This window comes from Hirundo rustica, chromosome Z, assembly GCF_015227805.2.
Source record: "Hirundo rustica isolate bHirRus1 chromosome Z, bHirRus1.pri.v3, whole genome shotgun sequence".
Taxonomy (NCBI): domain Eukaryota; kingdom Metazoa; phylum Chordata; class Aves; order Passeriformes; family Hirundinidae; genus Hirundo; species Hirundo rustica.
The window spans coordinates 22,750,208-23,038,565 of NC_053488.1; the positions used below are offsets into that span (position 1 = coordinate 22,750,208).

The 288,358-nt window shown below is 40.6% G+C and overlaps 4 protein-coding genes and 1 long non-coding RNA gene across 33 annotated transcripts in view; 3 read left to right on the forward strand and 2 right to left on the reverse strand.

Moving 5' to 3' along the window:
* The first annotated feature begins 26,344 nt into the window (after nucleotides 1–26,344).
* LOC120765637 (aquaporin-7-like) lies at nucleotides 26,345–37,186 on the forward strand. The gene is made up of 6 exons (XM_040090690.2): nucleotides 26,345–26,434; nucleotides 30,047–30,173; nucleotides 32,043–32,180; nucleotides 32,908–33,026; nucleotides 36,005–36,222; nucleotides 37,027–37,186. Exons 1-6 carry the CDS (start codon nucleotides 26,345–26,347, stop codon nucleotides 37,184–37,186), a joined length of 852 nt encoding a protein of 283 aa, XP_039946624.2.
* Nucleotides 37,187–37,497: 311 nt separating this feature from the next.
* TPGS2 (tubulin polyglutamylase complex subunit 2) lies at nucleotides 37,498–60,565 on the reverse strand. Of its 2 annotated transcripts, XM_040090691.2 has the most exons (7): nucleotides 60,417–60,565; nucleotides 55,712–55,791; nucleotides 47,629–47,716; nucleotides 46,108–46,239; nucleotides 43,840–43,953; nucleotides 42,027–42,187; nucleotides 37,498–40,362 (listed from the first exon to the last, which is right to left on the reverse strand). In XM_040090691.2, the coding sequence occupies exons 1-7, from the start codon at nucleotides 60,487–60,489 to the stop codon at nucleotides 40,135–40,137; spliced, it is 876 nt and encodes a 291-aa protein (XP_039946625.1). In that variant the 5' UTR covers nucleotides 60,490–60,565; the 3' UTR covers nucleotides 37,498–40,134. The 2 variants fall into 2 exon arrangements, with proteins under 2 accessions (XP_039946625.1, XP_058280138.1); XM_058424155.1 differs by lacking the exon at nucleotides 42,027–42,187 and having other exon boundaries at nucleotides 40,219–40,362.
* A 156-nt stretch (nucleotides 60,566–60,721) lies between these two features.
* KIAA1328 (KIAA1328 ortholog) lies at nucleotides 60,722–240,275 on the forward strand. 13 transcript variants are annotated; one of them, XM_040090188.1, is made up of 11 exons: nucleotides 60,722–60,809; nucleotides 65,808–65,843; nucleotides 67,527–67,654; nucleotides 71,367–71,461; nucleotides 79,672–79,787; nucleotides 133,220–133,347; nucleotides 178,498–179,171; nucleotides 183,598–183,693; nucleotides 202,901–203,085; nucleotides 209,700–209,808; nucleotides 237,031–240,275. In XM_040090188.1, exons 1-11 carry the CDS (start codon nucleotides 60,758–60,760, stop codon nucleotides 237,245–237,247), a joined length of 1,836 nt encoding a protein of 611 aa, XP_039946122.1. In that variant the 5' UTR covers nucleotides 60,722–60,757; the 3' UTR covers nucleotides 237,248–240,275. The 13 variants fall into 13 exon arrangements, with proteins under 13 accessions (XP_039946122.1, XP_039946126.2, XP_039946134.1 ...); XM_040090191.2 differs by lacking the exons at nucleotides 60,722–60,809; nucleotides 65,808–65,843 and adding exons at nucleotides 60,873–60,914; nucleotides 61,120–61,248; XM_040090197.1 differs by lacking the exon at nucleotides 60,722–60,809 and adding an exon at nucleotides 61,113–61,248 and having other exon boundaries at nucleotides 65,798–65,843.
* An 11,412-nt stretch (nucleotides 240,276–251,687) lies between these two features.
* On the forward strand, nucleotides 251,688–253,315 carry LOC120766007 (uncharacterized). Its single transcript, XR_005704549.1, has 3 exons — nucleotides 251,688–251,841; nucleotides 252,207–252,317; nucleotides 253,124–253,315. It is a non-coding gene; the product is annotated as an uncharacterized LOC120766007 (long non-coding RNA).
* Nucleotides 253,316–269,153: 15,838 nt separating this feature from the next.
* CELF4 (CUGBP Elav-like family member 4) overlaps nucleotides 269,154–288,358 on the reverse strand; it is a 715,408-nt gene continuing 696,203 nt past the window's right edge. For 12 of the 16 annotated variants that reach the window (XM_040089949.2, XM_040089945.2, XM_040089947.2 and 9 more), the window contains one exon: nucleotides 283,905–284,422. The gene's annotated coding sequence lies outside the window, so the exon portion shown is untranslated. Of the gene's footprint in view, nucleotides 269,293–280,705; nucleotides 280,823–283,904; nucleotides 284,423–286,280; nucleotides 286,369–288,358 lie in introns of those variants that run through there. The other 4 variants (XR_005704398.2, XM_040089937.2, XM_058424046.1 and 1 more) reach the window with 4 other exon arrangements.

Consider the following 288,358-nt stretch of genomic DNA (forward strand, 5'->3'; position numbering starts at 1 on the left):
AAGACAGCCCTGGAGCCTTATATCCACTATCTCAGTAAAAGTGGCAACATACAAAGCTACTTTTCCTGGCTTTGAAAAGGACTGGAGATGAGTTCCTGAGAGGTTCACCCTGAGAAAGGTTACTTGCCCCTTTTTCCAAAAAGGGTACCCTTGTGTCCTATTTGTCCAAGTAGAAGGAATCCCACAGCTCAAAGGGCTGCTTGTGGCCCTGGGCCACAAATAGTATTTGCTTTGGAATATAAGACACTGCAGTAAGCAACCTGCTTCTGGCAAGAAGTTGCTATACCAGACACTCTCTAGTTTAGTCTTAAGTTTCATGATTACCTGGAATAAATGCTTATGCTGGGAACATTTAATTTCATTAAATAGATAGCTTTCCATGGTGACAGATGGCTGGGAGTCCAACTAATGGGAAACTTCAGCTCAATGCTTATCTCCTCTCTGTTGGCTGAACTACACCCACAACCTCTGCAGCCTTCCCACTTCTACATTTGCCACAACCAATACCCTGGCTATTCTGCCCTAACCACTCCTTGCCTCATTCCCTGGTATCCTTGGGTTGGTATCACACAAAAGCACTGAAGAAAAATACCTCAGCAGGCATTATTTCCATACCTGGGAGTTAGTACTTGCTGTAGGCTAGAGGATGGAGTTGTGAGAGCTCTGGGAGATGCTGAGGTGTACAGTGGGAGGTTGTTAGCAAACTTCAACATCTTCCTGTGTGTCTGCTCCAGATGAATGGCCCAGTTCGGAGCAGACTACAGGACTATTAAGCAAAGTTTATGGTTGTGTCTGCCCCTAACAGCCCCAGCGTACAGTGCAAGCACGTATTTTGGGCATGGAGTTCCCAGGATCAGAAACGCAATTTCATATCCTAGATCAGTGCTAGGAAAACCTTGGCTGCTGAAACCAAACCAGAACATGTGGCAGAAGTGAGATAACTATGCTTACATGTCTGTGCATGAATTTATATGTGATCAGTCTATAAATTGCACTATGGGAGCTGAATGCTCTTGCAGTTTTTTTCTCCCCAGACTTTCCCTTCTTCCCAAACAGGCTGAAACACATTTCTTCCGAGTATTCCCACCAAATTTTTTGGGATAAAATTTCACATTATGTATTATAATAAGGGGTCTGAGAGCGAAAATTAATTTTTGGGATAGGGAGTGAGCCGATAATACAGATTTAATGCAGGGAAAAGAGTCTGGTTAGACTCATTTATTTGCAGAGACTGCTCAATTACAGTGTGGATGTTAGAGAAGGAACACAACTCCTTTCTCATGGTGTAGCAATACACTGATACTGCAGTGACCCACTCATTCAGCATTTTTCCAGATCTGATAAAATCCTGGAATTAAAAAAATTCTCTATCTAAGTAAGGACATTATCCCTCAACACATCTCCTGCATGTTCATGCGGAACATTACATTACTGTCCATGGCACCCCTGTGGCAGATCTTGATCCGCTTCGATGGCTCAACCCTTCACTTTCTGTTCATTCCTCTCCAACCCGTGATGTTATCAGGTTGGAAAAGCTGAATGGATCTGTTCAGCCTGGTGATACACAAGACTTGGTCTGATACATCCAGAGAACCATGGTGCTGGGGCAGTATTTCAGGGAGGATAAGGGGGAGAGCAGACTGCAATATTTCTGACTTGGGTTTGCGGTGCAGAAAGAATAAGCTGCTTAATTTTGACCTCTAACTCAATGTTGTGGCAAACAAAGCTGTTGCAATCAGTGGCTGCATAAATGATGGAGTGACGAGTGGAAACAACCTTTCATCTTTATGAGTGATACGCTTGTGCTTGGTCCTGTTCCAGCATCCACATTTTAAAATTCTGTTACAAATGGAATAAAATGCCTTACAGTAAAAGTCTTCAGGAGCATAAACCTGTGGTGTTACTGAAAAAAAAAGAAAAAAAGTCAGGGATGTGCCTTGTTTACAGGCTATTACTACACTCAGGTGGAATTGATAAGATCTTAAAGAGCTCTTTTATACAAGGGAGTGCAGCAATAACCTCACAAAACCAAAGGAGAGAAAACCACACCATCACTGTGCACAGAATGCAGCCATTAGACCAAAGGTTCATCAGCTTTTGATGTCTGAAACCCAGAATGAAGACCTTTCAGAAATGGATGCAGACAGGTTAAAAACAGTTCAGCCAGAGCTGGGAGAAATATGATAGACTGGATGAAGGTGATAGGATGGTGAGCTTTTCTGATCTCAGATTCTGGCTTCTGAGGAAGGAGATGATGCTGAAGTGTGTTCAGATAAAAGCAATACAAAAGATGGAAAAAAAGCCCCTGGTGCCACCAATTTACTAAACTAAATCAAATAGTAGCATCTCAGTACCTTGAGCAAGGAGTGATGAAAGAGCAGCACTTGCCTCTCAGTAACTGTAGGGTGTGGCAGCAGAGGTGGGGGTATGTCCAGAGATCCTCTATAAAGCCACCATTCCAGAGAACAGGGGAAGCCCCATTCCTTACAGGGTTAAGTTGAGGATATGAAGCAAGAAGCAAGAAGCAATCCTTGAGGTCATAGGCACGTTGGGAAAGGGCAAGGAGGGATGTGGCTAAACCCACCCCTCTAAGTGGAATGACTCCTGCTGATTTTAACGGGCTCTGAACCAGGCCTTAGACACCAAACTGGGTTGTTTCCATCTGCAGCTTCTCCTTATAATATATACAAACCCTACTCCCACACAGACGCACACATGCAGACATGTAAATACCAGATCCTCCCTTAGATCTTGCAGATACTTCAGCCACCAGAGTCACAGACACTCACAGCTCTGCATGGCTGAAGCTGCCTTCCTCTCCCTCAACACCTACCATGTCAACAACAAGCCTTTATCTCCCCTTTTGTATAGCCAAGAGGGCTCAGACCACTGTCCAGGCTTCCCACACAGAGGAAAACTGACCATGTCCTGCCATTCCCTTTCTCTCCTCTGAAGTTTCAGTTCTTTCCCAAAATGCTGAGCCGGCCAGAAGGCCTGGTGGCAGACAGAAAACCCATAGGAGATCTAAACCAGGGAGATGGACATGCAGAAATTTTGTTCAACAGACTGGTGATTTTGTAAGGTAGAGGGAATGTGAGGATTTGGTGGACACAGCCCTGAGCTTGGTGGGTGGACTGGAAAGGAGCAGAGCAGGAGAAGTTAGGAAGAAGTTGCTGCATCTCTGTGCAACCATGCACCATGCAAGGCAGTTCATATCAGATACTAAAACCCTTTGGCTCCTTCTTCCCAGCATATCCAGCTAGGAATGTTTTTTCTCTTTTTTTCCTCACATTTTGGGAAGCATTCCTGCTCCCAGCTGTTTCACACCTGGAGCTCAGGACACCAGGACCCAGTTTATCTAACTAGAGCTTGGTCTGGGGTTGTATTTGCAGAGGAATGAAAAATTGCTTCAGTTTTTAAGTTTTTGTTTAATAGTAGAAGTAATTACTAGTAATATAGTAGTGAAATAGTAAAATACTATATAAATATATTAAAATTAACAAATAATATATAAAAAGAAAAATATATAAAATATATAACAAATAATATATAAATAAACAAAATTATATATATATAAATAGTAATATAATTACTATGCTTCCCATAAGGAAGTTTTTCCAGTGCCCTGGGCTAGCAGGTTCAGTCAGTATTTTGTAACTCATGCTTCTTCAAAGGCAAAGTGAAGACACAGAGTGAACAAGAAGGCTTTATTGCAGACAGGGACATGAGTCCTGCTGCATACCAGAGACATAATTCTTTCCACCTCTCTTGGGAAAAGATAGGTGGGTCTTGAGTCATCTGACCAAATCTGGGCTTCAGCAAAGGGTAATTGCATCTGAACATGTGTTAAATTCCCAGGATGGCTGAGTCAATACTGCCCTTGGAGACCAGCTTCAAATTAAACTACACATTCCCATTTGCACAAGGAGATCCATCACGGACAGACACAAAGCATTGAGTGGGAAGGACGCCAGCTCCAGAGTGATGCATTTTCCTTGGAGAACATATTTTACCTTAAAGCTGTGTAGCACAGAGAGCAAACGCCCCAGTGGTCAGGAGTAGGATAACCTTGTGTCAAAACCTGCATGGTCTCACCTCCTAACTCCTTGGACACCTCTATTTGTAGGAATGCATTTCCACACACAAGCAGGTGTTTTCTATATAAGGGAAAGAGTTTCAGCTACCTCGGAACATGTAAGGAAGTTAAACTAGAACTTTCCAGAGCCTTCTCATTGTAATTGGCTCAGTGCCAGCATGAGAGCACCTATTAGGCTTTAGAAAGTCTGTAGCTGCTTCTACTGGCAACAAGCCAGGTTATCCCTCCTAAATTGTTAAGCATTTATAAAGGTGCACAAAGCAGCTCAGGTGTTTTTTTTGGTGTTTTAGCAAGGTGTCAGGCTTCTTTGACACCCGTGCTCAGCTTTTTCTTTTGTTTCTATATTGTTTGTTACCTTGCTTTTATTAAAGCCTTTACTTCACAAAACACCCCTAACAAGCCCTCTTACTATTATTTTAAGCCATTTCTCTGCAAGGGTTGGACTCTCAGATGTGACGGACCTTAGTGGAATTCATAACATCTGACTCCATGCAAAATTCTATCATCTCCTAGGTGAAAAGCTGCTGTTCCCAAATTTTCACAATATTTTCCCCTCTCTGGATTACAGTTTTGAAGGACAGCATTTAGTACCCACTTCTGTTGCTGACATCTGCAATGGAAGACACACTTCTCCCTCCCCACACATATCTGAACTGTGGCAGACTGTCTTAGGATCAGAGAATTATTTTGGTTGGAAAAGACGCCCAGGATCACTGAGTTCTCTCGTGTATGAGTGAATGAAAACAAAATTCACCCCTGCACCTAACTTGGAATCACGTAATGAATCACTCCAAACATACTTGTAAGACTTACTGGTTACTAGGGCAAGAGCTGATGTGCAGGTGGCTGGACACTTGGATTCTGCCACTGTAGACACACTTATTTGGTTTTCAGATGTCACAGACAGCAGGAAGGGAAAGTTTCTTTTCTCAGTTCACGCATCCCACGGTCACACCTCTTGTCAGGTTTCATGTGCAGGGAAAAAACTCTTGAGCCTCTTGCCCAGAAACTTGTGTTGTACAGTGATGGATTCAGATTTTATCCTCAGAAGAATCTGGTAGGGAATATCAGATCAAAGCACATTCTTTCCAAGCAGGATTCTGCTGGAACTGGTGTGGCCTACTAGAGAAAAACCTGAAAACTATTAGTAGATGATTTCCAAAGGAGGAGCTGGTTGTGGGTATTGAGCTCTGTGCAGGCTAAAGGGAGCTGTGAGGTTACAATTCTAGGAAACGACAAAACCTTTTGTGGCACCCAGAAGAGGACCCATCTCATAGAGGTGGTTGGAGTCAAAGAGGCTGATGGAATTTGGGAAGCAGCTTGTCACAGCCGGTGCAAAAAGTCTGATTGGAAAGCTGGACTCAGGGCAGGAGCTCCGCAGGTGTGGGAGTTGTAGCAGTGTTCCAGGATGCAGAGCTACAGAATTAGTGAGAGGCTCAGGGTATGCTTAAGAAGTCAGGCTTTTCCTAAGTGGCTAAGTTCCCACACAAAGTGTCTGTAAAATGATGGGTTTGAGAGGTTTTAATTAGTTCAATTCCCTCCTCCTTTTTTTTTATTACGTTGCAGAGGCCACAACTGAGTACTCATACAGTGACAATGGTCTGACACACAGCTTTGCTGGATGGAAGTTTTTGAGAAGTGTGATTCAGTCTCCTTGGCTACATAAGAATGTAGCTGTGGCTTTATTTATCTGTCTTGTGCCCTCAAACCTCTATGGTTCACACAGGAAACTTGCAGACGTGTTACCCTGGGTTTGTTTCACGGTGACAGACATGAGTGTGGGAAACCGTTTTTCTCCTAAAATGGGAGATGAAATTGTCATTGTTTGCATGATGGCAAAAGGAGCACTTTAAGAAATTAATTACAGTGTTATGAGATCCTTCAGATTATAGGAAGGCATGATGATCATGATGCCAATTATGTGCTAGAGTTGCTATAAGCTGCCAATGCTGCTAACAAGTACCATGATCCATGAATGGCCCCAGACTGAATGCACATGGTGCTTAGGACACTAAAGACCTGTGGGAAATAAAAAAGCCATGGAATTCTAAATCACAGACTCATTAAGGCTGGAAAAGCCCCTCAAGACCTTCAAGTCCAACTTTTGAACTGAACACCACCACACGCACTAAACCATATAATGGAGTGCCATGTCTACTTCTACTGTACCTGGCAAGTAGACCTGGTCACTGACCAACACCATGCTACTGTTATCAAGTAATTAACCACTATCATTCCTCATTTCCATCTTCTCCTTCTTTCCAGTGTGGAAACTCCTGCTTGTGGGCTTTGTTCCCTTTGCCTGGTGGGAAAGGCTGAGGGGCAAGCTGTCAGGGGCAGCTGTGGAAACTCCCTGTTTGCATCCTCATGGCTGATGTTCAGCCCCTGCAGACAGTCTGGAGCAAATCCAGACTGTGCATCTGGCATATGTCTTTCTCAATCTTTTTTCATCAAGACATTTTTGTGTTTCATGGCTAGTTAAACAACAAGAATTGTGACACAGACTGTTTAGAGGAAGATCTTTTAGGACAGCCCTGAGCAAGAGAAGGGGAAGGGCTGGTGGGGGATCAGAAGTAACTGGACTCTGTGACGCACATTCCTGGCACACATCCATGCTCTCCCATACCTCCATCTGTGCTGGATGTGGCAGTTCCTTTCTCTGCAGCCCATCTGCAGCACATGAGGAACTGCTCACCCACCCTTTTTGGATATTTAGAGGAAGATGGTGTCTGCTTGGTGGTCTGTGTGACATGCTGGAGCCCTGCAGCTATTTCTGGTACAGGTTCTTCCTTACCCTGCATCTAGATATTCTGCTGCCCAAGTCTTGGCTCAGGAGCAAACTCTCCCTGGCTGAGCTGCACTGCTATAAAATCTCTAAACCCACACCAGCTCAGCTTTTCAGCTCCCTGATGCCTCAACACAACCCACAGAAAAGTGTCAGAGAAAGGCTGGTTTTAAATCCAGGCATTAATGCTGGTTAAATTTTTCTGATTAAAATGAGAGCTGGCTGGCAACTCATTATGGGGAAATAATGGACAGGAAACCTCTGAGAGAGACAACAAAGAGAAAAACAGATTCTCTTCCTGAAAAGATGCTTTTCCTTTGTTATTTTTGGCAACTCTGTGGGAAGGTTCATGTCTTAGTTTCCCAACCTGTAGCAAGAAATACATCTTTCTCAAGAAGTATTCTTTAGGATGACATAAGCTGGCACCAGAGTCACCTTTTTCCTCTGCATTATTGGCTTTTGGGCTTCAATAATGGCTGCATTCCTTCATCAAGACATGACAAAATCAAAAAATATAAATTGAACTTTGATGCTTTAAACTGAGACATTCATCTCCTAGCTGTTATGTAGACAGGCCATGGTGACAAAAATGAAAATGAGTGAAATAACTGGAAAAAATTCACTAGTGGGGCAAATAGATGGGAAAAAAAAAAAAAAAAAATCAGCCAGTCAGGGAGTATATTTTCTGATGTGGACTTGGAAGTTTGCAGGTCTTGATGCCACATATTAAGCATGCTAAAGGTCCCTTCCCTATTCTTATTCTGCTTTTCTCGATTGTGCCCTGGATCAGCACAGCGAAAGACGTAAAAACTGGTAACTGCAGTGGATGCAGTGGGTGGAGCTTTCTAACATAATTTTGGTTATCTCCTCTTTCAGCATTTCAGAGTTGCTTTTCAAAGACAAAGGTCCAGCAGTTTCAGGGAAAGCCTTAGTATCCCAGAAAAACAGAGATGGAGGAATCACAGGAATTGCCAGATATAGCACTCTTCTGAAGTGCTGCAAGTTGCAATTGTTTTTCTCTGGAGCTTCTCCAGAAAATTGTCAGCCAGGAAATCTGGTTTTCCTGGGGGACACGGTGGCCTTTAGATAGGGTCACACAACACCTCTGGTGGGGATGCAACTTCTTGACCCTCATGCAGGCAAATTCCCCAGCCCAGATCCCACTGACTCATGAGCGTGGGGATTTTCATCTCTCCTGGCAGTGCCCCTTTCCTGCTTAGGAGCAGGCACAATTTAGCAGCTGGTTAGAGGCTGTCTTTCAGCCTAGGTTTTATTACTGCATTTCTTTTCTCTTTCTCCCTTTCCCTCTCTGGCTTTTCTGACAATCATTGAAAGATGATTGCTTAAAATAAGCTTGAAAATGATCGTAAGATCAGAAGAACTTTTAGAGTTTGCAGCAGGCATGACCTCACACTTCCACTGTGTCCCTAATTGATACTGCAGGTTATCCTGTACTAAATAGGTGTGTAAAGTTCATAGTAATGTCGTTTGTCAGTATTTTTAAACCTAATTGCCTAGGGAAACAAGGTGTTGCATTAACTTTTTCTCTCTATTTGTTTCCTCTTTCTCCACTATGTCCCCCAAAGTATGATTTCTACCACACTTTTCATCTAGCAAGAGATGTCCAAGATTTTAATTTGCTCACAGTTTTGTGAAAACTGGCAGCTGGATAAAGAAGAAAGATCTATGTTATTGCTGCTCCCTGCTCCTTCCACACAAGCCAGGGGCAGAGTTCTGCACAGTATACATGCTGTTGACCAAGGAGCACTTATATCCTTGGGTAATAAAGCAGTTCAGATACTCTTCCAAGACAACGACAGTACAGGACCCCAATCTCCAGCCAAATTAGTAGCAGATTTTGGAAGGAGCCGTAATATCAGGGTGGAGGAGATTGGAAAGGGAACTGTAGGAAAGGTAACCTTACTAACTCCATTGGTCACAGAACAACTTATTTTTAACAGTGTCTTTTCCCCACAGGAATAATTTTCTTTACCATTTCCAGATACAATTCTTATGTCTTTAGCAGGTACATCAGCACTGGATTCTTGAACGCTGCATTTGGTGCAGGCAGTGCCTTGCCAAGAGCAGTCACAGGCCACAGGGAAAAGCCGTAGCAGGGAAGAAGCTGCTGCTTGACCCTGCAACTGATTTACAAGAAGGTGGAGGCAGGGGAGGAAGCTGGCTTCCACAGAACAGCTGTAAATGTAAATTGGAGGTGTTTCTGCAATTCCTTTGGTTATTGTCTCTGACTCCCACTGAAATCACTGCTTACCCACATGCACTGCAAACTGAGAGATGAGCATTAGCAAGATCACAGTGGACAACTTTTGAAAGACTAACTTTGTGACCCTTGGCATTGGATGCAGACCTACTTTGAATATCTGTCTGCTTCTTTTGTGCCTGAATGGTGGTTGATGAGTTTGAGAAATCTGCTCCAGCTCTGGACACTGGGCAGCTGCAAAATTATTTTCCTTTATTTGCTTCTTTTATGTTTGCCCAGATGCTGCTGCACACCCTTGAGAGCTTCCACTTATTTCCCCCTGAGGTGCAGTGTGCCAGCAGAAGGCATGTGGCTGTATTCCCTGCAGAGCAACTGAATTTTCCTTGCAAACTTCAGGTCTCTTGGTTGCTGTGGATCAGACCGGTGGGAGTCATGAGCAGGATGTAAAGGCAAGAGGACAGTACATCCAGTGGGAAGGGGACATACAGTTCTCTCTGTCGTAGCCAGTAAAGCACGTGAGTCATCTCTTCCTACAAACAGTTGTCTTGTGTTGCTGGCTGCTTTGCACAGCCCTTGGCTTAATCAAATAACACAGGTTTGGACACAGCTGTTGACCAAAAGAGTCTCTTCGTCTGAGATGAAGAGATATGTGGATATAAGGATATGTGGTAAGGGTGAGGAGATATTTCCAGAAAACCTGAAAATTATTTTCTCATGTTGTTATGTACTATTGTGACTGGGAAAGACCTTGGAATCTGTCAAAGCCCAATTCATCTGTTGGGGGCAGGGTACTTTTGGCTAAATCTCACAAGATATTTTATTACAAGTTTGGTTTTTTAGAGGTTTAGGTTTTGAATTTGATGTGTGGAAATAGGTAGAAACCTCTGAGTGTTCACATCTTTCTTGACTACTATGGTTGCTACACAGAAAATTAGTCTGAAACCAGCAGGATGCTTTCATTTCTTTCCAGTCTCACTGTGGCTAGCCTCTAACAAAGATACATCTACACTTCCTTCCCCATATTCCCATTCCCCTCTGCCCATTTTAAAAAGGAGAGACTGTAATTGTTTACTTTGTCCTTGGGAAATCTTGACAGATTTTGGAAGCTATTACATATGGTAGAGATAACTGTAAGTCATGGGAAGAACCACCCTCCCCCAAAATCTGAAACAATAAACTGCAACCCAGGTGACACTTTTCATTCTAGAATAATGTCATATGAATAGGTTGGCTGCTGTGAGCCCTTCTCAGTGAAGAGCACTGTACTCTCCAAACAGTGAGGAGCCAGCTCATGAAGAGTAGAGGGGAAGGTTGACGCTATTATATTTCTAAAACCTGAGCAGTTGAAAAGCTTTGTATTCCCACACTACACTTCCCTATTTCTAAGTGAAACGCTTTCAGACTGAACACTTTTCTTGGGTAAAAATTTATATCAGCTGAAGTTTGGCATAGGAAAATTTTAACTAAGTAACTTTGCCAGGCCAGCTTGACAATAAAATCCATATCCATTCAAGCCTCCACATTTTCTAACAAGCATGAGTTCAGGCTTTTCTTGTCTCTATTACTACTTACCAGCTGGGCTTCTTGCACTGGTGGTAATGTCACTGTGGTCTTTGCCTCTGACTGTATGGTGCAGTGAATTTTGGGAGATGAGGATTTCAGTGATAATTTTGGGGCTTTTCAACTGCTTCCAGTGATGCTCAATCTGCCCATTGCACAGACAGGGAGATTGCAAAGTTGGAGCAGAGATTGGTCACAAAATATTTGAGTAAAACCTAAGGAGGATGGGAGTGAGAAGCCTGTTTCTCTCTTTCCAAGCTGTGTCTCTTGCTGGAAATGTGTTTCTAGCCTCAGATGGAGCTCTTTGGTCAGGATTATGCTCTCACAGGTGACTGTAAACCCAAACCCGTTGTAGATGGGTCAAAGACAGTGAGCCTGAGTGTAAGCGATCCCACTCTCATTTGTGATTTCAGCTCACAGCTCTTTGAGAGATGCAAGAGTTTGTGGGAAAGATCAGTTTGGGTAAATGAAGGGCTGAACTGACAGTCCAAGAAGAGATGGGGGTTGACTACCACATGGGCACAAGCTGGGAGCAGGTGAGACTTGATACTTGTTTAAAAAAATTGTTTGAAAATTCCTGGCTGGCGCACCTCGAATAGCTGCAGCTGTTGTGAGAGTAACAGTTGTCCTGTGAATTCTCAAATAGTTAAGCAGGCAGGATAGGGTTCGAGGGAAAAGGTTTGTACAGGATTCACTCATGTCTTTGAAGTTTTTGTCTGGAGAGGCTTTCTCAGCTCTGCTCTGCTAGTGCCAGGCAGTGAGCTTGGGTTTCTGACAACTTCTGTCATGTTATGCTTAAAATATTGTTATGTGCTGAGATGAATACATTATATTCATGCAGAGCCAAAAGTTTTATAAAATCTTAACTTAATCAAGACACAATAAATTTATTATTAGTCCAGTTGCAATGATACTAACACTTATAATTCATATTAATACAGAAAAATCCTTATTAGTCATAATGCTCTTAAAACTCTTACAAAGAAAAGTTTCAATATCTAATCCTTTTCTCCAGTGCTATCCTCACCTTCTGATGTCTCTGAGTATTGTGGCTGGTGGCACCAGGCTCCTCAAGCAGAGAGGTCATGGTGGCTTGTCTCTGTGAGTCACCAGTGTCCTGAGCTGTCACCAGGACCAGCACAAAATTAACAGTGGTGCTCTTTGCTCCTCAGGCCTGCAGTCTGCTTGGTGTTTTTTTTTTTGTGTGTGGTTTGTTTTTTTTTTAATTTATTATTATTATTATTATTATTATTATTATTATTATTATTATTATTATTATTATTATTTGTCATTACACTCTTTCTCCTTCTTAGTAGTTTCCAGGTGAAGTTTAAAAGTTGCACAACAGCTTTCCTCAGCCTCTATTAACCTAAAGGTCTGTTTCTTGTTATGCAGTGACTACCTGCTTGCCATTTTACCCTATATGGTAACACAGAGATAAAGCCAGGACAGGTTATGCAGAAGTTATTTGACCACTGGCAACTGTTAACATAAACTAACACCAGCAGAGGTCAAGATAAGCCTGGATGCCAATGCTTAATCTTTCACCAGCAATTTCAAGAATTATATTTGCTGGACTGTAGCAGTGCTTTGACAGATACAGACCTCCAAATGGCAGCAGGAGGAAAACCCCAAACACAAGAAGCCACCCAAGAAGAGGTGACAGGACCCTGCTTAGTGACACACCATTGTTGATATGCTCAGGTGAAAGTCTCACCATTGCAGGTGGGATGAGAACTAGTGGGATGTATTTTTATCCCAGAATGCAAGGAGCTTTTGTCTACTGCTGGCTCTCTTCATCCTTTTTTCCATTGTATGTTTGTTCTTTTGAGGTTCTACTGTATCTGAGAGAAAGACCATGTTTGTTTCTCTATTCTTTCTTCTTGTACTGACAACTGTGAATTTGTTTTCAACCTTTAATCTCTGAGATGGCTGGAGACAGTTGAAGCAGATGATATTTCTGCAAAGGTTTCTGTAATTGGCGATGCTGTCAAGCTTCACTTGGGAATAATGAAGAGAGTCTCAGGGCTCTTTTCAAACCCAGAAGTAGTTTCTCCCCTCTTCATTAAAATGAAAAAAGTAGTGAGATGCAAAAAATTTTAAAATTTGTTTTAATTATTTTTTTTAAATACGTCATCATCTGGCTTATATTATGGTTGTCTACAGTGCTAGGCATGCTGCAGCTGGTCAGCTTAGAGATGCTGAGGTTGTCTGAGTGGGTGGGTATGCACTTGCTTTTCCCCTGGGTGTCAGTCCTTCTCCCGTTCCAAGGGCAGGGGAGGATGTCAGCCCCTCATAGGAGTGGCCTCCCGAAGGCAGGGGTGCTGCTTCCACCTCTTGGAGCTGGGAATAAGGGACTAGCCCAGCATGGGAAGCACTGTCACAGTGCACTGGAAGAGGCCAGAATGTGGGAAGCACGGAGTGGCAACTTCTTAATTTTGGTTATTTGGCCTTTCGCATGGTAAGCTGTGCTCAGGAGAAGGCCAAAGATCTGAAACGGATGTGAATTTTGGTCTTATCTAGTTCCTCAACCAGCACAAGATCATCCATACAGGCATTTAATTTCCAGAGGATATTTTTTCAATTCAGGATATATATGGTGTCCCTTCCAGGGACAGCTGTCTAACCATGTAATGAAAGTCATATTTCTGAAGCTATTATTGCCTCTAAAATGCTATTAAAATTCTTCACTGCTATATGCATTACTTTCATTATGATAAATGGAAGAGTGAAAACCAGGTCGCTTTAAAGTCACACTAAGATCTGGCCTGTTCTCTATGTAACTACAATCTTTACTTTCTGTTCTTTGCTATCTTGGTTCTTAAGTGGTGCTTATCAGCATAATGTCTGTATGCTATCTAGGAATGCATTAAGCAACAGATGTTACATGTTCAGTTCCCATCCTGCTCATGGGAGGAAAATATGTGTAATTATATTGTTTTGTTTGAAATGCGCATTGCAGACAGTCAGTCTCTCCCTTGCTTTTTCACAGAGGCACACGTGCAGACACACATGTAGAGCTCTCCTTTAAAGCTTGTGGAGGTACACCAGGAGGCAGGGAGGCTTTTGAGGGCTTTTAGCTATGGGAAAGGTTTGCTCCACAGAGTGCGGTTGCCCCTACACAGACTCTTCCTCCTACAGAGGAGGATAAAGTTCAATACTGCTCAAAGAAGAAACACCAAGTACAGCCTCAATTCTGGAGCCACAGGCTCTTTTAGACACTTCGGTCTCCTGCTACCAAGACCTTTGCAAGCAGGGAGTGGGAGTGATTTGCTGCTCTCTGGGAATGTGGTGGCAGCTCACAGCAGCTCAGGATTTAGAGGGAGCCTACCATAGCCCAGGCTTATCCAGGCATTGATACATTGTGCTGTACAAACCATACCACAGTGAGTCTGGGCACAGAGATCTCCTGCTTCCTAGTTTTATCTCAGACAATCTCTCTTGTTTCCCCCCACTTTTCCCCCTGATTCCTCTGTTTTTACCCCTGCCTGTTTGGAGTGGTTGAAATGGGAGCTAAGCCAGAAGCTGTTCTGCTGTGAAGGTCCTTGCCTGTCTGAGACCAGTCCAGCACAGGGCTCAGGGCATGGACCCATCCTGCAGCAGAGATCCAGACAGACCTCTGTGTTGAGGATGCCACCGGTGCTGTGGGATCTCTGCAGTTTGGCTGTTGGCTTCCAGCTGGGGCTGAAGGCAGTATCTCTGATTTACAAGCTTTCTGTGCCAGAGTCTTGATCTGCAGACCACCAGCTTTTGAATTTTTTAGGTGCTAAATGCTGGGGAACTGAGGTAGTGAACAGCAGTTCCTGAAGGAATGGGCCATATATGAACTTGCTGGATTAGCCACATTTGGTGTCCCTCCCTGGCGTAAGGCTACAGCACAAGCATGCTGGCAGGTTGGTTGGAGAGCAGCTGTGGCAGGAGTATGCAGAATATTTTTTCAAGGGGCCTTATTTTTCTCTCTAATCATCATCTGAAAAAGATACTTCATTAAAACATATTTTACTGAAAGGGAGGAAGGACTGGACTGGAGCAAGGTAGTAGGGCAGAAAACTGCAATGCAAGAGAGCAGCCCATAGAACATTTTAGTCAATCATTTATAGAAACCATGAAAAGGAAATACAAAAGCAGGAGAGGGACTACAACAGCCAGTTTTGTGGCATTTTCTGTAAACAGCAATTGACTGATGCTCCAGTGACTCATTCACATGGCATTTTCCCAGATCTGATAACATCCTGGACTATGAACAACTCTCCTATCTATGCAGATTTTTTTTTCTTAAACATATTTCATGCACCTTTGTGCATAACATAACATCGTTATGTGTATAATTGCGTATTGGAGATCTCTATCCTCTGTTTCTGTCCTTTGCTTACGTTTGCCTTGGTTTACAATCCTATCATGTGCTGAAAGCTGAGCAGGACTGATCTGGCAGGACAGGTCAGTGCTTGAGAGGGAAACCTCTGATTAAAGCTGTGAATGTTGCAGCAACTACTGACAGCATCTGTGAGGGATTAACTCCTTCCAGACAGACTGGGTGGGACACTGCCCATGGGAGCACTGTTTTCCTCACACACATTTGGTTACCCAAGTCAATCACCAGCCGATACTGTAGGACTTTTCCATGAGATTTTCAGTTTTCTTCAGTTTTCTTCAGTTACGGTTAGTCAGTAGGCAGGAAGAAATTTAAGGTATCAGGACTGCTTTCTTCAAGACATAGCTTCATTTCAGTAAGTTGATGGGTGTTGAGTTGGCTGATACAAAACTCAGAATAGTGTAGACTTTGACCCGGGGTTATGGATTAGGCTCAGACTATTGAGAGCTTAAAGATGATCAGAATTAATTAATCTCAGTTGCTCTGTGTTGATCAATCTTGCTAGCCTGTTAGCAAGTGTGAACCAACAAATGCAAATTATGAACACTTTTTTCCCTCAGTGCTGACAACCTAGAACATAACATGTTTTTGTCACTCCTGGATCATATCTTGCTCTATGCAGATGTTGATCAGGGAATGATGTCTTCCATCAGGCTATTGCCTGTGGGTATGAGGCACTGTGATGGATTATTTTGGCAGTGCTTCCAAATAAGTCAGAGTCCAAAAAATGTGGGGCAATAATATGACAGAAATAACAGCTAACAAGAACTTATCCAAAGCTTCCAAACAAATGCATGATTTTAGAGTCCAGCTGCATGCCAAGGAGACCATGGTAAAGCCAGACATCTCTGTTCCCCCATACCACCCTGTGTCTTCAACAAGTGTACTGAGTCCCACACAGTTGCTGGCTGTAAAATTTCCCCTTTGCTGCTTTTAAGGTGATTGCCAATGTGGGCTTTAAAAGAAGTCCTGTGAGCCCAGAGGATCTTGTTCCTGTCCTAAATTTCCAGGATGGCCCATGGCAAACCCCGTGGCACTAGCAAGAGACTGGGTCCCTGCTCTGACACTCCTTTTCCCTGCTACACTACAACTCCCACTTGGATCGGGGACTGGACTGAGCAGGAGGAAGGAGGCTGCAAGCTCTCACCCCAGACACAGAGGAGGGAGTGTGGCCAGGCATCCTGCAATGCTCCCAGGGTGCTGGCAGCATTTTTCTCCCCCAGGCCCTTGCTGACAATATTGTGTGACTGCAGTGTTGTGATATGACGTCCAAAGCTACCATCCCATGGAGCTGAGCAGAAGAGAAAGCACAGGAGGGGAGATGGTGTTTGCACAGGGGAGGAGGCAGGTGAGCAGTGAGCAGGCTCTGCTCTGCTAGCTTGTTTTCTCCTGTGAAGTACTGTACAAACAGCAAAGGCCATAAAATATGAGATGAACAAGGCAAAGTCAGTTATTTACTGCCCTGAGCATGATCGTTCCCCATGGTGAGTTTTCAAGTGCCTTTTGCTTCAAGTCTGTGTTTAAATGATGCATGTGATGTGGCCTCCTGTAGCTCCTGAAGGGAAAAAGAAAGGAAGCTCTACCACAATGCAATAGATATCCCTCATCTAAAGCTTTTACTGTATCTAAAATACCATTGAACTGCTGCATTGCTGTAGGCATTATAGTAAGTGTTCTGGTGAGCTGAGGAGTTGCTCAGCTGGCTTGACCTGTTGCGGGTATGAAGGACGATGCCACCAGTGGTGAAATGGATGTCCTTGGCTGTCCTGGGACTGGAAGAGGTCACTACCTGCACTGCACATTGGAGAAGAGAGTAATGAGAAGGATGACCTAGCAGTTAAAGGCACTCCCAGCACTCAGGTGGGGCAAGTGATAATCTAAAACTTAAGGCATCACTGTTTTAGCAAAGATCACGCAACATGCTGTATGCAGGGGCATATGCCTTCTCTGCCCACCACAGGCTGCATCTGAACAAGGTGTTTTGGCCAACCCCTGGAGATGGGGAAATGGGCAGGGAGGAGAGTGGATGCTCAGGTCTCACACTGGTGAACAGTAGAGCCAGGAATGCATTTTTACCATTTTCATGTCATCTTATATCTGAGAAATTCAAGACCAGCAGCTTGTAAACTCTGCTGGTCTTCTGTTCGTGTGACTTAAGTACTGAATCAGTGGACATCCTGTTCCACTGGACAGCACAGGTAGCCAGACAGAGGTCACTGATAAGGGTTGGACCCGTGAAGAAGATCCATGAGAGTGTGATATGAGAAGAGTGTGTGAACAGAAAAAATGTACTTCCCCAGAACTATTTTACAATCTTCAAGATTCATAGTTGAGGGACCACATGTAATACATGTTCATGCTTAATAGCCATGGGTGGGTTTTTACCTTCATAAATTTGTCTGTCTTTAGATGTCTTTTTAGGACCTTTAGCATCCTGTGTCAAGGGCTTTTAAACATTCATTACATAGTCTAGTGCATGAACAGCACTTTGAGCTTATTCTGAGTAAAGTCATGGCAGCAGTCACTTCCCAGTAGATTCTTCACTGGCTGATCCTTTGGGTGTGAGGTCCAGACAGGCACCTGCTGTGCCCTAATGCTGCAGTTTGGAACATGCATGAGCAATTGAGGTGCCAAATCACTACCCATATCTTTACAGACCTGTTATCTCATGGCAGAACTTGGGGGTGTGTTGTGGTCAGAGGCCCATCATATCAGGTACTGCACAAATACACCCTGAAATAGTTCCTGAGAGCCGTAACTGGTTCATATAAGGAGTGAGGGACAGATCCTCTGCCATTCTCATAAGATTATATATTGATCATTTGATTTGGTAATGAGACTCCTATGCAGTCAAAATTCAGGTGGTGTGTAACAGTTACTTCATCACTAGGAAATGGCTGATAGGATGAGTATATTTGAGTGTCTGTGTAAAAACAAACATAGGGATAATAAAGATGGTGACAAAATTTAGTAATTGCCATGGGTTAGGGATATCTGCACTGTCAGATATGCCCTGTCCTGTGCTTAGGGAAATAAACTGCATGTCAATGTTATGCTTAATATGGGAAAATTCATGAAGCTGCCACGTGTGTGATACAGGACTTCTGGCGGGGAAACTACATGAACTACGAAAACTGTCTCGTTTTCAGGGCCCATCAACAGATGGATTTTCAACTTCTCTGTGCTCCTCTGGGTCAATGTCTTCACATGCAGGAACTGAAAGAATGGGAATGGCCAGGGAGTGATCCAGATCCACACCTGGCCCCTCTTTCCTGTGTCTCAAAACAGCATATGAGGCAAAAGAGGCTGGGGGATCATGAGGGTGGTGGGGCCTAGGTGATGCTGGAGGAAACTTCTACTTTCACTAAATGTCTGCGGGGATCCTTGGAGCTTCAGGAGGGGCAGGGCAGTGTCTGAGGGGATTTGTGCAGATGTCTGCAAGGAATCTGTGGCATCTCCCCACGGCTGAGATGCTGGGAGCTTATCTGAGTTACCTTTGGATGCCTTCATATCCGCGTCAGCAGCAGCCCTCTGGGATGGGGTGGGCTGGCACTGGGAAAGCTGACCCAGCCACCTACATCCTGGCCTTTCCCTCCCCCATGGAGAGACAAATCCCACAACGCAGACATTGCTCAGCACTGGTGTGAGTTGTGTCAAATGCTGTAAAGTCTTCAGACACTCCCTGGCAGGTGTGATATGAGAGAGCACAGTTGTGTTCTGGGGGAGATAGCTGTGTAATTCACTGATTACACATATGGGCAATGATTAGTGTCATCGGTTGGTCCCTCACCCCCCCAAAATGTCTGGATAACAGACAGCAGAAAAGATGGACATTTTACAAGGGCCTGAAGTAATATGACAAGGGGGAATGGCCTTAAACTGGAGGAGGACAGGTTTAGATTAGATATTACGAATAAATTCTGTGAGGGTCACAAGGCCTTGGCATAGGCTGCCCAGAGAAGCTGGGGCTGCCCCAGCCCTGGAATTGTTCAATGCCAGGTTGGATGGAGATCCGAGCAACTTGGTCTAGTGGAAGGTGTCCCTGACTATGGCAGGGGGTTGGAATGAGGTGGTGTTTAAGACCCCTTCAAGCTAAAATGTTCCATGATTCTGTGATTCTATGGTCTGCCTATGGGTTTAACATCATCTCTTGAAAGGCTTACAGGCATAACTTCTATGAGTGGAATGTATGGATGCAGTACTCTAGAGGTTTTAGTATTTATTCTTTTTCTATGGGAGGGAGAAATTAGGACAAAAAAGCAGAGCAGACTCAAGCTTAAAGATGAACAAAATAGTTTTATTAACACATATTAAAAGAATGGAAAAAAAAAGTTGTGAAAAAGAAAAACTAAAACAGAATGAAACTTTAAAACACTCTTCCTTCCCCCTACAAACTATTAACTTTCTTATTAAGCAACATAGAAAGACACAACATGTGATTTTTTAGTCAGTATCACTATTTAAACATAATCATGCATTACTTTAGGAGAAGAGTCTCTCTAGGTTGTTTTAATTTTTATGGAGACGTTTGCCACCTGACAAAATAATCCAGTGGCTCCCAAATGGCAACTGCTTGGAGTTTTTTTCAGACTGTGATGTTCTATCAGGAAGGCCTCTCAGTGTATCTGGAGTACTGTTTACGAATACTACTTCTAGTCTAAAATCATCTTCATCTTAAAGGCTGAGACCTCCTTTAACCCAGGAGTGGGGGCTTTAAAGTTCCCAAATAAATCTCAATTACATCAGTCTTCAATTTTGATCAGAATTAGTATTCTCGCCAACAACACTAAGATGCTACAAAGAACAGTTCATTTCTCCATAGTTTACCCCAGAGAAGTCTGGTTAAAATTGTCCACTTCTTCAATCCTATTCCAATATTATCAGTTCCTTCACTTCTAACCCACTGACTTCATTCGGTGTCTGTTCTATGTACCCTCTGTTTTCTTTCTTCTTTCTCTCAAGGAAGAGTTGTGCTTTAGAAGCTCCGTGTTGCCAGGAAAGGGTTAAATCCAGCCAGACCTGCAAGGGCCATGTGCAAGCACCAAGGCTGTAGGGTTCAAGAAAATACAAAGCTGTGCTGATGGAGGAAGTTGGTAGATGTCCTTTTTTCCACCCCTTGGTCTCATCCAGGGCAGCCCGGCTCAGAGTTGTTATGAAGCTTTCTTTCTCTGCTGCCAGCGGCGATTAAGCTGGGCCGTGTTTTGGCCCCTTCTGCCACAGTCCTGAGCACGTGGCCAGCACTGCCGAACCGCAGCCGCCCCTCTCCCTGGACAGCAGGCAGGAAAGGGGCTCAGCCGGCCCAGGCTCTCCCTGAGCGGGCAGCGGCCCTCAGAGGCCAGCTGAGCCCGGCCCGGCCGCCCAGAGAGGGAGCAGGGCCTGACCCGGGCCCGGCCTGGCCGCCCATGATGTCACCCCGTGGCTGATTCGGAAGCAAGAGAGCCATCTGCTGAAGGCTGGAGTTTTAAATGTCCTTTCCAAAGTCGCATTGGCATCCTTATTGGTCAAACTAGCTGCCAATATCTTGGCTAGCTTTCTGATAGGTTCCTGTCCTCCCCCCTAAAGCAACTATAAGGTCTTGGCAGGGAAAAACATTCCACATTTCTCTATAACTAGAAAATAAACTGTGCCAACCCATGATAAGCACACCGTTAAGCACCTGGTGGCTGTGAAGAACTGTGTGAAGTACTAGTGGCTCAACCTTGCTCTGCTTGCTCGGCAGCAGAGGGAGCAAGCATGGCCGTGTGACTGGTAGCAGGCCCTGCTCTGATTATGCTCTTTGTGAATGTCAACACAAGCCTGTGCTTTTTGGTGCTTCTCAGGCAGATGCTGGGCTGATGTGTTTTGCAGAACATCCTGCACTCCAGACTGGAGTGCCTGGGGAAAGGATGAAGCAGAAGAGATTGTATGGGTTGCAGCACAAGATGTTTCATCAGTGGCATTATTTGTAAAAGCAAACTCATTGCAAACTGGCAGGGGGGGCACAGCCACACTATGCTGTCTCTGGGAACAGTCAGAGGCAGGGAAATGTTCAGAGCAGTGTGCTGTCTTCACCACACTCTGCAATTTCAAAACCTTTTTTACTTGACCCAGTGTCTCCTCCTCCAGCCTAGAACCTTTCCTCTTTAACATCTTCTTTCAGAATGTAGGTGTTTGTCCTCTTCTAGGAGAAAGACTGGCTGCTCTAATCTCCAGGGTGATGATGTCCTGTCAGCCCTATAGTTTCCCCCGCTTTCACTTTATCTGTGGATTGAAAGCAGACCAGAGCAGGCAGCTCAAGGCTCACAGAGAGCACTTGAACCCACAGGTTCTCTGCCTGGGCCTGGGCAGGGTCCCAGCACAGGCAAGCAGACACTTACACAGAGGGGTATGGTGGGAGCATGGCCCTGAGCCGGTCAGGAGAACAAGAACAAGATAGTAATGGAAACGAGGGATGGTGGCAGGGGAGGAGCCAGCATGACATTGTTGGAAATCCCATGGTACCTTGTGGGACCTCTTAGAGTTCTGGTGCCCCAAACATAAGAAGGACCTGGAACTGCCCGAGAAAGTCCAGGGAGGACCACAAGGCTGATGAGAAGACTGGAGTACTTTCCCTACAAAGACAGGCTGAGAAGGTTGTGGCTGCTCTTCATGGAGAAGAGAAGGTTGTGTGGAGACCTCATAGGAACCTTCCAGTACCTGAAGGGGCCCATAGGGAAGTCAGAGAGGGACCCTTAGTCAGGAGCTGTAGTGATAGGATGGGGAATAATAGGTACAAATTGAAACAGGGGAAATGTGAGCTGTATATTAGGAAAAATACTTTACTGTGAAGGTGGTGAAATACTGGAAGAAATTGCCCAGGGAAGCTGTGGATGCCCCATCCCTCTCAGCATTCAAGGCCAGGCTGAATAGGGCCTTGAACAATCTGGTCTAGTGGGAGAGGTCTCTGCCCATGGCAAGGGCGGATTGGGACTGGATGTTCTTTAATGTCCCTTCTAATCCTTGACATTCTATGATTCTATGACCTGATCTACTCCTGTCCCTCCATTTCACACTCTGTTAAATATTTGTGGGTGGGGGTGACTTTTCAGGGCTTTTCACAGATCAAAGCTGGCAGATGCCTCAAAAACCATCACACTTTGCTCTATTTAAGAATGACTTAATCCTGTCTGGTAAGTCAGACAAGGGCAGGAGGAGTGTGGCTCAGCATGGGGTGGATGGGTTCCTGGTGACCAGGAGGGTTCCACTCTGTTGGCCAATAATAAGGCCAGGGCCACCCTTGGCAACCATGTCACACAGAGCCCTGCTGTGCCCCTAAACACAAACAAAGCTGAGTAATTCTGCTTCTGCTGGCAGCATCACCTCATGGATTACCTCCATCTGAGTAGCCCTGTAGCTGTAGCAGCCCTGTAGCTGTAGCAGCCTGGGGCAGGGCAGCACTGTGCCCAAGGCAGGACCCCATCCTGTGATGAACCGCCACTTCTCTCCATATGTCTCTCCACCTCCCACTTCTGCCCAGTATGACTGGACCAGGCCGCGTCTTGTGGAAAAACAGCATGTACAGGTGATGAACTTTTGCCTGGCTTCAGGACAAGGGACAATGTGTGAGCTGAGAGGCTGTGGAGGCCGCTATCCTGGGAATGGAGAGCCGGGTGACAGTACAGAGAGCAAAGACATCTGTTGAGAGACACGTGGGGTGTGTGAGACTTGCTTGGTGCCTGCCATCCATAAAGAAAAGGAGACAAACCATGAGTGAGGGACAAGAGACCATAGGGAGTAGGTGTTACAGGTTATGTCAAACAGGGTCTTTTCTGGACAGCAAAGGTCATACCAGTGCTGTTATGTTCTCTCCGACTAGGTCTTGCTTTCTGAAGGGCACTGAAGATATTTTGGTGCCCTGTTCATTTGGTCTGATTGAGGAACAAGCTGTTCTTGCCCATGGTGAGCAGCTTCCCTGCTGAGCTGTCAGCTTATCCTCCTCTCGACCTCTGGGGAGAAACTGCTCCACCAGCAGGGTTGAAGTGAAGGGAGTAGCAATGTTCCACCTGCTGATTAGCCCAACTATGAGATAAATGAGCTCCTGGGAGCAGAGGAAGTATGTGCACTGTCAAACTGAGTCAGAGAAGTTATTCCTTGCAGAATGCCCTGGAGTGTCTGAGTACTCATTCTTCCCAGGGCTCTTCTTGCAGGACACAGGGGCATTGTTCTCCTGGTTCTTCACTACCATGGGCATCAACACCAGAACTGTTAGTGGACCTTGATTGTGCCAAAACTTTCCTTTCCAAACTGAGAGTATTACTAGTAGTGCTGAAAGCACAACTGTCTTGGAGAGCAAACTGGGTTTGGTTTAGCAGGCGGCTGCTTAATGTGCGGTGGAAAACATGACAAAGTCACTGTAGGGCCAATGTTGAGTGAAGTTTCAACCTGTGAGGGTACCAAGGCAAACATCAGGAGGTGGTATGGAGCTAAGCCTGAGCAGCCAATGCTCTTCTAACAAACTTTATAGGAACACTGTAAGTGATAGCACCTGCAAGAAGTAAGTTAACTCATGACTGTGACGGACTAATGCTGCACGCAGACAAATGGCTTTGAGAATTTGGCTGAAAATTAGAGGAAATCTAATCTTCAGAGCAGCAAGTTCAGGTAACAGGGTACAACAGAAGCAGTTGGGCAATGATGATCTACCACTAAAATGCAGAGTGTCCAGGTCACCAAAGGGCAGATATGGTGTGGCTGCCTATGTCAGTAGGGGACTGTATTTAGTGACCCCAGAGATCCTCATCAGCCCTGCAGATAAGTGAAACCGAGCAAGTATGAGCAGGTTGCTGTTGGGAAACCAGCAGATATTCACAATGCAGCCTTGGCTGACTCACTTGGCATGCACTTGCTCAAGATCACCACATCTGGATGCAGGGAGAAGGGGCAGTCCAGCCCACCTGGCAGTCGTAGGCTGCATGTTGGAGACCATCACTCCATGTTTGTGCGCAGACACTGGAGGGAAAAGTGCCAGTATCTAGCATGAGTCATAGGCTGGGCCTCAGATGCTTATTTTACGTGAGGAAGAACTGCCCTTTGGAGCTGCCCATTTTTCTCTGCTTGTTGTAAACTCAGGAACAGGCTCACACACTTTGGGTTTCTGTACTCGCAGAGCAGAGGTGCCCTGATCTACATGACCTTTGGAAAGGTGAGGGTTTCATTATTTTTACAGTCCTTGAACACTAGCAGGTCACATTATTGTCTAAAAATGGCCAGCAGAACCTCAAAATGAAAGGATTCTCAGATTTTCAGCAGCCAACAGAGGAGCCCTTCTGAACACCTTAAAGGGAGAAATTAATGTCTCAGTGCCATCTTGTGGAATGAGCTGTATAAAAGGACAAGCTCCTAGAAGCATGCTGGAGTTTTATAGAATTTGGTGGTAATATTGGGAATTCTGCTGCAAATATTATCACCAAACCAAACATTTCTAATGCAAACTGGGACTATTTTTCCCCAAGAAGACTGCAAGTCTATGGGAATCTGGTGTTCCCAGAAAGTACCTGTCCATTTTTCAGCCTGAATCAGAATAATGAGATGCCTACAACTGATGCCTGAATGTAGGAGACAAAGCCTATCTGATACACAGCAGCTTCACCGTTTGCCCACAGGGAAGGGATCCACTTGGAAGGCTCTCTGAGATCTCGGAGAAAAAACAAAGTTGTAGGCCCAGTTGTGGGTGTTACTGACCCACTGATACCTTGTCCATCTGAGAAAGGCTCTGAGATTTCCAGCACATGGAGACACAAGGATCTCAGGTGACATGTAAAGTGAGCTGGAAATCACCATGTGGAGAAGAAACTTGAGGGTCTTGTCACCACCCCAGCTTGGTGCTCCAGGACCCATGGTTTGAGCTCCACCAATAAACATTCGCATGGCAGAGAATGAAGTGACCTAGAAAGGTTTACTCTGTGCTACAGCATAGGTCGCAGACTCACAGGACAAAAATCTTCCCATCTAGAAAAATTGTGTAGAAACACCCTTGCAAGCAACATGATTATCATCCATCATAATTAAATGATCCTCACTATCAGAGACAGACTAGTAATTTACTGCATATTTAGCCAGGCATTCACTGAGGTCAATAGCTAATCTGTCACTGGAGGAGGGATTACCCCAGTCCATAAAACTCTCTCTGCCACAAGACACACAATCATCTATGGAGCAGAGAGCAGAACCAGCTTCTCAGGTTCTTCCATACAGCTGCTGAGTACCCTGTGGGTGAAAGAAAAGCTCACAAACTTTTGCCATGCAGTAGAGGAGAGAGAGGCAAGGCCAGGGGCTGCATGAGCAGAGCACCTTGTCCCCATCAGGACAGCTGCTGACACCTCTGCAGGGCCATCCCCTCCAGAGCCACACCGAGAAGCTGCAGCAGGTTGTGAGGAAGGCGAAGAAAACCAGTGAAGAATCAGGAAAGGCTCAGGGGAAAAGTTCCTGAATGTTCAGTGGATATAAGTTTTTTGATTAATCAAAGGTATTAAAACATTTTCACTGTGGAAAGGTAAGAGCACCTGGTGAGCAAGGAGATAGGCAGAGGAATCAGGACATTAATCGTTCTGCTCTGGCTGCCAGGTAAGATTGAAGATCTCTTGAGACCATTGCTGAGGTTGGTTTCTCCTTGCCGTATAAGAGAGGACAGACAGGGCGGCTGCTGGCAAGGCTCTCTGTGAGTCTGATGGCACCTGCAGACACAGGTGCATTCAACAAGAGCAAATATTCCACCTGAAGCAATGCTTTATGCTCTTCCCAGCTGCAGACTGAAGAGCATACCAGCACCAGGCAGAGCATCCTTGCTGCAGAAGAGGCATCCAAACAGTCCTGTGTGAGCAAATGGTCCCAATCCAATCTGTTTTTTTTAAAAAAAAAAAAAAAACCAAAAAAACCAGTACCAAACCACCAATGGGTTGCAATGGGTTGCAGAGCCAAAACTCCTGTTTACTGTAGAAAAGGTTAAGGAGAAAGACAGGCTTCAGGAGCACATCAAGGCTATTGACAACTCCACGGTTCTGGGGTTAGGTTCCCCTGGGCAGAGGCACAGTGTCACCAATGCTCCCATAACAGAAATATTGCATCCCTACCATACAGCTTTTATTGGATGGCATATGGGGGAGGGAGGGAAGCAGAAGAAGACTTTGAAGTTAGCTGCTGCTTTATTGGCTTGTTCATCGTTAACCAAAGGAGAGAAGGTGTCTGGGGGGTGAAGAGAGGGTGCAAAGTTTCAAAGGGTAACTGGGCTCAGTGCAATGAAGTGTGCCGTCACAACAGGAGCACAAAGACAGCCGTAAGGAGGCGGGGAAGATAATGTTGGAGAAGACTAGGAAGCTGCTCAGAATTCGTAACAGTACCATAAGGGAGATGCTGGCAGAAGCACTGGGAACATTCATCCTCATGGTAAGGAGTCTGTGCATGTGTATGTGTGTGTGTGTGCAGCCATTTAAGGCAGTGATTTGTAAGGTCAGTGGTTTCCTACCACATCCTCAGGGCTACCCAGTGGTTGGTTTGTATTGCTCACCCCTCTGCTTTGGTGGGTGGCAGTTTCCCAGCAGGCAACCCATCTGCCAAAAAACTTCTTGAACAAAAAAAGTCATGCGGGGAAAGGGAGGTAAGTGCTGGGAGAGAGTGAAGTAGGTGGGATAGAATTAAAATATTAGAGAATCATTTAAGTTGGGAAAGACCTTTAAGTGTGCAAGCATTAACCTGGCACGGCAGAGGCCACCACTAAACCATATCCCTAAGTGCCACATCTACATGTCTTTTAAATATTTCCAAGGTATTATATGTATTTAATATCTACAAACCCACCACTTTCCTGGACAGCCTGTTCCAATGCTTGACAACCCTGCTGGTGAACAGATTTTTCCTAATATCCAATCTAATCCTCCCCTAGCACAATTTGAGGCCATTTCTCTTTGCCCTGTCACTTGTTACATGGAAGGAGAGACCAGCCTCCCCTGGCTACACCCTCCTGTCAAGGAGCTGGAGAGAGTGATCTAGTCTTCCCCGAGCCTCCTTTTCTCCAGGCTGAACATCCCCAGCTCCTGCAGCTGCTCCTCATCGGACTTGTGCTCCTGTTGACCCTTCCTCAGCTCCACTGCCCTTCTCTGGATGTGTTGCTCTTTCTGTTCTCTTCTGGAGAAAACTGAGGAAGAGTTTGGGAATGAAATCAATGAATAGTGTCTACAATGCTTGTGTCACATCCCCTGGAAGATCCCAAACAGTAAATTTGTCTGCTGTGTCAGAGGTGTAGTGCAGTTGGGGGCAGTGTGAAAAGGTCTGGGGAACAGACATGGATTCTTCTATCACTGACATCTGCTGCAAAATGAAAACAGTGTTCATCCATCTTCCCCTTGGCGTTGCCACGGTAATGAACTTTTCAGAAATTCTCCAGAACCACAACCCACCATTAGGAAATGTAATTACAGGGTGTGAAGCATGCCAAGATTTCGCTTTTGATTTTCTTGCTGCCAATTGAACAGTGCTTATGTAAATCATACATAAACTTGACCCTGTGCTTATGTAAAACATACATAAACTGCCCCCTTGCCTGAAGGATCTGTTTCACCAAGAAATAATTTTGAGTTTGAGCTCCTGGGCTGCTTCAGAAATGTTTGCATAGAGGATTAGGAAGGTTTTGCAGTCACTGTGGGGACTGGTGGGGATGAAGTACCCACTGGGACCAGAGACTTCGAGTATTTGATCAACAGAACAGAATGACGTCCTCCCTCTGAAAAGGCCCTATCTGTGCCAATTTGCTACACCTGGATTTAGTCTGGGCTGACACACTTTAGACTGGACAGAGGCTGGCATGCAAAGGCTGGGCATAACCTAAAAAACTTGTACTTGGAGATTTAAAGAGAAAGAAATTAAGATTTGTGTAAGCATAAGGACCTTCTGACACAGTTTTCTGTACCATGAAAGGCACTCATTTCCAAGGGCAACAACTGCCTCTGCAGAGCACGGTTGCTTTTTATCACATAATTTTGCACATCCAGCTCTTTGAATTTCACTCCCAGATAGTTTTGTACACATAGTAAGTCAGAGTACGGACATCTATGACTCCTCTGCAGCAGCTTAGCAAACCATTTTGCTTTTTTCCATTCTCAGTTATTTGGTGGTAGAAGTTCCCAGGTGATAAAGAACAACTTCAGAGTCGTTGGGCATACTGGCAGGGGAGCAGTATGAGGTGGAGACTTTACTCTGCACTCTGACAGTTCAAAGCAGATTTTGCAGCCTGCAGCTCACGCTGGCCCTTACTTCACTGATCCTTGTGCAGAAAGACAGAAAAGGAGGGTACTGCACATGGGCCCCATCAACGGCTGAAGACAAGCAGCATCCAGTGTCAGAGCAAAGCATTCAGCACCCAACCCTTCAGCAGCACCTTGGCCCTCAATGCAACACGCAGTGTTCTGGATGCACCTCCAGGATGCCTGAATGGCTGTTATTTGGACAATAAAACTCACCCCAGGGCCCCTCAGTTTAATGGCAGTGTTGGTAAGAGGAACCAGGAAGCAGGACTAAGCAGGACAAGGACTAGGGAAGAAGAAGGTAAAATAAAAGGTGTTTTGGGACTGTGAGTATACAGGAAGAAAACAGAAATTTTGATCTGTGCTGAAAACCAGATTCTGTGTCTTGTCTTGTGGTTTTATTCAGGATAGTGCTGTTTGTGCACAGTCATGTCTCCTCCCCTGCAACCCTCTCTCTGCACCTGTGTGCTCTCCTGCAAAACCTGTGCCTTACATATTTGTTGTCTCTTGTATCTGGCTTTTGGAAAATCAGAGATGAATATACAGAATTTGTGTAATTTGCAGATGTTAAGGGGACATCACAAACTGTTTCTGTGGGCTTTTGCTGAGGCAGACTGAGAAGGACTCACACTGTGGGGGCTGTAGCTCTGCACAGAGCAGAGTGTGGTCTATGTCTATAAGTGAGATAAGAAGAGCAGCATCTCTGGGGAGCAGGGGATTTGGGTGATGTCTGAAAGCAATGAGGGGAAGCAGACACATGAAATAAAATTCGGATGCAGGCAGAGTAGCCAGAAAAATAATCACAGTACAAGCCAAAGCAGAAATAAATCTGCAGGAGAACATACTGACTTTCTTGTTTTTGAAAGACATGTTACCTTGGATAAACATCAATGCAGTCCAAGGAACAGGATACACTTACCAAATCCTCAGTATTTTTTGAGGCAGAAATCTCAAGAGATGCCTTGTCCTTCTCTAGATTTCAGCGTAAGAGGATGCAAAGAACTGATTTTTACATTCTTATCACATCAAAAGCATGAAATAGAATTCTCTCTTTCAGGACAGACCAATGTCTTGAAAATGCATTTTCCTGGTGGAGAGTGTTTACCTGTAGGTTTTTCCCTGGTTCTCCTTTAATCACTAAAAAAAAAAAACAAAAAACCAAAACCCAAAACCACTGAAACTTTGGCTATTTCCAAACTGAAAATATATGTATTAAATGGAAAAATTAAACCAGAATTTCCTTTCTTGTCTTCCACTGGAATGTTACCAGAATTAGAGCTGAGTTTGGCAAACAGCTGTGTGCTGCCCAAACTAGATATTTACTCAATGAATTGCACATCAGGAAAAGAAGGACAGTAAGAATTTGCACACCCTCCTTTCATCCACCTTGGACTTTATCTCCCAGTGGTCCATGGTGATGGTCCCGCAGTTCATGTCCCTGGTTTCAGGCAGACACATCTGCAGTGTGGCTATGTGAGTGACCCCCACTGAGCCCCAGCTCTTGGTGTGAGTGTTTGAGGTTTGTTTCCCCATACCCAGCCATAATAAGAGTGCCAAGTTTCGTTTTATGGACACCAATCTCAGGTATCACTTCAATTTTTGCAGGACAAGGTTGTTCTGTGTCTTCTGACTATGCTCGCCTTAGAGGCCTCCTGTCTTTGGGAGCTCATTACTTTTGCAGAAAAAATAGCAAAGAAGCTCAGTCTATCACAGCAAGAATACTCTTAACTCTCCTTTTTTTTTTTTTTTTTTTACACAGGTTTTTGGCTTGTCTTCCGTGGCACAAGTGGTATTGGGAAAAGGAAACAGTGGTCACTATCTCAGCATCAATATGGCATTTGGCATTGGTGTTACCTTGGGCATCTATGCTGCTGGAGGAGTATCTGGTGAGCAGCACTATCAGGCATGGGACATATCCATGTCCTGTAAAGGCCATATGCATTGGGGACAGGAGGAGGGGGGTGTGGAGGGGTGTGTTATGGCATGGGCAGTCCCCTCATCTAAAAAAAAGAAGTCCTAGAGTCCCCAGGAAAGAAAAACAGGAGAGGCCAGAGACAAGGTATGCACAGCATAGGTACAGAATGCTGACCCCAAATTTCTGTTCTGAGCTGTGACAGGGCAAGCGGGACAGGGAGAGGGGAGGAGGTTTGGTCAGCCAGCAGACTGTGTGGGAGTTGTGGCCAGCAGACTCAGATTTCAGCAGCTCCCCCATTTGGGACATGCCAGCATGGCCCAAGGAGACAGGGAGCTCCCATAACCTGCTGCTGATAAGACTCATGGGGAAGTAAACAATTTATTGTAGAAGGAGAACTTACAGCTGATGTCGCAAAAGAAACGGTATGCAATTTTTCTCCTTATCTCACACACACCCATGCACAGATGCCCCACATGAACTTGGGAAGTGGTGTTTAGGGGCCATGGGGTGGCATCCCTCACATGACATGAGCATTACCTTTGCCTTCTGCAATTTCTGCATTCATTTGCACCGAGAGAAAACATTAAGGGCCCTAATGGACAGAAAATTAAAGCAACTCCTTGCTCTTGAACTGTTGGAGTAGACAGAGATCCAGACCTCGGGCTGGCTCGGAAAGGAAAAAAAAAAATTCCATGTGAGCAGTCAACTCTTGATTTTCTTGTCCTTTTGGAGCTGGTGGAAACATCCTGGGGAAAGTGGACTGAGGAAAGCAGGTTGTACAGTACCAAGTGACTTTTTATAAGGAGCTGAGGCGTTGAGGGCTGTGCAGAAGGGATCTCACCTCAGCCTGCAATAGTATGGTTACAAAATAAACAGACCTTCCTGACACAGTAATTTGGCTTCATCTGTGTCACAAGATGCTTTTTGCGATCTCTGAAATGGCTGGCCATACCCACAAAAGAGCAGAGGGTCTAAGAAGGGATCTGCCCCCATTCCAGTTGTGGTTGATGGGCTGTAGCAGGTGGTACATGCATTTCACCTTCACTCTGTCCTGCACTTTCATGAAATGATGGGTGTCTCCATCTTACCCTTTTTGGAGTCTGGAGGAGAAGATGGTCATGAAGGCTGGAACATTTACTGACCCTCAAAGTTTATACCTAGCAGGCAGGAAAAATAAACATTTTCTTTAGACTCCTGGGGACAGGAGGCCTCTAGAACATGTGATTTGCGCCAAGACCATGAGACCCAGACCCATTTAGTCTTCAAAAGCACCATTGTGATACCAATCTCCTCCACAGAAATTGTTCCAGCAAAACACAGGTCCTCACCTACCTGCAGCTACTTAAAATGTGTGGAAGTACAGGCTCTTTTTAAGCTCAGTAGGGAGAAGCCCATTGAGAAACTCATAGGGAAACTCATGCCATTCCATGAGAGGTATATCTGACAGGTGAGATGGCCCAGTCTCTGGAGGTAGCCTGTGGTCTACAGAATATTTAGAAGACTAGCTAGGAGCTCTTTGAGCTGTGTGATTCAGCTGTCATGAGAGAAAGGCTCATTTTGTGTCTGTGCAGGAGTAAGACCTGAGAGATTCTCACTGTTCTGGGTCTGTCTGGGTGATTACTGCAGGGCATGGGACACAGAACCAAAGAATAGCTTGGGTTGGAAGGGACCTTTCAAGTCCAGCTGCCCTGCAATGAGTAGAAACATCAACTAGAACAGGTTGCTCAGAGCCCTATTCAACCCGGCACGGAATGTTTCTAGGGATAGGGCATCCATCATGTCACACGTTCCAAAACAGCTGCATCAGTGTTGAGACCTCTCTTTTCCCATGATTTTGCAGGAGCTCACCTGAATGCTGCCATCACAATTACACAATGTGTTTTAGGAAACATCTCCTGGACAACGCTTGCAGCTTATATAACTGGCCAGTTCCTGGGCTCCTTTATGGCAGCAGCCACCGTCTTTGCTCTCTACTATGGTAGGATTGTGTCTTTTATCACAGATGTTGCTGTAGGTGTAATTTCAGTCAGCTCATAGTGTTGGCAAAAACACATCCTTTTACAGTACCCAGCATGATTTCTGGGTGAGGATGGAAAGCTCCTGGCTTGTGGGACAGATCACAGCTCAAGCTCAGAGCAGATCCCAGACACACCTTTGCGAAGGATACATAGTTTTGTCCTTTTACTCATGGCATTCCCACTTCCAAGACCTGGCTTCAGCAGAAGGGCAGTAGCTGCATTTTGTAGCACTTTGTTTCCAAGTCTGCAGGGTCTTTATTTTCAAGAACTACCATGTCTTAGGTGCAGCTGGAGCTCTAGGGGGACTCTGCTGCTCTGTGGAACACAGGTTCACAGCCACTTTGGGGGTTTTGAGCTGTGAGCAGAGGACCTACCACCTGTTATCTCTAGTATGTCTCAGTCTCTGAGGGGCAGAGGGTTGGAGGCCTCCAGTGCATCCAGACCTTCCAGGCTACCCCAGGCTCCTGGAATAGGAAGCTGGCAGGTGTAAGAAAGTGACTGCAGACCAAAGTCTGTGGGTAACAGATATTGCTGACAACATGCTCTGCAAGGAGTGTGTCACCTCCAATCACATCTTCCATCACCTCCCTCCTCCCTGATGTCTGTGCTGGCTGCAACAGGTGGACATGTGTGTGTATCCTGTGGGATGAATGCTCTGCTAATGTCCCTAATTCCCACTTCTCCTAGATGCTATTTATGAGTACACCAATGGGAACCTTACAGTGTCGGGACCAACTGCCACAGCGATGATCTTCTCTACTTATCCTGCTCCCAGTGTATCCTTGCAGGGAGCCTTCTTCACAGAGGTCAGTGGGAATGGCCGTGGTGTGCTAGGAGAAGGTGGGTGGTTACAGGTGCTGCTGCAGGGCTGCTACAGGTCTCCACAGCCCTACATGCATAGATACAAACACACTATCTTTTCTCAAGGAGCCCAGCATCCAGGCAGGCACCTGAAAGGTAAGATCCAAGGCATCTTGGTGACTAGGGAAGCCTAAAGGCTTCAGCCCAAAGCCTAGTACATGTAGGCTGTTCACAGTTTGGTCCAGGAACTCTCCAGACACCTTCTCTGCAACTCATGCAAGCAGTGAGAAGTGAGAAGTTGAGCTATATCACCAGCTATCTCCTCTGGGTTTTGGGCTGAACTGTTCCTTTCCTATTTGGATTCTACACCCACTCCATGCTGCATGGCAGCTGTGCTGGCTGCCCCTCCCCAGCACAGAGAGCCTGGGACTGTCTCTACATGAGCACAGCCTGGACTGAACCTCTATGTCTGAACAGATTCACTGAGACTGTGCAGTGGATTCCCAGCACAGTGTCCAGATGCCCAGAAATAGGAAAGGGATTCTTCAGGGAATATGAGGCACTAAGACAACAGAGAAGGAAGGTTCACTTCCAATGCAAATCTTTGGAAGCCTGTGATTTGGAGAGCGGACAACACTCTTGCCTGGGTGTGATAGTTTTAAATTTGTAACTGGCAGGAAATATTAATTATGTAGTGGTTTTACATTTGCTAGTGGTTTATGTTTAAATTGAATTTAAATTTAATTTAAATTTAGTGTAGTGGTTTGAATTTTTTATTATTATTATTATTATTATTATTATTATTATTATTATTATTATTATTATTATTGTGAGATAGGATTAGGAGGAAAAGGTAGGCACGCTTAACTTAAAGGTAAACAGATAGATTTATTAATACACACTAAAAGAAAATAAGAATTAAAATGAAACTTTTAAAACACTCTCCCTTGCCTACAAACTGTTCACTTTCTTACAAAAAATACATAGACAAAACTTGTGATTTTTAGTTAGTTTTACCATTTAAAAATTATCTTTTATTAGCTTTTTTGGAGAAGAGTCTGTTTTAGAACTTCTGTGGAGATTTTCTACTGACACTATAGAACAGTTCTTATGTGGATTTCAACTCTCACAAAGACAGCTGTTAAGAACTTGCCTTTGTAAAGTCCCTCTTATTAGCAGCTTCCTAAGCTGCTTATGGGATATGTCTGCTTATTTAGGGTACTGTTTAAGGATGCTTCTTTTACTATAAAATAAAGGTTCTCTTCTTAGATCTTTAAAATCATCTTCATCTTAAAAACTAGAGATCTCCCTTTTTTAGGAGCAAAGGGCTTCATATCACTTTTTTCCTACTGTTCAAAACTTCCTATTAAATCTCAATTATATTAATTTACAAGCTAGAACCATGCATCCCCCAAAACAGTATTTACATGTTATAGGAAAGAATGTTTTTTATGGTTTTACAAGAAAAGTCTAGCTAAAAATGGCAAACTCTTCAGTCCTTTCTTTTAATATTCTTTTAACTTTGTCTTTACTGACTGTCTATGTTGTGTTTCCTTTATAGTTTAATCACTTTTTCTTTTAGGGAAGGGATAGAACTCCAGAAATTTAGTTTTGTTCCAGAAAGAGTTAATTTTTTTTTTTTTTTTTTTTTTTTTTTTTTTTTTTTTTTTGCTCAGGTTTTCTATCTTTCTAATGTGGCTCACGGTGTCAGATTTTAAAGCCCTGTTCGGGAGTGGGGAACTTACACTGAGAGATCGGAGCTCGCAGGGGCCGGGCAGTCAGGAATTATAAATGGTATAAAATGCCTCTTGCTGACCTCTTGGTGATAACTGGGGCAGGCCCGGCCCAACCGCGCCCATAGCTGTCATTAGGGGGTCCCGGCAGACATCTCTCCCGGCTCGGCCGGTTTGCGGTATGCTTTAAAATTAGCTGATGCCTCTCCTCTCCCACCGGGAGCTGAGGGAGCTCAGGGGCACGGCTAGACTAAGGCCGGCTTCCTGCCCTCAGCGGGGCCTGGCCCGCCCCGACCGCCCCACAGAGCGGCCCCAGAACCCATGTCACCTGGTGGCAAGCCAGAAGGAAAAAGGGATGGCTTGGATACGATCAGGAACTTATATGAGTATCTCTAAAGTTGCATTCAGCATCCTCAGTGGTCATACAATATGTCAGTATCTAAAAAGTTGTCTCTGATAGGTGCCTGTCCCTTCTAAAGGAAATGGCAGGTCTTGGCACATGGCAGTGTTCCATATTATTCTTTAACTAGAAACTGAACTGTGTTAACCCATGATATCGGGCATGATGAAGAGGATGGTGGAGGAGCCTAGAAGTGGGGAGTGGATCCCCTCAGCTTCCTGTGGACCAGGCAGGGTCTTTGATGCAAAAGAAAGCAAATAAGAGCGACAGTGCCTTGCCAAAAGCTGCAGTTTCTGGTTTTGCTGTGTCTGTGCAAGCAGTCCAAGTCTCGCCAGCTGCATTTTCTGAAGCATAAAGAGGCGGGTGTCATCACCTTTATGGAACTATGCTTCTTGATGTCCTCAGTACTGCAAATCTACAAATGTCAGCTATGTAGTCAGTGGTGGGAGATTCAGTTTCCCAGGTGAGAATCTGATACCTGCATACAGGCTGTGCAAAACATCACTTCCTCTGGGGATGATGAAGTTTGTCTTGTGAGCAGTGTGTTATGGCTCTGCGTCTATTAGACAGAATGTACATAAAATAATCCATTTCCCTGACTTGAAAGATAGAGACAACATTGCTAACAAGTTTGTATCTGTCTTGGTGATGATGTTTTTGCTGAGAAAAGAATTTTCTTCAGTCCACCTGTGAGGAGGGGGTAATATTTGGGTCTCTCCTGCCTTGATCAGACCATGAATCTCATCTGCTTTTTCATTCTGGGAAGTCTCTCCTGCTCTGTGGGACAGGATCTTTCAGCCTTCTCTATTCTCTCTCCTGACCTGTTATTCTACCTTTTCTGTTCCCGCAGTTTATGGCAACAGTTATGCTGATCCTGGGTGTTCTGGTCATCCATGATGAGAAAAACAATGCAGCCATCAAAGGTGCTCAGCCCATGCTCTCGGGTATGCTGGTCCTCGGCATTGGTCTGGGAATGGGGCTGAACACAGGCTATGCCATAAACCCCTCCAGGGACCTGCCCCCCCGGATCTTCACAGCAATTGCTGGCTGGGGAATGGCCGTCTTCACGTGAGTGACCTGCTTTGCTCTTACACTGCTCAGCTTGCCAAGGGAGGAGATAAGCACAAGATAAAATGTGTCATGAAGTCTTTTTTTCTTTGGACCAAGTGATGGTATCACTGCAGAGTGTGAGGGTTGTGCCTAGAGGAGCCTTGTGCACAAAATTTGGAGTACATTTATTCTCTGGCATGGGATTCACCTTGATGCTCAGATACCTCAGTTTGGGCACCAAACTGTCTGCCTGTTCACTGGAGATCCAGCTGGTTTTGCAATGAGCAGAGAGCCAGAATGCAGTTCGCCTAAATGCAGGTGAATGCTGAACAGGTCCTAAATTTAGAGACTGAATTTGGACATGAAACCTTGCTTTCCTCTATCTAGTAAGATAGTGTCATGTTATGGCTTTTCCTATGGTGAGAGCATTACCAGAGTCTCCTGTCCCAGATGCCCATTTTCCTTAATTCCCAGAAAATACACTTGAGAGCTTGGTAGAGGAGTCACAGGTTTTATTGGAAATGGGAAGGAAAAATGCCTATGTCTGTCTGAGAATCCCACTCACCAAGATCACACAACCCATTTCTTTTGGAGAACAAGACACCTGCAGTGCAGAGCCACCTTTCCATGCTGATTTGGGAAAATGACCTTCCCTCCAGCAGTTATGTGGGGGACAGCAAATTTGTCTAAGCCAATTGTAGGCTTAGATGCTGGAATGGGACAGACTCCGCTCACACAGCTCACTCCTGCCCCAGCAGGATATGGTGGCAGGGTGTGGTACCAGTCTGGCTCACCAGTTGCCTCTTCTGTGTTTCATTTTAGGGATGACCATTCTTGGTGGTGGGTCCCAGTCGCAGCTCCAATTCTGGGATGTCTTTTTGGTGTTTTCATCTACAAACTCTGCATTGATTTTCACAACCATCCTGGCCATGAAACTGAACATGAGAAAGAAGAGGCAGGCATGGAGACTTCCAGACTGTGATGGCCATGTGCTGTGATGACACACGTGCAGGGCACATCTGTTTGTTCACCATGCAGATGAGGGACTAGATTTCAGTAAACCTACTCTGCTTAAACAGACAAAATTGGTATCTGAGATATTGAGCAGACCTGTGTAGGGCTAGACCTGACTGTGACCTGAAGAAATGACCCAATCTCTCTGTGTAAAAATACCAAAAAAACCCCAAACCAAACCAACCCCCAAAACCAAAAACCAAACCAAAACAAAAACCCAAAATGAAACCCCCAAACAATCATCATATTCTGAAGAAAAGCAAAGCAGAGCTACCAGTCTCCAGATATGTATATATTCATATAAATCAAAATACAGGCATCAACAGGGGCAGATACAACATGATTTAGTTAATTACCACAGAAATTTTGATCTGAAATATTCTTTGGTAAGAAGCAGATACTACAGTGATGGACAAGGGGCCTAGGTTTGCTTCACATGCAAATTGATCTGTCACCCTAACGAACACCTAGTTTGGAACAGCACAGAAGAGAGAAAAACAAGGACAGTCTAAAATAGGAATATGAACCTGTTGGCTTGTTTGGGTTTTTTTCATGCTTTTTTTTTTTTTGCTTTTTGATATGAACGTTCAGGAAACATTAAAAAATTACTAAACTACAGGGTCTCCTGAATCCTGTGATAGTTCTGCTGGAACACACTGGCATCACTGACACTCTATACTTGAGCTGCACCAACTACCACCACAGGAAAGAAGTCAGAGAACTTCTGTGACAGTGTCTCCAAAAACTTGAACAAACTTCTCCCCCTGCCCCTTCTCCCACCATGCTTTTTTCCAACTCTGAATGCATGAGAAATGTAAGAGGTTTCCCCACTGCTGCAGGAATTCTGCTACCTCCATCTGAATGAAGTGGGCCTGCAACAGCCTTAAAAGTTTGAGGTGTCACTGGATTAAAAGCAGAACACTATCAGAAGCTGTCTGTTCCCAGGAGAGTGACAACAATCCAAACTTTTCTAGAAAGTGCTTAAGCAAGTATGGTATGTATGACAAGAACATAACTGCAGTCCCAGGGCTGGGTGCCATGAATAAACAACAGAGTTCTCCAAGAGTAGGAACTGACACAACATCACTACTGCACAGAATTCCAGAAAAGGTCACTTAACTGGCTTTAATGACCATTCCCACCCCAAAATTAAAAGGATAACTGAGGTATTACTATGGCATGGGAAGTAGGCTTGGGTGGGAAGCGACACCTGTGCTTTCTCATTAGAGCTCACTTTATAGCAGTAGAGCAGCTACAACAGATCCTCGCCTGTCTCACGATGCATATGGGCTTGAGAGCATCAGAGGATTTCTTCTCATCTGGGGGTGGCAGCGAGTGGCTGCCAGGCAATGCAGCAATGGCATTTGAAGGTGGGCCCTTGGCAGTGCTGGAAGTGGCAAAATATGCCTGAGCAGGGGCTGATGGCTGCAGAGATTTTGTACAGTGACTGTGGGACAGAAGTAGAAGAGCTGCCACACAGTTCAGTCTTTTGGCCTGTGCGAAATAAACTGGGAATTTTGGGAGTAGCTCAAGGGGGATTAGCTGAAAGCACCGTAACCCATCCATTCTCAGTGAGATTCTCTACTGCATTGAAAAAACACCCCAAACAACCCATCCTGAACACTGCTCTTACATCCTTTGCATCCCAAGTCCATGTACTCCCCAAAGCATCTTCAAATACCTAATCACTTTGGAGGAAAATATTCAAATGTTTATTAAAATACTATTAAGCACTTACAGGATGGATTCATCTTTCTGAAGGCTATAAAATACTCATGAAAGCCTCACAACAACCCTGTGAGGTAGGTCTGTCTCGTGTAATTATGTGGTGGTTTCAAAAATTAGAGATGATGCTGTTTAAATAGTCAATGCTTACTTAAAGACAGTGATTTCGATTTCCATATTCAGGCACAAAATGTGTTGGGTGCTACCATAATTCCAGCATATTTGGAAGACAGAATAGCATAGAAAAGTAATGGAAACAAACAGGAGTAACTGAAGACCAGCAGTGAATGGGTTAAAGTGCAGTTCCAACCTGAATAGAAAACAGCATCGGGGGCTTCTAAGGCTGTAGGATCTCAGCGCCCCTGGTGAGATCCCGCCCAACTGGAAAGTGTCAATGGTCAGCTTTGCAAATGAATGTGTGACAGACGAAGGGGTCCTTCTGGCTGATGGAATGCAACACCACTGACTCTCTGCTCAGCAGTTCCCACAAAAGGGAGGCAACAAAGGATCTTGCAACTTCTAGCTTCAGGATTATTGCAAATCATGTCACCATCTGAAAAGACGCAGCAGGAAGGCCAAAAAGTGGTCTGGGCTGCAGAGCAAGTGGATAGGCTAATATAGAGACATGGAAGTCCCAAGCCCTTTTGTACCATGAATCTCAGACCAGAAGTTGGATTAAGCACAGGGAAATGCAGGGTTGGATTCTGTCTGGAGTGAAAGATACTTCTGTGTTCAGTGGGTTCCAGCCTGCTTCCACAGCATGCAAGGTCAGGACGGTTTTCTTTCAAAGAATATGGCAGAAACATCTTCATACTCTCTACTTCTCTACATGGGTCTGTTAGAGTTACAGTGAATTACATGTGCTTTCATTTCACTGTTGAAGTTGTACAGGAACAAAAGCTTCCCTTTGGAGCAGTGACATCAAAGGTTTCTTCATGCCCTCTGAAAAGTACATCCTGCAAGTAGCAGAAGGGAGTAAAATTGATGTATCAAGGTTTTTTTTTTTTTTTTTTAAGAGCCTCCAGGAACTATATCCACATCATGGCTATATTTCATGCAAGTGCTGCAATGTGTTTTCCATGAGCACGTACATCTATTCATGCACAAGAACTTGGTCTGAACCACTGAGACTCTCCAGCAGAAAACATCAAAGCTTATTGCAAAAGTTATCCAGAGTCAGATCTGGTGGGCTCACTTCCTTGAAGAATTCCCAGCTAGTGAGGATGTCTTGGCAGAAGTCATGCTTGTATGACTCTTTTGGGAGCTTGGTGGCAGTGAAGATGGTTTCTTCTTGAGCACTGGAGTTTTGTTCTTGCTTTTAAAGACCTTATTGGGGTCCAGCTTGTTCACAAAGGAATCAGCTTCTTCAGACAGGAGTGCTGTGTTGATGGTTATGGGTTTATACATGTTAAACCATTGCTGAAAGGCAAGATGGTGGGGAAGGAACAAGTTAAATTCAAATTGCAATTAGACAAATCCACCTTGCTCCCCATCCTCCCCAAGACATGATCCTAATACTACATCACTTTTCAGTTTGCAGTTTATAAGAGTTGGAAGAGTGCTTGTGATAAGGATACACAAGGCATGGCTACTGCATTCCAGACAGGGAAGAGGGGAACCAGACACAACCCTAACACCATCTTTCCTGCAGTGCAACTCCTGTCAAGAGTGAATCCTGATTTACACCACAGGAGGAGAAGCAAAAGGAGGGGATGAAACAAAATGGCAATTATTTAGATTCAGAAAAGCAGAAAGGATTAAAAAACCTTTAGAATTTAAATGTGCTTATAAACTGAAAACCAACTAACTGAATTTCTCAAAATGTAACCTTCCTCCCCCTCTTCACACATAAAAGAATGATTATTTTTAAACTCCATACACAAAAAAATTTGTGTTTGTTTGTATTACTGTTTCTGTTTGTGATTTTCTATCTAGAAGTAACTACAATTATTTGGTTTTTTGGTTGCAGCAGACACCACGATGTTATGTCCCACAGTTCTGAACTTTTTTTTTTTTTTGTATAATCTTTTTCATTAACAAAGTCAGGAAATAAAACTATAGTAGTTACAGTGTTACAAGTCACAGTGAAACCATCAGCAAAGTGTTGAACAAGATAAACAGAAGACCAATACCCAAACACAGATAATCATCTATTAATGTATTGGATAGTGGAAACCAGCTTTAATATACACCCTTGAAAACCTTTAAAAATTATAATGGTTAATGAACTAGGAGGATTTTAACCAACAGGAGCTGCAAATGATTAAGGAATATACAACTGATTCCTCTTAAGGTTTGCAAATATACTGAATATAAAAAAATATTTCTAGCAGGGAAGTTGCAGAAAGGCAGAAGCACAGCGCCACGTACACAGCCTTGACTGAAAAAGCCCAGCACAATGTTAACAGGGAATGATAAAAACCAAATTCTACAACCACTATTTGATGGGAAGTCAGGAGTGATTTTAGTAATTCTGATGTGCAGACAGGACCAGGGAATCTCATGCTGGTAACACAGCTGTCATGTCCTGGATGAAATGCAGGACGCTCAAGTCCCAACAGGCCTTGCCAAGGTGCACTGACACTGTGCTGGCTTAGGAGCTGTGTTCAGTAGGAGCATCAGCTCCATTCCCTGACCTCTAACAGGATGGAAGCAGGGATAGGGCCCTGTCAAACACAGAAGAACAGCATAAGCCTCTAATAGCATGATTTTGGCATGGCAGAATAGTAATTTTAATAATAATAAGCGACTGACTGGAATGCTCACAAGGCTTTATGTAGAGGTCTTTTCTCTAACTACCTGTTTAAAGTCCTCTACAGGACTTTAAACTGCCCTTTTTTGGGCATAACTTTTATCGAGGCCCAACTGCTGAGAGAAAAGCACGGTTAACACAATATTAGTGAATTCAAATTACCGTGGAACAAATGACTGTTAACATGTTAGAGGGAAAAAACTTGTGGTCCCTTCCGTGGCTCAGCAGGGAGGCCCCCTTGAGCGCACAGACAGCTTGGCAAAAGGTGGGAAGACGTTTTTCCAGTCTATACTTATGCAAAATACTGACAGGCTGGATGCTGCTATCCTACCTTGGCCTGGGGGCTGACCCCATAGCTGGTGAAGGCATACTGCCACTGTGGGAGACCCAGGTGGGTGATGAGCAGCCGGTAGTAGGCTGTGAAGGTTTTGGTGAGGAAATGCCAATACAGAGCTCTGTCCAGGAACCAGATCTCTGTGTCTGGGGAGACCACTAGAATAAAACAAGCACAAATTACACTGTTGCTTTGCAGTACTAAGGTTAACCCCTGACCCTTGTCACGGGGGAGACATAACACACTCATCAGAAAAGCTGTTTTATGTACATCCAGGCTTGTTCCAGCCCAGGTACAGAATCCAGAATTTGTCTTTGTTAAACTTCATACAGCTGGTGGTTACACATCTCTCCAGTTTGTTGAGGCGTCTTTGCAGGGCCTTCAAGGGAGACATCAGCTCCTCCCAATTTAGTATAATGGACAAACTTAGTACCCCTTCCAGTCCTGCGTCCAAGCTGTTCATGAAGACACTGAAGAGCACTGGGCTCAGGATCGAGCCCTGCAGAACCCCACCAGTGACCAGCTGTCAGCCTGAAGTGATGACTGTGTACTATTTAGCCCTATTAACTATACCCTTTGGTGTCCAACCCATCAGCCAGTGTTCACTCACTGCATGGGGTATTTGACTAGCTGTGTGCTGGACAATGAATGCGATGCTGCTCCTTCACAACCTGGGAGTGACACGCTACATGGAACATTCTTGGACATCAGCAACTTTGTAGTATATGTTCAAAGTACAATTATGGCAAACATTTATCTGCCCCACAAAGTAAAAAGTGACTAACTCAATTGTCAGTCATCTGGATTACTGAATAGAGTCCAGAGTCTGGAAGTCATGGGAGTATGTGCTGCCAACAAAAACACATTTTGCAAAATCTTTCCACAGTGATCAAATATTTCTCTGGTGGTGAAATTCTTGGTAGCAGAAAAAGAAGTTACTTTCTTGGGAGATTGAGATACTGAACACTGTCATTGAAACAGACTGCCCCTGTGTTGGCACCAACACCTGTAACCAATGCTTCCTTCCCTTTCCCAGGTTATCCACTGCATGTGCTGAGATCACTAACACTGGGGGGAGGCAAGAGGACAATAACTTTCTGCCATGGCAGTTGTAGTCACACCCAGTGAAAGGCACAAGATTTTTCTTAAGAACCTGTATATTGCAATTGCACAACCCTACACAGTAAATGCGCATACATCTAGTGACCTGTGCACTGTGTCACATGACAACTATTTTACAAGTGCCCGGGGTATTTCACTACTCTCTAACTGATAACAGTTATTTCTGTATCTGTCACAACAAACAGCTCAGCTCCCATATCTCACCCTTCCATTAACCCTTCCTGCCACATTTCGGCCTAGTTAGCACCTGGAGGATCAGCATCCACTTACAAGGTGGAAGACCCAGTCTAATTCTGTCTCAGCTTTTCTTACCATCTACGCTTTGTTTCTAAGCAGTTATACCCCTTCTCAGAAAAATATAACGGCTTTCTTCCAAGACATGCAAGTAACTGGAGTAGTAGAGCTCTGTATTATTTCAACACAATTTTCTGTAGGTCACATGTGAATACTTCCCTGTTTTTATGCACACAGAAATCATAAGTTATAACTCAGACTCCAACACTAAAAGGAGTGAAAATGTTAGATCTAGTTAAAATTTAGCTCCTGACTCCAGCAGGGACAGGACATCCCAGTAAAGTTTCACTTACAAATTGCAAAGAAGATCAGAAATACAAGACAACTCTCCACATGTGGCCTCCAGATGCAATCCACAACAAGAGATAGCTAATTTTTCTTTTTTCAGTCTTACCTGGTTCAGCATGCTTATAAACAAGACAGACTTTCCCATTCCCGTTGCACGGGTCTAATTCAAAGATAAGACTACGAGAATCAAAGTGTGGCTTCTCTGGTTTGTCTCCATTGCCTGAAACCAAGGAAAAAAAAATATGAAACACGTTTGGAAAACTGACTGTGACTTAGTTGCAAAGAGTCAATCTGTTTTATACATTAATAAATCAGCTGATGAAGAACTGAATCAAACTATTATATTGGTACTTCTTGGAAATTATTAAGTTCCCTATGTTTAAAATAAAACTAAGCAAAACAAACAAACAAACAAAAAACCAAAACAACAACAAAAAAACCCGAGAAAATTTTTTATCTCTCTTCGGAAAACAAACCACAGAGTCAAAATCAGATGGCTGAAAATAGTTGAGCTGACTTCTAGTTCCTCCCTGGCATTACGGAAGACAAGGTTTAGAGATGTCACTTCCTGAGGTTTGTCTAATCTTTTCTTAAAGTTCTCTGCTGTTAGAGAAGGCACAGTCTTGTCTTTTGGGCACAACCCAAAACCAACACTTTGCACTTAGAACTTTTCCTCATGGATCCTCAATCTTCCCTGCTACAATTGAAGCCCATTATTTCTGTTGTATATATGATTTCTTTTTTTTGTCCTGATTTATTATTTTATAAGGAGGACAGGGAGAACAATTTATTCTTTTTCTCTTGGGACAAGACTTTAATGAAATTGCAGATATATATTTCTCCATATATTCCAGTGTGACATCAGCATTCTTCCCAACAACCACATCTGACTCTTAATCAACTTGTAATCCTCAACCATCATGGAGCATTTCTACAACATGATTTTGGGACTGTGTAGCTGCAAATTCCTGCAGAATGCAATTCTGAAAACTAAACCTGATGGGGAAGAAGTGGAACATAAAAGCTGTGCTCTTCAGAAGAATTTTCCATGAAACTCAGGATGAGAACTTCTGTGGGAATGTAATTTTTTCTCAGTGTACCTTATAAATGCATCAATGAAGGTTTAAACCACTAAACAGAAGCAGAATTTGGTGCATTTCATTACAATGCCTGGAAGATCAGGACTACAGACAAAATGCAATGTCCAAAAATACTTTCAGTCACATTAAGAAACTAGAAGAGCTTATACAGATGCAGAGACAAGACTGAAATCAAATAGCTTTCTTTCAAGAAATTGGTGTGATACTTGGCTGTGTTCTTATCCTCTTGATTTTTCCAGCTGGATGTGAGAGCTCTGACAAAATGAGTGGGCTTTCTTTATCTTTTTAAGTCTCTCCAAATAGCAGCATTTCCAGCATTTTTAGGCAGCCTGGAACACATTGTGTTCCAGGGTAACCTCATAGCTATATGTACGTACCAGTTACTTTTCCAATTCCACAAGCTGTCTTTTCACTACCAAAACAAAACCCGTTACCTTTTGCTCATGTAACACTATAAGCTCACAATGACTTTGGAAACTGAATCACTGGAGCAAGGCTGAGGTGAAAGTTTAAACAGGGAAAAGGCAGAACAGGCTCTTAAAAGAGGATGGAAATAACACTAAATCCCCAAGACATTCACATGAGATATACCTGTCAAGGCTGTAGGGAATTAATGAGATAAGTAATGGATCCAGCCCAGGAGACAGAAAGTCACAGAATCACAGAATGGTTTGGGTTGCAAATGGACCTTGAAAATAATATTGTTCCAACTGCCCTGACATGGACAGGGACACCCTTCTTTAGACCAGGTTGCTAGACCCATCTACCTGGAGTGATCTTTTCTGTTGCTGTATTGTAGAATAGAAGGGACATTAAAGATCATCTTGTTCCAATTCCCCTGCCAAGGGGGATAGCTCAGGTTCTAAGCGAATTGGGTTTGCTCAGTCTGGAAAAGTGAAAGCTTCAGGGTGACCTAATTGTGGCCTTCCAGTACCTGGAAGGGAGGCTACAAGAAAGATGGAGAGGGACTTTTGATAAGGATATGCCGTGACAGGACAAAAGGGAGTGGCTTCACACTAGCAGAAGGCAGATTTACATCAGATATTAGAAAAAAATCTTTACTGTGAGGGTGAAAGAGGCACTGGCACAAGTTGCCTGGAGAAACTGTAGATGCCCCAAGCCTGGAAGTGTTTACGGCTGCGCTGGATGGAGCTCTGGGTAACCCGGTCTGGTGGAAAGTGCTTTGGTCCACATATCTTGTGCTATATCCTAACATTAATAGAACAAAAGGGATGAGACAGAGCAGGTTTTCTAGCCTGTAAACAGTGCCTTACCCTCCTCATCTGTGTCATCTTCCAGGTCAGCGAGAGTTGGAGCACTAGGCAGAGTGTACATAGAGGAACCCCCGAGCCGACACAGCTTCGAGACACTGTTAATTACCATGGAGCCCAGGGGCATTGGGGTATCTGCAACAAGACAATCGTTAATTGTGAGAGAGAGTCCCCTGTCAGGAACAAATGGGATGTATTTCTTTTCCTCCAGACATCAACCTCTTTGGAGTGAAGAGATGGTTATATCTAGCAGACCTGGACATTTAATTTAAGTAAGACTCTACAGGAGCAAAAATGAGGCTTTTTCAAACGCAGACTTCCATTTACATGTGATGCAACACCATCTCAGAGCCATAAAGGTATGAGAATTACACTCCTGGCAAGGACTGTGCTGCAGCTGTTAGCTCACTTCTGTGAAAAATTAAAAATCCTGGCTACAGGATTTCAGCTACAGCCTCTTCTTCGAAGCTCTTTTCCCTGCTGCTGTTCTTCCTATCAGAAACCACCCCACACATTCACATCTTACTGAGCAGCTTGTCCTCTTCCACTCCATGTACCTGTTTGGGGTACGTCCTTTTGGTTCCCACTTCCACAGAGGATTTCATCAGTGCATCAACATGTGGGTGTTCCTAAAAGAATCCTACAGGACTTGTCACTTGTCCATGTTTCTGAGGACTCTGACTGTTACCAGTCATCAAGGCAGCAAGCACCCTGTTCAGCTACATGCCAATGTGATGGATCTCAGAAGGCACTACTGGGTGTTTGCTCAAACAAGACAGCTGAACCAGCAATCCCAGTCTCCACACACTTGTGAGCCCTGAAAACAAGACTTCTCAGATGTAATAACAGAGCAAGTCCCCCTTGAAACATGATGGGAGTCACTACAGGCACTGAAGCATTGATGTTAACTGTCTCTGAAATGTCATTTCACTTCCTGAGGAAGACCCTGCACTTGACACCCATTTCCAAGAGTGAGCAGCGTCCACAGCCCAATTTGAGAACCCTGCCTGAAGGGAATGAGAGCGAGGATAACAGCTGCAGAGTGAACAATCTATCTGATTTTTACCAAACAAGGACAGAAAATGAAGCTTGGACTTTAGCTGGTGAAAAGCAGAATCAGGCTCCAACATGTACATATATATTTTAACGAGAAAGAAGCATTATCAGAGGGTGACTCTTCCTACAGATTTATGATGGGATAATAAGCTACAGCTGTTTCTCTCTCCATGAACTACAGAGGGAGTTAAGGTATAAGGCTTAAATGACACACCTAAATCTGAGTGTCAGCAGATACACAGCAGTGTATTACAGGAGAGTATTTATGTAATGAATAATTAGTTTCTTGCCTGTGTTCTGTGTATGCACCTCTTCTGTGGGAGGCCAGAATATGCAAGCAGTAGATTTTGCCCTGAGAGATGTGTATTGATTGTGCAGAAAGTAAGTTTGGAATTAAAGAGATTCTGCAAAGGAAGGACTGGCTGCAATGAATTGAGCTTGTCAGTGGAGGGGAGCACAGGGACTCACCATCCATCTTCACACTCCAGGTCATCTGGAAGCCATCGGTCATCAGATAGAAGTTCTTTAAATCCTCAGGTAATACACAGGAGTTTTTCTGCGAATTACAATCAAAGTGTAATGGGAAAATGCAGAACATCCCTCAAACCCTAAGAACAACGGAAAATTGGTACAGAAATATTTGCTACCGAGTTTTTTGTTTAACTCCAAGGTGACTCAAATCAGTTCAAATATCTCATTCTAAAGCCTTGAGAGAAAACAGCTTATTTCTTGGGACTCTGCTAGTCTTAACAAAGGTAGCTTGGGAAAATTTCACAATGAGCAGTTAGTCATCACTAAATTATTACAACACTGTTCCCAAACTGAGAAATCATATTACCTTTTGAGATTAGCAGCCACTCCAAATTCACATAAATCAGAACAATCAGCTTTTTCATACGTGTGTCTGAAAAGAGTAGGGTTTTGCTTTAAGTGAAATCAGATTAAACTCACCTGTTCCACTAAAGCATAGTACAATATTAGCACAATGACTCTCTTCTTCTGAGGGATTTCAGCTCCAAGTAGGTGAAAGAAGCATAGACTCAAAAGCTGCACATACTCAAGCAGACTTGACGTTTCACTTAACAAAAAGTATGCGTGCAAACATATACAAAGCCAGACTCACAAACCTGCTGGTCTGGCTTCATTCCTCCAAATTTCAGCGCATGGCTGGGGCTCCTAAACCTGCTTCCTTCTGAGCCACCAGTGAAAGAAGCAACCTCAGTGAGCTCGAGTTTCTAGAAACCAGAACACTTCTCCTATACCTGTCCTGGTTGTGGAAGGAGTCTTTCTTAACCTAGACTCTTCAGTTAAGCTGCAAATACAAGGAAGAGAGGATAAAGGCTTAAGCCTCAGAACAAAAAGAAGCCCAAAGAGCTGTAGGCATTTGTAGACCCTCCTCCTGGGGACATGACTGGCTGCAGACCAGTGATCCTCTCTTGCTGCTGAAGTGTCAAGTACATAAAATTAAACAGGATGAAAGCCTGTCAGTTTTAATAACACAAGCAACAAGCATAGCTAAAGGAGTTACCTGTTGGTCTGTTTGTAATTGTTTAAGAGAAAAAAGCAGATTGACTCCAGTGAGTTCAAATTTAAAATAGGCACCCTCAGGACTCCAAAAGAATCAGACCTCAAAACTCAGGAGAGTGTCCCATGACAGAGGTTCCACAGTCTGTGCATGTTGACTTGTCCACGGGCTGCACAACTCTCCTTGTGGAAAAGTTTCATTAAATAAAGACAGAATATTCTACTAACCAGTAGCTAAGGAAAAGGAAGATGTACATGCAGTTCAAGTATCTTTGCTTCACTTGGGGCATGAATTTTGAACATCTCAAGAGAAGAGATATCTATCCAGCAAGGGCAACCTGCCAGCTGTGCATCCAGCTGTAATGCTGGCATCCAGTCATCAGCTGCTGGCTGAGCAAGGGAAGGTGCTGGTCTCATCCTGCTCACATGTCCTCCCTCCCCTAGGACCAGAACAGCTTTTCTGCCAGTTAAAGCCCTATTCACAGACACTTTCTTTGAGTTGTTACAGTTTCTATCCCCTAAACTGGGGTGTACACACTATGTAGGATCCCCTAATCTGCCCACAACCTGTGCTTGTTAACTTACTTTTAAAGCACGTCCATTAATATTGATTGACTGCTACTGATGAGTCCCAGACACTAATGGCTTTGCAGCTTGCAATAGGGCAGGTCACGTTACTTGCCCCATCAAGCAGCCTGGTCACTAGCTCAGAGCTTTCCTAATCCAGATAGAGAAAATCTTCAGGGTATACAGGTCTTAAAGCAGATAACCTGACACTAAAGAGGCTGTTTTGAGAAGAATTTACCATCCTATGAAAAGAGTCTGCGCATGGCTGAGGACCTGGTGGTAAGTTTAAGGTGATTAGTAAACCACATGGACATATCTGAAATTCTTAAAATGCCCTTAACAAACACACCTTGTTCTGTGGTTCTCCTCAGTCCTAAATATTTATAATTTTCTGCTATGCTTTCATGACATTCAGTTTCAAGCTGTACCTGTAAGCACAGTGACTATGGCTAAAACTATGAAGAAAGAAAGTATGACAGACCAGCTACAAGGCCTCAGTAGAGGACAAAAATTTACATAACAGTTTTACATTTCAAAATCCTCGATTTGAACTAATTCAATGCAGCAGTAAAAACACATATGTGAATGGGTCTCCTGGCTTCAGTGGGTGTTAGTCTCCAAGCATGAGAACCAGATCCACTGGGATGACAAAATCTAAGATTTCAAAACTTCCACCATAGTATCCAGATAAATCCTGCTACAACTCAGGCGCAGACCAATTTAGCAAATATAGCTGACTAGGACAAGAGAAAAATCACATCTAAACAGGTTTTCTGCTCTGAATCCTCCTTTTGAAAAATATTAACATGGGCATGTTTCTCCAGATGGCTGCTCTCCGAATTTATTTCAGGATTCTCTAATCCATGTCCCTCCGCATGAACTTCCAAATGATGGTGCAAAATACATGGGTAGAAAATGCAGTACCAGAGCAGGTCTGGGTTCTATAGGAAAAGGCCTGGAAATAGAAAGCTTCATTAGCACCCATTTCTCTCATCTGATGGAAAGGATCGATTGATCTGTCATACTGTGCTTAGTCATATGACCATACGACATGAGAACAGTAATCTTACAGCAGTCAGAGAAACAAGCCACTATATACTAAAAATGGCTTATCAAACTCTGTATTCCTCTTGCTCAACTGGTAGTTCTCAGCCCCATAAAATATACTGTTCCTAAATAATGTCAGAATTGGCTTAACCACAGCCCTGGCAAGCAGCTGTTTTCATTCCAGTTATCTGGTTACACTCATCAGCTCAGAAAACAAAATATCCCAAGTGCTTAATATGGTGCATGAGGTCTATTCCTTTTGTTCTCATTACTATCTCCAAATAGTCTCCCAAGAAAACATAGTCCATTGAATACAGAGAAAAATATTAGAATCTGATTTTTGCTGCCAGGACCTGACTAGAACTGGATCCAAAGTGAAGAAGCCGGATATATGGCAATTCACTTGAAACACTGTTAAAACAATGCCTCTCAAGCAAATATATTAAAGAAACAGAAAGCAATCAAAACATACAGCTCTACAGAGGCTTCTCTAAAAACATGAATGAGTTTTATCCAACTTCTGGGGAGAGAAGGAAGGCATTCATGTCACTGCTCAGGGCTTCTAAATATCAGACCACATCAGCAGCCACCTTTCTCCTTAATGTCCTTCAGTTTCACGGCTGGTTTGTCCTAGCTGCCAGTGAATGCTGGTGTTAATTTATGTAATGTATTGAGGTGTTCTTTTTGCACCTTTAATAAATCTGACCTGGGGATCTCCCGGATATCACTTTGATTTTCTGGGGCTGGAGTAGACTTGATCCCCTGCTGCAGAGAACAGGATTTAAACGTTCTCTTGAAGATATTGTTGTGCAGCCAGTTTTTCAATATGTTACAAAGCGTAACTCTAAGAAACAATATAGACCTCCCAAAAGTCTTCCAGCCTGTTCCCCATTATGCAGCTTGAAGAAACATAGCTTTCCTCATGTGCTGGACTTGCTGGATCCACATTCCCACCTCTCCCACACTCACAGCCACAAGGCAAGATCAAACAGGTAGTCAAGTTCAAGTCAATTGGGTAGATCCTGGTCTCACAGAGATCAGGGATGGCAGACTTGGCTAATGTTAAGGGGGACAAGAAGGATGCCAAGAAGGACCATGCACCCTGCATGCAAATTTGGAGTCCAAAAGAGATGCAGTAGAAGCAAGGAGGATCACATTCCAGATGTGCGCTGGAAACACTACACAGTAGAGAGGGAGCAACTCAGGAGGCTCCTGGATTGTGTGTAAAGATTCAAATGAGGAACCAGGAAATTATAGGCCTGTCAGCCTGACCTTGGTGCTGAGGAAGCTCATGGAGATCTTCTTGAGTGTCTATCACATGGCACGTACAAGAGATCCAGGGAATCAGGCCCAGGCAGCATGGGTTTGAGAAAGGTGTAACTGCTCAACCCAATCTCCTTCTATGACATGGTGAGCCTCCTAGTGGATGATGGAAAGACCAGGGGTGTGTCTGCCCAGATTTCAGTAAAGCCTTTGACACCTTTCCCACAACGTTTTTCCTGGAGAAACTGGCTGCTCATGGCTTGGATGGGAGCACTGTTCGTTCAAACTGATGTCCCTAGCCAATGAGTGCTGGTGAATGGAATTACATCCAACTTTTCGGATAAGCCCAGTCACTAGTATTCCCCACGGCTCTGTACTGGGGCCAACTCTGTTTCTTTTATTGATGATCTGAATGAGGGAATCAAGAGCTCCTTTAGTCTGAGAACAATGCCAAGTTGAATCAGAGGGTTGATCTGCTGGGGGTCAGGAAGGCTCTGTAGAGGGATCAGGACAGGCTGGATGCACAGGCTGAGGTCAATTGTGTGAGGTTCAGAGAGGCCAAGTGCTGGGTCCTGCCCCTGTACCAGTAACTCCTGCAGCTCCAGGCTGGGAGAGAGTGGCTGGAAAGCTGCTGACTGGGAAAGGACCTGGAGGTGCTGGTTCCCAGTGGCTGAACATGAGCTGGAGTGTGCTCAGGTGGCCAAGAAGGCCAATGGCACCGGGCTTGTGTCAGCAATAGTGTGGCCAGCAGGACCAGGGCAGTGCTCATCCCCCTGTGCTGGGGGTACTGGTGAGGCCACAGCTGGAATCTTGTGCTCAGCTTTGTCTCCTCACAGCAAGAAGGACACTGAGAGGGTTAGAGTGTGTCCATAGAGGGAAATGGAGCTGGGGAAGGGTCTGAAGCACAAATCTGGGAGGAGTGGCTGAGGGAGCTGGGGATGTTCAGACTGGAGAAGAGGAGGCTGAGGGAGACCTTCTTACTCTCTACCACCTGAAAGCTATTGAAAGTCGCTGAAAGCCTGGTGTAGATCAGGCTTTTCTCCCAGGTAACAAGTGAGGGGAAGAAGAAAAAATAAGTCTCAGGTACCTCTGTGCCCCTTTAACAAAATGCAATTTTCTAATTTTTGAAAACCAAAACAGTGATGTGAGTGACTCATCTTTCTTCTAGTTGAGGCAAAAAAGAAAATGTGATTCAGACACTACACCAGAGTGCCTCCTAGCAGTATTTTAGTGTAACACCTTTTTCTTAAAATTGCATGTGGAGGGGAGTAGGGCCATTGCCAGCATAATTTTAGGAGTGGGAAAGGGTTCTTAGGATGGTACACCGTTTTTAGCACAGGTTTTCTGGTGACCAGGTAACTCCTGTCTCTACTCCCTCTTGTACTCGGTTGTCTCTCTTTCCTGGAAAAAGGTAACAACTCAGTAGGTTTAAATATGAGGAAACATTGAAAAAATACCTGGTTTTATTAAAATATATTGAACTGCTTACAATTTTAGGGGAAGCAATGCTTTACCCATGTAAATACACTTGGCAATCATATACCTTAAACATTTTTGTGAGTGTGCTGATTTTGTGAGTGTGCTGATAAATTCTTCAGGAGTGATTTCAAGCTTGATTTCCTGACACTTAGCAGCTCTTTCTGCCTTGGGCAAAATCTCTTCTTCTCTCCTACTGCACTAACTCCTGTCATGAAGCTCAGCTTCCCCTGCAAAGGTTCACAGCAGCTAAGCAACATTGAACAAGCTTAAGATTTTATTTTTTTTTTTACTCTCAACAAGGTAAGATTTTAAAACACGGCAGTATCCAGTTATATAGTAGCACAAACATGGCACAGCACGATTTAGAAAACATGGCTGATGGAAACAAAAAAAGAATGAACAAAACAGTATGTTAATTAGTAATTTTTAAAAGGTTGGTTTTCTTTTAAGAGCTTCTGAGCACTTTTTCTGAACGCACTTTTTTTTCTCAGTTAAAAAAGATCGTTCCTCGCAAAACTGAAATAGGACTGGAAAAATTAATTCCATTAAACAATAATCTAAAGAATAAAGCTTTTATTTGGTGAGTCTCAATAGAAAGAGAAGTTGTTGGGGGAAAATAATGTAGTTTTGGGAATGGTTTCATCAGTTTTTCCTACATCGCAGAAAAAGTCCTGCAAGTTTCATAACCAAAGATGTAGAGGGAAGTTAAAAGTATACTCTGACAAAATGTTAAAAATCTGAGCAATGGAGAAATGATTAGACGTGTAAGTATTGCCGCCTAGTGGCCAAAAATCCAATTTAAAAAAAAAACAAACCCAAAAACCCCCAAACACTCAATTTCAAGAAAGGTAAGTTTCAGGAAAAATGAGGTACAAGTTCATCCTGGAACGGCTTAGTAAATTGTTGAGTGCATTACACCTAATCATCACGGCAGGACATTTTGTACTGCAACTGTGTAGATTGGGTTAGTCAGAGCTCAAGGAAAATAAAATAAGGAAAAAAATCCAGTTTGAGAAGGTAGTTTTACCTTTCAGTTTGAGAAGGGAGTTTTAATTTGTCTAATTTGTCAATGTAACTGGAACCAAAACCAAAGAAATAGAGAGCCAAGTCCTTCACTATTAGAAGTACAACTCAATTACTCATTTAACTTTCAACATTTACTTCCACAATTGACTTAGTCCATCATTAGGTGGGGGTTGGGTGGCTGGGAACCGAAATTTTGTTTTGGCTTCTCTTGAATGAAGTGCTTTGGCTACAGCATTTGTTTGGCTTTACAAAGAATAGCTCAGTTTTGAAATAACCCCATTTTACTTTAGAGGAGAAGCAGCACCTCAAAACGAGAGGAATGAGCACTGTGTCCAGGAGAAGTCCTCTCCTTTCAACAGAAGAATGAGCATATATCACTCTGTGTTCCCAGACCTGAGCTGGCTTACAGTCATGGTGCCTCAAAACTTTCCAGCTCAGTTAACTCAACACCTGAACAACAGCTACAGGAAACCAGGGATCTGTTTACACAAACCTGAAAAAAAAGTCATTTCTCCCTCACCACAACCACTGACTTCTGCAGAAGTTTCCATAAGCAACACACAGGTTTACACCACATACATTCCGACCTGGAATACACATATATAAAAATATACATTATATATGTTATTGATAAATGCCACTAATTGGAATAGGGCATTACCAAAACTAGTGTAAGATTTCCCTCACTGTTTAGGAAAAACAGTCAATAGCAAGGCATCAAAGGGGAAAGTATTTTATGCAGTGGTAATAACAGCAGTCTCTGGGAGCAGTTGCTTTAGACCACAGCAAGAGTTAGAGCAGAGGGAAAATGATTCACTCAACTCCATCCTCTGCCTTGTCCCTTTCCAAAGGGCCAGAGAGCTTCTGCTGTCCCAGCCCTATACAAGCTATACCTACCAAACAGTTATTCCACCATGGCCATGGGATTAATGAAGATCTGTGTATTCCAAAAAGGGAGTGAAAATGCCACCTCTGCCCACAAGAGTCACACAACAGTTTTCAGGAGCCCTCTGAACACACAGACTGATGCAGTAGGGTCAGATAACACAGAGTGAAGGTAGCATGTGTCCTTCATAGTCTTCTAGAACAGGCAGTGGGACATGCCCTGGCCAAAAGGTTGGGTCGGGTAGCCAAAGAGGAGGTGAAAGAAAATGACATGAGAAATTGAAGTGAATGGCTGAGACTAAAAAGAGAAACAGATAACTGAAACAAACTGGATAGCTCGGTGTTATTTGCCAGCTTGAGGCCTTTACCTTTAATGGCCATGGATAATAAAGCACTGCTTCATTTCGTTTGAAAGGGAGTTGGAAATTAATGTTTTCAGACCAGAGTCAGAAAAAAATAATGTTTTCAGACCAGAGTCACCACTGTAGCTGCCTACTACAGTTGTGTGGTTTCCTTTTAGAGCTGTCATGCTGAACGTACCCACACTGATAATGTTTCTGTAACAGATCAGGTGCATGTGACAGCCTAAAAGAGTGATACTTGATTAAGAAAAACCCAACAACACCTGTTTAGGCTGCACTGTACATCAAACTTGGTAACAAGTGGTCTCATAAACACAAGGTTTTGCATTTGACATTCTCCATGGGCTGGTGTAACATTCAAACTGACCTCACTGCTGTTTTACCAGGAAAATACTCACTTGCTCCCAAGAGATGATTGTGTGGCGTTCAGCTGGCTCCTTTTCCACAAAAGTCACTTCAGCAACTCCTGGGGAAGTCTCTGAAAGGAAAAGAGAGGCATGTTTGCAGCTGGCATGGGTGATACCAACACTGTGAGACAGACAATTTTGCAAATTCATCTGCATGACAGCCAGGGAAAAGGCATTAATGATTGCAAGCTGGTGCCTGAGCAGTCGCTTTCTTTTGTCTGTAACTGTACTCTGCATGTGTTGGCATGAGAATGTATAGTGCTGCACAAAATGTTATCCTTTGATTTTTTTTTTAATACATATATATGCATGTACCACGATACATCTGCACATACACTGATTTAGTGGGTGGCATTCCTGCCCAGGGTGGGAGAGGATGGAACAAGATGATCTTTAAGGTCCCTTCCAACACGTTCTATGATCCTATGACATAAGCACACACAATTCATCTTCAAGCTTGGATCTTTCGCAGAGGTTTCATGGAAAAATGGAAAAAAAAAATCAGCGATGGGTTTTGAGGCAAACTCTTATAGGGGGGATGAATCTTTATTTATTTATAAGCATGCCCTGTGGTTTCTGTTGGGTAGGATATCCTCAACTGGGGACAAGATGTAGAGCAGTGCTCCCCTGAACCGCTAACAACCCTATTCCACCATGACAGGAACACTTCAGGTCTGGATTCAGTGGGTTTGGACAGACACAGAACTTGATCCTGCTGAAGGGATCTGCATGAACAAACATTAATTCTCTGGAACCTCAGCTGGACACAGGAAAATTTGTTACGAGCATTGAACTTGTATCAATCTATAAAAATCTCCTGAATATTTAATGGGAAAGAATGCTATATAAATGTAAGATACTAATCCACATGGTGCTTTCAGGTGTATGATGGCAGAACAGACTCCCTTACACTTACTATTTTATAATGTTTTACTTCATCCACAGCCAACTGAAATAACTCCCACGGAGATAAGTCTCGTTGGATAAAGTCCAGAAAGACTACTAACTCGTGGAAACTGCAAGCCAAACAGACAGGGCCATGAAATAGAAATGATAACTATGCAGGGCTTTCTAGACTGGCTCTGCTGTGAAAGTTTTGGCCCTTAAAGCAGCCACATACATTACAATTGTTTTCTGGTAAACATACACAGTGCACCAGACAGGAAAAGCAGGCACTAGAGAGCTTTGGTTGTTTTTTATCTTCAGTGCCAGGCTTTTAATTCTATCAGTAGCATTGTCCTTCTCTGTTCTGTTGGTGGAGGAGAGTCACTCAGTTTCCGGAACCCTGAACTTCTCTTCAGTTGGAAATATTGACTGTTACATTGTCAGGTAATTGAAAAGATAAAACATGGCACCAGAAAAACAAATGCCAAGTTAAAGACATTAATGAAGAAAATCATAATTGGTCACATAGGTAAATTTGTCTGGCCAAGGGGAACCCCCAACACACAGAAGACTGATGTTTCACCAAGTTTCACCAAGTCTGGTAGGTGGGTCCAAGGCGGGGCGATCTATTTCTTGCTCAAATATAAGCTGTCTGAACAAGAGCGTGGAATCAATTACCTAACTGGTCTTTTCTATCTAAGCTATGCAAACTTTATGTCAAGTTGAGGAGATTACAATAACAGAGTAATTGTTATTTCTGTGATCAAAGAAAACAGCAGGGATGTTTAATTCACCATGCACAACATTTTGGCTGGCTTGACAGAAGATTAAATAACATATCAGTCAAAGAAGATGTCTAGGAATGAGAGAATTCAACTTCTAAAGAGGTCTGAACCAAATCCAAGATCAAAAGAAACAGAAATTCCATCTTAAAAGCCCAAATATTATATTAAAAATATACTGTGGGTAAACTGAAAACCACGTTTAACAGATGTGCGTAGGTATGCATGGGAGGTCCATTGAACATTTAGGGTTAACTTTGCTATGAGTTGCTTTTCCTTCCAGAAGGAAGAAATGAAGAAGTCACTTTTAGTGGCACCTAGATGCATAACAAAGTTTAACTTTTCCAGGTGACTCCACCCTATCTATCAATCTGAATCAAGATCATAGTAAACTCTGTCTTACTTTCAGAAATAAGTTCTGTTACTCACAGAACTTCAGCAAAATGAATCATACTGGCAATGGGAAAGATCTCTCCCTTTTTCCCCTCAAAGTATAGCCTCCACAATGCTTGTGAGAAAAATCACTTCTTGTAGGAACTTCCACAGAGACTAAAGTTAAAAAAACCAAAAAAATCCCAAACCAAAAAACAATGCCTGATTGTACTTTACATTAGGCAGAAAATACCAAGTGACTTCATGAGATTTTCCAAAAGATTTAAAGTAAGATAATTTCTAGTCTACTAAATACTGAGCAAGGTGTTGTTCTGAATACCCTTTGTTATTTGAAATAATACCCTTTGTTATTTGAAAGAAACAAGCGCTGAACAGAGTGTTAATGTTTCCCAATTAGCTAAGCCATTCTAATTAATTTGGTGGTGCAGCTGACATGCTTTGGACAACTTTACTGGAAAAAATGTGCCATATTCTCAGGTGTGGAGAGACAGAAAAAAGAAGTGGAGTAAAAATCACTGTAATGGACATTGCTGTATTGCAGAACAGAAGTTGTCAGCGACACAGAGAAAAACAAGGAAACACAAACCAGGAAACATCTTCCCCATGAAAGGGATGTTACAGGACTTTTAGAGCCATACCTGCATTGCCATGTTGTGCTGCTGCAGACAACACACCTACCCAAAACAGTTTATATGGGAACATATAAACTTTTGGACACAGTTCACATCTCAGAGCTCTCACACACCTGAGGGTGGTGAAAATGTGGGCAGGGCTAGTAATTTTTTAAAAAAGGCTACTTGAAATGATGCCTTGTGAGGCTACCTGGAACAGAGACTACCGTGTTGAAGAAATAAAGTAGGTATTTATTAAAAAGGTCTTCAAAGGATACACCTTGGGCAGTACAAGAGTCCAACCATGGCTCCACCCAAGACGGATGCTGAGTCACAAGTTTTCACACTTTTTTAAGCTTTGGTCCTTTTATATATTGGGGTCAATTGTCCAATTACAGCTTCAGGTTATGAAGTCCCATCCTCCCAGTTTCTCTCCTCAATTCATTGTTATACTTTTTGTGTCCAAAGCTGCAATGATGTCCTTGGTTTTCTGACTGGAAAAGGATTGTCTCACTAAACTGTAAATGGAACTTGCTAACACTTTATATAGAGTTATACACTAATGCAGTACAGCATCTGGAAAACATGAAAGCTAAAACTTAAGGCATCACAAAGAAGTTTTGCTGTGATGATGATCATCAGTTTCATTTACACGGTAGATAGAATGTTATCCTGACCTCACAACTAACAAAACAAACAAACAGGAAAAAAAAAAAAAAATCCACCCATCCCCCCTCAAGAAGTCCAATAATAAATCAGTATGACAACACTGGTCAGAGATTGAAGGTGAAATCCTGTCCTCACTGAAGCTCAGAGAAAGAATTTAACTCTGATCTTTTAATCTAATCTGTCTGAGCAGCTATCCAAACCCACGTGCAACTATAGATACACTGAAGTTACCCGGTGAAACTCACTGTCCTGCAATGCAGTGGTGGGATGAGATAATTACAGAGGTCACTTTTGGCTCTAAAATTCCCAGGAAGAAATTCCAAGACTGCAACTTGTCATCTTGTTGTACACATGGTTTGGGATAGATGTATAGCTTTCCAGCCTTCCAAATAAGACAGTCCTGTGCTCTGTGCTGCTGAGGTATGAAAAGTCTAATCCTGAAATCCTTTGCACAAACCCTTGTGATTCCACTGATATGAGCAAAGTTTTGTCTGAGAATCCTTCCTTTGCATGCCTTGCAGTCTTGCTGAATTTCAAAGGGAGCTGAGGGGATGTGAGAAGGCTCAAGATCTGAGTAAAACCTGGATATGGCAAGCAGGGCATTTTGTGGAACAAGTCTCACACTGTGAAAATGAGCTGCAGGGTAACTATTTATGAAGATCTGATCTCGAGCATATTCACAAACTGGCCTTCTACCAGAATACTGCATCATGCTGAACTCCCCTTCATGGAGCACGCTCCCTGCTGCTACCACAGAGGATTAGGCACGATTTACACAGGAACGTTGTGTGGACACCTCACAGGAACATTGCAGTATCTGGAGGGGGCCTACAGGGAAGCTGCACAGGGACTCTTCATTATGAACTGTAGTGACAGGACAAGCAATAATGGATACAAATTGAAAGAGGGGAAATTTGAGTCGGGTATTAGGAAGAAAATCTTTGAGGGTGGTGAGACACTGGCAGGCTTGCCCAGAGAAGCTGGGGAAGTCCATCCCTCGCAGTATTCAAGGCCAGGCTGGATAAGGCCTTGAGCAACTTGGTCTAGTGGAAGCTGCCCGTGGCATCAGGCTTGGGGCTGGAGGATCTCTTCGATCTCTTCCCACCTTTTAACATTCAGGGATTCCATGTTTTTTTTTTTTTAATATAACTCGACTTTCTCCTTCTCTGATGTTTATGAACTTCTTAAAGTCGAGAGATTCGGGATTCCTGCCGCTGCTTCCAGAAATAAGGATGTGTCTGTGTATGCACAGGCTGCTCAGCTGCGCGATTCACATGAGGGGCCGTGAAAACCGGGTGGTTTCCCCCGCCCCCAGCATGCCACCGCCCCGTGGGGCTGTTGCTCAACGCCACTCACCCAGTATCCTTGTGACGCCCAGAGTGAGCTTGTCCAGGTAGGGCTTGATGCCGGTGGGGAGTTTTTCCTCCATCCTCCGCGGGACCCTGCTGCTGCTGTCCAGCCCGACACAGAACAATGCCTTTCTGTCCTTCCTATTGTCCCGTAGCCGCAAGGCACTCTGGGAATAATAGTTCTTCCGGTTGGTGCCCCCTCCGCCCCATGGCGGCGGCCAGGGCTCAGAGAACCATGATTCCCGGCATGCCCCGCAGCCCACAGCTTGCCTCCGGCGCAGACAACCAATGGGCGGCGAGAGCCGCGGGGGGCGGTGGGGGTATGCGGGGAGTGGCGGCTGTTTCAAGATGGCGGCGGCGGCCGCCGGTGGGGGTGGCGGTGCTCGCTGGGGCCGGGGCTGTATCCTTGCCTGGGGCTCGGTGTGAGAGGATGGTAGCGGGAGGGGCCGCCAGGGGCGTGCTGGGCGGCCTTCCGGGGGGTTTGACGTGGAGTCTATGCGGCACTGTGAGTCGGGTGGAGTTTCTGTGGCTGTGGCAAAGGCTACGCTGAGTGTCGGGGGGACTTGGCTTGGGGAGAGGGGTTGGGTATGTGCTTGTCTGTAGGGGGTACGCGGGATTTCAAAGCAAAAATGACCTGGGAGAGAAGGGAGGATCGTAAGTCCTCTTTAATGTGACCCAGCTGTGAACTCCCGGGACATGTAAATACATAGGAAATGGAGAAATTGCATTCAGCTTACGGGGACTTGTAAGGAAATCAGCAGAGAGAATGAAGTTGTACAGGCTGGAGAAGAGGAATCTCAGGAGTGACTCTATCGCACTTGACAATCTGCTGACAGGAGGTTGGTTGTAGCCGGGTGGCGGTCGGGCTCTTCTCCCAGTGACAGGACAAGAGGATACAGTCTTAAGCTGCTCCAGGAAAGGTGTAGGTTGGGCATTAAAAAGCATTTCTTCACACAAAGGGTGATTGGGCATTGGAGTGGGCTGCCTAGGGAGGTGGTGGAGTCACCATCCCTGGAGGTATTTAAGGAAAGACTGGACCTGGAAGTCAGTGGCTGACACTGTGGTGTCCAGTCATAGGTTGAACTTGATGATCTCAGAGGTCTTTTCCACCTCATTGATTCTGTGATTCTTTGGAACTGAGGCTAGAAGCTGAGGAGGGAAGAGATGTGTCTTTTGTGACTAGCACCTAAGCTTGACTACAAGCACAGCATTTTGGGTGAGCCTGTGTGGGACTTGGAGGGCTCTGTCTGTGAGGGATGAGTGTGAGGTTGGGGTAATTTCATCTGCAGAGGACCTGCAGGCTCTTGTGGGACGCTGCGTGGGGCTGGACATGGAGTGGATGGTTGCTGTCGTATTGGGAGCTCAGCTTGTACAAGCCTGCTTAGGGAGAGATGTGCTTGTGTGTGCTCAGAGACCCAAGAGCTGCTGTTGGTGTTTGGGCTTGTGTGGCTGAGTTGGAGGCTCAGTGACTTGAAGTCATTGGGTTAGAACTGACAGTCTGTCCTGGTGTAAATTTAGAAGCTGACAGTTTCGTTCCACTTGTGATGGGTTTGAGGCATTGCTGTTAATCAGATTGAGATGGGATATCAGCATCAGCTGGAAGTGATTGGAAAGAAGAGTATGTGTGTGTGCTCTTTTATTTATGTTTGACTGCACACCCACTGGGACAATGTGCAAGTGAAACGGGGCAACCATCCTATGGCCTTTTTAGGGAGCACTATGTTATTTCCTATCTGTGTAAAGTAAAAAAGATAGTCTACAACTTTTTCTGTGCCATGAATGGGATGAAGGTGTGTGGCACATATCAGATCGATTGCCACACTGTCACTACTCTGCTCAGTTGTGGAGGTGTTGATGCAATTACATTGTCAGTCTATTTTTATCAGTGAACAGGTTTTTTGCCATGACTAAATATGGTTTATTGAGCCCAGCAGTGGCCTCATGCATCATGATAGTCTAAGGAATGAAGTTCTTTCTGACAACCATTTCCATTCTAGATGTTTTGTTGAATAGGCAGTGTTGTCTCTGATCTTGGAAAAGTTTAAATTCTTAGAAAAGCACATGGCACAATTTAAAAATAATGGCAGTGTATGCTTTTTTAAAAAGAGGACTGCATGGTAGATTGGTTTAATACATTTAGAAAACTGAAATTCTCACCATCATTGTTGAATTGAGGCAGCCCAGCAAGTCAGGTTGTATAGGTGAGCTGTACCCAGGAGTTGATTTTGTCCAGTGCCTCTCTCTGCTGCTGCACGGAGCTATAGCTGTGGTGATACAAGGTTTATAATACTACACCTGCCTTGCTGGCAGTCTTGGGCGGCACGTGGCAGGGGATTAATGTTAAAAGGCTGATGCTGTCCCCAGTCTGTTACTCTGAGGCAAGGACATTGTTTATGAATCAGCCTCTGAGTCACCATGATTTTCAGTCCAGCTGATTGAGTTAGTCTGCTCTAACTTTGAGTTCTAATAAGCTGGGCCGCAAAGCTTCACCAGAAGAGTCATCCTGGTAACTGGGGGGAGTAGTAGAGACAACTTTGACTAGTTGTTGCATCCTGCTTCTAGGAATTTATCCACAACAGCTGGCAATACCAGAGGCACACTCCAAAAGCAGGATGTTTTTTAGGCAGATCATTTTGTTTCCTATAGTCGTGTATTGACAAGCAGATTAACTGTATGTCAGTTGAGTAAGAACTCCCTGTGTTAAAGTTTGTTGTTTCCTGAAGTAGCGTGAGCTGAACGCACACTTCTCAGTACCCTGCAGCTTGCTGTTGTGGTTGTGCTGACACAGCTGTTTGGGCTGGGCTGTGATCCAGACTCGGACTTTTGATCCACCTTGGTGCTTTTTGAAAAGAGGGTACACACAGTGCCTTCCTCGTGAAGTTTATTCAGCTTCCTTGCCCTGTTCGTGCTATGCCCTCACAGTGTGTTCTGGCAGCTGGAGATAGCAAGCTGCAGCTCACAAGTGAGAACAGAAATGCTCTCAGTGTTTGTAGAGAGAGCAGGCTTTGACAGCAGTACTCACTGAATGTGTTTTTAGACTGATGAATGATAATTGTTAACAGGTGATAAAGTGCATCAACAAGATGATAAGTGAGCCTGTGATCAGGCTCTTCCAGTTTGACAAGTACCAGATGTGTCAGGGACAGTGGGTGTTGATTGAAGTTGCTATCCATGGGGGGAAACTCCTAGACTTTTCCTAATTTTCTCCATTGTGTGGTAATTTACTAAATTAAGTTTTTGAGATGTTGCTGTCAGAATCAAATTTTAGTTAAGGTAAAAATTTGTATAGGGTCATTGGAATACTTTCACAGTTTTATTTTATTGTATGAATGCAGCTGCAAAACCTTAAATGCATTTATCTGTTAACAGTACAGAAATTAGATAATTGAGTTAATTGTCCAACCACAGAAGGTTGAGGAAAGTAAAGGGCTATAAACAAAAGATAGTCGAGCTTTTGTTCACCACTTTAGTGTTGCACTGGTTTCAGCTCAAAAAGAATTAATTTTTTTCCTTCTACTTGGTATGCCGTATTTTGTATTTAGCATAATGCTGATAGCATGCTGATGTTTTGGACGTTGCTCAGCAGTGCTTAATCAAAAATGTGGACTTAAGTGACTCATGCTGTGCCAGCGAGCAGATGCAGAAGAAGCTGGGCGGGATCATGTCCAGAAGAGCTGGCCCAAACTGGCCAAAGGGAGATTCCATAACAGAACATCATGTCCAGTATGTAAACTGGGGAGTGTTGGCTGGAAGCTGCCAGTTCCTGCTGGGGAAAGGGTTGGGCATTGCTCAGTGAGCAGCCATACTATTTCTTCTGGGTTTTAATTCTCTCTCCCTCTTCCCTTTATATTGAAATTAGTATTATTATCCTATTTTATTTTGTTTCAGGTGTTAAGCTTTTCTTATCTCTGCCCATGAGGTTTACTGTTTTTCTCTGGTTTTCCTCTCCACTTGGGGCAGGGAGGTAGACAGGGAGTGGCTGTGTGGTACTGAATTGCTGGCTGGGATCAAGCCACAAGTATATTAGTTATTTATGTGGGAATAACAATCTTCATGTTCAGCTAAATGAAATTGCTCCTTTAAGGAAGACAGTATTGTTACAAATGGGCCAGGAGACCAGCTCCTTTTTAAAGGCCTTTATTAAGGACAGCTCTAGGTGGGGAACTCGAGGGGCTGTGCACACTGCTGCTGCTCCTGCTGGACAACACAGAGGAGGAGGTGGTTCAGTTTTGCCACCCGGTAGAACTGGGGCTTCTGTCCTCACGGGAGTCTCTGGGAAGACAATGAAGGCTCGAAGGCTTGGGGATGTGGGCTGGCTCCAACTGATGATCCGAGGTTCCGTACCATTTTGCTGGGCTAGAGTTGTTATTTCCAGTCCTCAGTTATCTGGTGGCTTGTTGTCTCTGGGGGTCTTTTGTGCCAAGTGTATCTTAATTTGCATATGGATATGTCTTTGGCGCAGAGTCTCCTGGGAGCAGAGGTGGTGACGCTCACTCGACAGAAAGGGAGTACAGGCATAGAGTAGGGAGTAGGGAATAGGGGTACAAACAAACAAGTTTTTGCTTATGAACGATTAAACTTAGAGCAGTAACTTTTAACAGTAACTAAGAGCTCATATCTTAGGAATTTATTTCTTACAATATGATTTACACCCTTCCCTGAGTTATATTGAGTCCTATTTTTGTGGCTTTTAGAAGGCAGCGATTCAAGTGCAGTGACTAACAGTTACAGTGACTGCTAACAGCACAAATAATATGAGGCCCTGTTATTTTGGATTTTAAAGTGTGTTCTGTGGCCAAGTAATTCAGTAGTTAAACGTCTGGGATATTTGAAAGGTCTTGAAACTTCTTAAAGAAAATTAGTCCTCAGGCTTTTATGTATTACCTATCATGTGATGATCAGATGAGAATGACCAGTTTGAACCTTTGCATTTATTGTCATTTATGTTTCTTATATTGTATTGCCCAAAATGGATTTCATTGCAGTATCAATAAACAGTGTTTCAGAATTTGCTTTCCCTACACATCAAGATGTTCCCTATATAACAGTAAACTATTTAAATTTAAAATTAAATAAATATTATTAGTTCATTATCTTAGTAATTGCTCTTGTAACTAGGACTGGTCCCTGGGATCTTCTGCAAAGGTGACCTCTAAGATAATCTTTACAGGTTGAAAGTTAATGCACAGTGAATAAGAAGAAATACCTTTTGTTTTAGCAATCTCTGTGGTGATTTTTTTTCCAACCAGATTTTCCGTGCTTTTCTTTCTCCCAAAATGTTGACTGTTTTCTTATCAACAGACGTGTAAAATTAAGAGATGAAATACTTCTTTTTACAGCCCTGTTTAAAGAGCTAAGCTTGCACTCTTTTTATTTCCTTTAACAAAGCCACGTGCAGCCTCTGATGAAGATGATCCACTAGTATCTGTTTCAGGTATGACCTTCTAATAGACATAAACAAAGGGTTTTTTCCAGTGGATGATAGAATTTGCAATGTCTTTTCAGGTATGTGGTTTGTGTACATAAGTGTGTGTAAGGTAGAGAGTCATCATAAGTTGTAATGGGAAATATATGATTATCGCAGAGGGTTTATGCTCTTCTGGTTAGATAAGCACACTGTCTAAAGTGAATAGTTCCAGGGGAATTGTTTCTGTTTCAGGTATAGCATGGCTTTATCCAATTTATAAGGCAAACTGAACTTTTAATGTGGTCTCCAAGGAATGTTGAAGCATTAGTGGTGTTAGGTCTTTTGTAAATTTTGAAAATACCAATTGAAATGAAGATTCATTGTGTGCAGATAAAGCAATTTTTTTTTTTTTTTTTATTAGTTCTTTTGACCTTGATTTACTGAGTGGATACTCATGTACAGCTCTGGGGAAAAGATGAATGTTCTTGGTTCCCGTTCAGAATTCTCTTAATTGTTTTCAAACACAGCTCTTAAAGTGACACAAGGTCCTGGAAACATATCTGGGTATGGCTCACTCTGGACTGAAATTGTGTGTGTGTCATCCAGCAGTTAGAAGTTTTGAGGAATTGTACTGTTTAGCTTTGGGGTAGCACAGTTTACCCTTCAAAAGTACTGGCCAACCATCTCTGTTGAACTACAAAACACATGCAGAGATTTTTAAGCCAGGTGATGTTGGATTGTTTTTCTCTGTGCCCTGGAAAGAAAGCAGTGATCCTAAATGATGGAAATTGATTAACTTTGGGAAGTTTTCTACCACTTCTGTGGAAGATGATTTTAGGACTATTGTTTTCCCTTGTGTACGAGCATGGAATATTAGAATTTATTATTTAGCTCTTGAATAGCTGGTACACGTCTGAAATTAATTACCCAAATAAATAAATGTAATCAATCTCCTAGTATAAAGTTAATATTTGTGCAAAAATTTTTGCACTTCTGACCCATCAAAAATCAAACCTTGAGGCAGCACCAAGTAGCTATGGGCTTTAATCTGGCCCTAGGAGGTTTTAGTGTCACTGTTGGCACTTTGTAATTGCAGCATCAGGATTTTCAGTGCTTTTGTGTTCTTACCATTTGTAGTGGTGATCTAATTCTAATTATGGCAGGAAGTATTTGATAAATGGTCTGTGGAGTGTGCACTGCAGTGTTGCCTTACTCATACGCCTGGTCCTAAAAGGAAGAAATAGCCTGAGGATCAGTAGGTTGGCTGTGTAACAGAAAAAGTGGTATTTTATTATATGAGTGGTACTTTTAATGTCTTCACTGCTGCTTGGTTCCTTACTGTCTTTGGGTATCAAAGCAGAAGCTCATTTTTATGCTTCTGCATCTTAATCAAATGCTGTTTATTTGTGCTGAGCTTTAGTCTGAAGACATAATGTACATTTCAGAATTTACAAAACATTCATTGTGACTGGGTGTGCTTCGGTGCCATGCACCTCTTTTTCGGCTGATGCATTCATCTTAATGAAATTTTGTATGGAGGGAGAAGCTGTGGTGGGGTGGAACTACAGACATATTCCTGAAGTGCTCATTCTTTTCAAAAAAAGAGCTGCTAAGGCAAGGTTGCCTTGGTGGAACTCTGGTTATACAAGACAAGAATACGGCCCCTTTTCACTTTGTAATCTGCATGTTCTACTTGTCTTTCATTTACAGGAGTGTCTACAAAAGGAAATTTAAGGACGAGGTGTTTGCCAAAATGTCAAACTGAACTGAAGGTGCCTGTAGCTGTTGCTTCTGTTTGCATGGATCCTGTTAGAGGTACAGGTCTGACAGGGCAGCAGGTCAGTAAAGGCAAATGTTTCTTGCTCTTGAGAGTGCACACAGTAGAAAAAATGGCTGAAAATTGTTAGATTGAAAACATTTAAACACTTTTAGAGTAGTTATTTTTAGAGTCTCACATTTTTTGCTCACTTTACATGGTGGCTTTCTAGCAGAAGGTATTAGCTAAAAGAGAACAAAGGCTGAATGTGCTAATTTATGTAAGGTGTGTAAGTGGGGCCATATAAAACAGATTATTTATATTTCTATGTGTGTATTTGTACAGAGACAGTGAGTGTAGCCCTGGATAGTGCCTAACCTAGACTTTATTAGCAAAACATGCAAGAAGTTTTGTTCAGATTATTCATTTTCACTGCTCTAGTCATCAAATTTAGAAATAACATGAGTAAAAACTCATTTTAGGGACCTTTTTGCTGTGTCTGCTCATGTTAGAAGAATAAAATCACTTTTTGATAGTAAAAGTTCAAAATACATTTAAGCAGTAGAAGTAGCTTTGTCAGTTGATGTCAGCTGCTTTGAATTTTTTTGTCTCCTTCTGTGAGACTAGGCGATGTTTTTCCTACAGTTCCTTGCATTAGAAACTTCAAAGCAGTGAGGTTTTGTTTGGAAGGTTATTCTGTATTGTGATAGATGCTGTGAAGTTTAGAAATCTGTTGAGAGATGCCATTTTTGTAATGTTGTGTGTGTAGTACAATGACTGTGTAAGTTGTTTGAGTGCTGTTGAGCCTCTTGCCTAGCAGTCATCTTGGGCCAGCTTGTAAGTCACTGGGGACTGGCATCCTCCCACTTACAGGCAGGGTCTAAAACCTGTGACTGCTTCTGCATCGCTGTTTTATTATCATGCAGTTAAATCTTGTTCTTCATCTAAGATGTCTTTCTCTGCCATCTGTGTGCTGAGTAACTGCTGTGTGCCACACATATAGGTTTAAGACTCTGATGTGAAGACACGTTACTCAATTCTTGTTGCTCTGACAGTATCATTGCCCTTTGAATCCTTCAGCACAACACATGACTAGTTATTAAACTAGTATTAATGTTTAGGGATTTTCCTGGAGTTGTATATTTCCCTTTCTTTGTTTATCAGTACTCGCTTTTAGAGGCTGGTATGTACCCCTACTTTGCAAATGATGCTGTTAAGTGGCATGCAGATAAATTCCGCAAAAAGGTCCTATTATGCAGAGTCTTTATGTAGAAGCATCTCTTCAAAATTGCATAGAAGCCTGCTGCCTCACAGATGCCTTCATATGTCACATTAAAATCTGTTTTGTTGAATGGTGCATTGATTGCGTTACTTGTTGTCTAGAGAGTTTTTACTCCTTTTTTGTAAAAGCCTTTGTATAAATGAGTTTTTGTCTACTCTTTTTTAAATGTAATCTCTGATAAGTGAAATCTTAATTTGTGACTTGTGCTTTTGTATTATTGACAAGATGTGTTCAAAGCTATGATTGGTTTTTGTCTTTTTAAACCTTCTGTTTTTCACTTACGTTGCCAAATTCTCATGGAAAGTTTGTACTCTGAAGATAAGCTCTGAATACCTGAAACAAATAGAACAAATGTTTTTAGTTGTTCTTGAAGAAGAACTTCTTTTGCATGGAATTTTCATCAACAACACAACTACTTTCTTCAAAGTGTTGTGTGCATGTCTAGAGAGAGCTGATGGCTTTACTATGGCATTGAGTCATTGAATGGGACCCTAAAGATAATAAAGTCCAATTCCCCTGCCATAGGCAGGGACACTTTCTGCTAGTGCAAGTTGCTCAGAGTCTCATCCATCCTGGCCTGAACATAATTCTGAGTAAAATGCTCTAGGATGGAGTATGTGAGCGGCCGTGGTCCCTTCTGCGATTCTATATGATTTTGCCATGCAGTTGTCACCTTCCAGAGTGTGGAGAATATCTTCCCAGTGCTAGTTCCAAAACTGTCTTCTATCCTGAACTGTGTAGAAAGAACAGAAATCTGGGAGAAGGAGACAAAACAGTCTTGGCCTCTACCTCCTTTGTGGTCTTCTTATGATGGTCAAGCTGTTGCTGTGCATTTTTCCACAGCTTCATTTTGGTGTGTGTTATGGTACAAGTCTGCCTCTGAGAATTTCTTGTGTGCCATCTATGCATACCTGTGGGTGATGGAGGAAATGGGTTTTCCTCTTCAAGCCCCAAAGGTTTGTCTTACAGTATGTACATCAGTTGGGGTAGTAGTTGGAGAGACCTTCTGTTAAAATCTCCTTCACTAACGTGATCAAGCTTCATTCTCTTTTGAGAACTGTAACTTTTATTTTTTTCTCAAAGAAGTTCCATCATCCCTCTGCTAAAAAAAAAAAAAAAAAGTCACAATTTTAGCATGGGAAGTGAAATTCCTTCAACCATATGTTTAGTTGAATTCAGTCAGGTTATATATTCTCTCTTCATTTGTTAGTGATGTATGTTTGGGAAGAAACCTGTGAAATTAAATACCAAAATTCCTTTTCCCCTCACCCCTGAGAAGGATACACTGAAGTTAAAACAAAGGGTCAGGCAGGTATGAGTCGGTATGAAAACATCACCTCTCTTTGTAGTGGTCATTATTCTTTAATTGTTCTAATGATGCTGTTTAAGAGATAATTAGCTAAGAAGGAAAGGGGTCTCTTCCTCCCCAGTGTGTGTAGATCAGCTGCTGTTATTGATAATGAGAGAAGCCCAGTGTTGGTTTTGTATTCTTTTGTGCACTGTTGTGTTGACTTGGCCAAACTGCAGGGCATCTGTTGGCATTCTTTTATCTGATGTAAAGCACTGCATGCACTTGGTGGGGTTTGTAAAAGTATAAATCGAAATTCTTTCAGTTTAAGTGGACATTGCCAAAATGAAATGTGAAACTTGCTAAAATCATGGACAGAACGGCGTGGTTCTTATTGCTGCATTTATCTTCGGGTTCGTATTTCATGCTTAGCTCTAGCACTACAGAACTGAATACCCGATTACAGGATTTTTTTTTTTTGTGAATAAAACCATTTTGGTAGCTTTTCCGGCCTGGAAACCGCCGATGTCGGGAGTGCCGGGCAGCAGGCTGCCCTCTGGTGGGCACACGTGGCAAGTACAGCGGGTCTCTGTGTTCCCGGGAATGCTTTAAAGATCTGAAGTACCCAGCCCTGCTACTGCCTTCTTTTGAAAAGTACTATTTCTTTGTTAAATAAGCCATTAAAACCAAACAGTAACCACATGTGAAGGTGTGTGTCCTTTGTATTAGAAAAATGAAATAAGGGACCCACTCTCTGGTAACAATTTTGCTGTTTTGTATACTTTGGTCATAAATGCTAAGGCAGCTTTTTTTTTTTTTTTTTTTTTTTTTTTTTTTTCCTGACTCCCTATATTATGATCCTAATATGATAAAGTTCGAAGTTGGATTTGGGTATTTCTGCACTAGATTTCCAAGTCATGGGAACCTCCTCCTCTTTATCTAGTATGAATCAAGGAATAGTGCAAGTCTTAAAACTTTACCCAGCATGTTTTAGTACTGAAGCTAGCAGCTAGCATTTGAATTGCACATCTCTTAAATCTTCACAGTTTGATAATTTATTTCATTGAATTGTACTTATGTTTTAAAAAATACAAATTTTATTTCTAGTTGGAATTGATCTACTTTCAGCTTCTAATTATTAGGTCTTGAGATGCTTTTAGTAGCTTATGACATACTTGCTTTCTTTTAAACAGTACATTCTAAAATGTAACTTTAAATTTTCAGGGCACTAATGAAGAAGGAATGAAGACTGCTTCTTTAAAGGATTTGTGTCCTGAGGACAAGAGACGCATTGCGAACTTAATTAAAGAACTTGCCAGGTAAGAAGAAGCATCACCTGAAAATGCATTAAGTTTAAAGATAGTAGTTTCTCTAATTAACATCAAGCAATGTAGAGCTTCAGTTAAAAACCTGAATATTTGCACAAGGAAATTTTTTTTTTTTTTCTGGAAAAGGTGTGAAGCAGCCTGGTTGGTTTTTCCTTGCTTCCTGAGCCCCTAAATATGTATTTAAAACAGAAGCCAAAATTTCTTGACCAGCAGTACTTCATCTGCAGTAACCTAATGACAGGGCTAGGATTTTTTTTTTTTTTTGTTGTGTGTAACAAGTGCTATAGATAAACACATTCTGCTTTTGGAAATGACAGACTTTTTTGCTATGAAACTTTGTAGTGCTTATTTTTTGGCGGAGGTAAGCTTTTATATGGAAGGACACGTTAAAGATGCTTTGCTGATCTTGTGGCTGAAACATGTTGATAATGATTTGCCTGTGTCATTTTTACTTACGTAACCAAACTTCTTGCTTCCATTAATTTCTTCAGATTCTACCTATTTCTTGAGAGGAGAGGTAGAAATAGTGCAAGTTTCTCAGTTTTAGCGAAAGTCTTTTTCTAAGTTTCATTCCAGTGCTAGTTACATTCTCAAAGGTAAAGGAGGTAAAAAAAAGGTTGAATTAAAGTTAAGAGATTTTTGTCCTACTCTTTGTGCTTAACACCTCAGAATCTCTGGAAATGTGTTTCTTACAGAGTGGCTGTAAAAATGAGAAGGAGCACAGGCTTTGGCAGGCTTTGCCATATTAGTGGGGAAGCACTTGTGAGATGACCCCAGGCTAAAAGTTATTGTACCTACTTAGAACTTTTAAAGGCAGAGTTTTTCTAGAACTGTAGGTTCTCTGGTAATAATGAAATGCTTTTTGACATAGATCTTTTTTGTCTGTGCAATAATTGGCAAACGTTACTGTCCTTTTCCATTTTATATAGGAAAATTCGGAAAATTAGAGAAATTAAGTGACTTGCTCAAGGTCAGGCAATAACTCTCTGGTGCAGCTAGGAATATTTTCTCTCTGATTACCCTTATCCAGTGGACCATTTTACCTGCTAATAATTTGTACTAATACAGGATTTCTTGCCATACAATATTTTAGTAATTTCAGAAGTTCTTCATGCTTGCAACTCTATTTTATCATGCCTTGTATTAGAAAAAGACTGTCATAAAGAATAGATTGGTGGGAATCCTGGTTACAAATTGTCAGATGTTAGAGCTTTTCGGACACTGTTGCCACTGTTGATATATAGAGGTATATTCTAGTATTAAAAAAAGCCTTTTATTACATTGTTCCTCATAATACACTGCTCCCTAGAGAATAGTAGTACAGTAATTCATTGGAGCATGGGATTCTTCTTAAATCTCAGACACTGTGATTTTTCCCTGAGGACAGTTTGATATTTCTGCCTGACATTTCTTTGAAGAAAAATAGAAGGTGCAGCAACATTAATTTTGAAAAGTAAAATTAGTGGAACACTATTATTTTATACTTAGTTCTCTTTTATTTTTAAACCTAATCATATTTTTATTGGATGTAATTAAAAGTCCTTTGCAGAGTAATAGGGAAGTTGAACTTCAATTCCGCTCACCTAGTCACTTTTTTAAAACCCTCCATAATTTTCATCCTTAGTTGTCCAATGATAGAGAGTTTTTACAAGGAGTAGAACATTCTTTGCTACTTTGGAGAAGGAAAAGGAGCAGCAGAATGTTGAAAGTTTTGCAGGAATGCTGTCCGGTAGTAATCACTTGAAATAATAAAGGCACTTGGGCTGTGCCTCATTGTTCCTTTTTTTGCTACAATTTATGAATGGTAGTTGAGGCTAATTCATGCACATTTGTTGCAGGATAGTGAACAGAAATAGACTGGTCAGTAGGAAGCTGCATGAAGGCTCTTTTGAAGTGGTAAAATTATGTTTCTGTGGAAGCTAGCGGTAAGATATGATTGACTCCTGGGGGTTGAATTTCAGCCAGGTCTTACATGAGAAGTTCAGGGTAGTCAGGGTAGTGGTCTTTCCCCAACTTCTGTGATTGCTGAAGGAGAGAGCTCTCCTGTACTTTTCTTGCTCTTCCTATTTTTTACTTCTCTTCCTCCCAGCTCTCACTCTCACTGCCCTTTTGAACATTGAGGGAGTGTGTGCCAGTGCATTTTTTAATTTGCTGAAGTGTCTGACTTTGTCTTGGTATGAGTAAATTATGATGCTGGCTACATTAATATAATTTTCTCTGGAGGAAAAAAAAAAGAAAAAAAAAAAGGGAAAAAAAAAAAAAAAAAGAGGAATTTCTAGGCTGTAAAGAACTGCTGCTGAGGATTCCAGTTGGCTGACATCACCTTAGCTCGGAATTTTGTGGAATTGGATTTTGAGACAGGGTCTAAAGAAAGGACTCAGTTGTATCCTTTCTAATCCTCCCTTCTAGACTAAATAATCATAGTTTTTGATCTGTGCTGCCTCCTGCAAATCTAACCATTGTCGTGCCCTTCTTTGAATGTATCCTTTTGAGGTGAAATGAGAGTAGCAGACTGGAGCCAAAGTTTAAAATACTCAAATGTTGCAAATTTGAGCTTTTTAATTTATTGTGTCAACAAATTCTTTTAAAGTTGCTTTTGTAGAGGAATTTCTGAGAAGAATGAGTCATGCCCATGAATGCCAAAGTGCTTCGTGAGTAATTGGGGTATTCTTGAGTGTGATCAGTCATTATTTTCTAAGACAACCAGCATGGCACCTTCATGTTTTCAGTAAGGTCCTCCTGGTATGGTGGTGAAAGTGGCACAGTAAGAGCAAACTTTCTCTCTTCCTATAGGCAAAGTCCTTTCAGAGAAGGCAAAGAAGACTCTCTCTGAGCTTTTATTTTTGCAGGCTGCTCCTGAAGCAGTCATCAGCTTATGTAATGAAATGAGCTGTGACGTGGTGAAGAGACAGAAAGATTCTTATGCTCATACTCGCTGCCAGTGTCAGGACACGTTGGCCTCATCAGAGCAGGAGCAGCGCAGGGCCCGCTGGGATGTAGCCAGTTGACTGTTGAACATTGAGGACTTGCTAGACACCACACTGAGAATGATTATGAAGTATTCTAGAGTGAAATTCTTTGAGTGATCTGCAGATTTTGAGAGTTCTCGCTGTCTTGGCATTTGACTGAATAGAGAGGATCATAACTCCTTAGTAGAGAGAGTGAATGTGTGTGTGCTTCCAAGTATTCACTTCACTCCTAACTGATATATAGCCAGTTTGTGGCTTTGGGGCTCCTAGTATGGCAGGTACGTCATAAATAGTTCTCTCCTGATCACATATGCCTGTACAACTCACATATGAAGTTTGCATTTTGAGTGAGCAGAGGCATTGACTAAGTAATGTAGAATGGCTCATGAAAGTTTAATTTTTGATTTTAGTGGTGAAAATTGGTATCTAACTATTTTGCATTCTATTCTTTCTTTCCTCGAATAAGATAAACTTCGAGAAAGCTGTTGTCTTTCGAGACTTCCTGTTGTCTTTTCAAACAAATCTTCAAAAGCAGTTAAGGTACAAAAGTATCATAATGCCCTTACGCACCCATTTCCAAATGAGATACAAGATGATTTTTGCTATTATATTAGTGTTGTTCTGGCTAAGATTGCTGGCATGCCCAGAATGTCTTGTAACTGGCAGCTAGTAAAACAGCCTTCAGACAGTCCTTTATCCCATATTGAGAAAATGCTTCCCTCTTCCCAAGACCCTGGATTCCTAAACCTTTTGTAGGGTGATAGCAGTTTGGTATACTATGTGTTTGATATGAAGCTGAAATTGACCAACTAAGATTGAAATTTTCTAGCAAAAGGTGAAAATGGGCTTCAAACCAGGAGATTAATTTGGTTACAGAACTGGAAACGATTGCACAGGTTTCAGTAAAGTTATGATAGGGTATATCTGCTGTTTTTCCTTCTGGTCCTTAAGATCTTTGAAGGAAAACTTGCCTGTGGTTTGTATTACAAATCTTGTGTGTTTGGCCTCCTGTGTTGCCTTCTTGTCTGGTTTACACTACTTCATATTTTACCAAATTGTTACCTGGCTTTAACATCAAAATCTTTTCTCTTTTTTTATGTGTTACTTTGGGAGCAATTTTGTGCTGCAGTTTTCTTAATTGGTCAGGCAGCGAGACTGCAAATGAGATATCCCTAAGCTTGTCTGCAAATTACTTTGTGTTGATAGGTAAAGCATGCCCAGGATTATTGTATCACCAATCACACTTACTTTCTGTGCTTAAAAAGTCATTTGTAGCTATAAATTCATGCTGTGAAGTCTAGTTTTGTATTTTGGAGGTTGCATGTCATAAAATTTATCCATTGTGTAGCAATTTCAATTAGGTTTTGCACCCATAGCGTTATTTTATTATTTTTTTCTAATGTGTACAAACTGTATATGATGCTTGAGTAAAATGTATTAGGTTTGTGAACCCTGATCCTTGGACAAAAATTTTGCTTCTTTCTTTCCTCCCCCTCTCCCCCTCCTCCTCTATGGTGCTCTTCCCTCTTTCAGATGCCATTCTTTGCCTGGAATTTAAAACTTGTAGTTTTCAAGAATGGTCACCAAACTATTTTCATCTTTGCTAGCCAGTTGGCAGACTAATATCAGACTGGTGTTTACTAAAAGATAAATGTTCCCATGGAGTGTAGGACTGTTTAGTGAAGTTCCCAGTGTCTATATCTCTGTTTTTTGTTTAGTTTGTCTTCTGTCTTAGCTGGCTGAGCTGCAGTGTTCTTACTGCATTTCAGAGTTCTCTTGGTAAAAGCTAATTTTTTTAAATTTTAAGAAATAGAAAACACTGTTTTTAATTTGTGTTTTCAACTCTGCCTTTAGTCAGAAAGAGCTGAGTTCTGTCCCTAGTGTAGTGTTGATGTGAGTATTACCATGGCTCTTTCTTGTGCATGGCAGTTTTTCATTAAACAAATAAAACTTGAAGTGCTGTTGACTTGTGCAGTGCTTCAAAAATTCCACCTGGAGAGCATCGGTCCTGCTTACTCAGTGGAATGAGATCAGTGTCATCAGCAAACTCCTTGATTAATTCCTTCTTTAGATAGACAGAAATACTAGTATCAGTGGTGGACCTGGGAGCACACAATAATAATTGGAACTGGTGAACTAGGAATTAATTTGAACCCTAAGGTGGATGTCCTAGGAGGGCCTTCTGTCAATATATTTGCGTTAAGAATTTTTCTAAAGAGGCTTCTGTGAAATAAAATTATTTATTTAAATCCATCTAGAATTAAATTGGCTTTGAACTGTTGAATTTAAAACAAATCTTGAGCAAAGATGGTGCATGTTCAATGGCACAAGGTAGATGAATGTGAATTGCATGCAAGAAAATGTTGCAGACACCAAATAGAATGAATGGTTCTACTGATTCATCATCTTTGCTCTCAGCTGTCAGTTGTCTGTTTGATCCTGGAAGCAAGAACAATGGATCTGGATACCAGCATGTTGCTCAGTGGAGCAGCTGAGGCCTTTGTAGCTGTGTCTTCATTTTTTCACTGCTCTTTTCTGACCCAAGTGGGTGAGCAGAGGGTGAAAATACTTTAGAGGAGTATTATATGAGCCCTGTAATGTTTTTGTACAGCATCAGTGAAGTCCTCCATAGTTCTGCTAAAAATCGTCTGTTCTTTACTGCTAGAAGGCAAAGAAATAAGTTTATTAAAAAAACCCCAACCAAACAGCTCACTGAGATATTTATATAAAGTGGCAGAAATCCAGCATAATCTGATGACATTCTTGTATTCCTTTTCTTTAACTTCCTTTTGCCACCTCCTGTGAGTAACTGTCTTTTGTATCTCGCCTGCCCTTTATGGGCTGTCTCCTGCTTTGTGATACATAAACCCATACTGCCACATTTCTTCTGAGATCACTTGCTGTTCTCAGTCATTTACTGCGTAAGATATGTGGCACAATATATTCATGTGTCTGGGAGTGTGACAGCTTGCTGTGATACATGTTAAATACAAACACAGCCCATGACTGTGATGCACACTGATATAAGCAACAAATCACAGAATCTAGAGATGAGTAAAGCCGGCTAGGTTTTGTCTGGTTTTTCTAGTACTCTGTTCTTTCATACCTTTTTTCCTTATATTGTTGTTCAATTTTAATGTTATTGGGTGCCCACATAGCCCAGCATTTGTTGCCCCAAACCCTTTTGTCATGCAGTATCACTCCTGCAGGTTACTGAGCAAGCTTCCTTCCTTTCATAGAAACCTGTAGATGGTACTTGTTTTCTCTTTCCAGTTCCCTGCCCTGCTCTTGTTTCATTCCTATCTTTCATCCTTGTGGTCATTGCATTCTTCATGGTGGTTTTCTAATTAATTTTTTTTGGTTTTGCATCTTTCACTGATTATGTGAAGGAAGGTCATATGTGCTGTAGTCATTTAGATGGTTGCACTGGACTCAGAGGAAACAAATGGGCCATGGTTAGATGTGAAAGCCTCTATTTGCAGCCTGTGGCAGATGTGCTGTGTCTGTTATTGCAAGGATGTGTGGTGAATATTCCTCAAAAGTTTGTTGCCTGCTTAGCTAAGGAGTGCAGAGGTGTTGGTGTGGGTCCAGAGTTTATACAGGTGGTTCCCTTTACCATGTTTCCTTGATCGTATGTGGACAGCCCTTTTGACAGCCTGTGAGTGGAGGGGAAGGGGCCTAGGAGCAGGTTGAACTCATCACACCTTCCCAGGCTGGGCCCAAGGTTGTGAAACCTTGTGCATTTGACTAATGGAATGCTTTTACACTAAATCCATGTCTTTTTATTTCCTGTACTTTAGAAACTTTACAATTAAATAGTTTGAGCCAAGCTTTCAAACTGCCCTAATTTAAGGAATTCGATTATATGGATTGTTTGTCTCCCTCTAGGTTTGTAGAGAAAAGGTGTGAGTTGTCAGTATTATTATTTCCAACTTCATACAGCCCTCTTGAGCTGATATGGTGCGGGTTATGGGTTGATCTTGGAGTTGGGGAATACTGCTTATCTATAATTCACTCCAGGGGAGGGACCCGGTTGTAGCATTTTTGACTTTTCCACTGGAAGACTGAAACAAATCTGTGCCCTCTTAAGGGAAACAATGATATGAAATGTATGGCTTAGTCCTTGAATGAAATATTCTGTTAAGAATATTAGTGTAATGGGACAAGTGGAAGGCTTAGTTTAATGCATATACAAATATATATATATAATTTCTTTTCCTCCTCTTTTCTCTTCCTATAAGATTGTTCCACTTTAAGAAAGTTAAAATTGGAGTTTTCTAAGAGTTATATTGCTTTGGTCTTCTGTCACCTGTGTTGTGGCAGCTGTTTCATCATCATAAAAGACTGAACTTTAAGAGCCTTCAGTAACAGAAATTGCCTAAGTGCAGAGCAATAATATTTATTAGTCTAAGCTCATTACTTAATATTTTTGTGGAGCTTTTATAGAACCATGATTTCCGAAGAACGTTTTTTAGCATAGTTATAGATTCATCTGTGCATAATGATCCTCTTGCCTATGTGATACCAGAATAATTGTTTTAACAGCCTGCTCTTGAGGTGCAGAATAAATGACCATTGTAAGCCTTTCTCTCCTGCTGTTGTCTTTTAATCTTGATCCAATTATTTACACTGATCAGCAAGATACAGCGTGCCATGCCCCAGACAGAAAGGAAAATTTACTCCTGCAGCTTGATATTTGAAAATCCTCAGAAAAGAACAAACTGTTTTGTTTGCACAAAGTTAACAAGAAAAATTATTCTTTCCTGGACTTGTATTTGACCAGTAAAGGTGAAAGAAGGATTAGTTTATAGACTAAAAACCAGAAAAGTTTCCCGGAATTTTCTTCCTGTCATGTCAGCTAAGCTCTCCCATCTGACTTTTCTGTCTTCATGTTCTAGGTAAGTATCCCAGAGGATCTTTGTTGTGGCTGCAGGGAATCAGATTGGACAAATGTGATTTTGGGTTCAGGTCCTAACTTTGTTCTTCCATGCTGCTCAGTAATGTGCATGTACTCTACTGAGATCAGTGCTTTTGGAAAAAAAAAAAAAAAGGATGTATTGTTTGAAGTCATATGCATCTTTCTATGTAATATATTAAAATAAACATTGTGAGCAACTAACCTGCTTAAGGGTGGAGAGGATGTTATCTATTTACCAGCAGAGTGGTGGAGGAGTCAGAAGTCAAGCACTGTGGTTATGGACATGTATTTTATTTTTCTCAAATTCTTTTCAGGGTAAGTGAAGAAAAAGAGGTGACAGAAGAACGGCTGAAAGCTGAACAGGAGTCATTTGAGAAGAAGATCAGACAGCTAGAGAAGCAGAATGAACTTATCATCAAGGAAAGGGAAGATATCCTTTAAAAATATGTGCAATGGCTCACTGAAGTAAAAAGTGAAGCTCATAGAAATAATTGTTCTAATTTATGGCATAGAATAAATCTGCATGTGCTGCCTTTCAAAAGCAATCAGAGAGATGACTTGTCAGCATGTGACACTGGTTCATTTGAGCTTAAACTGCCATCCAGCTGTTCCTATGATGTTGTTTTGTTATGAAATAGATATTTGTCAACTAAAAAATGACAATAAGGAATTTACACATTAAAATATGATTATAGATTTATTTTTTTTAACATTTGGTTAGGTGGTAGTAATTTAGGTCTAAAACTTATATGGTATTCCATTTCTCTCCATGTCCAGAGAAAGGGAATCTACACTAAATGGATATAAACTAAATATATGTACTAGGAGATTTAGCTAGCTTTGACTTTTTGTTTGGGGTAGGGTTTGTTTGTTTGTTTGTATATAAAAACAGTTAGCAGATTCTCTTTTCTTGCTGACTGTGACTTGCATTTCTTTAATCGGTGTATGGTTAGTACCAATCCTGGAATATCACATACAAAGTCACTATTGCTGGAATTGCAGTTTTCCTTTCTGGGGTGTGACAGACCTTTACAAAATTCTCTTGTTCATTTCTCTTCCAAATCTCTGATATTGATGCTTTGTTTTTAAATTTCTCAGAGGGCTAAGGATTGGCTGCAGTGGGATAGGGAAGAGAGAGGTCTGCAACTGTAGGAAAAGCAAATAGTGTTTGATTCATTGGAAGCTGCATTGCCAATAGGGAGGGTAGTAATGCTGTTTTTAAAAGCATGATGGAGCTCAGTGTCCTGAGCTATCCCCTGTTCAAGTTAAAAACAAAGTTAGTGAGTAAAAGAGGCTGTTCAAGCTATGGGCCAGCATTGAAACAGAATAGAGATAATTCAGAAACTTAAACATGAATTTAGAGGAGGGCTCTTGAAAATTCCGGCAACCCTGTTTAACAGTTTAGCACTGGGAGGCTTAACAAAAACAGTGCTTTCTTTATGATGGAATTTGCTTGGCTTAGGAAGGGCATTCTGTAATGTGTGGTCTCTGTCAGGAGAGCATTGCCCCTGATGACCTAGCACAGATCCCTTGTAGCACAGTGGCACTTAGATTTCTGGAAAAAAATTTGTCAGTTTGTCCTAAATAATAGACACATCAACAAACTTAGCTGGCTGTGAACTGTTACTGGAAAATATTAGATCTGAGTTTTTTCAAGAACCATTAGATGTGACAACAACTCTTTGACATTGATTTCACTAAAGCCAGTATTTTGTTGTATATTACATCTTGTGTACTTAGCTCATGAGTGTGGGTGGGATGTATATTCCTGATTTTTTGTTATTTATCTGAACAAAACTTTCATTAATTCATATGAAGTTTATTTGGCTAGTGGAAAGTAGATATGCTTGCCTTTTTTTTTTTTTTGTTTTGTTTTGCTGTTTGGGGTTTTCTCCCTTTCTTTTTTTTCTTTACCAGAAATGATTGCACGAGCATGAATACTTTTCCAGAAGTCTGGTAGACATGGCAGAAGGTTAATGCATGCAATTTTACACTTCATAAAACCCTGTAAAACCTAGATATATAAAACAAAGTTATAATTTAAAACAATGTAATTTTAACTGCTGCAATACTTGCCTATCATACATGAATGATTCAAGATTTTCAGTGTAACTCTGATCACTTAATTTTTTAAACCTTGTTGCAGAGACAAGTAGTAGAAATGACTTGCTGAGGCTGAATACAGATTATTGCTGTTTCAAGTACAGCAACTTGAAATACTTTAAGTTCTTCTGGATTCTATGGTCCACTTGCAAAGAAGATATCATGGATATAATACCATAAGAAAAAAAAAATTGAGTTTGTTAAAATCAATTTTAACGTTTTTTTCCCACATGGCTTATTTGTTCTCTAGAAGACAACCTTCTTTACTGCAGTATTTAAAAGTACCCAGCAGTAATAAATGGGTGCTTCTGATACAACTGCAGCTATGTGGCAAAGTGCATTTTTCAGCTTGGTAAGGATTTAGTTCACTTAGCATGGGGACTGTGGGGTGTTGTGTGGGTTTGTTTGTTTTTTTTTTCCTTCTTTTTTTTTTCGCCTTTTTTTTTTTTTTTTCCTTTTTTTTCCTTCTTTTTTTTTTTTTTTTCTTCTTTTTTCCTTTTTTTTTCTTTTTTTTTTTCCCCCTTGAGATTCTTGCTGGACAAGTATTGTTTAGTGCTTAAAATCCCAGCTTTGTGGAAAATCCATCCTTATTTTGTTGTACTTGATTTTTTTACCCCTGAGAAGCTGAGAAGACCCCTCTGTTCAAATTTGCTGCTGATGAAGTATGAAAGAAGCTTTGAGGGAAAGGAAATGGGTGGTATGCAATGATTTCACTACAAAACTTCAAGTAACTTATCAGCATTTACAGACAGCATCTGTCTGCAGCCCATGCTCCCATTTACTTTGGATCTGCTGAGTGCTGTCTGTATAGGAAACAACAACCAAAATTTCATGCAGATTCATAAGTCAATTCTACTCTTCCTTAGCTGGTGAAACTTTGAAAAATGAGCACTTAGTACTAGGGCATGCTGTTAATGGAGAACAACAGTGATAAGCATGCTGTGAACCATAAATAGTCCAGCCTATTGTCAGGGTTGCCAAACACTTAGTATCACAGAATTAAGGAAAATTAGGGATTTCAAGTAGTCAGTTGGTCTACATCTTCCTAAAGCTGTATTTAGGCCTATCATATCATCTTATAATTTGGTGAAAAGTAGTTGTTTTCGCTTGTTTTCTCATGACTTTACACCTCAGACTGACTTCTTTCAAAAGAAACTTTATCCAAAGTGTTTCAAACAAAGTGTTCCAAAACCAAAAGAGAATCAAATCTTTGTTTTGTTTATAATAAACTCTTTTGCTTATAATAAACTGGAAAGTTCTGGTGCTGCTGTTCTTCAAAGATGTGGCACTTGGTGGTGTTCAGGTATGTGTGCTGAGATGACATCTCTTTGCTGTTCTTACTAACATTTGCCCAGTTGATCTGAGCTGGATAATCCAGTAGGAGTTGCTCATGCTCTTTTGATGCCCTCCCCAATGAAAACATCTTACAACTATGAAGATGATAAAGTGATGGGGAAAAATCTCTCTCTCTGAAAGTGAAGTTTATATAAAAGATAAAGAGGAAAAATGTAGATGGTGTGTGTATTGGGAAAGTGAGATCTAGAACGTGCCTGGAAAGAAAGACTTAGAAAAGGAGGTTGGGCTGGACATGACTGATGTGAAAGCAAAAGTCTCTGACTGATGGGTTGAGAAATGTTTGAGATAAGCAGTCAGGGTTAATAAGAACCAAGAGGGTGACCTAGGATCAGTCAAACAATTTTAAGACAGCTGATGCAAGCAGGGACATGTCTGTCTAAATTCACGTGAGAAGAATTGCAATGGATAACCTTCTGTGGTGGCTTCTCCAGCATCTGCTTTTGATATTTGTGTTCTCTTTGCTGCTGTATGGTGACTAAACTGCTTCTAGTGGCAGTCTAGATTCTGGCATTGGCTTTGGAGTGTGTGACTTGCAACTTCCTTGTACTTATTTGTGCTATTTCATTTGCATTTTCACAGTAAGGGATGGACAGTATGTACCATGTTATGCACTTAAACTACTTGTGCTGCATCTTTTTCCACTTTTGCTAGGAGCTACTAATAGAAAAGCTTTTGGCTTTCCTTTTTGTTCCCCCCTGATGTATTTTCAGGCACTTGTTATTAATTTAGGTCCCAAATATAATTTAATTTAACTATCAGGAAAATATCCTTTGTAAGATGTCCCAATACTGTCATGATATATGTCTTAGGAAAAAAAAATTGTAATGAGATTATTAAGAAACAAATACTACTGATACTTCATAGCTCAAAGAAATTATGTGTGGTCTTTAGCTTTTATTGTTATCACCGTGAGGGATTTTTTTCATGTAAATTTGATGCTGTTGCATAAATGAAGAAGAAAAAGCAGCTGTAACATTTCTGTATAGGCTTATTAGTAAGCGAAGGGGAAAGTTCTTTACAAAGTTTTTTAAAAATTGGTTATTGAATTCTAAGCTCTACTTAATTATTATATAGACAAAGAACAGGCAAAGGAAAGAAGAGATTCTGTTTATTACAAACTTTTTTCTCTTTTTTGTACATTTAAACTACTCAGCTATACTATGCTGCTGTTTTAGTTTATATTTCGAATGTATCTGCGTTACTTAAGCATTTTGTTGGAATTATTTTCTGACTGAGTATAGACTTACAAAATGGTTTGACCCTGAAATATCATCTAGGTCCAACCCCAGGCCAGGGACACCTCCCAGTTGACCACGTTGCTGAAGACCCAGCCATATTCACACAATAAATCCTGCATAATTTACTCGATTAGTCTTAAAATTGATCACAGACTCTGTTTACATACGTCCTTAATATTATAGAACTACCTAATTAGTTGGTTTTACATGCAGTTAGCATTAATATTAATTGAACTAAAACAGTTCATTTGCTTATACTGTTAGTGAGACATAGAATATTAATTTGCTGGAAGAATAATGAGCTTTATAAGCATTATCTAGAGACTCTAATAAAATGCTTTTAGTTTTGCCATAGTACTGTTCATTACATAAGTCTTACATACATAAATTAGAGCTGCATACATATTTTGTCCTTTTCCTATCTTACTGTGTTAATGTAAAATTAGTAGTATTTTTCAGGAGAAAAAGAGTTACTGGCTTGCTTAATGCAAAGAACAAAATGGTAGAAAAAGGAAATAACAGAATACAGAATTTACTTGGTGGTTCTGCCTTATTTTCCCTATAATGTTAAATCTGATCTTCTGAAAATGCACCACTTCTGCTTCCTTTCCTTTTTTAATCAGACCCACCAAGTTGTCATCACAAGTGAGGGAACAGAGGTGGTCTTGCACAGAAGGTCTTTGGCCATGTGTTTTGTTGTATGTGTGGTCCCAGTATCCTGCCTGGCAGATTCATGTGTGTGTACCTCCCTGGGGCTGCTATTGGCAAGGGGACAGTTTGCACACAAAATGGCAGCATGGTCTCAGGGGGAGGTGTGGCACAGATATTAACACTGGTGTTAAACATCTGTGTAAGAAAATGGGGCCCTGCTTTGCTGTGCCTCCACCCCTTCCGCCTGGGAAAAAAAAAAAAAAAAAAAAAAAGCCAGAAGAAAATTTCTATGTAAAGGCGAATTTGCCACTTGCAGGAAGCTCGTGCTTTTGAAAGTCAGGCTATTTATTTAAAACACAGTAACAATTTTAGAGATTAACTTTGGCTTAGTTTGTTCCTGATTTCTGACAAGTTATGAACTGAGGTTTTGAAATGACTGTCATTATTTTCCTTTTATTTCTTGGCTTGGCTCCCTCAGCTTATCATTTGAAGTTTTTTCCTTTTTTATTTTTCATATGTGAATGCATATTATATGTCTTCTTGTGCATCAAAATTTATTTGAAGGTGTGTGAGGAGAATGGAAAATAAGTATTTTGCTCCTTTCTTCCATTTTATCCAACTACTTTACTCTTTGAAGGTGTTTCTCTTACTGTTATTTCAGGTATCCTACTAGTAAGTGTTTCTAAGCAACCATTGTGGTCTGTTGAAAAAAAGCTGCACTTATTAAAAAGTCCCTGAATATTTATATACTATTCTGTAACTGCAGTATTGGCTAAATAATGTATGTATTTACAAAGTTAAGTGTAGAATAATCAGTCAAGGACTATTTGGTAAATAAGATATTTTGAATTTTTCATGAACTTTTAAACTAAAACAAGGTGAAACATCTTGTAATGTTGAGTGTTCAAATGGATCAATGGCTGGAGATTAATTTGAAGCTTTCTGTGCTTAATCCTAGTTGCTGCATTTTAGCACAATCTAGCGACACTGCCCACGTTATGAAAATGCCCCAAATCAGCAGGCAGCGTCTAATCAGTCAACAACAGCCTCTGTAGAATACGAGCTGGACAGGCTTTTTGCCCTGAAACTCTGCACTCAGTGGTGCAGGATTGTCTGTGAGATGGTTACTGTCAGCATAGAAATACAGCTGGGGAATGGGAGAAATGTATTTGCTCTGTGTTTTATACCATGGGTATGGTATAAAACCATGGGTATGTTTTATACCATGGGTGGAATGGTGTTCTGTGTATCTGACTGAAGTGGTGGTGTTCCTGCCCAACAGCTCTTATATAGAATTTTGGTGTTCCCCTGAGATGAGTGTTGAGAGTTAGTAGCATCCTCTCGTCTCCTGTGTTTCATGATGTTTTTACATTGTGGTGATCTGTACCTGCTACTAGAGACCTGATGAAACTGAATAAGAGCTGGAGTTCTGCTCTGCCGGATTGTTGATACCTGTGAGTAGCTATATGCTTCGCAGACAGCTTGTCTCTGAGCTCTGGGTATCTGATGCACAGGTTTATGATACTATCTATATTAACTGCATGGTGGGCATGTCAGAACTGGATATGATGATGGGCTGCCGCTGTCTAAACTAAACACGATACACCTGTCATTGGAAATGCACCTTCAGCCATGGCAATCTCATACATCAATATCAGGTATTTTAAGGAAAAAAAGTGAAGTAGTTCAGGTAAAAAAAAAAAAAATTCTCTGTAGGAGTAAGGCTGGTCAGTTTAAGTGTCTCAGGTGAAAGACAGATCTTTCTGCTTTTTCCAGAAAAACTAACCAGACTACTTACCTGACTAAATTTGACCCCTGGTTCTGTGGTTATTGTTGAAACACTTGGCTTTAGGCCATGTGAGCTTTCAAAGTGATGTTTGAGTTAATTTTTTTATTTATGACATTTTGCTCATTTGGAAACAAAGACTGAGGTCTTTTAAAAGGAGGCACAAATGGGAAAATGAGATCATTAATTGTTGAAGCTGGTACTGTAACAAATTGACTAGAAATGTGGATTCAGAGAAATTGATGTACTTTATCCTTCTAAACTAAATGAATTCTCCATCTGCTTCAGCTTCTCGGCTATAATGAGGACGAAGGGCTGACTCTGCTATTGGTTTCTCTGTCTTCCTGCACTATTTTGGAAAGTTTAAACATTTCTTGCATAATTAAGTACACTTTCAATAAATCAATCTCATAATAATTGTTGTTCAGGAGAGTTCATTATTCAGTTCAGTCTTTTAAATTACTGTTCTTCTTTAAAGGATTCTTCTGACGTAACGGCTTTTTCTAAATCCATTTTCCATGCTCTGGCTTGTAATTACTTTAGATCTGAAGAATAAAATGAATGGCTTTATTATTAATCAGTAGCAAATTTGTCTTACTGTTTTTAGAGTGGCCTTCACTCATGAAATAGTTCTAATGGTCTAGATAGCAAAACACTTCATACCTCTCTTTCAACAGAGATTTAGTGAAAGCAGTCAGATAGTTTTGTGGGGTTATTTTCTTCCATCTCACTCCCATTAAACATTTGTCACAGTGACTGTCATCATGTGTTTGCTGTTGTATTCTGTGAGCTGCTGGCTCTCTGAAAGCCTTGTTTTGCTGCCTGCTTTTAGATTGGAATTTTTTCAGCCTGGGCTAGGCTTTATTTTTGCCTTTTGCTGTGGGGAGTACATTGTGTTTAAGCATACTATTAATTTAACACTGGCTTTTACAGTGGATGTTGGCCTGTAACAACTTTGTCACTATACAAACATGATGAAAACAGCATCTGTTTCTTAACCCCTTTCTACTGATGTGGGATTTCATGGTCCTTAGTGACAGTGCTTTTGTAGTCAAGAGTTACAAGTCTGCCCCTTCCTATAGCAAAATGCTGTCTTGTTTTACAGCAGCTGAGACTGGACAGGTAACTTTCCTACATTAATCTTCTCCATTCGGCATCAGTTCTTTGTCCATAGTCTCTTGTAAGGTTGTTCAAATCCATCCTTAATTTTAAACTGTCAGTCAATGCAAACTAATATAAATGCGCTTTTAGCCTTGCTAACCTTCTTAGGATCCTAGTGGATGTTACACTAATAGCTCATTTCCATAGACTACTTAGAAAATGAAAGTGGGTGAGTTGTAGAGTTGTAGACATTCAGTAAATCTCAGCATTTAATTTCCTTAGGAATTCATATATAACAGCACTCTTGGTTTTGTTTCCTCTATCAGTTGTGATGTTTAATCAGGACTAAGAATTTTGAGTAATACTGAGGAGTCAGAGAAAACATCCAAAGAGGGATGAATAGCATCCTTAAAGTCTTAATTCCCTGGCTCTCTAGGAGGTTATTAAAAGTGTAAGTGTAAAACTGGATGGAATTTATCTGGATACGAGAATTTAATTGAAGACTTCCACATATACCTTTTATCCTTAGTTCTACTGGCATTACACCTTCTTTGGTCTAGTTTCAGGAGTAGTAGTTTTTCATTTCGCATTTACAGTTTTAGTTCAGATCCTAGTATGTATGTATTTATTTAAATACATTTTTTACTGTGGTAAGCTAAATGGTAAGCTTTTACTGATGGTAACATGGTCACTTTCATTGCGCATATGGCAAGAGATTTACATAAAGGTCATCCCCTTCTTGGGACAAACAAATACCTCAGGGTTTATGGAACAGGGAGTACAGTTGTAGTAATAAGGATTATGTTGCTGATAAGTTCCCCTCAAGGCCCAGTGATGGAAACACCCCTATATTTTGTCTTTAAAGAAAACTGCTGAGAGGCAATAATTTTTTTTTGTATGTGTCCCATTTTCATTAATGCATGGTAATTGATGGAGTTGCAGTGACTTGTAACAGTAATGAGTTCTAAACATAAGAATGCACTCCTTTCTAATAAGTGAGCACTGCTGGGGTTTAAAAGCGTACTAAATCAGTTGCTTTAGTATGAATTTATTAGTTTTTTTCAGCATTAGCTTTAATAGTAGTTATTTACATAAGCGTACATCCCATTAACCGCCATCAGGGCTGGAAAACATGCTGAACTGTTCATATTTTCATATAATTATTGAACATAATGGTATCATTTGCATTTCTAAACAGTGATGTTTCTGTCAGGCTTGGAAATAGTGTCTTTACGCAGTCCCTATTTCACATCCACTTATTTGACATCGTTAAATTTTATGCTAATGTGCTTCCCTAGAATGTCATCAGTAGGACAGATGCTTGCACTTTAATATACAAATCAGTGATGTTTTTCCCTCCCCCCTCCTCTGAACTGCAAAAGAAATAAAAAAGCATATCTGCACTTTTTAGATTTAGTTTGTTTCATTCTAAAGAATCTGTAAGAAATGAAACGTTGCTTTCACCCCAGTTAGTCACTTCCAAATGTTGTAATAACAGATACCTTCATTGTGAATGGTGGGAGACTGTCCTCTGCTTGAAGGAGGAAGAGTCTTCTAAAATTCTAGGTAATTACGTTAAAATAAAAATTGTAGCCTTGAGCTTGCTGACTGTGTGAGGTATGGATTCTCATAGAGCAAGCTACCTGGTCAGGCAGTAGTCCATGGATTTGCTTATTGGAAGCAGAGCACGGCTGTAAAGAAGGTTAAGGGAGGGAGCAGTTTTGCCTGCTAGGCTCTGTCAGCAGAACTGCATTTTGACTTGTACATTGTCAGGTTTTTAGTCTTACACTTAAAGTATTTTTTTCATTTTGCATACAGGCAGAGGTATATGTGCTCTTGCCACCTCAGTGGGTGGTAGGTCTTGTATGAACAGTGTTGACTTTTTTTTAATGTTATGTAGGAACTTTGATGCTTGTACTGAAGTCAACACTGAAAGCCGAGCATCAAAAACCTGAGCAACATGGCTAATAATTGTAGGTCTGAATGTGGAAGCAATGGAATAAAAAGAAATCAATATAATCAGCACCACTGCCAAAACCACACTGCTTTTCTTCAATTTAAAAATGAAATTAGTATGTTGTATCTGGTTCTGTATGAAATTTATCTTAGGATGACTTGCTTACCATTGCAAGTAGAGTGCTAAAGGTAGAGCAGGTATATGCAACCTGCAGTATGCAGTCGTGGTCAGAGGAAAAAGTAACTATTGAGATACAGTGTGTTGCTTATGAGCCAGACATGATCCATGTGAATGAGCCTGGAAATCCAGTGGGTCTCCAGCTCAGTTCTCTGCTTTTTCCATACTGGATGGGGCATCTGGAAATTCTTCTGTTTTCTCTCCTGCTCACCTGTTTAAAATTTTGTGGTACCGCTTGCTGGCCTTTGTGTGACATGAAGGTTAAGTGTAAGCATGTTGCTCAGTTATGGCATTTCATGGACACACTGAAAATTTTAAATAAAACTGAAAATTTTGGGATCAAGGAGAAGACTGAGAGAAGTATATTACACAGGTTTGTCAGTTTTATTGTTTTATATATAAAAAAAAATAATGTTAAAGAATGCCTTTCTTGGTCATGTCTTGAAAGAAGGTTGGAAGGAGGCACCCAAGTAGAAAAAGGTACTCGGAGTGAAATGAAAAGGCATATTTTATCCATAAAGGGCTATGTGAGCAAACTGTATTCTGATGGGTTCTGGGCTTATGGTGCCTTAATTATAGATGATTAACAATTTGCTTGTTGCTTTGTAGACAAGTATGGAGACAAAAATCCCTGCTGGGAATTGCTTGCAGTCTAAGACCTCATTCGGGTGGTGTGTGTAGAGGTGTATTTTAAGTCATGAGAAGTAGCAATATTAAAACAACAACAAAAAATCTGCTTTTAATATGTCAGAGTATTTTTGAAGGATTTGTGTCAGAGTTTTGAGCTTGCAGTAGGACAGCCATTTTATAGCGAACAGTTTGGAGCCAGGTAATTTTTGCATGCCTTTTACTCAGAATTAAATATGAACACACCAATGCAGACTAGCAAATTCGTGAGATGTGCTAATTTCAGCTGCAAAGTATTGGGAAGTTTAAAGAGAGCACCTCCAGCATGCAGAGCAGACTGTTGTACTGCAGAAAGTCTGAGCTGACCTCTTGTTAATGTCTCACTTAAATCCTCAAAAGAAGACTCTAGGTAATTGGCAAGTATCTTTATTTTAATATGCGGCCATAAAAAGGTAACATATGATGATTTTTAACGTCAGAAGATTAAGATTTTACCTTTAAATAAAATATGATTAACTGGTACAGAATTAAAACTGATAGAACTGAACTACTCAAACTGTGGCTCTGTGGTGTCAGATTATGTGTTGAGTATGACAGTTTAAGTACTGAAGTGCTTTAAAAAATGAGTCACCTGGAGGATGTATATCCCAAGTAGTGAGAACAAAATGGAATAAAACAATTGTGGCTATCAAAACTTTCTCAAAATGTCCTGGCTGAACCAGGAGACCAAAGTATGGTGTTTATAGTGACTGGTCGTGCCCAGGTGCCAGTGCAGATGCAGCAAGGGAGTAGTGCATGCTGTAACGGCATCCTAATCTATAATTTGAAGCCTCTAAGTCATTATCATCCTTAAATTTAGTACACAGGCCAAAACCCTTCTAATATGATTCATTTAGCAATGCTTCTTTTTTTCAGCAGTTTACAGTCAGCCAAGCTTTTTCTTATCCCTGTACAATTTCATTTCTGGTAGATTGGTGCATGTTTTGATACATGAAGCTACGTGTTTGCAATCTGAATTACTTGGTGTGACTGTTTGTTTGGGAATGTGAAAATGCCATTGTGAAGGTTTGTAATTTGGCTTCTGCATATTTTAAGTCCTTTTAGTAAAAATTCTCCCACCTAGTAGTTCTGTAAACTCAGCTTGGAATTTGACAATAAAGTGGCATCTTGCTGTCTTCTGAAGTCCTGTAAATGAATTTTTAGTGCGCAATTTGGGCATTTAGTAATCTTGTAAAGGTTGGTTTTGGCATGTTTGTGCATGTTAAGCTGTGACACTTTGAAATTGCATTGGAAGAATCAAGAGGAGGATTGGAATATGGCTTCTTCCAAAATGCAAAAATAAAAGAAAGGGTAAAGAAAATTCATTATGGTCACAAAGATTGGCAAGTCTAATTTTGTTTGCATCCAGAGAACAGAATACAGTACAGCAGAATTACAGCAATACAGTAAGTGTGTTGCTTTCAAGTAGTTCCTTCAGAGCAGAATTTTAGTAATTATATAAAAATGCAAGCCAAGCATTTAACAGCCTTTATAATACATTAAGTCTTCCAGTGTGGATTTCTTCATATTTCATTATCTTCAGGGAGAAGTTTTTGGTTTCTATAAATATTGCTGGACACATTGATGAAAGATCCTTAGGTGATTTTAAAGATGTTACTCAACATCTCTTAATGGGGCAGAGTAAGACATAAGTGAGCACAGCTTTTAATGTCCAGCTGTCACTTCAGGTAACTGGACAAGTCCTGTGAGGCCATATTGCTCTATTTCAGTGCAAATAACCATATTTAACTTGCCACTGCTCTTTGCTTTAAACTGCTAATTAATAAACCTACTGCATAAATTTTTCCTATGAAAAGAGGGAAATTAAAAATGAGAAATATGTTCTAATTATCTGCAGAGAGAAGTTACGGGAGCAAGTAAAATGAACTTACCTACTGAATTTCATTATTGGCTGTTATTGTCTCTGGTAGGGTGGGGCTAGATTTGGTAACCCAGAAAGGCTCGTGGTTTCCCCAGAAAGCCATCTGGATATTTCCTGGATCCATCTGTTCTGATGCACATACAACCTGTGCATCCCAGTTGATCTTAATGAACTGTTTATATTGAACTTCTCTTATGTTGGCATGGTTCATGTTACTGTATTACACTTGTCTTTCTAGAAACAACCACAGGACAGTGCAAAGATTTTAACAACAATATAATGGCATTGTTCTGACCAGACACTGAATGCAGTGGAGATTCTCCTGGCTCGTCTGCAGGGAACAGATGACTATCAGGAACCTTCTGGCTCTTTCAAACAATTCTCTTAACATATTTCTGTTCCTAAAGCTGTAAATATTTGCCTTGGTTCATTTGTTACTTCTCTCCTTTGTGCTGTTTTATAAGGATCAGTGTTTTAGAAGAGCTTCTATTTTCTTTTTATGACACCTCCTAATTTCTAGGCTAGATACAGACACAGCTTGTTCATGTGCCAGTGTTTTGCTTAAACAGATCTTCCTCTTGTTCATGTTTATGTAGAAGGGATTATAGCAATAGACATTCTCCCTCTCAAAGCGGAAGGAGAGGACAAAGTGAGAGAAGTTTCACTTGTATGAATGATGGGAAATCTTGGCTTCTGGATTAGAGCAGGCTAGAAATCTGAGTGAAATGGAACAAGGATTGTATGACAGAAAGGTCAGAAAACTTATCAAAATCGAAGCAGCACCGTGGACTAATTGGGATTTGTTTGCTTTTTCTTGCCTAAAGGAGTTGTCTTGATGAAGTTCATCTTTGCAAAACTAGATAGAAAAACTTCATATTGGTGTTATAGAAAGTTTCCAAAGGTCAGATTAAATGCACATGTATATTACAATTAAAGGTTGGTCCTCTAAAGTAACTGAGGTGACCGAGCAGACAGATTACAATGTGACTTTATGCAGGCCTCTTGACTTCCCCCATGCCAAAGGTTTTTTCTCAGTTCTTCTTTTTGGGAATTCTATTCAGTCTTGCTTTATCGTCAGCCAGGGACACACCACTGTAGATGCTCTTTTGCTTGTTGTTCAAGGACATTGAGATGCTGTGAATGGTTTAAATTTTTGGAAAAAAGGCACCATGTAGCTGGATTTGCATTAACTGTATAGCTGATGGTGTCTCAGAACTGTGAATGGTGTTGTGCACAGTAAAGTCAGGGTTTACTTCCCAGCATTATGACTTTTATCTTTTAAATACCAATAATAAAGTAATCAGAGACTTGGTACTTTCATCTGCAACAGATTTATATTTTATTTGCTTTTCATATTGTGAGTTTTTACTGTGCATGAGGAAATAAATATGGCTGAAATAATTCTGACAGAAATTACAGGACAACTGATTATTAATTCAGAGTTGCTAAATGCTGTCCTTGAGTGTTTCTTTGGGCTCCATCTTTGTCTTCTTCTGTCCCTCTTTCGGATATGCTCCTTTTTTGCAATTGCCATATTTGTTGCTTGTTGTAGACACTAAAATAGATTTTTACATCCTATTTCATAGAAAACATATGAAACAAAAGCTCTGCAGTTAATATCTTACTGAATGAGTCATTATTTTCTGCTGGTCCTTGAAATTAAGTAAAGTGTGGATAACTTGAATTGCAGGAGCTTTGTGCTGTGGTTCGTAGTTTTGACATAAAATTACTGTGAGCATGCTGAATCAGTGGTATTTTGTCTCTTTTATATCTTTTGGCCTCAAGAGCAACCCAAAATGTGTTTGTGAGAAGTAATAAAGACTGGTTCTTTCCCCTTGCTCTCCCCTCTGTCCATATTACATTGCTTAAGGTGTTCTTCTACTTCCTTTTTCTTTCAATGTCAGGAATTTTATTTTAATAGGACTTGTGAAATCTGGAGACTTATGGAAGATTACTAAATCTGCCAAAAGTTTATAAGGCTCATGAAAACTATATGAGATTATACATAACCTCCTTTTCACTCCTTGGATCTCCTTGCTAGATTATGTGAATCCTCATTCTCTAGGAAAGAGGCTTTCTGCTCAGTATATTCTCCAAATTTTCCAGGAAGATAATTAATCTAACAGTCTTTGAAGTGTGTTCCTTAATGTGAATCTGTTTTTCAATGCTGTGTATTTTGAAAGGGTTGTGTTGTGTATTTGCTGTAGGTTGATTTAGTTTGTGTTACTTTAGGTCATATTTTGTGTATTTTGGAATTTATTTTTTCATGTCTGCTTGTCATTGAAGATCATTTTTAGTCAGGAGCAGTATGGACATCAGAAGAGGCAGGAAGTTTCAAGGGACAGCACGTAATGGTGTGAAGCGCAAGGCTTTGTGGTTTCTTTGCGCAGCTGCATGGTGGACAAGCATTTGTCTCCCTTGTGGACTGCAATTACACTTATGGAAGGTTACTAAATCTGCCAAAAGTTACATCATATGGAGAGAACTAGGGATGATATCTTGGCGTTTCTGCTCTGTACATTCTGAAAACATCATGCTTCTGGGTGTTATCTCTGGGACTTTCTGATATCCTTCCTAAATAATAAACATGATGACCCACATGCTGCCCATGCAGTCTAAGCTGTAGTGAACTCCTTGGAGGCATGTGCTGGAGGCCTGTTTGCTCAATCCTGCCTCTCACCCTTGTCAGTGTTCACCTTGCCCACTTTGATCCCAGGGGCATCTGTGATCCTATGCTTGGGTGGTCCTGCAGCTGATGTGTTCAGAGAATGCCTGGTGTGCCTGTAGCAATGGCATGTCCAGAAAGGAGTGCAGTAGCCAATGACAACACAAATTGTGAGTGCAAAAAATTGTATTTTTTCTGCTCATCTCCCATTTTTGTCAATTATGTAGTAACAAATACACAAAGAATGGAGAAACTGAGTTAGTAGTACTAGTTTATTGTATTAAATACATTTCGCTTGAATTTGTTAAAATTTGTTGTTCATCTTTGGGATTAGGGATCTTGGATCTCAATTTTATCTCAAGCAGAGTCAGTCTTCTAAAATCATCTGGGTAATGGACAGTAGTTTTTCCATGCATGTAAACTTTTATACCAGAACAGCCATTATCAAAATACTTTTTTTGTTATGGACTATGGACATAACAGTTTCATGTTTACAAAGCCAATTTGAGAATGAAATGTAATATTAAGCCTAGTGCCAAGATAAGTCTCTGATAACAGGAGAATAATTCACTGTAACATTTTCACACGTTAAGCTGCACCTAATGCACATTATTAAAACAAATATGTAGAGGGATGGTGTCACACTGCAGGATGTTTTTCAGGTTGTTTTCATAGGCCTGACAGAGCTCCAGTATCAAAAGTACAGAGTATGGACAGATTCAGTAATGAATTGCATACAAGATCATCTGTTGGAACCCTGGTCAACTGGTAACAGACTTGCTGACAAAAATTAGACTCATAGTATAGCCATGTGGTGCTTTGTCTTCTTTAAAGCTCAGTTGGTCCCTTGTAAGTTTAACAGAGATTATTGCCTTAATGCCACAATGTCAATTTTGCCTCAATGCCTCTATTGCCTCAATGTCAATTTTGCTGCAGTTTGTCCTGCAGAATGTTAAATGCTATTATATGCCTTGCTCTGTGAAAAGGATGCATTAGGAGTCTTGGAAAGCACAGCAATGCTCAAAACAAATTTTGATTAAAATTCATTTACAAGAGGAGTCTCACACAGTTTTTATAGCCTTGAATAGACAGTGATTTGGTGAAATAAACTGTTACATGCAAAAATTACAACAGAATTTATAGTGGTTAGACAGCCTTTATGCAGTGCTAGGAAATTGTTGTTAATTGATCCTACCTTTTTATTATGATGGATCTTGTGTAGAAAAGAAAACACCTTCTAGCATCTTATATATTTTATTCTTTCTTCTTCAGTTATTTCTTAGATTAGGAGTAGAAATCTCCTCCATCAGCCTTTTGGCTTATATAGTAGTTGTTCTTAAACAGCTTTGAAAATTAAGTGAATTAAAGACAAGCAACGATTTTTTTTTTTCATGTAGAGCTGATCAGAATTTTAAATTTCTATTTTGCAGGCACTGTTAATACTTTGAAATGCAATTTTGTTTCACTAAAATGTATTTCAAACAAATTTAAAGATGCCATGTTTTGGGTTTATGTTCTTTCATGACATAGTGAGAGAGTTGTGTTGTGATCCTGCTGTTCTGATGATTGTGCTCTGACATAATGGAAGTGATTTATTTGTTTTTTGAAGCTGTGTCAGTCTGTCATTTCAACATGCATGGTCTTTCAATACTGAATCAGTCATCCAATTAGACTTTTAGCTACTGCTGAAAAAAAAATCAAGTTGGTTTTTTTTTTCATGAGCAAAATGTGATCATTTGTGATAAAAGAAAACTTGCACAAACAACCAAACGCAAAATGAAAATATTGTCTTCTTTGAAAAAGGGATTTTCTTAAATTTCAGCATGTTGGTTTTTTCCTTCTGTTTGAAAAGTTATTTTGATGGAAGGTTGGTGTTGTTAGTAGCATATATTAGAAAAAAAAAACCCTGAAAGAGATTTCTAGGCATCCTTTTCTTTTCCAGCAGAGGACGGATTGCACTTTGTCTTTCTCTCTGGTTGCTAGTTCTTTGTACAGATAGTCCTAATATAAGTTTAGATTTTCGTTCTGATTTGGAGGATTTGCCATAGCTGTACCTTTGTCTAGAAATTTGAATTGTTTCTCCATCAGCTAATTAAGCTCTGCAGTGTCCACTGCTGATAAGTTTTTCAAGCTGTCGCAGGTTTCCTTCCTCCTCAGTTGTGCTTTGTGAACTGCACTGCAGTTTGGGTACCCATCCCACAGATTGTGGTAGGGGTCTCAGAAATGGTGAAGTTGGGGAGATTTCAGAGGGCCCTGAGTATATTGTGGAGAAAGTGATGGGTTAGTTCTTTGATCAGCATTACCTACAATGCCAGTAAACCTTTAACTTAGCTGCCATTAATTCAGCCCGACTGAAATAGCATTTAGAGTTAATGAAACTAGTTTTAACAGGATCTGCAATGCTTTCTGTGTGTGAACGTGTGACATTTTACAAGTGCATTCCAAAGACTAAATTGATTCTTAGAAGAATACATTTCTCTCGTCCAGACAGGACCTAATAGATCTTTTTCCTAGATAGCAGACTTAACTTTTTCCTAATTTTCTCTCTTGATTAAAATCCTGAATGGTGGGAGATTTCTGCTAAATGTCTGCTCAAAACAAGCTTAGAGAAAATGGAATGTCAGCCTTAAAAATGTCACTTTAATAAGGTTTGACAGGATAAGGTCCTAGAAGTCTCCTAATGATATATATGCAAGTATGGAGTATGTATGCTTGCTGTATTTGGAATCAGTGTGTGCAGGAATGTATATTCCAAAAATATTGATGACACTGTGCTGGGGAGACTGCTAGGAGTAAGAAGCTAGGAATAAGGGCAGAGAAAAACAACTGGCAAACCCAAGATTCAGAGATGGATGAAAGGGAACTGAATATTCAATACAGACAGTAAAACAGAGGTATCAGGCTGTTGTGGCAAAGAGGTCGATCCCCTATTAAATGAGAGAAAACAGTTCTCGTTATAAACCCCCTGCCTATTAGTACTTAGATTTCATAAAGGAAATGGTAGAATTCTAAGGGATTTTTATGCTTTTAGGTGTGAAAATGGAAACAATTTCCTTTGTGTCTCTGTGTATGTTCACAAACACTTGTATTCTAACATTTTTTTCATAGTGCTGACTGTGTTTTTATCATAGAATATGCTCTAGTTTTGCTAAGTTAATTTTTGTCTATCCATAAAATTCTGCTGACTTCTCTTTTGTGTCTAAATACTTGACTGATTATTGAGTTCCATGCATTTATGCATACTTCAGAAGTCTTATTTAACAATTAGTGTCTGGGAAATCAAGGAAAGGCACATGTCATGCATGTGCCACATATTTAAATCACACTTTAAAAAAGCCATCTGCTCAGCACTTCATTTTTAGGGCATTCTCTGCTCTACAGAGAAATGTATCATTAATAACAGTTCAAAACTAACTTAGGTACCTATTAGGCATGATTTAATTTGTGTTTGTTTGTGTGTATTACTATATGCCTACATTTCCAAACCAGTGACAATTTAGCCTAAACTCCTGAGGGTGACATATTGCAGCTAGTAAGCAAGCTTATAGAGTCTGGACAAAGACAATAGAGCTTCATATTGAGCTGTGGGCTCAATGAGTACCCACTCATAAAAGTCATTGTTTTTCTGCTCTTATATAATTTGAAATTGGGTGACAATTCTTTGGAATAAGCTATAACCACTTAACACATTTTAATAAGACAAGGTTTTGCAATATTGTCCAACAGTTGTTGAATTTATTTTTTATTTTCTTGGTTCAGAGCAGGGACATTACAGTTAGACTTTGTTTATCTGAAGCTGTTATCTAAAACAATATTATGGCAACCAATTATTCTGTGTTTAATGTTGGTGGGCAAATTCCCCAGACCATCTAAGCTTGTTTAATATCCCCTTGCAGTGTTTGGACAATGGACTGGTGTTATTAGAAACTATGAATCAAAGTTAAATTGAGGGTATAAATCATGTTTAAACTGCGGAACAAAATCATGATGATGTAAAAGTGCAAGTAAGTAAAGGAAACCATAGGATAAAATAACTGCAGCTTCTTGTTTAGAATAGGTGCAGTCTGGTTAAATCCTTCCCGGAGGATGTGCAGCTTGCACAGATGATGTCTGCCCTGTGCTGCGTTTACACTTGTGTTGATGTGACTGTTCTGAAGGCACCTGTTCTGCAGCCTGGCTGTTGGCTGAACCAGCATGGGGGTCCTCTGCTCCTCCCTCACATCTGAAAGAGGGGTGGACATACTGCAGATGGTCAAGGTGTTCCTACCTGCAGCTGACCTGCCTGATGCAGTCTGTGTGGTGGCCCCTTCTACTAGCTTCTGGTGCTGCCATTCATACCTACTTGAGAATGATACGGAGAGGATGTAGGGATTTGCAGGAGAAGCAGTCACTTCTGTTTTTTAGATCAAGAGGCAAAAAGGATTGAAAAAAATTAAATTATTTTTATGCTACTAAGACTTCTGTGAATTTGACCAGTGAAGGTTGGGTTAGAAGAGCAGAAATAATTATTTCTCAAGCTTAGAAATGTCAGTGTTTGCTTTCTTCCAAGGTAGGGTAGGTGATGTAGAAGCATTTCTGTATGAGCCCAAAGTTTGCTTTTCCTGAAACACGCTTTTTGTGTTTTCTGCAACTGTGGAATATTTTTGTTTTCTGTTGGCTACTAGTAAGTTATGTCTTTATTCCTGCTCCTACTAGACTGAGTATTTTTAGTGTCCTGCTGTCTTCTTTGAGGAAGTGTTTTGGTAAGAATTGGTTTGAGTTTATTTAACGTGAAAACATGTGCGTATTTGAATATGCACAGGTATGTGTTCAAATACTTAGCTAGCAGACCCGGAGCAGCAGGATATATGCATTTCTGCATCATCTTGGATATATCTATCTCTGCATCCAGTTATGGATGCCCAAAGTAGATGCTTATTGGTGTAATAAGTTCTTTTCTGAACAGCACAGGCCAAGTCCAAACTTAACAAATCATTGTATCTGACTGCCACAAAACAGTGTGGGAAGCATTTAATGCAAAAACATGGGAGTCTGTCTTGTAAAGTATTATATCCAAGAACTGCAAGGAAGAATAATGAGAAATTTAAAATAAGGATGTTAAGTGTAACTCAAAGCCACACACCTCTGAAACATTAAAACTTCCCACAATCTGTGTGTTAACTTTGTGATTTTCAGTTTAACTCTTGATGCATGTGTGCTGATCTCTATGCCGAATCTTTTCAGTAATACATGCTGTTTTCACTGTGTTGGTTTTAAAAATGTTAGCTCTCCACAACACTGAGCAACTGCATGGTAAACAACCCTTTTTACTTATCCTTACCTTAGACTTTATGTGCAAACCTTAATACCTTATTCATATAAGGTCTGACCTTTCCTCTAGTTGCAAACAAACCTCCAAATAAACCTTGAATTATTAAACTACCCTTTATGTGAATGTGATGCTGTTTTCATGCTATTTTATATTTCTCTAGTTTCATGCTTGTATTACAGAAATGCATTCAAATGGAAGATCTGTCCTTCATAACCAAAATAGGTGTAACTATTCCTAATAAGGCAAAAAATTCAGTCTAAAGGTTCTGTTTGTCCAGAACTGAGCTCTTATAATAAACATAATGGGCATAGAGGAGAGTTCTATTCACTTGTTAATAGATGTGTAGGGATCTGTTTCAAGTCATATTACAGGACTACCATAGTAACCATTGAAGATTAATGTTATTAATTTAGAAGACAATCTATGACAGAGGTTCATGTTCTAGTAGCTATGTTGTTTCTGTTTAATTGTGTGCATGTGTGACCAAAATATTGTTGGATTGCAATGCTGTGTGGATTTTTATTTGCATTATATTAGCAATTCATGGTGGGAAGGTGAAACCAGCAGCTGAGGAGCTGTTATGCCGAATATAACTTTCTTCCTTTAAAGGCACACTTTACTCTGGTAGTTAGCCTTATGAATTCCCAGTCTTGAATTTCTGCAGATCACAAATGGAATTTTGGGTTTTGTGATGGGAAAGGTAGAGATTGATAAGTGGGAGTGAATGTAGAAGGACAGACACATGCTCTGTCTTAAAAAGTGAACTTGCTCAAGTTTTCAGTTGGGGAAAAAGAAGAGACAAATTTCAAGTTAGTATTTTAGGTTTCCTTTAAATGCCACTGAAGCATATTGCAGCTGTTCCTCTTAAAAAGTTCAAAAGTTTGACTTGTATGGTTTTTGGTGGTATTCAAAAGATTTCTGTGCTCTCTGGAAGAGTGCTGCATTCAGTTATGGCTATGGGCACATGCACAGATATGCAGATGGCTTTGATTTATACTGTTTTATTGCAGGCATCTCCTTCTTTAAGTCAAGGTTCCCAACTTAAGGAGCTAGCCAGTCTCCTGAATATAAAGGCAAAAAGGTCAGGAGAGAAGAATTACTGCTTATGTTTCTTAGGTTGCCATGACTTCTCTTAGAGGCCTTAGGAGTTAAAATTTCTTTTAAGAGAACATATGACAGTTTGAGACAGAATATCTGAAGAATGGATATGTTAATTACAGCTAATGAGAGATGTGAGAAGGAGAATGAGTAGTTGCTTGTTCACCTTAATATGCAGTAACATGAGCCAAAATACCCCAAGTGGAGGAGGAGTTGTTACTGAAACCAGTCTGTGAATTTTACAGTAGGCTTTAGTCAGCTTTTTGCATATTTGGTGTTCATAAGTTCATTGTAGATTTTTAGTGTGTTTGCTTTTTCAGTTATATATGGTTTTATTTTACTGGTTTTAGTAAATTGTGTTGTAAGTCATACAGAATATGTGGTGTGGCTGGAGTAATGCTTGTATTGAACTCTGAATTTTTGCATGCCTTGCTGCTTGTTACTTTCTTCTTATGAACCGTAATGGTGGATTAAAATGTTTTCATTTATTTTGCCTTAGATATTTGTATATTTCAGTGAAGCTGACAACCCTTATATTATTGTCACAGGAGCCGCAGAGAAGGTATTCAGTGTCCTGAAAGACACCGCTTTAGTGTACCTCACTGAAATACCTGAGAATATAGAAGAATTTCTGTTCTAAAACTATAATTCTTGGCTTGTCATTATTGCTTGTCTAGGCAATAATTCTAGGCCTGTCATCATAGAAAGGCACCTTCACACATCTTTAATTTCTGTAACTAGTTTTAATAATTTGCATGGGACCATCCTGAAAATAGACCTTTTCTCAGTTATGCCCTGGTTATGCAGGTCAAACTGATTTATTTTTTGCTATCACTTTATTTTTGTGATCTAGATAAGCATGCATAAACATGAAATTATGGATATTAAGCTGTACCTAGAATTTTATATTCTTTCCCATGCAACTTTTTTCAGAGGGCAAACTATAAAAAAAACCTGATGAATACTTTACTTTCTGGTCATAGCATTATGCAGTCTACCTTGACAGTACACAAACTTTGGCAATTCTAAGAATTGTTCAGCTTGTAACAGCATTGTGTAGAACTGCACGAACTGGGAAACTATGGAGTGTCTTATGAATTGTAAACTTAGACTTACATTTTGAGGAAGAAGGAGAGTGTTGTACTAAACTTCATATTTACTCAAACCTTTTGACTGTATTTGAATCTTCTTCTAATTTCTTTCTTGTAACTAATTTACTAATTTACATAATGCTGCTGTCTTAAAATCAGCTCATTCTAAGGACTGATACAATGTGTTGTGCTAATCTAGGTCCTTTCGTTCTGGGGGATCTGTGGTTTGCTAATGCTCATAATTCTGTCCTCATTCTGTGAGTTAAAATGTATTGCTGCCATCTCATCTTCATAAAAATGAAGAAAATGAAGAGGAAATTTGTGAATTCATTCAACATATTAAAGGAAGGTTGTAGTAGGACTACGTTTAAAATTCAGATGTCTTTATTCTGCTGCTTGTGTTTTCCTTTGATTTTTTTGTCTTAATTTCTGAGCTTGCACAGTAAAACTCTGGGAGAAAACTTCTGTCTTCAGTGAAGGCAGAAGGATTAGGACTTCATTCAAAACCTCATGAAGACGAGTTCTACTGCCAATCAGGACAGCCTGCAGTAGTCTGTAGAAACACCCTTTTGCTCACAAAGAAATGGAACTTCAGATTCCCCAGCCAATATTGTTTTTGAAGTCCCTTTCCTAACGATGTAGTATTAAACCTCCTTTTCTCAAATGATAGCATTTTGCTATGTGCAAGAACCTATCGGACAATGGTTCTTGCGAGTTACTGCTGCTTTTGTCTTCCTATATTTTCAGACTCAATTTTAATCTCTTCCTGGAACATTAAGGCATTTTCCATTTGTCTGCACATGGACATTAATTCCTTAGACAGCTTTAGGGTTTCTACAAAATCAAGTGGTGTAAATTGAAACAGTGCCTTTTGCCATTTCCATGTTAAGTATCTGTTTGGATGTGTGGCTGCTGCTATTTTATCTTGTTCTTGAACAACTTTATATTGCAAACTGAATTTATTGTTTGGAGTGGAGATATAGTGAGTGCAGTATGGTATCTTTCACCTTTGGCAACATGGTCCTTGAGTAGATGGAGGGATTTACTTCAGAGGAAATACTTTAATACTTGTATGTTGAAACTTCCCTTTTCCAGGAGGAGTAATTTTAAAACACAGAGAAACCTGACTGATGGCTTTTCTGCTTTCTGTCTAGAGATCCTTGATAACTTTCCATGAATTAAGTTACTGCAGAGTATCCAAAAGCAACCCTTCCTTTTGTTTTAATAATTGCATTTTTGTTCCCTCTGTTAAGAGGTTTTTTTTGTTGATTGGTGGCAGTCTGTATGAGAAAGCTGTATTCAGACCATATCCAAAGACTTTTCTGGAACAATGCACCCATCTTCAGAATATTTGGAGTATGCTTTTGTAAGTTTTCCTTGTAGGTACAATTTTTGTGTCCTTGCAATGACTAGGAAATATTGCTTCCTTCCCTCCTGCTCAAGGAAGGAAAGAAAAGACCTGCATACCTGTGGAGAGGTTTGTTACGCAGCCTGAGTGGTTGGTGGGAGGTGCACAGATTTCTGTTCTAGCTGGAATTATGTAGTGGGAGAATTAATGAAGTGCTAGGGCACTTTTCCTTACTTAGCTCTCAGAGGGGAGCTGCCATTGGCAGACAGACATCCAGCCTGGTGAGATCCAGGCCTAACAGAAGACCTAAGTTTTAGGGATCTAATGGAACTCTTCTGAAATGCAGAAGCCTCAGTTTGGCAGATGCAGAGAAGTAGTGGTTTTGGGTACAGTGAAATGTATGGGACATGTGAATTCTCTTTTAAAACGGAATGCAAATTATCAGCATATCAAAACTTTAGAATGATTAAGTGTGGTGTGGCCTTCACATGAGCAGGCAGACAGCTGTGAATAAAGAATGATATGAGCAGCAGTCCTCTTTCCTTGACATGAGGGAATGGCTTTCTACTGGCTAAAAATTGTTTGCATAGAGAATGCAAATGAATTCCTCTTTGCTTTTGCTTAAACCCATGAGGATGAAATTTCTGGCACAGAATTAGAGCTTTTTGAAGACATTTTAGAGTTCAAATGAAAATATGCCTGAATTCTCTCATTAGCAGCTCATCTGTGTGAATGCAGGGGACAATGGCATCCAACAGACTCCTTTCAAGTGATGGCAACCCTCTGGTTTTTAATACCTAAGCTGTATCTTCCTACTTAAGACTTTGAAGTTGCTAAAATTACGACCAGTCTTGTTTTGGAAGAGAATATGCAGCTGAATACTCAAAGAGTGGAAAGGACGAGGATGGAAGATTTTTCTCTGAGCAGTGAGAAATGCTGGAGAGTGGACAGCTACTGGCTCTCAGCCTTTCTGTGTAGGTTATTCTTACAGAATTGGTGAGGCACCAGTGGCAAGGGATTACCTTTGGGGAAAAATGCTTCTGTTGCCCTGGTTAAAAGTACAGTTCTTTTGCTGAAGTTATCATCTACTCTGATGGCACAAGGATGCTGTGTTGTATGCTAGAGGCAGGATGTTCTTTTCAAATGAGTTGCTTTTCTCCTCTCTTGATTTTGTTTTAAAGTAGTCAATTATGCTTAAATATTAGTTTTGAGGTTGATACAGGATGATGTAAATTCTCTGGTGGTGAAATGTTGAGAATAAACACTGAGTGGTATCTTAGCCGTCTTCAAAAAGACATGCCGTACTTTCCATCGTTACCTTCTCTTTGCAGATAACTGTGAAGAAAAGAAGTGAAGGTATGATACTTAAAACTCATTTGTCCTGTAATTTTCAGGCATCTCTTTACCAGAGAGTGATCTTTATAATTCTTTGTCTAATTATTAAGGATGAAGATCATAGTTCAGGACCTTCTAGTAAGCTCCAGACTGCTGTACTTTAATTTGCATCCCCCCTTACTTTGAGCCAAATCTCAGTTAAAGCTTAATTGCCCATATTGTGTGTCTTGATTCTTTTCAGAATGAACAGCATCAACATTATTGCTTTGTATAATGGTATCTCTTAGAAAACCAAAAGAGAAAATTCTGCTGTTCATTCTGCCCTGAGGTTGGGACCTTTTGGCACTTAAAGATACTGTCTTCAAACAGAACTCAGCTTTGTATTGTAGTAATCCCAACAAAGGTATGTAAGGCATTTTTTCATGGGTGTCTTGTCAGATATAGTTAAGATTATCCATGTTTTTCTACATCAGATAATACAAACATTAACCCCATGAAGCATTACGCTTGTGAAACAGATTTGTTCTTTGAGGAACCAAGACAGTAGAAGTAGGTAAGCATTAAATTGGGCAAAAACCAGTAGTATTAAATTTGGCAAAAACATAGAGTAATACAGTTGTGAAAAATCTAAGTTGTACAGTAGATATGTATGGTGTCAAAACTGTTAAACATTTCAGGCTTGTGAATTCTAAGTCCTTCAGGGTTGTTGAACATACTGAAAGTGAAATCTGTGGACAGAAATGTGATGAAATACCTACCCCAAACTGGTTACTGATATTTATGACATATCTTACAAGTCAGAGTTTGAATTTCCTTTCATATCTCTGGTGTTTGTGATGTCCCGCTCTTAAGGGGAAGGGAACACCCAAGATTTGTAGTTGCTCATGGTTGAAAGGAACAACAGGAGTCAGATGGTCTGCAAACATTCACAAAGTAATATTAATAAATTACAGTCTTGGCATGAAAAGTGGTATGTCAGTCCTTGGCCTGCTAAAAGCATATGGCAGTTGGTTTAGGATAAAGCAGTAAGGTGAAATGGAAGAGAAAGGGAAAGAGATATGAATTAAAGAGGGGGAGGAAAAAAGAGAGAGAGAGATCACCAGGGGGGATCCTGGCTCCATCCCTGATGCAGCTGATGGGGTGTGCAGGGTCATAGAGTGTGCACACACCTGAGCATTGTGGGAGCACCTTTTTATAGATGAGTTTCCCTGCACTGGAGGTGAATTTCGAATGTAGTTTAACAGTTGTGTGCAGTCAGTTCTTCCAGACCTTTCTGGAAGTGGGTTGGAGGCTTCAGGGCGCTTGCTGGTCTCCATATCCCCCTACAGCCCATGCCTCCTTCTTGACCTGATTCCTACACGTGTGCCATGTTGTGCTCCGCTTATCTCCAGGAGCCAGGACAAGGATGTTTATCCCAGTAAAGTGCTGCCCTATTGCTGTGTACCTCCTTCTCTGGGCACATCCTGTTTTTTTCTCATGGTGTGTTCATACCAGCTGTACTTGGTTCTTACCAGCAGTTCCTGTCTGTTATTACTTGCAGTCCTTGGTTGGCTCCACAGCCATCTAGTTATTGGTGTTTGAGACATAAACATTAGGTCACTTATCTTCTGGGATACTAGAGAGTTGCCACTACCTTTGTGGATTATTGAAGTGTTGCAGAACTTGGGTGAAATTTGTATTTTAGGAGTAACTTGAAGTGGGATGACTATACTTTAAAAGAAACAAACCAAAAACCAGCAGGAGGGTGAAATTAACAGAATGCATGAAAATACTCAGTTGAATGGAGCACAGGTTATAGAGAAGTAGCACTGGAATATGTGAGATTCATTAGTCATGGTTATTGACTGTGAACTTAGATGAAAGGTGAGGCAAGACTATTTACAAGGGCCTGTAGTGTGAGGAGGAGGGGGAATGGCTTCAAACTGAAAGTATAAGTTTAGATTAGATATTAAATTCTTTACCGTGAGGTTGGCCAGGCATTGACACAGGCTGCTCAGGGAAGCTGTGGATGCCCCATCCTTGTAAATGTCCAAAGCCAGGTTAGATGTGGCTCTGAGCAACCTGATCGAGTGGAAAGGGTCCCTGCATATGGTAGAGGGTTGGAGTTAGGGGATCTTGGGTGTTGCCTTCTAACCGAAACCATTCTGTGAGTCTATGACTGACATGAGAATGTGCAGTCTCTTACTGCAGGAAGGGGCAGGTTTTTGGGGCATCAAATGAAGCACTACGTTCTGTGGGAAACATCTGGAAAAGGCTCTTCATTTCTATATCCCCAAAGTTCACATTTGTGGTGAAAAAACAAATAAAAGGCAGAGGAAAAGGGGAGAGAGGAGATGGACTCACAAAAACAATATGACAAGTAGGTGTTTTTATCCTGTCAGGATAGCAGTTACAGCTCTGTGAGCTGTTGTTGGTTTGCAATTTACTGTATGCATTCGGGGAGAAGAGAATTTCTGATCTTTATAATTTAGAATCACAATGATGATTAGCCACAGAAGAAATCAATATGTTTCATGTTCAAATTGAGTTTACCAACTTGATTATTACACCCCCTACTTGAGATTTATTTTGAAAGCCTATTGGAATATTCTGCTGGAGCACTGCTGGCTGCTTTGCAGCTGTGTGAGCCCTGCTGAACATGGCACACTGGAGATCTCTGGTCTGCTCCCTTGCTTGATCCAAAACTTTTCTCCAAGTGCTGGTATTTTGCTTTTGCAGCCTCTGTTTGTCTAGTTCAAATGTGATTTGCTCAAAGCTGTATTTATGCTTTCATATTAGTCACATGCATTTACAGTGTTTTTACTAGGATATTTTACAGCCAAATATCTTGCAAATCAAGATAATTAAAAGTGGAAATTTAATAGATGAGATTGTAGGGTAAGCATTCATGATGAGGGCAATCTGATATTAATGCCTATACAGAACATCTTTGAAAACAGACACAGCTCCTCTTTGAAGTCCAGATAACAGAGGGAATAAAGGCTGAAAACACTGTGCAAGGTAGAGAAGTAAAGCACTGAAGTGATAGGAAGAGGTTAAGAAGCCAAGAAATGACAGCTGAGACACAGACACAGTCAAGATTGAGCATTAGATCAAACTAAAATAATGAATTCCTATAGCTGACCGAATTCAGGATATGTTTTGGGAATCTCATTCAGAGAAAATACAAACTCCAGCAGTTGTTTCGTGATCATGATGAGGAAAGAAATAAGGTGCAAAATTTACTGCAAAGATTGTATTCAAGTGTGAATTATTTAGAACAGGCAGAATCTTCCTGTTCTGCTTCTGAATTTCTAAGGCAGGAGGTACTTAGCCAGGCAGTGGACAGTGATGAAAGTTTACCTGAATCTGACTTTCTAGTAAAGATGTGGATAGGAAGGTAGAAACCTGTATGTGATGAAAATGTAGTGACAAAAAAAAAAGGTGATGAAAACAGTTGCAATCAAACTGGCAGAGCCTATGGAGTGAAATGCTCAATAACAAGACAGTAGTTGTATGAGGTTCCCAAGAGTTACAGAAATGGGAGAACAATTGCATGTCTTGTGGTTCCAATTAGAAATTTACAAATTGAAGAGGACATTACAGATTTAAAACAACAGAAAACACAGCAAGCTGAATGTGTTACAGAGACCTGCTGAGGGAAAAGTGATTTGATTTTGATTGTCCTCCTGACTTGTGACATTTTTGGAAACAAAGAGGCACCAAAATGAGGATGCAGGGACTGTGTGCTGTATTTAAGGATGCAGCAAGTTCATAAGGAAAAAGTGTTGTGTTTCACTTAACCAAAGGAAGACTTTCAGTGACCAAGGTCAGCCTGTTGTTGGAGAATTGTGAGAATAAATATCAAAATCAGCTTAATGATACTTTCTAGTCAGAAGAAAAAGAAATCAGAATTAGAAAGGCCTGAGTTGCGCCAGTATGGCCATCCATAGCAGCAGTATTTAAATTATTTAGAAAAATCTGCATGTGCTTTGTGAAGTCTTTTCTCATAGAGTTAAAGAAAGAAGCTGACGTAAGTCATCTTACTTATATTCTTTGAAGCTGACACTAAATCACAGGATCTCCATTTTTAGTATTTTTAAAACCTTTATTTATTTATTTTATTCCAAGTGCTTCAGGCTTACCAGGCCCATTCACTTAAAATTGTAATCTAGAGTAGTTGAAATTTAAAAATAGTTGCTTGGAGCCAAGCTTCGAAGGGGATTTCATGGCTTCAAAGCTTTGTCTTTCCTGACAATGTTTGTGCCTGTAGAACTGACTGCATCAGTATTTTTTTTTTTTTTTTTCTAATTTGATACTTCAGCTAGTAAGAATGGCATAGTTCTTACTCCCTGCTGGCCTCCCGTTCTAAAGTGTTACTCCCTGCTGGCCAAAAAGATTTTTAAGCAAGTATCATATAACTGTGTTTGACATGAAAAGGTGCTGTGCAGAAATTGGGAAGTCGGAGCTATGCATTGTCTGGAGAATAAGCCTGGAATGCTGCTTTGCTGTCTTTTAACAAAAGTATTTTTTTCACGTCAAGCCTGTAGTACATTTTCTTAAGACATTAACCTGCTGTGGGTTTTGTAGACTTGTGTTTCTTGCAGGAACATGAGCAGGAAGGATATGGATGCTGTGAATCTGTGAGGGTTGCCCACCTGGGTTCTGGAATCAAGAGGAATGGTCCAGCTTTTCAGAAATGACTTTGCATGGGGTGGGGGGGAGGTCTGCCCTAGTGCATGGGGAGATGTGGTAAGGAACAAGAACATTATTCAGGTTAGGAGCATGAGAGCATGTGGTGGGAAAGGACATAGATGTGGCTGGTTAAATGCCTTTGGGGGGCTGCGAAATGCAGAACAGAGTAATGTCCAGGTGAGTGTGATGTGGTTAAATAATACCTCTCAGCTGAACCTGCTACTAAGCTGTGAGTCTCCCAAGGAGGAGATGGGCTGTAGGGGTTACTGAGAGAGAGTAGGGCAGTGCATAACCTTTCTTTTAGGTAGGTTGAGAGTTGCTGTTCTTACATTTGCAGATTAAAGGCTGGGGTCTAGCTCCTGACCTCTCTTCAATCTGATTTTGAAGTGATGTTCTGACGTGCACAGCTCTCTGTTGTTACTGTACAATTCTTGTGTTCTTTCTGTCCTGTTCCCAAAGAAGCGTCTATTTCCCTTGATTATTTTACTCTGAAGAATTGGTTAAGATATGACTTTTTTTTTTCCTTTTGATTCAGATAGTTGTCTCTTCCTGCTAAATTGCATGTAGCTCTGTCAGTAAGACTTGTGTGTTTGTCTGTGTTCTGTTTAAAAAGCTAGAAATTATACATAAATTCCTTGCTATGTATTTGGGTAAGTTTCCCTTTGTTTGCAAGAATGGCTTGTGTCTTTGGGGCATTTTTTGTTAATTGATCTTGAAGCAGCCTTTAGTGGATTTAGCTTGAATTAATTTTAAAATTGCTTTTTACTCACTAAAAATCAAATGCACTAGATTTAATTCCATTGGCTATGTCTTGGCTTGAGAATGGTTTTAATTTTTTTTTCTTGTAGTGGGAACCATTTATTTAAAGTGTTCTGGTGAATCTGTTTGGAAGGATTGCAGAAAGCCATAAACACCAAGGGAACAGGAAGCGGAGAGGGGTTTTTCTGTTTCCAGAATGACGATCCAGGAGTTGGTAGCTGTGGAAGGGGACAGTGTGGGTGTTTTTCGGAGTTCTTGTGTTTTTCGGAGCCGGGGCTGTGTAGCCGCTCTATGTGGCCACCAGGTGGCAGCATTGGACAGCGAGTGCCGTGTCCAGGTACGGCGACTCAAATGATGGCTTTGGGCTTTCTTTTGTTCTCCTTCTTCCCCTCTTTCCTTTTATTTCTTCATTATCCTCTGCAGCCAGGAGCTCCAAATTTGAACAAACTACAGGTTTCATCTGTCTCTTGCAGCGTTACTTTGGGAAAGAGTCTTTTTTTGGCCATGGTGCAATGTGCTAAGAAATCGTTCAGAGGAGTGAGAACAAAATTTCTTTGCAGGAAGAGTGCGCAGTGAGGGGAGACACTGTTTCTTTGCTTGGCTTAAGAAGGTTCTTTCTTATCCCAAACCACATATATCTGTCCTTCCTCTAGCTACTTACAGTACAAAATGTCATCTGGAAAAAAAAAAAAAAAAGTTAGTTATAATGTAGCAGCAAAACTGTTGCCTGGAGAGTGTGCCTGCTGAGAGCCAGGCGCAATTTGGAAACAGTAATAAGTTTCCCTTGATAGGATTATTTTCACTCTGCTTTAAGGGGGGAGAGAGGATGGAGAAGTGTTTGTTCCTAATGGGAATGCCCTTGAAAGAACAAGTAGACGCAATCAAGGGAAAAATATACATATTCTGCAGTTAAGATTGTAGTTCTACAGACTAGAATAGATTCTAGTTAAATTAGAAAAGAGGTGGATTATGTGCCTAAGTTCAGTGCAGCAGTACCAGCCCTGCAGCAAATGTCAGCATCTCAGCTGTGATAAGTGGTGTGTGGTGTTTGTAGTATGAGATTATTTTGGGGTTCTTAGTCAATGACTTCATTTATGTAGCAGGAAATGCAAGACACTTGTACCAAATTCATATTATCCTTAATGCAAAGAGTACATTAAGCACTTCTCCCACCGCCCCCCCCCCCCCCCGCCCCCAAGCCCCAAATCATGTCTCTTGTAAATAAGACCCCATCAGTTTTTTAGGATGAGAATAAAAAAAGCCACATTAGCTACATTTCATGTTCTGCTCTGGATGTTGAAAGTCGTCTTTTGTTTTTGCTGCCTCCCTGAGAGTTTTGCATCCCTCCTGCCTAAAGGAAGTGGAATAAAAAAAAAACAATAGTCAATTTGTGGTGGTCTATAACTAAATTGGATGCAAAATATGAGAGAATTCTTTTCGTGTTTTATGTTGTACAGTTATAATTATGGATGGGTTTTTTTGCATATATAAGACAGTTGGGGTAGTTCCTTTTATTCTTTGAAAACATATTGAGACCAAAGTGATAGGCTTTGAAAATGGTTTAGAAACTGTGAAATACCAGCTTCTCCCTTCAAAAAGAGTCCAGGTAGATTTGAAGAGAGATGAAACTGATGGGAATGGTCCTTCCCCAAGACAGTGGAAGAAAATAAAAAAGAGGAGGTACACAAAGTGATTTTTACATATTCGTTATGTGTTCACATTGTAAATACCCAGTGCTATAGATTTGGCATAGTCAGTATTGCACTGGGCCTGCTGGTCATGAGTGCTGTGATATTTATCTCTGCTTTTGTTACTAAGTTTGTACTTTCTTTACTTGAAATAATTCCTTGTGAGAGAATCCCTGGTAAATCAGGGCGGCATATTCCAAGTAGTCTATTACATTAGTGTGAATCTACTGTATAATTCAAGCACATCACTAGTAAAAGATTTAAGCCTTTGTCAGTTAGCTATAATGACTTTAGCCAAATTTCTAACTAGTTCACCCAAAGAAGCATGGATCTGTCTTGTACCTGCCTACAGTATATGGAAGATTTCTCCATTAAAAGTAGAGTAAGAGAGGTGTTTTCCCTGAGCTGTGAGGAAGGTAGCAGCAATACAAGTGGCATCTTGAAGTGGGTTGTACAAGTTATTTTCCAAAAGAATGGCTTCTCAGAGTATTTGAGTTTCTCGCATGAGGCATTAGGTGGCTCAGATATGATCCATTTTAGTATTGATTAGCCTGATATACATAAATCTGCTTCTGCTTTGATACCTGCTGCAGAAGTGCCAGTCTCTGTACTTTTTCTTCTGGTGTGGTGGTGTAGAGGCTCCCATACTTTCCTGCCACACACCAGACCAGGATATGCTATAGACAGCTGACTCTCATCACTCCTCTTTTGGGACTGAGGTTCAGAAGTCTGCTCTGAAGAGGAATTTTTATTCTGTTTTTATTCTTTGTTCTGCTTTTGCAATGCATTTTCTTCCAATTATTGTTTGCCCAACTCCTACTTGTTGGATTTGACAAATTTTAGAGTCCTTCCTGTGTATATTTCTGCAGGAATTTTAGCTTTTTTACATTAAGAACAGTGCAAGGGCATATTGTCTAATATCAGTGTGAGGCTGACCAAATTAGTGCGTGATAAATTGAATATTGCTGGTACATAATGGACTTGGAAGAATGTGATTTTTTTCCTGTCTTTTTGGTGCCATTTTCAGTTTCAGTACAAGCTGCAAGAAACTAAGAAATTTTTTTTTAAAAAAACAAATTAATTAAAATCAGTTTTTGTCCAGTCAAAATGTTTTGGTGGTTGTTTTTTGTGTGTGTGTGTGTGTGTTTTGTTCTGTGTTTGTGGTTTTATTGTTTGTGAATCTGTTGTCTTGACCCTTGCAAAGAAAGAAAATATTATTACTCGTTCTAGACTCTTGCTAGGACAGAAAAGATCTCTAGTTCTGTGTTTGGCTTCAGACTCTTCAGTGAATGTGATTGTGTTTTTTCAGATGTGGGCATTTATGAAGAACTGTGCAGATAATTACATAGTTTAGCTTAAAAAAATACTTTTCATTTCAATGAGGATGTATAAATCTGTTGGATTTGAGCATAATTTGATGGATTTGGCATTTGGGTTGCATGTGACATGGAAAAGCTGCAAGGGCAGACATACCATTGACATCAGACAAGCTGGGCAAACATATTTAAAAAAAAAAAAAGCCTAAACCCCCAAATACTAATACTTTCCCCATGCAGCAGTATACAGATTCACCAGTGTCAATGAATATTGTTCTGCTAGTATATTTCTTATTTCATGCTTCATTTTCTCTTCTCCCAGAGCTAGAAGTGTCATAAAGTGTTTTGCATTCTAAGTACTAGGGGTATAGTATAGAGACAGTATTTGCCCTGTTCTAAGAAGCAGTAGGCACACTGTGAAATTTAAAAAATTGAATAGACAGTTACACCTCTACCATTTTACAAAATAAAATGGCAAGATGTAAACATGTGGGCATGGGGGAAGAAATTGTGTCTGTATGTGAATGACTTCTTTTTTTTTTCCCCCCCTTGCATCAGAACTGAGAGAGGCACTTGCCCAGTACAGGTCTGTACTTCGCATATTAGCCTTCAGAGCAGTTAAAGATATTTAGGTTCAGCCTAACTGTCTAGAGGCAGGAAAAAGAGAAAATGCAATAAAGAAGTGGCTCAGCTTCTCTCAAATGGGCTTTAATTGAGCTTTTTGTGATGAAAAGCTAGTGCTATCTGTTTCCTAGAGATGACTAATTCTCTGTTCCAGTTGTTAACTGAAGAGATAGGACTGTAGTTAGAGACAGCTTGTACCAAAGTACGGTAGAAGGCATTTGGTTGTTGACTAAAGGTTTTAAATATATTAAGTTATGCTGGAGGGGGAGGAAGAAAAAACTATTTTTGTTACAGGTTGTACACTTAGCTGTAACAAATAGGAGCACTATGGTTGGCGCTAGACAAATATTTTTAACGTGGCTGTTTCCTGCCCTAGTTCTTAGAACAGGAAGTAAACATCTGTATCAGAGAGGATTTGCTATTACCGCTGATAATTGCAATGATTCTCTTCTATGAAAGCTACTTAACTCCAACAGCATACTTAACTACGTATTTTAACATATTTGTATGGCGTGCATACAAATAAGGTCTATTTTCAGTAGTATTCTATACCTCATTTCTGCATTTATCAGCTGTAATACATTGCAAGTACTTCTGTATATCATTGAAATGAAAGATTTTACTGCAACTTAAGAATGAACATTTATGCTTTCAGCTTCCTCTGTTTTTTTTGCCAAGGTTTCTTCGATCTGAATACAGTGAGGTGCTGAAAAAGGATAGTCCCAGAGATCAGTGGCGTCCAAAATACCAGTGTCTGGAAGTGTTGCCTCAGATTGGTGAGATTATTCGGGCAGAGCAAATGAGAACCAAAAATGCAGGTTCTGTCAGTAAGTCTGCAATTCATCTCTTGCTGAAGCAGGGAACATTACTGGATTTCACGTTGTTCTGCCTGATTAGCTCTTTCTGGAAAAAGTGATCCTTTACTGCTGTTGAGTTAGTGGTATCTACTTTAGCAGTCACAAAGGAAATTTGAAGAAGTCCAGACATTTAAAATGAATCATAATGTTTATTTGTGCATACCTTGTGCTTAGACCTGGGGAATTTTTTTTCTCATGAGAGTTTCAATCTAGGAGGTGGCATATTAGCAGTCCATTTTCTTCTTATACTACAAGCTGGAAAATATTTATCACCCAGAACACTACTTAGGTATGAGGATTTTTTTACCCCTCCATTTTACAGCCTTGAAAACTCTGGCACGTTATAGGCTCAAAAGGTTAGACAAGAGTGGATCTCTCTCAAAGTAGTGTAATGGAAGGGGCTCTGCTCATGAAAAAGGAAAACCCAGGAAAATCTTTGTATCAGTTCCTGCATGGCTGAGTCTGCAGTGAGCTTCAAAGGTCCTGCATCTGAGGAAAGTGATGACGTGAAGAAAGTGTTCTGTGTGGAAGATCACGTAGAGATCAAGAGAATTGTAAACGAAGTCAGCCAAGTAATATTTCTAAAGAAAGCCTTGTGTAAGAGAGAAAATAGAAGATAAGTTGGAAACTGTCTAATATAAAGGTTTTAGGAACAGAAGTCATGAAGGTGAGAGCTGAAGGAGGAACCAGAAGGAGCAGTTATGGCCATAAATATGTCATGATTACTGGAGCAAGACATAAAGTGAAAGAGAAGCTAGGTCTTGTGGGACTGAGTGAGGTGTGGATAATGAATTCCTGTGTAAGGTACTGGGCAGAGCGCTGTTACCTCACTGTCAAGGCAAGACTGCATCTAGCAGCTGTGAAATTTGAGGGCACGTGCTTGTACTGGGGGCAGTTCTGCTATTCCATTTAACATTTCCCCTGGGGGTGTGTACACAGCCCTTTTGATTTGGCCCTGATTCGAGTAAAGGCTGCGTATCTAAGTGAAACTCAGCACCAACAGGCTTACTGTAAGCATCAAACCTCACTGATAGAGCTATTTGTAGCGCTTTTAGTTGTGAAGGAGGTGGCTGTTCCTCTTCCAATCAGTATGCTGCTGAGTTGCATGGCCTATGGCTATGTGGACTGAAGAAATACTGAAGAAGTCCGAACTTCAGCATTCATCTTTGAGAGGTGACTAAAACTCCATGTCCCTGTCCATCCATTTCAGCACCAGAAGTTTCACTGAAAATAAAAATTTGTGTTGAACATAATTCAGAGCCTTATAATAAAACATGTCACATGGTTAACCTTTAATACAATGTAGCATTTAAAGAGTAGTTTGCATCTTTTGCTGTTAAATTACTACATAAATATTTAGATTAGGTGTGAATAGGAATGTGTCATTATTTATGGATCCATATTTCTCTGGCATTTCAGATGCATGGTTGTTTTGCTCCTTAATAAATGCAGACATTAAAAGAACAAGCATACACAAAGTGCTAATTTTAAAGCTTTGTGGCTCAGGGGAGAAAAATCTCCCTATGTTTTGTTAGAACTGCTTGTTGTCTCCTTTTGTGCAATAGAGAGAAATCTTGTAAAACACTAGAAGTTGCATTAAGCTCCTTTATTTCTGATACTTGTCATGGAATGACGTGTCTCACCTGCTAGTACAGATTGATAGCAGAGCACCCTGTCAGATCTGAAGATGTTTTGGTGCTGTCTGTTCCTTCTTGCTTCAGAGGCAGATGTGTTATGGTAGTTATTACTTTAATTTTTGTCCCTATTTTGCTTCAGTTCTTTCTCACCTTAATCCTTGGAAGGGGAAGGCAAGAATACGTAAAATATCTTACCCATGAAAATTTGAAAAAAAATAGGAAAGTGCACATCCCTTTTTTCCTGGTTTAACTATGGATTGGACTGTTAGGGAGGCTGCCCAGAAAGCCACATCAGCAGCAGTGTAACAGTTCAGAGAGTGGTGCTGGCAGAATGGCACTGCAGGCTCCTGTGGAAGCATTCTTAGGTGTGATACATGTGGGTTTTCTTACTTCTGTGAAGTCCTGTAAATCACATACCTTATCTGTATCTCAGCTTCCCCCATATCAGAAGTGACCTTGCCTGCATGGTGAACATAAAGGAATGATGACAGTAAGTCTGCTGATACCCGCAAGCTGTTGTGATACTGCAATGATGAAGGTTTCTGGGTATTAGTACAGGAATAAGTTTTCATTTAAGATGGAAAAGGTATGGGTGTTTCCTTGATCTGCTGAAATTAAGGAGAGGTACTGAGCACCTTTGCTGCAGTTTTGGCTTCTAAATTAATCCTGCACTAAAGAAGTTAAATCTTTGGGGGCTATTATTCCTCCACAGTCTACATGATGTCTGTCAATGAGAAAATCTGACTAAACGGTCAGTGCTTTTGTGCCCTTTATTTGTCTTCTGTTTTGAACTTCTAGGAGGAAGATAGCAGTCTATATTTCTTTCTTTCTTTCTTTAATTTTATGGTGGTCCTTTTCCTGAAAGCCAGTCACTTCTAGTCCAGGGTTTGTGCAACGTATTAACATACAATAATTTTCCTTTCCTTTTTGATGGTAGGAAATAGGCATTCCCATATAGCATGGTATGCAGGTTACCTTGATCACCTGTTGGTCTGAAAAATACCCCCAATATCTGATTTTTTCAAGGCCCCTGTTATGTAAAACCTTTTAGTGTTCAATATTCTTTTTCCCATTTCCTTTTGTTGTATTTGGTTTGATGCCTCAGAAATTTATTATAACCATGGGAATGTGTTTGACAAGAAGGCCTATTCCATTCCTGACTTGACTAAGCTCTTCTAAGCATCTGTGATGATCCCTGCACTATCAGCAGTTGCTGTATGCATGGAGTCATCTCACTGTGATTCTGAGTGCATTGCATAAGTAAAGAATTTGCCAAAGAACTATTTGCTTACTCAAATATTAATCCTGTGAGAGGAGTATATCTGAAAGTATCATTTTCTTGCTGCCAGTAACTGTCTTTATACAAACTCTTTTCAGCTGTTTTTTCTTTTGATGAGCACTTTTGAGTTTAGATTCAGGAATTCCTGTCTTCAGGAGTAACAGGCCTCTAGCACTGATACCCTCAAGGCTAACACATAGCAATTTTTCTCTAAGATGAATGGAGAGCTATAGTGGGAGGGAAAAAAAAAGTCATAGCTATGGGGAAGAGGTTTTTTTCTCTTCCCCACCAGTTCCATGGAGTTCTGTGGTCCATATGCGTCAGCTGTGTACCTTGGTATGCTTGATGTAAGAGCCAAGAATACCTACAGGATGTCAGCTATTCTTTTATTGTAATAAATGTTAGGATTTAGGGATGAGTGTTTTTTCTTGCAGGAGGTAGCAACTTCCAAAACCTCAGGAGTGTTCTTACCTGAAAGCATGGACAATTCCAAAAAGCCTGAAGTTCAGTGTGGTGGGTCACTCTGGCCTATCTTGCTAGTTGCATTTTCTGATACAATATCAATCAGCCAGAGGAAACATCTATGTCTCAAAAAACAGTTGAAAAAAATCCTAGGAGCTGTACATTTGGCCGGTGGAAGTTAAGTCTTTGCTATCAGTACTTCCCAGGAGAATCATTCCAGGTCATTAATTTTCTTTCTCTTCAGTAAGTATTAACTATTTGATTTGAAAAGCTTGTTGTTATCATAGGGATTCAGAAAGTGTGAAGGAAAGGGAATTTTGTAAACATGCTTTCTAACAATGTACAAGGGGTAGCAGTTCTCCTCAGATGGTTGGAGAAGAGGTTTCTTCACTATTCTTAGAATGTTTTAATATGTTTAACTTACTAATTGTAATATGATGAAAACATAAAACATCTGTACTGTATTAAAGTCCAGTATTACAATACTGTCAGCGGCCACAAACATATAGCAAGGTATAAAGGCAGGATAGTACTTGCCCCCCCAAGTCTCACAATGTCCAGAAATCTGTAAATAAAAACAGCAGTCAGAATATTTCCCTGTGTTTGATAACACTGGATGGTGATGGTGGTGTTTTGTTTACTTGAGTCCCTATAAACATTTGCATCCTCCTGTGGAGTGCAGATCAACAGCTTAGGGGAACTCAGGAGGGTTTGTAGACACCTGGATCTGCTCAGTTGCTGGAGAGGTACATTTTCTCTGACCTGAGAGGCTTGCAAGCTCCGTAACAGTTGGTTCAAGAATAGGGGCCAACCTGCAGCCTTTGGTTTCCTGAGAACATAAAAGTGGATGTTTTTTCCTGCCCTTCATATAATTTTAAGGTGCATTGTTCTGGCCTGCCCTGGTATGTCTGTGGACACAAAGGAATGTAATCTGGGAAGTGTTGTACTGTTCCTACCTTACAGCTTCCTGTTCTTCTTTGATCATCCAGATCTGAAGACTTTTAAAATGCCTCTTAATTTGAGGAGCTGTGGGTCACTTTACCTACTTCTACATCTCAAATTGCCAGGAGGAGAGGATACCATTATTTATTAGGTTAGGAAGACAGAAGTTTCCTGTCTTCTAATATTTGAATGATCTGAGTGTGAGGGAATGGAAATCAAGAAGTGAAATCCAGAGTGTTGGCAAAAAAAGAAGATTTTTAAAAAAATTTCTTCCAGTTTCAGACAGCCCTGTTTACCTACCCATGTTTCTAATTTTGACTTGTGACGCTTATTTTTGAGTACTGTTATTGCAAAAAGAGCCTACCACCAGGAAGAGCAGCAGAACACACCCTGTTTCAGGCAATAATATTTGATTCCTCAGTACTGTAAATGATGTAGAAATGTGCATGCATTAATGAGGGGTATAATAGGTTTGAGTGAAAGTGGGAGATAAGATGTGTTAATCTTGTATATTAAATAGTCCTACAACAATGAACCTTATAATGAGGCTGTTATTAAATCTTTCCTTCATTGGCCTCAGTTCAGTGAAACCAGTGCTTCTGAGTTTGGCATGTTTAAAGCCATATTTCACAAGGAAGAACCAACTTTCTGAGATCTCTATAAATTTGATGTCCGTACCACATGAGTGATGTGTACAGTGCATGGTGGGAAAAATTTTTCCAGCACTCCATCATGTAATATTTTCCCTTTTTTGGGTTTGTGGACACCTCCCTTTATATTAGTGTGCTTGGTATGGAGTCTGTTTTGACCTCAACTGTATCATAGGAAAAGGAGCACTGCGTTTCCCTCATCTACATCATGCAAACAGATTGTGTGCTAACAAGGTTAGAAAGACTGTCAAAATAGCAATAGTTTTAAAGGAAAAAATGTCTGTAGTGATCTGTGATTTTTTCATTTGGTGCTCTTCTAGCTATAGTGCTGAAGACAGTTACATAAGAAGGGCAAGATTCCTTGGTTCACTGGTATTTATTTTTTCTATTTTTGTCTAGCAACATTTACAGTTTTTTGTCTTGCCTCTTGCACCATTTGCCAATAGTCAGATTAAAATCTGAATGCTGCTGTCTGATTATGTTCTGGTTTAAAAAGAGGAAATAAGAAAGTTTTAAGTACCCAAGCCTGATGCCCACTGTGGAAGATTACGGAGTGGCAACCATGTTAGGAAGCAGCAAACAAAAACTTACTCTAGCATCCAGGTTTCCTTTCCAGTAAGGACCCAAACAAGGACTTTCTCATTCTGAAGGTGGCAGCTGGGCTGAAGGAGAGACTGCTTTTCTCCATCAGCGTGTGAGAGACATCGAATATATAAGATTAAGAGCAATGATTGATTGTTTCCTGCATGGAAGCAACAAGAGGCACCATTGCATATTCTTAGGTGATCCCCATTCTGATAGTAACCGAGACCAAACCTGATTAGCTTAGTTATAAAACAAGTCGATATTTTGTGATCTTACATTCTCATACCCTGCAAAACATACACCTTTTTAATTTACTCTGCATGTTCGTTAATTGAGATTAAGATGCTGTAGCTCTGCTCTCAGTAAGTTCAGCTTTTACATTCCATTTCTCTTTTGCCTCTTCATCCCCTTTTCTCCACGCTTCTGACTCCGAGCTCACATTTATCCTGTTAAATAACTCCTCTTTGTGTGTCTAAACAGAGGCTGAGCATTCTTTCTCAGATACCTCAATTCCTACCTTATCTCTCCTCAGCCTTCTGCCAGGAGCTCCATTGTCAAATTAGAGTAAGGAACATGTCTATTTTAATATCGAGTAGTACTGAGATGACAAATGGCTTTGTGTAAACGGTGATGGTGACTACTGTGAAAAATTTTTTAATTCTCACAAAGGCCTGCGATTAAAACAAGAAGCATTCTCAGCGATGCGTGTTTCATGTAAAGCCACGACTGCCTCTGCGGATGGGGCAGTGTAATTTGAGGGAGAAGAGTAGCAGGAGGATTGCACGGCGGGTTTTCGCATTTCAAAGCTATGCTTCTCGGTGAGAAAATGAACCCCGAGCGTTCGCCCGGGTGCGCCGCGCGGGCCGGGAAGCGGCAATGCCCGGAGTGGACGCACGGTGGCGCCACAGCCTCACTTTCGGCGCGGCCGGGGCCGGTCAGTGCCGCTGCCGGCTCTGCAGATGCACATATGGCACGATATTATCATTTTATGGTTACAATTATGAGCAATTTGATACAAAATGAAAGCTAAATTATGCAGTGTGCCTTTTATTTGTTTAATTTTGCGCTCTAAATATGTAGAACGAAAAATAGCGCCGGTTTTGTGTGGATGGTGATAGGTACAATGCCTCCTTTTGGCTTCGTGTTCTCACACAGTGCAGGTTGTGATTATTTTCTCTCCTACATGATGAAATGTGTGAAGTTGTTCTCAGGTGCTGGGAGTGTTTCGCACAGAAATTGTGTATGTCTGAATATCCAAGCTCTTCTATAAAAAATGCATGCTACATATACTGGCGGGTAGACAAATACATAAGTAACAAGTTCCTTCTCAGTTTCCAGTAGAAGAGGCTGGGTAGCTGTGCCGTTTAAGCAAATGCCAAAGGAAGTCTTTAAATTCTGAAAGTCAGTGTAGTCGTTGGCAGAGCTCCCCTGAAAGGAGCAAGTATATTCTGAACAAATTCCTTCTTGCCAGTGAGGAAAATCTCTTGCCATTGCAGTTCTTAAGCTAAAAGTAAAAATTTTCATGGCCCATGCCAGGACCAGTATCTTGTTACAATGATCTGTGGGGTCTTTATTTTGTTTATTCAGGTTCTTAGGTTTTTTTCTCATCAGATCCTGTATATTCATTATTATGAAAATGCATATTTTTGCCAGTAAGCACTGTAGCATAATTTGTCTTGTGTGTTATGTTCTTCCTTCCTTTTCAGTACAAGTGAGTTGTTAGCAGAGCCAGACTGTAAAATAAATCTCTGTTTTAGTTTTTCTTCTTTGCTTGTAAGTTTTCTTTTGTTTGTATTAATGAAGATAAGGCTGGAGATGTGCTTTCCACTTGGAATAGAAAATGCAAGCTCTGAGATGGTATTTGCATTTATCGATCCAGGCACGTCTGCTGGCATATGATGGTGTGTGATATTTTTGTCCTTACCCACCTTTGCACCAGAGAACATGGCAGATAAGCTGTCCAGTTCGATTGGCATATCCTGTGGAAAGGATGTTAAATACATAGGATCAAATCCTGTACCCTAAACTGCTTTTGCATTTTGAAAATATGTTAGAGAATTCTCTGAGTTCATCTGCTATATTGGGAATTAGTTTTAGGTTTAAATGCTTTCCCTGCTGTCATCAAATCATGTGGGCTATCTTCTTCTTTGGCCAATTTTAGATGCACTATATTTGCATCTCAGTATTATACAGAGTGTTGAAGAGAACGTGGGAATTTCATCATATAAAACTTAGTCTGTGTATAAACGAAGTTATAAAATTACAAGTACTAGGATAAATCATACTGGTGAATTTAACCAGGGTAGAAAATCTTATATCTTTTGTTGCTTTTTCTTTGGGATCAGTTTTAACAGTGGTTCTACAGGTGCTATCAGTGGAAATGGAAAGATTATTTTTGGCACCTGCTCTATTGGAATCAGATGGGATACATCTCTCTGTTAAGGGCAGGATGTTTTTAGCCCATGAACTGGCAGACCTTATTGAGAGGGCTTTACACTAGGTTTGAAGGGGGAAGGGGATGCAACTGGGCTGTGTGGAAGCAGGCCCAAGGATGATAAGACTGTGTTAAGGGAGAAATCAGTAGCCCAGCTAAGGTGCATGTATACCAATGCACGCAGCATGGGTAACAAACAGGCAGAGCTAGAGGCCATGGTGCATCAGAGGAACTATGATATTGTTGCCATCACAGAAACGTGGTGGGATGACTCACGTAGTTGGAGCACTGCGCTAGATGGCTACAAGCTCTTCAGAAGAGACAGAAAAGGGAGAAGAGGTGGAGGGGTGGCCCTTTATATTAGGGGAGTTTTGGATGTCATAGGTATTGAAACTAATGATGATGAAGTAGAGTCCCTATGGGTAAAAATTAAGGGGAAAGCCAACAAGACTGACATCCTCCTGGGAGTCTGCTATCGTCCACCCAATCAAGATGAAGAGGTGGACAACTTATTCTATAAGCAACTGAACAATGTTTCAGGATCATCAGCCCTTGTTCTTGTAGGTGACTTCAACCTACCAGACATCTGCTGGGAACTTAATACAGCAGAAAAACAGCGATCTAGAAAGTTTTTAGAGTGTGTGGAGGATAACTTTTTGTCACAACTGGTGAGCAAGCCCACCAGGGGAGGGACTATGTTAGACCTATTGTTCACAAATAGAGATGGACTGGTGGGTGATGTGGAGGTTGGAGGCCGCTTGGGGCACAGTGATCATGAAATTATAGAATTCTCGATAATTGGTGAAATAAGGAGAAATGTCAATAAGATCTCTACACTGGACTTCCGGAGGGCAGACTTTGGCCTATTTAAGAGACTTATTCAGAGAGTTCCTTGGGAAACAGTCCTTGAAAACAAAGGAGTCCAGGAGAGATGGGTGTGCTTCAAGATGGAAATCTTGAGGGCACAGGAACAGACTGTCCCTGTGTGCCGAAAGATGAGTCGACGAGGCAAACGTCCAGTCTGGATGAGCAATGAGGTTTTGAAGGAACTTAGAAATAAAAAAAAGATGTATCATCTTTTTGAGGAGGGAATGATTTCTCAGGAAGTATTTAAGGGAGCTGCTAGGGCATGTAGAAAAAAAATCAGGGAGGCCAAAGCCCAGTTTGAACTTAACTTGGCAACTTCTGTTAAAAACAATAAAAAAAGTTTTTACAAATATATCAATGATAAAAAGAAGGGTATAACCAACCTCAGTTCCTTATTGGATGAGGCAGGCAACTTAGTAACTAAAGATGAGGAAAAAGCAGAAATGCTTAATGCCTTCTTTGCCTCAGTCTTTATTGGTAGGACAGCTTATCCTCAAGACAACTGTCCTCAGGGGCTGGTAGGTGGTGCCAGGGATCAGGATGGTCCTCTTGTTATCCAAGAGGAGGCAGTCAGAGAACTGCTGGGACACTTGGATATTTATAAATCAATGGGACCAGATGGGATCCACCCTAGGGTGATGAGGGTGCTGGCAGATGAGCTTGCGAAGCCGCTCTCCATCATTTATCAGGAGTCGTGGCTCACTGGCGAGGTTCCAGGCGATTGGAAACTGGCCAATGTGACACCCGTTTACAAAAAAGGTAGGAAGGAGGATCCTGGTAATTACAGCCCAGTTAGCCTGACCTCAGTACCAGGTAAGATAATGGAGCAGTTCATACTGAGTGTTATCACAGAGCACTTACAAGATGGCCAGGGTTTCAGACCCAGTCAACATGGGTTTACAAAGGGTAGGTCATGTCTGACCAACCTGATCTCCTTCCATGACCAGGTAACTTGTCTGGTGGATGCAGGAAGGGCTGTGGATGTTGTCTATTTAGACTTCAGCAAGGCCTTTGATACTGTCTCCCACAGCACACTCCTGGATAAGCTGGCACCCGTGGCTTGGACAAGAGCACTCTTCGCTGGGTTAGGAACTGGCTGGATGGCCGGGCCCAGAGAGTGATGGTGAATGGTGCAGCATCCAGCTGGCGGCCAGTCACCAGTGGTGTCCCTCAGGGGTCTGTACTGGGACCAGTTCTATTTAATATTTTTATAGACGACATGGATGAGGGCATTGAGTCCTTCATTAGTAAATTTGCAGACGACACTAAGCTGGGAGCTTGTGTTGATCCATTGGAAGGGAGGAGGGCTCTGCAGAGAGACCTAGATCGGTTGGATGAATGGGCAGAGTCCAACAGCATGAAGTTTAATAAGTCTAAGTGTCGAGTTCTACATTTTGGCCACAAAAATCCCCTACAGTGTTACAGGCTGGGGACGGTGTGGCTGGACAGTGTTCAGGTGGAAAGGGACCTGGGGGTGCTGGTCAACAGCCGGTTGGATATGAGCCAGCAATGTGCCTTGGTGGCCAAGAGGGCCAATGGCATCCTGGCCTGCATTAGGAATTGTGTGGCCAGCAGGAGCAGGGAGGTCATTCTTCCCCTGTACTCTGCACTGGTGAGACCACATCTTGAGTACTGTGTCCAGTTCTGGGCCCCTCAGTTTAGGAAGGATATTGAGATGCTTGAGCGTGTCCAGAGGAGGGCAACGAGGCTGGTGAGGGGCTTGGAACACAAGCCCTATGAGGAACGTTTGAAGGAGCTGTGGTTGTTTAGTCTGGAGAAGAGGAGGCTTAGAGGTGACCTTATCACTCTCTACAACTTCCTGAAGGGAGGTTGTAGACAGGTGGGTGTCAGTCTCTTCCACCGGGCAGCAACTGACAGAACAAGGGGACACAGTCTCAAGCTACGTCAGGGAAGGTACAGGTTAGATATTAGGAAAAAAATTTTCACTGAAAGAATAGTAAAGCACTGGAATTGTCTTCCCAGGGAGGTGGTGGAGTCACCATCTCTGGATGTGTTTAAAAAAAGACTGGACATGGCACTTAGTGCTATAGTCTAGTTGAGGGGTTGAGGCATAGGTTGGACTTGATGATCTTAGAGGTCTCTTCCAACCTCATTATTCTGTGATTCAGTGAAAACAACTCTTCAGCTGTTTAGGAAACTTTTTTATTTCTGTTCACACCTGACATCTGTGAGTCCAGAGACTAGATTTGATGTTTTTCATGTGCTTTCTGAAAGCTCCAAAGGTCTGCCCTGACTTTGTCCCTAGCTTTAACTCTGTGGGTGGGTAACCATAACTTAACTAATTTGTATGCACCATATGCAGTCTCGGCTCACTTCAAAGTGTAATCAAGTCATGAACTAATTACAATACCATATTCCCAAAGAATGTAAATTTAATTTCCCTTCAAACAGAATGGGAATGTATTAAGCAATTCCTTTATATGAGAGCTGTGGCATCCAACAACATAATGCTGATGCTTCAAACAGAAATGAAGTTCTTAACTTTTGTGGACCTTGTGACCTTTTTCCCTATGCATCTTCCCTTTTTATTCTTGCATCTTGAGTTAATTTACTGACTGGATAACAGCATTAAAATATTCAAGTGTAAATTAAAATGTAACTGCTGGGCTTCAGATTGGAGATCTCTCTGTCTTATTGTATGTGACTTGCTTTTTTATAATGTTTTCAGAATTGTGCTTCCTAAGGCATTTGGATCAGAAGGAAATTGTGTTTTGAATTGAAGGCTCATAAGGTTCGGACTCTCACCGGATGATTTTTTTTAATACATCGAAAAGTGGATGTGCAGAAAGTTCCCTACAGGTTCTTAGCATCACTGTGCCAGGGAGTCCACATAAACTCAGTTATATAAGAACGACGAAAGTGAAGTTGTTCATAGAACATTTTATTACCTTCAGTCTTTGCAGCAACTTCAGAGTTTAGATAATAAACCTTCATAGAAGTTACTAGTCTCTACCCTTTCTCAGAACAATGATTCACATAGAATCAAACTAATTACTTTATTTCTCTTAATTTTAAGGGCAGAAGAAACATGTTAGGCTTGACTTTAATCTGTGCCTGGATAGTCTGATTTCTAAAATGCAGTCCTGTTGCTCTTCTGAGATGAGATTGGCAAAGCACAGGACTGTATGTATTAAATACAAGCAGTATTTTAAAATTAAATGTGGGTCAGCTTCCAATGAAGTACATAATTGTTAAATGCTAAAGGAAGGAGCTTAGAATATCTTAGTTTATATTTTGAAGTGTTCCTTTTAGATGTTAATTCATTAATACCAGCACTTTATTTTTATTCATATGACTTTTCATATGTAAGTAGTTGAAGCTGCATTATTGTAATCCTTTCTTTGGTTAGGAAGAAAAAAGCCTGCAGGTGGAAATCAGAATGACATACGTATTGCTTCTTTCCCAAAAGGCACAGTATCTCTCTCCTATTGATATGCAAAATATTAAGGCAGAAAATAAACCCCATTGCTTTACGTGTCAAAATACTGTGAAAAATATATGCTTGGGTGATGCATGAAAAAAAAGTGTGAATCCACTTCAAACTGAACATACTTGTAGTGGAATTTGCTATCAGTCTGTTGTGGGTCTTTGGGGTCCTGCAGACTATAAATTTGGTTTCCTTGTACTATGAGTGTTAAGATGTAGCTTGATCCATAGTTGCAGCTATAGGGATAGCACTGTTTGGAGACCCAGCTGCATGGGTCTTAGCCTTTGCCTGAGTTTGGTGAAACGCTTTCTTACTCTTGCAGCATTCTTTAAAGTAATTTTCGGGCTACTGACTGTACAGTGAAATGTTGTAGTAGTATGTGGTGTCACAGTTATGGATGCAGTGGTGTCTCTGTTAAACAGTTGTGAGCTTGCTGTGACATTCTTCAAGTGCCAGGCACAAGCCAGTGGCATTTTGGAAGTGTGTAGTGTTGCTGTTGCTGCCAGAAAAAACCCAAGCCCCAAACAAACCCCACAAAAACATCAAAGCAGGGTGAGTTAGATCAGACATGTTGTGCTTGATGCTGTGCTGCTGGGACTGAATGGCCTTGGCACACACACATGCTTGGAGAGCCTGCAGACAAGCTCAGGTATGCCTGCAATTTATCTGAGTAGATTTTTCTTGGGAGACCAGAGACCTCTCAGAGCTTAGTGTAGCTTCATGCACCCACTGTCAGTGGCATTTCCTCAGCATCTCCTTACTTTGTCTCATTTTTCTCAAAGCATTTGTCTTCAAGGGACTACCTGAGGCAGTGAAAAGAGTTGAGTCTGCTGAAACTGCTAACAGTAACTAGTCAGGTTTCTAGATGCATGTTCTTAAGCGGGAAGTTAAAAATACCAGTGCTTTGTGGCTACTGGGTTGTGATTGCATGTGTCAAAAAGCTTTCTTTGTCACATCACAGAAAGTTTCTTGTATCTTTACCACAGAGTTCAAGTTAATGCTGATTTAAATTCCAATCCAATTTGTGTGTGTGTTACTTTTTCTTTCCTTTGATTGCTTTATTCATCTTTGCATATCTCTGTAATAGCTCTGAGTCTCTAGAGTGTCTTCCATTGGATATGGGGGCTGATGGGACTGCAGCATCTGATGACTGAAGATGGAGATTCAGCTCCTGTGTTCTATTCTGGCTGTGGATCAGAGAATGCAGTGAAAGGTGTCCTGAGTGAAAGGACAGTCCAAACTGAAGCTACAGTCAGAGACTACAGGAATGAGTCATCACTGGGCATCTTGTTTGATGCTTGGGAGGTCTGTTAGGGCTTTTCTGCATGGGTGAATGCAAGCAAACTCAGACTCGGAGCTAATCAAGTGCAAAATGAATCTGGTCTGTTAGAGCTGTGCCTGAGCTGTGCTAGTTTACCCTGCAGCTGCAACACACATGTCCTGGAGCTGGCTTGAGGAGTGTGGGGCTGCTGGGCTGCACCTGTGTGCTCAGACTTACCCAAAGACTTATCATGACACAGTTTTCCCATGTGTAAAATGGGAATAATAGAGCTGCTACCTGTCCCAAAAATGCTCTTGGCAAACCAGTGAGGAAAATATCACTAGGTGGTGGGTTCTCACAAACACTCTGAAAATACAGAAGGGCCTTTGTCATTAGATTGATGGCAAAGAATCTTTTTAGCTGTGTTCTCTTTCCTTGCTAGTAGATTCTAGAAGAGTTTTTTCTAGCCTCAGTTTGTTGTGACTGGAAGCTGCTTTAAATTTATTTTTTTTCTTCTAATGAAGTGAGATAAAACTAAACATTTCTTCTTAAATGATAAAGGCCCTCAGAAAAATCTTCTTTCTAAGGATAAGATTGTCTGTCTTCTGGTTTGGTTGTCTTTTTCTCTCTTACAAAAAATGATATAAGAAAAGCAGAATTTCAGTAAATGGTCCTTATGGAGCAACCTGATGTTAGCTTCATTTGGAATCCTGGACCTGAAGAGTCCAGTAGTTGTTTGAATTGCTGTAGCAGGAGCATTGCTTGCACAAGCATATGGAGGCAGATGTGTAGAATTCAAGAGCTTCTTAGGTAGATGCTCAATGCTCTGAACTAAAACATTTCAGATTTTAAGCTGGGATTCACTTTTACTCAAAGTGGCAGTGGAAGTAGTGAACTGGGAACAGTGAAGGAAGTCAGTGGGTGTGCTAGAGACTGGCCCTTCTCTTCCCAGATTCTAGGAAAGCAGGAACTGTAGGTTTTTTGGTTTTTTTTTTTTTTTCCCCTCAACTTCAGCCTGTGGGAGGCTGACAGCAGCGTTTCTGCAAGGAGTAAGCTGTGAGTAGTTGAGGTAGCCATGGAGCAGACTTAAAAGCCTGAGTATTAACAGTGGAACTGAAGGAAGGGATTGAGACTTTGCAAGGCAGATAAGCACTTCCAGACAGGAGACTGTTCCCAGAAGAGGTGTCCTCTGCTCCCAGCTGTACTCCCTCTGCTTACCTTGTGCCAGATTTTGTGCCTGGCTGTCCTTTTGCCTCGCTGGGACAGTTTGCTCAGGCCCAGAGTGAGGAATCTGGGGGGGCAGCAGAGCTGGTGTGGATGGAAGTAGTGAGTGGAAGAGTATCTTTGGAAGCAGTTAAACGTTTGGTTGGCTGTGCCTTCTTGTGAAGCTTTACCCCAAGGAAAAGCTCTTTGCATCCTGCCTGGCTCCCTGGACATCCATTCTTGGCTTCTGTAAGTGTGTCACTACTGTGTGCTGGCAGCTCCTCCTCTCAAAGCCAACTATCTCCACTGAGGTTATTTTCTCTTAAGAGCCATAAATGAGTTCTTAATTCTTTGACTTACATTCAGTGAAAAAATTAACTAATTTATTCGATAAAATATGTAGTATTTGCAGTATGACACATAAATGTGACTGTTGAAATCCTAACCTTTGCAATTCTAATTTTATTTTCCCCCCCTCCACATACAACCTTGATACTTTACTAATAAACTGCATAAAAAGTATTACTCTAATACATTCAAATGCATATTTCTTGGACATAAAACTACCATTCAGTGAAATGCCAAGTACCACTTCTCCCAGGTAACTAACATCTTGCAAATCCAATATTTGTGTTCGTGAACACTTGAAGAATTACCAAATGTGTCCATTTAGGTATATTACTTTTTCTGGAATGCAAATCTATAGGACTTGTCCTGTGCTGCTTTTTTCAACCTTACAACTTTTTTTTTTTTTTAAAGCAGATTATGAAAATATCTATAATGTGCATGTCTGTCCAGAGACTGTATTGCCTTAGTAGATACATGATCTTGTTATATCTGAATGACTTAAATACTTTTGTGGCAGTGATATGTATTGCCTGGCTAATTTGTAGGAGAAAAAATGAGATCATCTTGCTGCTTTTAGCAAAAAATTCAATAGAATGAGAGAGTACATGTAATACTAATGCTTTTTTTCCCTAAGAAGATATTCTGCACTAAATGTACCTGCACATTTTTGGGAATTGCCATACTTTCAGTTATTCTGCATGTATCCTAAACAAATGAACTCTTTTCATATTTGAAGCTTCATGTTTACTTAGTAAGCAAAGCAAGGCTTTAAACTCATAGACTGTGGTGGCTGTAACAATACTTTGCTTAATGTAGAGTGATTGTGTGACTGAACAAGGTTTTAATCTTCTAATACAGTGAGTTTTACTGTGGCTGATCAAATCTCACAAGAATTTTGGAGACATCTTGGCCACCACTCGAGCTCATGTGAGCTATTGCCTTTCCCACTTACGATCACATAACTGGCCTTTGGACAATCAAGATTAGTTTGCATACTTTGCTAATGTTAATTTTGCTTGTCCTGTTTTAAACTGTATTTTAAATAAATTTGGCAGCCACATGTAGGAGGTGGTGGCATCATGTGTACAGTGAGAGCTCTGCAGTCTGTAAAACACAAATGGGGCATATTTTAATGGTGCCTGGGGTGCGGGCAGTCTTAACTGACTTTCCAATAGGACTGATACTAACACTGTGGCAAGAGTGAGGATGGTTGCCTGGCCATCACTCGTGTGCCCCGAGGCTGTTTAGGGTGCTCATTTCTGGTGCCAGCAGTGTGCTAGCCAGAGGGAGGAGAGGGCAAAACCTGTTTTGTGGGGAAGGGGTTGCTGGAAGCAAAGTGAATTAAGAGGGCTGTAAAAAATTGATAAAGATAGATAGGATTGTCCGGTTTTATATTCTGCCACATAACATGGGTTTAAATGAATTTCCCTATAATTTGTCTTCAAATACCGACATTTAACTCTTAGGCTGTATAAATGAACTGGCTTTTGCTAGAGTAAAATTCATGCCCTGCGTCCAGGCTAATATGTTCACCTACTATAAACATTACTGCCTATGGTTACAACTGGAATAAAAAATTCCTTTTATATACATCATAGCTGCCAGAGACTCCTGAGACCACCACAAATCACTTCAGCCTTTTGGTGCTCTCTGATGAAATGAACTGGAATGTAAAGAAGCTCCGGCTTCAGGCAGGCTGGCTCTGGAAAGCAATTAGCTTTTTAGGACCATTGTTTGTACCCTCCCGCATTTCCAGGTGCTGAGCAAAGGTTATGAGAGCAATCCTGATTGATTTAAGCATTGAGGTTTATTAACCTTCCATTCCTTCCTAAAATGTTTTGCTTATTTTCTCGGTAGCCTTTTATTTAAAGGATAGAAACCTGACCAAACAACAACCAAAATGAAGCCCTAGCAAGGCCACCTGTCCTGGAAAAGAATAAGAAGAAAGCTGGGGGGGAAGCGGGGGCCACGAGGAGGGAAGGCAACAAAACTGAACACAAAAAAACCCAAAAAAACAACCAAAACAACAACAACAACAAAAAACAACAACAACAACAAAACACCAAAAAAAAAACCAAACAAAAAAACCCACACAAAACCCAAACCCTTAGGGTCATAACAGAGAATAACAAAGCAGTGAGTTATTTATGCAGCCATGATTGGCAAAAGTGATTGCAACATGAATTTGCCCAGAAGCAATGATTAGATCATAAAAATGTTAAGAAAATCTGTAACTCAACACCGTTTTAAAGATTGAAGAAGTTTTTGTTCCCTACCTTAATTGCAGTGACTTGTTATTAAAGTATTTATTCAGTGTAATCTCTTTGGACAGCGAGCCCTTATCCCATCTGCATGCATAATTAAAAGTGAGGGGGGAGAGAGGGGAGCATAAATGGTTTACCATGCTACATGAGCAAGGGAGGGAATTACACAATGACAGGTGAAGAGCAGATTTATTTCCTGTTGGAATTTCAATGCTGCAAGCAAGGCAGGACACTGTTGCTGATATACTTGCAAACACCACAGTTGCTGCTTCTCCAGATTACTGTCCAAAAATTATTGCTGGTCTGTAAAAGGCCTGTAGCACTGCATCTGTGACTGTGGGGTTTTGAGCCATTGGCACTCAAGCAAAGAGATTGGATTTGGGTGTGTGGGCTTGTGAATCGATGTCTGTTCTTAAAAATGCTCTATTTACTTACTTGGCTGGGTATTTATTTATTTATAAATAAACACTGGTAATGGCTGGCTTTGCTGAATACGAATAAGAGGGTTGTAGTTGTTCCAGCTGAAACAATGTCATTACCTGCCTCCTGCTGCTGTCCCTTTTCCAATGATAAAAGAATTTGGTGCAATTCTTCTTTTCCACTCTGAGTAGGAAGAAGGTTGTACTTGAACATTCATCTTTAGGCAGATTTATCACGATTAGGCACTACTCAAACACATGGTATCTGTTTTTAAATTGAACTGTTATGGATCTAAATCAGATTTACACAGAGTAAGTTGGTATATATTTGGCTATAACTGTTTGCTAGAGTGTTTTTCCCTTAACTTCTGATGTCTCACCTCTGCAGCAGCAGTACAGAGAATGCCAAGAACTTTTGAGCCTTTATCAGAAGTACCTGGCTGAGCAGCAAGAAAAACTATCACACTCCCTCTCTGAACTCAGTGCGGCCAAAGAAAAGGAGCAGAAGGTAAGGTTGTTTTGCCTTTTTTTTTTTTTTTTTAATGACCTAATCAAAACATCTTTTTGAGACTGTGAGTGTATTTTCTTTCTTTACATCATAAAGTGTTGAATACTATTTTGTGATTGGTTTCCCATGAGTCCTTGCCTTAATACATGAATTGCAGGAAAACAAAGAGAAAAACCCTGACAAGTTTCGGGTCGACAGAATGGGTGAAGTTAATTGACCATGCTGAAATGGAGTAGGAATCATGGGAACCCACACCTTTGCCATGGAAGATGTTAAGATGTTGTTCTGTTATTTAAACAGAAAAATAATTGCAGTCGCTGTAGATATAGCATTTCATATTTTCACTGGGGCTTTTGATGATTAAAAAGGGCCTTACAGATGATGTGTTTAGTCAATAAGAGTTTTCTCAAGTCTGTAAAGCAGCTCATCTGATTTGAGCTATTTATAGAAGACCTATAGTTCTGTATGCAGTTAAAACCAGAAAACATTGACTAGGGGTACATGTAAAGTGGTAAAATGTTTCTCAGATGTAGGACCCAAAGGCTTGAGAACATGGTTGCTTGAGATTTTCTACTGGTAGCTAGGTGCTCAGTTTGCATCCCTGCTGATGGCAGATTATACCCTGAAAGAGAAGACTGCCTCTGCAAATGCTCTACCCCATGTTCTTGCTTGCTGTTCTCTGGTAGCAGCTTCCATCTGCAGGTCTCCAGAATCCATCCTACCTAAGACCATGCTGTAGAGGTTATGCCCTTGATCCCCTTTTCTGCGGGAGCAGTCTAAAAAGCTTATTTATAGTAGGGCTAGAAGTGAAGTCATCAGCACAAAGCATCCAAAAGGAGGTCTGATTCTGGCATCTCAGTGGTTTCCTGCTGTGAGAACTATACAGGCAGATACTGCTTCTCACGAGACTGGAAACTGTGCAGGAAGGAGTCTTAATTTTCTCAGGGAGCAGGTAGCAATGCTTTGTGACTTCATTAGGAATGTTTTTGTTTTGTTTTGTTCTGTCCTCATGATGTGTTTTTTTTAGTATTTTTTTTATCTTTTTCTTTTTTTGGTCCAGCATTGTTGGACATCGAGCTGTTTGTCAAGCTTTTAACCTTTTATAAACATTTCATTTCCATTCTTTTGTGTTTATATCTGCCATCCATTTTTGTGACGGCATTGAATTCAAAACAAGAATGTCTCTCCAGAATGGATGATGTTGCTGTGTTGCTGCTTGTATGGCATGCAACTTGCTGGGTATCTCCATCGAAAATAGTCCAGAGGAGTCCATATAGTCCAAAACCACTGTGGTAGCCATGTTTTGGGTGATGCTAATCCTTCTTTCAGGTTTTACCCTGAATGTTTTCATTTCTAGCCTTTCAACTTCAAATACATTTATCCTATACTAGGGTATAGGTTAAATAGTAATTACTTAGAGTTGAGGGATCCAGTGTCATTACATCTACAAGGCAAAGGCATGGAAGCACATAATAGGAGGCCTTCAGCCCACTAACTGTCAAATTAGTTCAACAATCCCCATTAATTTCCTCCTGTTCTTCCATCTTCCTAATCACTCTATCAGTGTATACACAGAGACTTCTTTAAAATAGTTTTCTGGTTTCACATACAAAGTTCTATCAAACTCATCTTTGATTCCATTATTTCTCTTCTCTATACTTACAGGTACTTTTGTCCACAAATGCAGATTCAGGTATTATATCGAGGTTTGCCTTGACATTTCATTTATGGTTACATACTCTACAGCTCCAGCCTAGCAGGTCTGAAATTACCTTAGTCCTCTTGTTGTATGCAAAGCATTGTAGGCATAGATAAAAACCTGTCAAAACATGCTTCCACTCATTTTTCTTATAGTGTGCAAAATATTTCTGATGTTTCTAGCCTTCCTCTTCAATTTTCTCTTCATTCTTTGCATTTGGCTTTATAAATTGTTACCATTTTTCACCCAAACAAGCACTTTGTGCTATATTTCTCCTCACAGTTTAGAAACTATGAAGAGGTGAGCAAGACTGCCCCACTCTGTCAGTTCTTTCCCTCAGGCACTCTTTCTGTGGGTTAGCTTTGGAAACCTAAGAGGGGTCACTGGGCTGCTTCTTGATGGGACTTGCTGTGTTATTTTCACGCATCTGAATATACCTGAACTGTGACCTCTCAGTGTCCTGGTGGGTCTCTCTGTGTTCTATTTCAGTGTTGTCTTAACACAGTAGTTCAGGCTGGCATTGTTCTGTCTGCCTGATGGGATCTGCTGAAGGGAAGCACAGCAGTGAGGGATTTTTGAGAGGAAAGAATTGGAAGAAGGCAGATGCAGAACACTTTCCTCCTGCCCCAAGTACTGCCCATGCCAGCTCCTCTTGCCCCATTGAAGCTTTTGTGCTCTCCTTTTCTGCTTTAAGCTTTGACAAAAACAATCTTATTTAAACGTTAGGATAATGAAAGTCTTAGTTAGTCTTGTTTAGATCCAGATCCATTTGAAATCTTTTCCTTTTCACTTGATTTTGTCTGGGTTAAGGAAATCTTGGATATGTCTGGGTTTAAAGCAATATAGCCAGCTTGCTATATAGTTTTCTATTTGTAGAACTGTGGAGGAGACGTAATCAGCGTTTCCTATTTCCGGACATTGCTGTCTCTGTGTTTTGATGTACGATGTTCCGATTTTCCCGTCTCATGCAGAAACCTTGGACTTATGGGAAACGAACCTCTTGCTTTAGAGTCTCAAAGCTTTATTAAACCCTAACAAATACAACAAATGACTGAATAAGGAGAAAGAGCACTGCTGGGAGCGTGGAGCTATGCCACCATGTGCTCACCCACAAAAATGACTGCTCTGCCTTCTATACCCCTGATGTCGTGTCAGGTAACTGTGGCCCCTCCCAAAGTCTGCCAATCAACTCTTCTTTGCCATCCATTGGTGGAGACTGCTTTCTTGCAACTCGATTTGCGTTCAGTTGCCCCTCCTCCTAGTAACAAGCTGGCCTCCTCCCAAATGCCTTGGCTACCAAGCCTGTCCAGTGTCAACAGTACAAGGGGGATGGGAAAGGGGACTATGTGGAGAACGAATGACAATAACATAACTATATATCTATAAAACTTCTCTTAATATTCATCAATTGCGAGACCCGATCACTGTATCTATAACAGACTGCACAGCTGCACTCCATAATGAAGCACTTTTTTGCTCTGCCTATTTTGAGCTGTTCTTACTTGTTTCTGTTCATCTTTTCCCCTTTTTCTTATTTGTTAGTTTGGAGCAATTTCTAGTGCTATACCTGTATTTTAAAGCCTCCTGCTTCTGGTTTTCACCTGCCTGTCTCCCTCTTTCTTACTTTCTGATCATGAGCTGTCACTTTCCCCTGGACCTAGATAGGTATTTGGAAATCTCTCCTTTCAGTGTCTAAATGCTGGGCTTTCTATCAGAGTAAGACAATTAACAGATCAAGAGAACAGCAGTGTTACCAAACATTGATGACATTGCTGTAAAAAGAGGTGGAGTTCTATAGGATGTAAATGACTGCAGTAGCTGTGTGCATGTGGCTGAAATGCAGTCCTGGTTTGCGGCTGTACTGAACTAATGCAGATGCTTTGGTGTTAACTTTTATTTTTGTCTGTTTTATTATCACCTAACAATAGCAGTAACTCTGAAACCATGTTTTCCTCTTAGCTAATATTCTTTATAATGGAAGTCAGCCCTCAAAATGTAAAGAAACATCTTGGTAGTAGTGAAATAAAATTGCTGGGAAGGTGATGGTGAGATGATTTAAGTCAAAACTCTTGTGGAGTCAATAATCAGTAACTGGAACATAGAACTTCCTTTTTTTGTGAGATAAAGTTAATTCCGTTTTAAAAGATACTTAAGGTGACATGAATTGAATTATTAAAACTGGCCTTCTCAGCGTTAACTCTAGCTTAATATCTCATGATGCCTCTGGTTTCATTATAGGAACTTTAAGTACATAACTTTTTATAATAAATTCAATACCTAGAAGCTGAACTGAAATTGGTTTACCTTCTACCAACCCATAAAAAGAAGCATTAATTGTAAAGTGAATCTTAGAGTGGTCACTAAAGTTGACTCAGATTCAGAGAGATAGCACTTTGGTAAAGGAAGAGCTCTACTGAAAAATAGGCTTCTCTCTTACTGTTAAGAGAAAATATTTTTCATATTAAAATATAGTTAAACTTTAATATAAAATATGATTTTTGGATATAGTCTCTGCAGCACCCACACATTCAGTCTTTGCCATTTTCAGAAGATTTTCACGTAGCTTTTTCTTTAGACATGTAAAGAAAATTGCCCTTGTTCTAGGTAATCATGTGTGACCTAGTTTATATACTCGCCACTTCACTGCAATCTCAAACAGTGGCAAGAATCCAGTTGGTTTTGGCTCATTCTGGGTGATGAATCTGTAGATGTTCTGCAGTGTAGGGTAGGACTTGAGGCACAAAAGTTGGGTAGGCAGCTGAATTTCTGCAGAACTGGGGTTCTTGAGCTCTATCACCTTAAGGAAAGATAATATCTGTAGTCTTAGCACTGCTTATTAATGTTAATCTTTGAAATTACAAGTACAGCTGGCAGCATTTGATTCTTACTTGCAGAAGATTACCAACACATCTGCTAATTCCCTTGATTCCCAAAGATTCTTGTGTGTGCATGTGGGAGGCTTCAGTCCCTATGTAAAAGAAGCATGGATATGGAGCGGAATTATAGACAGAAAGGAATATCAAGAAATTGTTTTCAATGGAGTATCATCTCCCCTCTTCTGTGTTCTGATGTGTGCCCCCTCTTTTGGGGTTTGCTAGTGGCCTTCATCAGGAAATGAGGTACTGTTCAATGCTAAGCACCCTGCAAGCATTCTCAAAGACATGGTCTGGTTTGGGCATATGGTAAAATCCTAACAAAATTGACTTTTGGGAAGGCTTTTTTAAAAAAAAAAATTCTAATGTTGCTATTTCTCTTGAATCACTTCTTAAAAATTGTTGAATGCACTTCACAGTAAAGTCCAAAAAAAGCTGTTATCTGCAAAAACTAGTAAGCCTTGTTTTCTTTTGATATTGGTGACTAAGATTCTTGTCCTGGTTTGGTTTTTTTTTTGGTCTTAATAAGGATGGTTACATACTAACACTTCAAACATTACTCATTTGATTTATTATTTTTTTCCTTTGAAAAAGATACTGAAACACTCCAGTCTTCAAAAGCCTTTCCTTTGTGATTGTCCCCAAACTTCCCCAGATCCATTTTTTTTCAGCACAGGTCACCTTTAAACACCTTCTTAGCTTGCTTAAAGGAAAAAAACCCTCCCACATATGTGAAGGGTTTTGAATGCTATAAGGTAAGCCTTCATGATAGAATTGACTTTGTCTGTTTACCCAGCTGTATGGGAACAATGGATGAGCCCATCTGAAAGATACTTGAAAACTGGGATAATAAATAAAGAGCTAATTTGACTAGGGACTCAAGGGTATTGGAATCATTTTGCAAGGCCAGACAGAGACAGTTTTAGCATGAGTAACTGTCAGGAATAGCCTTGCCTTACCTGTGTTACTTTCTGCAAATCCTCTGATCTTTCTCTGTGTCTCTCTTATCTGTAAAAATGAGATGATGTTTTTATCCTTTTTTTTTTTTTTTTTTTTTTTTTTTCCCAGAGGTTGTCAGGTTTCGGGTGTCAGGCTTTTTCATGGGTGTTCAAAATGATTAGCAGTCATATTTCAAACATAGGGTGGTCTGTAATAGACTACTCTGTAATGGCATGAAGAAAATTAATGTGTTTTTTTCCTTTTACCTCTAATATACTAGGTCATAGTTAATTTACCTGTGTTTTCTAAAAAATCTTAACGCTGAACAGGAAGGCAGATGGATATAAATATTTAAGCAGAAAGGAAATATCAGTATTGCGATACATGTGCATTGCTAGCATTCAGAACAGAATTCCATGCACATTCAATCCCCTGGATTGTGTGTTAGTAGAACTGTTTGGCTTGCCCAGTCAGTTTTCTTAATGTGGATGACACTGTACTCCTGGTAATAAGCACATCCCTCTCAGTTCACCACTTAACTGAGATCTGTGCCGGTTCACCATCTCTTTCTTCTTTCTAGTCCTTAATCAGCCTTGTCTCTAGTCTCTTTTAAGATATTTTCATTTTCCTTTTGTTTTTTTTGAATATGTTTCTGTCAATTTCTTCCATTTAGCTTTAAAAACTGTCCCTTCTATGGAAATATTTTCCTTTGGTGAACAGTCATCTCTGGTGTATATTTTTCTGTTGGGGCATAAATCTGGAAAGAAGACGGTGCCTTCCTTTCCATTCTCTGAGATCAAAACATCCTCTTGGCTTTGTAGGCTTCTGATGATACCATTACACTTGTGAAACGTCACCTCTGGATTTGCACAAGAATTTAAATTTGCAGCAGAACTGCCTGTCCTTGAGAAGCACTTTGCAAACTTTTAGACCTGATATTGCTATTTCTCTAGTTTAGTGTTGTAGTGGCTCATGGGAGAGTGAATTGTGGCAATACTCACCAGCATCCTCTCACTCTGAAGTGGGAGTAAGGCTTTCTTCAGTGGATTCAAGAATGCAGGCACTTGCCGTCAAAGATTTTGTGTTATGCTACAGGCCTTGAGGAAGGAAACTTCTGTTCTCTCCATCACTTTGTGGAGTTACCTATTTACCTGGCAGTCATTAGGAGTGTAAGCATACCAGTGCCTAGCCATATGCTGTGGCTACTGATGTGTAGTGCATTTGACCAATGCACATGCCCTTTGATTCTGCAGTATTTAGCCTTTTTCAAAACTTGAGACTTGAAAATCAATTTCTTGTTTACTTGCATCCTTGATTTACCAGTTCCCAGTTCCTAGACTTGTCTGATTCCTTCAAGTATGGCCTGTTTCATGTTATGATTAACATTACATTCCTGAACTTCAGGAAAATTGATGCCGGGAGCTTTCAAAACCCAACTGAACCAGGAACCTAATGTACTTTGAAGCTTGCCTTGTTTTGGTGCAATGTAGACCAGATAACTAGCACAGTTCCCATCCACCTTGAATTTTTCTTTAACTGTTGTGTATTCTCTCTTCACCAGCCTTTTAAGAGGGAGATCATCTTGTGAGAACATATTTTAATAAAAAGTGAAAATGTTTCTGTGCCAATCCAGAAACTGGAATCCTATTTCTGAAAATGCAAACACTTGGAGATGCTGTTTCTTGCTGTTGAAATGAATACAGTCTGTAACTCATCTAGGATTTCATCATCTAAATACATTTATTCATCACTATAGATTACAGATAGTGTGATATAAGTGATTACTATATTGAAAGATAAATTGCTTGCCATCTCTTCCTTGCAAAGCACACATTTTCGTGTGTTGATCAGGTTGTTTAATTAGAAGTGTCTTTATTTAATGAAAGCCAGGTGATTATCAGTTCAGGGCACTAAAGGTTGGTCTTTGTATGGCAGAAAGATTTTTCTTGAGAGCTGAGAGTGTAATTTTCTTTCAGCTAAGAAGGTGGGAATTCGTTATCTGTCTGTACCAGGATGATTGCCTGCAGAAATATCTCTTTGAGTTAGTTCTGAATACCTTAAGATTTAGCTTGAGTCTTTCATTTTGAGCTACAAAAAAGTTTGGACTTAAAGTTTTTCTGATGCACAGTTTGCTATTTAAAGTTTGTCAGAAGTCTCCTTCTGAGATTTTATCCACCATAGAACAAATTTCTTGAGATCTCGAGAAATCTTGCCTCATCTCCTTATGTAAGCAGAATGTAACTGGTGAGGTGTCATCTGCACAGGTCAGGCATCTACAGCATTTACTACAAGTCTGCATACATGGTACATGTGATTTTTGGTTTATAGCAGTGTGATTACTTGTCTCTAATCTGGTGAATTCATTAAATATCATTGCATAATAATTTTTGGTTGCTGTCTATTTATGGCAGGTGGCAGAAAATGTCTGACATGTCCCTCTGAGTTCCAGTAACGCACATTGCTCTTCATTTTGAAACTTTGTATAATTTCAGATTTTGGAACATGGGTAGAAACAGATCATGTAGACATTCAGTGCCATCATGCGCCAAAGAGGCTTCCCAGTACCATCAACAGAAAAAGGGATACATGAGTTTCTCCTGTCTCTGCAAGAAAATGGTTAATCTGAAACATAAGTATTCAGAACTACCCACACATCTACATGAGTTCTTAGGCTGACTGAGTTACTTATTAAGATTTAGAGTATGGGAAAGCAAATGATGTCTTCTGACCTCTCTTGGAAGTCTGGTTTACCTTGAAGTTGGTCTCTGTCTTGAAATAAAGTAATTTCTCATAAATGTTTAATAGATGCCTTTAATTCCATGTTAAAACTTTCCCCATCTGTTCTCCCATGAGTGGTAACAATTCTATTGACTGGAGCAGACCAGAAAAACACTCAGGATGTTTTCTGCTGCGGATTTTGGAAAACTTCTCTTACCCTCTGGAGCTGAGTCACGAACATCAATACCTTAGTTGTACAATGCATCTGATGAATGTCTCTGCTCTAAAACTTCAGAGGAATTTTCACAAAGAAGCCCTGCTAGGCTGCAGCTGGTATCTACATGTAATTTAGTAAAGCTTTTGACTCTGTCTTCTACAACATTCTCCTGGAGAAACTGGCTGTTCATAGCTTGGATGAGGAAAAAAAAATGGCTGAATGTCCCTATTCAAAGAGTGCTGCTGAATGGAATTACATCCAGCTGAGGCCAGTCACTAGTGTTGTCCCCCAGGGCTCCGTTCTGGGGTCAGCCCTGTTTTTTTATCTTTAATGATGATCTAAATGAGGGAATCAAGAGCTCCTTTAGTCAGTTTGAGAACAATGCCAAGTTGAATCAGAGGGTTGATCTGCTGGGGGTCAGGAAGGCTCTGTAGAGGGATCAGGACAGGCTGGATGCACAGGCTGAGGTCAATTGTGTGAGGTTCAGAGAGGCCAAGTGCTGGGTCCTGCCCCTGTACCACAGTAACTCCTGCAGCTCCAGGCTGGGAGAGAGTGGCTGGAAAGCTGCTGAGTGGGAAAGGACCTGGAGGTGCTGGTTCCCAGTGGCTGAACATGAGCTGGAGTGTGCTCAGGTGGCCAAGAAGGCCAACGGCACCGGGCTTGTGTCAGCAATAGTGTGGCCAGCAGGACCAGGGCAGTGCTCATCCCCCTGTGCTGGGGGTACTGGTGAGGCCACACCTGGAATCTTGTGCTCAGCTTTGTCTCCTCACAGCAAGAAGGACACTGATGTGCTGGAGTGTGTCCAGAGAAGGAAACAGAGCTGGAGAAGGGTCTGAAGCACAAATCTGGGAGGAGTGGCTGAGGGAGCTGCAGGGACTTAGCCTGGAGGAAGGGTGACTTGGGGCATCTTCTCACACTGCAGTGACCTGGAAGGAGGGTGTAACCAGGTGTGGATTAGGCTTTTTCTCCCAGGTAACAAATGATAGGACAAGAGGAAATGACCTCAAATTGTGCCAGGAGAGGTTTAAGTTGGATATGAGAAAAAATTTCTTCACTGAAAGAGAGATCAATTATTAGAGCAGGCTTCCCAGGGAAGTGGTGGAGTCACCATCCCTGCAAGCATTTAGAAGATGTGTAGATGTGGCAGTTGGAGACAGGGTTTAGTGGTGAGCATGGCAGTGATGGATAAATGGTTGGACTTTGTGATCTTAGAAGTCTTTTCCAACCTAAATCGTTCTGTGATTCTAAGAACCTTGGTCCTTTCTGTGACTAGGTCAAGGACCTACTCTTGCAGGCTGTCACTTCTAAACCTGAGCAGAAAAGCTTTTATTCACTGTCATATTGAGAACATCATTTTAGTCGGGAACCATTTATGTTCATGGTTACAGAAAATGAGACTGAAAATTTTGTTGGAGAACTTGTCTCATTAAGTGAGAGCACAGGACTTCAAGGGCCTATGAGCAACTGAAGTCATTCATCTGGATGTTAAGTGACAGCTGTGGAGCCCATTTCTTTTCCAGAGATCCATATGCCCTTCATATGAAGTGCAACATTCCGCAGTTAATGTGGCTTCTTTTTGAATACTTACCCTTCAGAACTTGTTCAGCTGTGGTAATCCTTGTCATTTGTGGTTTTGGTGTATTTGAAAGTGTCCCTTGTAATGAGTGTGCACAGTTAGGCGTGGGGTTGAAAGAAACAGAACAGTTATATTCAGCTGTAACTTCTGCATTAAGTGTGAGCATGCTTCCTTGGGGTTCCTGGAGATTTTGAGGTTGACAGGGATAGAGCACCTGGGATGCACAGTGGTGTTCTGGTATCAGCATGTGGGAAGGACTTGCTTCTGACCAGCAGTGCTAGTGCGGAAAGCCACCTGTTCTGTGTTCCTGGGAGCATGTGCAAACATGTGAATGAATACAGAGGCTGACTTGTAAATTGCCTCTTTTTTAGCAAACCCATGTGTAGCACTTGTTGAAGACACAGACCTATGGCTGAAACATCAGCCTAAGTTGAGCATTCCCACTTGAACTGATATATGTAAGCAAGCTTTGAATATAATAATCTGTCTGGTTGTGTGACTATAGTATTTCCAGGTTTTTCTACATCTTAACAAAAAAAAAGTCCCAAATTTATGTATGTATGTATGTACATATTTATTTATTTCAACTTGAACATTCTGGTTAATCAGCTGATATCAGCTTTTTGAAACATTATTTTGTGCCCTTACTGTAGATTCCAAGCTTCAGGTACTTCAGAGCCAGGAATAGGTTTGGACGCAGTCCTTTTTACTTGCAGAAATGAGAGTTCAGACACACATTTAAAAAGGTCCTTAAATATTTAGGCCGTTGTTTTTTATTTTTTTTTTCGATGGGAATATCATTAAAGGGACATGAGAAATTTTGGTATTTTTCATTACTTGTGCTGACTAAGAGAACTGTACATGCAAGTGTGCATCTGGGACTACTGGTGTGCTCTACCCAGGTAGGTGAGGGCTGACAGGTAGGTGACTTCAGATCTAATTCTGTTCTGTTACTGTATCACCATCAAATTATTTAGTTGCTTTCTGTATTAGTTTGTTGCTCTTTAAATAGGAGATGATGCCCAGTGTTTGTTAGGGGATGTAAGCTCAGTGAATTTACAATGCTGTGTAAATTCTAGGTTGAATTGTAGGTCTAGTTGTAAGATAATGTAAGGAGACCTCAGTTAGCCTGGGACTTCTGCCATAAGTAAGTTAATTATTACAGAAAGGTAGTCTTTTTGCTTGTGCTGGGTTAGAAAAACAAGTATTCAGCATACGGGAAAGTCCTCCCTCCAATGCTGTATGATACAAGGCAGATACACATATTGCATGATCCATTTCATGGAGGTGTTTATTCATCAGAAGTAAAAAGAGTCACATTGTCTGAAATGGAGAGTATGTGCTTCTGTGGGTAAAATACAAGACGACGACACTGGAGTCCTCTATTATGTAGACACACCCCTATGCATTCTTATTATCAGTTTATTTAAGGATTAATTCTGTTATAAAAGTTTATTGAAAACACTGTGGTTCTAGTAGTGTTCTTATGTAAAAAGAAATAAATGTAGAGGACTACAGATTTGCTTTATAAAAAGCGTTTGAAAACTTGCAGGTTTTCCCTTTCAGTGCTTTGTCAGTCAGACCATGTAACCCAGTGGACATGTACATATTGGAAAGTTACTTCCTGATTCCTTCTTTCTGATGGTGAGTGACAGCAATGTCAGTCACTTTTGGGTGTCTTGGCAAGAGTGAACATGTGAGGCACCTGCAGAAAGTTACTCAAATCCAGCAGATGATTCAATTTAGATGAATCTGGGCATCTTCTTTTTGAAGTCCTTGTTATTTTTCATTAAATACCAAGATATTCCATTTACTTTTTCCTGAATTATTGGATGGCATCATCACTAAGATGATCAACACTGCATGTGAAATGCACAGCCCTAAGTAATAAGCAGGAGCATGTCTTTTTCTGGTCTGGCTTGCTGATTTTCGTAAATGTTATTAAGGTTCTTTAGACATTGTACTAATCTATTCTCTTAAAATTAATAACTATTTTAAGTATTCCTTTTAATTTGTCTTCAACCTTTTGGACTCATAAGTCTGCACTTCTGTGTGGAAACAAATGTCAGATAGCAGGCTGTCAAACAGACCTGGGCAAAACTAGAGATGTTCATTATTCCCTTTTAACCCTTTTTTCCCTAACAGAAGCAAGTTAAAAGATTGAATTAAGAGATTAAGGCTTTTGTTAAAATTAACATGAAATAAAATGTTTAAGGATATTAAAAGAACACTTGGAAATGTCAGAAACGCTGTAAAGTGGAGGGCTGGTAATTTTTTAAATTATCAGAAGCCTAGGAGAAGCCTCTTCTTACTTTGGACGTAATCACCATTTTTTTTTTCTCTGTGTTAGTGAGGAATCTTTCCATGTCGTGGTTTGATGGACAGGATGAGTTGAGTGAGAGGCAGAGTGGAACTTGCCAGCCATCACAGTAAGATGCACTATTTCACAGTGGTAGGGGGCAGGAAAAAAGTTCATTCTGGGTACATCTGGGAACAAATAAGTCTCAGTTATTTGGGTGGCAAATGCTGTCTGAACTAGGAAAGATCTCAATGTGTGTGCTTGCACATGTGAACTGTTGTCAGGCCAGTAAGTTGTGGGTACATGTGACAACCCTCTGGGGCAGGAGGCCACTGTTCCCTTGGTGCCAGGCGTAGAGCTGGGAGCTGCTGCTGCCAGCACAACCATCACCATTGTGGGTAGGGAAAATTTCCTTTTTCTGATTGTTGTAGTCAAGTGATGAAGATTTAGACACCTCTGACAGAAGGCTGTTCCTCCCAGAAAGTGGTCCTCACAGTTACAGTTTTTACATGTATTTAACTCTTTTCACGAAGGGGCAATTAAACTCACCTAAGTCTGCCAAATTTATTACATTCTGTGTACCTAAATATTTCCTGTCATTTCAGTTGAATGTGGCATTTTATGGTTCTTTTTATCTTGAAACTGCTTAACTGTCACACGTTCTTTCTGAGCTGGCTAAATGTCGAGGGTGGAATAAATTATTACTCACATACTGTTATTTGTGTAACTGTAATATTTGGATTGGGGACCAAATATCCTCTTGTATGAGGTGGCATCTGAATTTGAATCTGAATGATGGTCACTGTTCCAAAGAGGTCACAATGTTGATGTGTTGAAGCATTTTTTAAAAAATCAGACGTGTATGAAAGCTGCTTTGAAGATAAATGCAGCATGATTAAATTAAGTATTACTTACTGATATAAATTTCTTGCATAAATTTGATTTTCTGTTTACATTGCTTCCTGAAAATGCCATTGTTAATAGAGTTCTGACATCTTATTTCCCTTATTGCTGTCTCAGTAGCATTTTATTTCTGATGCTTTAATAACTCAGTGTAGACTGAAAGGATAAAACTGAGGGAATTGACTGAACTAATTAGACCCTGATTTGTCTGGCTGTCCAGCGTCTGACAAACGTGTCTTTGACATAAACAGAATAAAGCATTTCTGCTATTAGCCACTTACAAATATCTATTCTGGCAGAGCTTTGAAACGATTTCATTCTCAGGGCATATTGTGCTAGGTAAGGGACCAATTCAGGATTTTTTCTTTTGCCATTGTGACTCCCCCTTCCTGTCTGTATTGAAATAGAGTCTTATTTAGTAGCTTCACAAAAACTCAAAAACAGTTAATGCACTTACCATCCTAACAAACTGAGTATTTCTGAGAAAGTGTAAATGTTCCCATTTCAATTTCTGGTTAATGACACACTTGAGTATGGCATCTGAAATGTCAGTCTTTGTATTTTCATACCTGTAGAAACTTGAATAAAGCTTATACATAAGACAATCAACTCTGATAGCGGTAGGCTAAATATCAGTTTCTGAAAATAAATTTTATATGACTCTATTCTCCAGACAATTTGACTTTTAAATGTTTAAAAATGTGACATCTTTTTATAAGTTAATATAGATTGAGGCAGGAGCTATAAAAATTGCAAGTTTCCATGCATCACCTACTTCTCCCTATCACCTGTTAAACAGCGCAACTAGATACAATGTGGCTTTACTGCTTTTCATTGCAATAATTTACTGCCCTTCTGACCTATAAACAGATAACCATTAGCATGACTTGATACTGTTAGAAGTTTGGATACATTCTCAGGTGTAATTCACGGTTTTAAATATTGTATGTGTGAAAGGTTTTATAACCCAGCATTTGGAAGACGGCAGCATTACATTTCCTTGAGCAGTGTTCTGGGAGTAATGATTTGTCACGGCAGCCTTCTTACAGGGCTTCCAAGAGTGAGCGTCTTCTCACCTCCTCCTTGATTGCTGTATCCTTATGTAAGGACCATTGAAAAATTCATTAAGCACCTTGCCTTTTGTCATTGCTTTCTTTGAGGGTGACTTCACTGCAATCTGCATGCAGAAAGTTTTTGGTGACCTCAGCTATTGATTTACACTTAAAACTTCTTGCAGTGAGGGTGGAATTTGGGAGTGAATGTAAGTGGTTCCTTGTCCTGCATCTGCTACTGATTCACTCTGTGACCTTTGGATAATTACTTCAGATTTTTGTGCCCAAGCTCACTATTTGTACAGTGAGGTCAACAGTGCTTCTCACCAGCACTTTTAAAGCTTTTCAAGTTTGGTGCTTGAAAACCACAAGAACAAAGCACTGTCATGATTCATAATGGCATTACTCCCCTTGTACCAAAGTCCTCTATTGGAATAAGAACAGCTGGGCTGGGCTAAGAGTGGTGAATCAAGTTTGTTGTCCTTTTTCTGTTTTTGAGATATAAAATAACCATAAGAAGTGTTCATGCAAAATAGTAAACCATTTAAATTCCAACAAGGTTGTGTTAGATTGCTCAGGGTGCTGTTTCTGAGCCCTGCTTCTCATTTTGGTCCTAAATAAGGCCCAGAACACCAGGTGACACATAAGTTTTCACATTTAATTTAACTAAGGGTACAGTAATGTGCCCAGAATGTGCCTGTCCATGGAAACCAAAGGATTGTCACCAGGTACTGGTGGTGCTGGCTAGGCAGTGAGCTGATGACCAGCGAGCACTTGGTAAGGTTAATTTCATCATTGTTTCAGTCAGTTATTTAAAAAAGTTAGGGGCATGGATAGTAATCTTGAAGCATGTCAGCTGAAAGGCGTGTGCCCTTTGAAGAAGAATGCATGGAAGGATAGTTAAAGACATCAGTTAGTGAGACCTGAGGTGATTAATCCTTATTTCTTTTATGAACTTAGTTTTTAAAGCTTGTTTTAGGACATAATTGAGAAGAGGGCTCATAGTAGTTGACAAATACTTTACTTGGTAAGCCAATGTAGATTAAGAATCATTGAAGATAATCAGAAGTATTTTGATGTTTACATAATGTTTACCTAAAACATGCATTGTAACTTGTTTGTTACAGAAGTTATTACCTGGAGATTACCAGTAAATGGGTGAAATGAGAATGTAAGAGCAGAATGAGAAGCAAAGGGTAGAAACAGGGAGATGATATAGACATGCTGTGTTGATACTTGTGAACTATGATAAAGCTATCTCAATAGATGTTCCCAGAAGAGGAATTCACCCAGGTTATTGTTCCTTGAGAGGGTAATCTTCTGAGATAGGCATTGTGAAGAATATCTCTAAGTGCATGGTAAGGGGGCTTTGTGGATATCCAGGGTTGATATTTCTAAACTTGGAATAACCTCTCATTTACTCTATAAGTAAGGGTAAGTATATGCCTTTGCTACACAGCAGGGTCTTCAGTTTGCCAAGTTCAGTGGTCCATCAAAGATGAGATAATTTGATTTAAAAAAAGGCTTTTATGGTTTTGTGGTAAGCTGTAGAGAGAATGTGGGTAGGGAATAAAATGATTGGAGGACCAGTAGAAAGTATGCAGCACAGGTCAATGAGAGGTCCTCTGTAATGATAATAATTGTTGGGAACATTTTAAAATACACTTAATCAGTATTTGGATTATAAAGATTTAATATCTTGACAGGCAGATATTTCTACATAGCCATTATTAGAGAGCTTGTTTTGGCAGTGGAAGATCTCTGCTGAGCTAGTGAGGATTGGGTTGGGGTCTGACTGTGGCCTAACTTCATATCTTTAAGATTTTGGAGGCATATTGAGATTTAGTATTGCAGTTATGCCATATTACTGAATTGAAATTAGTTTTTCATACATCAGAAGCAAGTACTACACACTTGTAGTTTTTCTGAAATATTAATACAAGAAAGCCCTTTCATTCCTCAAGTGCTCTTAAAATGTTCTTTCTAACAAGATAATAACTGTAACCTAACAATTTTATATGCGTAACCTTTTGTAGGCCAGGCAGCATGTGCAAGCAGAAATGGCAGGTTGTAAAAAATTAGTGTGGTTGTTTGTATTGTGTTAGTGTTTAGAAGCTCAAGCTCCAGTCTTTTATGTATAGCATGAATATGAAAGGAATATACAGATTTCTGCCATGCTGTGATTTTGCAGAAGCACAGTTTGGTGCTCACCTTTGTGTATGGGCTCTTTACTGGGCAGTCTAGTGGTTCTGGGCAACAGGGTCCTGAGCCTGGAAAAATACATACTGACAGCCAAGGGAGCTGTCAGGTTTTGTGAATTGCTGTAGTAAGCTACAAAACAAAATTCACATTTTCTACTTTATTTGTGTCACTGCAGAGATGTGGAAAAATGGAGGGGCCACAGTCATCCGTCTTGGAGTACTTTAAGAAAGTGCTGCACATGTAAATAAAACAGAGTTCCTGTCCTGTCCAGTTTATGGTTTGGGGTGCAAGCAACAGAGAAATGAAAGAAGAATATGTAGTGGTGATACTAGAGGTGGAAAGACAAGGATGACCGCAGAGCATATTACCCTATGCTTGCTGTGAGCACAGTGGTGCTCTGTGTCTGCCTCACTGTTATCTTCTAGCAGTAGTGACTGGCAGTTGTTGTTAGTCCTAGCGGGGCTTGCTATTCTGATTACAATCTTGCTTTTTTCCCCCTCAGCTTGGGTTCTCGTGTAATTTTAGCAATATTCTTATGGAGAACTGTTAGAGCAAGATAGGACGCAAATGTTTAATGGCAGCTCAAATTTGTGCTGGAAAATGGCTTAAAGTGTTCTCTTTTAACCTGAGCACTTAGTACAGTATTTGTAGCAATCAAGAATGCAGGAAATGAGCATGCTTCATAGCAGAGTTAATGAAGAAGATTTCAGTGTGTGCAAACCGTGGGCTGCAGTTATGCTAGTGCTCAGAAGGTGCTTATTTTCCTGTCTTTCAGTAAGTCCTTCCCTGCTCAGGCAGTCTTGCAGGAGCATTTTCTGCATGTGGCAGATGAGGCACAGAGGAGAGGGCCTGTGGGAGATCACATCCTGGGTCACCAGTGAAGAAACAGGATCTTTATTTGTTGTTTGTTATCAGAAATAAATTACTTTAGGGCATGGTTATGCCCTGCTTTGGTCAGGTACCCCCTGAACAGGCTGATATGTTGTACCACATTGTGGTATTAGCTCAACTCCCAGAAGCAGTAGAGCTGCATCAGTAATTAGTTCTTCTCAGCAAGCTTAATTAGCAGGCTCAAGCAGATACTGCACTGACATGGATACTTAACTTCTGGTTCCCAAGCCAGCTTAAGTATGTGTGCAAGAGCCAAGCGCTGTGCAGTGTGAACTTAAAGTTTTGCCATCTTTGTTTTATTTCATTTACAAAACAGACCTTTAATCTCCTTTTAAACTTCTTTCCTCAAAGTTTTTCTACAGTCAGTGCCTTTAGAGGTCCTTTTTATCTCAGTGAATAAGGAATAAGTACTGCTTTAAACAAGGCCCACCCAGGTCTGATTAGAGAATATTATTTTTGATTAAAATCCATTGGCTAATTATTCCAACAATTTTTGTTGCTTTTATTTTGTTTTTTAAATCAAATCCCATTTCAATCACCCTTTTAGGCAGGAAATGATATATATAAAACAATCTTAGTGTTTATGTGAACATCCAATTGCAATAAATCTGCCCAGTATTTCAGTAGCATGCTTATTAATAGAACACATTATTCTGTTCAATATTGCATTGTCTTTAAAATTTAGCAGAGCATTAGTAGTAATGAAACTAGCTTAAATCAATATGTTGATGTTATGACCCCATCTCTGTGAGGAAGAAAATTCAAAAATTTGTCTGTATCACAGTAACTACATGATAGTTGCACAAAGAGATCTAAAAGGAAGATTTTCAGCGAACTTATAATTTCTAGTTTAGAATATGTGCAAATCACAATGTATTAATGTTAGTTTTAATAGAAATCTTTTCAAAATTAAAAAAAAAAAAAATCCCAGAAAATACTTCAACTGCTTAGAATTAAATTTTGGTCTCTTTGTCAATAATGAAAAAGTTCCAACTCACTGGAGTCGGCTTTGTAACAACACCACATGCAATGACTAAATTGAGTATTGTGAATACAGTCCAGAAAATATCACAGATATTTTCCTATTCAGTTGCAGAAATTGTGTGAAAAAACAAGTGCGCAAAGAAAAACTAAAATTAGATTTAACATTCTCAGCTTGGCAATTGCACACTTCCATTAAATGTATGGGCCAGAATTTTTATACTTAGATGTCTAAAATTAAACCCCTGAATAAAAGACCTGATTGTATAAATTGCTTAAGCAAAGTGTTTGTAAAGAGATGCGTGCCCTAGTTCTGACAGTTTAATTTTAGTTTTCGTGGTGGGTTACTGTCACTTCATTTAACTCAGTGTTGCCGCAGAACAATCTCTTGTTCTCTTGACTTAGGCTGGTTGAGTTGAATGGCAGTGATTGCAGGGATGTGCCCTTGCAGCACGCCGACTTCAGGTGGGTGGAACTGTGTCTTACCACCGAGTATTTACAAGTACAAGGCAGACAGAAGACCACTGAAAGTTAGACCGCTCATTCCTTCTAAGAAACTCTTAAAATGTGAAGTAACCTGCTGTTGCTGTGGGAAAAAGCTGCATGGTTTCCACTTTTGAGAACTAGACTAACACCACACACAAGTTGATTCTCCAGTTTCTAGGAGGTAATTTGGGGTTGCATCTCAGTAGTGTTTACTAAGAATGCTTCCATATTGAACACTTGGTGGCTTTTAATTTGTTTTTTGTTGTGTACTGCCTGCAATTTTTTGCACTGATTTCAGCTTGCTTAAATCCACCAGAAATACTCACTACCCTCCAAAAATCAAATCAAAACAAAATAACCCACACTGAAAACCCCAATAAAAGCCTCCAAAACCTCCCAAAACTTCAGAGGTACTGTGGAGGAAGCAGTTTGCTCCTCTTCTCTATCATCCTTCACCCATGGAGCTGAAGATCTTCAGCAAACATTGCCTCACAGTGCTTCCCTGAGATGGGTAAGTAGTAGTAAAGTGTTGCAGATGGGTATCTTGAGTCATGGATGGGTTGAGTGGTTTACTGTTGAGATATCAGTGGAAGAGACAGATGAGTGACAGCATTCCTACTCATGAACTTGCTAGCTCTTTCCCCTTCTTAAGATGCTGAAATGTAATGAAACTTAAACATTTTTAAACAACTTCCAGATTAAATTTTAATAGGAATGAAAAATGAACAATATTCTTACAAGTAAGAAATGGTCTTCATTATTTTTTAAAGTCTGTATCATAAGGAACAGCACCATTAATAAGAGTCTTGAGGTTTTTTTTATATTATGTACACTGTTCAGATAGAAATTTAACAGGGAATTTTAATGAAATGATGGCAGAAATCACATTTTTATTACATCCCTTTGCAGAATATTTCCTGTGAGACCAAGATAGAGAGAGGCCAAGATTAATGGCTTTTCATAGGAACTCAGTGATAAGTTATGGAAAGCTTATAGAGATAATAATTTTAGGCTTCTGTTTGGATAGCTAAATAGCCTTATGGAGAATTGCTGCTTAATAGACATATCATGGGAATTAAAGACATTTGGATGTTAATTTGTATACTTATTTTTGGTATAGGACCACACAGAGAAATTAATTTTACAGATACTTTGCCTGGTGTTCTGTAGAGAGAGAGGGAAAGAATTCACTATCAGATAGTTCCTGTCACTCAACCACTTAAGAGAACACAAAGAGTTGTCAGGGGGCTGCTTCTCTTTCCCTTTTTTCCCCCCTCTTGTGGTTTTTAATCTGAAGATAAGAGAGCATCATAAGATCTTGCCATGGTTTTGTTCTCATTAAAAATTAAAGAAATTGTTATTTTGGGAAATGAGAGTTATGTTTAGGGAAAATAAGCACCAAAAATATTTATGAAAATCTAAGCAATCTAGCATATTATGTTGACTTAGAGTTGAACTTGTATTGCCCACTTGGCAAATATATTTTACCACATTGCTGTACAACTATAATAATAAATGAACATATACTAAAGCCCCCATCTACTATGACAACTGGCATTTTAAAAGCACTTCACGTGCTCAGTTTCCTGTATTTTAAATGCAGATGTTCATCCAAGTTTTAATACCAATGGGAGGCCCTGTTCAAAACCTGCATTAGAGTGAAGCACAAGGTGGCAATAAACTTAATTTGGGCTTTTATCTTTCTTGGTTCCACCTCAAAGCTTTTAAATATTGCAGTTCTGAAGTGCGAATTTCTTTTGTGTTAGTCATTTCTATGAACACCTGCAAGTGGCTGGGTTTAATTGGCCTACAGCTGGCATTGACTGTACGTGCAGGGGGCTGGGGGAGGCACTCCTGATCGGCTGCCTTCGCGGAGGGCATCATTATCTCCTTGCCTTCTTTTCCCTTTTCCAGCTCTTTTTTTTTTTTTTTTCCCTTTTTTTTTTTCTCTGTGTCTTGTATGCAGGTTAGAAACATTTAGGGATTAGAGACTGAAAATAGAGGGGGCTCCAGCGAGATTTGATGGCTCCTGGATGAAGTAATTTTGGCAAATACATCTGTATACATCAACACCTTATTGAACAAATCAAGCGAAGATTTGCTAATCTTGTTAGTCAATTTGCAGTAATTCTGTGGCTTTCATAGAGGACTGAGCCAAGGGCCAGGGAGGCTGAAGTGCACAACAGTGACAACAGGATAGAAGGAGGGAGTAAAGATTTTAAAAGTCCCTTCTCCATGTCAGCTGTTAGCAGGGTGGTGGAGGGTGTCACCTACGTATGGCTGAAACAAAACGAGTACAGTTTTGTGTATAGACATTTTTGGTGGGATGGCTTTGCTTTAGTAATAGATGGTCTCATTTTCATTGAGACTCTCTGGATCTCAGTAATTCAGTTTAAATTAGCAGACATCTTGTTTCTATGAGTGTCCTGTCCTTCAGCTTTGAAATAACTGTTGCTTTGCTTATAGATGCTTTTAAAGCTGATTTTCAGAATTAGGCACTGACATGACATATCTTCTCATTTCATGCAAGCAACTACTGCAGAGCGCTTGATTAAAAGTTAAGAGGAATACCAGTTGCTGCTTTGTAATAAATAGACCAGTACATTGTTCTCTACCTATAGGTTTCCCTGAGCTTTACAGATGAAGTTGAGTTATATAATCTTCTATGGAAATAGAATGAGGGAAGGAAGAAACACAGCCAAATCACTTTAACTAAGCTAAAATATCCTAAAGGTCATATTTCCCAGTGCTAAGAAGGAGAAAATAGTCTTTGTATGGAATATATTATTCACTACAGGAGCAAAACTGGAGTTTTGATTCTAAATTGAAAGCTGTAAGCAGCCACAAGCCTATAAATACAGCTTTTGAATTATAATAGGCCTTGTAGTCTTTGTGTGTCCCTTACAATTTGTAATTTGGAGAAGGGTGTAGTTTGTGAATCTGGTGAGTTTTCTGCATCCTTTTTGCCAGGTGTATTTCCATTAGGGATTCATGGTATGTGGCATGTGAGTGCCCTTCATGCCACTGCATTGTGAATCCTCTGTACTTTGTAGCTTAATGTTCTTTTGCCAGGTGAGTCTAGAACAGAAAGATTACTTAAATGGGCATGAAAACTCTTCACTTTCCTATTAAAGCAGCACATATATTACTCTAGCTAAATTTCTTCATCTACATGTGTCACAGTCTTGTTGATGATTGACTTTGTTCCAGCAAAAGGCTTGTAAAGACTGTTTTTGAAAAATGGGAGTTTCAAAAAACAAGTGCACACTGGGTGCAAAGTGAATACTGGAGAAATAAGGTCAATTAATAAACTCTCCCAACTTTAATCCTTGGTTTTCTTCCTTGCTGCTGTTTTTTTGGGCTTTCACTCCTACTCTTTATGTCAAGCTTGTTGCTTCCCTTTAAAGTATTTTTCAGTGCAGATGGATGCTTTACGGAAATACCACATTACAGGGAGCACCACTGCTAAGCAGAAAAGTGATGCACACTGGAAGGAGAGAAAGAGTAACTACAGACTGAGTCTGTATGGGTTACTCTGTTCAAATACATGGACAATATTGGTGAGATATTTTAGGTTGGGGAGAGCTGAGTGCCAGGATTTTTGCAACCTGACTTCAGTATAATGTCTTTCATGCTTCAAGGTTTCTATGAAACACAGTCAGTGTGACTGACTGCATGCCCAAGAAAGTGTAGCAGGACTCCCTAATTTCAATACAACTTGTTCAAGCTTCCTATTTGTGTTACCCAATTGTGTTTAATTGGAATACATTAATATAGCAGACACCTTGCCTTCATTTAACCAGATTTAGGGCTGAGAATGAGTAGAAAGGTCTTATCTTAATGAAAATGAATTTTCTTCTGTCTGAACAATAATGCAATAAAATGATCAACCTTCTTTTTGAATCTGTTAATTGCCTGCATGTGTAATGCTACCTAGTGACATTCTTAGCAGTGCCTGGCGAGGGCCCTGCTGTTGGTCAGAGATTTTCAGAGACGGCTGAAAGATAACATTATTAGGAACAATTAAGACAAATGTTTCTTCTGTGGCTTGAAGAAGGCTCATTTAGCAAAATCTCTCAAACGCAAGGCCCTGAGCACTTGCAAGGCTTTATTTATTTTGTAAGAAAATAAATTGTTTGAGGTAGGGGAGGAACTGGAGTGTACATTGGACCCAGCATAGCAGCAGTCAGAGGCATTCCAGTAATGGTACCAGTGCAGGCCTGAGTGCAGAGCAGCGGGATTTCATATACAGTAAAGGGTGAGAAACAGCTACCTTGAATAATCTTCTTACAGTAACTGAATGCTTTAGTTCCTGAATTAATTAATCAAAGGCCCTAGACTTCAATGTCATTATGAATAGTCAGAACATTTTCAGCTTGGTGCTTGGCTCATCAATCTGGCAGACACTGAACTCTGTCAATCCCTATTGAAATTGTGCCAATCTTCTCAGATGAAGTTGATTGATGTGAGCCCTTTCCTCACCATTCATTTGGACAGCCAGACTGTGTGTGACTAAATTCTTGGCCGTCACAGACATTCAGATGAATTCATTTTGATTAGTTCTACTTGAGACTTTTGGGAAACATGAAGACTGAATTGCCATTCTTTTTGTCCCTCGCCCTGTGTCATTCTTGAGCTCTTCCCTGGTCCATCCACAACCATTATATGCTCATGCACGCGTGCAAGTGAATACGCATGCACACATTTCTGTTGCTAGGCATTAATCCATGGGTCCAGGCACAGTTCAAGAGCTTTTTTATACTAATTGTCTTTTACCAAACTACCTCTCTTCTCTGTACTACGCAATATTGGAAAATCGTGCTGTTGTCTCAGTTGCAGCATTTTAATGCTTGCTCTCTCTTCAGTGAGTTGCTTTGCTTTTTTTTCTGCTATCTGGGACAAATTTAGTGTAAATTAAATGACCAGTTCATTTTTTTGCGCTCCATAGGCTGCAGCAAGTAATAAACAGCTTATGTAATCTCCTAATCATCAACTCAGCCAAAAACTGTCATAAAACTCTGCAGTATACAGCACCTCGCAATGATTTTTGTAGCCTGCAGAAACCATATATTATGAATATGGTTTCCTATGGGTTTTTTTTATTTAAATTGTCATTATCCTCCATTTGCAGAAAAAGAAAGACTTTCTTTTCTTATTAGATGTTCCATTTTAAACCCATATTTATTGCCTTTCTGTGTGCTTGTTAATTCTACTTGGAGATTGTTGCTTGCTTTTATTGCATTGGAAAAATGATGTAAGTATCAGAAATATTAGGGACAAAGAACTTCTCTAGTCACTCCTTCTCTACCCCCCTCCCACCTATAGTGTTCTGGGCTTCTCTCAAATTTCCAGTGTTGCTTTGGTAATTCATATTATGCCTGCATTCCCCACCTATGTATGTAACCAAAATTTTCATTTTCAATTCCGTGCTCCGACTGTAGGATTTTTCTCCATCCAGATATTTTAAACATTTTTGTCCAGCCTAAATAGCATGAACGTTGGTTTCCATTGCTTCCTGTGGGAGATTTCTTTTGTGGTTTGCTATCACAAGGCATTTTTATAGCACTTATTTCCCATTTCATCATTTCACACTGATTTTTAGTAGTCTGTATAACGGTTGTCTATTATTTGGTATTAACCTGTTAGTGAATTACGTTTTTCTTTTAAAATGTCATTTAACCAGATCACTGGTGTTATAAATTGCTCTCTGTGTCTTAATACATCTTAATTTTTTTTTAATGATAGTACTTTGAGAAAGCATTGTAAACGACATGCTCTGTTTCAGACTCTCATATGAAATACAGTGATTATTTTCTTCTCAAACCCTTTTAGAGGTAATTTTTCAGTTTTCATGGTGCTGTCATTGATGCCAGCTAGATCTCAGCTAGTCTTTCTTCCTGCAATGCATTGAAGAGAATTGATTTGAACAGAATAATAGATCAGTCTAAAATTTACTTTGGGGAAACTTTTTAGGGTGATCTTACAGTAGTATTTAATCTTACAGAAATATTTAAAATAGGTTTGTGTGCCTTCAATTGTAAGGGAATACTGCCTTGGGATTCTTCTGAAATACTTCGTTAGGACTTCAAAGGCTGATGTGCTACTCCCTTCCATTTGATCCTCCCCCTTGGGAAACTGGCCCTCTTGCAGTTTCTGTGCAGTTTTTAGTTATATATGTAGCTTACTTTACATATTTACATATTTAAATATACATTCAGTTAAAGTAATTTGACATGGGCTTGAACTAATACTCCTGATGCTGAGTGTTCTTGACTCCTTGAAACTGTTGAAAAGTGGGAGCAGTCAGCTCCTCAGCGCCTTTCTAAACTACCAGGTTGCTCAAATGTCAGAGATGTATTTTATATGGGTGGCAGAAACTGCCTTCTGGTGAACCTTCTTCTTTCTTTACAATTTGAGCTAAGCTATTACTCAGTGCCATTTGATGAAATTGTAGTGAATTATGTATTTTTAGGCCCAACCATTTCATGAAGGCAAACAATCTTTTAAGGTGAGCTGGTAGGAATGTGAGATGCAGTACAACATAGCTGGGATTCATCCAAGAGAAGTAAATGCAACACACATTGAAGAGAAAGTGTAATGGGAGTAATTTCTGAAAAGGAATTGCAAATTCCTGCTTAATGCAAGGAGGGAGGAGAGAATCCTGGCTCTCCTTTCATGGTGCTCTAGACACTAGCAGAGAAATCCATATGCAGGTTTATGGGTCATCATTGCCTGTGGTGCTCTTGCTAAGTACCTTAATAGAACAGTGTTTGTTGAAAGGATACAAGTTTAAATGCCTTAGTAAACTACAGAAAGATTTAAAAGGGGGAAAACATGGGTGTTGTAACTACCTACAACTTTGGTACCCTTTCTCCTTGTTTAATTACTATAGCACATTTGACACAGTTGAAAATTTTGAGTTTAAATCTTTGTGTGTATTTTATTCAGAATGATGTCTTTTCTATTTTTCTCCTCTGCATTGATCAGTCCTTTTTTTTAGGCTTTATTGCTGTAATACAGCTATTGGTTATTTTTCTTTTTAATGCTCAGCCCTTGGCCGAGGTGCTTTAAGGGGAGGAGGCGTAGATCAAAATAATAATTTTTCTTCTCATAACATTAAGATAGGAGTTTTTAAATGACTCAAGCCAATTTATGGCAGAGTAGATTCATTGCGGATACACGCAAAATCTATCGGATTGATTGACGATGCTGTTCTAGTGACATGTCTGTTCCAAAAGAGAATATGGGATAATAGGTTGAAGATTTGATGAATACCATTTTTTTAGAGAAAATTATATTGTGGTGCATATAGTATATTTGTAATGTGGGAAAGGCTTTGAAAGTTACGTTCAAAAAGTGTCTCTAGAAAGGCTTCCACTGATGATACCAAGCCTTGTGGTAATGGACAGTTATGGGATTGCTCCAGTTCCATGGAGATCCTACTGCTGAAACAAACAAAATACATTACTATGGATTTTGTAGACTAAAGGTTTAAAAAAACCCACCAAACAAATCCAGAACTTTAGTTTGAACTTGACTTGTGTACATGTGGTATATGTTCCTTTCAAATATTGATGAGTTAAAATTGTTGTACTGAAAATGTTAATAATTTTCTAGATCTCTCTTTTATAAATGAACGGCCTGGCTTACTCTTTGCCCTTGTGAAGTGGAAGATGATTCTTTTTTCCAAATTCTTCCAAATTATGTAATTATTTTTGTGGGTTTCATGAAATAATGCATTTTAAAATTAGTGGAATTCATGAAACCCCATGTTATAATTGCTAACAATGCATGTGAACTCCTAAGATTCACAGGGAAATAAGCTAATAGATTCCTCATACTATTGTTTTATTGAATTGATGCTTCCATCTTTACTTTGGAGGTAAAAAGAGTATTAGATTGCATGTTGAAAGTTCTTTTTCATCTTTTCCACATTAGTTTTACTTTCTGAAGCATGACATCCCCATGTTTAAATCTGAATTTAGAACAGAGGCATATTCTGAGTGAAGCAAGTAAGACACACAGGAAAAAAGGTTTATTTCCAAATCTGTCTTTTTATGGTTTTATGTATGACAGGAATGAAAGGCTTCTCCCAAATGAGTTCTGCATGGCGTGTTTGTTTCAAGTGTTTTTTGACACAGCTTGCTGATTCCATGATTAAACTTCCTATCCCACAAGCTGGCATTCCAATCAGCTCTGTTAAATTGTCTCCAGGCTTTCCCTTCTGTATTGAGGTGAGGAGGCATACGGACCAACAGCTGTTGGTCCTTCCTTGGCCACCTCTTGGGCCACTTCACACTGTAGCCTTAATTTGAAGAGTCCTTAATCTATGGCAAACTCCAGCATTCACACCTTGGTCGCTGGTCAGCCTGGGGTGGGAACAAGAAAGCCAACAAGGTTGTTAGCAAGCAGAGAGCAAGACTTTTGCCCTATTTCTCAGGCACCTTCAATATACCCATGGCTTTGTCTCTGTTCCATGTGCATGGGAGAATGGAAATTTCAGGATGAAATATGGCTCTTCAGGAGAGAACAGCATCAAAACATTATTTAGTCCTGGTGCCATCCTTCCAGCAATTATCATAACTTTGTTTATTTTCCTCTCAGCTCTGATATGTGGACTGCAGTTTTCTGTGCTGAAAGAAATTATTACTATTATTTTGATTATTCTTCTTGGGCAATGTCATGATTTCTGTACATGCAGGTGCCTTTTTTTTTTTTTTTTTTTTTTTTTTTTTTTTTTTTTTTTTTTTTTGAGTTGGAGAATTGAATTCAGAGGTTGATATTGATATAATTGAACACCTACAAATTTCAGTTCAAAATAGGAAACTCCTAGAGTTCTAGTTAGTTGCTTTTGATGAATTGAAATAAATTCATATTCTCTTATTAAAAGCCCAGAGAGGAAACCAAAATGCAACTCTGTGTGCATGATTCTTTTTAAAAATGAAGGCTAAGAAAATCCCAATTGATACATATAAGACATAGCTTTTTAATTTATTGCTCAAGCATATGCAAAACAGGCATTAATTTTCAGTAATGTAAAATTCGCAATATGTAGTGCCTGGAGCTGTGGTTTTGAACCTAAATTGCATGTATTTACTAAGCCATATAGCTCTGCAATGTGGAAAATGGAAGTGCATTTCAAACGTGTGCAGGGATTGCTATTACTAAAACCAGTTGCAGTTTATAAGTGAGAAAAATAAAGCTTCAGATAGCAGATGAAGAGACACCTTTATTGACTCCATATGCTTGACTGCATGAGGTGCGTTCCTGAAAATAGGAAGCAAGTGCTATATTTTAAGGAATTTCAGAAGTCAAGCATCAAGGGGTAATAGAGTTGACCTCTAATTTCAGAAATCACAGGCTAATGTTTGAGAACATTTCACTTCCAAACTTTATTTAAAGTTCTGCTTAGCACTCAGTTTTATGACAGTAAGGATTTTTGGCTGGAAGGCACATCAGTTATACTGTTACTTACCAGACTTTTTCACTTTAACAGCAGACACCAATGGCCTCTAGGAATGAAATGTTGTCACTTACTGGGTAGACTGGGTAGAGGTGTGGCTGGACTGGCCTTCAGTCCTTGGTTTCAAATGCATGATTTTGCATCCTCTGTTCTTTTTGCCTTGAACAAAGTATGCTGTACTTTTTTGATTTATTTCTAAGAGGAGAAATTTTTCATTCTGAAAGGCTTATTGCCTCCTTGGTGTTAAAATATTTTAACTGGCATTTTTCTATCTCCTGCTTCCCAGAGTGTCCATTATCCATTGCTGCCGTATGTTAGCTAAAGGCTGAGTCTTGGAATTCTCAGAAGGCAGTTCTCAGCATGGGTGCTGCTCACCTTACAGAGGTCTTATGGAAATACATAGTTTGAATGTGTATTTACCTTAGAATTGATTCCACCTTTTGTTCCCTCCACCTAGAACTAAAGATTCAATAGGAGCAGTATTTCTCTTTCCAAGATGATTGAACTTTTGCTTAGAGTATAGGTGTGTAAATTTTTAAAAAAGTACCTATTTTCTCACTAGATGAGAAACTTCAGTACAGGTAAGGTAAAACTGACTTTCACCTGCTCTTAACTTGACCATGTGCTTCTTTTGCTATGAATAGGAATAGCATGGTAACTGCCACCAGTAAGCAGACACATCTTGCATGTTCCAAGTGATTATTAGTGTAACAAACTACCATCATCCTTTGTGAAAAATGAAGAGAGGAATTCAAATGTATTTTCTGTAAAGCAATTTTCTTTGAGTTACTCATAAATACCTGTATCTCCTTTCTGAATATAGATTTTGAGCATTATTAATACATAATACATAGATTTGTACAGGAGCAAAAGATTCTTTAACCATCTGGCCTCTTGAAGCAACAGATTTAAAGATGATACTGTGGATGAATATAGCTTCTATTTAAAATAATGCAGGATAGGTATAAAAGCAAATGTGGGACAAGATTTCTGGGTAGGCTTACTATTCTTTGTTAAACTAGACTGATAAGACTGGGAAAATTAGTAAGCTTCTGGGCAGTCAAACTTGTTTTGAGATCTGAAAAGGAAACAGCAAATTTCAAAGGTAAATACAATTTGAGAGCAAATAACAGTTTGTTTAAAATCTAGTTAGGATAGTTAGAGGTTTGTCCATCAAGTGCAAAATCCTAAGTGATCTTAGAGTTGTTCAGCAATTCCTTTACTAGAAGTCATGGTTAGATTTCATATATACTACTTAGTTTTTTTAAGTGTGATTGTCTGGTACAGATACTCTGTCTTTTTAGTACTCTGCTCTCATGCTTGATAGTACCTAAAAGCTGCAATGCTGTTTATAGTCCTGCTCGTACTCATTTCAGATTTGGAGGAAAGGGAGTTAGCTCTAAAACACGAAGTGATTAGTGGCAAAATCAAAAAGTTTTTTCTACTAAATTACTCCTTTTTTCAAATGACACTTTTGTTTACAGTCAGGCTATTTGGACAATTCAAATGAACTTGAAAAAGTCCTGATGCTTCAGCACCACAAATTGGAGACTGGAAAATAAGAGGAGAGAAGGCACAGTTTTCATGCTAAGGTTCCTACCCTGCACTACTGCTGAGGGAATGAGCTGCCACATCTACTGTGCTGTGACAAGGTCTGGACAGGATATATCCAGAAAACTGCGTGGGAATAGAATACAAGCAGATGATGCAATTGTCTGAGCTGTAGGCTATCTATGCTGTCACATATAATGGCATATATTCAGCATCATCACAAGCAATAGTGAGACAGAACACAAGTATTTGAAGCAGTACTTTTTTTTTTTTCTTTTTCAGAAATTAATTTCTTGTATTTTTTAATTAGATTGGTGCAGAAATACTGATTTTCTTGATAAGGGTATAACAGCAGCGCTAAGAACATAGCAATTTAAGCATTTTTCAGTTTAGCACTGCTTACCCAAACATGAATAAAAAAAATAACTCAAAATGAAAGCAGGATTATTCCTGGTAGGTGTTTTTATAGCAACCTTACAAAGTGAGCAGTAGCAGTGTAGCTGATTGGATTTCTCTTTACATATAAAGTTACTGTTGTTTTGGATCTGGATTGCAATTTTGATTTTTTTCACAGTGTCTTTATTCAGATTGATTGATTCTAGCTATCATTTTCAGACAGATTAATTTATGAAAGATTTTTTAAAATATAGAAATTGTTCGTAATTCTTTTAGCTCCTTGGAACTTGTTAACGAGAGTAGCTTTTTTGCAGCAGCTTCCCACTGGATTGCAACTGGAACTATGGGTTTTCTGTTACTCCAGAATTTATGCCACTTCAGCTCTGAATTTTATAATACCTAATGTCTTCAGCAATCTCAAGTTTGTGACTGAGATTCAGAGAGGTCCTGTGCATTCTTTGACCTCAATGTCTTCATCTGTAGAACAAGGAGAAGAGTGCTTAGTTACTGCCAGGAATATATAAATACCTCTAAAGGTTACAAATTCTCTCAAAGTGCCTTGTATTTCTGCTGATTCTATGTTAAGAAGAAAAATGTGTATATCTGTAGTGGGGGCAGTGGGGGGAATTCAATCATGAGATGTCAAGTTTTGTTTTATTTTTGTAATGATTTGTGCAGTTGTTAATTGGCAGCTGACTCCTCAGAGAGAACTTCAGGGAGATCATGTATTTAGAAACAATCTGGCTTCTAGTATTTTTCTCTCCATTGTAGCTTTCTCTCTTTCTTTTTTGTTCTCTATTATGAAGGACATTTGCATGAAAACAAGATTTTTGTTTCTTAAGAGTTCAACTGTTCCTGCTGCTTATTCCCCGCTTGGCCATAACCTCCATTTGTGACATCTCAATTGGTGGCTGTGCGAACGATTATGATGTCAAAGACAGGATTATGACTTCAGGTGAGAAACAAACAGCAGGAACTGGTGAACTCAGGAGAAACAGACATCTAGAGTTTTTTCTAAGCATTTTTATGCTAAAAGCACAAGGAAAATGCAGAAAATAGATTACGTTTGCATATATAAAATAACTGATGTATAAGCAAATTGTATCATACCAGTGAGTAAAATGACAAATCTATTTTTTAAGTTACTTCAATTGTTCTTATTCTCTAGTTTAGTCTGTAGAAAATTATATAGCATCCAATAAAATGGTTTCCAAAGGCAGTGTGATTAGAACATATTTATTTGGCTTTACCAGGTTGCAACTCTGGTGAGAAACTTGTTTTGTTGTAGCATGAAGTCCTTAATTCAATTATTGTAAGGTTTGATGAAGAAGGTAGGATCAGACCCAAACTGTGGATTATTAATGAGTTGACAAGGGTCCCTGGTGACAATGTGGTTTTAGACCAGATCAAGTTGATAATGGTGGGAGGTTCTTGAATTTGTCTGAGTCCTTATGCTTGTTTTTTTTCCTACTATATAATATTGTGTTCCTGAGAAACCAACCCCACTGCCCCCAAAAACTAATTCCCTAGACGATTTTTGCACAGTATCTCCTTTTGAAAGTTCTTGTATGCAGTTTGAAGTCCTATGACAATAAATGGCATGTATGGCTCTGCAGTCATTTGCCATTGTGCATTGGGGTAGTGAGAGGAAGGTATTTGCTATAAAATCTTTGCATGTATAAGAATTGCAATGCAAGGGGTAACATGTGTGCATGTGTTACAATACTAGTTAATGTAAATAACACCTGAGATTATCTCTTCAGTAAATTAGTGGTGGGTTCTGAAGATACTGCTCTACAGAAATCTTCTCTTGGGAATTAGCTTGTATACTTCTGCTATTGGAGTTGTTACAAGTCAGGGTTACCACTTCTGCTAGCTAATGCTAAGGTCATCACACTGACAATTTTTAGACAGGAGAAGTTTCCCCTTCTGCACTATTTCAAGAATGCTTACTTATAGGTGCATTCTATTTTTCTTTTGAGGTATTTGGCACTTTTTTGATGCAGTTTGTGAAATTAAATGGAAGAAACTGTGTTACCCTATAGGCACTTACTGTCCTGTGTCAGAGTGAAAATAGAAAGGGAAGAGAGGAGTTAATAGTCACAGAAAAAAAGACATAGAAAATCATCAAACCCACAGTTTTGGTATCTGAAGTACACCCAGCTTCAGAGAAAATATGGGGAGTGTTTTTGTTGTTGGTGGTGTTTTTTTTTTTTTTTTTTTTTTTTTTTTCCCCCAAACAGAATTGAAGTAATCTTCAGGAACCCAATAATTACAATTGGAAAGTTTGTAACATTTTTATTGCAGGCAGTTCTAGTGGTGAGATTAACATTAGATAATCTTATCATGAAATAACCAGACACCCTGTGATGATGTGACACATGAGAGGCTGCACAGAGCTTCTGGTCCCTCAAGGGCTATGATTGTTTTATGGTTTTATCTTATGATAACTGTGCTTTGGTTTTGCCCTTTTCAGAGAGTTTCATACAGTACACATCCCCTCCCACCCTCCGTAAATGTGTAATTTAACACTACTCTAGGAAATGGCAAATCAGCATGAAACTATTAATCTTATCTCGTACCATGAGACAGACACTGATCCAAGAGATCTGATTACTTTGCTTCTGGTCATTATCTAGACTGAAAGCTGGGCTTGGGCATTTGTATCATCAACAGTTCTGCCATCAGAAAGCAGAAGATTTCAAAAACAAGGGGAAATTTTATAATCAATCCAGTTTAACATTTCATGACAAAAATATGGTGTGGGACCAAAGTCCTTTTACTTATCAGGTAGTGATCTGCTGCGGTATTAAAGCCCTCATTTCTGCCTTTTGTCTGCAGCTTCTTTTCCTGGACATTTAAGCGATAATAAAGGACTTGAATGTCAGACATTAAGACTTTAAATAATCTGTAGTGATTTTAATGAGTTTAGTCACAATCGCCACAGGTTTGTCATGCTTCATAAGTATTTCTGAGATGGAGCTTGCAGTCAGACTCCGCTGCCAAGTTGCTTTTTGGTCTTTTTGAGAAGGACGGAAACTGGCTCCTTTTCAGTCCTGCAGAACTGGACTAGATTGAACTGCTCTGAAAATAGCCAGATGCATCCCCTCCCCTCCAATGAATATACTATGAACAAGAAACTCAGTTTTAATTTGTATTACAGTTCAGCTAATTAAAGAAAACTAATTTTAAATACCTGACTGAACCAATGTGATTTGGGTTTTTTCTTTACTCTTTTCCCTTCTTCCATTTTTTTTTTCCTGCTCCCACTCAGTTATTCTGAGTACTTGAGACTTCATATCTTTTACCCCATCAAGTTTGTGACACTTCAGAAGATGTACTTATTTAATATGTAACTATGTGGAATGCTCAGTCTCTTTTTTTTCACTTCTCCAGTAGGACAGAGGTCTCTGCTCTACAACAATTTTTTTTTTTTTTTTTTTTTTTTTTTTTTTTTTTTTTTTAATAAATCTCCAGGGACTTTACAGATATGAAAGCATTTGGTGAGAATTTCTTCTCTGCTCAAGTGGATGGTTCAAACTTGTGTTACTGGAGGGAGTGAATTTTACTGTTGACCTAATTCTGCTCCTGTTAAAGTTGGCACTGAGTGGTTTTAGAGATTTTCAGCCTCAAAGTGTTACTGCTCTTTGTTGAATCCAGCGTTTAAGGAGGAGAGCTGAAGTACAGCTCTTTCAGATGGAATAAGAAAGGCTTAAGCCTGGTAATCGGAATACATTTATTAACTAACTCTATCCAAAGAAGTGGCCTGGGAACCCAGACAGACGGTTTAACTTTGCATTAGAATTTTGTCAGAACTTCAAAAACGTATACCTTTTGGCATCTTAGCCTGTCTCTGCTTTCTGCATCATGGGCTGTTTCTGCTTTCAGCATTTGTGCAAACTTACTGTGCTGATGGAGTTCACAAAGTAGGGAAGAATAAACCAGAGGAAAGATAAAATATAAAACCACAAACTTTCATGGTTTACCCTGGAAAAAAAAAAAATCCCATCAAAATTGGTTCCCTACATGAGAATAATTAAGGTCAAATTTCAGTTGTGTTGTATTTGCTACATTAACTGCTATCATGTGGGGAAGAGATTTTTCTTTTTTTACATGCGCGTCTGTTAGGATACTGGTTGGAAATGGTACAGAAGAGGTATGGAGTGCCTGCTCGTCATGGTAGAGCTCTTAAATTGCCACAACACAAGAAAATAATGCTCTCTTGAAAGGAAGCTCCACATCTGCAACTTGAAAAGACTGTAATGTAGGGGTTCACAGCTGGAAACTGTCCTTCCATGTCCCTGTCCTGCAGCTTGTAAGCGGGGACAATGTTTTGCTAACTATTAATGTGAGACTACGGTCACGTACTTAATTACTTTGCATATTTTTGTGTGCCTGTGACCAAGACCTGGCTTTGTGCAAGGATGTCCTTTCCTCTGGCTCTTGCAACTGCTGAGACTTTGCAAGCTTTATGAAACTGAACTCCCTTTAATAAACTTGTGGGTGGTTTTACTTTGTCTGTCTGTCCAGACTGCAGTACCACAGAGTGAAAGTGATTGCCTCACAAAGTCACTGCTGTTCTGGAGTAGTGAAGGGCCTTTCAATTTATTCTTGGTCATGCCTTTTTAACTTAATGTTCTTCTTCACATAAGCTGGTAGTGATGGATGTCCATTCAGACAACCTAATGGCCTATGGTTACTATAGAAGAGCCTTTGTATCAATATTATGCAGCTGAGACCCATCCAGTTGGACTGTCAAACTGCCCTACAACACATCTAGCACCATTTTATGCAAATAATAGCTGTGACAATATTGCTATACTTTATGGTGTTAAGCAGGACTATAAAAGATCCATTTCCATAGGTCAAGAGGAAGTTGATCTTTGTAGATTGATATATCAGAGGTCATTTCCCTCTATCAGTGGTTACCACCTCCAACAGTACTAAATCCACTTCAGAATGCCCTCAGTTCTTAAAGGAGCCTCAGCCATAAATGGAATGTCTGCTGGAACATCCATTTCTCATTTCAAGTGTGATGGGAATGTTGTGGAGTCAGCATCTTTGTGGTGAGCTTCAAAAGGTAACAGCTGGCTTACCCTGGGAATGGGAAGTTGCTATTTGCTCCATGTTATTCCTTGATTCAGCTTTGCATATAGTCTTTCATTAGTTGATTTATGTACCTGTTTCACTTACTGCAAGCCTGCCAAAGAGAAAACATTTAATCTCTCACTGAAATCACAGCCTGTATGCCAGGACAACCTTGAATTTTTATGTTCAGCAAGCTGAGCCTTCCAGACTCCCATGAGGTCATTTGCCTGCGTTGCTCAGAGGTCTCAGGGACTCATGTGCACTGCAGAGACTGTCAGATTAGGTAACAGATTATGAGGTATCATGCTTAGGTGTAACTTCTTCAGGACACATTGTATTTTGCACAAAACTTCCAGCTACTTCTATTCTTAGTCAAAAAAGTTCAAATCCTTTCAATTTGTAGAGTGCTCTTCTTACATAATTGTAAATTAAGATGTTAACTTCTTGCTAAGGCAAGAGAATCTGACAAGAGCATGGATATGAACTATGGAAAGACTGAAGCAGGAAGTGGAAGCATATTATATATGCAATATATATGCCTATGATAGAGTTGTGCCACCATTCAGGTACAGCTTAGTGTCCTAAGGACTTTGGTGGCAACTCTAGTGCTCGATTTCTACTTCTTTATCTCTCTGTTGCATTGTTGCAGTGTGTGGGGAGCATGCGTGCTTTGTCAGTACTACTCTAATATAGGAAATAGTCTGTGGTCCCATTTTTTTGGATTCCAGCAAGTTAATTTGTAGTTTTTCATTCCTTTATTTCAATAAATTAGTCACCTTGGCATGATAGCAAGTTTTGGCATGACAGCGAGTTTCTGGATGTCAGCTTCTCTGGTCTGGCTGTTTCCTCTCTAAGCTTCATATGCTGTGGGAGAGACATAAGGACCCCTCGTGTATTTACTAAAGGTTAGTATGGGGTAAAAAACCCACACAGGCTGGGATCTCAAAGCTCACAGCCTTGTGTGGCTAGTGAGACTGTGAGCAGTCAGTTAGACAATTGCTGTCTTATAAAATAAATGGTATCTGTACTTTTTTGAAATGTGGAGAGGTCAAGTACTATGGTTCTGACTTGATTCTTTTAGTAGATGCTCTTAATTTTCTGCTGCCATGACTGTCTACCACGTAACCATGTCTTGCACCAGCATTTGGCCGGTTAATGTAAATCTCTGTACCAGTCAGGTCTTGGTGCATTAGTCTTGTTCCAGTCTTTGTTCTGAAGAACAGCATCATTATAAAATAAAAGAGTTCTTCTAAAAAGCTTTTATTTCTTGTGTGAAACTTCTTTGACAAGATGAAGTGAGTCAGTCTTTAATGGGATTGCACTGAAATGTCTGCAACTCTTGTTGTCATTCCTTGGCATGATCGTTACTTTAGGGGCAGATTAGAGGTCAATCAGCCAGAGCCATGAGGGCGCCCACAGCTAGCCTCAGGATACTCCCTACAAATGTAAGATCAAAAGGGCAGGCATATGAAAATTACTGTTTACTTTTTATGAATTATTTCCCAGAGATGGGATCATTAGCAGAATCTAAATGCTGTCTAGCTCTTAGTGCAAGGACACTCCTGACAGAGTACGCTCATGTAGGCACATCTTTCCACTCTTAAAATCAAAAAAATGTCCTGCTTTTGCGTGTGTGGAATTTCTTTATTATTTAAATGTCTTTCTGGTTGTTTTGTGTTGTTATTTTTTTCTTCTTTTCCCCAAAACACTATCCCTACTTCTGAAAATGTTTTTAATTCCTAGATGTCATCTGTTCCTTTCTTTATATAGCAAAAGTAGTTCAAAGCCTTCATCCATACCCCAGGGATGGCGCAGGAGACACCTGAAGGAGGTAAAACTTTCTGTAATTTTCAGAGTGAACAGTGGCTGTTACTTACAATTCAACCCTGGCCAGTGGGTACCAGAATTATCTCTACTGCAAATACAGGGGAAAGGTGATACTGGCTGTCATGGTGAGGTGCATGTTGGCAAAAGGTGATTCAATGCCTACTTCTGCAGTAATCTTTACACATCAAACTCTGCGCCTTCTCCACATCAGTATCTGGCTTCTGTTTGATCACAGTAATCAGGGCTATTTAGAAGGGTCGCAGTATATTTGCCCCTTTGTCTTGTCTCTGGAGCTATGAGAGCATGACTTTGGAACAAATGTTGATTGAATTCTAAAGAGACTGGCAATAACTGGGAACATGTGTAGCCTGTGATATGCTAAACTTGTGATTCCCAGTGGAAAACTGTTTGCTTTTTAAAATAACTTTGAAAAAGTTACCTTGAAAAACCAAATACATGGTGGATATTACTCTTTAATGAAAACCAATATGAACTTTCCTCTTATCATCCAACATGTTACTACCCTTAATGTGAAATAATCAAATGCTGCCCAGTGTAGAAATGAAGCTAAATCTGGCTGCCAACCAAAATAAAATCCCTTATAGCTATTTTTGTATGTTCTTAAAATGTGTGCTGAGAGATTAGGCAGTTGTCTTTTTTCCCCCCTCTCTGCTATTTTTCTTAAAAAGTTTTAAAAGTTAAAAAAAACCACAGAGAACTCTGTTGCAGCACCCTCTTATGATAAGGTCAGGGAGCAGAAAATCCAATGTTGTGTTCTTTATCTAAATCCTTATTCTTGCTAATCTGGCTAGACATTTTGGATATGTGTGTTTTTACTTATTTGGCATGAAGTTTTCTCAACGTCATTTTTTTGGCATTTATCTTGACAGCAGTAGCTAGAGGAACTTCTTGCTAGTGTTTAAATGGATAAGCTGAGCATCTCCCTTTCTATCCTTTTCCTTTTGGTGTTGGATAGATCTTAGGAAACTTTTTAATCCTTGCAAAGCACTGTGCAAAGGAAATGTGAGTGCAGATGAGTGGGGTTGCTGAGTCCTCTAAGACAGGGGTCTGCAAGTGGCCATCTGGAGAGCCTGGGATTTAGTTTAGCAGCCTTCAGAAAGCTGAGACACAGATACTATAAAAATAAGTCTATTGGTACTAGGCAGAGTTTAGGCTTGTACTGGGCACACCCAATCTCAAAAGTTTTCTACTGTATGACTTGGACTCAGGGTGGATCAGCAGTGGATAGGGGGTCGTGCTCACAGGTTCATGAGACTTAGAGCCAGGACATGGCATGCATTTCCTGCAGACTCCACACTGAGGCAGAATAAAATATCTAAGGGTGCTGTTCATCTCATCATCTTTGTTGTTGATATCCTCTTATTCTTCTTATAGTCATCATGGAAAATGATGGATTTAAGATATCTTTTTTTGCATCTATGCTTCAGAGGCTGTTACATTCACTTTTTTTTTAATGATATGGTGAAACCTTAAACCCCTCTGAACTGTTATGTCTTGAAGCCAGTACTCAAATCCTGATGGGTTTCTACATCACTGGTGTCTCCAGTGCTGTTGGGACAGAAGAATGGTGGGCGGCTTTTTGCCACCCAGATCGTGAGGAATGTGAGATGCACCTATCAACTGATAACTGTTAAATTAACATTTCCATTTTCCTCTGTGTAGCCTTATCTTTACAGGCAGGTGTGTCTGTGTTGGGAGAGGGGCTGTTTTTGGCTCTACTGTAGGAGAGCCTGAAGGTAATGAGTTATGCATAGTAAATCTTGCTTACTCCATAATATCCACTACATTTCAAATTAAGGGCCTAAATTAGGGTTAGTGTCAGGCTTGCTCTTTTGCCATGTCCTAATTTTGTTTTAAAAGCACATAGCTAAGGACTTTAATATGTTTTAGATTCAGGGCTTGTAAGTTATACTAAAATCCCTAAGGGAGGCAAAATAACTTATTAAAACCTTGGAAATGTTTTTGACTGCTGCATTCTATTATTTTCTATTCCAGTGGTAGCATACAGCCTCTGCTGCTGATGGGTGGAGGAACGCAAACCTCCAGGGCCCATTAGACTTAACTTGTTTACTGCATTGATATCTATATGTTAAATGACAAGAGAGTTCAGGTTATTGAATAATTTAAAATTCAGCTCTAATTGGTGTCATATGACCTGGAAAAGGCCATGGATGACGCCAGGAGCGTGCTGTGAAATTCTTATAAATAATTCATAAATTAGATCATTCATTTGCCTGGATGTCTTGTTAAATGCAGAAGTTTGTAAGTAATAACTGATGATATAACACCTGTAAGTATTTAGTTCATATGCTGGAAGGTAATCTACCTTGATGATCTTCTAGCACAACCTGCCAGAGTACAAGAGTTAATTGCACTAGGGAGAATGCACTACATTTATTTGGGATGGGCTTTGGCAAGGCGTATGGTGCAGATGTTGCATTACACATTCTCTATCAGCTAGACAACTATTCTGTGTATGCCCATGTTAAAAATGCAGCTCATCACTCTTTTGCCCTTTTTTCACATGAACTCCAAATGCACTGGGAAATGGTAGTGACCTGCTCTGCTCACAAATAGTATAGTTTTTGAAATATTTATCTAGGTCTTGAACTACTGATTCTTCGGTAAAATAAAGGGCAGAAGTAAAAAACTGAAGTCAGAAGATTGGGATTTTTTAAAAAATTATTTTTATAATGTTGGCAGCACATTGAATCTTAATAGTTGGACCTGGTGCTGTCAAGATTAGTGTAGTGGCATTTTTCTATAGTGCAAACAGGAATGATACAGTTTTGTTTCAAAAAGCAAAAATGTTTGCTTAAATTTAGTGGCCAGGTATTGCACTGCCACATGCGGGTACCATGTGGGATCAATGGACATTTTGCTCACAGTGACTTCCAGGCCTTGGCATGCAGACACCTCTCTTAAGTTTTCTTGGAGCACTGTATTAAGTGCCTTGTCAGGCAGTGTAAAACCAGTCAGCTGATCTGAAATGGGAGCCTTTGTTAGAGATTATCTACAGTGTTTGGGTAGCTGGAGAAGAAGGGTGGAATGTTTATAAATGCAAAATATACACTTAAAGCTGAGTGCCAGCAAATGCTCACATGCTACTTTGAATTCAGGTTTTTTGTGCACCTGGCATGCCAACTCAAACCCTCTTAACAAAGAGGAGAAAAAATACTGAAGGCAGAACAAACATAGGAGGTGTTCCTCTGCTGTCAGCTAGCATCTATAGATCCACTTTTCTGTGATGTGATATTAATTTTCTTTAGCTACACCTGTTCAGTATGTTGAGTTCAGTAGATTTTTACAGGAAAAATACAGGTTGGTGACTGTCATTCACGGTATCTTTCATTTGAGACCATTTGTTTTATTCTGTGGAATATGGCAATCATAGCTATACATAGTGCTTTGTTTCTTGCTTGAAACATGGTCAGCTTACCTTAGGAGTTATCTACTGTATTTATCTTAGGTAGTGACAGAGACAGTTGCTGCACTATTACATGGCACTTTGTAATAACTGATATTGGGTTATTTATGGTACAGATTTCAACAAAGAAATATATGATTTAAAGAAAAAAAATTACAGCCTTAGTAGATCCTACTAATATACTTGAAAATCTTTATGCTTTTCCATTCTCCCTGATAAATTCTTACAGAATATTGGAAAGAATAGCTCCTTAATCACTGGTAACGTACTTCAAATAGTCCTATAATTTGATGTAATTGTTCTTAAAAATCAGCATTTCTGTTGCCCCAGTATCCTATCTAAGCTTTTTGTAATACATCCTCCTCATTTTGCTGACAAAAGCGAGTGCTCATACTGTAGATAGACCTGAAACCCAAAGCCAAGCTTTGTTCAGATGAGACCCATATATCAACCATTCAGAGTTGTGACTGAGTTCCAGATTTAGGTTGTATACCTTAGTGAGGGAATGGGTTACTCAGCTGGGTTACTGATGGAATCACAGAATTGTTTAGATTGTAAACCAGTTCTGAGTCCAGCCATTAACCCAGCACCACCAAGCCTACCACTAAAACTCATCGCTAAACACAGCATCTGCATGTCAGGGTTGGTGACTCCACCACTGCCCTGGACAGCCTGTGCCAGGACTTGACAATGCTTCTAGTGAACAAATTTTTCCTAATAAATTTTGCTGACCATGTCCAAAGAACTGGTGAAAAATCTTAACTATGTGCCCTTGGTGCTCTTGAAGGTGTTTCCGTGTGTGGTAGTCTCTGTGTCATCTTTAAAATTTTTTAAATCTCTGTATTTCTCCTCTGGTTGCTGCTTCTATTCATTCTTGGTTTCCTTCAGGGTCCCGACTTAGATCAGGACAAGTGACTAGTTCTGAATCCATATGTTCCTTCCACTCTTTCTACTCCACCAAAAGAACCTCCTGAGCTGAAAATCCAGCAAAATGTCCTCAAGATAGAACTGAGAATTATTTTACTTCATTGTCTCTTTTCCCTGTATTCAGACATACTTCAGCTAAAAACTACAAACCCGGTCCTATGAACTAAACTCCTAAGACTGTAAACATCTCTAGCAATTTTGCTCTCTGCTAACAGCATTGTATTTTGCTGGGATTCTAGCTTTTGTCCCTCAAAGTGCAGGACTTCTCAAGGTAATGATTTCGGGCTGATTCTTAAACAGGTTTGTACATATAATAAAATCTGTCAGGACCTTGCCTGTGATGATCTTGTAAAGATATGCTCAGTTGCTAGTTTGTCCTTTGCAGTACAAAGCCCTTTGTGATGGAGTTAGTCTGTAACTGTGCTTCCTCTGCCTGCGCTGTGAATTAGAACTGCAAAGCACATAAAGTTGCATTTAAGAACAATTTGCAGTGATCATAATGCTGCGTGCATAAAAGTGATGCACTGTTTGTCTCTTCATAGGAAGTTTTAAGGACTGGCTGTTTGTTTAAGCTCTGTTCTGAATCCCTGAACAAAAATTTCTGGGGTTACAGTAAAAAGACTTTGTGTCTTTATTCCACACATGTCTTCATCTTTAAATCCTTCTAAGGATTATTAATACCATTTTTAGTGTCTCCTTGTTTCACAAGAGTTTCACATCTGACCAAGTCTTATTAACTTCTTACCTTACAAGGAGCAGTCTGAGTTTGTCTAAGCCTCAGTTAAAAGAATGTGTATCTTTAAATACAGCACAGCAAGCCTGGAAGAGCTCCATGGAGGAGAAAGCACAGCTGTTCCATCATGGTCTGTCATGGTTTCCCTGTGTCCCATAGGCAATACCTTTCTTAAACTCATCTTGTAAAATTACCTTATTCCTTATGCTTGTGTGTCTTTAGACTCACAGTAGTAGGTGGGTCTTTGGAATATTTCTTTCCTCTACTTTTCCCCTTTACCTGACCTGCATCTTACAGATCTTTCATGTCATGCACTGGTCTCTTCTGACCCCTCATATGTGTAAATGTCAGTCCATTTTCCCTGCCATGTCCACCATCCAGCTGTATTTTTAATTAAGGCTTTAGCAGAAATCCCACAAATTACTAAAAATGTTGTTGACTAGTTTCTGGCTTCCAATAGTTAATTCTTCTTTGGAGTTAGACCCTGAAAAGTACTGAGTAGCCATCAAAGGCATTTTGGAACTCAGTCTTCTGCCTAACATGACCTCTTCCTTCTAAAGGAATAAGAAAAGCCCACTCACATTCAATGACATTAATGAGAATCTTCCCCCCTGCAAACATATTGTAACTGTGAAATAACATTAAAGTTTCTCTGCCTTGTTATGAAGTCTTTAAATGTCAATGCCATTTCTGAGACCATCAGGGCAGACTTAATGGTGGCCAAGGTCAACAAATGCTAACTGGTACCTCTCTTTTAGGGCCTTCAGGGACTCTTAATGGAGTCTCAGCCATGAAGTTAATTTGCAATGTGGACTTTTATTCTTAAACCTGATGATTATTTTGTAACATCTTCATTCATGTGCTTAGACTTCTTAACATTCTCTTGTCTCTTCAGTCAGCAAACTACTAAAATAAAGGTGTTCTCAGATGTTTCATCTTTTGAGTTTACTTTTTTCATGTGTGTTCTTTTTAACTGTTTATGGTCTGTAGAAAGACAGGAGTTTGCTTTCTGTGACCACCCTACACTGCCAGCCCTGACAGGATGCACTAAGAATATCTTCAGGTCTGAGACCTTCTGCTGTCCATGGGGACTGGGAAACACTCCACCTTGAAACCTCTTCCTGTAGGTGCCCTAAATGCTCTATAACCAGAAGTAGATGATGTGGGAAATGAGAGACTTTTCTGTATTGTCTAATTCAGATTAAAAGGGCTCTGTAGCCTTTATATGTCTAGAAAATATTGCCGACAAGGATGGCATGCTACAAATAATAAACAACAAAACTCTGTCTTTTTGGCAGCAAGTTGCATTTCTGCTCAGTTGCCCTGCCAGCCCCTCTGACTTTAAAATATTTTAGTGTCCTGCACTTTTCACCCAGTCCAAGCACCAGACTTTCTTCAGACATTTAGCACTGACAGTAATGCAAATGCCTCCAACTCACTGGGCCCTTTGGGGCAAAACATGACATCCTTGGCTTTCAATCACTTGGCAGATAGGATATATTTGTATTCACAAAACTGGAAATAATAAAATATCAGTATTCAGGTGCTAATCCACATTAATTTACATTCTGTGAAGTCTACAAGAAACTTGTAATTGGTTGTCTTGAAGGGCAGCTGAGTATATTTGGTATTTTGTTTGTTTATTAAAAAAAGAATCTAAATTATACATATAAATGCTGCATAGATTTGTATTGTGTCTCTCTTCTAATCATTGCTGGATGCTTGCTTGCATTCCCAAATGTTTTGGGTCTGGCTGACACAGACTCTTGCACTCTATGTGCACAATACCTATCTATTGTAAGCATTCCCAGAGGGCAAATAATACTTTTTTTTTTTTTTTTTTTTTTTTTCCATCAGTGAATTCCAGATTTCCCTGCTAAATCACTTACACTGCAGTGGTTTTGCTATCTTTAACAAATCTGGCTTCTGTAATTAAAAAGCCCCATATCTTTGTGGAAGGTCCAAAAGGCTGGAGGAGCATAACTTCAATTTGTTATTAAAATTAATGCACAGTTCTAGCAAAATAAATGTGTGTGCCTGATACACTGTCATTGTGATGTGCATAAAAGCTCAAATGTTTAACTGCCTAGATGAACCTTAGTGCAAAGATACTCCAGGATGTAACTAGGATTGTGATGTCTATTACATAATATCCATGACTATAACAAAACCACTAGAATTTACTTGTACTGGCTTGACAAATGTGAATTACAGTTGCTTGTTTTCTTCAGAGTTTTATCAGACTATAATCACTTGCCCAGCTTAATTGAAAAATCGCTAACGTTTGTAGCTGTATTTAAACAGGTTTTGTATTTAAATGACAGCTTTTGATGTACAACCATTTTTTACAGAAAGTAGTTGGTTTTTATCTGTGTTTCTGTAAAGATATTTCAAAAACTCTCATCAAATTTCCAGCAGTAAGTAATATACCATTCAGTACAAGGTGAAATGTTTTACATCAAATTTCCTGCTGTGTAATAGCCAATCAAAGAGTATTTATAGTGGCTGAATGGATTTTTTGGCTCAGTATTCAAAATTAAACATTTTCAAACGTTAACATTTAATGTTTTTTGCCACTCTTCAAGTTGATTTTATGTAACCCTAGATGCTCACAACTACTTGATACTCTGAAGTGACTCATTTTATGCTGAGGATCCTGCAGACGGTAGTTTAACATTTATTATGCTTGTGTAGATGGAATGAAGTGTAGATTTGATAGCAAATTTGTGTCTGTGTTCATGTAAACATTTTGTTGGGTTCGGCTGTAGGTCCATCAACATGGACTAGCAGCTCTGTCTTGAAGAGAACACATTTACCAAGGGAAATTGGTGAACAAAGATGAATTTTAGTGATTTACAGGAAATTGTTTCTCCTATTGCAGGTATCCAGTGAGAAGAGCTTGTGCCAACAGCCTTCTTTGGGGCTGGACAGCTCCTACTTGGGTATTGGGGGACCTTGGAGTCTTCGTAAGAACAGTAGAGCACCGAAGGGTGGAAGCCCAGCCCATGTTGTGTTGTCTCAGCCTTGCGGGAATAACCATGAAATGCATTACAACCATCAGGAGCATCTGAAGGAGTGTCCAATGGAAAATGACCTGCACAGAAAGTGCAACAATGTGATTTCCTCAGCCAAGCAGAGGAGCCCTCAGCATGTAAAGCAAGCTCAGGAGATGGACCAGAGAGCAAGTGAATTTCAGAGCACATACCCTCAGCAAGTGAGTCATGGCTGTACCTGGAAGCATGTGGGGAGCTCAGGAAGCATGGAGGAGAGCTGCTATGTCAGCCAGGTACTTAGAAAACACTCTGGGACAATTCACAAAACCTGTGATCATTCCAGGCCCTGTCGACGTTCTGGGCTGAATCACAGCATGGGCTCAGAGACTAAGGAAACAGAGCTGGCTAAAAGGTTGTATGAAGAAAGAAGGCAGAAACTGCTTCTTCAAAAAATGGAGCTGGAAATTGAAAAGGAACGACTCCAACATTTATTGACTAAGCAAGAAGCAAAACTGCTCCTAAAACAACAGCAACTCCATCAATCCCATATGGATTATAACAGGTGATTTTGAGACTTACAATTCTAAAAAAAATTTTAAAATTTCTAATGAGCATATGGGCAATAGTTGATTTAAGCAGGAGAATAGAACAAGGCAGAGATAGAATAGAACAAGACAGGCAAGGCTTATGGCAGAAATTTCTAAGAGTGTTTCAGAGGAGAGGACACTTTAGTATGTTAGTGTATACTGTTGGGAAGCAGCATGATAGCTGTGTAAAGCAGCAGAGGAAAACAGTATGTGGTAGAAAGGAAGGCAGAAGAAAAGCACCGCTAAAAGACTACATTGGAAAAGAGAAGCAGTAGAAGAAAATGAGAGACTGATGTTAGTGCAGGTACTTGAAAGGAATACAGACATTTGGCAAGAGGGGCAGTGTAAGGATGTATGACATAGATGTGACATTCTCCCTTCTTTCCTTGGAAAGGTCAGCTGTGAAGTGTTGCACCCTCCTAGGTCGAGACTGGGGGAGCGTGTTTTACATAAAAGATGGAGATCTTTGCATACACATATATACACACGTATATATGTGTATGTATGTGTATATATGTATTTTTATGTATGGAATATATATTTTTCCCCCAAATATTTATGGAAGAAGAGGGAAGCTCAGTGTAACAAAGACATTTTCTTTCCAGTGATGTTAGTGAAAAGGGAGAATGCCAAGACTGAGGCACAGTATGTGCTTAAAACTTGAAGGAAGATGGAACAGCCATAGAAATGTAAGATGTGGCTTGAAAGGCCTGTGAGTTTGTTCCAGAAGGTAACACTTTCCTGACAATGTAAATAGCATCTTTGAGAAAGAGAGAACAACTTTTTTTTTGGTATGATGTTATTAAAGTGAACAGAACAGCGAATAGTAACAGGTTAAATTAGCCTCTGTAACTCAGCTGAGTACTAGCATTTTAGCATTAGAAAGGAATAACAATAGGGAAAAATCTGCAGTCTTTTGGAAGAGACAGTAGGAGTGTTTCATGGGATGGATAATTCTATACTGTTTTAATATAGCAGCTGCTGACACCACCCCATGAGAATCTGCATTAGATGACCCACTTTCTCCATCTGTGTACTATAACCACCATGAAGGAATACATCACCTTCCCTTCTTCATTTCAGCCCCGCAGTCACTTTTCAAACTGTAAAAGAGAGTGCTGTAATCCAGGTGTTGGGTGGGGTTTTTTTTGTTTGTCTTCTTGAATTGTTATTTACATTGAAAATAACGTGTTTATGTGGCTTTAAAAGTACCTGTCTTAGAGGAAATCACAAATTTGTGTGTTGAAAATGACTGAGGTTGCTAACAAAGGATTATGACTTCAGGTGAGAATTAAGTAGGAACAGATGGATTCTTAATCATCAAATACCTTAATTCTGTGCATGCATCTCTCTAATGAAAAACAAGTAGATGTGAAGGACATGCAAACTGAGTTTTTTGGTGGATTTTTTTTTTCCTAATGGAAATTTTTCAGGTTTGGAGGCATAAGTTCAGAAACAAATGCACCTTAAATATCTGTAAAGATGTGGTTGTTAGTACCATTTTATCTATTATAGCTGCTTTTTTTTTTCCTGGGGGAAAAAAAAAAAAAAAAAAAGGCAAAAAACCAGCAACCTTTATGGTTTACAGAGTTTAGTTACCTAAAAAGAATTCTATGAAAAAAATCATATATGATCAATCTGAGGACTTTGTATTTTTGTGATCTCTTCAGAGGTGCATGTGAAGTCAGATTTGCCATGTTCTCTCTAAGAAAACAACTAGAATATAATGTGCTTTCTCTTAAAAATATTTCAGTATCTTTAGAATTAAATGTTGGATATTTAGAGGTAAATCTCTTAGGCAGCACAGTTTTTATTCAGTTCCAGATACATAATTCACTTTTGCACTTGGTAACAGGGTAATTTTATATACTGCTAACAATAAAAATTAGTTTAGCTAAGCTAAAATACCCTTTACTTCATTGTCAGGAGGTTCTAACCAAGTTAGAACATCATAACAGTATAAAAAACAATACAAGAAAAATCCATTTCCAGATAGTGTTTCTTTCTGTCCTTCTGCCTGGGTGGAGCACTGGTTAAGGTCCATTGATATTGAATGAAAAATAAGAGGTTTGACCACTTGTAGTTATTGGCAATTAACTTTTCTAATCTTTTAACTAAAGTGTGAATTGATCCTTTTTTTGCCACACTGCATCATAACTGCTTTCAGTTTTCCACATTTCTCTATTTAACCTCGTGACCGTAGTACTTTCAGTTTGCAGTTACTCTCTATGTGAAATAGTTGCTCTGCTATCAAAAATGGTGTGTGTATATGCAGTTCAGTGGCTCCTCCTGGTTCAAGCCTCACTGGAGCAGACCAGTGAGGGAAACTGGAATTTTAGTCAAATAAAAAAGAAATACCTCTATCTTGACTTTTCTGTTTTTGTTAGAACGGCAAAGGTGCAGTGATCTGTTAAAAACAACATCATTTGGGGGCCCATAGTTTGAGGACATACAACCATCTTATACCAATTTTGTTCTAATGTGGCTTACACATGATGAGCTTTGAGCTCTGGTGCTGTAATCTTGGAGTAGTTTTAGTTAAAACTGGGCAGAAACATTAAAAAATGTAGTGGTTTTATGTTTGCCAAATTCTGTTTGCTAAATTTAGTGTAGTGGTCTTAGTGTTTACTCTCTTTCTGTGGGAGAGGGTCAGGAGAAGCAAAGCAGGCTCAAGCTTAAAAATAAACGAATTGTTTTATTAACACACACTAAAAGAATGGAAAAGTTGAAAAAAACCAAAAAAACCAAACTGAAGCTTCAAAACACTCTTTCTTCCCCTTACAAAGTGTTAACTTTGTTACAAACAACATAGAGAGACACAACCTGTGAGTTTCAGTCAGTTTCACCATTTAAACATAATCTTTCATCACTTTGGGAGAGGAGTCTCTCTAGTCCTATGGAGACATTCACCACAAGACAAAAACAGTCTTGTGGGTAAATCTGCAACTGCCCGGAGTTTTTTCAGATTGTGCTGTTCCACCCATTAGCAGCCTTTCCCTTGGATACTCATGAGCCTCTCAGTGTATCTGGGGTACTGTTTGAGAATGCTTCTTCTAGTCTAAAACAAGGATTTTCTTCTTCTATCTCTAAAATTGTCTTTATCTTAAAATAAATAAATACCTCCTTTTACCTCAGGAGCTGAGGGCTTCAAATCACTTTCTCTCTAAAATCATCTTTGTCTCAAAGGCTGAGACCTCCTTTTACCCCAGGAACGACAGGCTTTAAGGTTCCCACTTAAATCTCAGTCATATCAATCCCCAACTTTGACTAGAACCAGCATTCCCCCAAACAATATTAAGATGTTACAAGAAACAGTCCATTTCTCTGTAGTTTACACCAGAGAAGTCCGGTTAAAAATGTCCACATCCTCAATCCCTCCTTCTAACAATCTTTATCACTTCTTTCACTCTTGCTCCCCGTACTTCATGCGGTCTCTTTTCTACGTGCACTCTGTCTCCCGTCTCTCCCAGGGAAGGGATCGGCCCTGGACGCTTCCTGTTGCCAGGATCGCGTTAGATCTGCCCAGGCCGGCCGTGGCCATGCGCTCGCATCCGCGGAGTTTCCCCCTCCGCTCTCCTCCTCTCAGCCCGGGAATCACCGGAGGAGGGGAGGGCAGCAGAGCTCTGCCACCCCTCGGTGACAGTCGGGCCAGCCTCGGCCCAACCGGGCCCGTGGCTGTTATCAGGGACCCGGCAGAGATCCCTCCCTGCTCCGAGGAGCTTTTTAAAGCAGATGATGTTAAACCGCAACCTCTCCCCCCCCCGGCAGGAGCCGACGGAGCCCAGCCAGGCCTCGGGCCGCCCCCAAAGCGGGGGAGGATGGCGGAGCAGCAGGCCCGACTCCACGGAACTTGTTCAGCTGGCCAGGAAGAAAATGGCTGACCTGAACAAAATCAGAACTTATAGGGGTACTGCCCAAAATCGCCTTCAGCATTCTCAGTGGTCAAAGCAGATGCCAGTACCTCAAGTTAGCCTCTGATAGGTCCCTGTCCTTTCTAAAACAATTCCAAAGTCCTGACAGGGTAACACTCCATATTCCTCCTTAACTAAAGACCAAACTGTGGCAACCCATGACAAATCTGTAGATGAAACTTTTCTCTTTCTCTAACAAAAAGACTGCAGATTTTTCCCTATTGTTTTCCCTTTCTAATGCTGAAGTGCTAGCACTCAACTGAGTTATACTGGCTAAGGATGTCCCAGTGGTAACCCTTAGAAGCAAAGGCACTGGGCCTGAACCAGCCTTGCAATACTAAAATATATTTGAAAGTGTGGAGATAATTGCGAAAGCTTCTGCATTTAATGTGTATAAGTGCCTCATTTGTAGAAACGTAGGTCACGTTTTAGTGGTGAGTTCCTGGTGTGATTTGTCTAGCTGCAGAACCAACTAACTCATTTCTTCCAGGATTAGAGGCCATGTATCTGGCTCAGATGATGTGCCCATAGCTGAAGCACCCAGAGAACTTGCTCTAATGATGAATGGCAGCAGTATAGGGCTAAGGTAATTTTTCTCTTCACTTCTAAGTGCTTCACAGGGTCATTATATCTTCTTGACAGTGTGCTGTTGCCTGCCAAGTGTATTTGTTCATGTGTTTGTTTCAGATTAAGAGCTTTTTTTCTGCAGGAAAGGTAAAATTCATTGACTGCTGTGTTTTATGAGTCAACTCAGTAGTTATGCTGACCTGTTATTACTCAAAGTTTAGGAGCTGACTTCCTGAAGACGATTCAGGTTTTATGTGCCATCTCTTAGCCTTCTGCAAAATGGAGTTTTCACAAAATCTTAATTTTAGTTCTTTGTTCTAGGTGCTGCTTGTTACTTTTTGAATTAAGATCAGAACATCACTTCGGTCTTTATTTGGAGTTGATGTAAATGATGCATTACCCATTCTCTCTGGTAGATCTTCCATGGTTGGTGACAGTTACCTTTTTTTCTAACTACCTCTTCATTGCACCTCTCCTTCAGTGTAATCAGAGCAGACCATCACTGAAATAATTGGAAGCAGAGTTAAGCCAATGTTTAGCTCTTTACCTCTATCCTTCTTGCTATTTAAAACTTCAGACAGTACACTATTGTACTTTCCTTCTGTCCTACCCTGTTGCATTGAAGTTAACAGGGGAAGAAGATTCAGGCTTATTAGGAAAGCAACAAATAAAAACTGGCAAGGTTTTCTCCTTTTCTCAGAAAGTAACAGCTTCTTGTCCTGCACTGTAACTGTAGGTATTCTTTTGACCAAAGAATGGTGGACAAGATGAGCTTTGAACAACTCCTTCATTAGCGACAAGAGAATACCCCCAAAAAATAACCTTCTCTCTTCTGAGAGTACTGGAAGAACCGATAATTCATTTATAGACTAAGGATCTAATACATTATTTTTTCTTATTTTTTTACTTTGTTGTACTAATTTAATTTTTCTCTTTGAGGTCCCTTTTCACTGAAAAGAGATAAACCCTTTTTTCTCCAGAACAGCAGGAGTTGTTAGTTTCCTTGGAATACTTCACTGCTTAACCAGGTGTTTGGCTGCTGTGAGTTACTGGCATATCTTTGTTGTATTCAGAGGCTTTTTTCTTTCATTTTCACACAAACTGAAGTGATCAAAGTATTATCACTGTAACAAAAAAGATGGAGAGTCATGACATGTTTAAGATGCAGCAGCATTAAGCCCCTTGGAGGAAAAATGTAACCTAGAACATCTGTAGGGCTTCTTGGCAACAGTTTACCAAAAACCTGCAAATATCTACATCTCCTAACAGGGAAAAATGAGGAAAACCTGTGCTGTTAACAAAATGAGAGTCACAGATTTCAAAAGATTCCCCACCCTCTCTTCATTCCCCTGGTTTAATTTACTGTAGTTTTTCAAAGTTACTCTTTGTTCGAGCAGTCTCAAGGTGCCGTGCCAGCTGGTTACAAAGTTTGGCAGCAAAACGCTTGGAAATTTTTCTTCCTATATGCCATCTTCAGTTTGACAAAGGTTACCAGATGAATGGTCCCTAAATAATTTACTCTAATGTAAGGCTTAAAGAGGCTGTGGAAGGCAAGTCCATTTGTCTCTTTTATTCATTTGAATATGTAAGTGATGTTTTCTTCAGTACAGAGAGGAAGTGTGTAAGTGTGTGGCCATATCTTAGAAAAGAGGAAGAACTGAGGATATACATCCATTTTTTAACTGTCTCTCATCGTGGTTTTTTTTTAATCTTTTTATTTTTAGAGGGGTTTTTCCATTATGCACATGATAGTGGTGGTGTTTTTTTTTTTTTTTTTTTTTTTTTTGTGTGTGTGTGTGTGTGTGTGTGTGTGTGTGTGTGTGTGTGTGTTTTGTTTTGTTTTGTTTTGTTTGGGTTTTTTTTTTTGTGGTGGTGGTTGCTTTTTAATTGACCTATCAAACAGTTCTTTTTACGGCAAATGCCAGCAGAAAACTAATGGAAGATCAGCCCTCTCTGACTTCTAGTTCATACATGAGAGCTCTTCTAGCAAATCTCACAGCATAGAATTTGATTTCAGTCTTCAAGTAAACAAAACATACTTTAAAAATGTCCTGGTATTTTAAAGGAAATTGTGAAATACCTTTAAGATACAAAACTTGCTGAAGTGAGAAGTAAAATAAATAATTTCATCAAGAACTGAAAAAACTTTTTTTTTTAATATCATTAACAGCTTGTTTTGAGTTAATCATCTACAATTACAAAAATCTAATTGCAATTTATCCTGTATATCTAGGAAGAATTGTAGACAAGGGAATGTGCATCACTGCCAGGCATAAATTCTGTAGGATGGGTACAAATAATAGAGGAACGCTTAATGAAAAAAAAAAGCAAATAGGAGCGTGCAGCTGTGCCAGACTGTTCAAAGGTAATTGTAGTCAGAAATGAGGTATGTAGTTTAAAAGGCATCTTGTCATCTCCTGTAGGGATTAATTTTTTTCCTCATTGAAGAAAGCCAAAAAAGATTCCACAAGCAAACACAGTGCAGAGTTTGATTTCTGATCCAGATTTTCCTCATAGTCTGTTACTGAAAATGAAAACTTCAGTCTCAGGGGCTACTTCAAACTATAGCCAGATTTTCAAAGGGTGCCTGTTTTTTCTCTTCTACATGTGCTATTAAAGCCTTCTTGTCAATGTCAGCAAGCGTCGTGTGTCTCAGCCTGTTTGGATACATACTCTGGTATGAATTTGCAGTGTTAGATTTGTCTCTTCCCTGATGCTGAGAAGAAATTTTCCTGTCTGTTTGTCTACTTGGGACCTGAACCACCTTCAGAATGCAGGATCTCCATTTCTCTAAGGTGCAGCAGTTAGAGCACGTTTTATTGAGGATGGTTTTCCATAGCTTGGAGTGCTCCTAAATGAGCCCACAGACAATCTGCAGCTATGGAGATGGTAGCTTTGTGCAATTAATGCCAACTTGTCCATATAATTTCTTTTCAAGTCTACCCCAATGTGCAAGATGCTTTAAAATATTCAAAATAAAAACATAACCTGATGAATTTGTTTAGCATAAAACAGCCTTTTACAAAGTGCTTTCCATCTCCCAGACACAGATGCTTGGTTCATGCTCAAGTACCCACTCAGTGTGTATTCAGTAGGATCAATACACCCAGCACCTGTTTTTGTGTGTGCTCCTGACATCTGCATCTAGGAAAGGAATTTTAAAACTCTTCCCGCCTTCGTTTAATCTTAACTTTGATCTGAATGGCATGGAAATAAGATGTATTTAATGGCATCAGCTTGAGGAGACACAGTTTTTCACTTTGCAAGCATCCCTCCCCAGAGTGCTGCTGTGTGCCTAAATCTTAACATTCAAAATTCTCTGCTTTCCGAGTCTTAGGTTTCCTATAAGGCCCTGCCAGTGTGGCTTTTTACTGCCTTCTCTTTTACAGGCATCTTTGTCCAGATTTCACACAATTCTGCTGCTGAGCCTCTACACAAACGCATGCAATGTGGTCTAACTAGGAATTGTTGGATACAGCAGCTATTAGATGTGTTTATTGTTGTCTGCAGGCGCTCATTCAATGTATGCTGCCTGGTAAAAGGATTCTTTCGTGGTGTATTAAAGAGTCGCAGATAGAATTTCCCACCTTTAATTTCATTGAAGGCTCTTTAGGTTTGTGTGCCTCATTCTACATCACCCGTTTGTATTTTTGACAGTTTGTATTTTTAGTTACTCAAAAATATCAAACACAGGCTTCAGTGGTACTTCCCTTGTACATGGATGCTCATTGCTATGGTGATAGTTCCAGGAGGGAGTGCTGTCAAGGGTCTTTCAAAAGATTTTTTGTGTTTATGGTGTAACTATTTTTATTATCTAGTGAGAGAAGGTGACAGTTATCTGTTGCTCCTTGTTTAATGCTTTGTTATGAACTCTCTTTTCTGTGGCTTATTAGACATGCAGGCATCTTTCTGTGCTGATGTGCAAGTACGCTTGTGTGCTTTTGTCCAAATATTCAGCGCAATTAAATAGACCTGCAGAGGAACACAGACTCGCAGCTCCCTCTGCTGTCCCAGGCGTATCCAGGTTTGTTCACTAAATTCCCCCCTCCAAATAATTTAAATATAAAAGAAAAGTCAAATGCAATTGCACGGCTCTTCTACCTCTGGCCTGATTTTTGCTGGCCCCATTACTCCTGTTTTTGAGGAGAAGAGAATTGAAAAATAATGGTAGCAGCCATTTGGTTTCCTATGAGGAGTTTTCAGTTCTTCATTCCAGCATGTCTCTTCCCAGGTCCTGAGGTGTGTCCAGTTTGTGAGCCTCTGAAGGAGAAACTCTCACCAGGGCTGCAGCTGGCTCATTGTCCAAGATTCCCAGGTTATCTCTGAATTGTCCTTGGTCTCTTGAGGTGTATCTGTATTGGACTTGCCATCTTTTAGGAATGTACTGAATACAGTTTGCTGGTTTGCTGGGATCTCCACCCCCCCCCCCCCCCCCCCCCCTTTTTTTTTTTTTTTTTTCTTTTTTTTCTATTTGCTGTTTTGGCAGACTGGCATTAAATTGGGATGAAATCAACTGTGCTTGCAAATGGCCCATAAAATCTGTGTATGTGGAAGCTGCTTACCCACCTGTTAGTGCTCCTTTTAACAACCAAGTTACTTTCTTGTTCCAGATAATTTTACATTGAAGTTTGTATCATTTTTAGATAGGATATTTGTGGAGCGAACGCTTGTTTAGCTGGTAAAAAAAACGTGCTTGCAGATCTGCCAATAGTGCACACGCTGAATTAAGTGCCGAAATGAGTTTTTCTTTCTCTTGTGGTGGTGTCTGGCTATATATAGGCACAGCATCCTTCTAGCAGATGGCTGCTGGAGTCTGCTGTGACGTATGGGAGCGTACAGTCTGAGTTAGACACGCATTTTTGCTTCATTAGTGCCACGTGCAGACTCTGAAGGTAGTAGGTTTACTTGTACAGGGTGAAGGTTTTAGTTCTGATGCGGTTACTAAAAGCATAAAGGGGAGTGTGATGCAATTTTCTACATATACCTATGCATGTATGTAATGTTGGGGGTTTTTTTGTTAGGGTAGGCAGTGATCCTTATCGTACTGGAGAGAGAGGAGTTCATTTCTGCTGACCTAGTTCCTTCACTAATCTAATTTTCAGGTTTACTTTTAACTGCAACAGTGATTTCAAGCTGCCTATCTTAACATTTACCTGAACTATGCTGATTCTGTTCTCATGACCACGTCTGCTGCACACAGCAATATTATTACATCATTCCCACTGCAGTCCCAAGTAACCTTGAGCAGGAAGCCTACTGAGTGACTGGAGATATAAGATGTAAGCAGGAAATGCCATAATTGGTTTCCATAGGCAGATACACTCAGCCTGTAGGTGAGGTCTTCAAAAAGCACAGACAGTCAGGCGTTAGAAGCACTGCTAAGCTTAGGGTGGCAGTGGGTGAAACAGGCTTTTTAAAACACAAGTGCTTTGGTATTTTCACGAAACTTGCATTTCCTGCCAGTGTTCTGCATTGGTTTGGTTCGGTAATATCCCGCATTAAAACTGAAAATTCTTGGAGAATTTTTCTTTGAGTTGAAGTATGTGTAGTGCATGCATCTTCTGAAGGAGTTTCTGCTTGCCAATGCTTGCAGACAGTTCTGCAAGTCATTTGCAGATGCCTCCTTTATGGGAAAATGTAGACACTCTTAGTTTATTGCCTGAATTGAATTTTGAAAACCTGAATTCTACTTTTATAAATTGGAGTGGATTACTTTTTCAGACATACCACTTTGCTACTTTTATTTTTACGTGTAATCTTGGATAAAGAAAATATTTTGTTTAATCTAGACATTCATATGTCCCAGCAATTTATCAGTTGGAAAAGTTATGAAAAACCTCATAGAACAAAATGTTCTGGAAGATAGTTTTAAATCAGGGAATTTTAAACCCACCTGCACAACTTTCATGCCATTTAAAGCTTATATCTGAACTGATGGGGCAGGACTAAGAACAAAAGCTATTGGTATTACAAAGTTAAGCATGAAATCCTCTGTACCCTGCTGTTCTGCCCGTGATCACAGCTGCACTAAGCTAAAACCCACTCCCGCACCCCTCCTGTGACCTTGGCTGCACTTCAGCACTCAGAGAATTGAAGCAAAAGGCAAACTTTAGTAAATATTAGGTTCTGCCACTTGCAGATTTGCAGGCTACATATAAAGATGTAGGCACACATGCCCTCACTCACGAGCTCTTGCTCTCACTGAAGTGGACTTTGTGTATTTGCCACTAAATTATTCTGGCATAAAACTTCCCAGACCATACTGATGTATTGAGCTGAACGTTGTGGCTTTGCATGGGTCTGAGGCTTTGCAGAACTATCCATTTTATTTATAAAAGTGCTAATTTTTGAGAGCCATGCAGAGAAAATTTTAGATTCAGCCCAGCTGATTTGTTCTTCACAGTGCTCCTGCAGAGAAGAGGATTGATTTTTGTGTTTCTTTCGATATTTGGCATCATTTCCTCTGGTACCCAGTGCTTCAGGCCTTAATCCTTTAACCTTGAATGTGAGCATCAATGCTTCAGAAGGGATCAGGCCTTTTGATGGAGAGAGAATATCTTTTCTTCTACCAAATGGTTGGGAGAGGTAAAAGGCAAGACGGGCAGTATATATTTCACTCTTGTGTTAGAAGACTATAAACAGAGGATGGGTTTAGTGGGGATTATGAATAATCTGGAGGAAGGTGGGGTGTTAGAAGCGATGGAAGAGAGTTAATGACTTTTTCTTAAACCTTTGACCAATAACCAGTCTATCATGACAGATGTGTACTGGATTGCCAAATGCTATAGTCTGGTTTGGGTAATGGTTCAGAGCTCAGCGTGTCATGGAAATGGCACTGTGGTCCCTGATGGAACAGGGGAAAAAAGCTTTTGAGCTTCTCAAAGGGCAGTATTTGTGGAAGCAGATGCTTGCTTGCCCTACCCAGCATAAAGAACAGTTCTGCAGGCAGCTGGGAGAGTTCATACTGCTGGATTTTTATAGGATCATTAATTATATGTTATAAGGCAGCTAAGCATGGCATTCCTAACTCAATGAATTCCATTATGAATGGCCTTTTCATATTCCTCATCTCATTATATTAAATGCATGTGACCTGAAGTTTAGCTAAAGTTATTGTTCGGGTTAACTTTCATTTAGTGGTTGCCCTAGTTTTAGAAACAGTATGATCTTTAGATTTTATGGAAAGTCAGGGTTTTTTAATGCATGTTTTTGCAGCACTATTTTAGATAATTTCATTTGAAACTAGGTAGGAACATCTGTGAGGTGGCAAGGAAGGGATTTAGTCACTCCTTGATTTGACTAGAGATTTCTGTACCCACTGGATAACAACATCCTGTTACACGGATTTGGCTATCATCTCCCTGCCAATAACTCTTAAACCTTCTGCTCTGTTCCATCTAGTCTTGCATATCTGACTGCCTCCCTGACACATAATCCCACTTCTTTTGCCTTCAGATCATTCCTAATCTGGCCAAAACAGAACTTTTTTCTTCTGAATCTCTCTTCACTTCTGATTTTGATAATGTCACATCCTACCTGCCACACAGACTCAGACTCTTGGGATCCCATCCCTCTCCTCTGCTTGCATCTGGGCTGCTGACAGCTATTGCAGCTTCCTTCTCCTTTGCAGGCAAAATATCCTTTTGCTGTGTCAACAGTTAAAACAACACCCCTTGCTTTAGTCCTTCTTGCACCTTGACTACTCTAAAGTTTTCTTTAACTGCTCAGTATTCATTCACCTTCTTCAAAATAAGTTTTCCAAATGGGTTTCTTCCCTGCTTCTTCAGGTCTTGTCTGCTTTGCTTCTTGTAAACTCACCTTCAGGGGCTAGTTGTGTGTTAAAAGTCATAAAGCTGTTTCTTATTTTTTTTTCTCTGCCACCACCTCTTCCTTACTTTGTCAGTTACGTGGCACTCTAAGTTTTTTGCGTGTTGGCTTAGCTTTCAGCCATGTGCTGCTACTACACTCCCTAATTCTGTCTGTCTTTTAGGACCACTGGATGATCTCATGGTGACTTCTGCCTCCATCTGTGTGTTCTGACAATATTTCTTGCTTTACATTTTATCACTTTAAGCTCTTTTTTTCTTCGTCTTCTTTTTGTCCTAAGCTTTTTTAAAGTGCTCCTTTACCCTCCCCACCCTCAATCCTAATTTGGGGAGTTTCAAAATAACATGTTTCTTCTCACTGATCACAAAGATAGTCTCCGCCTGGTAAATCCACCTAAAATCTAAACCATATTTAAAGGTTTTCATTGGTGATTTGGAGAGAGCATTAGGACTAAACTGCAGTGACAAATCGTAGGCTCTTCTTTGTGGAAACACTTTTCTTGTGTCTTCTAGCACACACAAGAGTTTAAAACAAAACAATTTGCAAGTGTCTTCAGTCTTCTGTCAATAGTGCCAGACTTCACCTCTTTGTATAACTACATGCCCTTCTGTTTGATCAATGCATAGTTAATCCTTCTTTTTTTAACTCCCCGTTCCCTTAATCTCCATTTACATCTTTACATCCTTTTTGAGCAAACCATGTCTCTGAGAGATGGGCTAAATTTATATACCAACTGTGTGCTCAGTAGGGCCGATATGGTTTGGCACCACAAATAATACAAACCCCTGAACCCGCGTCACAGTGTCAGAGCAGTACTTGTGGCATCTGCTCTGGACAGATGTTTCCACCAGGTTGTAACAAATGTATGTAAAGGTAGGCTTTCATGCCCAAAATTCAATAGTGGTAGCTCTAAGATGGCAAAAATCACCTGTGTCTGGACCAAAACGGTTTCCAGAGGCTGGAATCTGGCAGCCCAAAGCTTCACAGCAAACAGCTTTGTGCCAGGATCCCTTCCCTTTGTTCTTCTCCTCGATACTGGACATCAGAGCAATGCTGATACATATCTCAGTAGTATGTGCCTTTTAGTGAGGCAGTGGTTTCCATCTGGTTTCAGTTCTACTGTATCTGAATATTTTCTAAATACAAGTGCAAAAATGTGTTAAATCTGTTCTGTAAACATTCTGGTTGAGTCAATATTTGGTGGTGCTGTCAAATTCACATAAAATAGATGCACTGAAAGGAAATCTTTAGTGTGTTGGTTTTTCTGTGGGGCCCAGGCCATGATTTTTATAGTTGTATGCCATTATTTAGGCATCTAAGTCTATATTGCTGTTGCAATAAATACTTGATTTTACAGTCACTAGCCATCAAACATTTTCTGTGAAATATGTAACTTCAGTGAATTCAAGGCAACTGAAGTGGCTAAAATTGTTACTCTAAATCTTTACCAGGAGCTATCTTGTCAAATCTGTATCTGTTGGGCTTGGTAATCTACTAATCAGAGTCAAGTCTGAAGTCTCAGCTTCTCTATTTACTTCTTTTCAGGCGATAGGATTTTTTTTTAAAGCAGATCAATAAACAATCTCAGTGTTTTCATTTTACTAAGCAATATAATATGGATGAGTAGTAGTGTAGTCTAAATCATTAATATACTCTTTAATCATAGTGACCATGTCCCACAGATGTGATTTAATCATGGAAGAAAGGCCAATGAAGTGTGAAGATGCATCATGAAGGGTGTTTCTAACTGATCTGGGGTAGTGTATGACACCATTTTAAAAGATGCTGTAGTATGAGAATATCTAAAATGCCACACACATTTGTAGTTACAGACCTGGTGAAATTCTAACATGATTTTTTTTATCATTATAAAACAAAAATCGAAACCCATGTTAGGTTTGTATTTGGCAGAGGAGCCAGGTGGCATTTTGGAATAAGTAAAGCACTACAGCTTCCAAATTCACTAGTCCCATCCCAAGATTTGTAACACTTTGACACTAAGAGACGATAACCCTAAAAATCTGTAGTAACCTGTGCTTAACATGCCTAATTCAATCATCCTGTGGTACAGATAAAGGTGATTAAAATATGAGGACAGAAATTTCATGCAAAAATGTGGGTCCTGCAAGGGTGCTTCTGTGTTGTTTCAGTGGCAATGGTTCCTGGTTAGAGAAATCTTATTCTGCAGCCTCAGAAGAATAGACAGTATGAAAACTCTTAATAGTGTTTATTATGGAATTCAATGGATTTATGAAAGACTTTCCCTGTGACATGTTCCCTGATATCAGGGGAATTGTCAGTGACCTAGAAAGTCACCTCAGGATCTTTAGGGATATGTCTATTGGACCAGTTTAGTGGTTATTAATTTTCATTTCTATTGGTGTGAGAATTCTGAAATTTTGTTCCTTCATTTCCTCACTTAGAAACCAGGTATGAAAATTTATCCTGCTGGTATTTTGAACGTTGAAACTTAGCATCAAGCAAGGTTGTAACTTTGTCAATGAACAGAAGCAACTGTAACTGCTGTGTCTTTTTCAACTGTTCTGATCTTCCCAAGCTCCAGATTTTCTGTGCATGTGTAACTCTTAATACCCAAAAAAGTGCAATCTTAAGTATTTGTTTCTCTAATTAGGAATTTCTTCAGAATATCTTACTAGTAGGGCATACTGAAAACCCTGTTATCTACTATTCAACTCTTACTGTGTCTCTCTGCTGCTGTATTGTCAATTACCCTTAGCAAATGATTGCTCCATGATATGATCCACGATCAGAAAAAGGGCTTTTGCAATTGCTGCTCATTTACTGAAAGCTGCTGTTACCAACACCTATCAGACTGTCTGGAAACTTCTGTAGAGGAGAGAGTACTTGTGTACTAATAATCTTAGCAAAGGAAGACATAAGGTGGCTACCTGTGCACCCAGACCTCTCTCTGCCACAGCCTGTTTTGAAAGCAGCCCATCCACTGTGATACCTTTTGTTCTGGGTGAGCCAAGTTGAGAAGAGATGATGTGTTGTTCTTCTATGCCTTCCAATTTGGGGCATTTTTGGTGTAGGGGTTCTAGTATTTATTTTCTTTTTGTGGGAGAAAAAAAAAAACAAACAAAAAACCAAAGCAGGCTTAAGCTTAAAAATGAACAAAAATAGTTTTATTAACTTACATTAAAAGAATGAGAGGAAAAAAAAAAGTTGAGAAAAAGAAAACTTAAACAGAATGATACCTTAAAACAGGCTTCTTTCCTCTTACAAACTATTAACTTTCTTATTGAACAACACAGAAAGACACAATTTAGGATTTTCAGTCAGTTCCATTATTTAGACATAACCACTCATTACTTTAGGAGAAGAGTCTTTCTAAGATCTTTTTATGAAGACATTTGCCACAAGACAAAATAGTCCAGTGCTCTCAGTGTCACACATCTGCTGCTGCCCGGAGTTTTCGCAGACTGTGATGTTCTATTAGCAAAGCTTCTCAGTGTATCTGGGGTACTTTTTATGAATGCTGCTTCTAGTCTAAAATCATCTTTGTCTCAAAGGCTGAGACCTCCTTTTAACCCAGCAGTGGGGAGCTTTAAAGTTCCTAAATAAATCTCAATTACAGCAGTCCTTAATTTTGATTAGAATAGCATTCTACCCAACAATACTAAGATGCTGCAAAGAACAGTTCATTTCTCCATAACTTACCTTAGAAAAGTCTGGTTAAAAATGTCCACTTCTTCAATCCTATTTCAATATTATTAGTTCTTTCACTCTAACTAATCTAACTGACTTCATTCAGCATCTGTTCTAGTACTCTTCGTTTTCTTTCTTCTTTCTTTTAAGGAAGAATTGTGCTTTAAAAGTTCTGTGATGCTAGAAAAGGGTTAAATCTGTTTGGGCTTGTAAAGGTCATGTGAGGCTGCAGGAGCTGAAGGAAACGCAGAGCTGTGTTAATGGAGAAAGCTGGTAGATGTCCTTTTTTCTACCCCTCGGTCTCATCCAGGGTGGCCTGGCTCAGAGGTGTTACGGAGCTGCAGGCTTGCTTTCTCCACTGCCAGCGGTGATTAAGCTGGGCCATGGCTTGGCCCTTTCTGCTGCGGTCTGAGCACATGGCCAGCACTGCCGAACTGCAGCTGCTTTTTTTCTTCCCTGCTGGCAAGCAAGGGGAAGACACTCAGCTGGCCCAAGCCTTCCCTGTGCAGGCAGCAGCCCTCAGAAGCCCAGCTAGGCCCAGCCCAGCCTGGCCGCCCACGATCTTACCTCATGGCTGATTCTAAAGCAAGAGCAAGTGACCAATCTGCAGCAATTAGTTTTCAATGTCCCCTCCAAGGCCGCATCAACATTTCCCATTGGTCAACCTTGCTGCCAATATCCCAGCTAGCTTTTTGATAGGTCCCTGTTCTCCTCCCCAAACCACTCCACGGTTAGGGCAGGGAAAAATATCTCACATTTTCCTATAACTGGAAAACAAAACTGTGCCAGCCCATGATATTTGGTCAGGAGATGGCTTGCATATGGCATTTCAATGGGTATCTTGTGATTGGGGCGGGCTCTCAGCCAGACACTAGCGATGCTGAACAAGGCACTAAGATTGGCATTCATTTGCTGAAGACCATGTGATTCCCTTTCTGGAGGAGAGACTGATGCTGCCTGATGTACTGAAGTTTAGATTTAGTTCAAAACCTTTGTCCTAAACAAGGTTGTGCATCATTCCTCGTGGTACTTTGACTGGTGACAGCCAGGCAGGCTTTTCAGATATATATATATTTTTTTTTAAATTTTATTTTTAAAACAGAAATTATGGAACAGGAAAATACCTGTGACTTGACATTTACATGACTTCATTTTGTGAAGGCTGACAGCAGAGCTTGCTGGAACGACAGCTGCTCCACTCTGCTCTGCTCTATAAGAAAGGCCAAACCCACAGTCACAGAATTTTGCCCTGCTAAAGCTTGGCCAGTCTGTTTCCTGTGGCCATTTCTCTGTGACTGTCTGAAAACCTTTATGCTAGAATTTTCTTTGAATTCAGAAAAGATAGAAAAGTAATCACAGCTGTAATTTTGCTGTTTATTAGGAAAAGTCAGATATATTGGAAAGGTGCTGGTAGGGAGTTGAAATGCAGTGAACTCAAACCAGAGGAAGGAGAAGGCTTCAAAGGGAAGGCATGAATATAATTCTAGGTTAAATTTAGCATAATGCTTGCTACAAATGGACATCTAACCATGTATATTAAGTGAAGTCCTGACTTCACTGAAAATAACGACAGTATTCTGGTTCAGTGGGGCTAGGGTTTCACCTGTGGCTGGTATGATCTAATAGGTCATTGCTAATTAAGAGCATATGTGGCCTCAATTATTGCTGGTGAAATTAAATATCTGAGCACCAGCCACTGAGGGACTGGGGAAGGAACTGGTCTTTCAAAGAGTGGTCTGGGGAAGCTATGCTATGGATCGCTGTGCCCTGGTACAGCTTCACATATGGAAAAAATATTTGCCTAGGTACCAGTGTATCTTCTCCAGGAGAAGAGAAAAATAAACCAAATGCAATAGGTTCAAGATAGAGAGCTCAACAGGGGGGAAAAGCCCGAAAAACAACAGAGAAGCCTGACACAGCCATGGGCATTACTGGATTCACAGGCATTGAGCCTGAATAGTACTGTAAGAGATGAAATCTCTGCATGACAGCTCAGCAATATATTGTCTGCATAATAACATATACATTGTAGGCAATCACAGTCTATTTTCTGTGATGAAAAATCCTTTTATTACAAGCAGATTCGATAATATTTACATTTAAGTTCCAGAATTCTCACTGACTGTTGAAGTGTTTCCCTACCTGTCCCTGTCCTCTTGCCTTTTGCCTAAAAAATATGTGAGAAATGAGATGGATGTGGTCCTGAAGACAGCTGGAGGAGAGGAAGATATTGGGAAAATCTGACTTCACCTTTTCAAATGGTTAAAGTGGTCTTTTAAGAAAGATAGATAGACTTTTGAACAGGGTCTGTAACTATAGGACACAAGTGGTCATGCTTTTCAACTTAATGGGCAGATTCGAGTTAGATTATGATGAAGAAATGTTTCACTGTGTGAGTGGGGAAACAGTGTGGTTCAGGTTGCCCAGAAAGGTGGTGAATGCCCCAGTCCTGGAGACATTCAAGGTCACTTTGGATAGGCTCTGAGCAATCTGTTCTAGTTGAAGTTGTCCCTGCTCATTGCAGGGGGATTGGACCAGGGGACCTTTAAAAGGTTACTTCTAACCAAGACTATTCTCTGGTTCTGTGATCTCAAAGCTTTAAAAATATATGCCCTCTAGAAAGGAAAGCAGCTGCTTCTTATTGACATTCACGGGATCACAGCAGTACCATTAACATGCTGATGCATCTAACATAAGCCTCAAAATGCCAGGTTTCATAATTGCCCCATGAAATCTCACTCTGGGCTTGAATATGGTCTGCAAGGTCTGTATTAGAATAGGACTTTTTCCTGCTTCTTAAAGGGAGGAAAAAATGCTAAGCTAAAAAATCAGTTTATAGGAAGGGAAGGGTGATGGCATTCAGTGATGAGAGCTTGCCCTGGAGTTCACACTGTGCTTCTCCTCCTCACCTGCAACTTTCTTACCTCCCTTCTGGCTCTGCTCAGCTGCCCTCTGGATTGGTACACCCTGCACAAAGCAGTAGCAAGTAGATCAATCTCCCTTCTCTTTCCCATGTGCTGCTCTGCTGGCTCATATGTTCTGATGTGTTTCTCCTCAGCTCCACTTTAGGGAACTGAAAAAGCTGTGATTGTTCAGTAGACCACTGCCATTTGTTTTCAGATCCATGCATCCAAAGTCTATAGCGCTTCTTTTCTCCCCATAAATATATTTTTTATTTGCTATGCAGATAAACAACCTCCCAAGCAGCCCCACTTTAGAATGGGTGGTTTTCAAAAGTGCTGTTTGGTAGCAAGATTGATATGAACTGATCTAAAATTGGACCCCTGCTGAAAAGATCCTAGCATCTTCTCTTTTGTGCCAGTACTTGTAGTAGTGCTGCTTTATACTGAGCTGAGTCTGGAAACTGATCTGGCTGGAAAACACTCCCAGCCAAAGTGGCAGGGGAGGAAGCAATTTTCAGCCTGTTTGTCAAACTGCATCTGAAATGGCAATTCAGGTTCCAGCTACAAAAACGTATTGCTTGGGTTGTCTACTTATCACCAGTTTTGCATCATTAAGTGTTATGCATTCTTGGCCTGATATAATTGCAGCAGATTGCACACATGAACTGTTAATTATTTTATTTTTAAAACAGAAATTATGGAACAGGAAAATAACATTCCAACATGTTTACTTTTGGAGCTAACCTACCACAGCAATCTGTTAGTTTGGTAATGGTTAAACTCACAAGCCCTTTCCTCAGCAGAGTGCAGTAGGGCACCATTAAGGCAGCCATCTGTTGAACAAGCATAGTTGAGGCATGAATTGCCTCGCGTTTTGGGTTTCTGAGTAGTTACAACATAGTCTTGTTCTCTGAAAAATGCACGGAAAGATCAGAGTTCAGTGAAAGGTGAGCATCCTAATCTGGGATGGAAGACTGGGAACCCAGTCAGCTGAATGCTGGGTGTGGAGCAGGGAAGAGAAGAAGCTTTGTGGACGAGGTAAATCACATGCTGAGAGTAAGCTCGACTCTGGACAGAACCTGAGCTCCTTGGGTTGCTTTGCTATTCACCAGATCTGCAAAACTCCATTTGCAGAACAAGGCTGCCATTATGTTGGATTGTTTCATCAGGATCAGCAGCTAAAACAAGTTATATTCTGTCAGAGTTTTCCTGCATTAGTTTAAAAATTAATTTAGTTGGCTCTAAGTGGACATTTATTTTAGTATCTTGAAGAACTGACTTTCCTCTGTTAAAGCAGAATAATGTATCTATCTGATGCCTTAACTTGAACAGTACATAAAGATTAGTAAATAAGACACCATTAAAAATACTTATAATGTAAGTAACATTGGTCCCAATAGCCTTTCTAATGTCCATTAATGCTTATTGTGAGGATCAGAGCTCATTTTACTGAGCCATTTAGTCAAACCATGTGATTATTTAGAAAGTTAATTCATGCATACTAAAATCTAGCTTAAGTAATGCAGAGGGTAGGAGGTAAAACTCTATGGAGACGATAGTCCTTTTTGTTATTTAATGATCAGCCATAATTAACTTGCAAATTTGAAATAATTAGAACAAATTAAAGGTATTTAACTTTGCCTCCCTAAAGAAAAATTCAAATTGCACCAAATGCAGCTTTAAATTATTCAAGTCTCAGAGGTCTGCGCTGGGTTTTTTTACAATGCCTTTTCTATGATGAGAATACCAATCTGCTTTTTGTCAGAAAGCATCCTATCAAGTAATTGTTCTTTGTGTCTAATAAATGACAGCTATTCTTCTTTGTAAAAGTATTTCAGTCTCTGAAGACTACATCAGCATTTCCATGGCATTTTAATTCAATAAAACAAAAGGTTAATGTTTTTCTACTTTTTAAGGAATGCAAATACTAGCAGTATTCAATAGGTCCTGGATGACATTTAAAATTTACCATTCGTGCTCAGCAGGGATATCGCGATATCAGACAGGATGGAAGGAATGTTCAAGATGTGTTTTCCTTTGGTGATGGTGTACTTGGGTATTCATAATGAGGCAGCAGTGCTGAGACTTGCTGCTTTTCTGGTCACACTGCATCTCCTGCCCTGGTATGTAGGGTAGGTTGGTTAATAAGTTTATTTAAACAGTCTTCTCCATTGGGTAATTTCAAGGAGTGACATGAAAATTCATTGGATATTGTGGTGACCTGCAGGAAGTCCTACTAACCGTGGTGCCTTTGAGGGATGCAATGGGTAGTTGGATTTGAAAATAGACAAGGACTGTTTTTGCTGCTAAATCTCTTCAGATAAAAATTCCTGATTACTTTTGACCGTATGTTGAGTTTACATGTCTATGTTGTGATAGTCACATAATTTATTTTACTAATTATTCCATAATGAGTAATTATGTTCTGAAACATTCTTTGTCCCCCTTGTGTTTGCTTTGTTTGATTGTGGTAGATAGTTAATTACTGATTTTTTAAATCTGTCTGCATTATCCCTTTCCCTCCTTGGTCTGCATACCTTTCAGATTAAGTGTCATTTTAAGATTTGAGACTCTATCCTTACTTGAGCAAAACTTTAGCATGAGCTATCTTCTATTATATACTAAACAATGAGGCTCTAGTTGTTGAGGTTATAAATGCAAATACATTTGCTTTTATTATTTATTATACCTTAGCTTATATAACTTCCTAATAGAAGTTTCTGTTTGAATTGCCTCTGCCACTGCAGTATTTAAAACAGAACTCAGTGTTCTGGAGATAAGTGCACCATATAGAAAATACTGCATTCAGAAGGAGAACCAGTCGAGTAATCACCTCCTTATCTGCAAGCCAAATGTCACTGTCTTTACATGAAGACTGTGGGTTGTAATCAAAGGTGCTTTAAACAACTCAAAAAGCATCCAAATAATGACAACCTCACTATTTTTTTTAATGCTGTTGATCATCCCAAGTAGAGGCAAATGGAATATCAGGTCCCCTTTTATCAGAGAAATCTGGTCAAGTACTATAACTTTAAGCCTCTTTAAGCAGTCGCTAGGATCCAAAACCACCTCTTGGTGCTCTTGTAGTTCTTGCAGGAATTAGTAGGTTAATAATTTCATATAATTCAAATAAGTTACTAATTTAGTCCACCATAAATTTTAAAAACACTTTACAGTATTATTAGTGGTCACACAGTTAGAAGCCCTACTAAAGTAAACGGAGGTTATTTGGAGAAATTATATGCAACATTTCAGTCAGTTATTATAGGTCATAAGCCATTCTATACTGTTCTGCATTAATAATACAGGAGTAATACTAATTGTCCAACAGGCTCAGTGGGCCCTATTAAACAATGTCTTATACAGCACATTGATGGGAAACTTTAATTTAGCTATAATTTCCTGCCTTTTCCTCAGATCTACAGTAACTTCAGTCACTACAAGCTTTTAGGTAAAAGATTTTTGTGATTCAACCTCCATAAAGCTGTATCCTAACTAATAAAAACTCGTTGATAGTCTTTGGATTGCCAGTGTAAAATTGGTGCTTCAATAGGAAAAAGATTTATCGTAGAAATATAGAATGGTTTAGGTTGGAAAAGACCTCTAGGAACACAGAGTCCAGCTGTTAAGATTTATTTAATCTTCTAATAACTTAAGAAAGATGTTTGTTGCTTCCATGATTGTAAGTAGATTGATAATAATCTTGGGATAAAATGTATTATTTCGTGTGAATAATACAGAGATACTTTTTTATCTTTTTAATTTCTTTTACAAAGGGCCCTTTTATGACAGGGTCTAATGACTTGCATATGTTGGAGATTGTAATTTAAAACAGTAGTTATTTCCCAGAGAAGACAATTTGAAAGCAGTAGCTTTTCTTTACTGAGAGAAATGTCAGTCTTCATAGCCTCCTGTCTGCTCAGAACATTTTGAGATACCTGTGTCTGAAGAGTTTGCGGTCGTGATTGCTCCCCATCACCATATTTACCTCTTGCCTATATCCATGCAGTGTTTATGATCTTGTGTTGAAGTTCATCTTGAACCATAATGGTTCTGGTCAACTTTCTCTTTTCTTATTTTACTCAAAGTACTGCACTTCTGCACCAGATTTCTCTTTCACCAGTTTGCTCATACATTCTCTATCCTGTTTAGAAATATCTCTGTCCATCGATCTTACCTCTTTGTCTCCTCTCTTCTCATCCATTTTCTTCTTGAATCAGCCTCATCATCCCTGGAGGCTTTTAAAAAACATGTGGATATGGCATTTGGGGATGTGGTTTAGTGGTGGCCTTGGCAATTGTACTCAGATTATCTCAAAGGTCCTTTCCAATAAAAATGATTCTGTAATCTGCTTCTCTTTTGCAAACTAAAATTTCACTTTTCACATAATCTTCTCTGTTTCCCCTTTATTCTAGGAAAGTGAACATTTTTAAATTATTCTTTCTTCCAATTTTGGCCCATTGTGTGGGAAAAAGTCCATCTTCATCATCTTCATTTGCATGCCTTCATCCCTCTGGTGCTGTTCTAACCACTTGAGAAATTCAGGATCTAATGCTTTAGGGAATGTGCCCAACGCTGCTGCGAAACTCCAAATACAGTTGTCAGGGTGCTGCTGGCTGCTGATAACAAAAGACTTCTGATAAAGTGGGTTGGTAACTCTTCAAGCCTTAGGCATCCTGCTTTCAGAAATTATAAATGGATTCAACTAGAGCTTAACAAGTGGCATGATGTTTATGCTTCTGGAGAGTAAAAGTTGGGTAGAGAGCTGGGTGCAGTGTTAATGGGCTGAATGCATCATGTAACAGCACAATCTTTCTTTCCTCCCAGTGTCCCGGTGTTGAAACATGAAGATTATTTACTGAGGACACCTCCAGTGAGCAAAAACTCCACAAAACCAGGGAGCAGTCGTGGGAGCAGTTCAGGGAAGAAAATGGTTGGCTTTGGTGCAGACGTGGATGATGGGCAAAGCCTTCTAATGCAGACCAAGAGGGAAGGCACTAAGTCCAGGAAAGGTAAGGGGAAGCATACTGTATTGCAGGGCCATGAGTGTGCTGGTGTGTTCAAAGGGATGTCAGTAAAATGCACAATTAAAGGAAAAGATTTGCAGATTTTTCAAACAACCTAAGAGAAGGTGGTAGCTCCATTTTAAAAAACCCCAAAAATACTTTAAAAAACAAATGGTGATCCTATCGGCTTTTCCTGATGAAAGAGAAAAAAGTAGGCCCTTAATCTCAGAAAATTCCTTCAATGATTTGTTTTTTAACTTTCCCAAGAGGCAGTGAGAATAAGGGCATTGGGGTTTGCTCTTTAAATGTAATCTTTTCATTCTTTTCCTCCTGGAGTGATGACTTCACCATCACAACCTGCTGTTTTGTCACACAGGGATGTCTGTACTGCTAGAATCTATCCTGCCCTTAGCTTAGTGCCTCCACTTATGGAGCAGAGAAGCAATCTTTTCTCTATTATGAAGAGAAAAAGGTTGGGAATAAAAGCAGCTTGGATGTTTCGCTGCTTGGCCTTGAACATAATCCTTGGTTCAATTATGAACTAGTTTGTTGTTTTTTTTTTTTAACTTGTCTTCCAGTTTGCCGTATATGTCAGCATAAAAATAAAGAAAATGGCAAAATGAGAAGAAATGTGGTGCAGTTCTCAAACGAACAAATAACTTATTGGTAAAGACCATGCCAACATTAAAAAGCAGTCCCTGTGAAGAAACTTTCAAGAGGATGTCATCAGCCTGGACCCAAACAGTAGCTGAGGTTAATCTCTTCCAAGGCACAGCTACAAAAGTTGGAAGCCTGTAAAGGGCTTGTGTCCAAAAAAATCAATTTCTAATTTGAAACAAAATCATTTTTGACTAACAGGGGTTCAGGACCCATTACTTTTGCTGTATAATCTGCTGACATTTCACACTTTCTGTTGTGCACAATGAATCCTAATAGTCATTTTATAACATTGCTACACCAATCAATTTAAGCAAGAGAAAGCCGTTACAATTCTGCAAAGATTCAGGGGCAATTTTCACTGGTGGTTTTCTTTCATGGTTTTTTCAGCTATCATTTTTTTTCTACTCTTTTCCTTCTGTTCTCCCCCTTCTCTATGCTGCAGTGATGAAACTAGGATTTTTCACAGCTGGATGATGAGTTTTGTTCCTTGGATGGAGGTAGTCCCCCAAAGTAATTTATTTTCCATAGATTCGGGGGAAAATATCCAACCTTGCCTCTTCTTCCTGTATTCATTTAATTTTGTAGGACTGAGGAGAAGTTGCTGCATCTGACTGCATCTGACTATTGCACATAGCAGCTGAGCTGCACCTATTCTAATTTAGTGATCGTAGTGGTCAGCATGATCTCTGAAGATGGTGGGCACCTTTTGCAAGCACTTACCAGGATTGTTGGCTTTTATGGTGTGGAGCTGCATGGCAAAATTTGACTTAGAAACATTGGCACTTGCTGTGATAGCTGATAAAGTTCAGAGGAATGCTTTCAAGCTGTGGAACAACCTCAGGTCTATTACTGATTTGAATGGTTGTTTATCACAAAGCAAATTACCTAGCACTAATCACTGAAGTTGAAGTCTTCTGTATTTAGTACCGTTTTAATTGGCTTCCTTCTGTTATATATTTGGACTCCTTTAGCAAGCACACATACATACTTGTAAAGTGTTTTTTTTATCTTACAGGATGGCCAGGATACAATGCCAAGATTTTTAATTCCAGATAGCCTGGACATAGTTGGCTCTGTCCTTGCTTTTGCTGGATATTCCCATCTGCTGCTGACTTGGGATTTCTGGTTCAATGCAGTATGAGAAAGGGGAATGAATCCACAAGGTGATATCTTGAGGCATGAAACTTAATTTCATTTAGCCACATACCTGAAGGAGACCTTTTGGTTGGAAGGTAGCAGTACTGTGTACAAACCACGTTCAGCTGAAAACTTCTCAACCATCATATGCTAACCTATTGCTACAGAGGTTTACTTTTTCTCATGCCTGTGTCAGTCTGGTCTGTTTAAAATATATGTTCTTCAGGATGGTGACTCTATCCAAGCACACCTTAGTGCAGTGTGAGTGCTGATGTGAGCCTTTCAGCTTGCTGTACCTCCAGTAATGGTGGCTGTGTCAGTGGTAGTGTCCCTCCAGAGCCACACTGACACTTGTATCAGGTTTAAACTTATTATTCAGGAAGTTGTCCCTGTCCTGGAATGGTAGGAGGCTTTTCTGCCTAAGGACTGCTTACTTGCTGTGACAACTGTGAGTTTGAAAAGGGTGATTTCCTAACAAATACACTTTTTCTTTCTCCCTGATGATGGTTAGTAGTGGAGAGAAGAGCACTGCTATCATGGTCCCTTCACCTCATGGAGCGGAAAGTGTCACTTCTGATCTTTTTTCAGGGTAGAAACATACTAGATGAACTTAGGAAATAAGTTTTTATTCCCTCAATCTTGATTTTGTCTTCTGTTTCTTCTTGCTCCTTAGTTTTTATTCCAGTGCTTTAGCAGGTGTTTGTGTCTTGTAGTCAAATTTTTTTTGTTTTTCCAGCAAAACTTTAAGCAGTTAGAACAATCCTGAAGTCTTAGATCCTTTCCGCACTAAATTATTTTTATTGGTGTCACCACCAGCTATGTCAATGTGTACTAAAATCTAACAGCTTGTCTAGTTAAGAAGCACTGGAGTACAGAAATGTGTGTTTCACTTTCTTTCTGCTCTTGAAAACCTTGCTGTGGGGCTGAGAAACTTACATCCATTGCACTGTGCAATACTGGGCAATTCTCTACATTTCTGTTTAAAGTATTCCTCTTTATACATGCTTCCTGAAATACCTCTGCATGGAAACAAAAGAAAGAACTATTTTCGCCTTTGTTTCTTCTTGTTGGACATAACTTCTGCATGGTGTTGTACAGCCTGCACAGTTTCCTTTTTCATATGCAAAAGAAAAAGCCAGAGAATGAAAGTGTTTTTAGCTCATTTTAGCCCTGTATTTTTCCAGGGGCTAATTTCTCTAGATAGTGTTTGTTTTTCAGTAGTTTTTCTGACATAGCTTCTTAGGGATTCAGGATCTGGAGCTTCTTCCCTTATGGGGAGACTCTTCCCTACAATTGAATAGAGAAATTAGTTAATATTAGTGAAATGCTTTGAAAATGTGAAGTACTATATAAATGTTAAGTCTTATTAATATTACTATTATTCAAGTCATAAAGATTTCTTTTAATATTATCAACCTAGATTTTCCATTTGTTACTTTATTCCATTGCTGCTTGAACCAGCCTCAGCCACATTTCTTCATTCTTAATGTTTGTACTTCTAAAACATAGACTGCTGTATTTCCCCACTTTCATAATGTTTTAGTTTTCTGTTTTTCAAGCAGAAATATATGGTTATTTGATTTTTCTCAAATGATTCTTTAATCTACTTTAAATCATTCTTGTACCAAGTTAGCCAAATTGAAAATAGTATTCTTAACATTACCATTTAGGAGACATTTATAATTGCTTTGGGAGTAGCTTGCCTTGCAAGCTTATATCTAGTGTTTTTCTTTTTTTTTTTTTGGTGATTGTTTGCTGCTCCAGGTTCTTTCCATTGGTGTCAGGATTTAAATTACCACACTATGTAAGAACTTTTTCTTTTTTCCAGGGGTAAATGTGTCTATTGTTTTTCCACATTTCTTGCTTCTCTAGATCATCTGCAATGTCTCCAGTCTCATACTGTCTTCTAACACCTGCAATCTAATTAATTTGCTGTCATTTGTATCACCCCAGTTTTCTATGACTTTTCATAAACAATTACCAGTCACTTCATAAATTCATTAACTAATTCCCTTTAGCCCTGAAATATATATCCTTCAGACTAAAGACTTGGTATCCTTTTTTTCCCCCTGGTAGTTTCTTTTCATCAGCTTTATATAGGTGGGTATTATACATCAACAGTGTCTTCATTATCCTCTGCTTGCTAATTTTCCCTTCCTTTATTTTTTTCTCATAATATATTTTAAAATTAGTACTAGCTTGGACATTTTTGGGAATGTTATTGATTTAATCATCTTTATATATTTGCTTGTTCTTGAGTGTTTCTTTTCCCTCCAAAGAATTGTGTGCCTTTTCCAAGATGTATTTTTAAATTTTTTTTTTTTTTTTTTTTGTTTAAATATACATTTATTTGGGATTTCTTGATTCCTCTGTTTTATGAGGAATCTGTTTTATGTCTGTGCAGCTGTACAACCCTAGTAAATTCCTGCTGAGTTCCTTTTCTTGTTTTCTGTTTCTAACTCTGGTAATATTTTCGAACTTGGGCATTTGAACAGTCCCCTTGAGGCTGTGTTGGCCACTTCTGAGTCCATATACTGTCTTTCTTTGCAGAGATACCTCTCATTTTCTGTGGATGTAGTATGTTGACAATGTGCCAGCCTTGTCTCGTATTAGCAATTGAATATTTTCTCCCATCTTAACAAGGTTTTTATTGCTTTAGTATTAATTTCTTAAAATCCAGCTGCCTCATTCCACTGTCACGTGAAATGATTTTTCAATACCTCTTATTCGATCGTGAAGTCAAAACTTTTAAGCAAGAGGCGTCCAGTTTTTTTATATGTGTACCCACTCTTCTCATCATGGATTGGCACACTATCAAGTTACCAGGGACACACAATCAACATATATTCCCATGATATTTCCAAGACTTCCTTCACTGATAATTGACGCCTTTATAGGCAAGATTTTTTTCACTGCACGGGGCTGAAACACGGTTCATTATAGCAGGATGATAACATATTTTTTTGTTTGTCTCCCTAAAATGCATCTTAAAACATGTGGGTTTACTGAATTGTATATATTTGTATAAATCTTAGATTAATGCATTGTTTTAAATAATTCCTTGGACATCTGTACATTTCACACTGAAGCAGGAATTACAATTCTGTGTTGCATCATGTTTCAGCACGATTGATAGATAATGCTTCTGTTCACAGAGCTGAGAAATACTTGGTCATCACAGGGTTATACAAGGAGCTAAACACTGGTTTGACTTAAATTTTTGCTGATATGTTTAGTTTTCCCCATACTGACTCTAGTTAAGAGATGTTAGTTGCACACAACTAATGAGGCTAGATTTAAAAAGTTCACAGGTTTTTGTATGGTGGATCAGATAGCTCCTAATTTTCCTATTGACCTTTAACTTTTATTTGCCTGTATGCTATTTGTCTTTCTAAATCTGATCAATGAAACACAGTTCTCAGGTGAGCAAGTGAAAACTTGGCTGGACTACTAGCCTTCAAGTGTTGTCTTTGGCCCAGCTGGCAGCCAGTTCATAGTGGTTAGCAGCTTAACATCAACAGCCTGGGCAGTGGGACAGGATGCACCTTTGGCAAGTTTGCAGGCTTGGGGAAGCAGTCAGTGTGCTGGAGAACAGGGCACAGTATTCAAGGGACATGAACACGTTGGGAAAATTATTTGACAGAACCCTTTTTAGGTTCAGCAAAGGGAAATGCCAGGGTCCTTCAACTGGATTGAACAGATCTCATGTAGCAGGAGAACCCTGAAAGCAGTTTTGCCAGAAAAGAATGGGGTGTCCTGCTGAACAGCAGTGATTCAGTGATGTGCCTGTATGATGGAGTAGCTGGACCTCTTACAGGGCCATAATCATACAACTGTGGTCATCAGAGTGCTGAAATGACACTTCCCCCCAGTTAGCTTAGTGAGACTGTGTCCATAAATGCTGTGTCCAGTCTGGGACTCCACAGTGCATGGACAACACTGACAAGCTGTAGGAAGTCTGGCAGAGGCAGGCAGGACAGCCATGGGGCTGAAGCAAGAGGCTGGGAAAGCTGGGTGCATTCAACCTTAAGAAGAGATGACTCAGCATGCATCTTCCTTCTTGCTTCAGCTACCTTAGTAGAGTGTAGAGTGCAGGGTGTAGAGAAGAGGGGATGAAACTTCTTGGAAGTCATCATCAGCTGCGCAAAAGACAACAGGGAAAAGTCACAACTCAGAAAATTCTGATTAGCTATACAGGAAACATTTTTGACTGAGGCTGGTGAAATGGTGGAACCAGAGGAATTTCACAGAGAGGCTCTATTAGTGGAGACATTCATCACCTATTGTGACAAGTGTCTGAAACCTCCTGATGCTGTTTGAATGGAAGATTGAACTACATGACCTCCAAACTTCACCTTTAAACCTAGACTATTTTGTAATTCAAGAGTTACTTGGAGGTGGGAAGGAATGGACTCTCAGTTCTATTTTATTGAAAAGAAAATACTATTGTAGTGATATTTCCACTAACATCTTATTTCCATTAACATCTTAAAGCATGTATTGAGAACTGTGTCCGTGAAAAAACCTGAATCCTATGGTCTCCTTAAGGAATAATAACCATACAAGTGTGTCAAACTCAGCAGTAAGATGGAGGCTGCAGAGTTTGTCTTATTCTACAGATTTGATTCTGCATAGTTCTGAAAAGGATGCTGTGCACGGTACTGTCGACTGATGAGCTCTCTGTCATTTCTCTGTGTATATTTCTCACTCGAAAACTGTTTCAGTTTTTCATCCCAATGTTCTGTAATAAGGCAGAATTGAGAAACATCTATTCCACAATCCATAGCTTCTGATGCTTGGTTTGTCTTCACTTCATTGCACAGGGACAACTTCAGGACCTAGGAAGGATGCAGCCATATGTCCTGGGTTGATGGGCAGCAGCAAAGTGCTTGCAACCGCAGTTATATCACCGATTCAGCGTGACCCTTCACGGTAAGCTGCTGGGTAATCTCTGGTTTAAGATTCTGCAAACACAACCATCAAATTCTCCTAGATGCAGGGAAGTGACTGAATTTCCAGGATGTTTCATATTAGCTGAATAATATAAACCAAAACCTGCCATATCCTTTTGACATTTATAGTAAGCCTTGAGTGTTAGAAAAAAACTAAGAATATGCCAAGTTCTAACATTTTAATTTTAGTTAGATTTTGAACAGAAAGTATTTTATGTTCCAAGTCCTGACACATTAAATACCTTTGTAAATAATTTTAATGGAGAGTGTTAACCCCATTAGGTTTTACATTCGCTTGAAGATTTTAATCACTCAGCATTTGCCTGCCTCCTTCCCCACCCCCGTTTTTATCAAATGGCATTTCTTTAAAAATGTTTTGTATGGGAGTTATTTTATGTTTAATGGCAAGCAACAAAATCTTATTAAGTCAGCAATTCCTGATTTTACTATATGTCTGCACTAAATGTGCGGGAAAAGCAGCATTATCACTTATGTTCCCGTGAAAAAACTGAAAGCAGCATTGTTGTTACACTTACAAGTCTGAAAACAACTTGTCTTCTTTGGGCAGGATTACATTTCTAGTGGTAAATGCCTAGAAGAACAGAATACAGTCCCTGCTTTTCTTTATCATATCCCACATTTTTTCATCATAAAATCTTTAGTTAAGCAACAAAATACAAGCAGATTGAAATATGAACTAGCAGTATTTTGTACCTCTAGTTAGACAACAGTGCAGTGGTGTAACAGGAATGTGCAACTGTTCATGAGAAGAGTTAAATGTTTCTTGGACGTTGAGAGGGATAGAGTCAGATTTTATCTTCCCTTGGCCCAGTGGACTTGAAAACTGCATGCTTGATATCATCCCTGTATTCTTGGGAGCAGCTGACAGTTTATTTCTGTCTTCTGAGACAACTTGTGAGATATAATAGGTGAAAAACCACTATCAATATTGACAAATTTTTACTTACTTGTTATGGAAACACTTTTTTCTTTCTTCTGATGGAAGGATCATAATTCTTGGAGAGTTTAAGAACTGAGTTAGATTGGGCTAGTTTCCGCAAGTAGCTGTATGCTTACACTAACAGAAGCCGAAAGATTGCCTAAGCATTTCTCTTAGAAGCAATGGTTACCTTTGCAATGCAGGCATAGCAGATTAAGTGTGTGTAGAGGTATCTGCTTGATATTGTCTAATAGTGCTAGGTTAAGATTCCATTCAAGCACTGAGGAGTAGACATAATTATGCACGTCATATGAAAACTGGTCAGAAAAAGAAATTTTATTCAAGAGGATTGATGGTCTATTCTTTTACACAGAGGGGAGTAAAATATTTGTTGAAATATGCTGTTAGAAATCATACTGGGTAAAATGATCAGTAAAAGGAGTCTGATTAGCTGTCATCTTTAAAGTATTATTTTACCAGTTGATGAAAAATCCTGTATTTCTGGGCACTTCATCCCATGCTTCCTCCCTTTCTTTCTCACCATTGGTGCTGTAGGTATTATTGACTAGGTTTAACAGCCATGCTGGGCTTTCCCTTACTCCTGGCCTTCTCTAATTGAAAATGGTAGATGGACAAGTATTTCTGGGGAGACCAAAAGCTGATTCTGTCCTTCATCAAAAAACCTGCTTGGGCAGCAGGTCAGTCTCAATTTATCACTGAATGGTTATAAGCTTAGACTGCAGGTTTAACTAACTAAATTGATCAATATTGAGAATTATTGCTGCTTTTGTGCCACTAAAGTTAGGGTTTGTCAGCATGTTCATTATGAGCTGTGATTTGGGGGGGTTAACGGCTTAACCACAACAGTTGGCACAGATTTGAAACTTGAAACACAAAGCCCTAGCCTAAGAGCAAATTTATTTATCCAGCAGTACATGTAAACCTAATTACTTTTGACTATTTAAATTTATAGGACTGGATTCAACTTGTGTTTGTGCCAGCTTTAACTAGCACAAGCCCTGGCACCCGGCAGCAGTGCAAAGCCTGCCAGAGAGAAGGTGTTGGAAAGCGACAGAAGCTCCCTGGCAGTGAGAGGCATCAGGGTGCTAGCACAACTTCTGGGAAGGGCTGGCTGGATAAGCAGACATGGCAGGTAGATGTGTTGGCATGATAGCCTGCCTTGGCGGGGCTCAACTGGAGACTTCAGTGTGTTACAGCTGCCTCCTGCTTGAGAAAGAATTACTGCAGTCCTACTTTCTTCTCTGTCTCAGAATGAATCGTGTCATGAACAAGAAATAAGTGTCCCTAGAAGGTACATGTAGACCTTGAGACCTCTACTGCTGGACCTGCAGAAGGCCCAGACTTGCAAAATGAGTGTGCACAAGGTGATTTCAGTGATATCTCTGAAAGAAAAAGAAAACCCCAGCACTTCCTTATTTGGCATTCAGAGCTGGGCTAATAGTGAGTTTGTTTGCCTGTCAGGCTTTTGTGCATGCCTGTTGCTGCCTTCCATAACATGGCCAATCACTGCAAGTTTGGTTATCCAGTGTTCGTAAGCCAAGTATCTACATCTGCATGAGGTCTTTGAAATTATGTTCACAGCAGGTCTGGAAAGCTCTTCTACTCCATGTGCTTATTTATCTAGACCAAAGCAAATATATTTGGGAAAAAATTTCACAGGCAAGGTTGGGGCTGGACAAATTTGGAAGAGTTAAGCTTATTCCTAAAGCATAGTTATTCTGATTGTGTTAAATGTTAACTTTTTGGTGACTAGGTACATTTTTTCATAACTGGTGTTTGCCTAGAAGAGAGGGTCCCTGTTTCTACTGAACTGGAGGGGAGCTGGAATGGGGATGTACTGGTATATTGATGCTTTCATTTTGTAATGAAGTTTTTATATAAACTAGATCTTACCTTAGCTACACTCAGGTACGGATCTAATCAAAACAAATGTTGTATTGCATACAGAAGTGAAACTGCTCTAAATTAAAGTATTCAGCTATTTTTGGGGAAAAAAAAAAAAAAGGATGCTATAAATTTTACATTTTGAAATACCATTTAATTTGATTACAGCCCTGTTGCAGTTGTGATGTTCTCCCCATGTAACACTGAGTTTGGTACAGTAAGTCCTATAATACTGCAGAAATTCAGCACTTAAAAATACACAGGCAAAGTTTGTTCTGCTCACCATGGAAACAGATAATTCTCCTGTAGTGTTTTTCATTTTGGAAAAGTGAATTCAAGAACAGTTAGGTAAATTAAGGGACTGTGTGATAGTCTGGGATTTCAGCATTAAGTCTGTGGTTTTTGGTTGCAGTTTCAGATCAGAGCTTCCACACTTGCTGAATGCATTGTCTTGAAGCTTCTTGTAGGTAATAAAAAAAGTGATTTAGAAGTTCTTGCAATATGAATGCCATATTTGAGCTGTATTATTATCTGTTAGACCACAGTGACCTGTTGGAGTTCTTATAAACAGATTGTATTGTGTAAATTTGTGTTTAGGGACATTTTAAAACCAAAACTATTTACCCAATTGCCCAGCACACCTCAGGTGAATGTGTACTTAGGGACTTTTAAGCAAATTAATATATGATGTAAAATAAAATGTGCAGAATTGTATACTTAATAATGCACACTGGAATAGTCAAAAGTAGATCTGTTGCGCTGAGTGTTAGGAAATGTGGCAGCGATGAGATTCAAGCTTTTGTCTTACTTATGTGGTAGTTGATCTTTGCATTTTGGATGCTTAAATATGGATATCAACTTAAGACAATTTCTGAAGTTCCTTATACAGTAGAGTCTAAGCAAGCACTGCCGAAGAAATAGATTTTTTTTTTTTTTTTTTCCCTTAGGAGCAGACACCACTCAAGATTCAAAAGGAACACAGAAAACTTCCATTCCAGATTTAATTTAGGAGCATTTAAAGAGATTAAAAGTGTGTTTGGGATAGGGTGATGAGTTAGTTTCCGAATGTGGTAGGAGATGCAAATTTTGCCTACTCCCTGAGTTACCCAGCAGTGCAAAAAATCCAATGTAGTTCCATATGCAAGTGATAAAACCAGACATTGGCAAATTAATCTCTCTTATTCACAGTGTAGGTTGTTAATTGTTCTCTCTGCTGGCTGTCGATATAATGTGAAATTTTCATTCCCCATTCAAGATGGAAAAAGTTGTGGCTGAAAATGTTAACATTTGCATTTTTATTTGTTGATTTATTTAAAGGACAGCCTCTCTTACAGCAATCCATCACTCAGTGACACCCCAAATATGAATAATGTATTGAAGACTTGCGGTTACAATGTGTAATAAGTGCCAGAGACAGTAGAAGAATGTTAACTATGTTGCAAATGTAATATTTATCGACTCATACTTTATTGCTTTCGAGGTTCAATAATACTGACCATAGGACATTAATATCACTTATCTTGATTTTAGTTGGGCACCTCTGTATGTAGAAATAACCCGTCTATAACATACTTACAAAATAAATGTGATTTTTACAACTCTTTGTAAGAAGTGCATTGTAGGTTTCTTGGCTTACTTTTCTATCTTCTCATTTACTTTTATCTGACACTGATCCCCCTGCAGTTGCCTGACCCAGGTGGAGAACACCTCATCACTATTCTAGAGGCTTCATTTACTGGCTGCATTGTGATCCTTTGCCTCAGACAGGATTTGGGCCTAGGTCTCTTTTCCTATTAAAGATCAGTATGAAAAGAGTTTTCTATTGCTTCTCTCTGAAAAGACAACAGCGGAGAAGCTAAAACAGAAATACCTTTTCTTTTGGAAAGACACACAGAGCAAATCTAAATAATCTCTTTGAAGGTTTCAGATATCAAAAAGGAAGTGTTTAATAAGTTCAGTATTTGTTGTAGACATGGAACTTATTTTCAGAGAAATTTTTACTCAAGGAATAGAAATATGTTGAAGCAATTTGAGAAGATTTAGATTTAAATTCAGTGGGTTTGGGAACCAAAATTTTTTGATAATTTGCTTAAGGAAAGAAGTTGCATTAACATTTTGCTATAGTTTCAAGTCCTTCAGTAGTGATTCCTGTCTTCAGTATCTGCTCCAGAGTTCCAGAGTTCTGCTGTGGAAGCTGTTACCAACTGGGCAAATGATTCTCCTTATCTGTTCTGTTTGGTTACAAACACTAACACCTTTGAAGTCTTGGGGAGAAATGCAAATGTGAACCCAGTGCTGTGATCTAAACCAAATTTAACAATGGGAGATTTTAAGCTTGTGTTAAAATCAGATTTCACCTGTGAAGCCTGGCTTTTGGCAAACTTGGAATTGGGTTCGGCCATGAAAATGATAAACCTTGATTATATTTTGTGTTGTAGACATCAGGTAAATTTTGAAGTGACATTCTGTATTTACATCTGAGGTTATCAAATTTAACACATCATTGGCTTCTTTCTGTACTGTGTGTAACAGAGCACCTATTTCTGTCAAAGCAGCCTAACTAATAGCTACTTTGCAATAACAGTTTTGGTGTGTCCATTGCTGACAATGAAAATCATATTGGGAAATTCTGATTTGCAGTGCAAAAGGATTAATGTTAATTAGCAACTGTTGGCTGTAATTGTCACCCTCATTAAAATGCAGAATTATGTATTTCTTAGTTATAAATAACCCTTCTAATTGTACTTGATGTATGCCAGTTTAATCAAAAAGTACACTTGCAAACAAGCAGGTATTTGCATTAATGTAGCACTGGATCTTTGAGTCTTTTTTGATTGTCTTTTATTCCAAACTCGACTAGCTGGGGGAGTTCTATTACAGCTACATATCATTTACACTTTTTTTTTTTCCCAGCTCCATGGATCTGACGGGATTTTGTATTAAAATTAGGGGAAATGTCTTCTGGGAATGCTCAGTGCAACAGAAAACGTGTCAGTTTTGAAATAGTTGGCAGGGTTTCCATCATTCAGTGGTATGACAATAACTTGATTGTAGTTTGAAAGTAATAAGCAAAGGAAAATAGAGTACGATCATGTTATGAAACTGACTTAACTTTTTGCATAATTTTTATTGTTATTTTAATTACTATTTTTTACAATTTTTTCCTTTGTGCATTTGCAGGTTCTGAAATACCACGTCAAATCTTAAGAGAATGTTGGTTCATTGGATGTTATTCCTGTTTGCATTTGTAATCAGAGCAATGAAAACAGCCTCAAAATATTTTCAGGTTCCTCTGTATTTTCCTCAACTTGTTTGTCAAAAAAATTTTTTTTACTGTCTCTTTTTCCTGCACTGATACCTTGAGTGTTCTGCCCTGTACTTTAAAAAACTTTTGTAGTATTACTGTGATGGCAGTTTCTACAGAGCTTGGCAAGATAAGATCAGTTTTGATTCCTGTCTTCATGGTTCTCTAAGCAACTGTTTTGTTCCTAGTAATTACTGTACTGTACTGTTCCAGAAATTACTGTAGCAATTTCTCTTCTCATCTTTCTGAGGCATTTCCTCTTGTTTTTTGGAGGTTTGTTTTATTTTTGAGATGGGAGCAATTAATGAATAATATCTGCAGGATAATTGCATCTTACTTTAAGAAGACTTTATCTCAAAAGATGTCTCTGCCATCCTACTACCATATTACTTATGCTTACTAAATTCCCTTTTTCTTCTCTACTTCACTTTCCTGGGCCTTTCAGGCTATAAACTCCTTAGGGCAGGATCTTGCCACAGCACATCTTCATGCTTGGCTGGTCCATGCAATAACGATGTTTAACTGTGATGATGGTATTGTTAGGGTGGAATTTCTCCTGCTTATCTTGAGACAACTGAGCTAGTTACCCTCACTATTTTATTTTAGAACCAGCTAAATATCCTTTTGGTGATATCTATTATCCTGTGAGCTGTAAAATAAGCCTGGAGTAATGCACACTGACGCCTTATCCCTCTTGCAGCTGTGTATATGGAACTAAAAATAAGTTGTTTGTCATTCATATTTTCATTATGGGTTGGAGGCAAATACAGGGTTAACCTATGTGTTGCATGCTCAGTGCCCTGATTATTAAAATATTTTTAATGCTTGCATTATGAATTGAAGGGTTTAGGCATCAAAGATGTAAACCCCTCTACTCTGGGGCAGGGTGTGTATATGCCTGATTGTGAGCATACAGTGTCTCTTTCATCAGGACATGAGCTTGTGATATGGTAACATTTTCATTAAAAATCATGGCTGCTTTGGAGAGTCCTGTTTTGAATTCTTGTGACCTGGTGACTCCCTGTAACTCGAACACTTGTGCCTGTGGTACTGCAATGTTTTTTGGTCTCAGCAGGGCCTTGCACCAGTGCTGTCCCATCCCTGCCCGTCAGACGTGCTGGGCACCAGGGGATGGTCTCAGCAGGCAGATACGACTCTGGCTTCTCAGGTATTTTATCAGTTATTTCCAGATGATGAGTTTCCTGCTTCAAAAATAAATTCCTGTCTCTCTGTCACTTAAGGCCAGTAACCAGTGCTTGCTTTGTAGTGTCTGATTTGTCCCATTTCCAGTTTTTAATGTACTTTTTTAAGCCTTTGTGATATTCTGGGTTTCTGCCTCAATAAAGACATTCAGCTTTTCTTTAAGCTGCCATGGATAGGGTTGTATTGTCAGCCAACATCTCTTCCTTATTTGTCCTTTCTCTAGGCCGCTTGTGAATGCATTAAAGAGTTCAGGCCCTCACAGATTTCTGTGAGCTCCACTGGTGACCTCTCTGGCCTTTTTATAGCAGACTAGTTTTAATGGTTTCTCTTAATTTCCTGAGTTTTAGGTAGTTGTCTATCCATTAATGTATTTTTGTCTTAGTTTATGTCAGCTTTTAAGTCTTTGATAACAGATTTTGCTGGAGGACTTTTGGAATTCCAGATTGACTATATAAATTATATTTTTCTTTTTTAGATGCATAATAGTCTTATGAATCTTGTAGAGGTCCCCAGTGAATGAAGACTTTGTATTTAGTCTCCACCAATATATAGTCATAATGATTCCTTATTATAGTTTCTATCAATCTGCTTGTTCATTAGACCCCTCTTTATCTGTTGATTTCTATATCTTTCCAGATCACTTAAAAAAAATTTAAATCCTCCATTTGCCCAGAACTGAAGCAGTTCTAGGCAATTAGTTACATGCTACAGTTAATAGTTCAGCTGTTTAATACCTGAGCTCCTTCAGAAGTTTGAGTGAGTACCAGTTGATCCCAGCAATTCATTATTGTTCATTCATGTTGATTGGTTCTGTAATTTATTTGCAGGACATAGCTACAAACAGGTCTTCCACTGTGCCCTCTGTAGCTTCAGAAACTTTGTAAGTTTCCACATGGTGAATGTATGTTCATCTCATTGAGTATTTCTCCTGTGGCTTCATCATCCTGTTTGTTTTGTACCTTCATTTCCTTCTAGCTTTAACTTCCTATATTTTATATACTTAAAACTGGGATTTGTTATTGGACCTAATGTATTCAGCAGAATAGCTGTATTCAGCAGAATAGCCCTTAGTCTTTGGCTGGAATTCTTTGTGAGCTTTGATTTTGTGGGGTTTTTGGTTGTGAGTTTGGTTTTTTTTTTTCCTTTTCTTGAGCAAGCAGTTTGTTCCATTTTCTTTATTTAGACCTGACGAGATGACAGTTTACTATTTGACTGCAACTGGTAAGGTTTCTTTTTATCCTTCTGAAGTATTTTTCCTTTTTTTGAGCCCTAGTATGACTATTATTTTTAACAAGCTTTTTCATTTTTATATTGTTTTCAATTCTGAAGTGAAAGACTGCTGTAGCAAATATTTGCTGAATAGTAGTTACTGTGTGTTGGTTGTCACACCTGGGCAGTGCAGTGGATAGCTCCCAGATATGAGAGAGATTCTATGGAATGAGCAGCGCAACTAGGACTCTTCAGCTTGGAAAAGAGGTGGCTAAGTTTAGGATACTATTAGAATTTTATGAAATTAAAAGTGACCTGCAGAAAATGAATAGGGAACAATTCTTTATTGACTTGTCTAATGTCTAATGGAAAAACTGGTCGGCATCAGACAGCGTTGTGAGATGGCTTATTCAGATGATGTAAATGAAGACAGAAACCAGCAGTAAGCTTGTGTCCTGACCTTTTACCATTACTGTGTTTCTAAACTCCACATATTTCAAAACTGTTATTGTAATTTCCTCTAATTTATACAGCTTTTAAAAGTATTTTTTAATATATGGATTATAATAATGATTTTTAAATAGCTATCTATTTTTAAATAACTATTGTCTCTTAACATCCTTGTTAAGACATTTTTCTTTGCAAAAATCCCAGTATCTGGGCTTGTGTCTCAATCTTTCCATGCTGCATATCTGTCGTGGGTTCAATAGGACAACAGAAGATTGATTTGGACCCTGGTTTTTCCTGGGTAGGGTAATGAAAGAGCCAATGTATCTTCCACATTTGCTTAGGGAAAAGAATCGTGGTGTTTCAGTGTAAAGAATATTGAACTTTAAAGTACTGAACTGAGTATGTTTTTACTTTGTTGGCTTTACTTTGGGGAACCCTGAATCAGGTAACATGCCTTTGTCTTTCTGATACAGAGTTGAAGGAAACAGAGAATGATGTTGTAGTCTCTGTTTACAGATTATGTAGGCTGAGTGCACCATTCCTACGGTAGGTGTGACTTTTTTATCTTCCTAGGCCACATTTCCTTTTCAAAAACACGTTTTATTGATCATGGTTAAGTTTGGCTTTGTGATGGGCTGTGACTAGAACACTAAAGCTATCTCTTCAATATTTAGATAATCATGAAGAAAAGCAGTATCTTGCTGGTTTTTTCACCATCTATTTAGTTATACATACTGATTATATTTAACATAAAAATTTCTCCATTCAGGATGTTTCAAGCTCCTTGGTATTTGGGGCCATGTACGTTAATTTTTATGTTTTGTGGTGTTTTTGGGATGGTACTGACTTTATAGCCCACTGAGGGGGGAAAAAATGAATTATTTCTTTTAGTCTGAGTGTGTTGGGAGGGAAATTACTTGGATATATGATGGAAATCTAAACCTCTTACTGAGAGTAATATTGTATCTTTGTTTCTGCGCTGTACTGAGTTAGCTCTCTCTGTTTTAATGGTCGTGACTAAAGTGTTGTTTTTCACCTTTGTTTCTTCCCACCTGTAAGTTTTGAAGTATTTCACTTTGTTCCTGGAGAACAACACTGCTGGAGAACATAGTGAAAATTACCTAGTTTAAGATGTCCCTGCTTATTACAGGGGATTGGACTGAATGACCTTTAAAAGTCCCTTCTGACCCAAACTATTCTATTATTCTCTGAAAACAAAATTGTTGACACAGTTATTTTTTTTTCATGTAAAAACAATCAAAGACATTCTAGAGTACTAATATATACTTTATGTGTTTAACAGCTTTTAAAGTATATTCTGAAAGCCTCTATTGCCATTTTACTTTTAACTTTAGTTTTTGCTTCATCTGTGTTGAATCATCTTTTACTACTTAAAACAGAAATTTGGTTTATTGAAACATTTCAGTTCTGATTATTTTATAATAAAGATGAAGAAGTCTAACCTAATGAAATCACTGGAATGAAATGAGAAAATTTTTTTAAAAAATTAATAAGCTGAAGACTTGATTTTATTAAGTCACATTTGGCTGTTATATTTCTCTGTGTGTACAGTCTTGGATCAGTAGGATGAGAAACTTGTAAGGAATGACATTTGCACTGTCAGACTGACTTTCTCTGTTACATTTCCAGAGGGCTACTGGAAATACATTGCCAATAGTTCTTGCATGCATTAACTTCTGTGCCTGTGATCACAAAATTGTGGTTTGAGATGAGCAGCATTACTGAATTGTGATTCTTCCCCCACAGAGTTCAGGCCTGTAAATATATTTTATAGAATACATGCATGCCTGTCAGTCTCTTGGGTCTCTGTGAAACATCCTAATGTACAAGCAACTTTATGATTTATGAGAGACTTTTCCATACTCAGAAATAAAATGCTTCCTGCTCCCTGCAGAGTATCTGATGATTCCCTGTGGGACTCCCTTGGTATATCTACAGTATATTTGCTTGCTTTGCAGGTACCACTCTGATGTGGCACGGTCTTCTAAAGTCTGTGCCCCTGTGCCTGGTTCTGCCCAGAGTTTTTCAAGCTCCTCTCTTGTTCTGATGACCTTGTCCTTGCTGAGGAGCCAGTGTTCTTCCAGTACTGCCTTTTCTTTTTACTGTAACAGGTGAAGCAATTCCTAGAAGGACTTTAACAGTGCTCCAGCTGCTGCTCATCTCAGCTTCTGCTTGACTCTGTTAATTGCTCTGTGCATCCCTGTTCTTATCCATATGCTTGGAATTTTGAACCTGTATATCTACCTTGATTGTAGGCAACAAACTGACCTCATAAGAGAGTTGTTCTCTCCCCCCCACTTCCTTGCCAATCTTTTCCTTATCTCCTAATGGCCTCTCAGCATCTAGATTTCTCGACATGAAAGATAAGTGTGTTTTCTTAACTCAGCCTGCACTGACAGCCAAATATGACTCTGATGAGCATCTTAAGGGATGTCTGGATCACTAGAATGTACAGGTCTATTGTAATTAGCTGTACCATTTTCTTGCTTTTGCCTCCTCTGTTTTGTTATGAACTTTTTAGTAGCAGACCCTTTCTACTAATGCACAAACCGTAACATCACATGGCATTGACTTTACTCAAACTAGAAGATTTTTGTGCCAAGGTTGTAACATTGTATCATTACTTCATTGTATCTGTGCGAAAATTTTAATTTCACGCCCTGCAGATTTCACTGTCTCTGTGCACTGTGATCGTGTTGTTGCATAGAAGGGTAAGTCCCTGGGTCACATTCATTTTGTAGGGGTTTGTTTGTTTGTTTGTGGTTTTTTTTTTTTTTTTTTTTTTTTTTTTTTTTTTTTTTTAAGTTCTATTTCCTTTGAGAAGTCTTGCTGTAAAGTTAGCTCAAGAATTCTGCCAGGAAAATATTTGGAAGGAAAAGATACTAAAACTATTTTTTGGTACATTTTTACAGTGTGGCTATGACAATCTTATTAAAAAAGAAAAACAATATGTGCGGAGTTTGGGCTACACTGCAATAAATTTGCACATGAATAGTTGCAAGTGACTTGGTGAAGTATGTGGGAAAGGGAGGGAGGGTCTCCTACAAATATATCATCAGGTTTCACATAATCCTGGTTTTCATGAGGTGCAAGCTTTTCTCAGCAGAAGTCCTTGGTTAATGTTTGGATTTGTTTCTGGAGATTGCTGGTTTGCAGGCATTGATTGGTGTTTTAAACTTTCCTGTTTGTATCATGCCTGCACTGCATGTGTGGTAGGTCACCATCCAGTGTTTGCCTTTTTGGTCTCTGTGGGTGAACATCCTCTCTGGGCAGCCAATGTTCAACCACCTACATAGCAAGAAAACTTTTTTACTTCCATTTGAATGGAATTTCCTGTATTTCAATTTGTGCCCATTACTTCTTGTCCTTTCACTGGGCACTCCAGAGAAGAGCCTGGCTCTAGCTTCTTTCTTTGCCATATCAAGTATTTATACCCATTGGTGAAGTCACCCTGAGCTGTATTTGCTCCAGGGTGAAGAGTCCCAGCTTTCTCACATTTTACTTTTGTGTCAGATACATCAAAGCCTTGATCATCCACATTGGGTCCATGGGTCTTATACTGGAGTGTCCAGTACAGGGCACAGCACTCCAGCTGTGTCGCACTGGTGCTGAATTCAGAAGGGTCAACTCCCTTGACCTTCCAGCAGTTCTGGCTTTTGCTGGCCATTAGGGTTTTTTGTGTATCAGGACAACAGGTATTTAGGTCCTTCACTGCAAAGCTGCCTTCCAGCCTGTCAAACCTGCCGTGTTCTGGTGTCTGGAATTATTCCTCCCCAAGTACAGGACCAGGCATTTCCCGTTGTTGCATGTTGTGAGATACTTATGAGCCCATTTCTCCTTCCTGTTGAGGTCCCTCTTTGTACACTTTCTGGTGTCTCTCAGCCTAGAGTATATTCTGAAGAATATGGGAATGAGAGACCTATCATCAGTTTCTTGAGCTGTTAAGTATCCTGCCTTATTTTTTAGTCTATTAATTATCTTATGTAGTTTCTAACAGAATCATGGACTGTTTGCAGGTGTGTGGTTATCAAAAAGTAATCCTGCAGCAGCCGAGATCTTTGCTAGTTACTGCTGGGAATGAACAAACTAAAATTTCACTTCCCTGCCCATCTGTTCAGCAGCTGAAAGTAGGTAATTTATCTCAGTGGGACACCTACCACCTGTGTAAAGTTTTTGAAAGAGGTTGTTAGCGTGTGATGACTATAGCCAAGAGACACCAGGCCTGAGTGCCTCATGCTATGTGCCTCACTACTGTTTTTTTCTGTAGGGTGCCTTGCAACCCCATACTTGCACAGCACCAGACCTGCTCGGTGGCTGTGTCCCTGTGAAGCTTGCAGCGGCTGTGCCTGCTCTGCCAAATGACATGCTCCAGTGCTGGTGACATGTGGCTCCTTGCCAGCAGTGGCCCCTCTTTGACATGCTAAACCAGGCACCACCAACACGCCATATTTTTTACAGCTACTGTTTTATCTCAGTGGCTTCCTCTTGAATTATGTATCCTCATCTTTGATGTATGAAATCTCAGCTGATTTAAATATTACCCCAGAGAGTTCAGAACACCTGGAAATGAAGGAGTGACTGATAGTCCCAGTCCTTTCCACACTGGAGCACTGAGTGGGATGTTTTACAGCAGTTGGGTACTGGAATACAATTTTTATGAGAGCATTGTTTTTTCACATATGGTCTGCACCCAAGCAGTCAGTGCCTTGGGATGCCAAGTATTTGAGCTCAGTTGCAATGTTTTTTCTCAGGCAAATTGGAGGCAATGAGTTCATATAAAGAGCTGGTGCATAGGGAGATCATGGGCTGTTGTTCTGTTAGGAGCTGGGCACCAAAGGTTTAGCTAGATAAGGTACCCAAAATTGTGTGTGCCTGTCACTGGGAGGTGAGTAGTACAGAGAAGTGAATGCAAATCTGGCTGAAAAGCAGTAGCTATCTGATGTCAGGCTTCTGAACATGGTATGAAGATAAAAAAACAACTGAGTATAAGCTGCATATATAATGTCAGCAAGATACAGAAATCACAGTGTATATAAGCCCTAAGCACTCTAGCCTAGTGAAGCATACTTTAGAGTGTTTTGTGTGTTGTGGTCACTCTGCTCCCTGCAGGAATTAGACTTTAAATGAAGTGCAAGAACCTATTCACCTCTCTTGTGCTAGCATAGATGGCATAAGGATAATGCCAGTTACTATGTCGTAAACAAAGTGATACCAGTAAAAAGCTGAGAACAAGGAGAGCTCAAGTTTCTAGTGGTCTGGTCTGAAAAATGGCCTTTTTGCAAGACAAGCTATATTCGGTCTTTGTATTTTGACTGTTAATACACCTTAAATTTAAATTACTTAAATTTAAATTTCAACTTACAACCTCTCCACCACACCTCACTATGTGGTTACTTGTGCCGTTTCTCTTTTTCTATCTATTCCCTTCCAAGGGACTGCTAGCACAAGCACAAGGTCTATCATTGTGGCCTTGCTTGAAGGGTTTAGTGGCTGGGAGATGTTTGCATTTACCTCTGGAGTGTAATTCTGACTGATGGGTTCTTATCAGGTTTGTGAAGTCCATCCGTCCAATTGCCTGTTTCTGTTTTGAAGACCAAGCAACCATAAAGTTGAAAACGGTGTTGTATTTTTGGAATCTGAAATTTCAGACAATGCATTTATGAATTATTTATGAGGAATGTGTTTTCAGTAATGTGTGGCATAAAATGGAATGAATGTGTATTCATACTTGCCCTGAACTCTCCGAAGTGCATGCTAATAAACAGAATGATAACCTATCGTCACTTTTGCCCTGTAAGATTTACAGTGCAAGCATTTTTTCTGTGGTTTAATTCAAGTCAGTTTGTCAAGTTAAAGCTCTGGTGTTTTGTTTTAAAATACAACTTAGTGAGTGATTTTCTATTACTTAAAGAAGTCTAACTTCTTTTCCCACCCCTCTTCTTTCAACCAGAGTTACCATCTAAATTTTTCTAGTCAAGTTGGCATACAGCCACCCTAAATTATACTTTAATTCACAATTAGAAAGGAAGTGGTAACTGTGCAGAGCAGCAAACCTTTCATTTAAAATGGCCATTATATAAGATCGTGGTTCTCCTGGATGATTAAGATATTGAAGAATAATTTAGATATCCTTAGGTTTTGGCCATTTAGAAATGCTGGGCTTATTTAATTTTTTAAGCTTTTTTTTTAAACAGCTTTTTCCATAATGACAGTAATGCAGGACTCTATATTATCACAACTTGATGTTTACTTGTATCTGAATTATCTAATGCCAACTTGTTTTCACTGATATAGCTGACAGGGCAGAGATAATTAAGAAACAGAAGAATTTGAGTGCTAGATTTGCTATTACACACTCCATGCCACAGCAGAAGAAATTAAGTTGACAAGCAGGAGAGGAAGGATCATGCAGAACCACAAGAATTGCTGTTTAGGCACAGAAATTTACTGTATGTAAAAATATTTTACCAGGATGGCGGGGGGGGGGGGGGTGGGGAGGAATAAAATGGTGGAACAAACTTATTTCCAAGCATTCTAAGCCATCTTATTTGCAGGGTGTAAAATAGAGAGCTTGCAATACTTAGTCACCCCAGCACAAGAAGTGGCAAGAAGAAAGCTAACCCCAGTGAAATGGTGGCAGAACATCCATTGGCTTCCATAGGGTCATGATTCCACCCCAGTATATACTTTCAATTACTGCAGTTTGATTTTGCTCCTCTGCGCAGTGAGGTTTTAAATCTTGCACAGCTACTCACAGTTCTTGCCACAGTGGTTAGAAAGTCAGTGAAAGCTCACAGTTCAGTAATTAAATGACAAGGTAAGAAACTTTGGAATCATAAAAAGGGTATAAATGCTTGACCTAAAACTATGCAGATCACCCAATGACTGTACAGCTGAAGCAAAAAGTTGATTTATTATCTGGCGGCTGGGAATTTAGACTGAGCTTGCAAAAAAGACAGGTTGCTAATCCATGTAAATGGGGATAGACTTTGCAGGCTGTATGTGGTGGGGTTCTTTTTCCTGTAAGCCACGTCCTTTAAAATTGTTGTGTAGTTATTTAATACTCACAAAGTGCTGGGTGAGGTAGTCCCAGCTTTGCTGAAAGTGTGCTAGGAAGAAGAGATGAAAAGTGGAAAAGAAATCAAAACTGAGGAGCCACACTGAGCCTGGCATAGAGGAGGTGCAGGATTGTACCTTGATTTACATATGCAACCCTTATTAGAGGCTTTAGTATATTATAAAAGAAAAGGCACAATTTTGAAGATGATTCATTAAATTAAGAGTTTGCTTTGAGGGGAAGGATACTTGGGGACAAACTATCCAGTAAAAAAATTGAAAAGAAAAGCTGTTAAGGCAAGAGATATAGGCGGATGAAGTATGGCAAAAAAGATGATGACAGATTCATTTTGGCCCAGAACAATAAAAAGTGAAGATCTTGCTGAAGATGTGCTGTGATGATGGAGTGCTTAGAAGGAATAAAAGCTAAGTGTGCTCTGAAGTGCAAAGTTCTTATGTAATAACACAGCAGAATCAGGGCCCCAGGTGTTGTACATACACCAAGGTTCATTTTCTGATCTGAATAGCTTTCAAACTTGATGACACAGAAGCAGCTGTGTGGGAGGGGAGAGAAAGACAATACAAACAGATTGTTTCTGCAAAATGATTGCAGAAGGTGGTTGTTAAACTCTGTGGTAGTTACCTGGTTCTGTAATTTCTCTTTTGTACAAAAACTTCATTCTAAATTATTCTTCTGTCACTGGTAGATCTGATTTAAGAGGTTTCTTTACTTCCCAGCACTCATATCGTCATTCACCCTCCTCCTTCCAGAATTATTACAACCTCAGTTATGCCAATCTAGCTGCAGCCTGCAACCATACCTTAAAAGAAATGATCTGTGGTGTTCCTTATTCTTCGTCTTCAGCTCGTTAGTTAGTTATTATTTAGCTACTAAAAACTCACACAGACAAAACCAGTGAAGCAGCGCTTTGAATTGTATCTGGTTTGTTGGTAACAGGGCACAAGGGTCTGAGTCCAATGGAGAAATAACAAAGGCTGAGGTTCCAGCAGCAAAGAGGTAGGATAACTGGATTTGAGAGCATTGAGATGGGAGTGTGTAAAAGTGAGGAAAGCAGGCGTTGGTCTCTGACACGCAGGTAAATGGAAAAAATGTCCTGCTTGTGTAGCAAGGGGGAACGAGAGCAGCAGTAATTCTTTTGGTCATTACAGCTGCTTGGATGCTATCACAGGTGAAGCCAAGGTGAAAACTGGGGGAAAAAAAAAAAAAAAAAAAAAAAATTCTTTATCAACTTGGCCTTAGGACACAAAGTTATTGAGATGCTGTTGCTGGATCTGGTGTCCTTTAGAGCACTGGCACTGTGTGGTATACAAGTGGCCAGGGGCAACCCATAGTTCTCAGCCTCTTTCAAGTCCAGGTCCTCCTTAGCTCTTTATTACTGTTTGCTGTGCTGGGGAGGGAGGCTTGTCCCAGAACACTGCCAAATACAGCACATTTCAGTTGGCAGATATGTGATACTATTATTCAATTCTGCTGCTTCTCTTCAAATTCCCCTGTGCAAGGGCTGTACTGTGCTGCTTTCAACATAATTTGGTGATAATGATTAGTAATCCCAGAAAATGAGGAATTGAATTCACTGCTCTGCAAGACCTACAGGTAGGGGAGGAACCTGTGGAGCAAGGAAGCAGCAGCAAAAGGGCTGAATGTGCACAGACAAGCATTGTGTGAATGCTGGAGGGAGCTGATCTCTCTGTGTGCAGCCCCTCTAGGGGATATGGTGCTTATTTCTGGGTGATTGCTTATGGAAAAAAAAAATTGTCAAAGATGGAAGGAGAGTGGCAAAATCTGTTGCAATGCTGGAGGTATTGATTTATGAGAGAATATTAAAATACGTGTGGCTCCAATAAATGTTGACTGAGTCTGGAGCAGAATGAAAAAATGTTACATTGTTTAACTACTTAAGGTGTATTTGCATTAAAAAAAGAAGATGGATTTCTCAGTACTGGGCCAGATTTTTAGCGATAGCCAGTAGGATGAAGTTTGGAGGAAGAAAATCCTCTTTGTTTATCTCTAGGTGACTATCAGAAAGATATTCTTATTAGTGACACATACCTTTCCCTCCCACCAAACTCTGAAGCAAAAATTCATTTGTGTCACTTCCCATACTATTCTGTTCTCCTTAATGGTATGTTATGTTTCCCACTGGGCTTTGGCTTATCTCTTTTGACTGTGTACACTTTTGGAGAGAGGAGTGCTCTTAAAAGTGGTACTAGAGTTGGTCCCCCTGATCCTGATCAGGCTCTTGAGGTTATACTGTGGCCCATAAATAAGTAATAATGGTAATGATAGCATGAGATATATTTGGCTGTGGAATGGCTTCCCAAGGAGAGTGGTGAGAGGCTGATTGTTAGCAACAAATGTGAGGAAGCACACTGTAGGGAGCAGTTCTGTCAGCAGGGAGAGGGCGGGATGATCTAATAAGTCTTTTCCTTCTCTAGGTTATGATTCTGTGAATACTGCCTCAGAGAGCTCTCTTAAAGTCTCTGATAGTGTAAGCTCTCTATTACGTGGGTGTGGGTTTTACAGCACTCCAGGAGGCTCTTGCAGAGGACACCGTATAAATATATTCTGTTTTACATTGTGTGATATATTTTAAATAAAAGGCTCAGATATTTTTTTAATTGCTTTGAAATATTCTGCAGTCTAACCTTTTTTCTTTAAGAATTAAGAAACTCTGAAATGCTTTTGGAAGATTCAGACCTGTTGCAGGTGAGAAGTATGTCTCCACCTGGACTTGGTTTAAATGCATATATAGCATTGTTAAATTTGCCTCCTCCTGTATCTCACAGTGAAGTATCTGCTCTGAGTTCCAACCTGCTTGAAAGTAAAATGGAAATCTCAGGCTGTCACAGTCCCTTTGTCCCTAATTCTCAATTTAATCTTGTGCCTTCTCTTGGTGTTTCAGCCTCATGAATTGTCCTTTCCTGTGTTATGGTTTGTTTCTTTTTCTTTTTTTTTCTGTTCTGGTGTCTTGACATTCAGGACATGGGAATTACTCCCCAAGGTGTGTTTTGGTCACTGAAGGTGCAGTTCACACATGAAAGACAAGCTTCCTTATCCTGATGTGTGGCTTTTCAGGGGATGACTACAAAATCAACTTCTCTTTCTTAGCTTTCATTTCCTACCCAACCAGCCTCTTAATGTTCATCTCAGGTCTCCTGGGGCAAGTAGCCTGCTGGTTAAGACTTGGATTATTCTCACAGAGCAGGGAGTGGGGAAGAAAGAATCTGAGGTATCATCTCAGCCCTATGGATTTTCAAAAGGCTTTTGCCAAGGTTCCACACCAAAAGTTGCTAAAGAAATCAAGTTTCTGTATGATTGGAGGACAATTCCTTCTAGGAATTTACTGCTGGTTAAATGATAGCAAGCAAAGTGACTTAATGTTCATTTTTTAGAGTTAGCAGAGGGATCCCCCAGAAACTCACTTGACTGGTTCTTCATCAGTGACCTGAAGTGAGAAGGGAACAGTTCCTGGGTGACCTAATAAATTTGAGTGTTTCAATACTAATTTCTTTCAGGTAGTCCAATGATATATCAGTAGCAAACAAGTCCAAAAAGGCAAATCAAGACTGAGCGAATGAAACTAATTTACCTGGGGAAGGGTCGTCAACACCATGCCTACATGATATTGAACTCAGAGCAGGTGGTTGGATTTGTGGAGTTCAAACCTTTCTGGAATTTCTCAACAGTTTGTGAATACATAGGTATTGCTGTACCCACATTTTGATTCTGTGTGATCTTTGCCTCTCAAGAAAGCTGTAGCAAAAGCTAGGAAAGGTGCACAGAACAATTAATTAGATCATCAGGATGAAACAGTTCAAGGAGAGACCAAGAAGCAATTACTTTGGATAGGAAAAGACTGAGAAAATGATCAGGGGTGCAAAATTGTGAAGGTGGTGGATAAATTGAATGTGCAGCTGTTTTTTACCAGATTCCACCATGTGACGGAGACTAACTACAGTCACTCCTTAAGGCAACACTAGCAAGGTACTGAAACAGAAAACAAAAGTATGTCTGTCAACAGCAGCTGTCCTCAAGGACATTGCGGAAACTGCAGATTGAAAAAACAATTAGGCAGATTTAGAGTGGGTTGGTACATGGATGTTGAAAGGACAAACCATGGAGATAATCTCTCATCCCTTATGCTGTAATTGTGGATGCCAGACTAAAGATGGCAGAAAGTACTTAGGACCCTTTAATTTGGGTTGAGTTTTTCCCTTCGCCTATAGAGCTTGGGTTGCCTTGGGTGTGGGTGATTAGCTGTTTCTTCCATATAACCCCAGGTTGTACCCCTAGTGTGGTGTCTTCATGTTTCTGGTAGTTGTAAGTTGCTCAGGCCTCTTCTTATGTGCATCTGTTTTTTCTCTGCTTTTATTTGCCCTGTTTGTTCCAGTCAAACAGTGTTTTGATATTTGCTCTATCATAACAATAAACTGTTTAATTTTCTGTAAAATGGGTCCGTTCCTTACCCCTTGAATGTGTTTGTAGCTATATTTAGCATTTGTAAAGTGCTTGGGGGCAGGTGGTGCTTTATGAATACAAAATAGTGTTAGGCTTTGTGCTTAAGCACAATACTGTACCATAATTCAAAGGCAATTCATGTAACATTAGTAAATCACTTTGAACTTTATGTTGAAAATATAAGCAGTAGTATAAAAATAAACCTTTTTATTTCCTCTGGTATATACAATTAAATAAAGTAAGCCTATACAGCTACAAAACCATATTGCCAGTACACTTTGTTGAAATACCATCACTTTGTAAAGAGACTTTTCATGTGTTTTCTACATGTTTATGGTTGAAGAATAAATTTTCAAAGACTGTAAATGAAAAGATGTCTCTAAATATAGTGATTGAATATTATCTGTCGCTGCTTGTTTAAAGAAATATACATATATTTTGCTGCTAGAGTATTTATGACTCTAATAAGTTTAGTTATTTTGCCTCATAAGGAGATTCCTGCTCCTCTAAATATCAAACTTGTTGAAGTTGTGCTGGTGTTGGTGCTGTTTTTTTTTTTTTTTTTTTTTTTTTTTTTTTTTCCCCAGGAAGGAACAAACAGTATTATTAGCTAAATGGGACTGCATGATATGAAAATACAAGAGTGTATTTATAATAAGAGTGTAATATATTTTACCAGCAGTGGGAAATAGACAAACATTAAAAATCCGTTGGCATATCCCAAATGTCTAAATAAATAAACAAACATCACTGTTCAGCCAGTTGGGACAAGTAGGCTTTGTGGTTACCGTCAAGAGCACTGTCCTTTCTAATATTCTGCACAGTTATGAGTTCTGTGCATCACTCTTGCATAATCTGACCATTTTTTAGGTACTGTATGTTGTGGGACTGTCTGAACTCTGCCCTGTAGGTTTTATCAGAGGGAATACCAAGTGGTTCCAGGTGTTTTCTCGCTAACTATCCTGGGCATAAGTGGTTTTATTGTTCCCAGAGCATCAGCCATATTTGTGTGTTCATCATAAAAATGTGAAAGACTTCCTTCCCATTCAGTTTGGACACATGGGACAAAGTAAGATTCACCTCTAGGTGTTCAGAGAGCTGTATCCTGCTGCATGAGCAGTGAAAGAGACACACTGGAAAGAGGGATTTGGGTCTGTGCCATCTCGTGTTTATTTTTGTTTCCTTTTTAAAATAGGAATGGTTAATGTTATAAATAAAATCGACCAAATTCAAAGTATCAAAATTTAGAATTTTATTTTGAGACAAAATATCAGTCTCGGAAAGCCACAATTTAAAAGGACAGCGCCGAGCCCGGGATCGGTGCCGGGTGAACACGGATAACAAGCTCTGTCAGCCTGGTATCCCCCCAAGTTCACAATTTCTGGTCTCCGGCCGTCCCTTTTTATACACAAGATCGCGGAGTGAAGTCCGAAATTCTGACGTTATCCTCTCCGAGGCGTCTTCATTAATTATTCAAGTCCTGGTATCGGAGGTCTGAATAGACCGGTAGGGTGGAACAATGCTGTTGATGGCCGGGCCCGGGTGTGTCGTGTATATGTTAATTTCGGCGGAGACGAGTAGAGATATCCATCTGAAGTGATTATCTTGGTCTCCGGACTTGTATCTTCTTCTTCCGTGGTTCTTTGTTTCCTTTCAGGGATTCCCGGCAGCAATAGTTTCAAGGCCCCCTCCCTGGTAATTCCAATCATACTTTCCTCGTGTCCCTCCTGTGCTTCCCAAGCCAGGAAATTTTCTAATTTTTAGTTTCTACATTTTACCTTTACTTATGTTCATTTGAGCACATTTCTAACATTCATATTTTATACAGTTCAACATTTACCTTTTATAATTTGATAACACGAATTAACTTTAGCACATTTATCACAGTTAATGATCTTTTCTGCATCATAATGGTTTATGATGTTTCCTGTTATCTTAGTGATAGACTACAAAACTCTTTTTACAATTAGAGTTTATAAACTCTAGCTGATATTTATTGAATTAAGAGTACTGAGAGTTTCTAATAAAATTTCCAAAAGGGTTTTGGTGGCTGAGGAGACAAATTTCTAGCAGCTTGTTGTAGTAATGCAGAGGTGATGAAGGAAATGCTTTCACAGCACTGCAATATCTGACCAGAGTGGATTTTGCTACCTGGGTCGCAGTTCTGCTCTGACCCAGCTGTACCAGCTTGACCCCAATGGTACCAGGCTCCCAGACTGGGCATCTCTGTGCTGATGTGTGAGCTGTATTTGGAGTTTTATGTCCTACAATAAAAGCAAAGGTGAAAGTTCTTCATTGAAAGAAGCGTTTCAAAGCTTCCTGTTGTCTAGTCTCCCTACTGTCATCTCTATCCTCTTGCCCATGGCCCTGCCTTCCTTCTGCTTTTTACACTCACTAGTTCTTGGTGTTCTGTCTCCTGATGAATATTTTTTTGAGACTTTAGAAGATTACTTTCACCAAACTTTATCTGTCTAAATAGATAGAATTCTACTTAAACTTGTAGACTGTACAAATTTTATTCTCCCATGATGAAACATGCAGACTTTCAAGCTCATTAAAGTTAGATGAAAAAGTATACATGGGGGAAGTGTCAAAAAAGAAGATTATTTTCCAGTCTGTTGCAGAGATGCTGTGAGAGGCTGGACTATTAATGATTAACGACTCATAACATTCACCCATTTGTGGAGGTGCCAAGGTGCTTTGCAAAGGCCAAGTTTGCATCTCTCGAGGGAGGAGGTGAGGTTTTGGGTGTACATCTGCTAGTCTGCATGAGACAGAAGAGGTGAACTCTCAGGGCCTGGATCCTGCAAGGCGAAATGGTGCCTCTTGCTATGCTAATTGCTCTTCCTTACATAACTCCCTCAGTTGTTAAACTGCCCCCTTCCCACCGGGGGAAGATCTGATGGGGCATTATTGGCTCAACTGAGAAGCAATCCCTGAGGAGGGATCATCAGCTGTCAAAGACTCCCCAACTGCCCTCAGACTCATTTCTGGGGCCCTCCACCAGAGTAATGAATGGTCCGCCCCCTCCCCCCCCAGCTCTGGGGAGGTACCTGGACATTTCCACCTGAGCATATTTTAACCCATTGGACTATGTGACATTTCATTCTAATTCACTCTAAGGGATCCATTAACAAGAACCTGGGTTACACCTCCCTTGCTCGCTGACCTTCCAGCACACTGGCAAATGTACAAAAAAAGTGAGGACGCACTGAATTATCACCATCCTTAAAGGGACAGTTGCCCATACAATTTTCCTTCTGTTGGGAGGGCAAAACCTATCAAAGAAAATATGCATAAGCACCAGCACTGATAGGACATTTGGTTGCTTGGTTGAACATCTATATGTGAGGAGTTTCTGTATGTGGCTTAATGTACAGTGCTGGTACTTCTGCAGAATGCTTGGGATTTTTTTCGCCTCTGGAACAGGAACAATACAAGGGGAGCCTTGGCCCTTAGTTTACTTTAAAAGAGAATTCAGTATTAACAAGCCAAATTTGCCAAATCAGTTTTCCTGTTTGAAATGTTCTGACTCTTGGGTGGCTGATCCTGTAGCTTTGACTTCACTGAAGCCATTAAGTGTTGTAGTAATAATAATAATAGTAATAATAATAATAGTAGTAGTAGTAGTAGTAATAATACCTGTTTTTACTTACGTTTTTATTCAAGTCATGCAAAGAATGCCTACCATGGTTTTATACAAAGTTGCATTCCAGGATTCAAGCATTCTTGCCATGTCTCTTTAAATATTAGGATACAAATAAATGGTTAGAATATTGTCTTTGCAAGTTTCAAACCATTCTAGGTCTACTCTGTTGCCTCCAGCCAGATGCTGTCTGATGTTACTTAGACAAACCAGGGCAAACCATTATCCTGGGATTAAAAACTAAATACCTGCAAGGAGCATTCCCTTTATCAGATAATGCTCTGTTAGCAGAATTCATTCACGTTATTGCATATATAACTCTGGTGTCAAATAGACTGATTTACAGCACCTGGTCTTTTACATAATCTTTGCTATTTGCTGTGCTTGTAATCTGCCAAATCATTTAGCCTTCCTGATAGCAGAAATGCTGTAAAACTTAGATAAACTTGCAGAAGAAATGAACTTGAAGGTACTGCTGAAATCTAGGGCCTGCACATTTGCTGTAAATGCACTGGATGGTTTGGTTTCCCCTGCCTAATCTGTGATTACATGTGGCTGCTGGAGAAATTGAAATTTTATGATAGCTCTACTGTCAGAGGAGATAAGCATTTGTATGTTAGACTAGATTAATCTAAAAAGAAGTTTTAGGTGTGGCTAATGAAAGCAGTGTATGTGTTAACTGGGTTTCTTTGGGGTTCAAGTCATATGTGTGTATTTGTATAGAGTCTAGTCTTAAACTTTCTCCATGTAAAAGTCTCATATATCTGTGCGCTAGTTCTTGCTATCAGTGCAGCTTATTCTATTTTATGTTGGAGATATCTTTAAGGAGTTTCAGTTTTTAAGGGTACTTCCTGAATGCTAGTGTAAGCAATAGATGTCTCTAAAATGGTCTGGTTTGGATACCCAAAACTCCACATCCTTCTGAACTTTTTGATTACAATAACTAAAAGACATCATGTTTGCTTAGGGTTAGCCACAAACAAGATCCAATTGAAACAAAAGATGTATTTTTTTTAATTTTGAGCCACTCATTTTTTGCTACTTAGATAATAGATAGGTAGACAAGCTTAAAATGTGGTAAAGAAATTTGCAAATTTACTTTTTGATTGTGAGATTAAAGCTAGCACATCTGTAGGAAAATAAAACAATCAGTAGTCAAATGGGAGGGAGCCCTGCAAGGCAGTAATGTCAAGTCAGACTGTATTAGAAATGACACTGACCATCAGATTGGAAGGAACAATAAAAATTGAAAGAAATAGCTTTTATAGCGTAACTTCAGTAGTCACCATTAACATTGGTATTAACACATCAGTACCACTGCCAAATCCTTTGAGCTGAAGGGCTAGCTCTATGTCTCAGACATAAAAATGAGTTATTTTGTTATGGACAAGGTAACTTGTCATGTCAAGCTTCCCAGGAAGGTGGTGGAGTCACCATCCCTTTCGTGGTGGCTTTCAGGAAATGACTGCACGTAACACTTGGTGCTCTGGTCTGGTTGGCAGGGCAGTGACCAGTCAAAGGTTGGACTTGATGGTCTTGGAGGTATTTTCCAGTCTAAATGATTCTGTGACAGTATTCTGATGATGGATGGGATGTAGTACTTACTTGTGGTGATAAAGAAGTGTGTTTTTCATGGCATGGCTAGTTCAGGATAGGAAAATCTTTTACTTGCTGCTGCTGCACAAGGCTGTTGGACAGCACAGGTGGGACTTTAGGAGGTACATTGGCCACTGCTAATCTCTCATGTCCATAAACCACTGTAAACATTTGTTCTTAAGAATTTTTCATCCCATCTGAGTTGAGAAATGTTCCCCAGCTGTCTTAGCTGTTTAGTCTTTCTAGGTTCTTACAGTCACAAAAGTAGAAATGGAGGGTTTTCTCAAAGCAGAGAACAGCTCGAGATGTTTCTTCATGCTGTAGATGAACTCTGCTTACAGGAGAGGTACCCTATAGATCCAATCACTTGTGCTGATAGTTTCATTCAGATGAATAAAGTGAATAATGTTTTGTAAATGAAAGTCTTTGAATGTGTGAATCATTTCAGGGTTGAGAGCATCATGCAGGTTGGTGCTAACAACAACATGGAACAAAGAGATTTTGGGTAAAACTCTGGAGTGATATCTCTTGCATATCACTATGGAGATCACTAGAGAACAGGCTCCCTAGGAAAGCAGTGGAAATGGTATTTTTTAAGACATTTAAAATTGGACAAGAGGAGATATATTGTAATGATCAATCCTGTGCTGGTATTTAGAATAAATCTTGTCTCCTGTGAATATTAATAGGAAGTACCTGCCATTATTCAGTGAGCATTACCAGATCATAGTGGCTTGCAACCTTCCCCCACGTCTGTACTTGCACTTAAAAGGACAGCCTGAGTGATGCTTAGCACCTTTGTCTTTTCTCTTGGTGCCCCAAGCATTGATTTTGTATTGCCTTGCTTAGATTCTATTCCTTCAGTGCTTCCATCAGACAGACTCCATATAGTACACAGAGATTTACAGGAAGCACATGTAGTTAGTGGCAGTAATCATAAAGTCCCCTTCTGGTTTCAATTCCCTGTGAAACTAAATCAAGTGTAGAGGTCTATTCAAAAAGTAAAAAAAAAAAAAAAAAAAAAAAAAAAGAGTGCGGCATACATATAAGTCACTTTACCATTACCGGCGTGGGTCTGCCTTGTTTGGTGTATTTGACTGTCATCTCTCAGAGGTCTGTGTTCAGTCTCCAGAGTGCAACTAGGACAATACACACCTCAAATGTAAAAGCTGATGAAACAGCCTAAAATAACCTTTGCTTGCCTCTTTTTCAGTACCTCTGTGTACTGAAAAATTACTGACATGAGTCCATACAGCAAAATTTGTTCTGTGCCGGTGGCCCCTGTCAGACAAATCTAGGTCTAGTCTGATTTATGGAGGCAGGAAAACTGGATTCAATTCTTGCACAGTGCTGTGATCTTAATAGAGCTCTTTTCTCGGTGTGTTTCTGTAGGTACAAAGCTTCTCTTCTTGACCTGGTGGAAACTATGAACCCAGTATCAGCTGTGGGACATCTCTGCCAAGAACCTTGTGACAAGAGCAGAACTCACACAGCCTGCTGTGCAAGCCGTGGGCTGTCCTCCTCTTGGTGTCAGATCCCCTGCAGCCCCAGGACCAGAGCAGATGAGCTGGAGGAGAGTCGTCTCCTTGAGGAGATCTTCTTCATTTGACACAACTCCTTGGTCTACAGCTACTCTTAAATTATTTGAGTGATCACTGCTTGTTTTCCCTCTTCTAAAACATAGCTCATTAGCATCCAGGTTCATTTTGGATTTAGTAATCATCATGCGAGTATATTGGGGTACGCCAGTCAAAAAGTGTTAACTTTTTTCCTAAACCTTTCATGTGCCAAGAAATCAATTTAAAATATATATTTTTTAATCTACAACATTTTCTAATAGATTGAAGTCACAGTTTTGCCAGTCTTATATCGGAAGTATATTTCATTATCGATTTTTTTGGCTCTAAAGCAGTTTGCAAGAACTGCCTAACATTCAAGAACCAGCATGTTCAAAGTAGATTATTTTTTAATTAAACAAGTCTGTTTAAAACCTGGCATATTATAAAGGTGCAAGCACTTTAGTACTTCTTCACTGATTTTATGATCTACATTTTCCTTCAACATTCTGATATTTAAGATGCTGAGTTTTTAGGGGATATATTGTAAGCTCAACTCTACAGTGTCTGATAATGTTAATAGATGATGTTGCAGGTTGATGTACTAGGCATGGGTTTGAATTATATTCCTCTTTAAATCATTGCTATTTGGCAGAGTTTGTATGCTGTGTAACGTAGCAGAGTCAGACATTGTACGGGTCCAAAACCTATCTGATGTACTTTTCAAGATGGAATATATATTAGTGTATAAGAACAGTCTTAAGACATTTTCACTAACCTGCACTATTTTGATGCTGCGTCCAGGCTCCATTGTAAATAAGGCAAATCACTAATTATTTCCACTAGCAGCTCACAATGCAAACTTTCCTGCCAGCTTTAATTATTCATGCTGTATCTATTTCAGTTTATTTAAATGCATTTCCATCTACTGCATGTACTTGGATATTTAAAGAAATGTGGTGAATTGGTAAAAATGACTGCACATTACAGGATTAATGGTCATTTTCTCCACAATGCAGTGTTCATATTTTATTGTAACAGTAGCCACCGGCATGTGTTCCTAGAAATATGAGACTAAAATACTCATTTTGCACAGTAAAATTGCAGCGAGGGGAAGGTAGAAGTGATCCAGTACAGGCAAGTTCTAGGTCATTTGCTCCCAAACACCACTTCATGGGCCAGTACTGATTTTCAGACAGTCTCTTCAGGCAACCCTGCTTATCTAAATGGCTGAGTTGAGTTGCTGTACTGATGCTTGGGGTATGGCTGCTGCCTGCCTCCCCATGCTGCTCCTGTGCAGTGTGTGATGCTGTGTGAGGTGGATCTCAGGCGGGATCCCCACAGCCCCTGGCAGCATCGTGCTCCATCAGTGCAACAAAAGGAGAATGAAGGGGAAGAAGAACCTCAGGTTACTCTGGGCTGCTTCATTCACGCCCAGTCTTAATCACAAATTGGATGGTATCCTTTCTGTGCATCCCAGCTGAATTTTAAATGCTGCTTAGAGGAGTTTAAAGGAGAAAGCAGCATTGCTGGACCAGAAAATTACTGCTGTGGAAAGTCCCTGCATGATCTGTCCTGCTTTTAGTGAAGTATTACAGTTTTCTGGAATATGTCCATCTGCTGTTGAATGTCCCTCCTGTTGTACTCCCTGAGCCTGTGAAGGCCCAGGTTTCTTCTAAGAGCTGCAAAGATGTATTCAGTGCCCTGGCCCAGGTAGAGCAGGTAGGGAAATAAGTTTTCTTATTCTGTTGGCTGTGTAGTCTGCTGCTTAAAGAGGGTAGGAAAAGGGAGGAGAAAGAAGAGAAAAATGTACAAGGACCAACAGGAAATTTGGGGATAACCATCACATACATCTTCGAGTTTGGGGGTTGTTACATGGTGGGTTTTTTAGCTTTGTTGGTGGTTTTTTGAAGTGCTGGCATTTATAGAGAAACAGTTCTCTGATTTCAGCCCAATTGCTTCTCGTCTCTTTCCAGTTTGACTGAAACTTTAATTGCCTTTTCTGATAAATGCTAACTGACCTTTTAAAATAGCAAAAAATACATATATGTTTCTTGAAAGATGTCTTTGTGTTGAGAACACTCCATGGGAGTATTCTGTTCTTTGGTTTTTTTGTAGGTGCCAGTATTTAACTGCTTTGGGATTCCTTATGATCAATTAGTCTGTAAAAAAATTCTAATTCTGAAGGTGACTTTTGGCTTGAATTTGTATTTTTTGGTTGTAGCTCTTTCTAAAAGGACATTGTCAGGGTTGTGGGCTCTGTGCTCAAGGTGCTGTCCATCAGTCAAACCTACACAGGGGGCACACCTTTGTCAAGCAAAGTGTTCTAGTAAAAGATGGTTGAAACACTTATGGGTGAAGAGCTGGATGCTTTAACTCTCTGTGAGATGTGGACAAAAGAAACAAAAGCTATTAATTTTGTAGACCCTGTGGAAAATCATTTTTATAATGCTGGCTCTTGCTTTAGTTATCAGCAGTACATTAGGAATAGTGTTTAGCAGTCAGTGCAAGCAAAGGTATTTTGCCACGAGGCACTACAAAGTTGAAGTTATTAAAACATTTATAGCCTTAGAAAAAAAAATCAATGATTGTCAAATAGGGAAGGACAAAATCAGTAGTTGGTACTGGGAGGGGAATTGTTTTCCATCTGCCTAAACAGTAGAGGAAATGCAAAAATTAAACTAGCAAAAGCAATGACAGTGTCCTTTTAAGTCTGAGCTTCTATAGTGGGAGCTGCTGCTGGGGAATTGGTCCAGCATAGACTTTTGTGTGTTCCCAGTGAATTTGCTTCAGCTACACATCAGGCTGTGTTTTCCATGAGGCTTTGTGGGGTAACATGACAGCTGCTAAGGCCCCTACCCATGCCTTCAGTTTGTGTCCTTCCCATGTGGTTTGTACACACACACTTGTTGGTTCTTTGTGTAGTTACAGCTTTTGTGCTCCTTGCACGTCACAGCAGTGTAATAATCACATTTTTTCATTTCTAGCCTTTCCTGTCTTGCTATTGAATCCCATCTCAAGCACGTATTTATATGTGTATATGAGGTCTTAATCTAATAAATTATCTGGGGGTTTAATTTATTCTTCCAGACTTTTATTTGGCTTATCTTCTGATTTTTGTCTAGCTCAGATGTCAATACTGCCACTGACAATGTGTTCCACTTCCCACAGCATCACATCATATTGTGTTGTGAGTCTCCAGTTTGCTAACATACATGAAGAACTTGTTTTAAGCCTTATCTTCCTCTCCAGGACATGGTCTTACTTTGAGAAGGAGCAAGGCCTCGTTTGGAGTGTGAAGTAGGAGAGAGGTCAAAAATACAAAGGAGAAGAGAACTGGAGAGCCAGCACCATGCTTTGGAACAAAAAAGTGAATTAAAGAGTAAGGAAGAAAGAATGGAGGTGAAGGCAAGAAAGGACAAAGATGCAAGGCAGATAACTGTACCAAAGGTGGAGATGAAGTGGGAGTGTGCCAGAGGGCAGGCATGAGTTGTCAAACCAGAATAAGCTGATGAAGGAAAACTGTGTGCTTGTATCTTAAAGTGAGAAATGTTTTCAAACACTGGTTCCCATAAGAGCCTTATGACTCCACTCTCTTTTCCAAATCATGTTCCTACATTTGAGGAGCTAATTTCCAAGGCATGCTTGGCAAATGAGGGAAAGAAGGAAATTATCTTGGCCGAACTTTAGCATCTCCCCTTTAGAGCAGCTGGACAGGGATGCCAGAGCACGTGGAGCACAACTGTGCAGAACCCAGGTATAACCCAGGGCATGGACTGAGACTGAACTTAATTGCTTGCAAGGAATGATGACTTAGATGGCTGAAGAATAGGAGACTGGAGAGCAAGAATCAGAATAAACAAATAAAATTTACAGTGATCCAGTGAGCTGTGGAGGATTGGTGTTAAGGAAGGAGAGAAAATGACTCAGCTGCACTTCAGAGAGATTGAGCCTGAGATATCCAAAAAACAGCCCTTGAAAAGTGCATGTGAGCCTGGGGTTAAACTCTAGAAGTTGCAGCAAGGATTTTCTCAAATACGACCTCCAGGCTGTATTTGAATTTGTACCATCTGTAAGGGAATAAACACAAGCGTGGTTAGTTAGAAACCTCCTTTTTCACTGTTACTAAATTTATGAAATTGTGTGCTAATTAGTGTATGATTTATAAATTTACATAACTGCATTCTACATAAAACAACACAGAATATTGAATGAAGTCATTTAAACCAGCAGAAGCAATGTAGTCTGCTCTGACTGGGTAGCTTTCCTCCGGAAAATGCCTCTCCCGATCCTGACCTGCTCCCTGTATCATTGGAAGGCTTGTCTGCTCACAGCGACAATAGATGTTTTACTATATTGTAACTCCACATAGCTGAGAGACATCTACCTTGAGCATCTCTGGCACAGCTGTGTAGGAGAGCTTTCTTGGTGATCGCTGACTAGGAGGTTTGAAAGCAGAATTCAGCTAAAAAAAAGCAAGAAACCCAAATTGGCCTGGCCAGTGTTGCTGCTTGAGGACTCCTGTATTTGTTAACGTGGGGGTGGAAGAGCATTGAACTGCAGGAAAAGAATGGGCTGGGGGGTAACTGGATTTGTTTTACAACTCTGGGGAATCCAATTTGCCTCCCTCCACAGCGTGCTGTGGGTTCTGTGCTGAACTGTGTTTAGGAACGCACCTCAGAGGGGCTGTGACCTATATCAGTGCCCACAGCAGAAGGCACTGGAGGTATCCACCAAAATATGTCTGTGAACTGTAACCTGTAAGAACAGAAACATATGGGCCAGACATTCTTACTGAACAGAAGCTGAAGCACTCAGGCTTCATGTATTTTGAGGCTTGAAGCGGTTATTTCAGGCATTGGGGAGCTAAACTGGAGAAATTTAGTTGTCACTAAGAGGTGAGGTCCTGACATACGTGAGGTGAGAGATGGCCAGGTGGTTCCAGCAGATGAACTAATCCATGAACTGCAGTGAGAGCTTAGTTTCCTTGATTCAGGATTTGTCCTGAGTATGTAAAACAAAATAATTTTCACTCACAGCATTCAATAACCAGTGTGAGTTCATTCTTTCTGCTCCCCTGTCTACAGACAAGAGGAAAGTGAAAAGCTGAAAAAAGGTATATTTTTTGATTGCTTACTGGCAACTACATTAAAACTTTGAAGCATGGGTTTGATTAAAACACTTGCTCAAACACAAAGTGTTGAGTACTGTGAGCATTAAGAGCAGAGTGGGAACTCCTCTGCTACACCTGATAATAAGGGAAAGGACAAGATGAATTCATAGACACAAAATCTAGTTCATTCTTGGATTAGAGATGACTGAGGAAGTTGCATTGAGATTTTAAAAGTGCCTTGTCAAAATCTTCCAGCGTGCAATTATTCTTGCTTCTATAGAACTGCCTTATTTTGAGGCTGAGATTATCTCCTGAATTTCCAGCTGCTGGAGTGTGTTGTGGATCTAGAAGCAGGATTACAAAGTTGCCATGTTACCAGTCTGAGTACCCCGAAGGCAGTGGTAAACTCCTGGTCACATCTTCTCTTTGTTGAGGTGGCATCCTTTATGCCTTGTGTCCTAGTGTCTTTTCCAGCCCCTGCATGATTTCCTGAGGGCCTGTTTCTGAACTTCCTTTTCTGAACTTTCATTTACGTGTCTGGAAGGGTTTACACTAGAGCAGGATACCCAGTTCCAGTGCTGCTGATATGAAATGGTGACAGGGTGGCCTCATTTCTGCACAGCCTTTCCTTTTTGCCACTTTCAGAAGCCTTCCGGGTTTTGGTGGTGTTGTTGTTTGGGTGTTTTTTTCATTTTTTTTTTAAGTTTGGTTTGGTTTTGTTTTTTTTTTGAGGTTGGGCTGAGTACCAGGTCTAGTTGCATTTCAGATCATGGTTCTGTTTCTTGAAGCAGAAATTCTACAAGAAGTGAAACCAGAAGACCCTGCTAAATTTAGAAGAATTGAGGAAGAAAGAATAATGTGAAGTAGAAATACCAAGCAGGAAAGAAAAAGATTTGAGGACTCAGTTCGGGATGGAGCATGAACTTGTGGGTGCAGTACCTGTGAACTCAGACGCCTTGATAACAATCTGCAAGACACATTCTTGATGGGATGGGGGAGACCCAGACAACACAAACTCTTAGAAGGAGAAGAGTGAACAAAGTACAGGGTGGTGATAGGAACGAAAACAGACTTTTGGAGAGTTTTGAGCTGCAGGTGGGGAGGCAATGACATCTCTGAATTGCAGAGGAAATGGCTTCTTGTCAGTGGAGCTGGTGCCCCTCTATTTGCACTTGTTCCTTTAGCACAGGGATCTCATTACCAGAGAGCTTACTGGCAGATTGGAGAGATCTCAGTGAGGAGTAATAAAAATGATCAGGGACTGCTATAATTGACATAATGAGGAAACAAGATGAGAAGAGTCAGATATTTATAGCATGGGTGAGAGAGACAATTAAAAGGTGGGGTGGGAGATGGACTAGATGACCTGAAAGCCTTGTCTGCTTCTAATAAATCCTTATCATCTGCTGAACAGAGGACTTGAATTTACCGAGGCTGTCAATCTGACTCTTAACAGCTCTAACTTCCTGTGTTGAAAAGCTCAGGTGGGTGTACTTTGGCTATATTGGCACTGTCAGGATGTCACTGGTGCTGTACTTTGTTTAAAAAAGTAGTAATCACCCATGTTGTGGAAAAAAAATGACATGCTGACAGTAAAAAGAAAAAAAATTAGGCCTTCATAAAGTAAAAAGCCATAGAAAACATTGCTGAGGGAAGGAATGCCTGGTTGTTCAGCTGATGATGCTGAATTCTTCCTGCTGCCTGGAGGGTGGCCTGTGAAGGAAGGTCCATGGGGAGGGAGGTGTGAGAAATTTTCTCTGTGAGCTGGCACCCAGCTGTGCATGCAGCTGAACAAAACCACTGCTGCCCAGGACACACAGATGTGCATAGGCTGTTGCCCCTAACAGCTGCTGAGCTCCACAGACAGCTCTTGGAGCAAGTTTCAAGCCAGGCAAAAACCTTCCAGTCCCACTTAGGGCTACAGCCCTGTGTGAGGTTTTGCTTCCCTTCCTAGTTCATCCACATGTGTTCCTACACTGGGGACAGGGTCAGTGTCCAGGCAGTTCTTGAGAGCTGCGCATTTGCTGTAGACTTGGGAGGCTACAGCAGGGTTGGAGGCAGCCAGGCTGGAGACATCTCAGCTCCTGGGTTGCAGTCAAATTAAAACACTGCTATGGAAAGCAACGAGGCTGTATGTGTTGGAGGCACTTTGGGGAAATATCAGAGCAGTGCTTGTTGAGTCTGATGGTGGAGTAGCCACTCTTTTAAAATGATACCTGTTTGCAAAGGCCACAGCTGCTGTCATCCGTTTCGCATTAGTCTGACTTTCACAGAGCAGACATAGCCTAGGGTGGTGGAAAGGAGAGAAAGGTGACAAAAAAAAAAAAAAAAAAAAAAGCCATTCATTTTTCACCATTTTTTACATCCCTCTGAGCTGCAATACCAGTCTGTGGCTGAGCAACAGTAACCTTATCCAGCGTACTGTTGATTTAAGCCTCTTGGATTTATATAACTTTGGAAATGGTAAACTATATTAATTTGCTGTGTTTTCAAGGGAAAGTTATTTATTGAGAGACATTTTTAACTCAAGTGCCAGGAGCCTTAAATCATTATAATAAATTCATGCTATTCAGGCTTTCTTACATTGTAATAAATTTGTTTTAAACATGAATGAGGAGATCCATGATTTCTTTAATATACTGTTATGTATTTCCTTTCAAAATGACACAGCTCACTATATCAAGTGGGAGAATAATAGTGAGAGATTTACAGCACTTAAGAATAACACAGTCTGGGAATGTGACATGTGAACCGTGGGGCAGGGGGCTGGAAGGTGCGGGGAGCCCATTACTGCTCCTGGTGGCCCTGCCGAGGGTTAAATAGCAGCAACGGGTCAAGATCAGTGAGTGAAACCATAGCCTGGTGGGAGGCTCCCTGCAGCGTGGGAATCACAGCATGGCCTTGTATTTTATTCCCATTCTAATGTGCAGTGTGCCATCAGAGCACCTGAAAGGTGACAAGCACCATCTGCCTTGACCTGGGAGGGTGACGGCCCAACAGCTGCCTGACTGGGATGCAACCTGAGCCAGAGGTTTGCTTGCTCCCTTTTACCAGGGACTCATCCCCTCTGGCTGTGCTGGTGTGTGGGGAACAGACTCCTCAGCGGTGGCTAGTGGCCCTGGAGTGTGGCGAAGAGGCACCAGGTAAGCACTCAGATAAATTTCAGTCTCTGTTCTTAATCCCTGACCCCCCATTAAACCCCCGCTGACCCTTTCTCTCGCTGTTACACACATGGACAGCTGTGAGCGCAGGACAATAAAACTTGAAGCTGGCTTTACATCAAGTTCTCCCAGCTTCACAGGGAGAAGGAGCTGGCACAGACACAGCTTTGGTGACGTCAGCATCAGAGGGCTGAGATAAACCCACTTTGGTAGCACAGCTCTTCTTTTTTGGGAAGCAGAGCCCCTGTGCCCCATGAAACATCTGCTGAACTTGTGTCCCAGCTTCATCTCATCATGGAGTGCTGCAGAAACCTGGTCTCATGTTTGTGGTGACCTTGGGATCAGGGTTGACTGGGGCAAAACATTGCAGTGCCCAAACTACAAAGGCCAGTTGGTTTCCTAATGTCTAATGAGAGCAGTTACCCTCTGATATACCCAAAAACCTTCAAGCTTCTCAAGGCACAGCCTTATTGTAGAGACCTGAGGAGCTGTCCTGCCATGGTATGAAAGTCTGCCTCTCTGGATGCCTGTGCACAGAGCCAAAAGCATTTCCCTGGCTATGAAGGATTAATGGGTCTTTGGTGGGTGTGGCTGTAGAGGGTAATTAAATGCTGCTCTTTCCTGGGGATAAAGGAGATGGTCCTGCTGCTGCTCCTCACCTGGCTGCAGGTTGGGTGCAGGACACTGAGGACTTCAGCTGCCCAGGAAGGGGACTGATGGTGCACTGAGGATGTCTGTGGGCTGCTGGCATCGCAGAGTTGTATAGCTTAGGAAAGGGGAGGAGGGGATGGGAGAGGGCCTCGTGCTCAGAGAAGTGATGGCAGGACCTCATCTGTCAGTGCAGAAAAATGTCTGGCTAATAAACTTGCCAAACGTCCCTAATAAAGAGCTGGATGTGTTATCATGTGGAATGGTTTTATAGGGGACAGCCATAAAACGTGCACATTGCCCTTTAAAATGCCAGGACAAGGATTGATTCCAGCAGGGTGGAGGGAGAGGAGGAGGGAAATGAGGCTAATTGGAAAAGGGGGATAAATCCAGGGGCTCATTTCTCTGCTGTGGGTCTCCAGGGTGTCAAGGAGTAGTTGCAAAGTGGGATTCACTGCCTTATGGACTGTGCCCGTGCCTGGGCTTCTCTGCTGTGTTCCCACTACTGTGTGCAGTGCTGGGGTGTTCTTTCTGGCATCTGTTCCTGCTGCAGGACTCTTGGTGCAACTAATACAAGCCCAGGGAAAGCTGTGGAGATGCCTCCATCAGCTTTCTTCTCATCTGTGCTTCTCCTTATAATCCCAGAAGTTCAACATCCATTACCTCCTCCTGCCAGTTCCAGTAGCTCTGTCCTGCCTGCTCAGTGGTTCCATCACCTCGTCACTCCCTTTCCTTCCTAGTGATTTCAACTCCCCTGTGTGTGGGAGTGCATCACTGCTGAGAGGTAAAACACAGAGGCTGGGGCAGCAGTTTTGGGTCCCCTTTTCCATGGACAGGGCACAGCCTGTCCTGGGAATGCAGGTGTGAGTCTGTGCTTTGAGCTCTGCTTGAATAAACAGGAGAGAGGAAGCTGGAGGGAGGCCCAGGGTGTGTTTAGTAGCAATCAATAAATACATTGTACTCCAGCTCACTTTTAATGCTGCAGAAAACAGGCAGTGATTTCACTTAATAAATGTGGACAGTGTTGCAGAGCTACAAGAGCATCTATCATGTGAGAGAGGATTTCTGCACCACAGGGCTGCACGTGACCACTGCCCAGTACTATCCACAGCTGAGGCCCATCAGCTGCCATGGGCAGAGGGGCCAGCCTCTGCTTTTTCATTTACTTTTTTTCAATTTCCCTTGACAAAGACACTGGGCAGCCAAACCTCCATGAGATCTGGTGGAGGGAGAAATAAAAAAACCCCAGTCCCCTCAAAGTCACTGAAAACCTTCTGATTTGGCCACTGGGTGAAGGTGGGCAGGCACTGGAGAGATGGAAAAGGACTGAGCCAGGAAAAGTCAGATTTTTGTTGGCTAGGGCTGCTTCAAAGAAGTTTTTCAGTGTAGATGTTTTGGTGTGTGCCATATCTCGCTTGTCTGCCCTCTCTGTACATGCAGCACTGCCGAATTTCAAATTAGAGCTGGAGGTGATACCCCAGTCAGGGTGCCTGCATCCCCTGGCTCTGAAAATGCTTTTTGGCTACCCACAGTGATTGACAGAGATTTTGAATTCTCCAAGCTGAATGGCGCTCAGGTCCAGGTCTTTCATCCCTGTTCCACAGTTGTGAAGTTCAGAACAATGTACAGGCTTCTGAGATCTGGATTTTCTTCTTTACTCCCTCTTGGCTCAGGCCCATCTCTACTGCACTCACCACAGTGAAATTTTCATTGAACACAGTTTTAGTTCTGGATTTGTAATTAAATTTAAGGGCTGGTAAATTTTGCTATGAACATTTTTCTGGCTCCCTTCCTGAGCATTTGGTCTGTACAAATAGTACTTAATGTTTTGCAGATGCTGTTGGATGTTACACTGCCAACCACAAGTAGGAAAAAATGCATGATTTGGAAAAATACTAACACATTTGAGGTCTTGTTTTTGCTTTGTATTATTATGTTTCAAAGCTTTTTTTCAAATTTTTTTTTCAGTTATAAACTTATGTGGCATGTGGGAATATCATCCTAACACTTGACTTCAAGATCTGTGACCTTTCTGGTTCGTCAAACTTCTAATCAAAACATGGGCATGGCAGTACTGCCCATAATTGCTTTCTGAGTTAAAACATTTCCTCCAATCTACAGTAATAAGAAAAATGAAATCTTCAGGTGGGGTTTTGTAGTTCACTCTGAAAGAGTTCCATCTCGTTTTAAACATTAAGCCGCATAGTAATTTCTGGGTACATCTCTGCTTTGAGACCCGTGGGAGAATTAACTCAAACTCATTTTTAAAGAGGATTAATTAAACTGAATCAGGACTCTGTTTCAACACTCAGAATTAAGACAAGTTGAAGTAAAACCCCTTCAATTAACCAAAAGAAATGAGAGACCTCTTTGACATCAAATGAACCTGCTTGAGGAGCTGCTGGTGTGGTGTGACCAGTCCTTATTTCATATATTTAATTCAGATTAAGTGACCTAGTGTTGATAAACCCTGGAATGTTAAGACTGGCTGTGATCACACTGGGAATATCCACTTTCCCAGGTGTTTTGTGAGGGCACAGAAGGTGTGTAAGATGCAGGTTGATCTATGAAGAGAATTAGCCTTGGTCTGTTCAGAGTCCAGTGACACTGTGGAGCTTTCAGAGGTTTAGCAAAATACACATCCTTAAAAAAATAAAATAAAAAATAAAATTAAAAAAAGAAAAATTGCAAGTCATTAATCAAGGATGGGAAATCTCAATAGAGAATGTAAACTGGACAGAAGAGCTCCAAAACTTTTGTTTGACCAAGTTTTGTACAATATCACTTTGACTGAGGTCTCTTAATTTATGGGGAGGGGAGGGGTTAAAGTTTAATTAGCTTTTGTGTATATTGGGAAAAAAAATCATACTTTTGAGTAAAGACTCAGACTCCTTTAGCTAATTAGATACCAAGGTGATGGGTGCACTATGTACACTTCTGACAGTTTCTTTTTCTTATCTCTACCATCAGTTACTTGGCTGTGAAGTCTGATGTCTGAAACTCTGCCAAGATTTCTGAATTGAGTCCTTCATGTGGGATTTCTCCACCTTTTAGTTCTCATTTCAGGGTGTAAGAAATTTTCTGTTTATCATTTTCTTTCCCTCCTTTCTGTTTTCTTCCAGCTGGGTATCTGACACATGATTTAGTCTCAGTGTCTTGGAGACATTCTCCAAGTATCCATCCTCTTATTAAGGGGAGAACTGGCCAACTCACTTTCCCGCAGCAGAGGGTTGTAGTGAGAATAGGGGAGGCTCATGAAATTGTTCCTTCAAGCTTTGTGCCAGTGTGTATTCATATGGGATTTTCCCAATACCCAAATAAAGCTGTTTAATTCTTTAGTGGGATATCTGAGGAGCATCCTGTGGCTTGGAGCTCAATATCCATCCATGGCATGAATGTTCCAGTGGGCCTCATTGCCAAGTCCAGCTGGGAAAGGACAGATTCCCACCATGCCACACCAAAACCCACGTGCATGTCTCCTGATCAATAACCCATCAGGCAGTGTAAAGACACTAGACGGGCAGAAGAACTGCCTAAGTACCCCCTAGAAAATGCCAGGAAGAGGTCTGGGCCAGCCTTTGTGGTCCTTTGGTGAGCTAGGGCAGCCCAGGTGGGACATGCCAAGGCTACTGAGGAGCTGTCTGGATGGTGGGGTCTGGCAGGGTCTCTGAAATCCCCGAGTGGGGAGTGCTGCAGTGGCGAGTTCTTTGTGGGGCTGGGGGTGCTAAGGACAGCGTGATGTGCTAGTTATCCAGAGTGATTTGCTAAAGTTTCTTTAGCAGGTCCTGGGGGAGCTTGAACAAATCCCAAAGGTCACTGCCTGCTCTCACGCAGGCCTGAGGTCACACAGCCTCTTCTGCTGTTGAGCTGGTGCAGTGCTCTCCCACCACAACATTGAGCCTGCAACTGAAGAAAGTGGGAGGATATCCTGTGGCTAAGAAGAGGTGCAGGAGGAAAGTTCCCAGGAATAGCCTGAGAATTTGTCTTTTCACTGGTCAAGGCAGGGAGGCTGGGGACCTTCCCTTCCCTTCACTAAAGGAACAGCACAGAGTTTTCTGAGCTGGAAAATTAAATTCTTTACATCAGAGAAATCCAAAGCCAGGAATTAATTTTGGAAGAAGAGTTCGCTATTTTACAAACTCCAGCTGCATCTGAAGAGGTTCAGTGTGGCTTTGCTAAATGCTTCTCTGAGTCCTGACAATCTTTGGAAAGGAATGTAGTCCTCTCCACCAGCTCCCCAAGAAGGTGAGCGTCAGCATGGGATGTGATTTCTACAACTTCTGCACAAAGCAGCTTAGCAGTGGGCTCACTGGCTGGTGCAAAAAGCTCCTGGTGCTCCACTTCATTGCTCTTTCCTGAATGTCAGCCACAGCTCTGCAGAGAATTGTTTGCAAAAAGGCAAATGAGTCCAAAGAGAGCATGGTAAATGTAGCCTTGCATTATACTGGGGATTTTTAGGGTGAATGTACTTCTCTCCCTCTAATATTAGCGCTGTCCTGGGCAGGGTGTGCTCTGGGCCATATACTTCAGGGGCAAATTCATAATTTTCCCACTTCCCGTCACCTACCTCTTAATGGGATACACCTGCTTGGTACATGTAGATGTACAAAATAAATAATGAAATCCTATGCACGAATCTAGTGTTCTCACAAATACAACTGGAGCCAAAATCTGTTGTTTTTCCTGTTAAAAGCTGATGTTATTTTCCTTCCTTGTAGAAGCAGTTCATTAACTGCTCACATGGAGTTTGCTTTGAGATGAGGTTAGAGAAAGAGAAAGCCTGGACAGGGCAAGGAGCTGGGAAGCAAAAATAATTTTTTTCAGGTTTGCAGACTGGGATGTGAATTGCTAAAGATTTAAGGGGCCTTGTCATCAAGATTAGTCCCCTAATTCTGGCATCACCTGCAAATTCTCCTCCTCTCTCCAAGCTGTTGTTGAAGTTGATCCAGGCTGGTCCTAGAACAGACCACTCCAGTACTCCTTTTGTCTCTGTCACTTCAGAGATCTGCTTGAGAAATGTATTTTTCCCCCCTTCTGTGTCACGTACCATGGGCTGTGGGGACACCCCAGATGTTCATCGCATGGGACTGGCTCATCCAAAGCTACAAAGATCCCTTTTTTGTAGTAATTAACATATAAGAGTTATCCATCCAGCTAAGGGTGAGGGCTATTTTCACCAAGTCCTTGCCTCTCCTCCCTCATCCTCATTCACTCTGCTCTCCCACCGGCAAATAGAGGGAGAAGAATTGATCATTGGAGTCCAGCTGGGGAGAGCCAGACTGAGCCATAACTAGGTGAGACAGTCTTTATTGGGATCAGGGGGTTATGGAAAACAGAGTGGAGAAATGCTAAGAGGAAATTATAATTTCTCTCTTTTATTCTTTTTTTTTTTCTCCCTCTCCTGTCACTGTTTCTTCCTCCTAGGTGTTGGGGTCTTTCCAGAGGCAATCGTTACTGTTAATGATTTTAGCTTGTTGGCTATTATCACATTTGTGCCTGGGGACTGCAGCTGGCTATCTGGGCTCTGGCAGGCCTTGACAGCAATCAGCTCCTTCCAGCTTCACACTAATTTTCTCGGGGGAGCTCAGAAGAAAATACTTTGGCGTTCATTTTTCCCTCTATTTCTGTGTGTCCCTTCTGTCCTGCTTCCCCACCTCCCGTTTCTGTGAGATCTGGCCCAGGATGGGGGCACAGAGGGAAGTCTGATGGAGAAACCCACAGTGAGGTATGGGGCATTTGGATGTATCAAGCGGGGGGAACATCTCCAGGGAAGAAGCACCTCAGCTTTTTTTCCCCAGGCTCTGTTTGGGCCCAGGTTTGCATTGCTGCTGATCCCCCAGCTGTTACAGAGACAAGGAGGGATCATTGTGGTTATTTCATGAAAACTGTACGTGGATCTTTTTCAGTGGCTCAACCTGAGTGCACAGCTTTTACAGCCTAGAGTTTAATATTCTCTTTTTTCCCTCCATCATCATTTTATATTATTCAAAGCAAATCAGACAGCCTTTGAAGAACAGCTCAAAGCCTTTTTTCTTACTTTCTTTTCTTCTGCCTTTTTTAATTTTTTTTTTTTTTTTTTTTTTTTTTAAGGCAGGAAAAAGTGGGAGCCACCTGGCACATTTTCTTTCTCAATTCGGTGATTTTATTCATTGGGGAAGAGATCGCTTTGCATCTTTTTCTTTAAAGGAATTCTAAAGGCAGGTAAGATCTGTATTTCTAAAAGTCCCAAAAGAGAGTGTTTTTCTGTAAGGGTTACCAGCATCTTCCTTGCACTGAATGCAGCCTAGCTGGTGAAAATGTGACTACTCTTGGGGGGAAGAGCTCTGGTCTGGAACCACTCTGAGCTGCTTAGCAAAGTCATTGCTCTGAGGCATTCCAGTGACTGTCCAGACTATTCTGGCAGGCTGAGAGTCGCCAAAGGCCAGTAAATCTGGTGAAGGGACCATCAGGAAAGATGTTGTCCTTATGTAAGTTGCCTTTTGGAGGGGTTTTGGTGGTGGACACTGTGTTGGCAAGGAGATATTTTCCAAGGAAAAGTGTTTTTCCCACTGAGGAAGTGGAAGCACAGAGCTGAGGCTGCAGATTGTCAGGAGTCAAGGTGTCAGCTTTCAGAGTTGTCCTGGGAGCCCCCAAGTGCCTGGTAAAACCATCCCCTCCACAGTGGTATGTGACAGCTTTTGTCCCTGCTGAAATTTGGGCTCGTGAAGGCTGAGAGAGGTTCTGCAAAGGGATTTTACCCAAGTCCCCACTGAGCCCACGGAGATACTAGTGGGTATTTTCTCAAAAGAAGCATTTTCACCTCAGTCAGTTTAAGAACACACTCTGAAACATAACATTTTAATGAGGTTACAAACACCATACTGTCACATGGTCCCCCACCTCTTAGTGGTAAGGGCACTCTGTGGCATTGCCAGAGGATGTACGGCTTTTGTTTAGTTGCTACCCTTCTTTTCTCCCAATTTTGTGGAGCAGAAAACTCCCTGACAAAGAGTCATGTTCCCCACCAGCTGTCCTCTTCGTGCCCTCTTGCTCCCTCTTAAGAGGCCTCTGCCTGGGGCTGTCCCAGGGCACATGGTGACTCCGCATGGTGGTATGGGGCAAGCAGAGATCACCAGTGTGCTGAAAATGTGGAGATATGGAGCTTCCTCTGGATCTTCTCAGTGCTGCTCAGGACCTTCCAGACCTGCCCACCTCTGCTGCTCTCACCACTCTGAGAGGTGCATAAAACAAGTCATCAAACCCAAAGGTAATGGCCTCTCTGGGCAGGCTGCCAGTCATTTAATGTCTTTGCTAATCATCTAGAAGTGGGAATAAACAACATGTTAATGAAATGTGTGGGTGAAGCTAAACTGGGAGGAGCTAGAGGGGCTGTTTGGACAGTGGAAGTAAAACAAAAAGATTTGGGGAGGCTGAAAAGACAAGCAGGAAATTATAGCTTGATGTTTGGCTTGGGAATAATGTGAATACCAAGTGGGCAGGGAAGCAGAGATAAAAGGCCACGTAAGGACATTAGGTGCCTGGGGATGAAGAGCAAAGGAAGCTTCTATCTGTTACACATCTCTGCTGCGCACTCCTGAAAGTGGGGACACAGCAGTCTGTGTCCATGGAGTGATGGGCACAGCAGGATACCTCTGGAACAGTGTGTGATGCCTTTGGCCAGGAAGGTGTGGGGAAGACAGGCAGCAAGGTGGAGAACGAGTGAAATCATAAAGAATTTCTGGAGCACTGCAAAAAGGTGCCCCACATGAATGGCCTTTGATGGAAGGCTTTTGAGTGGAAAAACACTCTCAACTCTGTCTGAAATAGCAGTGCATCATAGGGACGGAGTTACTTGAAGAGAAAAGGGGCTTTTCACGCAAATTCATTATGTCAGTCCCTAATGGCAGGATCTGCTGACCATGGGTTAGAAGAAGAGTTAGTTTACTTCAATAGAGAGAGTCTAAAGGGTTTGGTTTCCTTAACCCAGCTAACTGCAAGAGGCAACCCAGTGATTCCCCAAAGATTCCTCTGCAGGCAGAGTGGAGGAGAATGCTTTGTGGCAGTGCTAGAACAGGAACAAACTGTGTAAGTGTGTCTTGTGTAAGCAATCTAGAGGTAGTTTTCCAGGCTTTTGTGATGGTGTCTGGGAACAGCCTGATCTGGAGGAAAAAAAAGTAGCAAAGAAAGAGCATGTTCTAAAGATACCCCTACTAGCAAAAATTTTTACAGTGCTAACAGCAGGTCCCTGCAAACTGTGTGTGGACAGGACAATCTCTGTCTGTCCAAGGACGAGATGGCCAACAGCCCAAGGGGCCAGCGCTGAGGCACTGGAGATATGAACAGAGATCAGTCAAAACTGTCTGAATTAGAATTTTCAAGTGACATTTCTGTTGACATTTTTGCCAGATATTGGGAAATTTTGAATATGCCAATTCCTTTTCACCCTTCCTTTCCTTCAGCTTTCCCTGTCAGAAAAAAAAAAACAAACCAAAAACCAAAAAAACCCAAACAAACAAACAAACAAACAAACCCCAAAAAACCCACAACCCAAAAGTTTCTTTCATATTAAAAAGAAAATGGATGAATATTTAATGAAAATGTGCAGTCAGTTCTCTGCTCACTACAGAATAGTGGTTGCAAGGGACCAAAGCGCCTTTGCCCCAGTCTGAGCTTCCTCCTGGCTCCATTTGAGATTGCCTTGGCTCCATTTCATACTTGGTCTGGGTCACTAAAAAGATTTTCTGAGTTCCTGAGTTGAATGTAAAGTTTTCCCACACCTCTGCAAAGTTTCTTAGAGGAATTTCTGAGGAAAGCATATGAGAACCTCAAGCGTCTGAGTTGTGGAGATGAACTCTTCTGTAAATCCCTATGCCAGAGCAGGTAAGATGACAGACTCAAAGTAGTCAGTAAGGTTTTTTTTTTCTCTTCTTTCAGCAGGAAAACAGAAAGAGTTTGTGATGCAAGGGGTTTGAAGGGAGATTCACCTGAAATTCAGTCCCAGATGTGGAATCACTGATTCCAAACCAAATGATTTTAAGAGCACTAAAGGGTGGCAAAGTCTTAGTTCAAGAAAATGGTCCAAATAAAAGAGCCAGAAGCATGCCCATTAGAGAAGGACCTCCATGTGTGAGGAATTTAAAGGCCAAGCAGAGTGGGAGATTTACTAGGAAAGGCAAGAAAGCCGCCTCTCCCATCTCTGCTCCTGGCTCAGGTCTTTCCATGTCCACCCAGATTTGATGCTTTTGCTGCTCTCTCAGGGAGGAAAAATAAAACAAGTCATCAACCCCGGAGATCGCAGCCTCCTGGGCAAGCTGCCAGTTGTTTAATATTGCTGCTAATGATCTACAAGCAGAAGTAAACAGCATGTTAATGAAATGAGTGAAGGAGGCTGAACCAGGGGAAGCTGCAAGAGCTGGTTTAGAGAGGAAATTAAACACAAAGGTTTGGGGAGGGCAGAAACTCACCAGGGAGAATCAGGACAGAATTGGCTTGGGGGTGGTTCAAGGGGATATGACAGTTGGAAGGGTGAGGAAAGGAAGGATGGAACAGTGCTACGAATTTTGCCCAAAGCGAGTGGCTGACAAAGGCCCCTCAGTAGCAATGAGGAGACAGCTCTGGGTGAGAGATCAGGAATAGAGATCGCCCATCAGAAGTGCAGCTCAGCCTGTTGTCTCTCTCCGCTGTAGTGACTGCTCGTGGATTTACCTCTCATGGGAGAGAGCCTGACTCTGAGCAGAGCACAACATTGCTCTAGCCCGAAGCTCTTTTCCGTAAGACAACCAAAAGGAAATGTACTTGGCTGACATGGTTGCTTGGGATTGAGTCAGGGAGTCTTGAGCCTAGCCCAGCGAGGCGGCTAGGAGGAGCGCAAGTTTCATATTAACATAGCAGATCCGGAACTCACTGGATTGATGGATCTTGCTTGTCTTGAGTACAGGTATTGCGAGATGGAAGCTCTCACCAGTGCCACAACTCCGAGCCAGCAGTGGGATGAGTATGTTAGCATCCAGTCTTTGTATGGCCTGCAGGGAGGGGAAGTCACTTTGAATAAATGGTCCCCCCCAACATTTCTTTGCTTCTGCTTTTTACACCTCCCTCCCCCCCTCTCCCCGCCCCCCCCCCCCCCCCCCCCCCCCCCCCCGCCCCATTTGAAATTCATTGGCTCTAATTGCAGAGGCGGTCAAACTTTGGCTGCTTCTGAACTGCAGGTCTTCGAGGGACTCACATGCTAGACAGCGAGATGAATGATTTATTATTATATTATTATTTATTCATTGAAATTCATGAATGCTTATCCAAATCCAAAATTGCCCAATTTCATCCAGATCTGAATTTATAGATTTTCAGGCCAGATGGGACCTCTCTGATCAGCAGCCTGACCTCCAGCACCGTGCAGGCCAGAGAATGGCAACTCCCACAGTGAGTGGAAGCTGTACCATTATGTAAATCAGCATTATCAAGCTCCGTGGCTTCTCTCAAATGGTGTCTAGTGGAATCTGTACAATTGCCTGGTGGTTTGCAGCTCTGCTTCCTAGGAGGTGGCTGTGCATCACTGAAAATGCAGTTTCTGCTCTGATCCCCTTTCTGGGAGACCGCTGTGGAGAGGGATCCCAGTGGCAGGTAGGGGCCAGGGGATCAGGCACTCTTCCCTACAGCCTGAGATGGAGAAAAAGTGCACAAAATTAATCAGACTCTCTGTAGTGCTAACATGAAAAAAATTGCTTTGGATACAGAGGCTTCCAGGAGCCCAATAGATGTGAAGTCCCCAAGCCAAACATGGTGGCTGCTGGCTCAAGGGAAGTCTTCATGGACGTCTGAGCACAGAAAGCTGTGGCCTTTACCCTTCCCATTTCTTGTCTGCTCAGGAATAGCCTTCACAACTTCCTGAATTGTTTCACTGCCCGTGTTGAAGTCCCTGAACAGTGACACACCACTAAAACCCCAAAAGCCAGGTGGCAGTTTCTGTGGGTTTGAAAGGAGTTTGGAGTGTGTTTGGGGAAGAAACTGGGAAGTATCACAGGAAACAAATGTGTGATTAAAGGCAGATAAGTGTTATAGGAGGCAACCTCATAATGGGAGCCAACCTACACCAAGGAGTGGGATAAGTACTCTGTCTCCTAGAAGTTCATTAAATGTGTCTGTCCATACCCCAAGGGAATGTTAGAAATCTGGCAGCAAAAACAAGGTAAAGAAAACATCACAGATATTAACTTATCCTGATTCCAAAAATTTTGTGGTTTTGCTGTAAACCAGCTACTTGGAAGGACTTTCCCCTCTCCAGACACTGAAACATTGATTCCCTTCTTTTCTTCGCAGAAGGGTCTGGGAGGGGACCATGTCTGCTCACCTGCAGTGCCTGCAACCCTGGACAGCAAGTTCAGGCTGCAGAGTGGGTAGGCAGGTTGAGCAGAGATACCTGTTCTGCCTTCAGGCAACGGTCTCATCCTGCCAGAATCCTTGTTTATTCAGCTTTAATGAGAGGTGAGAGGAAAACTCCAAACTGGAGAGCTGGGTTTGTGCACTGAAATCATCTTTTGTAAGACTGTGTTTATCCTCCCAAGTTCATTAGATCTTCCTCTTCCACCTAACTTGTGTTCTTAAAAAGTACACACTGGAAAAGGTCTGTGCTAAACAGGTTTTCAGGTGGTTCTCATGTCTCCTTCTTGGCTGAAATTTGTTGCCTGCTACATGGCAATAATGAACCAGGTTGTTTGCTCTCTCTGGTTTCATGGTGATTAGAGCTGGCTTGATGGGCTCAACAAGAAAGACACGCCAGCCTCGTAAAATGAATAATTGTTTTGAATATTTTTGCACACACGAAACACAAGCAAGATAGAAATAAGATAATGCTTTATACTGCAGTCATATCTCATGTGGCTCTTCAAGGGAGCTCCAAAGAATTAATACACTCTAACTTTCAGAAATTCAAAGATCACCTTATCCTGGATTGAAAGACAGAACCATTTCAGAGGTCCACAGACGCAATTAAAGATTAGAAAAAATGTGTCTTTCTTTTTTAATTCAGGCTGGTGAAATTGAAAGGAGGAGGGTGCAATCATGGTCTGGATGTTGTCCAGGACTCTGAGGCTGCATCTATACCTGTAAATTAACTGTAGCTATGTCTGCTCTCTTGTGCAGGGGCCAGCTGGCACAGGATATCCTGCATCAGTACTATTGAATTCTCTCATCTTCCAAAAAAAGGAGGATTACATACACATTGCCTACTGAGAATGGGCACTAGTCTAATTCCCAGGCTGTGTCTAGGCATCATTTGGGAGCATCATTGCTACATTGCGCCAAAAACACGCCAGGTAGTATTTTAACAACTTACAATACAGAAGATCAAGTTCTAATGTCCAGGGACCTTTTCACAGCTGTCCATTCAGGTGGTAAATATATCATATAGGAGTGTATTTTAATGCTTAACTTGACTATCTCTGGGTTCTGTGAGTACTGCTGGTTGGTCCCTCGTCCTCAGGTCTCCTCTGAAGGTCACTGCACGACTGGGATCTTCTTTGCTCGCAGGATTCCTCTGGTCTCCTGGTTGTGGTGCCGCGCATGCTTTTGCCGTGCTACAGGTAAAACAGAGGCAAAGGGGACTCAGGAGAGGCTCTGGAGTTGTAAAGTACTTCTGAATAGCATTGAGGCCACAGCAGTTATCAGACATTGGTCTTTCAGATCTTGAGTGTCTTTACAGACTGGTTTACGGAGAGGCCTAGGGAGTGCTGAAGTAATCCTTGGATACAGAGGTGTCATGGAGGAAATGAGATAGAAACTGTCACTCCTGTGGACAAAGTTCATACCATAAAGCCATCTGCTCCACAGATTTGGTGATTGTACCTTTATGTGTTGTCTCAGGATTCTCCTTTCCAAGAGCGTTTCCCATGTTTTAGGACAAGCTGGCATTATGGTGCTGGATGTGGACTGCAGTGTGCTGTAAGCTGATGGCATCTCTCTGGTCCAAACCTGGGGTCGAACGAGGGAAGGGTCACAAGTTTTGCTGTGAAAGCTGTGACGGTGGCTGTCACAGGCTTTTTGGGAAGGAGTGGGGGGTGAGCTGACCCCTCTCACCCCCGCTGACACCCTGCACCCTGCTAATGGCTGTCAGGATGACTTTCTGCTAATGTAAACGTTCACAGCTGTATGCTGGATGTTGCTGAGTGGATAATGGCTGATGAGTTTGCCTGTAGACAGTCACTCCACTACCAGTGTGTAATTAATTGCTATGTAAAGTGCTCTGAGATGCGGTGCTGCTGAAATGCCGGGTGTATAAATGCCATCCCCACACAAAAGGGAACAACATGCAAATTCTCTCAATATATTTTTAAATACGAGCATTTTTCAGCTGTTTGCTCTTTTGTAAAATTTATTAGGCTCCCTCCTGGGAAGAAGGAGGCGGCAAGGGCAGTGCGCATGGATGAGCTGGCTTCCAGGGGTTCTGACTGTTCCTGCTGCTCAGCCCCAGACTCCGGGGGGTCATCTGTTTTTCTTCTCCTATTCCCTTAACCACCGCTTAATTTTTGTTTCCCCTTTTGCGTGCTTGCTCGCATGGTGTGCTGCTGCCTGCCTGCCTGGGGAGGGCATCAGGGAAGGAGAATGCTTTTTGTGCAAAGGGCAGAAGCTTGTAAGGGCTCCAGCCTCTGTTTCCTTGTGAACCGGAGACGTTCATGCCCTGCTTCCTAAGAAAATGTGTTGTCCCAACTGGATGCAACCCAGACAGGGGTGGTTTCAGGCCATCAGGAGCTGCAGAAGCAGTATGGTGTGATGACAGTAAGGACAGAGCCCTTCCTGACTGTCTGCAAACACCTAGCACCAGCTCCAAGGAAAGAGTTGGAATGATAGAATGTCTTCCCTGGAAAAAAGTCTCATACAATGAGGCTGACAAGTCTCAGCAAGGTAGCCTGAATGGAAGGCTATGAAATATTGAGTGCTAGAGATTACATGAAGAAGGCAAAATGACTCATTGCTTCCCATGTGGCATAAAGGAGAGAACACCCAGTTGAAAATATCACACAAAATTTTAAAACAAAAAAGGGGAAATAATTTTTCTTGGGACAAAAAATCCCTGTTAGGGAATTGATTGTGGCAGTGAACAACTAACACATTAAACAACTTAAAAAGAAGTAGAGTAATTCAGGTCCACTGCTGACTGTGGGACTCAAAAGTTTGGTTGGCACTGCTGCTCTTAAACATCCGGCTGTCAGAAGCGTGGAGAATATGTGGGGGTGTGGATGTGTTGCAGATCTTGCCGTCGTTTCCTAGGTCTCTGCTGCTGTTAAATGGAGAGAAATAGGACATAAAGACTATATGGACTGGAAATCTATGTTTCTTTTATGTGCTAATATTTGATAGATTGAGCAATGGGTAGTTGACAGATCTTGGACAGAAATTACGAGCAGGAAATCTGTTTAATGAGCACTTTCCTATGGCATTCCTGAGAAGGCAGTCATAACTTAGATGCAAATTAATGTTTCCATCAATGGTCTGGAAATACATAAAAACAACGCTGCTGGCTAAATTGTACAGATAACCTAAAGTTTGGAGGAGTGATTAATATGGCTTGAGGATCCGTGCAAACGACATCAGCAGTCCAGGCATGTAGAACACATATTTTCACAGCATCAAGCCAGGAGAGAGAATAGGAAGCAGGTAGACAGGTGGAAGTATAGGCTGGTGAGCCCTTTTTTGAATATGTCCAAAGATGGAGACTCTACAACCTCTCTAAATTTATTGCAGTGTTTTAGCATGACCACAGTTAAAAAGAGCTTTTTCTTGCATTTAAATGGAATTTTCTGTGTTTTAGATTGTGCTTCTTGGCCTTTCCTTGGCTCCACTAAGATTCTGGATCTGTCTTCTTTACTTGCACCCACCAGGTATTATAAATAAGATCCCCTTAACATCCCCTGCTCTTCAACACACTGACCAATGCAGCTCTCAGTTTCCTCACATCAGATGCCCCAATTAATTTGTAGTCTTTGTGGCCCTCTGTGAGACTTGTTCCAATACACTGTTCACGGATATTTGGGGCAGAGCTGGACACAGCATTCCACACCTGCCCCAGCTGTGCTGAGTAGAGGAGAAGGATCTCTTCTCTCCATCTGATAGCAGTGATCTGCTGGCAGCCCAGGAGCCTGTTGGCCTCATTTGTGAGAGGGGCACATTGATGGACTGTGGTCAACTTGGTGTTCACCAGGACCCCTGGGTCCTTCTCCGCCAAGCTGCTTTCCAGGGTGCAAAGTGCCTCTGGAAGGCAACGTCTCTGAAGGTGATTAAGAAGTCCTGAAGGAAGGTTCTTCATCTGGACCTATATTCTCCGTATATAGGGGATAGTACATGGTACTGGGACCAGCTGATGTCAGCTTGAGGGAGACTGATGAAAGGACAAGTCCCATTTTACCTTTGGAAGGGGTTGGACAACAGAAACCCATCTCCAGTCTAGGGACATGTGCTTTGTGAAGAAAAACAAGAAATTGGAGAGGATGCAAAAACCCACACAAATGTGGGCTGGAGAAAATGCTTCCAAGAGAGCAATTTGTTCAGCTCATCAGCAAGATTGAGTGGCAGCTTGCTGTGTGTGTGCACCTGCTGTAGAGGACTCTTAAACCTCAGAGAGAGAAAGGAACAAGACAGACCGATGCCCACAAGCTGAACACAAATACATGTGAGCAGGGATCCAGGCACCTGTTGTGTTGGTCATTGTCTCTAGGATCAAATTGCCAAAGGTCTTGAAAGAGATTTCACCTGCAGGGGTCTTTAAAGCAAGGCTGTAGTTGAGCTCAATCTATCAGGTAACTCACTGGGGTGCTGTGAAGCCCAAATTGAAGGCTAGGCTCCTCTTGCTGTGGTTTTTGGCTCTGACTTGAGTGTTCCCTGGGGGAGTAATGAGCACAACACATGATGTATGGCCTTTGCCTCCTCTCCACATATCTGCCAGGCCATGTTTAGCCCCTCTTGATGCGTCTTAGCCTGCACAGGCTGGGATTTCAGGTGGTTTAGGGGGAGGAGTAGCATGTGAGTTTGGTGTGGAGGGAGGATGTTACTTGGAGATCGAAGAGATTCTGTCACTCACAGAACAGCAAGAACCCTACAGAAGGTTTCTAGAGCACCTAAGGGTGCAGCTGGCTGTAGTCCTGTCTCAGAGGACAGGAGGGACCAGTAGCAAGAGGCTGCCTTTATCTTTAGGCATTGAACTTGAAAGGAAGACTCTGTGGCATCTTCACATGGCCTAAGTGTCACCGCATTGCAATCCTGGTGGATTTCTCAATTCTGTCGTGCCTCTTTTCCTGGGTTTTCCTTGGGATCTCTGCTGCTGCTGACAACACCAGTATCTATGGCTAGTAGTGGGAGTCCTGTGTAAGGAAGACTATTTACTCAATGATAAGTAGACCCAAAATTTTCAGCCAGGTGCTTCTTTAAGCCAGCAAGGGCCACTACCCATAAGTACTGCTGTAGCTTCCTGCAAACAAAGCAGAAATAGAGTTGCAGGACTATGATGGGGAGAAATCTGTAGGCACAAATATCTTTTCTTTTTCTGTGCTTTTACCCATCACCCACAACAGCTTCTATTTCTAACCCTGTGCTTTAAAAAAACCAAAACAAACCCCTGAAAGTCAATATTTATTTTTCAGTCTCCCTCTCCCCTGCTGTTCATCTCTGAATTTAATGCTTTTGAAAGGTGAATGATTGACGATTTACTGAAAATGAAGTTAAAATATAAATAATTCTATGATTTCACTGCTGTTTTAAGCAGGCATATGAGAAAAGCCCAGAAGACCAAGGTTGACTTTTATTATTAACAAGGAAAGAAATTAAATTTAAATAAATGTAATATTTATTAAAATTCCCTTTCACGCTGTTACCTGAGGTTCATAAAACTTTTGAGCTGTGTCAGCTTTGCACTCCCCAGTACATTGAACTCCAGGGAAAACTATAAGCAAATTCTTAAGATCAATGCAAACTACGTCTCCATTACTCAAAAAAGGGAATTTTAACTATTTTTGAAGGCCCCAGGACTCCACTAATCCAGATATAAAGACTTTTTTCACCTTCAAGCTTCACAGTTCCAACTACCCTTTCACCTTCTCCCAACCCCACCCCAACACACACAGCCCTATACACACTAAGAGCTACTACATATTGTTTAACTCAGCTTCCATCTGCCCATGGGCAGTTGCCAAATGAAATTTGCCAAAAGGCGGAGAAAGCCACTCTGAAGCTGGTGCTGTGCCCAGCCTATGCCCATGGTAGTGCCAGTGCCGAGGAAAAGAGATGTAAGGCTCTGCTAGGTGGGGATTACCAGGTGGTCCAGGTTTAGATTTTAAAGATCCTGTGGGACTTGCCTTGTGTTTTTAATGAAAGCAGACCTATATGAAGTAGTCTTGTCTGGAAAATAGTTGCAGACCAGTCTGGGTCTTGGAAACTTTCCTACATATGTCATGCAGACGCACTCATGTTTCTAGAGCTTGATAGAACATGGTTGAGCTCTTCCTTAAAATGGAAGAAATCAGGAAGAGAATTTTTACCAGCTCTGAGGGTGTGAGGCAAGAGGCTTAGACCTGTTCTTGGGTCAAAGTTTTCCTTCACATCAGCTGTGTAGATACCTATTGCTAGAGTATCTGTCACCTGAGGGGGCCTGGGGGCTACATGGCAGGGGAAGACCAGGCTGCAGCACCTTCAGCACTGCCCTGTCATGTGGGTTGGCAGGCTGAGCTGTGCCCAGGAAACTGGTCTGAAAAGACTTGACACTTGCCTGAGCCCTGACTGCCTGCAGTGCAGGGTGGTAGCCAGAGGACCAAGCCTTCAGCGCCTCTCTGGTGACAACAGCACAGAGCAGAGCACTTGTTTGTTTGGGCTGAACATCCTGAATGCAGCCTATGGATATAATGCAGCGTGAAACTCTGGTTTGGTTTGGGAGGTAGGAGAAATTCAGAGATGAGGTAGCCATCAAAATTTAGCTTAGGCACAGTGGAGTCTGCAGGAGTATCAAATACAAATGCTGTCTCAGAGGAATTTACCTTTGTGTAAGGGATCTCAGTCCCTGCATTAGTATGTCAATATTACCCAGATTTGAAGAAGATTTCATGCACAGAGGCAAGTTTTGCTCCCGGTGAAGTCACTGGGTGTGGAGAGAAATAGTAGTTTGGATTTTGCAAGAGTGGATTCAGAAGGAAAAAACTGAGCTGTAAGAGAATATGCTTTGATGTTGATAAACGTGCCTTGTGAAGGCGCTAAAAAAGAGAAAAAGTGAGAGAAAGAAGGATGTTGAAAAGGATGATAAAGCAAGAAAAAATCCATGGGATTTGGAAGCATTTGAAGAAACCTCTTTATAAAGCTGTGCTAGGCACGTCCTGTCAAATCTCTCCTGCTGTGAGGAATTTTCATGTTACTTTGCAGATAAACTTGTTGAGTGCACGCTGTCTGCCTCCATGGTGACAGAACGACATCTCAAAGGGAATGGCCCTGCATCATCATTTCTCCTTCAGTTCCAAGCAGCATCCGTCACTACGGAGCAGGGCTGGGAGCTGTGAATTAGACCCATGTCTTCCCTGGGCTAGGAAAGCTGAGCAAATCTGCATTTTGTGCATTTTAGCCTGACTTTACCAGGGTTTCCTTTGGACTTGGTTGGGCAAAGCATCACTTGTTCATGAGGCACTTGTTGCTTAGGTCTCTGTTCCAAAAAACAGCTCCAGGTAATCTTTTTAGCTGCTGTTTTCTGTCTCAGGTTTGGGTAGGAGGAAAGGAGAAAGAGGTGAGGCTGATATAACGTGTAATATAACTCAGTTCTGGGGCTGGTCAGGCAGCATGCATGAACTATCAGGCACAAGGAGGAGGGGGGATATGTGTCACTAAGGTCTGGCTTCAGAAACTTAAATGGAATTGGACTTCATGTGCCATTCAGCTGATTGGTGCCTCTCTAATGTTAACTTTTAACTCCTTTGAAGAAAGTTTAGGTAGAGGAGAAAGGAATCTCAGAGTTCTTAAGCTGCTGTGTGTTTTGTGAAGAAAGGTATGGGGGAAGAGTGTCCGTGGAAGTGTCCCTGATGTTCATGGTATCCCTTCGTTGGCCCTGGTAAGCACAAGATTCCCAGAAAACAAAGAGACACAAAAACACACATACACAGAAAATGACTTGGCCTTGAGTCAAGGGAAATCAGTCTTAGTTCTGCAGCTCACAGAAATTTTGGGTAGCTCAGCTGAAAATGAGGAGGAGGAAAAGGAATAGCAAAAAATGAAAGTGAGGAGAGAAAAAATATATAATAGAAAAAAGGTGAGGAGAATATTTTAGTTATCAGAACAGGTAAAGTTTTTTTCACTGGAAGGGACAGGCACCTCTCGGCTTTTCCTGCATGTTCTTAGCTCACACCTTTTCCTGGTGATACCAGCAATTGTTCCATTTTTCCATGGCCTTGCATTGTGGGGTATAAGGGTCCTTGTCTTTACCACGGAGCTGTGTAAGCCTGGTGGACATGTGTCTTCAAAAGGAGGAGGCAGTTCATACCCTATCTGCCTCTTTCCTGCTGAATCCTTATCTACCTCACTGTCACTGCACTACCTCAAGAGATCTGAGGCTTTTTCTCAAATAATTTTGTTCAGGCCTGGTAGAAGACTGTGTTGGACAACTTTGAGTTCCTGCATGGAGCCAGGCAAGGCTTACCTGGCTGGGAAGCAGCTGTTTTCAAACATGCTCTGCCTCTGGGCTGTTCTCTCATGGTGACTTGTATCTGTGTGATCTTGTTATTGCACCTTCACCCCACTACTTGTTACACTCAGCTCTTCCCAAAATGGCACCCTAGCTCTGTAAGTAAAAGATTGCTTTAGTCAGTGGTTTAAAGGCAAGTATCAGCTGACAGCCCTGACTGAAATGTATCCCCTGAAAATATTTCTCATTGGAAAATTGACTTATTTTCATTAAATGGAATCTTTCTATAAAACAGTATAGGTTCTGGTTTTTTCCACTTTTTTTCTTTAACAAAAAGGTTTTCACCTTTTTGTATTTCTTTCCCCTTTTGCTAATTTGAAAATAGTTTTTGATGTTCAGTTTAAAGGAAGAAAGTCCTACAGAAAACTTCTGCCTACCTGACAGGAGTTCTTCCCTTCTTTGTTACTTTGGGTTGTAGAACACTGAATAGGTCACAGCTGCTACCAGTATAAAACTGGCCACTCGAAAAGAATTCACCTTCACTTGGCCAGTCATGTGCTCCAAAAAAATGAATGAGACCATTAGTTTAGTAGAGCTCTGTGTGATTTGGGGGGGGGCATTGCTTTTGAATTTGAGGGTTCAAATCCTCCTTTGGACTGCAAGACATTTGAATTTTGCATTTCTTCTCAGTTTAAATCAGTACTCTGTAAAGGAAGAAGGCAAAGGGGGAAGGGAAGGGATATGGCAGAGGATGGGAACGGAGGGGACAAGAAGAAGAAGAAGGTGAGCATGTCTGAGAACTCCAATGCCAGTTTCATGATTCCTCCAGCTTGACTTTTAAGGGATCAAGTCTTCCAGTTCTTACAGGATAGTCCCTGAGGCTATGTTAAGTCACCCTTGCAATTACTATCTTTAAACAGAAAACTTGGAGTGCTTTAAGAGCGTATTCCCTCATATTAAGAGACAGTACAGATATGAAGCAGTGTGCTCCAGTGAGCTGGAGTTAACTCCCCATTTTTCCACCTCTGTGACTCTGGTACCAATCTCTGGTAATTTTGCTTTGGCAGCTCTGCTGCGGCGCGTTAACTTCTGCTCTGTGAGGTGAGAATACGGGTATCGCTGCAGACCATGGCGCTCCTGCAGCTGTGCTGAGCTGCAAGGGGCTGCAGCTCCCCCCACATGTCGGACTGAAGTGTTTCAGGCTAAGCCTTTATGATAAATTAGGGAATGTGGTCAGCCAGAAACAGCCGGAGCGCTGTTTTATTAATCTGCGGGTGGATAACAATAAAAATGATGAAAGATCTAATCAGCTACATTATTACCTGGAGGTTGGTGGGGCCAGGAGCAAAGAGGGGTGTGTGGTTGATCTTGGTGCTGGGGAGAGTTCAAAGACAGGGAGAGACAAGAGCATTGTCTTCAAGCACTGTCAGACAGTAAAACAGAGGGGTGAAAACCTTGCTAGAGATGATACCTTCAAAATTTTAGCCCTCACCACCCCATTCTCCTTTGCCATTTTACCGTTTTTAAACCTGGGACATTTTTTAGCAGACAAGTTGCCTATCAGTGCATGATGCTCCCTGCCTCAGTTACAGCCTCCTCCAGCTCCCTTGGGCAAGGCCATGCCAGGACACCAATAAAATATTCCCTTCCTGTGTGGCAGAAGGTGGGCCCTTTTCTGTAGTACATTCTGCTGGTGTGTCTTGAAATTTTTCTGCAATGCTTAGGAGACTTTGGTGATAGAAATTAGAGGGGTGGGCTTCTCAGGCCCCTTTGTCATTCATTATTAGCTGGAGGGGCGTTGTACGCAGTGAGTGGGATGCTTATGGTGGTGGATATAGCCTTTTGTGTATTTTCTGTGTCCGTTTTTAAATTGGGTACTTTTCTTTTTCTTTTGGTGTAGTAAGGTAAACACAATACAGGGGAATCCTAAGTACCTGGATGTAGAAGAATTGGAAGGCTCCAAGTCTCCATTAAAGCTTTGATTTGGCAGCATCACAAAGTTTTGCAGTCAACACATCTGTACGTAAATGCATTGCGGACAGGTAAAGAGCCTCTGTTCTTCTCTCTCTGTCACACTTTGTGCATTATTTGCTTACAATTCATGTCTGTCTCATAGTCCCCGTGGTAAAAGCATATTGAGGAAAGTCATCTCCTTTCCCAGCAATTTTCTTAGCTTCTCTTGATCATTAACATGCTGGAAACCACTTGAAAGAAACACTGAAATTTTTTAAGGGATTTTATTCATTTATTCATCAAGGTTAAGGACCCTGAAAAACTGCTGTCTACACCTTTTAACGCTTACTTCTTTCAAATCTCATATACATTATAGTCCTCAATCTGGAGTTCTGTTTTGCTATGGGGTTTTTTCTGCCCATATCTTCTGTTGCAGTCTGAATATACAATAAACCCCTTTAAAATTAGTTATACTGCTACAGTTGTCAGGAGAACTCAAGTAATCTGATGAATTTAGTAAGAATTCCAGGCTGTGAAACAGACACAATGAAATTCTCTCCTTCAGCCTTCTTGCCTCATTATTAAACCTTCAGTTTATAGTGTGCAGACAGTCGTGCACTATAATTGAGGTTGAATTGCCATTCTCATTATAAATCCCTTTTCTCGTGTGCTCATAACTTCAACCAACACATCGACTGAAACTGTGTGCTCTCACTTTCAGCCCACAGTGTAGAATATTTAACTCCTTGATCTATGGGCTTTAGCTCTGCTGCCATGGTCTGCTGCCCCATATATTTCACCATAACAAGAGCTTCTCTTGAGGTTAAAATAAAAAGACTTGAACATTAGCAGGTGTGCCTGGCTTAGGCACCAGACTTGAAACTATATTTTAGGTAGCTATCTAAGGGGGTGCTTTTTTCAAGACCCTATCTGGCAATTTCAGTAAAAGTTTTCTCTTTAAAGCCTTGAAAAGCAGCTGTTCCTCCCCACTGGCTGGACAGGAATTTGGGTATTTCCTTCATTCACTGCCTAGAACTTAGATACAGGTGAAATCCAGCAAAACTATTCCCCTGCTTCCTTATTCTGTGAGGGTGAGGTCTGCAAGCCTGATCCGAACCTCAGTAGGGGATCCAAAACCATTGACTGGATCCACTTGGACTCTGAGCAATTCTGTAAAGCCCCCAATGCCAGTAGCAAGGACCACCATTCCTCTCTGTATGCTTACGTGTTCTGACTCCCCTCTGCTTTTCTGCTAATGCTGGCATGTGGAGGGAAGCACTTTGATGCAGTTTCACACACCTTGGTATCAAATCCTCTGAGAAAGGGTCAGTTCAGATGGACAGTTCAATGTTACATCTCAGCCTGCAGCCAAGAAGAGCAGAAAGGAGCAGACTCATGGCTGCAGCACTCAAGGAGGAAGCGAAGGTTTAGGGTTCGGACCTTGGTGCTGGTCTTTGTCACAGGTTTTGTGCATGCAATCTGATGATGCGATCAGGTCTGATGATTAGAGCTCTGCTGACCCAAACAGTGATGATCTCAGGCTCAGATGTTGGCACTGGCAGCTAGATGGGACCATTTCCAATACAACAACGACTGAAGTGATGCCTGCAATGAAATAAAACAGAATATCTACAGAAAGGCCATGCTGCAATGTCCTGGGGACATGCCCACTCCATGTCTGGTCCACTCTCTACAGCAGAGGAAGAGTTCCCCTGCCCAGCTTTAGCACAGTAACTTCTCCCAAGGTGCTTCATGGAGAAGATTCAAGAGCTGAGCTTTGCAAGAAACTCTTGTTCAGAGTTTGTGGAGAAGAGTGAAATGTGAAGGATAAAGAAGCACTAGTGTTTAACAAAAAACTTGAGCCAAAAGGATTAATGTCAAGAGCTGGTTGTTTGGTTGTTGTTGGTTTGTTTGTTTCTTCTAGGTTTGTTTGTTTTTTCTCATGTATTTATAATGAAGGGGAAGGAAGTGGATGAAAGACTTTTGCTTGAAAAGGAATTTGTCATGTTGGGGAGTGTGAAGCAGAGAAACAAAATGACATCTTACATCCAGGCTAACCATGGACTAAGACCAGTCCTGTCTGAAGGCTGGCATAGGGGAGTGTTTTTGATGCTTGTTGTCACAGAGGCCGTGGTTGTTCACTAAATCCCTCCCTCTGCCCTCTCTGCCATGGTGCAGCACCTGCTTAGGGAGTAGACAGAAGCAGTGAGGGAAACCACTGCCATTTATCCCCACAGTTTATTACCCACCCTTCCTGCAGCAGAGGCGGGGGACCTCTGCCTGTCTCTGGAAGTCTAACATCTCATCAGTTTTTCTTGGTCTGTGCTCCAGACTCCCCTCCATCCCCCTCAATCTGTGAGGGTGCCCATGACAGGGGCTGAGTGTGCAGGAGCATGTGGTAGGATCTGAGGACACCATGGCAGAGTTTGCAGAGCTCATCAGTCAGTGCCTGAATCCCTATTCCGCTCCAGGAAGATAGCTCAGCTTTCTCACACCTCTCCCCCACTTTCTTTGCTCTCCAAGCACTACTTGTGGGAGTGGAAAGTGAAGTGACAGAGCCTGAGGGAAAGGGGAAAATACAGTCTGTGTCTCTGAAAATGTAAAAGAGACCCTTTTGTGTATTTTATTCCACTCCTGATACTCACTGCTGCCCCCAGCTGAACTGCTGTGACCAACTGCACTGAGAATTTTGCTCCAAAAGTGCAGTGGAGATGAGCAAAAAGCTAAGGGGTGGGGGGAAAAAAGTGACTCCTATGCTGCTGGCATGGGAAATTTTCTTTGATATAAACTTTATTTTGGGTGACAGGGCTTAACATCTTCTTTAATGCTGCATTTCAGGTCCACTCATTGGAGGCTGCACTCTCTGGAAGCTGGTGGTGTTCCCCTGTGTGGTACGTGCAGGTTTTTTGACGATGTCAGGCATCCTGACACTTAAGCAAAGCATTTTCTAGTGCTGTTTCCCTCCTTCCTAGTGGCAGGAGGGGCTGGGCAGGAGCTCTCCAGGCTGCCCTGTATCACTAGGCTTAACAGCTCCTCTCAAATCCTTTCCCTAAGAAGTACTTCGGGCAATCACTGTCTGAATGTGCCTGGGCTGGACAGGGTTTTAAGAAGTAGGTTGTGTGGAATAGGGTAGCTCTGAGCTTTGCTGACAGAGTTATCCCTAGGAACCTTGTGAAGGTTTTCTGCAGCCACCAGAGCTGGTCTGAATTTTAAATGAATTTGAAAATCATGCCTCAAGCTTAGTCTGTTCCACAGACAGTGTGTATATCAAAGAATCACCTCCAGTGAACACTCAGCCCAGAACATGGAGTGTTTTGGGTAAATCCAAGTTTTTCGCTGTTTATACACTGTTGTTAAGAAAATTCTGTTGCTCTCCAGATTTGACCATCTGATGAAAGCTTACATGCAAGACAACTAAGGACACACATTTCAGGCTGAGTGGTTGGCTGGATTTGTGTATAAGATTGTAGGTGTGGGGATATAAAAAAATAGATGAAGATACGTGTCAACATAAAAGACAAAAATTTCTGTGGAATTCTGCTCATCCATCTCCACCTCATTGTTTTGTTCAGCCATCCTCTGATGAACTAACCAACCTCTGTAGAACTGTGGTAGCAAACAAGAAGGCAGAATATTGTGTGCGTTTTCTGTCAGAGACTGTCACTGAGCTGACTGGAATAGTTGTCGTGTATTGGTTTTGTTTTTTGTTGTTGCTCCTCAGCTTGATTTTAAGCTTTGTGGACAACACTGTTTTGTCTGTGTTCCTGCAGTGAAGGGTTTTAGGCACACACAGAGTGTGACAAGTCAGATTATGCCACTGGATAAGGACAAACCTTTCCTGCTGAAATATTTTTCACAAAGGTCCATTCTGAGTCCTTCTCTATCCTTCAACTCCTTTGTAATCACTAGTAAGAAAAAGCATGTAATTTTGAGCTTTCTGGACTTAAAGGACTTCATTATTGGTTGTACGTATCAAGGTTCATTGCTGCAATATCTGACAAGACTCAGTTTGTGTAAGTAACTCTTCCATCTTCTTATCATGTGCCATTGGTTCTTTTCCTTCACCAAGTGCCACTTCCTATGAAATACTGAAATATCTTGCTAGCTAGAAACTTTTCTGTCAAGTTTTCCTGCTGTTGATTGAACAGTTTTTGCCATTAAAAGTTTATATGTTTTCAATATTTTGGCCACATCTGGGCTGAAAAATGTAGATTTTTCAGGCTGGAATTTTCTTTCTTTTCCCTCAGTGTGGTCTGCTATAGACATGTGTGTGGGAGATTTGCCTCCTTCCTTCTTTCTCCCAGCAAAGTTCAAGTAGGTCAAATGCTACCATCGATGTTCTAACTTCACTCCTTCATATCCCCACCAGCCTCCTGGACTTGACTTTACAAGTCCTTTCATGTCACTTCAGACTGTAGTAGGAGGAAGAGAAAATTACGGGCCACAGGCAGGGTTCCAAAAAGTGCTCTCTCTCTCTCCGAAAGGGTCTGGCATCTTTCCATGGGCCTTCATTGTATTTTATAGCCATACTACAATATTTAACAGCATAATTTAGTAAGTGTCAGTACTCTGTCGTGGAGTGTGGAGAAACTGTCTTATTCAACCCCTGGCAATGTGCGCCGATTCAAATAATGCACGGTGAGGTAAAGTTAATGTTTTCTGGAAATGGAATCAGAGTCAGAATTGCCCTTTTTGGCCATCAGCATAAATACTGTTGTCATCCTGATCAGCAAGCAGAATTCAAAACCTTTTGCCCTTAAAAAGTGATTCTCTCTCATGTTTTAATTAATCCCCCACCAACATGTAAAATAATTAAGGAAAATCAAAGTCCTTGCCATGGATTAAGAGTATACCCTAAAAGTATCTGAAGACCTACTGCAATACAAAATCCTACTAAAACTATTTCTCACCCTTTTGACTAGAGTGCCTCTTCATTCCTTGTGTGCTTTTAATGCTTGAGGGAAGATAGGTCTGGCTGGGATCCTAGATTGCCATCTGATTTAGAGATGAGAAAACAATGGCTTTTCTGGGCTGTCATAGAGACCATTTCATGTTTACCTCAGCTGTGCAGCTGCCATCTGTGTTTTACTTTCATTATCAGGGAGGTCAGCTGTCAAATGGAGTAGGAGGAGGCAACAGTTGCATAAGAAGCTGGTCAGATATCATCTCCTGAAGAGATTTTAATATGTTCTTCAGACCAGAAAGCTGCAATAGTCTATTGTAATTTCTATTTGCCTTACCAGACTACTTGGATTTAAAAAACCCAACAACCCAAGCATCCAATTCAGATAATAATAATCCATCACACTTTCAGTCACAATGTCAGGCCTTTCCTGCAGAACTGGGGCAGCCAGGTTTATACTGTATTGATTTCTGACTTGTAGCCAGGTTTAAGTTGAAGTTTCCTCTTCCTGTCAGCCAGGAAGCAGTGGGAGTTCCCTTAGCTTAGAGCTGAGGGTTGTGCCTGCAACAGGTGAGAAGCTCACAGGTGGTACAGGTGGACCAGACCTGGTGACGATAGCCAGTTGTGGATTATCCAGGGTCCATCTGGAAAACAACCTATTCTCCACTGGGTGGAACTGGAGCTGCTGTGTGGGGCAGAGTAGTTCCTCATAATGTGCACTGAGGTCCTGGTCCTTCTGCACACCCTAATATTTCTTTGGGTGACTGCTTTTTTGCTCACCACTCTCTCTACCCACACTGGTTTTCCTTGAAGAGAAACCCAGTCCAGAAAGGAGATGGCAGCAAACCCTGGTCCATCTACCAAGCGGCACAGTGGTGAGGAGAAGGGCTGCATTGAATGCCAGTCCCACAGCATAGGTATGATTGTGGTCATACAAATTTACCTGTGTAGCCTTTAATACCTTTATTCCATGAGAATTACAAGGGACACACCCAGAAGGCCCAACCTGATTTCAGTCGGAGGCTGCACTGAGAAAACCACAGAGGTCCTTCCCATCAGCACTGCCATGATTTGGGGACTACATCTGCTCTCATGGGGAGATTCAGAGGGTTGGTGTCTATCGTGGTTGTGTACTCACACATTGGTGCACACCTACAACAACCATGGGAAAGCAGAATCATGAAACATCCCATGACGGAAGAGACCTAGAAAGTTCATGTGGTCCAAATCTTCATGGCAAAGGGATCTTAGATAATATTAACTAGCACCCAGTGGAATATAATGGCATGCTAAAAACCTCCAGTGATGGAGACTATACCACATCCTTGGGGAGGTTGTTCCAGTGATTGATAGTTTTCATTGTAAAAAATGTCTTTCCAATGTTGAGGACAAACTTTTTCTGGTGCAACTTGTACTTGTTCTCCTTTGTGTTCTCCTGAGGCTCCTTGTGAAAAGTATCTGTCCTCTTTGTAGCCACTTTAAATTAATAGCATAATTCCTCTCTGGCCTTCACCTGAAATTGTCAAAGCAGGCAGGGTTGTATTGTAACAAGAATGAGCTAGCTGGGCAATGGACTATTTTCAGAAGTGTCCTTTGTAAATCTCAAAACCAGTATGAGGCAAAGGCATATGCCATTTCACAAATGGGTAAAATGAAGTGATGCAACCTGGAAACAGTGCTGAGCAGCACTGCCACAGGCTAAGCACTGGTCCATAACCTCCCCTCAAGATGGCATGTGGCTTGGTAGCTGTCCAGCTCCACCATCTGCAGAGACTGAAACTCAATTGCTGTTAACGAGAATGAAATTATGGCAATATTAGCATAATTAAAATGAGAAGAATCCTAGTTCAGGGATGATTGATACCCCTGGACAACTTTGGATGGAGGCAGAAAAGGCAGGTTCAAGACTGTTGGCTCAGATGTTATTTACCTGCATGATTTCTCCAGGTGTGGAGGGAAATGTCCTCAATAAAAAAGGCAAAAAAACCCCCAAAAAACAACCAAACAAAACCCCCCAAAACATAATGTAGCTAGTGGCTGGTATTAAATAAATGATGCATGTTGGCAGAGCAATAGATGAGAATAGCGGAAAACACATTGTGAAAGGAACCAGAAGAATTGCTGTCATAAATCTCCCCAAACTATTGCAGTCCGAGAGAGGCTTGAAACTAAGCAGGTTACTGTGAGCATAAGGAAAGGGGCTTTAGAAGAAACCCATGGCCCTGTAGGTTCATTGACACAAGTTTTGTCCACCTGTCCACCCTCTTAGAAAAGGAGAAATGCATGGCCAGGGAAAGGAAAGGGTTGCGGGCGTGTGACATTGCCACTTGGGTTGTTTGTCTGTTGGGATTTATTTTTTATTTGAGGCAGGTTAAAAGAGCTCCAGGTGTTCGCTCTAGAAAGAAAGAGATTAGAAGGCAACATTAATCAAGTTTACAACATATTCAAACAAGTAGATAAAGAGGAAAGAATAAAATACCCTGAAATGCTTTTGTAATGAATGCATATTTTAGCTGAAGAATTCACAAGGGTCGACATGTATATATGCAAAACTAGGGTTAGAAGACAAAGTGGGATTATTTTCAAAGCTCATAAATAATTTAACTGCTAGAAGAAAAATGCAGAGGTTTCTGTTGATCTCATTGCCAAAGAAATGACTTTAGGCCTGATAAAGCAAAGGGCTAAAGGTGTTTTCACACAGAAGAATGACGGAGCATAGCTGTTTGTCTATTACAGCTTGTCAGGTTTTTTTTTTTTTTTAATTGTGAATTTTATTGGGTAAAAGACAGGAATGTTGGGACAGGATATTCTGACTCCTTTGACCCACTAAAATTGCAGTTTCTTGTTGACTTTTGCAAGGTGTTAGCTGAAAACAATTGTAAATATACTTATTAACTTATTTTGCTGCAGGAAGAGGCCATTGTTGAATGCTTTTAATAACCCCAGTTGGAAAGGCATGGGAGGAGCTTTATAAAAGACTGGCCACTGGAAAAATGTGTGGAGCAGTGTGCCTTCTTCATTGGTGTTTCCAGTCACCACGAAAATGGTGTCACTTGACAGCGACCAGTGCAGGCCATACAAGAACCTTGTGATCTGTTTAGCATGTGCAATGCTGCATACCACCCTCTGATCCACTCAGTCTCCATACCAGTCACAGTTTAGTCATGTACTGAAATGGCTGAAAATCTCAAAGTCTCTGTTCTATACCATTTGTATTCTTGCCATGTGATGCTGACCAGTAACTGTTCCTCTGGCTTGAATTCCAGTTTTGTCCTCCCTCTTCTATATTTGTCTTTGAATTTTTATTTCCAGAGAGTGGGAGAATCTGGATTGACACTCTTTGAATCCTGCTTTCCTGTGAACCTGTGGCCTCTTGGCCTTAACACACCTCAAGCCTGTTGTCTGGAAGCTGCTGCTGCTCAGGTCAGGGTGCACAGAAACACCAGCACTTCTCTCCTGCATGCAATACCTGACCATGTGTGCCCTCTCTGAGGCTATTTCAAAGAGTTAGGACAAACCACGGCTAATCTGTTTCACTTCCCGCTTCATTTGGCTTCTCTCAGTCACTACCTCCCTGATGAGATTTACTGTTTTCCATCTGCACGGAAGCTGTTTCCTGATTTAGCCAGGTGTAATGCTTGGCCATTACCATCTGCCTGTCACCTGTGGGAGAGGTGAGGCCGCTCTGTGTGCTCAGACCCTGGAGGACCGACCACTGAGAAGTGACGTCTCATGATTTTACTGGGTCCTCAGCTGAAAATGCAAAAGAAAAATCAGCAGCTGAGCTCATGAGCAGTCATACGGACCGCTCCGATTCATGACCATCAAAGACTTCACATGATCTAGGTAGAGATGAAGCATTGTCCAGTCAGGCCAAGCTTGACCTCTCACCCCAGCTGCAGACCTTTACCTGCTGTTCTTCACAGTCTGTGGGAAGGAAATGCTCCTTTAAATCTGATGTGTGAAAACCCGTCCTAAAATTTGACATTTGGTTGTATCCACACCTCCCTCCATGGAAGGAGAATACAGTGTCCAGTTAAACTGGATTTGAACTGTGGGTCCTTCAGGCAGATGTGTTGCTTTATGTGGATTCTTTACTTCTAAAAAAAATAAAACACCTTAAATGTCCAGTATGTCATTCAAACTCTCAGCACTGCAAAAGCTCAGTAATCAAGGAGAGAAAATATATATTTAGTAAAGCATTGAGGTCAGGCTTTTGGTCTGGAAACTGAAAGGTGTAAATAAGCCAGATACAGGACAACTGCTGCTTAAGCTACAGAGTTTAATCTGCAGAACCAGGTAACTCTTTAGCTCTTTATCCAGGTTTGGCTTGGGTTGTTCTGTACAGAACCAGAACTGGATTTTTGACTGAGTGGGATGCTTAGGCTGGGCAGAGGAGCCTGATGACTGTTCCCACACATAGGGTCAGCCTTCTCTCCTCAGTCTTCTATGTATCTCAATCTAAATTGCATGTTCCATCTCTTATCTTACACTTTGCTGGTAATCAGCTATCAGAGTTGTGCACAGGACTCAAACCCTCTTTGACATTTGGGCTCTGGAACATGATTAGAGGCATTTGGGATAGCTGTCCCTTTGGGTTAGGAAAGCTGGGTCTAGAAGGGAAATTGTCTCATATCAGTCTTCTGGTTGCCAGCCCTCAAAACAAATCAGCCTGCACCCCAGAGCAGCCCAAATCTGCTGCACGTGTGTGAAATGTTTTGGAAAGTATAATTTGATGGTTATGGTGAGAAATCTGTGCAGTCCTGCTTCCTGTGCTGGGGTTGCTACAGGAAGCAGCAGTAACACAATAGACCAAGTGGAAGGAGTTAAAACAAGGACAAGTTGGGCGGACACTTTTCATCTGTGCTTGTGTGCCATTGTAACAGTGGCTGGGGGCTTCTATTGACTTGGCTTAAAAAAGACATTGCTAATGTCTAACGCTTGATGACAGATGGTTCACCAATGCTGCTAGGCCCATTGTCTCACTTAATGGCTCTTCTAGCTGAAAGAAGGTAATCTTTTCTTGTAGGAGGTGGTAGGAGGATCTGTGTACAATATGCCTCCTGACAACCATTCCAGTTTTGGAGCCTGCTCTGTAGCTCGCTGAAGCGGAATCCTCTCTCACCCTCTGTAGGAGGGACTGACAAAGTAAGAATCACAGTCATGATGCCTACTTTGTGGGTGTTTTGCTCACCACACTGGATTAGGCAATTGCATTCGCAGTGCTGTGCTGTGTATGGAAGAAAATAAAATATGTGATCCAATCTGCCCCAAAGGGTGAAGAGAAATTTAGGGCCTCTCTCTCTGGCAGAGGCATCCATTTTTGGGATGTCAGGCAGTGGTTCCTCACTGGGGAGAGTTAACTTACCCACTCACCAGCTGACAGCAAACGTGCGTGTTTGTATCTCTTCTTTTTGAGTGCTGTAAGCAACCCAGCAATGATTATACCCCAAGAAGATGCCACAAGGAGCTGACTAAGGAGCACCAAGATGGGAGCTAGTGTCCTGTAAAATGTATGTCATATTCAGGAGTGGTGTTAGGAGCCTAGATCTCTAGAGGTTATAATCACTCACTTCCTGATTCCATTTCTATTTCCACCATTTTAAACAAGATGAGGCAGATCAGTGAGTGGAGTTGTGAACGTCTCCCTGGACTGACCTACCATTTTATAATCAGGGCCATCTTCTTTGTCTCAGGGGGCAAACTTCATCTGGATGGGGAAGAATCTGAACATTCTCTTCTCATGTCTCCTGTGAATGCACTGCACCCTGCAAGGCTGCTCCTTACAGGAGGAGGACATGTGCTTACCTATACCTGTGCAAGGAAACACCTTTCCCCATCTTGCTTGCTGGAGGTGGTCCATGACAAGTTCAGAACTTACCAGACCCAGAATTCAAGATAGCTCATGAATGCCATGGTCAGAGGATGTTTGCTTCGAGGGTGTTTCTTCCCACCAGCATTTGTTGTGTGTTTTCCAGTGCTGACATTACAGAGGTTCCTCAGAGGCAATGTGTGGAAGGTTTCAGGTTGTGTGGGCATTAGCAGAAGCTTGCACAATGGTGAGGGCAGGTGTGCAGAGGGAGGGGAATTCTGAGTGACCTGATCCAACCCCTGCTCGCTGCAGGAGGGTTGGGCTAGATGACCTTTAAAGGTTCCTCTCAACTCAAACAATTCCATGGTTCTGTAAGACACCAGAGTGACCTCATACCCTTAATAAATGAAACACAAGGGCTCTGATTTGGCACCTTCTGAGTGCCTTTTGGGTATGTGTTTGCTCTAATGTGAGTGTTTACTGTGGTGAGAGAGATACCACAGTAATACCACTAATACTGTGGTATTGAAACCTGTTTTAAGAACTGATTTTCTCAACAAGTAGACAGCAATTCCAAAAGACATTTTCAGGCTCAATAGTTGGCTGCCTTGAGTTTGCAGCCTATTCCCATTTCATTGGCTCTGGAGCAGCAGAACAAATCAGACCATTTCAAATGAGCTTTGCTAAGGGACATTACTAAGGGAAAGCATAAGCAGCTTCCTTCTCCAAGTGATGCAGAGCACAACCTTGTGCTGAAGCCCCTGGTGGTGAGTTTCCCCATCTGCCAGTACCCCTGTGACGTGTGAGTTATTTCTGGGATCTCAAACACCTTGCGTGGCTCTAGGCCTATGGGACAGTTGATGCCTCCAGGTCATATTTGGGACTGGGAGAAATGTGCTATTGGAAAGTGAGATATTGGAGGTGGAAAAGTCCCGACCTTGCTTTGCAAGGACCTTTCCAAACATTATTTTAATATTTGTTGTACAAAGGGAAAACTGGCAGAACTTTGCAGCCTTGTTCAAAGTTCATATTATACTTTAATAAAATAAAGTTTTCTGATGGACATCTGCCTGGATTGGGCATGGGATGGGCTGGGAAGAGGAATTGTTTCACCTTGTGTGTGCAAAGAGAGAGTGGCTCAGTGTCTATGTGAAGAAATGCTGATATGGAAAAGTGACCCCAGGAGGGTATGAGCTGCTTTTTTAGGGACATGATAATGTGATTATTGGTTGACTCCTCAAAGAATGACAGCAAACCATGCCCTGTTCTTGTACCAAAACTTGCCTTGAACTACTCATGGGTGTGGGATTGAAGTTTACTATAATCACAATGGTACCAAGGAGCACATTGGTGAAAAATGAATGTTTAAAAAACCCCTTTATTTTTGTGTAATGTGACTTAGCAGCTACAAACTAGAGAGGAACCAGCATCAAACATGCAGTGGCTTTTGAACCTCTGTAATAGTGCTCTGTATGCTGGTGCACACAGACATGCAGCTACAGGCATTCAGATAGACCTGGTCCCTCTCTTAGTTTTCATTGCTTCAGATTGTTTCTTTGGATAATTGCCTGCCCCAACAACAAAGCCCCATGCTGAAACAGGCTTGTGCTGCAATTTGTTCTGCTTAACAACACTTGCAGTGTAAATGGATGAGTTTCTTTTGGAGAGAAGCATGGAGTGTCTCTGAGACAAGCGCTTAAATCAGGGATGGTCTTTGTACAGCCAGGAGAAGGGTGTTTTAACTAGCCCTAAGACCATGTCTACATTTGTGCTTCTGCCCATTCTGTTCTAGTCTCTGCCTGTACCACAACCAGAGAGCTGAGTATGGCAAGTACCCATCACTTGGCTTCGACAGCAGTGTGGTGACAGCAGTGCTTTATTTCCCAGCACACCAGTGTAAATGAGCCTCCAGTGTAAACGAACCTCCAGCAACCTGACAGCCTTGTAGTGCTTCCCTGTTCACTGGTGGCTGAACTTGGAGATTTGACCACTTTTTGAGCTTGCAGTGTAGTGCATGGGGATGTCCTGGAAGAAAGGTCAAGACCAGGCATGGTGTCTCTTGTGTCACTGATTGTCCCTGCTGGTCCTCATTTCCAGTTTCCCCAGTCCAGTAACCCCAAAGGTGTCTCTGCAAAGTGAAACACTTTTGGGTTAATGACCTAAGTCATAGAGTCATCTTTAATTGTGTTTTCTGGTCTCCTCTTGGGAGTTGATTGCTCTCCAACACTGGATTTTTTATCTGCTGTGCATTGCAGGGTACCTGAAACAAGATGAAATCTTGTCTCACAATCATCAGTCAAGAGTCCCCAGCTGTATCTCATTGGCCAGAAGTGCTCCCAGCTGGATGCCCCCAGGATGCAGCCTATCCTGCTTGGATGACATGGATGTGTTCTTGAAGATCCATCAGGATGTGACTCACACTGCAAAGACACACAGCATCTACCTTGGGAGGGAAGGGAAAAGCTCTGGGGTAACTGAAGGTCACAGAGGAGGGTACAGAAGGTTGCCTGAGAAGTGGGGAGACAATCAGGCATCACTTTTTAGTTCTCCCTTTGCTATGCCAGTTTGCGAAATTGAGCCTTTCCTGTTTGTTGCAACGTTTTCTTCATTTAAGTAGGGATTTTCATCAGCCCTTCCCCACACTTTATTCTCAACCTGGCACAGGTAAGAGGCCGTGCTTTTGTTTGTTCATTCCTTCAGCTCAGGACAGGATGCTGAATAACTTTTGGAATAGAAGCCTCTTCTTACTGGAAATCTACTCCTCATTTTCTCTCTCAGTGACATCTGAGACCAGTTCCCACATTTCTTGCCTGCTCTGTCCTCTGCAGAGCACCTTCTCTGCTGAAAAGCAGGGATGGGTTTGGTGTTTGTGCTCTTTTGTATTTGCCTTTACCTTCAGAAGAAAAGCAAATAGTGTCTCTGCTCCCTCCTTGTATTCATCATCTTATTTATATTTCATTTATTTCTACTGCCCTGAACAGAACTAAATAACTAATAGTATTACTAATAGGAATTTCTACTAACAAAACTCCTTCCAGTGGAGTTCAGCTTATGGGCAAGTACATTAGTCTCATTTAGAGGTGGATTTAGCCTGTGCAACTTGTCCAAATGTAGATGTGGCTGCAAGAATCAGGGAGAAAATGCAAAGGGTCCTGATCTCAGCCCCAACCTCAGCTCAGATGATCTGGCACAGCCATTTCAGGGGAAAGGAAAATAACCATTCAAAAGACAAGATGGGAGGCATGCTGAGGAAGAAATTGAGCCTCATCTCTGGAGACTGCTGAATTTCATAGGCTTTTCCCAAAGCAGCAAAAGGAGCAACGTCCTGAGCTTTGGCCTCTATATTTATCAGCATGAAAAAACCACAAGCTTGAAATCAAACAAGCTTCAAATGGGAGCTACAATGACACTAATTTGTATGTACCATTATTTGATCTTCTAACCTACTAGGTTTAAGGTAAACCACACTGGAATATCAAGCAGACATTAAATGAAACAGTGTCATTAATTCAATCCAATGAGATACGTTTTATATAACAACGGGATTTGTTCTGATACTCAAACAATGTATTAATGAAAGAGTTGAAATAGATTCATTTTGTTCTCAAAGCAAACACATTAAGAAAAGCCATCAAGAAGTAAAGAACACGGCTTTTTTTTTTTTTTTTTTTTTTTTTTTTTTTTTTTTTTTTAAACTGTGCTTTATTTAGGGCTAAGCTGGAAAGCGTCATTCAATAATTACAGAAGATTACAAGGAGTTTTAGGGAATTGAGAGTGAAAGAGCAGTTGTATGGAACTGCAGCTGCATTACACATCTGTACTTCCTAGCTGTGGGCTCAGTTTGCTTCAGTCCTTACTCTGGCAAAATGCTCGTTATATCCCCATGAGAGTTTTGGAAGAGTAAGGACTGCACGGTCAGGCCCAATATGTAATCAAAATTAACATTTAAAAAAAAAAAAAAAAAGAAAAAAGGAAAAAAAAAAGCAACAAGGAAAAACACCAAAGAAAGAAAGTCTGAGATTGAGATAAAAAATATTGAGAAAAACAGGAGCATAACCAAAAACCAATTATATAACCAAATAAATAATCAAAACCAATTATCACACTGCTCAATCGATGCAAACAAGTGTGAGAATTATGTAAATCAAGTTTTAAGACTGTGAAAATAAATTATAATAAATATGATATACTTTAAAATATATGTGTTCTTAAATAATTCATTGTTTTTTCTGAGTCAGATTTTTTAAAGCAATGTCTTATTTTTAACTGCTCTAAAGTCATTTACCAAAGATAAATATCGTGCTTTCATTAAATAGTTTTCCTTGTTTTTTCTCTATCATTACAATTAAAAGTCCTACAAAATATGCAAATTTATTTACAGAAAACAGAGCCAGCATCTTTTTTATTTTTTAAACATCCCCCTGTTTTTCAAAATTCCTTGTAAACAGTTTCAGAAATTCTTCAAAGAGATTGTTTCTTTAGTTTACTTTTATTTTTTTTATTATTTTTTCTAGTTTTTTAGTTTTTTTTTCTTTTTTTTTTTTTTTTTTTTTTTTAAGATTAAGGTACTAGGCTAATCCCTTGCCCTGAAGGTTTCTAGAGCAAATATGGAAGCTACTGAAGCATAGGATGATGGGAATTTTGCGGACAGCAGATCATGAAGACATGAAGCGTTTAGCTGTGTTTTGTTGTTCAAGTTAGAACTAACGTTTGATAAAAAGACAGCTATTTTATTTTTTTCCCATTTGCATTGTCTACAGAATTGAGTCTTGTCTTGTTTATTTTTTAATCGCTGGAATGCTTGCAGTTAAAAAAGCTGCCAAAATAGCCATTTTTCTCCTTTTTCTCCTTGATAAATAACAGCATCCAACAGCAATTGGCAGAGAGTAGGAATTTATGCTCAATCTAAACTCTACAAAAATTACAGTTCTACAACATCTTTGTTTTTAGCATTAATGCTAACTTCTATGTAGTTTTTTTTTTCTTTTTTGTTGTTTTTTTATTTTTATGTTGTCTAATTTTTTTTTCTATTATATAGGTATTTTAAACTTTCTTTTTTTAAATTCTGTACAACTATTAGGATTTTAAATGGGGAGAGTTAGAAGCATTTACAAACCTTTTTGTTTTCCATTTAATATCAACCATCTTTCCTTTCTCTTTTCTATGCCTTTTTATGTACTTAATTATGTATTTATTTATTTACCTTTTTCTTGCTTTTCATAGATATCCATCTTACCTGCCTTTAACAACGCAATCCTTGCGTATTATACAGAAAACCATATGAAAGCTTCATAGACTCTAATTAATGTATAACCAAAGAACCTCCCAAAGTATCAAAGAGCTATTATCTTGCTGTTTTAAAAGCATTTAAGCATTTGTAATTTTTTTCGTGTTTTTTTTTTGTTTTTTTTTTTTTTTTTTTTTGTGTTTTTTGTGAGTTTTGTGTTGTTTTTTTTTTTTTTTTTTTTTTTTTAAGTTTTACATATTTCATATAATCGCTCTCAAAAACTGTTTTAGGAACAGCTCAGAGAAAAGGAAAGAACTTCCATATTTTACATACAGCTACAAGTCTGCGGTAAAAAGTTTTGTCCTTTGGTCCCTATATAGCTAAGGAATGACAGATAAAGATGCTCAGAGACTGTTACCATGGGCCTCGCATGGTAACCGCATCCTTGGTGGCAAACAGGCACTCCTTTGCCAGAATCCAGGTTTGCATCTCCTGTTTGAAGAAAAGCCGCTGTGGTGATATCAGTGTCTCTTCAGAAATCCCGGTTCATCTTCCTCCTGCTCTGATTTTACTTTATGTGTTTGTTTGTTTTCAAGCGCATATCCTTCGAAGTCAGCAGATGTGATACTTTTCTTGAAGAAATGTTACAGTCTAAACAATCAAAGAGAGAATAGGTCTGAAGTCTTCAGCTTGACTGATATTTGCTGATATGTCAAAGGTGTAATCCAACAGTTCACTTTTTAAAATTATATATATATATTTTTTTCTAAATGTGGCCCATTCAGCTGCTGCCCTAAAAAATGAAGAAGATCATTGCAAATTAAATCAAAAAGGGGGGAAGGAAGTAGGGAAGGTGTGGGGGGAATATTTGCGACAGGAGGGGGGAAAACAAGACCTAAAAATGAAAATGAAATTAAAATCAAGCCTGTTCTTTTGGGCCCAATCCTGCTCCTGTTGAAAGTAATGGATGCTTTCTTCTCCCTTCAATTGGGACAGGATGGGGCTTATGCTTTGGTGTTTTGCTTTTCAAGGCCTTGGCTCTGATTCTGCTCCCACTTAATGTCAACAGAAGGATTCCCCTTGACTTCAGTGGGAACTGGATCAAACCCAAAGTAAGCAAGGTAGTCACGATCATGATAAAGAAAGACACAATTGCTCCTATTAGTAATAATAATAATATTAATAATAAATCAAAATAATATTAGGACGTGTCTATGTAAATCTGTATCACTACACATGTGAAGAAAACGGCATTTCAATTATTTTTAAGTGCCGCTTTGCAATGCCAAATCACAATCTTGCCGGCAGGCTTTTGTAGGCTGAAAGGCATCAGGAATGGGTAGTTCTATGTTTTAATGGGGTGCCATCTTTGACAGTGAGTGAGCTTTCTGTGGAGACGTAGCTGCCAATAACGTCTACTCCTTTGTGAATGTCCGAAAGTAGAATTTTGAACAGGCAATTTACAGGAGGTTAAATAAAAAAGACTGTTGGAATAAACTTTTTTTTGAGGGGAGGGGGGAAATTAAAGCTAACATTTCTTAAATAAAAAAAAATATTTAAAAAAATATAATCATGATCCGACTAGGCTTGACATTTAAGTAGGATGCTTAATCATTAAGGATTAGCTCTTATCTCCTTCTAGCAAGCAGGTTCTTCTTATACACTTGGTGATTTATTACATCAAGAAACTTAGAAACTGCAAAAGGTCCACTCTGGTGGAAAAGTGTCATGCGGAATATCAATCCATGCTGGCAGGTTTTCACACTGTTGGTTCAACAAACAGCAAACCGTACACAGCAGTCTAAACAATTACAACACCAAAAATAATAATATAATAAAAAAATAAAAAACACTCGTCAAGGACCCTTTTTCAGTTGTAAACAAAAAGATGCATTTTGCTTTTTTATCTGGATGGGGTTTTTACCCACTCAATCCCTCCCTCCCTCTAAGCAATTAATTTTTGCTGGAGTTGCTGTAAAATGGCACCTTAGAATTAGGAATTATTGAAAAGACATACAATGAGGCTTTTCTTGGGGTTGCTTTTTTTGATTGCTATGGTTTGCAAGCTACCATTACTATCATTAATATTTTTTGTTTTGATTTAGTTTTTCTTTTTTTTTTTTTTTAAATTTTTAATTTTTAGAAAGCGATTTAAAATATCCTAAGGGGAAAAAAAGGTGTCAATTGAAAAAGGCCCCAATTCTCTGGAAAAAAAAAAAAAAAAAAAATCACAAGATTTTCAGTGCAAAAAATTAACCACACATTTTTCTCTATTTTTTTTTCCAAATTATCTGTAGTTACAATTATCCCATTTTTTTCTAAAGAATTAGGAATCCATCTTTTTTTTTTCCTTCTATGTGACATCTAAAGAAGCATAAAACGCTGACGAGAAATCAAACGACAAATAAAGAAACCACTGCAAGCACCAAAAACAAAACGAAAATGAGCACAGCAAAAAATTGTGGCAGCACAAAGTCAAAAAAGGCACATGTGATCATGACTGGCCAATCATCAACTGATACAACATCCAAGAAAAATGCTTCAATCACGGCACCTGCACAAAACTTGACGGCATGTCATGCAACCAATTCTTAGCTTGTTACATGACGCCATCATGTCACACTTTCAACTTCGAGTTGATTTGAACTTACGGCCTGGGGAACTGTATTCTCCACTTTCATGTCATTACGAGAACTTTTTTCCTAGCTCAGCGCGAGACTGTGGTGGATTTGACTGGCTCTTGGTTGGAATTTGATTGAATGACAAAAGAAGAAAAGATTTTTTATATATATATATTTATATATAGTGTGGAAAAAAGGAAAGGTGGGGAAAGAAGATATATATAAAAATAATAATTAAAAAAAAGTTACAAACACAGCATCAATCAAAAAAATCTAATGGAAATACTTGCCATTAAACTATAGAAAACAAAACAAGAATGAGAGCAAAACAAACCAACAGAACAGAAAGAAAAGAAAGGAAATAAGAAAATAAGGAAGAATAAAAAGGAATAAAGAATGGAGGAGGCCTAGCCAGAGACACACACATAAAACACACACTTAAATGTGGACACACATTCAACAGCGAACAGGAACAGAGAGTGATGCAGCGACTGTTGAGGAGAGCATGCACTGAATGGATGAGCGCAGACACAGATCGGTTTGCAGATTCTGGAAAATAAATACATTCACTGCCAACCACAATGCTTTCATTAGCACCGGCCTTCCCCACACCCCCCAGGTTCATGGACTTTGCTGGATGGCTGACCAGAGTCGTCTGGGAGCCTCTCCACCGCCTCGGATCAATGCCGGAGCAGGTACCATGTTGGTTTACATCCCAGGTTTAAATTGTGGGGGAGTAATAGGCCGGGAGCTGCATTGGTTATTGAGAATAAATAAATAATAATAATAATAAAACCAAAGAAAATAACAAAAAAAGAAAACTGAAAAGGAAAGCAGCTACTGTTGGTTGCTGCATGTCCATTTAGCGGTTCACAGGACGGCGGGTTCTGAAACAGCAATGCTGGTATGGTGTGGGAAGCAGACTTGTAAGAGGACTTGGATGATACAATGATCCCTAAATCTGCATCATTAAAGGAAGGACATTTACTCCTTTGGCATTTACCTCTGGCCTGAATTAAAAAGATAGTGGAAAACAAAAGGGAAGAGAAGAGAAGAGAAGAGAAGAGAAGAGAAGAGAAGAGAAGAGAAGAGAAGAGAAGAGAAGAGAAGAGAAGAGAAGAGAAGAGAAGAGAAGAGAAGAGAAGAGAAGAGAAGAGAAGGAGAAGAGAAGGAGAAGAGGAGAAGAGAAGGAGAAGAGAAAGGAAAAGAAAAAGCAAAGGACAAAGAAAAAGGAAAAGAAATAAAAGGGGTTGGTTGCTACAATCTATATAAACACCCCGTTCCTTTCCTGTGAAAGAAAATGTCCCTTTACTGGCCCATGGAGTTTTACCTCAGTAAACACTAAAAATCACTGCACAAAACAATACACTTGTCTCAGTCAGCAGCCCTGCACCTCAGGTATGGCCTTTCTGTCCCCTTGGCAGAGCTCATATCTCTCCTTGCAGCCTATTTCTGAAAAGTGACTGCACACGAATAAAATTTCACCTTGTGTTGGGGTGTCACAAGAAAATTGTTGGTAGTTCTTATCCTGAAGTCATGCATTCTGGCTAGTGAAAATTCCTTCTCTGGGTTTTTGTTTGTTTGTCTTGGGTTTCTTTGTTTTTTCTGTGAACTGAAACATGCTTTCTTGGCTGTAGCAGTTATGTTTAGTTGACAAGAGACAATGCTGAACTAAGCCCCTGCCCTAAGCTCTTGCTTCAGCTCCATACTTTTGCCACAGCTGGCTGCTGTCCTGGTTGAAGCTTATTCTTTGATGCCTTGGCCCCAAAGTCTTGCCCTTTGATGATCTGGAAGTGTCAGCCTGAGCTTCGGGGGGTTTGACAAAGACAACAGACTGGTAACCCCATGGAAGATGAAAGATCTATGTCTACAGTTATTTCACCATCCAAGGCAGGGAAAAGCATCCTTTTGAAGATGCCCCAGGGAAATTGTCATTTGTGTCCCTAGGTACCCAAGAGCAAATAGTATCAGCTGTACAGCTTCTGGAAGAGAAAGATATCTCTAGCATCCCTCTTACCCCTCTGGACTTTCTGTCCATGTCACAACACAGGAAACAGGCAGCTGGGAAAGGAAGGAGAGCTGTCAGCACAATCTTGGCATGACCTGTT

Excerpts from the sequence above, each read along its gene's own strand:
- LOC120765637 (XM_040090690.2), top strand. The coding sequence starts at position 26,345 with ATGTTGGAGAAGACTAGGAAGCTGCTCAGAATTCGTAACAGTACCATA. Across the intron at positions 32,181-32,907 it reads CGTCTTTGCTCTCTACTATG|ATGCTATTTATGAGTACACC; the intron begins GTAGGATTGTGT and ends CACTTCTCCTAG. Across the intron at positions 36,223-37,026 it reads TGGGGAATGGCCGTCTTCAC|GGATGACCATTCTTGGTGGT; the intron begins GTGAGTGACCTG and ends GTTTCATTTTAG.
- TPGS2 (XM_040090691.2), bottom strand. The coding sequence starts at position 60,489 with ATGGAGGAAAAACTCCCCACCGGCATCAAGCCCTACCTGGACAAGCTC. Across the intron at positions 46,240-47,628 it reads CTGGAGTGTGAAGATGGATG|ATACCCCAATGCCCCTGGGC; the intron begins GTGAGTCCCTGT and ends GTCTTGTTGCAG. Across the intron at positions 40,363-42,026 it reads GGGTCAGCCCCCAGGCCAAG|CAATGGTTTAACATGTATAA; the intron begins GTAGGATAGCAG and ends CTTGCCTTTCAG.
- KIAA1328 (XM_040090188.1), top strand. The coding sequence starts at position 60,758 with ATGGCGGCGGCGGCCGCCGGTGGGGGTGGCGGTGCTCGCTGGGGCCGG. Across the intron at positions 65,844-67,526 it reads TCCACTAGTATCTGTTTCAG|GAGTGTCTACAAAAGGAAAT; the intron begins GTATGACCTTCT and ends TTTCATTTACAG. Across the intron at positions 79,788-133,219 it reads TATCATCAAGGAAAGGGAAG|CTCTGCAGCAGCAGTACAGA; the intron begins ATATCCTTTAAA and ends CTGATGTCTCAC.